General features: G+C 31.4%; 5 protein-coding genes and 2 long non-coding RNA genes across 9 annotated transcripts; 4 read left to right on the forward strand and 3 right to left on the reverse strand.

The window, feature by feature from the left end:
• The first annotated feature begins 40,545 nt into the window (after positions 1 to 40,545).
• Positions 40,546 to 70,719, forward strand: LOC134716685 (putative amine oxidase [copper-containing]). The gene is made up of 3 exons (XM_063579690.1): positions 40,546 to 40,695; positions 64,685 to 66,787; positions 68,222 to 70,719. Exons 1-3 carry the CDS (start codon positions 40,546 to 40,548, stop codon positions 68,516 to 68,518), a joined length of 2,550 nt encoding a protein of 849 aa, XP_063435760.1. The 3' UTR covers positions 68,519 to 70,719.
• A 22,354-nt stretch (positions 70,720 to 93,073) lies between these two features.
• Positions 93,074 to 100,074, reverse strand: LOC134715588 (uncharacterized). 2 transcript variants are annotated; one of them, XR_010106764.1, is made up of 3 exons: positions 99,837 to 100,074; positions 99,332 to 99,435; positions 93,074 to 93,810 (listed from the first exon to the last, which is right to left on the reverse strand). It is a non-coding gene; the product is annotated as an uncharacterized LOC134715588 (long non-coding RNA). The 2 variants fall into 2 exon arrangements; XR_010106765.1 differs by lacking the exon at positions 93,074 to 93,810 and adding an exon at positions 95,466 to 95,567.
• On the forward strand, positions 97,234 to 142,469 carry LOC134715587 (AP-5 complex subunit beta-1-like). 2 transcript variants are annotated; one of them, XM_063577862.1, is made up of 24 exons: positions 97,234 to 97,398; positions 103,925 to 104,013; positions 104,821 to 104,935; positions 107,824 to 107,955; positions 109,353 to 109,465; positions 109,887 to 109,920; positions 110,528 to 110,683; positions 111,796 to 111,870; positions 114,153 to 114,290; positions 115,221 to 115,356; positions 116,909 to 117,062; positions 117,846 to 117,935; positions 122,845 to 122,980; positions 123,977 to 124,112; positions 124,957 to 125,063; positions 125,625 to 125,697; positions 128,181 to 128,247; positions 128,744 to 128,790; positions 131,945 to 132,015; positions 134,161 to 134,266; positions 137,933 to 137,996; positions 139,314 to 139,469; positions 140,217 to 140,317; positions 142,204 to 142,469. In XM_063577862.1, the coding sequence occupies exons 1-24, from the start codon at positions 97,297 to 97,299 to the stop codon at positions 142,353 to 142,355; spliced, it is 2,550 nt and encodes an 849-aa protein (XP_063433932.1). In that variant the 5' UTR covers positions 97,234 to 97,296; the 3' UTR covers positions 142,356 to 142,469. The 2 variants fall into 2 exon arrangements, with proteins under 2 accessions (XP_063433932.1, XP_063433933.1); XM_063577863.1 differs by lacking the exons at positions 97,234 to 97,398; positions 103,925 to 104,013; positions 104,821 to 104,935 and adding an exon at positions 105,219 to 105,253.
• A 12,463-nt stretch (positions 142,470 to 154,932) lies between these two features.
• On the reverse strand, positions 154,933 to 180,746 carry LOC134714017 (neural cell adhesion molecule 2-like). The gene is made up of 3 exons (XM_063575269.1): positions 180,538 to 180,746; positions 160,146 to 160,448; positions 154,933 to 156,170 (listed from the first exon to the last, which is right to left on the reverse strand). Exons 1-3 carry the CDS (start codon positions 180,611 to 180,613, stop codon positions 156,061 to 156,063), a joined length of 489 nt encoding a protein of 162 aa, XP_063431339.1. The 5' UTR covers positions 180,614 to 180,746; the 3' UTR covers positions 154,933 to 156,060.
• A 5,917-nt stretch (positions 180,747 to 186,663) lies between these two features.
• Positions 186,664 to 201,500, forward strand: LOC134715589 (uncharacterized). Its single transcript, XM_063577865.1, has 5 exons — positions 186,664 to 186,794; positions 189,524 to 189,602; positions 193,853 to 193,865; positions 195,334 to 200,880; positions 201,254 to 201,500. Exon 4 carries the CDS (start codon positions 198,245 to 198,247, stop codon positions 199,448 to 199,450), a length of 1,206 nt encoding a protein of 401 aa, XP_063433935.1. The 5' UTR covers positions 186,664 to 186,794; positions 189,524 to 189,602; positions 193,853 to 193,865; positions 195,334 to 198,244; the 3' UTR covers positions 199,451 to 200,880; positions 201,254 to 201,500.
• Positions 201,501 to 202,639: 1,139 nt separating this feature from the next.
• On the forward strand, positions 202,640 to 206,945 carry LOC134715590 (uncharacterized). The gene is made up of 4 exons (XR_010106766.1): positions 202,640 to 202,708; positions 203,167 to 203,233; positions 203,929 to 203,993; positions 204,315 to 206,945. It is a non-coding gene; the product is annotated as an uncharacterized LOC134715590 (long non-coding RNA).
• A 7,517-nt stretch (positions 206,946 to 214,462) lies between these two features.
• LOC134714018 (uncharacterized) lies at positions 214,463 to 219,490 on the reverse strand. The gene is made up of 9 exons (XM_063575270.1): positions 219,354 to 219,490; positions 218,957 to 219,087; positions 218,251 to 218,365; positions 217,926 to 218,031; positions 217,322 to 217,546; positions 216,642 to 216,748; positions 216,242 to 216,344; positions 215,593 to 215,746; positions 214,463 to 215,342 (listed from the first exon to the last, which is right to left on the reverse strand). Exons 1-9 carry the CDS (start codon positions 219,404 to 219,406, stop codon positions 215,155 to 215,157), a joined length of 1,182 nt encoding a protein of 393 aa, XP_063431340.1. The 5' UTR covers positions 219,407 to 219,490; the 3' UTR covers positions 214,463 to 215,154.
• Positions 219,491 to 228,319: the final 8,829 nt, after the last annotated feature.

Genomic DNA, 228,319 nt, shown 5'->3' on the forward strand with positions numbered 1-228,319 from the left:
TTTGCCGTTTGAGCGGTTTAGTTTTATTTACGTATACCCAAATCTCCATTTATTCAAAAGTAGAAGTACTGTGAAAAGGGTTTTAGTGGAAATAATGTTTGTTTAATAATTCTTAATCGTAACTGAATTGTAAAAAGGAAGAAATTTGGCATTTATGAGGTAAACGAGGACAAAAAATAATTATTTTGATCAGAAAAATGTATAGTTTTCAAAATGGATATGGTTGGTGTCTCAAATGACATACAAAAGTACATATAAAATAACACAGATTTGAAATGATCATGGTTATCATAATTATCCAGTTTTAAAGTTAATGTTTTAGCGAACCACACTACCTGTTGATAGTTATCAAATGTACCAGGATTATAATTTAGTACGCCAGACGTGCGTTTCGTCTACATAAGACTCATCAGTGACGCTCATATCGAAATAGTTATAAACCAAACAAATACAAAGTTGAAGAGCGTTGAGGATCCAAAATTCCAAAAAGTTGTGCCAAATACGGCTAAGGTAATCTATGCATGTTGAATGATGCTTAAATACTTGCGATTTAAAAATCTGATGGATGCAGAAATAAAACTGGTTTTGCAAAACATAAAAAACTTTAAAAACTGACTTCTAGAAACTAGTTTATTATCAACAAGTTCTACAAATGTAGACAGTAGACGTTTATCAGAATCACACAAAAATCAGGAGCAGGTTCCACATTATTACGTCAATCCGTTACGTATTAATCAATTATGAAATACGTTTTGTCGATATTTTGCAATTTCCTTAAACGTTAGAAAAATAATTACTTCTAGTAGTTCAATTGCAAAGTTGTAAACAAAAACAGAAACAAAAACAAAAACAAAAATCAGAAAATCCAAAAAAAAACCCAAAAAAACAGAAAACAGGAAACTCAAAATTAATCTAACTATTTTACGGTGGTAATTGCAAACATAAATAAGAGCAGACAGAAGTAATACTAACAATTTTTTCTTATTTAAACAATGTTGTTCGTTTTACATACTACTTGAAGAAAATCTTAATATGTTTATTGATAAAAAAATGTTTATCTTCGATTAAATATAAGTGTCCATCTTAAGACTTATATACCGTTTGTGTGATAATAAAAAATACAGACTTATTTCCTCTATTGAACTCTGAACTGACAATGTCCATCTATACACCTCAAGCATAAAAACATTTAATAATTTTAAACCTCAGTTTTGTATTAGAAATTAGGAGAATCCAGGGGAAATTCTGTAAAAACAAATCTTATTCAAGATACAGCAAAGAATATTCAACTGTTCGGTTATATTTTATTTGAATTACCTGTGAAATGGCGCAAAAGAAGGTTTTTTTATTTGGCGCAAATGAAATATACCATTGTGGCGCAAATGAAAGATTGGATTTTTTAAAAATTGGCGCAAATGAAATGCGCCCATAACTTATACATGACCGATGACGCATAAACGTGTTTATCTTATTAAACAAGTACTTATTCAAAGTTATTAATTTACGTAGATGCTTTTTCCTCAGATTATTAACTATCAGTCTATGCGTTTTCGTGAAAAATAGACTTTGGGCGTTTTGTTTTCTGTCATATATTTTTTTTTATCGTGCGTTGTCTGTGTCTTTTTTCGACTTGTGGTGCTTGATTCATTAAATATATCTTTTATACTTTTTTTTAATAGTGAGCCAGCAATAGAATACAATTGACATGTCTATCTCAATTTTCTATTAAAAATCAGTCATGTACTGTTTTTCAGATTCATTCGGTTTTCTTGGTAATACGTAGCCTTTTAAATTCGAGCATCCTTAAGTATTATAAGTCTGTCGAATTCAAATTTAAAAATAAAGGTTACTAAAATGAAATACATTTACTCGTGCACTTAATCATCGATAGAGATCATATTAAATTACTATGTGCTTTATAGTATCAGATTGGCGAACCAAGCATGAATGAATGAATCTTGAACACTCACTATTAACAAAATTGTGTTGGAATTTAAAAATGAATAAACCGGCTTTGCAATACAAAAGAAATTTTCAAAACTGATTTGATCTAGAAACAATTTGTTTTTTTTGAAAAATCCGCAAATGTTGATATTTATTTTTTTACAAAATGCACGAACCAGTCCTACACAGTTGCGTCAACCCATAACATTTAATTAATCAATTTTGAAATACGTGTTGACGATTCCTTATACGTGATAGAGAGTGTACACAAAAACTACAAAATATCACGATAATTACTCGAAATAAATCAAGCTATAATTTTCATGATCTGAAGGCTGCATCAGAAAAAAGAAAAATCACAAAAATACTGAACTCAGAGGAAAATCCAATCGGAAAGTCCATAATCACATGGCAAAATCAAATAACAAAACACACCAAAAACGAATGGACAAGAACTGTCATATTCCTGACTTGGTACAGGCATTTCAATTGTAGAAAATGGTGGATTAAACCTGGTGTTATAGCGCTAACCCTCCCACTTTGATGACAGTCTCATCAAATTCCGTTATATTTACAATGATGCGTGAATTAAACAGACATAACAAATGAAATAGTAAAGATATGGGTACAGCAGTCATCATCGTGTAACAATTTTAAAAGGAACAATTTAACAGAACACAAAAAACATCTATCTACAAACACATTCATTGATTCGCGTATCTGAGGTAAAAAAATTGTAAACGTCACATTTATGAATGATTCCTAGAGGGGGAAATTCTGAAAAGAAAAATCACCAAAAAAAATGAACTCTGTGGAAAATTCGAAGAGGAAGCCCGTAATTAAATGCAAAATCTAAAGCTCAAATGTATATAAACTGTCATATTTCTGACTTGGTACAGGCATTTTCTTTTGTAGAAAATGGTGAATTTATAGCTAGCTTAACCTTTTACTAGTATGACAGTCGCATAACATTCAATCATATTGACAACGCTACGTGAACAAAACAAACAGACATAATAGATAAAAATGTCAAACATAGGGGTACAGCAGTGAACATTATCTAATATCTAATATGCGTAAGGGCAGAAAAGTATGACACTGTAATTGTTCATTTAAAAATAGATAAAATTGAGAATGGAAATGGGGAATGTGTCAAAGAGACAACAACCCGACCATAGAAAAAACAACAGCAGAAGGTCACCAACAGGTCTTCAATGTAGCGAGAAATTCCCGCACCTGGAGGCGTCCTTCAGCTGGCCCCTGAACAAATATATACTAGTTCAGTGATAATGAACGCCATACTAATTTCCAAACTGTCCACAAGAAACTAAAATTAAAATAATACAAGACTAACAAAGGCCAGAGGCTCCTTACTTGGGACAGGCGCAAAAATGCGGCGGGGTTAAACATGTTTGTGAGATCTCAACCCTCCCCTATACCTCTAGCCAATGTAGAAAAGGAAACGCATAACAATACGCACATTTAAAATTCTGTTCAAGAAAAGTCCGAGTCTGATGTCAGAAGATGAAACCAAAGAAAATAAACAAAATGACAATAATACATAAATAACAACAGACTACTAGCAGTTAACTGATATGCCAACTCCAGACATTTTTGTGCTTTATAAAGAATATTTCCATAAAAAGTTGGATGTGAAATACCTGAACGTATGAGAAATGTGTATGTTGAGCTATATTTACGAATGATGTCCTCATACCGATGATAAAATTAAGTAAATGTTTTGACTAGTTTGTGATATCGAAAACCCTGGTGTAATATTTTTAAAACCATGTATAAGTGTCAGTGTTAAACTGAAGACGGATGACATGCAAATATCTTTAGTAAACAAATGACTTTATCTACGTGGATACATTTTGTGTTAAAATATGTGTGCTTTCAATAAGGATAATAATCAGCATTAAATCAACTAATTAACACAATACAATAGTGCTTGTTACTAAAAGTATGCATACTCTTAGATTTTCGTAACAAAGTTAGGACTTTTGTCTCATTTTAATCTCTCAACAATGTTTTAATCTAGCCGCATTTTCATAATCTTCATAATCTTGATAATTATGATGCTATAAAAGATGTCCTTTAAAACGCAGATTTTTATTTTACAACCGACTCAGAGAAGACCTAGAGATGTCCATCTATAAGTAGGTTATCTTCCTGTATTAATGTTGGTGTCCATCTTAAGATTGATAGCAGTAAATGACCGATGACGCGTGTTTGTAATTCATTTTGGTAAACAAGTGCTCAATCAGTTATTGAACTTCTTTGATGTATTTAAGTGACAGAAACTTCTTTGCTCGATAAGTTTTAACATTATTTTTAATTCATAGAACCTGATTACCACATGACGATAGTTCTTGTTTCCATAAGTATTCATATTCTTAGATATCAGTATATGAGTTTCTGTGAGAGATATAGAGTGTTGTTCGTTGTGTTTTCATAACTGTATGTCTGTATTCCTTTTAACAAAAGGAGACAAACAATACCAAAGCCAAAATCAATATGCATAACTTGAAAGACTAGAATAGACTAAACAACAGAAACCCCATTAAAAGACCTCGGTGTACTGCAAAGGTAAGCGTATCCTCCTACATATGCAAAACCTGTTATATTGCTGATGTGACGTACAAATTCTGGATTAAATCTTTATATCGTGATGTCACAATGGATGGAAAGAGGAAGATAGATTTGCTACGACAAATGTAACATATTCGTAGTCTTCTGTGAAACAGATATTGCACAACAAACAATAAACATATAATGACGACCACTAGGCCTACGAAGGAATAATTCATTGACTACAACATTTACCACTAAGAAATTGGTTCGATAGCTTCTTTGTAAGATGCAACACATATCAAGAAAATCATGAAAGGAAGAATAACGAGAATTAAAGGTTATAACAATTCTAAAAATCTTCAATCAATCCACTTGGTCGACAAAGCTTTGTTTGAATCATTTATAACATAGTGTAGTTTTGTTAACTTGCATAAAGTCAACATAAGATACGGAAGAAGACATTTAAAAGCAGTTATCTCCCTTATTAAAAAATTTATTTATTTCATTGAGCAGCAACTCCTCTGAAACCATCCATGTCGGACATATGTGTGATCTTTGTTTCCAGCTGGTAATATGATTACACCTATGACTGAGTGTTGCCTTATTAACGGTCAGTCTTACACAAATCAATATTATCTGACCAACAACCGTATTACAACATGCTATGGAGATGAAGATATTGAATACAATCCTAATGTACTTATTGATGATAGTCTCTATACCTAATAGATTATGCTTAAAAACAAAGGAATTACATGTCCCCTTCTAGGATTAGATATATTATACAGACTGTTGCGGCCAGTTTAAACAATTTATTATCCAAATTGTCCCGAAATATTTAACCATTTTATAAAACAAAGTACTTGTAAAGTAAATGAATATTGCAATGCCACAGTACTATATTGATATTAGTATACTATATGTTCAAAGTTTGAAGCACCCATAAACAAAGACTTGATTATTTGAAATCAAAAATATATTTAATTATTGGTGGAATTCTATTGGCAGTTTTAAAACATCAATTTATTCAGTCTTTCAAATTTACCAACTGGTTTAACCAATTGTTTGGGAATTATAAAATAGATCAGTTTCCGAAGAGTGATACGTGTCTGTGGGGCCTCTTGTAAAATTGTTTCGTAAGTTTATTGATATTGCCATATCCATATATCATCGGGATAACAAACTTCACAGATACCATATCAGAAGGGAGGAATCTGACAGAGTTCAATAGCTTAGAAACATCCGTTTGTCCTTGGTTCAGTTTAGATGTTAACTGGCATTCTACAGTACATCCGTGTATTAATTTTCAAAACAAAGGTGAAGGAATGTAAATATGACCCATTAATCTAAATGTTTCACAACCTTTTTCATTCATGCATATTACAAATCCTCAAAGTAAATTGACGCAAGTGGTATAGTGTTACCTTTAGCAAATCTTGTTATCTGGAAAAATTATTTCATTGATAAATCAATTATGGCTCCAAGTAAATAAACTCTCTTTCTCAACGCCTGTAAGTCGCTGGAATGAAGTCAGCTGTCAAATTGTGTGATAATTTTTTCCCGCAAAATAATGATGAATGAAATTTTAAAACACAGATTATAGTACGTGTTGTTTTGAACGGCATTCTTCAGTGGTTCACCTTGAAAAGGAAATGAGGATATCTGTTTTGAATTATAAATTCATGTAATATGTATATCTTTTATAGGTCGTTTCCGAATTCTTGGCCTTGACTGTACAATCATATATTATCTAAAGTACAATAATACTTCTTCTTTCTTTGTAGTCACTACTTCGAAAATATCTATTTTATTTATGACTTCCGAAATCTTGCCTTCAAAGAAAAGTTGCAAAATTCTTATATAGACTTATTTTGAAATCTTGCCTTCAATATAAAGAAAGATGAGCAGAGATTTCGTTGCAAGACTTTTATGCAAAGCTCTTACGGATAGTGAATTTTTTTTCTGGTTTTGCCCATATTCAATAATATGTGTGAATTAATCAATCAGGTCAAATTTGGCAATGTAGACTTTTAATTTTTTTTTATCGTGATGCGCTGTTTTAAAATTAGGAAGACATTGAATCCTGCGCATTTAAAAAAAACCCATAGTATTGAAAAGATTGTTTGGGAGGCAAATTTACGGTTATTATACTTTTTCGCCATACATAAACCTCAATTGATTTTCTAATTTCATACAAAACCACTGAGCACCACGAAATAGCCAATAGTGTTGAAAGTTGCGCTTAAAACCAATCACGCAATTTTTGGAAAACAAGGTAATTTGATTAAGGACATGTAAACAGTAACGAGATGCTTACGTATATAACACTTCTGATTCACCTGTGTGGTATATTTCTAACAATGTTTCCGGATTCGAGCGTCACTGATGATTCTTTTGTAGAAGAGACACGCGTCTGGCGTAAATACAAAATTAAATCCTGGTATCTATGATGAGTTTATTTACAACAACTGGGTAGATGCCACTGCTGGTGGAGTTTTAATTCCCCGAGGGTATCACCAGCCTAGTATTCTGCACTGTGCTGACATAAATTATCTGACTGTCCCTTTGGTATCTTTCGTCCCTCTTTTATCATTGATATAGTCATATTTTTAAATTAACTGTATACAAAACTTTTGAATTTTTGAAATAATAAGACTTTTCTACTCCAAAGCGGTTAATCTTTAAGCTTACTGTTATTTGTTTAACTCTAATGACATATATTATATTATACAATCGGAATCTTTTTTGAATGATTAAACATATTTTTTTGGATCATCAATTGAACATTTAAAGTTATTACGTATTATGATGGACATATATTAATGATTGTTTTCTTTCGTTTTTAACGTCATTCTAAGAACTTTGGCTATGAGCAATAGTCTTAACAAAATATACTTCAGAAAAAGTTGATACAGTAAACTTTCTTCAGGGTATGTTTAATACGACCAAAAACTTAACACTAACCCCCATGACGTACAACGGCGATAGTATGTTTACAGAAATCAAAATTAATCGTGAGAAAACGTGTTGTTTCGTGATTAGTGTTTGGTATGAATTGTTAGCATTCTGTCTGAATATTTTGAAAAAAAGCTATAAAATAAAAAACACCTACATACTTCGTTGCTGACAGTCTTTTTGATATATAGATTTAGATAAGTCTCAATTTCAGAATGAAAATAGCAGTTTCTGATAAATTTCTTTCATAAAGTACAGATAAATAGAAATGAGTAATAAATGTCTGGATCTGAGTCTGGGAATATTTTATTTTTACAAATTTACAACAGCAAGTGATTTAGGTACAATAATATCATATAGTTGCCAAGGTGTGTATTCTCATAAATAGCACAAACATTATCACAAATTGCGACTATTAGACAAAGACTTATGACTTATCTATCTTATCTTTTCTTATCTTCTTTGAGCAGAGCATTCTTATTTATCCTTTTCGTGCATAAATACTTTTATTCAGTACAAAGTTTTTTTTACCAACTAGAGGTGATTGGATATTACCTGATTTCGTTATTTGAATTTATTATCAATTATAAAACTCGCCTTTTTTCATGTTATGAATTATCATTATCAAAGATAAACAACAAAACTTAAAAAATACACAGGAATATGTGTGGCAAGGCTAACATGCAGGAATGAGTATTGATATAGGTAATACAAAATAAAACTTGTCCAATGTTGTTGTTTTTTAATTTCTCAGTCTCTTAATAGAACTTATATATAGGTGCAATTCCGATGTGTGTGATCCAACTGTTGACATTTTAATTAGCCAAATGCCTGGCGATCAGGTAAGAAATATTTTAAGAAGTGATATTTTGAGTTAAGTTATAATTAATGAAAACTCAAAAGTAAACATGGTTTTAAAAGGATGATATCAATGAAAAAGAATATATCAAAAACATATTAAAACTCATCTTTTCTCGCAAGAAAATAAATTTATGCAGGATTAATTGCATGTATTTTTTTTACTATATTATATTCAAAGACATGTGTTGCTGTAATGAATGCTTACTTAAACTGATACAAAGTATGGTGGCCGGTAAATTCCATTTTGTGTTTTCGCTCTTCATATTCTATTGGCCGAAAACGTAAAATCGGAAACAAAACAAAAATGCCGTGCGTAACGTCTTATGAAATGAAAAGTGAAAAATACTGAACACGGCCAAATAAATAAACTTTTTTCGTAACATAAGTCATCCGAACAATAGAAAAGCAACAGGTTTTTTTTCTCTAACAATTAAGGTAGTATATAAGCTCATTATAAATACCACAATTAAAATGTTGTAAACCAGACGCTCGTTTCGTCTACAATTAAAAGACTCATGGTCCGAATCCACAGCTATTTCGTAGTAAATCACTACTTTCCTTTAAAATTTACGACCAAATTTTTTTACAGTGGCATTTCATCCCCTCACGTGCAATGTGAGGCATAAAACACAGAGAAATTAATTTGGAAGGGGTATAAAAAAAATGGGACTAGGACGATAACTGTGGTCTCGGACCACATTATGCAGTGACGCTGGAATCGAAAAAAAAAATCTAAAAGCTTTTTCCAAGCAAGCTAATGGAATCTATATTGTCATTGATATGGTTATATTTATAAATTTACTGTTTACAATTTTTTTAATTTTTTGAAAAACTAAGGCTTTTCTTCCTCAGGCATATTTGACCTTAGCTACATATTTGGCAAAACTTTGAGGAGTTTTGATTCTCAATGCCTTTCATTCGTACTTTATTTGGCCTTTTTAACTTTTTGGGATTCGAGCGTCACTGATGAGTTTTTTGTAGACGAAACGCGCGTCTGGCGTATATACTAAATTTAGTCCTGGTATCTATGATGAGTTTATTTCCTTGGGTAGAATAAATTACCGTCACTATAAATCGGACAGTCTAAAAACAATAAAAAAAAATACAGGAAGTGCTTTAAAACAGTGGCAGCCTTTTGAACTCCCGAGTTAATTTAATTTTAATTTAATTTTAATTTAAACATATTTATTTAGAGTGGATTGGGAAACAAGTTTTGCAATTATAGTAATCCCTTTCCACTTTGCAGGTGCGAGTGCTGCCTTGTAGCGGCATTAGCCTACTCTTTTTCGAAATCTACAAGGGTGTCTTTAACGTGCAAGAGATATGGCTCTCTTTTAACACGGGTCGGCCATTTATCGTCCCCTTCCGACGGACTATCATCGTTTCCTTAAGACCATACTCGCAAATGGTGTCAAGGGAGAGCCCGAGTTAAACCAGTTGCGTCTTCTGCTGCTTTTAATTACCACTAATATTGACAGGTTAACACACTCACACCACACAAAGAAAAACACAAGGTAACTTGGCGGTTACGAAATATTATAAAATCTTTTTCATAACAGCGTGGACAAAACAATGTCTTGACGTGTTCAGGTTATCAATTGACTGGGTCAGATTAGAATAAATGTTGGTCTGTAACACCCACTTGATATCGACATTTTAACTGTTGTGTCGCCAAAGGTTCTTAACGCCTTAATCAAATAATACGAATTACTAGCAGATGACTAAACCTTGTGTGTTGATTTAAACTTTGAATACTTAAACTTTCTTTTTTTCCTATCGTGCATCTGAATGTACTTTACTCTTTTATTCTTTTTTAATCCCTATTGGAAGACCTCTGAGAAAATTAGTGATCGTGAACTTACTGTTATCGATAACCAATGACAAAGAAGTTAAGTAAAACCATTAGGCAGTATTACCAACAAAAATATTGCGATTGTCCATGCAGTTATGAAAGAGATTTAATATCAACAAATTAGAACAAACACAATGGGCAACAGTAAAAAAAACGAAAAACATTTTTTCCATATCGTAGAATTGTATGCGGCTGTCGTAGAAGTCAAAAGTTTAGCTAGCTATAAAACCAGGTTTTATCCACCATTTTCTACACAAAGAAATGCCTGTTTCAATTCAGGTATATGTCAGTTGGTTTACATTCAAATGTGTTTGAGGTTTTGATTTTATCATTTAAAAAAGAACTTTCCGTTTTGAATTTTCGGTATTTTTGATATTTTACTTTTCATCAAACATAAAACCTCATTTTTAATTTTTTAAAGTATATAGCTGTGTATCACCTCTTCATGTTTATATTACCTGAACTTTTGTGTTACATTTTGTAAATCTTTAGGGATTAAAGGATGTCATTAGGTAAAATTGAATAAATCTAGAATTTATAATTGATATTAATAGTCAAAAAATCATTGGATAAGGAACAAAATAAGCTAAACATATTGATGGCTATAGAGTTCCTTTTCGAGAGACTTTTTTTAAATAGCAGAAAAGGCTGACTCATACTTTTACCTTTCATTTGCTTTGGTATTATTTTGGTATCGAATTGAAAGGAAAGACATTAATAATTTGTTACATTTTGGTAAATTACCATTTATGAGTCATTGAAGACTTATATGGAAAATAATGTGTTATAGGGCAAAAGAATTTACCCTGTATCGCATGGAAAAATTTAACCAAATTTCTAAAACCTTACCTAAGTACATCCTCCATAATAATACTCATTCGGTCTCTGTTCAATATATTCTAAAGCCAGACCCGATTAAAATAAAATAAATTGTTCTACTGTACTCACACAGTGCAGAATTGTGAACTGAAATAAACTTTAACTTCAACAGACGGACGTTGAAGGTTAAAGTGTGTCTCATTAGGGCAAACATCAAAAATCTTCCTAGTATATTCATGATCTGCATTTTTACATTTCAATCTTTATTATACAGGAAGATGATTAAATCAGGATTTAAATAGACTATAGGGAATTATATTTCTTCACCAAAAAATGTTAACATATTAGATTATAATTGTAGGAGGTAGATGAAGACAATAAGATTAATTGTTTCCGTATACTTTACTATCATGGGGAATGTAATCACTGTCATACCGAGCCAAACTACTAGTATTTCGTCAATCCTTAATAATTTTATTGGTGAAAGAAATGTTTAAATCGAATGAGATATTCAAGACTCACAAGGACATAATCGCTTGATAATTCGTAAAACCAGTTCACCCAATCACTTTATTTGCTGATGTAAGCCAGACTATCTAGACCATGTAATATTAGTTGTTGTTTGTCTTTTTTTAAACGTTTGTTTCGTTTGATGGGTATTTTGATGGTGGTGAATATGGCCAATTGTTCTTTATAGCTATATATTTTTGATTGTGTCAATATACAGTTCAATTTATTCACACAATCCTTGACTGCAGGTCATGGTCACTCTTTGGTATACTGAATATTGTTATGTCTTATAGTATACGCATCCGCATGTCAGCGACTGTTTAAAAAGACCACTATACAAGGACATAAGTAACGTCATAACATGGTGACACTTTGAATTATGGCAGTAGTATTTATGATTAGTTGATTAAGGCAGAATGTCAGAATGTAATCATTGTTTCATGATAAAACCAATACATATGACGAAAGTCGTACATATTAAAAAGTGTATATATAATATTATTTTGTCAATATTTAATAGTTCTTTTCGACACGAATATATATATTTTTTTTTGTACTCGCCGCAAAACTGGGGAAGGGCTCGGTAGAACCTCACCCTTCCCTTGTTACTCAGGCTCATACAAAAAACTTTATATTTTTCTGACATTGACCTAATATTGTATATATATTAGCATTACACCAGGTATGTTAAAAACATCTGTACATACATACGTTAAAGGTTTACTGGTTGCTCTTGTGTTTTGCGAGATCAGCGCTGTCTAAGTTTAGCGAAAAATTAAAAAAAAACCATCGAATTCCAAGGAAAATTCTAAACGGAAAGTCCTTTATACAATGGCAAAAAGGTTATCATAGCTACAATCAAACGAATAGAAAACAATATTCCTGACTTGGTACATGCATTTCATTGTGAAGAAATTAGTGGATTAAACCAGTTTGTGAACCTAGCATTATCTCTCACTTGTATGAAAGCTGTATACAATGCTTTTATATTGACAACAATGTATGAACAAAATAAACTGTCATAATACCAATTCCAAACTTATAACTTTTCTTCTTCAAAATTGATTATCCTGGATGATCAGAAAGACTAAACGATTTAAGCGTTATTGGCAGTAATTGGCCACAGTTTAATAGATTAATTACATCATAACTATAAACATCAAACAATATATTTTTCTGAAAATTGTCAACTTTAATATATGATGGTCGCCGACTGTTCTTATTTAGCAGACCATATCTGCTCATTTGAATAGAACGAGAATTCATTAACCCTGGAAATCAGAGGCTAATGATTTGAACTGACTAAATTTAACCCTGGAAATCAGAGGCTAATATTTGAATTGTTTTTTGTGAATGATATATTTAACAATGGTATCCGAACGTAGCGAAATGTGCCCATTATTGAGACAGAGTTCACAGGTGCAACACAACTGTTAATGTATAGAGAATCTATGTCGAGTTTTTTCTAATTACATTATTCACTAATCTCAAGGTACACAATCACTTTTATTTACTATTAATTTCAATCCCGCTTCGAAATTCAGTAAAATGAAACTAATGCTACAAATCAGGAAAATTAAATTAGGGAAAGGGAGGGTGGGTTAAATGAAATGATCCTAAGCTTTTCAATACGTCTTTTCTCTGCCAATGTTGTTGAAAAAAAGGAAGTACGTCACTGTGTACAACTGATGACGTATGTTGCAGCTAAAAAACACAAATATTTAAGATAACACAAGGACAACTACAAACTTGACCACTGCGGATAACAGATTTAAAATCTAGTTTTAAATCCTATTGATTTTAATGCTTGCTTAGCACGTTTGATACCATTCTCCATGTTTAATGTTTTGGTAGTTGCTGAGTTGAAATAACCATGGCGAAACATCATTATTTCATATAGTTTAGCACCTTTTTCTGTGGAAATTATTCCAAACAACGAAAACAAAATTATATTGTTTTCGTTATAAGTAAATTATCATAGCCATAAGTCAATGTTACATTTCATGTTATTTATATAGTATGTAGAAAAGTTTCATTATCGCATTTGAACTATACTTCATAAGACTTTTGTATAATTTAAAAAAAGAAACGATGTTTCTAATTTGTTTACTTTGATGCAAATTCGGTAAAACAGTATTGCTACACGTTTCTTCTACAATTTCAAATAATTTAATTTTGGATGTAGCGTATCTTCTTATTGGCTGACGTTATTTTGTTATCAGCCTATAGATATAATTTAGTAATGTGACCGTCACGTCATCAATGTTTTTCGTAGTTTTCTACGGTTTAAAATGGAATTTATAATTCAATTATAAAAAAATACTGTTATATTTTTTTCTGTCTATTCGAAATAACATTAAAAAAAAAATGTGCACACCGTTAAATAACCCGCTTAGTGCGTTATTCAGTGTGCACGAAATTTCTTGATTTAAATTTACCCAGTAGAACAATATCGAAAATAGAATAAAATAGATTTTGTAGATCCAAAAGTTGATGTCAAATAGGGAACAAGTCTCAATAGTTAGTTATCAAAGGTACCAGGATTATAATTTAGTACGCCAGACGCGCGTTTCGTCCACATTAGACTCGTCAGTGACGCTCATATCAAAATATTTATAAAGCCAAACAATGACAAAGTTGAAGAGCATTGAGGTTCCAAAATTCCAAATAGTTGTGCCAAATACGGCTAAGAAAATCTATGCCTAGAATAAGAAAATCCTTAGTTTTTCGAAAATATTAAACTTTTGTTAACAGGATATTTATGAAAAAAAATGACCACATTATTTATATTCATGTCCACACCGAAGTGTTGACTACTGGCCTGGTGAAACCCTCGGGGACGAAACGTCCACCAGCAGTGGTATTGACCTAGTGGTGTAAATGGTTATCAAAGGTACCAGGATAATAATTTAGTACGACAGACGCGCGTTTCGTCTGCATAAGACTCATCAGTGACGCTCATATCAAAATATTTATAAAGCCAAATAATTACAAAGTTGAAGAGCATTGAGGATCCAAAATTCCAAATATTTGTGCCATCTACAGCTAAGGAAATCTATGCCTGGAAGAAGAAAATCCTTAGTTTTTCGAAAAATTTAAACTTTTGTTAACAGGATATTTATAAAAAATGACCACATTATTGATATTCATGTCAACACCGAAGTGTTGACTACTGGGCTGGTGAAACCCTCGGGGACGAAACGTCCACTAGCAGTGGCATCGACCCAGTGGTTCAAATAGTTATCAAAGGTACCAGGATTATAATTTAGTACGCCAGACGCGCGTTTCGTCTACATAAGACTCATCAGTGACGTTCATATCAAAATATTTATAAAACCAAACAATTACAAAGTTGAAGAGCATTGAGGATCCAAAATTTCTCATTAGTTGTGCCAAATACGGCTACGGAAATCTATGACTGGAAGAAGAAAATCCTTAGTTTTTCGAAAAAAATAACTTTTGTTAACAGGATATTTATAAAAAATGACCATATTATTGATATTGATGTCAACACCGAAGTGTTGACTACTGGGCTGGTGATAACCTCGGGGACGAAACGTCCACCAGCAGTGGCATCGACCCAGTGGTGTTAATAGTTATCAAAGGTACCAGGATTATAATTTAGTACGCCAGACGCGCGTTTCGTCTACATAAGACTCATCAGTGACACTCATATTAAAATATTTATAAAGCCAAACAATTACAAAGTTGAAGAGCATTTCAAATAGTTGTGCCAAATACGACTAAGGAAATCTATAGATATAGGAAGATGTGGTGTGAGTGCCAATGAGACAACTCTCCATCCAAATAACCATTTAAAAAGTAAACCATTATAGGTTAAAGTATGGCCTTCAACACGGAGCCTTGGCTCACACCGAACAACAAGCTATAAAGGGCCCCAACATTACTAGTGTAAAACCATTCAAACGGGAAAACCAACGGTCTAATCTATATAAACAAAACGAGAAACGAGAAACACGTATATATTACATAAACAAACGACAACTACTGCACATCAGATTCCTGACTTAGGACAGGTGCAAACATTTGCAGCGGGATTAAACGTTTTAATGGATCCAAACCTTCTCCCTTTTTCTGAAACAATAGCATAACATCACAACATAGAAAAACATACGATAAAATATCAATTGGCAGACTTAACTCAATCAAAAAACGTATGATTACACAATGAACGAATAAATTTGATCTGCGATATCTGAATACAAATGCACAGTTAATTAAATATTAGAGACAAACATTCATGACCAAAAAGCTAACAAACAAATTCAAACACAGGACATCACTGAGAAATATTTAACCAATCAATGTTCACTTTAGAAAAAACCCGTTTTTTTATAATCTTGAAGTTTATACAAATGTTGTAAGAATAAGTGAAAAATTGAAGATATTACAAATAATCAAAGCTGGTGTACAGACAAGATCCATATAAATAAAAAATAACAAAAAAACATTATAAACAGTATCAACAGGTCGAATTAACAAGAAAATACGATTTGAGAGTACTCGCAGTTACTGACAGCTAGTTAAAAGCTAAAACCAATTAATAGTAACAAATCATGCATCAGAGACTAAAATCGACTAAAACACATCACAGGGATTTAGTATTTTAACGTCATTAATAGTCAAAGAAGACATGACTTGTGCAATGCCAAAAATAAATGTATCGACAGGTAGTAGTATAGTGAAGAGCGACTTTTATAGAAATAAAAGTTAACGTGGCTGTGTCTCTATACATCTCGCCTCAAAAGATAATGAAATTTAGTTATGTTTTAATTTGCTAATGACAAAATCAATATTAGTGCCAATGTGAACTATATTTAGAGATCTAATTACAATATTGGTACGATAACCCTTACTTATAAGTTTGTTTAAAAGTTCGATGAGTTTACAAGGATCACATAGTGATTTCCTCGCTTTAAGTACAATATTACCATAAAATTTAGGATGTGAAATACCATTTTTAATAAGCTTTCTACAGGTATAGCCAAATTTACTAATCAAATCTTTGTATCTATGAAAGAATTTAGTAAAAGTTTTAAGTAATTGATGGTATCGAAATCCCTGACACAACAATTTACCAGTGATGCATTGATTACGTTCCTGGAATAAGAAAACCCTTAGTTTTTCGAAAAAATTAAACTTTTGTTAACAGGATATTTATGAAAAAAAATGACCACTTAATTGATATTCATGTCAATACCGAAGTGTAAAATATTCAAAAGTAAAGATTGAATGAATAATTATTCATTTTTTCTGTATTGATATCTCATTTGTCAGATGTCGGAACTGATTTAAGTGTTCTTTAATCAGGGTCACTTGTCAACCTATTTGACGAAATAAAGGCAATTATTCCAAAACAGATATCTTTCTGACATAATCTATAACGATTTCATAATTTATTGTGTTTACGTACATCAAATTAAATAGAGCAAAGTGAAAATTTTCCATATTGTTGCGGAGTTAAGAAGGATGTTATGTTATAGACAAAGAGATAATGTAAGTATTCAAGAATACTTGCGTGTTGACATGAAAGTCCTTTTTGAACTCATAACCGAGTTACGCAGCCGATATAAATATAGATTTAATTTTATCAGAAAATTATCCACACAAAGCAATAATTGATAGTTCTTTTCGGATATAAATTATAAAATAATTTCACTATTTATTTTAGGAAATTAAACGAAATCTATAATAATGCAGTTACAGAAATCTATCAACAGCAAACCTAATTTAACTTTACTTCACTAGGTGACCTTTACTCACATTAAGAATCTACATAATAAGATTACTCTTTGGTTACCTAATGGAATCCGCAACATTTAAAAAATCTAGTCTATGAATAATAAAACTACACATTTATGAAAATATTATTGTGCATGTTTGCAGAACTTATAACACAATGGTTACTTCTTTAACCTAATTTTGAAATTGTGAAGCTATTTATTCTTTTTGTTGTACTCACACATTTATTTCAATATACTGGAATGCTATGATACTGTCACACAAGTGAGAGGTTAAGCTAGCAATAAAACCAGGTTTATTCCATAATTTTCTACGAACGGAAGTGCCTGTACCATGTCAGAAATATAACAGTTGTTTTTCATTCGTTTCATGTGTTTCAGCCTTTTATTTTTCCTCCTTTTGATATTTTCTTGGAGAGTTTTGCTACTTTACTTTTAAATTTTGTAATATGTTGAAATTGGAAGTCAAATTTCGTTTTATATCATTTAGAATTATTTAGTGTAATTCAGCATTGTCCATATTAGCAGCAGCTATTTTTCTATCTAGGAGACTGCAAAACCATCGGTGATATTTTAATTAAAAAAACACATTTCGAACTACTCTTGCAAATGTATCGACATATAAATCGACCCAGCTGTTTGCAGACCCGGTTCTCCTTTGAGTTATTCTATGTATATTAATTTTGAAAATTGAAGATACATGGGAAATTAATCTGAAACAAATCTACAAAATGTTTAAGCGGTAATGTGTATTCGTCAATTTAATGACATTCCAGAAGTTTCACTGTCAACAATAAGAATTGTGTTTACCAATAATAAGATGTGTTTGTGTCTCAACTCACAACGAATGTTCACGAAAATAGTCTTCTGATCATTGAATTTACCGGAGAGACATTTGTTTTCTGTGTGGGAATTCGTAGGGCTGGTGCAGTGATGCACGTATATCAGACGACGCTTACTCTTTCGACGCACCCGGTCTTGTTCCCCCCCCCTTTTTTTTTTACATCGCCTAATTTGAATACCCATATAAGGATATATGCATATTTAATTAGTTTTTGAATGATAACCGAGCTATAAAAATTATACATCCGCGCACATATATAGTGCAAAATAAAATTCCTTATCGCTTCTTTTAAATTCATGTTTTCAATGAATACTTAGAAAATTATGTTTATTCAATACAAATAAAAAATATGGAAATGTTTTGTCGTTAGAAATATTAGATTATTAGTCAAACCAAACAATCTTTTATATCAATGACGTACCGAAAAATTGTTGTTGCGGATGACTACCACCTATGCGCATTCATCATGAGCGAGCTTGACATGTTGGAGAAACACGATCACAAGAGGCGATCATAACAGGAATTTATACACAGAGCGGTCATTTATATATTTCAATTATTTGATTTTAAGTAACTTGCTTAAAACCGTTTGTAGCATATTTTTCTATTATATTATCGTAGCAAAACCAGGAATATCTAATCTGGCACAATATCAGTGAAAATAATTTCTCTGTTTACGTTCCCTGTTGCCATTTTGAAAATACCAACTGATTGTGTTGGAGAAACGAGAACATGCAAGGACTTTACAGATAGGTTTACTTTTTGTGCATTTTTTATTGCAACAATTTTTTTTTATATTAGATCTCAACAATTTTTTTATTTAATTTATTTTCTTCGTATTAAAGTAAAAAGAAGATCACTTATAGAGTTACAAGAGCGCAATTGTTTGTGTATATTTTACAGGTCAGGAATAACCACTAATTGGTGGATTATACCTCAATTGAAGTATAATCCTCCAATTGACATATAAAGGTATAGACCAATTGGTGTATAATTCTTTGTTTTTCAAAACAAATTATTCCACCAAAATGGAGCATTGTTTTCTTAAAATCATATTATGGTATGAAAACTTGTCAAACATTCCTAGTTTAGTATTGTAACATAACATATTGCATTTAATCAATAATTATATTTGAAGTTTCTTCTATTGTTATCTTGTCAATTCTTGATTTGCAAATTTACCAGTAATCACCTGTCAATGGACATCATTACTGTCTGCAGTCATGTGATGTGATCATGAGTACAACTCTACAGAATGGAGCTCTTTGTTAATACTTAACTTTCATTATCAAAAGTCAATCATGGTCAATAGCACAACTGTTTCAACAAAAGAATTGTTGTACACATGCATTCTCAAGAGATGCAGCAGGCTTTGACAAAACTAAAACCTTCGAAGGACTCAATAAGGGTCATGAAATAGGTTGCGAAAATCATGCTCCTATCTCACATTTAATTACAAAAAACTTGCATTATACATCAATTGATCTATACCAATATACCTCAATTGGTGAACTATACGTCAATTGAGGTATAATCCACCTATTGGTGGTTATTCCTGACCTGTTTTACCGCCCCTATATGATGGTTCCTAAAAGTATTGTAATTTTGACAATACATGACATGTACGTGTATTGACAAAATTATATGATAATTTGATGACATATGCATGTGCTAATCATACACTATAGCAGTATTTAATTGTATAACCTTATCCATATAAAATTTTAGTAATTAGACATTTTACACATATACATGTGTACTTTAAACTGTATGCTATGAACTACTAATGCATGCATAATGCTGTTCTTAGTCCCAAGGCATCTATACTAGTCATTAAAATTTTAATGCCCCTTTCGCTAAGCCATTGGTGGCATTCAATGTAACAGTTACCCTTGTCTGTCTGTATGTCAGTTTTTGTTCATCACAGTTATATAACATTAACATGACTCGACTGAATGTTATAACAATGTATATACACATGATATATACAATGCATATATATACATGTACAGTGCTTATTATCACAAATAAAACCCCAGATAATTTTAAAATTTGGATTGTATCACTCTTGACATTTGAGTGAAGAATGTATGTCCATTTAAATGTGCAATTTTTTTTATTTAATAATGTTTCTCTTTTTAATAATGTTTCTAACTCTTATTTGCCACAGACAAATGTAATAATTAAAACTTATCAACAGTGCTCATTTCAACAACAAAAAACAAGCTCAAAATTTGGTGGTTACTGGTTAGACAAGATTTTGCCACAGCGATGGATGCGCATATACATTGGTGAAGGGTAACATTAGAGAGAAAAGAAATTGGATGTTCTGCTTCAGTGCATATGACTGCAAGAGATATTTAAGTTTTCCGGAACCCCTGATTAAAAGTTGAACTGCAACATTGCAAAGGGTTAGTGTATTATTTTATTTTATCAAAATGTTAAATGTTGAATGAAATTCAAATCTCAAGAATCTTTCTGTGAGTTTGGATGAATAATTCCATGTTTTGATTTGTACCAGAAGCCCAAGTCATGCATTAATCAACAGGGATTCAAAATGTCCACGATTAAAATCACATGTACATGTATATTCCAGATAATTTAAACAAAATGTTCAGCTACTTTTAAGGAAGCTATCTATTTTTAATTCCCAAACATAATTGTTATTACTTAAGCAACCTTGTTAACAGTTTAGAATTATATCAAATCGGATGAGAAGCCAGGAGTTTTAAAGGGGGAGGGGTATAGCAAGTCAACATTTTGGGTAAAACTATATAAAAATAGGACTACGCATTTTCCATACATGAAGCTTCTTGAAAAGGACGTGCGTTCAGTTCCCTTATCTGAATCACCGCAAATCAACCTATATTTTCATGTAAAATGTATAATTTGACAATTGGATTTTAACACATTTATACATTTTTTTAAATTTGTTCTTGACAATTTTTTTGTTCATTTAAAAATATAGTAGATTGACAACATAGTTGGTGTATGTGGGTTCAACTCCCACCCTAAGCATTCATTTATACTGGCTAGTGCAAAGAGGGCAGTTTAGCTTAGTGGCCCCACACTGACTTTGTTGTTCATATATCACTTAAAAAATTCAGACGGCCTCGTTCAGGGGTTGCCAACTTTATTTTTCTTTTCGAAAATCATACACAACAAAATCATTGAATAATTGTTAAAATTAAATCACAGATAACTATGGTAAAACTTTAATTGTTTTTGGCATAATGAACCTTGGCTGCCATCCAAGATCCAAAAAGTTTTTATATTCATGAATTATATATATATATCAGATTTGGATTTATTGGTTACAAAACATTTTGGATGGTAGATGTACTTTTATTAAAAGAACTGATTTATTGAGCGTTAAAGGAGCACTAGCTACGATATATATACAAAAATAAAGTATGATTTTTTTTAGATTAATCATTAATTGAATTGGAATAATGAAATAATAATTTGCTTTTAGCAATCAATTTGCTTTAATTTTGTTGAAATAAGCGATTATACATAATTTTTGACGGATTCACTTGCAAGTGAATACGTCATCATCATTCTAACCGATATTCATGTGAACTCAATTTAACCCCCTAGCTAGAGACTGACAACGCATGCATTGTACGTGAACTGGTTATTTAAAGAAACAAAATGTCAACAATGAAAGTGAAACTACGGTAAATCATTTGATTACTAATTCGATCCACATAAATCATTCTTATACGGTTAAAAACAATAAGAAACTTATATTTTTAATCTATAAATTCAAATCAAACAGACCTATAAAAATCCAATTGCACGTGCTGGTTTAACCTATTCATATCTTTATTTGTGTTTACATCGCTTATATGGTCATCTGAGGTCAAATCGATAGTTAATTAGATGGCATCTGGATTTTAATACACACGAAACGAACCTACATATCATCTACCCCATGCTCCGTAAACTGTTTATTTTAAACGTTTGATAGATTGGATAAATGTTTTACATTGTTATTAATCAAATGTGAGAATTTGAGTCAAATTGGTGACCATGAATTTGACAGCTAGTGCCCCTTTAAGACTTTTGAAATAGACCCATTTACGAACCAAATTGTGAAATGTTTGGAGTTTTATGGTAAAGTTTATATTTTAGGCCATTTTGGGCAATAAGTGAAACTTGTCCCTTGAATCAGTGGTTTCACAATAACCATAATACTAAGTATCTGTTAGAAGATAGCTCTTTCACAGTACATTGCTAAACTTAAAGATAAATATATACCAACAATGACCAATATTAATGATGGAATGAGATTATACATGTATATATACTGTTTTATATTGTCACATGTACATACATAAATGAAAATTAAAACCAAACTGTTTTCATTATTCATAAAAGGAAACGTAAAGGGAAGTATGATTGGTAATCAGACACTAGCTCTAGACAAAATGATGAAAAAGAAATAAAGCTCGCCATACAACATTTTTACAATCAGAAAAAAACTAAACATAAATCAGTTAGAAATAGCCATGAAATGACAAATGTTAAACAATATATACAAGAAACGTAATGGCCACATCAATGTATAAACAAGAAATCAAGATATACACCAAAAAATTACAGGCTCTGTTTTACAGGCTTCTTAATAAGGACCTACCCATTCATATAGTAGTTGTGTTCTATAAGTATGTTGCAAAGTTTTCTCATTGCTAAAACCAGTGGTATCCAAAGTATTAAATCCAGAACAAAGTAAAATAAGACTAACAGTTGAAAAACTAACCAGATGTGAAATTCAATTTAAAAAATACAATCATTAGCGAATGGCTGTCTACATATAATACATTTTATACTGCAATCAGCTATTTTACTATACGTAGTCAATACCTCAACTAACCTATAAGCCCCGCCTCCTTAACGGAACTACTGTATTTCATCAACTACGTCACGTCACGACCATGACAACGTAAAGTAAAAATGTTCAAACTTTTATGAATTTACACTTTTATGTCTTCAAATTTGTTATTTATATACCATGTTTGTCAAATGTTATTGATTAAGTTCATGTTCCCTTTCTAATTCCTTAAAATGTCAACGTCTTACCGCCTGGACTACGCTCATAGAGAAATACCCCCAAAGTGGTACCCCATGAGGGAAACGCTTTTTTTAAACAATATTTGTTACATATAATTTTATTATTTTTATTTTTTTATCGATTTCTTGAAATATGAAATTTATTTGTATTTGGCACGAAACGGGAAAATGCTCGGTACAACCTCGCATTTCCTCCGTTTTTAAGCCTCAACAAATAAATTTCATATTCCAAGACACTATACGTATATTGTCTAAGTAATAATTACACTGAACCATTTAATAATTAGAAAACAGAACCTACAATGAACATGTATAGCTGCAGATTTTTTTTTTTTTTTTTTTTGTTTTAAATATAATAGATAAATGTTTGACTGTGTTACAATAAAAATAAGATAACTCAATGAAGCTATTTATGAACATTTGAAGAGTTTGTGTTGACAAAAATCTAGAATAAAGGATAGTAATCTTGCAATGTTAACATCCATTTTAATTAGCGATTGGTCCAAAAGCTAAATGTTTCAGAAAATAGAAGACCTGGATACTACATGTACAAACATTGTTATTAATAAATGTCATTTATAGAGGAGGATCTGCTTACCCATCCGGAGCACCTGAGATCACCTGTTTTGGTGAGGTTCGTGTTGCTCAGTCTTTAGTTTTCTAGTGTACTTTTATTTGCCTGCATTTCTTTTTCAGTTTTAGTCATGTTATTGTAAGTTTATTTTCGATTCAATGATTTTGTTCAGTTTGTTTTTGGTCAGAGGACTTTAAATAAGGTTTAATTCCTTAAATGTTTTACACAAATCATTTAGTAAATCATGGAGTATAAAACTATTTTTTTCTTAAATGAAGAATTCATTTTAAAATGTCTTCAAATTTCTGCAATTGTTTTCATTAGATTGTCAATTGTTAATGCGTCTTAGTTTCTGACAAATCCAATAATTTCTTCAAAAGATATAAGTTTTGAACTGCCGTGACATATATTTTTTTTTGGCCAAAGTATGTAGTTTCATTTTTTTGCGGCAGCATACACCACACTATACGGTGACTGATCGATAGATTATTAAACGAGCTTTATCATATGAACATAGTTTCTTATACCCAAGTTTAAAAAAACTTTAAATTTTAAGTATTAACTTTGCATAACTTGTTCTTGTACCTCTAGATGCCTCGTGATGCTAGAATAGTTAGTAGTTTTTTTTTATATTCCCCATTCCTATTTTAAATATTTTCTTCTCTTCGAAGACAAGATAAGACAAGACCAAGATAAAACTTGCATACTCGATTTGATATCAATCTAGGTTTACTTTTTCTTTATTTATATAAGATTCATTTTATTGTATTTGTCTTGTCTTTGATAAACTTGCTACCTTGTTTAAAAACAATATTTTATTTAACATGAATACTGTATCTGTTACAATACTATCAATTATTCAAAATATCATAGAAATGCTTGTCTGACATAGATTTCAGATTCAATACTATCAATTATTCAAAATATCATTGAAATACTTGTCTGACATAGATTTCAGATTCAATACTATCAATTATTCAAAAAATTCTACTAATACTCGTCTGACATAGATTTCAGATTTAAGCTAAAAACTGTCATAGGAAACCAATCAGATCTCTTCTTTGAGTATCTGATATATTCTTGATTTTACATTTTTATACTGTGCATTATGTATTTATTTTTGGAGCTCTTGCACATCAGGAAAAATTGTAAATTGCGATTCGTCGTTTTCATATTTGTCATTTTCATACCGCGTTTGCATTTATTTTTATAAATCTAATATCAAATTTCAATACAAATTACATATGAAATTTACCATAAGTGATCTTGTATTCAACAGTTGTTGTAATTTGTCGGCAAAGTGTCATTGCTTTTTTTAAGAATATTCTTTTTTTAACATTTCTATCTAAAATTCTAAAACATCTATTTCGGAGTTGATGCAGGGTTTGAGGACAAACGAAACATGTGTATTATTTGTGACAACAAATGAAATTTTGTTCAATCAAAGAAGGGTGTACGCCCTTTACGTACGTCCCACATGAATTTGCACTTGCAAACTTCTCTATACATTGGCATATTTTAACCGAGTTTCTATACTGAAAAAAGTATTGTCGAAATTAACTGAATTTGGAAAACTCGGCCTTACTATGATTCTTCAGACTTATTTTTTATTAATTGATTGTGTCTGATGTATTTTAGAAATGGTACATATCCAACATTATCGATGTGATTAAGAGTGTAGTAAAAAGGTTGTAACAATATTCATTACTTCCGCTGTTTAACTCCCAAATATAATATAGAAGATAAAACCTATTACAAATATTTGTATGAATTTAATGGAAAATCGTTCTATAATCTGAATAATATGTAAATGATTTTATACAAATAATAGATTTGGAATCTGCTGCAGCCTTGAACTAATCTATACAACGACATATTGTATAAGTTTTATTTAAACATTTTATGTAAATATATTCCTAAAAATCCCATAAATACATGAACGTTTGTTTTCTGACGGACAATCATACTGATTTTACATGTTATCAGATATATTCAAAAATTACTTTTATTTCTTAACAATTTCTTGGCTCGTTGGGTTTCAATTTTTGAATAGGTACTTTCAGTTATGGTGTAAATATTTGTTTATCATTTCTGATAACCCTTTAAGTTATTACTTCTGTGATATTTTTTTGTGACTTCTGGAATTGAAGAAAGGGGAAACATGTTTTCTGATCGGTCGAGCTTAAAATGTTTAGTAAAACAAATATGCCAATGTCTATCCAAACTGAAACTTACCGACTGAAGACCAACTTGTTTTGTTTAATATAAGAAAATAACGTCCGATTAATCAAGTTTAAAAAGGTATGGCTTTTATCTATTTATAATATACATGATTACATGCTTCAAATATTGTACTAAGACAGCTCATACATAACCTTGCTTTTAATATATGTTTTTCATTTCATCTTTTGATTATAGCACATTCATAAATGCTATTTTTTGACATGAATACTCTCGAGTTCGAAAACTTGTGTCAAGGAATTCACAGAAACCATCGACCGTTTAATGATCATATCGTATATACCAGAATCACGTATTTAAAATTTTGTCTGAATTGTATCCTATGATTACCACATCAGTGTCCCTTTACATGTCTTGATAAAAGGTTGTGTTTGTATGTTCATTAATTCAATCATTGACAAAGAGTTTGAAATTAGAGACATGCTTTTAAATAAAAGATAATGAAGACAATTCGAAAGTCTTAGATTATATTACTTTGGTTTAAAATGCTGTACTACATACTTGAACTAGTTTGAAATTTAAGATGTTGGTAAAAGGTAGGGTAATTTCATTTGTTTTCCATTTGGAATTTCTATTTAAATTCTTATAGGTATAATCCCTTGGTGAAGTTTCTTATTTTAAGAGGAGAAACGTGAGTGAAACTAGTGATTTTTGCATAGATGACTTTGGTCGTTTTCGAAATAAACGATCTCTTAGAAATTGTTGCATACTAATGCTTAACATCATTCTCTATTTGGTCCTTAAAATATTATGATTCGAGCATCTCTGACGAGACTTGTGCAGGCTTAATGCGAGACTGGTGCACACTATTTTAGGCATTGTAGATTTGATAAGTGTTTAGTACGGTAAAACGAAACTCGATCTTTTTTCTTTTGCGGTTGTTTGCTTTTTCTATGGTAATGGTGTTGTCAATTATTTCTTAATTTCAACTTTGAGATCCCCTTAGTAACGCTATATTCGTGCAATTTTCTGAAAAACTCATCTCATTGATTTAAAAAAAATCTTATTTGTCCGTATTTAGTTAAATGATATCGATCTTTTCAAATGTAATGCATATTTATCTTTAAACGCTTTTAAAATAAGTGCATTGCAATATGGAGAGAATTATCGGAAGAAACTCGAAAAAATATGATCGGTTATGGCAAGGAATATTTTGAAAATTGAAAAAAATGACAATTACACTGATAATTGCGGAACAATCATTTTTTTTTTATATGGAACGCAGCAAACATTATCTTGTTCTTTATTCATTGTTGATGCACAATCAAAAAACTCTCTTTGAAAATTATTCAATTTCCTATTACAAGGATACTTATTTTTTAGAACCATTTTTAGTTTGTAAGGTAAAAAAAATAAATATGCAAAGCACGTTTAATTCTATTTGTTCGTTCATATGAGTTTTTCCTTGTTTTTGAAGAATTCTATACATATTGGTTATGTCCCTTCCTGTATCCACATAATAATTCTTTGTTTTTGTTGCACTTCGGTGTTCAATTGTTTCGTTGTTTTCCTCATAAATTTGATGTGTTTCCCTCGGTTTTATAGTTCAACTGTTTTCTCTCTATCGATTGATGATCTTTGAATAGCGGTATACTACTGCTGCATTTATTTATACATAATAAAGACACCGATCTTCAGGCTTAATACAAAAAATCTCAAAATCATGGAGCATAAAGTAAAATCACAAAAATACTGAACTCCGAGGAAAATTCAAAACGGAAAGTTCATAATCAAATGGTAAAATCAAATGCTCATCAAAGGAATAGATAACAACTGTCATATTCCTGACTTGGTACAGGCATTTTTTTGTATGTAGAAAATTGTTTTATTGCTACCTATACCTCTCACGTATATGACAGTCGAGTCAAATTCAATCAATTTGACAACAATGCGTGAGCAAAACAAACAGACATAATAGGTAAAAATACCAATAAGTTTGTAAGGAAAATGCACACCTTAAATCTCAGATTAAAAGCATAATTTTAAACAACTGATTAGTTTGTTATATCCTCTATATTTTATAAAATTCATACTTTAAGACACTTCAGTACTTCGCATTCTTCATCAAACTTAGTTTGATTTGAAACAGTTAATATAACCATACATGCATCTTTTAAAATATTGTTGAAAATACAATATTAGATAATACTGTCAGACTCTTTAGACAAAGTAAAGATAACAAATTTCATTTTTGAAATAATAAAACTAAACATCTAATCGTGAACTTAAGATTGCACTAGAAAATCCATATATGTATACTGTCAGATACTCTCAGAGCCCTTTTGCATCTATTTGCAATAAAGTGTCAATATAAAAAAGTCAATAACAACAATGCCATACTTATATTTTTCAACAATATGAAGATGCATGTATGTCTATCTTTTTTCTCGAGAGAGAGAGAGAGAACCAATGTTTTAAAACAGATTTTTATTCAATACGTTAAGTATTCTGACCATGAAGTTAATAGTTATCAATGGTATAAGACTTATTATTAATGGTAAATGAACATGCAAACCTTAATCTTATAAAACATTATTTATATAATTTAACTAACTTAACTTTTAAAATCAATACTTCATTTAATCTCGTTTTGTTATATTATGTGGTATAAAATATATGCTGAATACGAGATTTGAATACATGTTCCATGTTTCCAGTATTACATAACAGGCAATCAAGGATTCCAAAATAGAATATTTCTAATAAAAATCACGAAACATCTCACAATGCTGTAATACGAACTTATACATTATTGAATAAATAAAAATGTGCATATTGTTATTAACTTAAGTGCATGGGATTTTTTTACAACAGAATTGTTCAAATAATTTATATTTCTGGATATGTTTGTTTCTGAATAAACTAACTTAAAATTTTACTGTCGAATTATAATGTTGACTTTTTATTTTTCTTATAATCAACGGAGCTTATATGTTTTCAATTTTACTAAAGACATATGCTCACGATTTCATAGATTATCGACACAAAGGATGACTATTGCATAGTAATATGGCCATATCTCGAAACCATATCATTTTTGTGATTTTCATGACTCTTATAATACTAAAATAACGAGGTCAAATCTGTCAGCCGTCATCACGTAAAAACGATGGATCAAAGAATTCAACTTTATATATAACTAATATAGTACAATGCTGTTGATTAAAAGTAACACCACTTCAGACCCTTTTGTTTTCCACATACTTAACATTGCCAATAATTAAGAAGTTCCGGGTCGAATCCGATACCGATCGGTATTAGGATTAGGATTTAAGATTAGAGTTAGATGAGGGTTAGGGTTAAGATTATGGCTAATTTCTAGTATTTGACCGATTTTTTGCCGAAAACTAAGATAAATCGATCTATAGCAAATTTAAATAGGAAAAAAATTCAGCAAGAATGGATTTACAATTGAGTCATCATGTCAGAAATTCTTAGTAAATTTCAAGACAGGAGCAGCTATTGCCTACTATTAATGATATTTTTTATTGTTTTGTTGTTTTGCCTTTATGTTGAGTTTCTCGAACCTCTCATTAAAAGATAACAATTGTTAAATAATAAGCAGGAGAATATCTGGAACTGAGTCATCATTTATGGGGGTTATTGCCCTTTTGATTTAAGTGAGAGAAAAAAGAAAAGACAATACAATAAAAAAAAAAGAGATTTAAGTCATGAATTAAATACGAATCTACAATTTTAAAGAGTGGTAATTGTTGAAGGTGCATATATAGACATTGAAGAGCGACACATACTCTTTAGAGTTTGTATTTTCTTTTTGATAAAATACGTTTTAAGACTGTACAATCTCGTTTGTTAACCCTCTTTAACTTTGTCGAAATTCCTTCCTGCCTTCCATATATGAAAATCAAAAGAGTGTCTTCTACGAAAAAAATTCAATCCGTTTTTTCATTAGCATTGACATTTGTTATCACAAGTTGACTATTATAACCAAGATACCTGTTTGACGTTGTAATCTATATATACCAAAGTATCGTGACATTATAAAATAGCTTCAATTTGAAGTTTGATAATTTATACAAAGAATTAAAAAAAAAGACAGAGTTGTTATGTCTGAATGTGAGAATAAGTGCAGATATTTGAATAGACATTTTTTATAAAAATTTAATAAAACCTTTTTTTGCACTTTTTATTTATCACATTTGCCGCGTTTTGGAAAAGTGTAAATCGTAAAACGTATTATATATATAAAAACAAGTACCTAGAAGCACTAAAGAGTCTGTGTCGCTCTCTTATGTCTATATGTGCATCTTATATAATTCATGACTTGCATCTCTTTTTTTGTTGATTGTTTTGTCTTTTTATTTATTTTTTCACTAAAGACAAAAGAGAAATAATACAAAATATTCAGCAGAGGAACCCGTCTTTATGTGTTCTATGGAAATTTATTTAAAATTTCGGAATCAATTATTATCTATATAATACAATTAAATCATATTAAAACTATACTCAATAGAAAGTTCTGAAACAAACATAAGCATTTATAGATTAGAATCCGAGGCATAACGATCTTATAAACTTTAAACAGTATATAAATCCTTATTTGTAAATTGTAAATAAAACTATAAAAACTTAAAGCACGAGACTTGCAAATAGTCTGAAAACTCGCACAAACACACAGATATTGGACAAAAGTGAGTTCAATCTAAAAAAAAATCATTTCAACGATTTTTATGAAATTTACCATAAGATGTAGAAATATTCAAAGTTTTTATGTATATTTTTTTAAAACTTTGATATGCATTACTACAAAAACAAAATTGGAAAAATTTGTCATTGTTTTTTCCTCATCACAACACAAGAACTATCCTTACGAAATTAATGGCCTTATAAACAATAAAACTTGAAATATATTTTCATCTTACTGTTACTATTTTCTAAAAAAAAATAGGTCGAGCAAATTCGCCTTTTATAAGAATACGTCAACGTATATGGCGTCAAAATTGTCAATCATACAGATTACTTCTTGCGACGCAATACCGTCTATGTTATTACGGCGCAGTGAGAACTGATTGTTTAATGATGTCATTTACGCTAATTAGCATTAGGTCAACCAGTGTAGCTGGTTCATAAAAGTCGACTCGAGACTGGGCTAAAGGTTAACTTACAATGGCATATATATTTTTGCAATTCTACTGTAATAAATACGTTGGTTTGGAGTCTGATCAATTCCGGAAAATATCCAGACTTTATGCGCAGCAATTTGTAAGCTTCAAATATAATAACACTAGTCGTCATGTTAAGCAAAGGACAAACATCACTTTGAACACGATTTCGTTATATTCATCAATAAAATAGTACTAATAAATCCAAGACAAGTATCGACATTTCGTTGAAATTGTCTACATCTTGATCTTTTTTTAAATGCATACATATCTTAAATATCAAACCATAAAATGTGTAAGAATACAGACTAACCAGAACTGACTTATAACTAACGTCACAAAGGCGCATATATAGTTTTAATCTCTTGCCGATGAAGATACGACTCGAATCAAGAGTAATTAGATATTTTGCTATAATAAACACATTCTTGTATATTCATGAAATATGAGAGAAGTCTGAAATAAAGGCATGTTTACAATGTCACAGTAGTATTCCTTTTGAGAATTTAAGGTCGAGGAACAGTTAATGGGCTATGTCACAGATTTGGCTAAAATTTGTCATATAGCCTTGATTTGTTGAACTACAACTGAAAATCGAAAAAAAAATAATACTTTTATCTCATTTATAATAATAGTTTATAGTTTAAAGTTTATTCAGATAACCTTTTGTGGATACAATGGTATACAGATAATAAAAGAAACAAAGTTACCCTCTGTCATCACAATGGTGAAACATGTTATAATTGAATATAATAACTGATTGAATTATTTCAAAATTGGTGAACATGTGTAAAGAAAGCCCATAAAATCGGCGAAAACCGTCTAAAATTTGTCTTAAAATCATGAAATCTCTAATTTCTACTCCATAGAATTTTCTTAAAAAACTTTAAGTTTCAGCCACTTAAATTTCTCTTTTTAAAAAAAATATAAGAATTAGTTAATACCACCATTTTATCCTGTATAAGTCTTTGATGAATTCGTATTTTAAAAACAAATGAACAGAGCTAATCTTGGCTTCAAATAACGAAATAACCTGTCCAGTACTGTTAACAAGCCTGCACTTATCCAGTCACAGGTCACCTCCATCTTTCGCCGCTCTTTTATATTAAAACACAATAGATAAATAATGATGCTTTCAAACGACCAATATATATGTTTCTCTAAATCGTTTTATCACTTTTAAACAGCGGAATACTACTGCTACAATTATTTATGTATCTTAATGTGCTTACAATTTAATGACCCGTTCAGTAATATTACAAAATATTGTTAGAACCTCAAAGTGCATGCATTTTACTGCGATGCTATGTTTTAAATTTCATGTTGAAAGACTTTTTGAAAATGGCCCTCATGAATACAGGTCCTCGTCCAAGATTGACCTTATAAGTCAGTATTGGCATATTTAATCTAAGGGCAAATTCATATACATATTTTTAACAAGACGTCGTTTACTTCAGACATTGTTAGAAAAAAAAGCTATGATAAACACTTACATGGTCACAGAAAGAACATGTATGATGTTGAGAGTATCTTTTATGTCGAAGTTAAGACATTCTATGTGGTTCCATTGATTTAAACATCTGTATTGGTACATATTTCATCTGCAGGTGACGTCATGAACTAGAGGCTCTAAAAAGCCTGTGTCGCTCACCCTGGGCTATTAACAAAAAAATACAAAATTTATGAAAAAATTGACTATAAAGGACTATAACACATTAAGGATTTTAATTTACCACTTTGGTCAAATTGACTTATTTGTAGATCTTACTTGCTGTAATTACTTATCGCAATTTATAGTTTATCTCTATAAAATTATTCAAGATAATAACCAAAAGCTGCAAAATTTCTTTAAATTATCAATTATGGGGCAGCAACCCAACTGCAAGTTGCCCGATTGGTCTGAAAATTTCAGGGCAGATAGATCTTGACCTAATGAACAGTTTTAGACACAACAGATTTTCTCTAAATGCTTTCGTTTCAGAGATATGAGCCAACAACTGCATTGTACCCTATTTACTATTTTTTGCCATTTCGTCCATCTTGGTTCACAAGCCGGGTCATCGGACACATTTTTAAAACTATATACCCTAATGATGATTGTGGCCAAGTTTGGTAAAATTTGTCTCAGTAGCTTCAGAGGAGAAGATTTTGGTAAAAGTTACAAAATTTTCAAAAATTGTTAAAAATTGGCTATAAAGGGTAATAACTCCTTCAGGGATCAACTGACCATTTTAGTCATGTTGACGTATTTGTAGATCTTACTTTGCTGAATATTATTGATGTTTATAGTTTATCTCTATCTATAATAATATTCGAGGTAGTAACCAAAAACGACAAAATTTCCTTAAAATTGCCAATTTAGGGGCAGCAACCCAACTACAGGTTCTTCGATTCATCTGAAAATTTCAGGGCAGATAGATCTTGACCTAATAAACAATCCCCCCCCCCCCCCATGTTAGATTTGCTCTAAATGCTAAATGGTTTCAGAGTTATAAGGCAAAATCTACATTTTACCCCTATGTTCTATTTTTAGCCATGGCGGCCATCTTACTTGGCTGGCCGGTACACTGGATACATTTTTTTTAACTAGATACCCCAATGATGATTCTGGCCAAGTTTGGTTAAATTTGACCCAATAGTTTCAGAGGAGAAGATTTTTGTAAAAGTTAACAGACGACGACGGACGACGGACGCCAAGTGATGAGAAAAGTCAGGTATTTATCCCATCAAGTCTATAAAAAGAGTTAGAAGATAACAAAAATACACAAAAAAATATAAATTAAAACAGAGAAGTGTTAAGTCCAAAAAAATCAAGAAAAAAATGAAAAAAAAAACACGAAAAGAAAAGGAAGAATGCAAAACATTTTTATAGCAATAATCTTAGCAACACGGACCCGATCAAAACCAGATCGTATCAGTTGCTCTGGAATGGAACATACATTATGCTTGTCTTGTGTTGCTTTTAGCAAATAAACATCCCGTTGTATCGCGACCAAGGAAAAGAAATGTGACACAGATAACTCATATAACGATTAACCAATCATTTTGGCGTCGGTAAAATTTTTGGATGGTTTATTTCAATTTTACCATCAAAAACTTTTGGATCAAGGCTTCCTTGTTGGATAGCAATTCCTGGTTATATAAGTTGCGATGATTAAAAATGGACTTTAAAAGATTTCCAATAAGAACCCTCAATTTCCATGAATTCAGAAAACTTTGAAGTACAAAAAATTACATAGGTTATAATTTTGATGCATCTGCAGAGCTATCATTCAGAATTTACATGATATTTGACCAACAGGAGTCTCTTAACGATATTACATAAGAAATATAATTAAAGTTGACTGATCCAGGATTTAAAAAAAAAAAATTAGGTTTGATTTTTTATCATTGATAAAATGAATCTTTTACATTGACATTTTCTTTAGTAAGTGAATGTCCATCGGAAGTTATTCATTGTAAAGCCTTTCCCCGGTCCATATCCGGAATGCCATGATCTTCTGACTACATTAAGGATAAGGAGATACCAATTTTGTATTTTACCGATCATTATATAGACTTTCTCTCCTACATTTTTCCACCAATTTTTATATAATGCCTTGTCCGGAAAAGCCGAGGGTATTTCAAGAATAAGCAGGTCATCGTTGACTTTCAGAACATATCTATTGTAAAAAGAAATCTTTTATTAATGAGAAAATATTGAACTTGATGAAATATTAGAGCCTGGAGAGAAATAAGTGATATAATATTAAATTTAAAAAACCAACAGGAAACTATTACAATACCTAACAGAACCTCAGTTTATTCGTATCTTGCAATCAAAAACTGTTTACTACAAAAATTGTATGTATTGGTTTGATTTGACCCATTCTAGTTTTCGAATGAAATGAGCCTCATTTTTTAGACCATTGAATACAGAAAACGTCAATCACAGCGGGCTTTTTTTTTTCTTTTTTTTACCTTTAAACAAAATATTGTGATGCTTCCGTTGTACGGAAAATGATACATAAACCAACCAATCGAGATTGAAAGGGTCGTTTCTTCACCCACATAAAACAAAAAAATTAATAATGTACATGAATAGTGAAATAGACCATAATACTATAAATACCGCATGCTATTTAGAAACTAAGACGAATAGTATGTCCCTGTCAAAAGTCATGAGTTATTTTTTTTTGCTTATAAATATTAGTTGTGACAGCAGATATTAATAAGTAAAAAAAAACATTACAATATCACACAGAAGTCAGCAAAGCTTAGTTTGTTCATTCTTTTAAATAGAATAAAATCATAGTGATTAAAAATATGATTTTTGATAATATACCTGAAATAAAAGATATTACTTATATAGAACATTGCTATCAGGATAATTACGATGTTTCCTCAACATAGTACATACGAAATTATAGATAGTACTTACATTGAATTGTATGTTGCTATCATGATAAAATTACTACCTTTTGGTTTGTGACGCAAATATGTGTACACTTTCATTTCAAGAAGTAATTATTTGCCAAGAACTACATGCAACCATTCCTTATTATCACAATCCACGGGCTTTACCACAGAAATCTATTATTATGAAACGATAATTCGATCTGAGGAATTTCCGGAAATGTTTTATCAAGGAAATCGCTACGAATAATACAACAGTAGATGTTAACGTAGAAAATCGAGCACGTGCATCACTGAAGAGACATGTATTGTCGAAATGCGCATCTGGTGCAACAAAATTGGTACCGTTGATTTTATTACTACCACTGGGTCGATGCCTCTGCTGGTGGACTATTAGTCCCCGAGGGTATCACCAGCCCAGTAGCCAGTACTTCGGTACTGGCATGAAAATACGGATTTTTTGTGTTATTAAAATTTGCTGTTACAAAATATTAGAAATTATTATAAATTAAGGAATGTATCTCCCTCATGCAAAGCTCTGATTCCTTTCACGAATTTGGCTATACTTTTTGGACCTTTTGGATTATAGCTCTTTCATCTTTTATATATGCTTTGGATTTCAAATATTTTGGCCACGAGCATCACTGAAGAGACATGTATTGTCGAAATGCGCATCTGGTGCAACAAAATTGGTACCGTTGATTTTATTACTACCACTGGGTCGATGCCTCTGCTGGTGGACTATTAGTCCCCGAGGGTATCACCAGCCCAGTAGCCAGTACTTCGGTACTGGCATGAAAATACGGATTTTTTGTGTTATTAAAATTTGCTGTTACAAAATATTAGAAATTATTATAAATTAAGGAATGTATCTCCCTCATGCAAAGCTCTGATTCCTTTCACGAATTTGGCTATACTTTTTGGACCTTTTGGATTATAGCTCTTTCATCTTTTATATATGCTTTGGATTTCAAATATTTTGGCCACGAGCATCACTGAAGAGACATGTATTGTCGAAATGCGCATCTGGTGCAACAAAATTGGTACCGTTGATTTTATTCGGATAACATTAAGTTCCTCTCTGGAACACATTAGCACGACCGTTTTTATTTTGTTTCTATGTTTTACAGAAGTTCATATATAGCCCGTTCTGCTGTATTTATTCTTAAATTGGGTTATTGGATTCATTTTTATACATGTATTATGTTTGTTCTTTTAGATGAGTAACTTAAATTTGGCTGGAAATAACAAACAGATTATCATCAGATAACTATATAAAACATATATAAAAACGCCGAGGAAATTTAAAACGGAAAGTCCCTAATCAAATAGCAAAATCAAAAGCTCAAACACAGGAAACGGATGAATAACAACTGTCATAATCCTCTAAAATCTGTACTGAACTGTTGCATAGTAATAGAGGGTATCGTCAACACAGTAGCCAGTACTCCGGTACTAGCATGAAAATACGGATATTTTATTATTGCAATTTTCTGTAATAAATTATTTAGAAAGATTTTAAAGGGTACATCTGCATTTTAAAAGTTTTGATTCCTTGTCCAAATTTTTTGGCTTAATTTCATTTCGTTTTTGGTTTGAACATTTTCAATATCAGCATATTATTTGTCGAAATTAGTATACTAGTATGATGCAGAAAAGTTGGGAACGTTTATATTATCGCTACTTCTTGGTCGATTCATCTGTTCGAGAACTGTAGGTCCCCGAAGTTTTCATCATCCCAGTATCCAGAACTTGGCATGAAAATACGGAAACTGTTTGATTGCAATTTACTGTGTTAAAATTATGATTCCTTGTACAACTTTGGTTACAATACTTTAATTTTTTGGGGCAATAAGCTCTTAAATATTTGTATACGATTTTGAATTTTAAAATATTTTACAGTCAAACCTCAGGTCATATAGGCGCTTTCAGCGGAAGATGAAAATACTGCCTCGGACTACTCTACTCTTTCCCGCATACCTAACATATGCATCTTTGTAAAATATTAAGTTGTAATAAATGTTATCACTATTTTAAGAAATGTTTCCTTTGATCTTGAAGACTAATAATTTCCTTTTCTCAGCGGAGTCGAGTGATATAAATATTATCGCTAGAAACTAAGGAGGCACGTGGTGTTGCTACAAAATTGACATGAAATTTACAACGTTGCCATTGGTAAGATAATGATAAACAGATTATCATTGGTCATCTCAACTAGATTGCTTTTTTCTCACTTTCGCCGTACCGGTTCAAGCGGGAAAAAAATCAATCTCGTTTAAAATTAAAATCACAAAAATACTAAAATACGAGGAAAATTCAAAACGGGAAGTCCTTAACAAATGTTGAAATCAAATGATAAAAGACATCAACACCTGCCATATTGCTGACTTTGTACAGGCAAATTGATCAACGATAATTTAGTTAAACTTTTCAAATAGAATAATGATACTTTACACTTATGAAGTATATGAAATGAGTATTTTACAATAAAAATAAAAATAAAAATGGTCAAAACAAGTATAGATTAACACGTTGGCTTCAAGATTGATGAGCCAAATTGGTCGTTATGAAGAGAACTTGTTCAGAAACAAACAATTGGGTTTGTGATTTGTTGGTGTTTAACGACGTATACAGCGAACTTTGTTTTTATCATGGTGGCCAGTTGCTAATTGTGGATGAAGTCTTTTTTTATGTAATGTTTCAACTCCGATCGGGTGTGGTTGCGTACATAAACATTCTTTGAAATCCACACACACGTCATTAGTCCTCTGGTATCTTTCGTCCCTCTTTTATAAAATATCACAATTATAAATTACTTTTTTGAAATTATGTGTTTTATTAACTCATTATGTGATAACAATTTAGCTTTCTATTTAAAAGTTAATGTAAATGTTTAGTGAAAAGGGGCATTCCAGTATGGTACATTAAATATTGGTAGTTTGATTATGACTGCATACAAACATACGGAGAATACAATTAAACTACACTGTAAAAAATGTGCTTAGTCTAAACATGTTTAGGAAAGTGTTTATACGCTAAGCACATATGTTTATGACTTCTATTGTAAGTATAATTTGAATATATTATCAAAATATAATGTGAACGTTATCTGATACTACAGTATATATACTAAGATAAGGAATTTCACACTTTCCCTCCCCCTTTTTTAAGAATTTCCTTTAAAAATATTACAACAAGAAAAAAAATGTTACACTTTTTTATGTTAAGTATTAATTGAAATTACTGTGTTAACGTCTGTGCTTCAAAACAATCGTAAAAAAAATTGAAAAAAGAAATATGAACTTATCACGTAGTTTTCAAGATGGAGATCTCCGTCCACCTTTTAACAAACCTCAAATGTGGATTCCTGCTATCTCTGTCCAATAACTTTAAATGAATAATGAAAGCAATAGTTTTAGTTTTGTTTATTAAACTTACGTTTCTAGCATTCTTTATTTATTTCTCGAATTATTTAGTGTACTAGTATTAATGATATTTCTGTAAATAATTTCAGAATACAGAAATTACAAATACGAATATCCTGATGAGACAGTTTGGACTTAGCTGGTGAACCAACAAATTAGGTAACACATTACAGCACAATAGCCAAACCAATACAAAATCCATGCAGTGTGAGTTATTTTATATATTTTTTACATCCGATGTAGGGCATTTTTTTACCATGTTATGCCATTTGCAAAGGGAAGCTGTTTTCATGATCTTAAACCACATTTTTAGCTTCAAATATTGATCATAGCTTATGAAAGTTGCTGTTTGTCTGAAAAATGGAAGGTTTATTTAGGAAGAACAATCAAACAATTTTATTATTTCACAAAAACTTAATCGCTGATTACCAAAAAGTGTCTTTTTAAAATATCGGTTAGGCATGAAGTTAAGGATAGGGTGGGCGGCAGAAAATAATATCGCCGGGTGAATATATATATTTTGCACACAAAATAACGCTTTTGTGTCTATTATACATTAGATGGATAAAGTATGAATCAAAATTTATAGGTACCTAAACACAATTTTTACAGTGAAAGTGTTGTATTGAATGTAAGCTTATCATATATACTTGTATTGAAATTATAGTGATTTATTCTTATCTGTGTTTAAATACTTAATTATATTTTCATATTATTTATTCATTTAGCTATTCAAATTTAAGAATTTCAAACTTAAGAAAGACGCAGTTAACGGTTATCTGCATTCTGCTTTCATTGGAACGAGTTACTGTAGTTTTATACTTTTAGATAAATAGTATGAGATAGAGAAATGTGGTAGTTTGAAAGAGAAAACACTACCAAGGGCAAGAATTTAATCAACTTCATGTATGTGTCACATTTCCACCTTCTACAAGATGCCTAATTACAAGGGCGCTAAAACTTCTATTTTTGTAGTGTTAACATACACTGGCAAATTTCATAACTGTTTGATTGCTAAATTTTCAAAAATAATACCATTTCTAAGAATAAATGTTTGATTGCTAAATTTTCAAAAATAATACCATTTCTTAGAATAAATGTTAGATATAACAAATCCTTTTAATTTTTATATTGTCTTTACCATTGTGAGATATTTAGGATTAGAATAAAAATGTGAATTGATAGACAATGACATGATTTAGATGATCACTAATTGAAATGGTAAATTAAGGCTGACAGACAAACGGAATGGTAGATTAGTATTTTTATATCATCATGATTGTTTTAAACAGTTCCAACATCTATTGGAATGACCATAGAAAGATCACGATATTAATTAAAGCACTCCTAACTTAGCGTCAACAATATCTTATAATTTTATCAATACTATCATATTTTCATGATTATATTTTCCTGCAATGATATAAGAGATAGTCGTTGCAAAATCAGTTACGGCGAGTAAAAGACGTCATGATCGAACATATGGACAAATCATTTGACAATGGTCAGAAGTGGGTGGGATGAAAAAAAGATTAAAAGTTGGAAAACTTCATTTGTTGTTTTATTATATCTAAACACTGACGAAGAAAAATGACTACTACCAGGATAAAAGAGCGTAAAATTACAGAAAAGACACATCAACTTGACGAGTCTGGAATTAAAGAAAAATATGGCGCTATTGGAAATTACGAAAATGGGGGACACACCATACACTGCAATGGGACTGAGAACAAGCAAGAGGTAGGAGTTAAATGTTTTTTAATATCTATTTTTTCATTGTAACATAAAGAAAGTACGTCGATAGGAACACATTTAAAACTTTTTTCTCCTATCCCCATGTGGATACTTCAAATAAAAAATGCACATGTATAACAATTATTTGTCTTACTGAACTTCGAGTTATCTAACTGGAAAAACGTAAATGTCAATTGTTAATGCTGAGTCTACATGTTGCGTCCTCAATTAGAAATGAAGTGTGTTTAATCATTAGGGAGTAATGATTCAACATTTAATATCTTTCCAAATAAAAAAAAACACTTTATGTATCGTCTTGTCCTTGGCTTACTTGAAATGTTTCTAAGTATGTACAAAGAAACAAGAAATGGTTAACAAATCTGATCAAAGATACAAAACTAATAATGTGATACTCAAGCATTATTTCGTCTACAAAAGTCATTAGCGAATATCGACTCAAAAACGTTAAACGGCTATATAAAGAGCAATGGGGGACCATTGATATTCGATTTAAAGATTGATATTAAGGAAAATCGTAAAAAAAGAAAGAGCTATAGATTTTACGTTGCTTGTATCAATTATCGAAGGGTGGCAAAGCATGAAAAAAAATGGACATCACACATCTTAGCACTAAAACCATTCAGATCCTCGCAATTTTAAAATATTATAAAATGTCCTTTCGGTGTTCTTAGTAGTTTATAAATAGTGATTATAACCTGTCAACACTGAAATTGCGAGTTCGAATCCCGCTCGTGAGACGGTGTGTTGGAGTCAAAACTTTTTTTTGTCTAGGATTGCAATTCCTGACAAAAGGTAGTTGTTTCTCTCCGGCTTCTTCTACCAGTAATATGGTAAAACGCCAAGACCACATTTTACGCCCTGTATTGTAAATTTGTAAATGGAAATGGGGAATGTTTTAAAGAGACAACAATCCGACCATAGAACAAACAGAAGGTCACCAATAGGTCTTAAATAGGTCTTCAATGCAGCGAGAATATTGTGCATTTTTGAATTGTTAATTTTACTGTAATATGATCATTAAAGTCTTGTAATTCTGGAAGTATAAACCAGAAAATAAAAAAAAAGTCGATGAGGAGCTTTCTTGACCGAATTCCAATAATACAAAGTAAAATGTATAGGTAATCAATCTAGACACACTGAAGTAGTTTGCGAAATGTGAAAAAAATGGCTTGATTCAAACAGTTAAGGTATAACTATAAAACAACATTGATAAAAAATTTCAATATCCTAATGGACCTTTCTTCTGCCACTCCTAATATTGTGCGAATTTAAGTGTTGACGGACGGACGGACATTGATATACCGTCATACGTCAAGTCTTCGACAAGCGTATAAAAACTAGCCGAGTATTATGCTGATAGCGTTAAATACAAACATTCAATCAGCCAATTAATCAGAAAGTATACCTATTTAAATACGAACGAACTGATGGTTAGACCGAAAGTTTTCTCATCGCTGCAGAGAATAACCACTCAGCAATTACCAGAAATCGTGCAAAATCAATGAAAAAAAATTAAACTAATTTAAACAAATGGACAAAGACTGTTATTGTCATATTCCTGACTTGGTACGGACACTTTTCTTACAAATGATAGGTAAAACTAGATTTTAGTGAACTTCAGTTCACCATTGCAACTAAACGCACCATATATACTAGTATTGAATAAAGACAGAAACAACTGTTAATTTTGTCCAACTCAATTGCAACTATAGCTAAGTGTCGTCTGTACATGATTTGTGAACAATGAATTTGCCATCCATGACAGTACTATAGATCTGAGTGGATGGTGATATCGGACTATAATTGTTCCATATTCTGATATGAATTAATCATATTAATTATGCCAGTGCAACAGATACTGGGCGGTTGCAGAATTAAGGCAACAGTAGTTTACCGATTTTCATATATCCATATATCACAAATCGATTAGTAAGATCGATCAATGTAGAATACAAAATCTGAGGGAATTACCAAAGCAGTTAAACCGGATGCGTCAACAGGGTAAATATAGGCAACAGTAGTATATCGATGTTTAAAACTCATAAATCGATAGAAAAAATATATCCGAGGGAAACGCAATAAATATAAGAGATGACGAACGACATTAAAATGTAACACACACAGAAACGACAAAATCCGATGAGATTAACAAATAAACGTTGCATCATCTTCGCTAGCCAAGGGTTACGATCCCCTCCCCTCTTCTCCATCCTTGACAGATTAAGCCATCATTTGTGATAACAATGATGTGCTGTGTATCGGTAGATTAAAGTCAAGTCCTTTCCGAATACATTATTATGGACCAATTATAGCACTTGAACTGTCGTCAGTGTGGAGGTGAAAACACGGTAGCGTCTAGAGTCTACAAACTAGGTGAAGCAAAAAACGAAAATGTACGTTGACATTCCAACATTTGTGCACAAAACATACACATGAACTTCTAATAGTTGATTAAAAACATTGAAATCGTCATTAAATATCGGATGTAAAAACTTGTTGCACAATCAGCACGTTGCAAGTATTTACATTTAAACATTTACACGAAATCACGTTAATGTGCTTTTTGATTGAATGCAGCCAGTTACGACTGCAACCAATGAAAATCATCTTTTCGTGTCTCTGAAATTCTATCTTGATCCGCCAAAGGTGGAGAAGGGGGTAAGATAGTAACTCTTGGCTAGCGAAGCCTATATCATTTTCATAAAACATGGCAGCGTGTTATTAAAATAAGAAAATGGTAGACAAAAAAAGACAAAGATTTTAATATATTTTTTTTTAATGACGTAAAGCAACCAGGCCTTATATTAGAAAAAGCAGTGTTCATCTTCAATTTGTGCAAATTGTTCTTAGAGATCTACTCATATACCTATCAAATTATTCTTAGAGATCTACTCATATACCTATCAAATTGTTCTTAGAGATCTACTCATATACCTATCAAATTGTTCTTAGAGATCTACTCATATACCTATCAAATTGTTCTTAGAGATCTACTCATATAACTATCAAGTTGTTCTTAGAGATCTACTAATATACCAATCAAAATAGAAGCAAATACATAAAAGTTATAATCCTTTTATATGGTGCCAATCCCTTAAGATGTAGTAAATAAAGGTTTGTCGCCATGGTGCAGGTTTACAGGCGGAAACCTAACGAAAAATAATATACTTGCAAATATGTTTATTTTGGAAGGAAATGCCCTATTTTTACTTATTAGCAATAGGCATTGTAATTGTGTATTAGTTGTATACATATCCTATATTTGGAATTATAAACAAAGACTGCTTTAAATATCAATTTCTGACCTTTCTTTCGTTAAAAATATTTGTTACTTTTCATCAAGATTTGCACTGTTTTATATTGTAAAGTAGTAAAAGCATGATTCATTTCTGTTTTATTCCCTTATAGAAGTAATTTGAATTTTCCCATTGACCGTATTGTGTGTCAGGTATTAAAATAGCAACTCTCGCATCAATGGCGTTCAGTTGTTCTTTCAAAAGAAAAAAACTGACATGTTGATCCAAGTTTCAAACACTCAATAATCTGTAAGGGAAAAGAAAATAAGTTCAGAAATTAAAAAAACAACATGGTTTATAAAACTCAAATGCATCAGCGAGTTTGTAGATGTTCAAGTATATAGTACGCCAAATATTGAAATGCTTATTTGATATCCTGCGAGTAACTGAAAACTGTGTCATCATTATAAGTATTGTCAATCCGTCTCGTCGATAAGAAAGATAAGAATCTATATAAAAAATATCATCAAAGAACCTAGTTATTCCTTTTACAAAAGGTTTGACTAGAAAATAAATTCGTAGGTCATGAAAATTTCAGTGTATTGACGCGAGACGTTTCGGCAACAAAAGACTCAATGGAAAGTAAAAAAGACCCAAAGGAAGTATGCAATTGAAGGGCAAAATTGTGTGAGGCTTTACTATGTACAACTCAGGTAATCTATAATTCCTGGGGTAGAAAGTCCTAAATATATTTAACAATTCCAAGTTTCGTTAAAATGCTTGTTTTTCTCAGAAGTATGTCCAGTGTTGTTGTAAACGTTTTAGATGCATTCCAAATGGTTTGTATTTGACTGAATCATGTTCCACAACGGTCGCTTACTTTAAAATAGAACCTTTGTGGTGAGGTTCTGAGAGAAATTTGATTTAATAAAGGCATACTGTTTTTCCGTGCAACAGGTCATGAACGAAAACCTCAAAGTATTACTAGTATTCCAAAGTTTCTTTTAAATGCCGAGATTGTGACACTCCTCTTCAAAGATGCATTTGATACAACGTACCCTTTTCCGATGGAGGTGGCTGTATATTTTTACACACAACAAATCGTCGTGACAAAGGAGTAGTCGTGGCCGTTGTACTTCTGTATCCCGAGTGCGCTCGTGAATCAGAGCTTACAATGCACTTTTTACACCTAAATGGCTAAATTGTCTGATAAAAAAGTAATATACGTACTAAATAATACGTACCACCAGAGACATATACTAGTAATACCAGGCTTGGCAACTCCTTTTATTGATCACATATTACACTGGTCTATCGATTTTTTTACAAATTAATTCATTTGGGTTTTTTGTTTTGTTTTATATAATCGTTTCTCTTCACACTTGCAAAAAACAATGTTTTATACTTTAGAAAATCTATCTCACTTTTTTAATTAATTACTATGATGTCTATAGGTTTGAAGAAACGTACGACTATTCGTTCCAAAAATCTGTTTTTACACGCACATAGTACTCATGATTCTAGATGTTTGTTTTGTATACTTTAGATAGTCAAATTTGAAAACATTGACTTCATAACTTCTGAACCCAGACAATTAAATTGATATTTAGAATATAACATATAGACAAGCAATATAAAATATCTTTCTTTTTTATATATAATTCCCTTTCGAACTTGGCATACTTTTCATCTGGGTGGTCTGAAGTTTCATCTTCACTTTCTTTTAAACAGAAACTATTTGCTTGACAATAATACATTATTCTATTGCAATATTTTCCAATCTTTTCGAAATATCTTTAAAAACAGAAATTATATCATTTGCAATCATCGTGTCTGGTGGTGATAATTGTAAACAAAAAGTTGACATAACGAATTCCTCATGAAACTAAAGTATTATTATTACATAAACTTATCGAAGCAAATCTGGAAAAATTTAACACGATTCTTGATATTTGTCATTTATCATTTGAATTTGTCATGCATTTTATTTATAATAGGTAAAGATGTGATTCGCCACGGAAATAATTGATATCGATATCGAGTTTTAAAGTTTTATAAACTATTTCAAACAGAGTGGCATGTAGTATAATGTCTTATATCTACAGTACTATAATTATGGCGATTTAAGAAAAATAGTTGACGATGATTTCTGAAACCTCCTTCTTGATTACGGAAACATAAAATTGAGAATGGAACTATTAAAGGAATGTGTTAAAAACACAACAACCCGAACAAAATATAGAAAACAGCAGGTATCCACCACCAATGCAATTGAAACCAGTTCACTAATCTAGGAATTGGAAAACACAAAATCGTTGTAGAGTTATAATGGCATATTCCAAGGCATACATCTTAAATTGCAGATATGTAATATTTGGTTGTTATTTCGGTATTATCTCTCATTGAATCGTTTTTTGTTTGTTTTATAGGATGATATAGAGTTCAAGATAGCCGTCATGTAACTTAATGTGTCATTTGTTTCTTCTCTGTTAGTAAATAGCCTTTCTAAGTGGATGTGACTCCGCTGCAGCAGAGGGGGCATTAAGTGTTACCAATGTCCGTCATTAAGACCACCTATGCATACGTACGTCCCGGTCAAAAATTAGTTTCCGTTCTCTTACTTTAGATTGTCTCGACCAAAATTTAATGAAACCTATACATAATGCTTATTACCATAAAACACAGATCAAGTATGAATTTGGGTGGCGTCACTTTTACCGTTCTTGAGTTATTCTCCCTTACAAACAACGTTAAATACAAACGGTGGCATCGTCTGTATTCCATGGACACATTTTCCATTAAATGTTTTCTTCTTTGATTTCATGGGATTAATTTTATGTTTAACTTTTATTCTTTCCCATTAACGTAAGACATACATTATATGTGTAAACGGGATAGCTTAAAAATCAGTAGGTAGTTACACTACTTGATTCCCTGCCATTGTTTGTTCATATCCATGCCATTTTTTTGTTTATCAAATTGTCTGCCATTTTGGCACCGGTCATCAGTGCTTGGTTTTCTTAGGCCAAAAAAAGATTACATCCAACTATCCCATAAAACTTACTAGTATTCATTTTCCAATTACCAAAATGAACAAGAATTCTATCATATATTTTCTCCCGTCTATTACTTGTTACATGTTTGAAAACACCGTCGTCAAAACTTTAACTTTTTAAGGCAGATGTTTTCAGGATTTTAAGAATATGTATTTAGCTAATTCATCGTTTTGAAATAAACAGGATTATAAGTCATTTCATAGTCCTGTTCCTCAAAATAAAAATTTATCAGTGCATTTGTTAAATTTGAAATATTAACCAATCACAAATTTTTTGGCGAATGCTTTTGAAAACACCGCCCATAATGGATTAAATTCTGAAAACGGCGAATTTGTAGATGGACGGAACACTCTTATAACCTTACAGATTGAACATGAAAATTATGTATAATCCAATGTACCGCTGGATGATCAAATATACATCGAAAATGAACAGATAACCACAGAAGTCTTTGAATATCATAAAAATGATAAGAAGTGAAATTTGATAGACGAGTTTTTACTCATTTAAAAAAACCCACATCTATTCTGAAAAAGTCTTTCGTAAGAATATTCACTTCGATCTTTCTAGCAATCTTAGTTCTAAAGATTTGTCTATTTGTCTCAGGTTCTTTGAAAATCTGAATTTGCAAGCGCAAAAAACATACGTTTTTCCAATATAAGCAACATTCTAGTTTGTCGAAATTTTAACTATTAATAATAAAGCATTAACAGCAACGAATGTTTAACTAAGTATACATAGTTGTTAATGTCTGTGTCATTTTGGTCTCTTGTGGAGAGTTGTCTCATTGACATTGGCAATCATACCACATCTTCTTTTTTATATAGAATATATATGTGTGTCTTTATAAATAAAAAAAAATCCCAACCCCAATTTAAGATGATAATAATCATAACAATAGCAATCAAAAACTATAAAATAATAACGCGTATTTAAAGCAAAACTACTTCGGCTTTTTTGGACGAACTATTTATCGATAACATACATTTAACCGTACTTTAAACTATAATGGTTTAATTTTTAAATTGTTATTTGGATGGAGAGTTGTCTCATTGGCACTCACACCACATCTTCCTATATCTAAGAACACTTAGAATCTCCTGCGTGTGTATTTTTTTCTTTTTAAAAATAACTTATAATCAATTATTTAAACCTTGGTCAAAATATTGGCTAGCTTCAATCGTTTCTTATATCTGAAGGAACTCACTCAAACATTAATTGACGTTCTATCTACGGGGCGCCGAATGGGACTCTTGTGATTTTGTACAAAATTCAATTCTGTCATAACAAAATCATTTTTGTCTTACAAAACTATGTGATACAGATTTGTTTTATGAAAACTTCAATTTTGTGATGACAAAATTAAATTTGTAGACAAAATTCGATTTTGTCATTACAAAAATCATTTTTGTAGACAAAATTCATTTTTGTCATGACAAAAGTCAATGTTGTCAAAAAGGTATGCAAATATAAACTTATTTGCATACAAAATTGAGTTTTGTTACCTGATATGGAAATTAAAACACAAACGTCAATTGTTAGAGACAAAATTGAGTTTTTCTGAGACAAAATTGACTTTTGTGAGACAAAATTCAATTTTGTCAATTTTATCTCACAAAAGTCGATTTTGTGAAGGCATAATTCAAATTTGTGCGACAAAATCCATTTTTGTGACAACAAAATTCACTTTTGTGAGACAAAACTGAAAAATTGAATTTTGAGTACAAAACCACAAGAGCCCCATTTGGCGCCCCGTACTATCTAAGTAATCAATAAAATCGGAAAAAAAAGTCAAAATATTGTCTAATTCTAGCCAAGATATTCACATACTTTACATCCAATAAGATGAAACTGATGTTGTGTCTGTGATACTGACATAATGACCCCATTTGTGGGAGTTATGAACTTGACATATTTCCAACACTATTCTGGCATTGTTTCAACACATTATACGTACAAAGATGTAAATTGCTGTAATCACTTCCGAAGCATGTACATCTTTATATTTACATCTAATTGACAAACGTTTAACGTTCATTAGTTATTATAATCAACAGAATAATAATTAATTAAGTAGCATTTGACTTGTTATAACCCTATTCAACATTTAAAAATGCAAACACATGCTGAGCCTTATTAATGTATAGAAGCATGGTCTTATAACAGAATGCATGTATTTGAGATACGTAAAAACGGAAATTCTACAAGAAAAGCAAATCTCCAAATAATCAAAACGAAACAACAAAACGCAACACAAAGAGAGTGAAAAATGCAGAAAAAAGCAGAAAAAAACTAATTACGATCATGACGTTTTAATCTTTTTTTTTGTGCTGGCAGGGTACTTTTTTTTATACCATATGTAGCTGTGTTGGAAAGTTCAAATTGTCATCGGATATTGTGACCTTTGCTTTAATGGTAATCGCATTCTTTTCTCAAGTTTCACTTGAAATCGTTTATTTTGTTAATGACTTTTGCAAAACCTTACAGTAGAATTACAAGAATTTTAATTATCAAGAATTGTTCCAAATTAAAGTATAGAACCAGTAGAGATTCTTTATACTCAAAATTCTTTTTTATTTCTTTCGTTTAATGCGATAATACAGAATATATTAATAAAACGAATTCTAAGCACCACTTGTAAAATACTCTAAATTCAACACTCAGTAGTACTTAATTATATTAAAATATTTTATGTTCTTAAAATATCAAATAAATAACACAAAAAGATGATTTTTGCACTTTTTATAAGAACAGTATGTTTGTAAGACTTTGCAATCAAGTGGCAATTGTATGTCATGTTTTCTGGTTTAATGAGGTGCGTTTGAAGCTTTATTTAATTGAAAGTGTTCAAATTCTTTGATTCTATCCTCAATTCAATATTTTTAAAATTTCTATGCCAAAATATGTTACAGTCTGCACGTACCGTACCAATTCAAGAAAGTATTTAAGGAAATTCGATTAAAGAACAATAGAGTGCATAGCATTCAAAGTGAAAATATAATATCTTGCTTTACAGATAATTTTTGCATTCAAATTCAATTGCATGTATTCTCTCCTCTTATCAAAACGTCTATATTTTAATCAAATGATTAAAACGAAGTTAAAAATGTATTTGACAAAAAAATAAGCGGTTCTGAAATGACAAAACGGCTAGTCGAATTATAGTTTGATGTAAGTTAAATTATGTTGGCTGAATACGCACACATTTTTGCAACACAATAAAACTAAAAATGAAGCATATGATCGTTGATCCAGGAGACCTTGTACGTATATCATATCTGAAATCAACACAAAAAGGTCATTCTTTACTAGGGGAGATTATTTGAAAATGCATGCTTCGTGGGGAGGATTATACACAAACTTTCTTAAAACCCACACAAACTTACAGCAAATGTAAATTAATATCTAACACTTCCACGAATAAACTAGACGACCTTTCTCATCGCATGCATACCATTGCAATTTATCAAATGAATGACGTTCTCAACTATGTTCAGGTTTTCAAATATGTTTGAATATAGGTGTGAAAAAAATAATATGAAAATTTAATCAATATAAATTGGTCACAAAATAAATAATAAAGATCTAAATCAAATGTCTCGTGTTGTCACGTGACGTTCTCTAAAATAAAAGTTAAGTACAGTTTGAGTACCAACTCTCTGTTAGAGTAATTATTTTCTGTAATGCAGGAGTTTTAGTTCTTACGGGTATCATCCGTTTCAGTACTCATTTTATAATAACTAATGAATACACAGTTGTTAATTATATTGCTTATAACAATTAAGGTTATAATGCTCAAGGTTTAAAAGAGAAGGCAGATATCAAAAGTGAGAATCAAAACTTCTAAGTCGAGTCAATCTAAAAGTCTTCAAAACACTGCATAAAAACTAAAAACTGATAAGCAGGAACCGTACCATAACCGGGTGCTCCGTAAGGTTAAAGAGGTACTGCTTCATGCGTGTCATCCGTCTCGTGTTGCTTATGGTAAGTACATAATTGGTATTTAGTCTCATTCGATGATGTCAAAGTTGATGACCTACTGATATGAGGGGTTTGACATTTATTCAGATGACATGGGCTGTATAACAATAAATTACAAAATGGTCAGAATCAGTGTAAATGAACGAAGAAAAAAGATAAGATTTATTGCTATTAAATGTTCTTAGTATTGGAAGGTACCTAAACATGTGGTTATGTCACTGCTGTCTGTGATATATGAATGTAAAACATCAAAGTCTGAAGAATGCCGTTGTTAGAGTTCATTCTAAAGCACTCCTCAGCATTCATGCATTCTACTTTGGTACTAATAGTCTAAAAAACAACAGACTATCAACCTCACTTATCCCTTTCAGAATTATCAAAAGCTTGTCTTCAAGGCATGAAATTTTAAAACATTCTGTCTGGTAAAAATCTATATAAATCATATTACGCGTCGATTTTTTTGCTGTAAATTGGCATATTCCACCTTTTTCACAGAGACTAGTACAATACCACACACAATTAAAAACATTACCCACCCGGTAATCTGCCATCTCGATTATTATTAATTTGAATACACCTTTTTCACTTTCACATGTTTACCACAAGTATAAATGGGATGAAACTATTCCCGTAATGTTCTATAAATCTTATCATTATCTTTTACAAACGTCTACCAGAATTGGCATATATAAATCAATCAAAAAGGCAAATGGTTACCTCACGTGAATGTATTATCATGAATATTCATATTCTTGTGTTCTGATGGTGGTCAGTTGGCCATGTGCCTAAAAAGTCGAATATTTTACTGTGCGTAGTTATGTCTTGGAGTAAACTATAAATCTTTTAATGACATATAAGAATGAATCACACATCATCATTTTAATCACACGATATTTTTTTCATTTTGGATTTGATTTTCGCCTCTGACGTATTTTGACGTATTTTGCAAATCGCGATCCCTTTCAGAGTGACGAAAATTGAAAACAATACCACGTGGGCTAAACATTAGATATAAATACAAATACACGAAACTGTTAAATAACATATTCAAAATTATTCAAAACTATTCAAAACTTAGAAATTACGAATTGACCTTACGCGATTGATATGTATTGATATACGATTAAGATAAATCAGGATAAAGTCTTTAAAAGTTTATCATCATATTGGACTTCAAATAATTATTATTTGATATTAAAACAAGGGATACAGAAATGAACGAAACAGATACGGAATCAGCTACCATGAAAGTGGTAAGTAAAAAATATGAAATTGTTATCGAAAAGACAAATTAGATTATGTCCCTTGAAGACCGCAAAAACGTATAATTTATGTCTTGACTTATACTTAATTTGCTTAGCGCTTTTAAGATGTATTGGTTTAGTTTAAACATATTATTGATGTATTTGGTTTCTTCTCATTTCGCTATAAAGTACAATTTTGCGAGGGAAAAAATCTTTCAAAATATTATCAATTTTTTTTTCTTTCACATTTTACATTTATTTGGATATTTCGGATCTTTATTTACAGTATTTTATATAATTATTTGTATTAATTATAATTTTTTTTCGCTATATCAAGGACGTATAACTAAAATAATATAACTAATATACGTCTTTGACTATATATGTTATTATGTTTATTGTTATTTTATTTCAAACACAAAAATCAAATCAAACAAAAATGATAAAAACTTTGAACATTTCTAATACTAACAAAAATATGAATTTAAAATTACGTAACATATTAGTAATAACACATGTTTGATTTCTGACATTAATGAAGTGGGCACGTGTATAACTGGGTTAATTTAATAAATAAATGGTTCAGAGTGTCGACAAAACAACAGGTTTGACCTCCTGTGCTATTTTTTCGGTAGAGCAGTTCTGATTGTAAACAAACTTTAGCATGCAAAGTACATATTTTACCCCTTTCCAATTATCAAATACTATGTTGTAGATTTCAAAGCAGATGTTGTCTATTATAAAACAACTTCTTTCATATTTTGAATCAAACAACCTGATTTCTTCCTTTAATTCTTTTCATTCTTTTATTCTGTATATATATATATATATATATATACAAAAAAAATATGTGGTATGATTACCAATGAAACAACAGAAATTAATAACTATAGGTCACCGTACGGCCTTCAACAATGAAAAAAGCTCATACAACATAGTCATGCAGCTATAAAAGGCCCCAACATGACAATTTGTAAAACAATTGAAAGAGATCCGTTTGCGCCAAAAATACGTCCTTATGCGCCACAACTTTTTTCTCAAATGCTACGTTTGCGCCACCTGTTTTAAAATTACACGGTATCATTTGCGCCAAAAATGCATCCTTTTGCGCCACAACTTTTTTCTCCAATGCTACGTTTGCGCCACCTGTTTTAAAATTGCATGGTATCATTTGCGCAAAAAATAAAACATACGATTGCGCCAATTAGAAAAAAAATTTACTTAGCTCCTCCTTTATTCGGACTTGGAACCGGCAGTTTAATTTACACGGCAAATTTGTCTTTTTCTGAAACATACTTCTTCTTACTGGAGTTGCATGGTTATTTCCCAATTTAATGCATGTAGCAGCTTGTAACGTCTCTTAATTGTCCGAAAAGACCAAAATTGCAGGTGAAATGCATAAAACAGTTCATAATAATTCCTGTGGAATGGTTCTGCTCCGTTCCTGGTACGTCTTGTGATAAAGAGTTTCGGCCAATATGTGGCTAAAAAATAATCAGCAAAAGCTTCTATTTTCTTCTCTTTTGACATATCTTGTAATAAATATTCGGCAAAGTAATAAGTTTTCTTCTCTCTCTGTACATGGACTTTATAATGCATTTCAAGTCATTTCTCTCCAGATGCTCATCTTCATGGTGAAGTATCTTCGAACATACGATACTTTTGAAGCCAAAAATAAGAATAAATATTAATCATTAATATCTATGATAGATATGTGAACAGGTAAATTGGCGCAAATCAGTTCCGAATATTGGCGCAATTGATACATTTGAAAAACTAAATATGGCGCAAATGATACCCCTGAAAAAGAGTAATTGGCGCAAAAGGACTGCTGCTAAACAATTTAAACGAGAAAAATTACGGCCTAATTTATGTAAACAATGAACAAAAAATAAATTATGCCTGTTTTATAACTTTATCCTGAATATGCTTACGGACGTTAGGCAAAAATCATTCTAAAATTTTATTTATAGAACTGAAGTATAATTTCTTAAATTTAAAAAAATGGTGAAACTGTGTTTTATGCTTTTTATAAACCAAATTGTTTATTTCGAATGCATTGCATGTGTTTTTATTTGCGCGTACCCTTATTCTTTTAATGAATATAAGTTGTGGTATTGAGAGAATGATCGACAACAATCATATTTTCTTTTGAAAAGTTCTGTAACTTATTTATTAAAATAATATATGAATGAATGAATGATATATAAACTATGATGAATCTATAATGATTGTTTATATTTTCCAAAATGGTGTTAATATAAAAAAAATAATGGAGATATTTCTTTAAATTTATATGTAAAAAATATGTTTCTAAATGATTCCCAATATATCAAGATAGAAAAACTTTATAGCTCTGAAACCCAAAATAATACAGTTTTGTTTTAGCAGTTTGAAATAAGCATGTACGTTTAACTAAGATTAATTCCATATCAAGACAAACCATGTTTATAAAAAAGCAAGGTTAGTTTCATTGCTTTTGAGTACGGGAATGTTAATACAATGTGTTAAAATCGATCTGGTTAACCATTTTTTACAACAAAATCATCTTTCAATATCAATTTAAACAACTGTTTACAATTAAAAGGGTCATTGAAAAATGTGGTGTATAAAACTAACATATAATAAAACTAAATTTAAATAAAATTGGAAGACATTTAAAAAAAGGAGAGTTAACTTTTTTTTTAACGATGCACTATCATGAAACATGAATTTACATTTTTTTCAAATATTGTTTTTTTCTTTCTATAAAAACGCGACTGCATGCCAAAGATGAAACAGTTCAAACGAGAAATCTTATGGTCGGATTTTTGTTATAAATTCCAGATTGAGATAAAACAACAACGTATAATTTTTACAATCTATTTATTATACCTGCATGTATGAATACCAATGTTGCAGGTAGGAGTAGAATGAGCGAACATGTTTATAGATATAAGAAGATGTGGTATGAGTGCCAATGAGACAACTCTCCATCCAAGTCTCAATTTGTAAAAGTAAACCATTATAGTTCCTAGTACGGTTTCACATCACGGAGACTTGCTCACACCGAATGGTGAGCTTGAGCGAGCCCCGAAAATAACCAGCGTTAAACAACAAAACCAGCGGTCTAATCTATATAAAAATAACGAGAAACATAATTTATGAACCACACCAACAAACGACAACCACTGAACCTCAGGTTCCTGATTCCTAACTAAGGACAGGTGCAAACACATGCAGTTGGTTTAAACGTTTTAACATGTACTTGAAACTTCAGTCCTATACCTTAAACAATAGTGTTACATCACAGCATAGACAGACACACTATAAAATATCAATTGAAATGGCTTAACTCAATCAAAAGACATATTAACAAAAACAAGCGTACATTCATTGATCGAATAAATTAATCTACGATACAGTGTAAATATAAAATCAATAAAATAAGGGTGATATTAATATCAGAGACACAGACATGACCTTGGACAAATTGTCGCCAAATAAAATAACGTTAACAGGTAAATAAATAGAATTTTGTTGTTAGGTATACAGTCATTGAGTACAGAAATATCTTTTCATAGAACGAAAACAGAAGTGAAAATTTATAGTCTTACCAAATACTTGTATGGCTGGAACATTTCAAAAATAGTTAGACGAGCTATAACACTCTGTCTCTTCCAAGCCAGGATCCTGTTATCAATTGCATGGTTTGTCTTTGTTGTCTTGGTTGCAGTCAACTAGAACCGTGTTTCCAATAATTTGTAAATACATTGATTTTTTTCATGTAAGAAAGTCACACCCTGACCACATTAGCATAAAATACATTACCAATAAATAAGGACAAGCCATTGGTGTTATTTTTCATTTGGGCAATTCAGTTTGTTTGGGTTTAAAATAATATGTCGTTTTCTTAACCAAGCAATCATTTGATAATTGCTTTAAGGTTACCTAAAACTGCAATATCGTACGATTTTGGCAAATTTTCATATACTAGTATACCAGTACTGAATCCTGAAAATGAACAAAGATATTTATATATATAAAGACAAAATTCAATACGAAGTTACATTTTAACTAAATGAATGGAAGTCTAAATTTTCAAAAATCGTTTAAGAATATTATTTAGCCTCTTTGAATAAAGGCAACAATAGTATACCGCTGTTCAAAACTCATAAATCGATAGAAAAGTACAAATCCGGGTTACAAACTACATTCAAATTCCATTAAGTTTTATCAACTTTTCTATTTTATCCATGTGATGACTGATATACTCAGTTTTAATACCCGGCTTTGAATGTTGTACGCATTTATGATCGAGTGACGCTCGTATTAAAAAAAAGTTGTAGCAGTTCGATATAATATCAGTTATTTTTGATTTGACCAACATGTACATACAGGAATACATTAGCTACGAGATATATAAAAAAATCAAAAGCATGATTTTGTTTTGTTCAATTCGGCATTAATGAAAGTGAAAAAGTGAAATAATCATTTGCTTTTATTGGCTAAAATGGTTTAATTTTGTCAAATTAAGCGAATAAACATTGTTAATAAATTATTCACTTGCAAGTGAATAATTTGACCTCATTAAATCCGTATTCATGTGAACTCCAATTCAACCCCATAAAAAGAGAGGGAATAACGCATGCATTGCCCTTGACAGTGTACGGTTATTTAAAGGATAAGAATGTCAACATTGAAAGTGAAAAAAAAACGGTAAATAATTTGATAGACCGACTCGATCCACAAAAAATATTCTTATAAAGGTACATACGACGAAAAAGATAATTTTTTAATCTATAAAACAAAATTTAACAGACCTATAAAAATCCAATTACACGTGTTGCTTAATCTATTTATATCTATGTGTATGTTTCAATCGCTCATATGGTCATAGAAAGTCAAATCGATAGTTAATTAGATGACATATTGGCTAAAATTCACACGAAAGGATTCTACATCTTATTGAGACTGTGCCCTGTTAATTGTTTATTTTATACTTTTGATAGTTTGGAAAAATGTCTTACATTTTTTAAAATAAAATATGAGGATTTGAGTCAAATAGGTGAACATGAATTTGGCAGCTAGTGTCCCTTTAACAGTGAAACATTTTTCACTGTCAAAACATACAATTTCATAAATCCAAAGCGAAAATGGTGTATAAAAAAGGCAAACAGTTTATTTCATTTGCTGAATTTCTTTTTCTTTGTCGTCGGTATCCGACGTTAAGGTGTTAGATAGAAGCGCTGATTTTAATTTGTTATTCAAATTTTGTGCAGCTTTTATTTCTTTGTGTAAGTCAGGGTGACTGCGCATTGTCTGTTTCAGTGTTTAACGGCCTATGATGAAAAAAAGGCAAACAGGGAGGTTAACTTAGTGCGCACGTAAAACTGGATTAGCCTCCCCAATTGTGTAGTCTACCTGATCCAATACGTGCTGTTGGTTTTATACACATACAAAGGTGTGGTATGATTGCCAATGAGACAAGTCTCCATCAGAGAATGACGTAAACGTAAGCAACTAGTTTATTGTTGTTAGTTAGTTTTTCTTATCGGAGAAGTCGTGGTCTCGGGTACTTATAAGTAATTTAGTGCTATCTGCTATCCCTTTTTATTAATCACTGCAAAGACTTACAGATTGGTTCCAAAGTCAAAAACCTTTTAGAACTAAAATATATTCCAAGATCTGCTGAACTAGCAATTTTGATTTAAAAAAAAAAACCGGTGAATTATTTTAATAATCGCGTTTCGGAGACGAGGAAGGAAACACTTTTTTGTCTAGGAATTTAAACAGACAATAAATGATCGTTTAAACATCAATTATTTTTTTTCAAAATAAAAGACTAAAGAACCTCAAAAAGAATCTTACAGAGAAAATAGTGTTGGTTCTATGCCAAGAAAATACACTTTTACAAATTCATTCACAAAAAGTCTTAACTACTATCAGGAATTATAATCTTTGCTCTATTTTTTCCAGACTATGAAAATACTCAATCACTTTTTGATGTTTACAAGTTTAAAATTGATATAAATGTGAAATCTGATAAAAGTAAACACAAATAGAACATTAATTAAATCATATCGGCTGACTGTTCTAAATACACCTATCAGAGATGTATTTATCTTTGTCTGTCCATCGACACAAACATAAACATTATGATGAATGGAATTTTATATTTTAAAGCAAAGATTTCATATCTTGATAAAAAGTATTAAAATTGAAAGCCATTTCAACACTTGATAATTCAAAAGTGGTTACTTTAAACATATTTTATTTTAAAAAAAAACATGTACATGAAATACATATATATGAATACAGTGATACAATAATACTAAGGGATTCGGAAACAAGGTTTCCCTTATAATTATCCGTCTTAAAAGTGGTTGCGTATTCGAGATTTTCCACAATAGAAGCAAGCGGGAATATTTATTTTGCATCTTCTATTTCAGTATCTCTTTTTATTAAAAGACCAAAGTTCCAGCTCTCAATTAAAAACTTTGATTCATACCTTACCACCAAACTGAAAAAAATAGATCCTTATGAACATCAAGCTTATACGAAGTGTAATTGACAAAATAAAACAATACAATAGTAAACGTTATTGTCTGTCATATTTCGGACACATTGTATTGGATAGCTGATACATGTACCAAAACAACAACAAGGCTATCAAATTTTAGTTTATGAAAAAAATAAGACTTCAATGTTATTACTTTTTTTCCAAATATAAATGAAATCTTTGAATGCAGAGATAACGACAGAATCATTGATAAATATAAATAACTGTCAAACAAAGGAAACCATAACGTATTATGACTTTTGTATACAGCTGCTAAGCCTACAAACAAATAACTAGACAAAACTGCACCTATACAAAAGAAAATAAAAAGCAATGCACTGAAATATATGCTTCTAGACAGACATCTTAACAGCTTGTTGTTTTGTTTTGTTTTTTTTTAGTTTTTTTATTTCTATTCTACGAGCAGTGAATTAACTTTCCACTCCCTCATTTTGTCTCAAAGCATGACTACAGTTTTAATAATGATGTTCCTTTTCACGTATTTTCTGCTTTCAAGGACAATAATTCAATAAATCAAGCATAAAAATTATATACGTTGTATTAAGAGTTGCATATAGTTACCTTTGTCTGATTAAGCAACGCTATACCAAATTATTACGAACCGAAATGCAAACTCATTGAAATAAATATTTCAAATCTTTAAAATAAACATGAATCATGTATTGGGGCTAGCTTACATAAATGAAGTCATGTTGTGGCGTCTAGAGGTTCAAGTCCGATGTTTATCAATGGACCACTGTCTTATCGAAACTTTTTTATGACTGTGTGATATTTGTAATTATTTAAATGACAATTAAACATTCGAATTGGTAAAAAAAACTTTGGATATTGGATCAAAATTTACTAACAGATGCCCATATCCATATCTATACATATATCTTAATACATGGATGTGTTTCTTATTAAATTGCAAAACTTATGCACTTCCAACCTTGATCCGAGCGTATAACACTGAAAATTTTAATCGTTTTTGTTCAGGGGCATTAACAAGAAAGTTCTTATGTCTATAACACTTCCTTTGATTAGTATTATAGTTATTACGCCTTTAAATATTATATTCATATAGCATCAATATTGCCACGACAATGTTTGTAGTTGCCTGTATATATTTCATTTATCAATAATTTCAAAAACTAAATAAAACAACTGTAAAAATGTCTTTCATTGAAGTTGTGCATAAGAGTAAATATCAGTCAAATCAATGAATGATCTGGTTTTTCTTTATTGTGAACATTTTTAAAAGATAATTTTAACAAATTTAATAAATCAAATGCATTTGTTTTCTTGAATGCCAAAGCTTTACCATAATTCATGTGTACTAAGAATCCGTTTAAAATCATCAAAAATGTATTGCTATTGAGTTATTATATTTCCATACTCTAATTTACACCCAGTTTTTGGTGGGATTCGTGTTGCTCAGTCTCAAGTTGTTATTTTTCGTTTCTTGTGTACTATTATTATTTGTCTGTTTGTCTTTTTCATTGAATATCATCTAACTAGTTATGAGAATTATTTTTCTTTTTTTAGTAATATTTGAGACCATAAATTTATGTTCTCCATTAAACATGAGTTGAAAATCGTTGATAAACAAATAAAAGTAAAAAAAGAATTAATTAAAATGGCAAATTACAACAAGTAATAGTTTTAATTAAATAGACTTGTTAATAGTAGCAAAGGTACCAGGATTATAATTTAGTACGCCAGACGTATTACACTTGCGAAAAAATAGAATAAACATTGGGTGTTTATTTCGGCTGCAAAAGATAACTAGATGTTCATAAAAATAATTTCCCCTTAAACTGTTAGTTGGGCGAAATAATATTTTGTAGAGGAATTTACGAGGAATATTTTTATGTTAAATTGTTCCTTTTAAAATTGTTATACGATGATGACTGATGTACCCATATTTTAACCATTTTATTTATTGTGTCTGTTTTTTAACGCATCAATGTAAACATAACAGAATTTGATGAGCCTGTCATTAAAGTGAGAGGGTTAGCGCTATAGAACCAGGTTTAATCCAACATTTTCTACATTTAAAAAAAGCCTGTACCAAGTCAGGAATATGACAGTTCTTTTCCATTCGTTTTTGATGCGTTTTGTTATTTGATTTTGCCATGTGATTATGGACTTTCCGAATTGATTTTCCTCTAAGTTCAGTATTTTTGTGATTTTACTTTTTTTTCATTGACAGTACTTATTCAGATGGCTGTACACTATCACTATAGCAATAGCTTTAAACTTTCTACCCAATTGCAGCTTGTATTAACTTCTACAAACTGATCAACTGGTAAAACAGTTAAGCTTATTGCTTCAATGAAAGTTTTTTCGTGTCGTTGTTCTCCTCTTTTATTTAATGCGTTTCCCTCAGTTTTGGTTTGTTGCCCCGATTTTGTTTTTTGTCCATGGATTTATGAGTTTTGAACAGCGGTATACTACTGTTGCCTTTATTTTTCTCTAAAATAATTCCTGCTCTGCTAGGACAAAAGTGAAATGATTTACTGTAAATATAGTCATCGTATATACAAATACTTATTAAAGATACAAAGCTTATGAATTTTTATGGAGGACACCTGTTATCGTCTTCTTCTTCTTTTTCTTAAAAAAAAAGACTCATCACTGACGCTCGAATAAAAAAGGTGAAATTCCAAATACAATAAAAAGCATTGAAGAACCAAAGTTCTTTAAGGTTTGCCAACAGCAGCTGAGCTAATATTTTCCTGGGGTAAATAGTAAAACAAACAAAAAACAGTAGTATTTTCAATTTCGAACTTTTGCAAACTTTTTTTTTTTTTATTTTGACAATTTCAATAATAGTTCAAATCATGACAGAAGTAGAATACTCGGCTGATGATACGCTCGTAATTTTTTTCGATTTTTATTTTTTATTTCACTCATTTATAAAATCAGTTTTCTTGAGGAATTTATAAAACAAGTTAAATAAACATGGAAAACACTTACAAAATGTGAATAGCTCTACTTAGTGGATAGTTGACCGAACAAAATATTTCTTGTATAATGTTAATTATTTCCCCTTGATATCAGCAAATAAAAATGCTACATATCCGAATGACAATTAAACAATAACTTCCTGTTGGAAAAAAAAGCAATACTTTATTGACCAACCAAACAATGCATACACTGTCATAAGAATAACAAGTTTTCATATCCATATTGTAGTAGGTGAACATTTTGTTTCAATTTCATATTGGACTTGAATGGTAGGCATTATTTTGATTTCACTGCAACTTTTAAATGAACTAATGAGCTACACTGTATTACCATTTGTTCAGTATGTAGAGTTAAAAAAAAGTGCTATTGTGTAAAAATACATATCAATTGGCATTGTTATAGTGCAAAGCCTTCAGAGGCCAGTACACATTTTATCGGTTCAACACCTCTGGAAAACGAAGTGTATTGAAACCGAATATCAACATCAACAAAAATTGATTTATTGTAACTTATTGTCAAATTATTGCCAAATAGACCATATTCATTGAGTCTAAAGTACTTCTTTTTGAATTAACATTTAGCCAAGATGTTTTGAAGAGTAAATTTCATTACATATTAAAGTAGAAACAGCATGTCTATACCAAAGCCTTGAGTGTGACTGAAGTATAATACTTTTTTTACATAAATGATATTTTTCTTCAAATTAAAGATAAATGAAAGGCATTACAATCTTTATAAAAAAGGTTAAAACAAACCTTCAAAAATTTACTTTAACATGCATTACTGGCTTGAATTTAACGTTACTATTAAGAACGGATGGCTTGATCAATTGTGGAAATATAACTATTGACTCTTCCGTATCACTTGCACTATTGTTGTTTTCGTGGGATTCATGTTACTCAATCTTAAGGTTTCTGTGAACTGAATTGTAGACTGTTAGTCATTTGTTCGTCATTTTTTCGTGTTTTAGTCCTTTTTGTTCCTTGCTTTGGTAACTTTCTTGTAAGCATTTACCTCCTTTCACATAAAATCATAAGCAACAGAAGCACTACAATATCGTATCAACCGAGAAATGCATACTCTATATGAATGTGATTACGAAAGTAGTTGTTTATACGGAAAATTCACAAGACAAGTGTATTAATACACCCAGACACATTGTGTGCAACAAGAGCAACAAAATGTAGTATACAAAATAATAAATTGATCAATAAATATTACAAATAACAAATAACGCAGCCCTTTTATCGAAAAAGAGGTTTTCAGTATTTGTGAAGTAGACAGTACTAGCGTAGAATAATTTTTTTAAAATAGATTATTAATAGAGTATGTGCACTTCGAATTGATTTGATATTGGCCAGGCTTCACGAATAAGGTTCCTCAGAATCAATTCTGTTCCGCCTCTGATTTTTCCGTTGTTTTAGTATCGGACGATTCAATGGGTAGAAATCACTGGGTTGCTTTGAATTAATGAATGGACTTTCACCTGCTTCGATATTTTGGGTGTTTCTGTTCTTCGTTTCTTTGTTATCCGTGTGTATTGGTTCACTGTCACCGCTTGGTTCGTATAATTCCCCTTCTATTAACAGTCTATCTCCTATCAATATATCTTTCATTCGGTCTTTCTTTGCCTGCTTTAACATAGGATATAGTTTTTTCCTCTTCTTTTCGATTTTTTCCGGAAATTGTTCTCTGACAGAAATATGTATCCCCTTTAATTTGTGACAGTACAAATTTAGTCATTATTCTTTGAATGTTTTGTCTTTGTTTTCCAAAACGATTTACAGAAACGAAATTGATATTTTTCCTCATTCCAGATTTTTGCGGATAATATCCATTACATTGTTTTCTGTATCCTCATTTGGCTCCTGTTTTATTTCGTATATTACGATATTGTTAGTCATTGATCTCCATTGTAACTCATCGACATCGCGTTCAATATTTATCAATCGCTCATTGACGCATTTCATACCGAATGTGTTTTCTTTAACATTTTCTGCTTCCTCTAACCGTGATATTTTAGACTTATTTTCTTTGCAGCAATCTATAATTGTATGCACAACCGTGGGCAAATAGAGATCATCTCGATATTCCAAAACTTTTTCTCAATGTCAATTTATATTTGTTAGTCAAGACATGAAGCATGCAAAAGAGTTTATCTGTGGCATCCATAATCTCAAGTTCAATAGCACGCAATTTAGATATGATCATCAAACTTCGACTTTCGAGAACATATTTTCATAGCCTTCGTAGCTCAGTTATTTTGTGTATGCACGAATGTTTGGTTTATGTTTGAATGTTTGGTGTATGCATGTATGTTTGGTGTATGCATGTATGTTTGGTGTATGCATGAATGTTAATGACGGAACACCTGAGATCACCTCTAGTTGTTGGTGGCGCTCGCCTTGTTTATTCTTTAGTTTTCTATGTTGTGTCATGTGTACTATTGTTTGTCTGATTGTCCTTTTCATTTTTAGCCATGGTGTTGTCAGTTTATTTTTGATTTATGAGTTTGACTGTCCCTCTGGTATCTTTCGTTCCGCTTTTATCAAATCTCCCTGATTGTTTACCTTGGCTCTGCTTCATTCATGAACAGCAAGTACATGCCAACAGAGTATATTTAAATAAATGCAACAGTAGCATACCGCTGTTCGAAAGTCATAAATAAACTCATCATAGATACCAGGAATTTATTTTTATTTACGCCAGAAGCGCGTTTCGTCTACAAAAGACTTATCATTGACGCTCGAATCATTTGAGAGAAAACAAATCCGTGTTACAAAGTAAAACTGAGATAAACATATCAACAATATGAGGAGAACAATGAAACAACGCAACATTCACAGAAACGAACTATAAGATGAAGAAAAACCAAGTGGCATTTTCCTCACTTGGTACAGGACATTTTAATAAAACGAAATGTAAGTATGATAATAATATTAGGTTTATTTTGTTTTACAGAAGACAGTCCATACTATGAAAAGTTTGATTGACAGTGATGGGAAATGGAAATGGATATCATTAATATTTGCTGTTTCATCATTATTTTTCCTGCTTATGAATATTAGTCTACTAGTTATAGTACTGAAAGGTTCACATAAATCAGCATCAGATTCATCTAGTATTATTGCTGATATAGAAATTAGAAATTTAGACGACAAAGATGATGTCTTCTCTCAATTAACCTTCGAGGAGATTGATTTAGTACTTAAATATTTATATTCAATTGAAAGCTTACGCTTAACATTGCCAAATGAAACAAAAATTGAAAGTAGTTTTATACATACAATAGAACTACTGTCACCGCCGAAAAAGGAAGTCATGGAGTATCTACAAAATAACGGCACTAAGCCTAACCGTAGAGCTAAAATTTATATCTTCAGGGGAGATATCAATCCACCAATGATTGAGGAATACGTTGTTGGTGACTTACCAAATATTTCATATGGCCGTATTGCTAATGTTTCATCAAGACATACAAGAATTCCACACATTTATAGACCATTTTCAACTTATGAATTCATGGGTATTTATAAACACGTGATAGCTCGAATAGGGAAGGATGCCAGACATGTTCTATTAGAAAGTTATAATGCTACTACAACAAATTGCGGAAACCAATGTTTAAGATTCTCCATGACACCTATTTCCAGTGGATATCTTCAAGAGGGGAAAAGAAAAGCCTGGTTTTGGTTTGCCTATGATGTAGAATTTTTTACTTTGCATCCCGTTGATTTCCAGTTCTTAGTCGATATGACGAGCAGTCAGTCATCAGACTGGTCCATTGAACAAATTTGGTATGCGAATACATTGTTTCCATCTTTAGAAAATTTCCTCGATGAATACAAATGCGGAAGTATAAACAAAACACGACTAGAATTTCCAGAGGAGGCAACAAACTTGTATAGTAGTTTGAATACAAGGCAACCTCCATTGTCACCTTTAAAGAGAAGAGCTCCTATTCAGATTGAACCCGACGGTCGTCGTTTTTCCACTGCGGGAAATACTGTAGCCTACATGGGCTGGAAAATTCGACATAGAATGTCACCTACTAATGGTTTTCAATTATTTGACATTTCTTTTGATAATGAAATGGTTGTTTACGAAATGAGTCTGCAAGAAGTTATTGTAATATATTCTGGTTATACACCGTCGGCAAGAATGCTCCATTATGCAGATGGCGCCGGACTTTTTGGAACACGCCATCGCGGCTTACTTCCTGGAACTGACTGCCCTGATAATGCCAAATTTTTTGACGTGCATCTATACTCATCAAATGAAAATGGTAAAAGAACATACGAAAATTCTGTATGTATTTTCGAACATAACAACAACTCGCCACTACGAAGACATCGTGCCTATGGTAGGTCCGGAGCATTCTATGCAGGCCTTTTAGACTCGGTGCTGGTTATCCGCACAATAATGTCGGTAATCAACTACGATTATGTGATTGACTACATTTTCCATCAAAATGGAATTGTTGAAACCAAAGTTTCATTAACTGGATACCTAAGTTCATCTTTCTACTTTACAGAAGAAGAACATTACGGGGGTCATCTTCAAAAACACGTACAAGCTGGCTTGCATAATCACCTATTTAATTTCAAAGTAGATTTAGACGTTAAAGGGACAGCTAATAGATTTGAAACATTAGATATTAAACCAGAGTTTAAGCAAGATCCATGGAACAGTAAAGAACATCACCAATCAAAATACGAAAAACACACAAGATACAATGAACAAGATGCTCAGTACACGTATAACTTCGAAACCCCTAAATATCTCTTGATTTCTAATCATAACGAATCAACAGCAGAAGGCCTATCGAGATCATATAGAATTAAATTCAGCGGAATTTCAAAAATGCAACTACCGGAAGACTACGGGTTTGCCAAATCTATTTCATGGTCTAGACACCAAGTGACAGTTACGAAGAGGAAAGACGAAGAGGACGCTAGCAGTTCAATATTTGCAATGTGGGATGCCAATGATCCAGTGGTCAACTTCAAAAACTATTCGCAGGATAACGAAAATATCATTGACGAGGTATTTTGTTTTCTTACTATTGTTAGATACTATTTAGCTTATATTCTGTAGCTAGCTTGAAACTAACAAACACGAGCGAAAGACAAACCAGTTATAAATGCATATACGGTCCATCAAATTCAATTCTATAACTATTTATCTAAATTATCCAATGACCTTTACAAAGAATGTAATCTGCATCAAACTAAGAATAACGTTAATATGATAAATCTTGAAAATACAACGATACGAAAAATCATTATAATAAACAGGCGCTTAAACAAATTTTATGTAGGAACTATATAGATTGTATACCTAAATCTTAATTGTTGTATCAATCACACGATATCATATTGTACAGATTTCGCTCTTTGTTAAAAGTAAACATATGTTTGTATTTAAAAATTGAATAATACTGATTGATTAGTGTTTACTGCCGCTTTCAGTCCTGTTTTATTATTTCGTGGCGGGCAGATATTATTGGTGGAGTAAGAAGGAGAGAAATACAACCGACCTGTGGTAGGAAAACGAACAATCCTGGTCAATTAAGATTGGAGTCGAGCGCACTATATTAACATTATCAGTGTTGTCATGCTAGTGATAGTGATACAGTAGTTCGACTACTCAGACCTTTCGGCTAAGGAGGCCCCAAATTAACTTCTTTTTTTTACTTAGAACATTTGAAATTTATATTAATTTAAAAGTATAACTCGTTTAATTATCAATTATCTTATTTGTTACAAACATTCAACCGTATATAAATGCCATCTGTCTACTTTTGGTGTATAATACGAAGGTTGCACTCTGACATTTTCTACATAAGAAAATGACCGTACATAGCCAGGAATATGAAATTTGTTATCCATTTGTTTGATTTATTTGAGCTTTTGATTTTGCCATTTGATAACGGACTTTCCGTTTTGGATCTTCCTAGGAGTTCGGTAGTTTTGTTATTTAGCTTTTAAAGGGAGTTCACTTCTCAGTTTCAAAATAATTAACCTTTCAAAACACTAGTATATATAGATAGGGGATAAATAAAGGAATCCAAAGAGCAAAAAAATATATAGGTCACCATGCTTGTTTCGAGATATTAGCCATTGAAATTTTGGCGGGAAAATATTCTCTCTTGACTTTTCATAGCTTTATCATTGACAAGTTGAAGTTTTCAAAAACTTAAAAAAGTAATTAAAATTCTATAAGACTTTTACAGATGGTTTATCATTATACATGATAAAGATTTACAAAAAGAAAAATGTGGGTCACCGGGCAAATTTTTCAAGGCATTCAAATGGATAAAACCAGAGGATTTCGAAAATATAACAAAAAAATCTAAAACATGACAAGCCAGCTTCCTTAAATAAACATTGATGATTTAAACGATAAACTTTGTACATCCATTATGCAATGAAATATTACAAAAGCATAGGTTTATTTTTTTTTTTTTTATTATTTCAGGATCTTGTTGCTTGGATAACACTAGGCACTCAGCACATACCACACAAAGAGAACATGCCGAACACCTTGACTGCAGGGTCGCAGCTTTCATTTTTTCTTATTCCTTACAATTACTTTGACGAGGATCCATCCATGAGGTCTCCTGATTCTGTGCGAATCGTCCCAAAAGATCCGAAACGGCCTACAGAGGGAGCAATTGTCGAAAGGGGAAGTGGTTATGAAAGGACAGTGTGTATTCCGACTAAGAGTAAAATTGATGAGTTTCTGGCAACAAATAGTACTTTTATCTTTACTTAATTGTCAGTCAAATATATTAGAATATTAAATTTGGTTGTAGTGTGATACGTTTTACACTAATTATAGAGAAATGACGTGACATAGATCGGATAGAGTTATCATGAATTCTTCAATCATGCAACGGTCAAAGTTCCAGTCATGAGTTCTGAAATTGTTCAGGGAATAGTGAAATAGAAGCGAGTATTTTGAATATACATTTAATAAAATTACAATGACAAAATAAAATGTAAAGAACGATGCATTCCATTTAATCGGAAATTTGTTGTTGTTATTATGTTTTGAACTACTTGTTTCTTCAAAAAGCAGCTTATTGTTACTTGTAAAATATTGTAAATAGTAGTCTAGACATTTGTAAATATATTTATTTATTAGACAACTGGCATTGCACATGCGAATTTCTATGATCATTAATGTATAAACGACTTGATATGTAGCCAGTTAACAGAATAGAAAATGTTAAAAACACCAGTTACATAGAAATATTTTCAAATAATGATATATTCTACACATGTTGTTGCCTTTAAGTGAAGATTTAAAGTCATATGAAACTATAAACAAATTAAAAAACAAATGATACATATATTTTTTTTTATTACTTAATGGCTAGTTTTTATTATAAAACTTATGTACATATACTTTTTTTCTCAATAAAATTTTATAATTTAAATTATTTGCTTCCAGTAAACAATTCGCCGATGTATTTTCCGTATGCAGTGAACTCGGCTTGATCTTTCTCGTATAAATCCGGTGATGCCAATACGTAGGAATCTGTCATTGAAATAAACTATTATCTTATTGCACATTTTATACACGTACGTTCTCAATAGCCATGCTTCGTTGTTGATTGTTTACTATAAGGTGAAAATCGGTAATCTACGGCTGCAAAACACGACAAATAATAAGCTCATACTTACACATCATAACAGACCGAGAAATTAATTGACTATTATACGATATGAACGTGTAAAAAATGATAAAATCATGCATAGCAGACTAAGTTTATACATGCATTGGTTCAAAAATTGGATAAACATTATTTTCCACCAGTTACTCGTTTCATATGACTTTAATGTATATTGTAAATTATAGTTTCGTTAACCTGAATATTAGGCAACCTTCTATCTCAAAGTGTAAACACTATGTTTTCTGTATTACCTGTTGAAACTTGAAGTTATCTAAATCCAAAATTTGGAATCTTATATTGTTATTGTCAGGTCAGAAAAGATACTTTAAGGGCACGTTTACCATTCATTATATCTTTGTTTCCATTGTTTTATATTTTAAATAATATAATGTATAAAAGTAATAATATTCCATTTTTAATCTGTGTACAAGTATATTGTTTATATGATTAACATTATAGATTTAGGCAAACTTTATTTATATGTGATATGTTTAAAATGGTTGTGATTAATGTAATACCACTTTAGGAATATTTTTCCTTTTCTACTCAACTTGACCGATTCTTACTTCTTACGAAGTCTATTATTTGTTTTTGATTTCTTTATTTATCATATAGAATAATTTTGCGAGTCTCATTTCATACTCCCACGTGCACAGTTCTCGTGGTAGTCCTCGCATTAAAGCGTGAGGTCGTGGGTTCTATCCTCTCTGTTTTCGTAGGTTCTTTCACCGGTTGGGTCAATTCAAAAACTTTCGATACGGCATTTGCTGCTTTTCCACCAAGAACGCAGATTTTAAAATTTAAAGCAGGACAGGTTAGCTTTGCGTCAGAATTATGTACCATTACCATTTGAGTAGCCCGTTTAAATTCTAAAACATTTAGCCTTCAGTGAATCAATATTTTATACTTCCAGCTCTTGATCAAATTTATCCGTCAGATATAAACTTGAACAATATCTAAGTCAATGAAACTGTGTTAGTGATGTACTGTATCAAAGATAAGTTTGGTATGATTGTCTCCAAACTAACACAAAAAAGTACTGTAATCATAATATTATTGTACCTCGGAGAAAATTCCATTAAATAGTCAAAGCCATAGGTATAAATGTATGTTAAACAGTTTTGATGATATATTTATAAGTGTATATGTACTTACTAGATGTATTTTATATTAGATAACCACATATCTGATCAGATATTTATTTTAAATCAGTGTACTTTGGATGATCATTTTTTATTCAAGTTGATAAAGTACATAAATTATACATTTGTATATACATGTGACTTGTAGTTTATAATCAGTTCTCGGGGGGGCCACTTCAAACTTTTTTTGGTAGGGGTGAGCAGCTGAGACATCAAGTACCCCACCCTTTTCATATATTTTGTTTATCAAAAATATATACCTTATCATATATTAATGAACAAAAAACGGACCTATACATATATTTGGATATTTTTCATCTTCTTTTACATGTACATTAGTATATGCATTAATTTTGAGGTCCCGCTCATTTCACGTTCTTGTTTAGAAGCAATGCAGTCACAATAATCACACCTTGCCTTTCCAATGAATTCGTTACATCTTAAACACTTTCCTCTATTTGCCTCTTTTAGATCTTTAATTAAGAAGAATTTTCAATTTCAAAAGACAATAAAATATTTTTTGTCAGATAAACGTAGTAACACTTCAGATAGTATCACTTTTACTGAGATTAATATTACTTAAAAACTGATAAAAAGTTACTTTTGCGGTTCCCTCTTGAAGGACGCTGACACTATATTATGGAATGTCTTTGAATGTTTCATGCATACAAACCTTTCAATGTTAATTAGGTGGAAATGTCCAAATGGTCGGATTTATTACATCTACAACTAACCTCAGTGGAAATACCACATTGAATAAATGGAGTTTAATTGGTTTGACAAATAGCTGATGCATTTACGACTGTGGTTTGACCGCATCAAAAATTAATAGGAACATTTGATTAGTTTCAGATACTTATGATATAATCCAGCAAGTGATAATATCAACCTATTGATATATTTAATCTGAATTTCTCACCCTTTTCATATATCATGAAGCATTAAATAGTGACCTATTCCAGCGGCTCATCCCTACCAGTCATTATATAGGAAGTGGCCCCCCGAGAATCAGTTACTAGTTGAATAAAAAAGACGAAGGTATATTTATATAAACCTGAGTTCAACATTCCAGAAAGATAGAACTGTGTTATATTTACATAATATTGTAATTCGTGTATAAAATGTGTGATAGTTTTGATTAATATTCTATAGTGTAAGGATTTGCTTCATTGTTATTGAAATATAGTTACAAGCAACTTTGAATTGTGCTAATGAATTAATTAATTTAATTTTTAACTAGTAACTATGCTCCGTCCACTGAAATTCAGGCATTGTAAAAACTGCATCTTTCATTTCGAGCAAATTTACTATTTTTCGAAAATATCAATAACTTAAAATGAAATATGAAAAACCCACACATTTTTATGAAACAAACATTATAATCATTTATGTAGTTAACAAACATATAAAAAAAAATAACCAGCCTGAGAAAAAAAGGAAAAGAAAAAACACGGACAAATGTATCAAAGTTTTAATAATGAGATTTCAAGTTAATATTGATAATGCAACTAAACATGTTGACAAAATATTGTTTTCCATTTCAAAAAATTAGATACATGTAATTTAATTGGATTTTTGTTTTTACATCAGTCTGAGTATCTAAACCCGCCCACAAAATAAATTTTTGACTTTCGAATTGCTCATCTCTCGAGTTCAGTATAAATCCATTCAGAACATTAAAGAGATTATCGGAATCGAGTATTTATTCAAGACAAGAAGCAATGTATGTTCATATTATTAATATGAATGCAAGAATGATACCCAATCATTATACGATACTTTAAGTACTATTTTTCATCACTATGGCTTTATCTCAAAATAAAAGGAACGTAGACTTCGTGTTTTTTAATACTCTAGTACATAATATGTATTTGACTGCATATCTTTGCGGTATAGATGTTTGTTTGTTTTTATTTATTGATTGTTAAGTAAATAAATATTGCAGAAAGACTTTATTTCATGTTGTTTAAATGCCTTTTAACTTGCCAAATAAAGAGTGTGTTAGATCATTAAAGTTTGGAACTATTTTTTGAAATGGTAATAATACACATCCTAGATACCGTGATTATACATTAATTATAATCCTGGTACCTGTGATAACCAATTAAAAGAGAATCGAAAATACCAAAGGGACAGTAAAACCAATTAAAGGTCAAAATAAATAAAAGTGGAGACATTTTTCTGGATTAAATTTCATCAGTGTGTGAAAACGTATGAAGTTAGGAGCTATATGACCGAAAGGAACCGAAAATAATAGAACATGAGTATGCCCATTTAGATACAGTAAATGTCCTATAGTAACAACCGGGGTAAACAAGTACCCTTAATACCATGTGTCAATTCTACATTTTCCTCATATAACTGTACTGCTAGATTATGATGAACATTTTACTTTTGATTGATATGACATAGAAATAGCATTAACACTCTTGCTTAATTAGAATACAAAATCAAGAAAATGAAAAGCAAAAAAAAATCATTACAAAAAAAAGTAAAATAAAAAAATACTGAACTCATTAAAATAAATTCAAAACGGAAAGCCCATAATCAAATGGTAAAATAAAAATGATAAAATTATAAAGCACATCAAACGAATGAACAACAACTGTCATATTCCTAACTTTGTACAGGCATTTTCAAATGTAGAAAATGGGAGATTGAACCCACAGGCACTTGTCTCAAAAAAAATTTCCTATATACCTTATTATCGCTATTTTATGCATTTTTCGTTTGATCTTTTTTTGTGATATTTTTCATATCATGCTACTCGCTTGAGATGGAATAATTATCACTAGAAACTAAGGAGGCCACGTGACGTTGCTAACGAAATTGACATGAACATGATGAAATTGACAACGTCGTCATAGGTAAAATAGCGATAAATAGATTATCATTGGTCATCTCAACTCGATTGCTTTTCTCACTTTCGCTGTACCAGCTCAAGCGAGAAAATCAATCTCGTTGAGATGATCAACTATAATCTATAAATATAACACAAGGTACTTAACTAAATTTTTGAATAATGACACCCAGTCCCAAATTTCCGTTATTTTTTTTATTTCTCGGTTGTCAAACCTGCTTAAACTTAATCAACGGGATGTTTTTTTGCATTCGTCTCAATTTTTTGCAACACCCAGTCCGCATGTAATTTTAAACTGGTTTCTCATTGGTCAATCGTCTGGCTAAAAATAAATGTGGGAAATTTTGGTCAATTTATAACTCTACATTAGTGTCGTTGTGTACACGTGTGTTTCATAACAAACTTATTTGGGTTTGTTTCACATAATCTGTTAAGAATTTACAATAAAGGTAATAATTCATATTAGAGGGAAGCTGACAGTTTTTATTTTAATATTTTTTTATTATAATTCAATAACTGCGGGCTGGGTGTTGCCAAAAATTGAGACGAATGCAAAAAACATCCCGTTGACCGACTTCTGAGGCCTGCTACTAATGATCCCGACAACAATGATAGTCGTGTCATATACCATTGTGTAGATAATCAATTTAAATTTACGGCATATTAAGTTTAAGTAGGTTTGACAACCGAGAAATAAAAAAATAACGGGAATTTGGGACTGGGTGTCATTATTCAAAAATTTAGTTAAGTACCTTGTGTTATATCAAGGTATATAGGGAAAAAAAATGAGACAAGTGCCTGTGATTGAACCTGGTATTATAGCGCTAAACCTTTAACTTGTATAACAGTCACATCAAAGAACGAAACAAAGAAGCCAAAACTGTTTTAAAATAAAATAAGAAAACAAAATTTGAAGAAAAATCCTAAACAGATAATGTGCTTCGGAATGAATAATCAATATCCCTTCCCTATGTCACACAATTCACGTTAGTCATGTTCTTTTTCGTAGAAATTTTAACTATTTTCCCGATCTTCAATGTTGAATAAATAACTTTTTATTTGTTTTCTCTTGTGTACAATGGTTACATCAACCTCAAGTAAAGTTGAGGTCAGGTGACCGTATTTCTGTTACATTACAATTGTCCTGCTTTGAGATTATTTTTTCGCAAGATTCAAATAAATGTACCAATATTATACAAATACAGCCTTTGTATGAGGTCGATACAAGGATATATTGACCTGAAAGAAGTATATTGACTGAGGACGAAGTCCGAGGTCGATATACTTCTTTGGGTCGATATATCCTGTATTGACCTCATACAAAGGCTATATTTGTTATATTATTAATTTCCGACCATATTTGTATCAAAATCGTCATTTAGGATTATTGGAATTTTATACATATTACATTGTCTCCTTGACATTAACAACATATTAGTTGTTATTTCATTTCCTTTTTTTTTTTTTTTTTTACATCTTATGTATTTAAAGATTTTTTGTCAAATAATCGATGACAGATATCATGTGTTATAAAACGTTAAACAATATCTTGAAATTCAGTACATGACGTCACAAAGTATATCGGTTTTTAGATATTCTAAAAATAACCGTGCGATATGCTTTTTGCCGGTCAATATGCTTTTTGCTATCCGCCGTTTTTTCTCTACCTTCGAAAATATAGTTTCACATGTGACTATCTCTAAACGAATCAAATTTGTTAAAATATACGAATTAATAATATTAAAAGACATTGCATGCATATAATGAACATAAGTAGCAAAAAAAACCAGCTATGTATCGTTTAAGATAAAAAAGAACAGTAGTATATCGGTTTTCAAAAGTCATAACTCAATAGAGAGAAAACAAATCCAGGTAATAAACTAAAACCGAGGGAAACACATCAACAAAACTAAGAAACAAAGGAACAACAGAAACACATAGGTGCAACAAAAAGAAACGACAACATACATAGAAACGAACTTAAGACACACCCAACAAACAAATTTACGGTCATCGTCACGCATTGGTTGACTTGAAAAAATCCTCTCGTTTTAGAGTTCATTCGACTCCATCAAAATTTATCATTTTATTTTATTTTTATTCTTCATTAGTATCTTCAAAATGAAATAATGATATTTGCACATCGATAAATTATACTGTTGCCTCATTTGTTCAGTTTCTAATGACTACCAATATGTAAAATAGAATACAGAGGTTAGTGAAAATTAACACACTCTTCTTCAATAATCTAAATATGCTACACATATCGACATGATTTTTCAAACTCAAAATCATTAGTTATCAGTTATTTGAAATCTTTCTAGAAATAAAAAATCGGTAAAGAATGTGTGTATTTTTAACAAAGATAGTTTTTTTTATTTGAAAAGGTTTGTCTGAAATATTCGTTTAAATTGATATCTGAACAACTCAAACCTAAAAGCAAGCTGGTGTAAACTAAAGAAAAATATCATTTTGGCATAAATAGTTAGCAAAGGCACCAACATTATAATTTAGTACATCAGACACGCGTTTCGTCTACATAAAACTCATCAGTGATGCTCATATCAAAATAGTTGTAAAGCCAAACATGTACAAAGTTGAAGAGCATTGAGGACCAGCAATTCCAAAACGTTCTGCCAGAAAAAAAACCTCTTATTCTTAGATCCGACCATATGTGGCGTTTAAACCGACTTCTCTACATCCAAATTATGCACACGACAAACATTTTTTTATCGTGTTGCATTATTGTACCGTGTACAATGACACATACATATGAGACTTTAATTGACATTATTTTGAGACAGCAAATGTTTTTGTTTTGAACAAAATAGGTAATGAAAAATCATCAAATATTTAATTATTCTGGCCGTTAAATAGAAAGTGTTGCATGGCATGCACAGATACCATGGTTGTTCACTGGATGGAGATTGCATTTGTCTATGCGGAAGTACAAAACTCGTACATATGTCATTAAACTTTCACTCACATTTTGTGTGTTAGAGTTAATGTCGTGTCTTGTTGCGTAATATGAGTCCAACTTTACAATTATGTCTCCTGAAATGTTATAATTCCACAGTTGATAAAAAATAAGGAAGTTAGTTTTTGGACGGGGTTTCATGAATGACAAGAGGATTGTAAGTCAATATGATTCCAAATGATACTTCTGAACCCAAAACATAGTCTGAGAGCCTACCAATCATATTTTTTTTTCAATGATATATATGACAGAAAATTCAACTGCTGAATTACGAATTTGGTCGAATTTGTTCCAGAATGTCTTGAATTGTGGACTGAATTTGTCTAATGCCGATAGGAGCGTGTATTATACTATTTCTTTGTGCAGATGGTTGCATGCAAACTTGGTCATGTAACTTTCTATTTTGTCTATGCATACCGTGGATAACAGATTTAGTATAAACGCCAACATCCAAATTGAAAAAAAAAATCCAAAGCAGACCAAAAGCAATCTGTCTATATGTTTTGACATTTTGTTTTCTATTTTCTTTACCTTTTTCACTTTTTTTTGTTCTAGTTCACGTCATACTCTATGTCTTTTGTTCTGCAACTGTAAATGGTTTTGATAAACCTGGTTACACATATTGTAGCGTAGCTTACAATCTAGTTCAGAACGTTGTTGGTAAAGCGTGTCTTTCAGTATTACTTGTACTTCATAAAGGTTCAGCAACACACCCACAAAAAAAAGAAAAAAAAGACGTTCGACACAGGTTTGTTACTGTCAGAGTTGTAGGCACATTTTAACAACGTGTAAAGTTATTAAAAAGGAGACTGATTGCATTCTTTTCCATTATTATAATCCCAGAAAACTCAACTTAACTGAACTTTTTCAAACTATGTAAGCTGAAGTCATTACACATATATGTTAAATTTTCTTAAGTGCGCCAAGGTTTGCATTTTTATTCTAATCATAAGTTATAATTATCCTGCGTCTTTTTACATCTTTACAAATATAACATTAATGAGGTCCAAAGCAGACACTAAATGTCTACTTGAATATAATAGTTAGCATAAACTTTTTTCGTTCGTCCACTCACTCGTGTTCTAGTATCTGGTGCTTTATAAATATAGAACGTAATCAAACCAAAGTTTTTATAAAAATGATAGGAGTTGCGACTTCGATAACAACAAGTTGTCTGGAAAAGGATGGTTCAGTGCCATTATCTTGCGTCTATTGCATGATTCTACAACAATATGATTACCTAATCATCTTTTTCAAAATATTTGATACTAAACGTCATATGTATAGTCTAAATCTGCGTCTTTTGTGTCGTATGTGTATTGTGTTGTCCGTCCTTCTTTGTTTTTCTGTTTCTAGTTTCCACCACTTTATTATCATATTTCTTACACCAACATTTTTTTAATGTTTATTTTGAAATTTCTCAATGCAGTATCGAAGCTCGGTTCAGCTTAAAGCTATCTGTAAATAAAACAACACAATAAGCGTCTAGAATATTGTCATAGGAATATGTTTAAAACAATTTGTCCGTAGTAACCTAGTCATAGCTAGTTCTTTCTTTATATTATATAGTTTTGTCGTAATAACTTATGTAAAGAATAGTTTTACTAAGCGCCCACATCTGGCGAAACGAAACCTTTGAACAATGATTCTTTGAATCTGACATAAATCATATAATTAGTTATAAAATTTTATTTAAGGTAGCACAATACAAAGATTTTATAACTCCAACTACCAAGTTTTAAAATGCTGTAACTTTCTTAATAATGCTTGAAAATTTATAAAAGTGGTAGTTTTGGATAGCTAACAGATTACTCTTTCAAATTAATACAAAGTTAGCATTATGCAACAATTATGTAACCAATTATAATGTTAACGGTGTCTAAAATATTTTTCACCAAATTTCCACTTTCAAATGAAATTAGCTTCTGCATAGGTATCCCTAGAGGCTTGATTTTATTATATGTTGTTCCTATGGCCATTATCTACAAAAGGGTGTCTCAGATTTCAGATAGAATGTATAGAACAAATTTTACACCTAATTGAACATTATCTTCTTTTATGTTGTTAGGATGTTTCACTAATTGGAGATTTATGAGAGAATAGAATACCATAGAGACAATCTGAGACACCCTTTTGAAGCCCATGATGTGTTGATTAAGATTTCGTTAACATTTTCTGTATAGTTAAAGAGATGAAAGAGCTAAATTCATTCAAGTGACCTTACCCAGATTTTGCCACTAATTACATAATAATTGATTACATAATGATTGCATAATAAAAATATTACATTCATTTAAAAGATTAATCTTTTATCTATCTATATGTACCTCTTTTATTATTTTCTATGCATTCATAAGAAAGTTACAGCATTTCAAATGTTAGTGATTGGAAGTAAAAAAATCTTTGTATTGTGCTACCTTAAAAATGATTATACTACTACTCCAACAAAAACATTAACTACTACTACAGCCACAACTGCTTGCAATATATATACATCATATCGGGGAAGTCAGTTAGCTTTTATTGGGGTTTCATCTGGGAAGAAAAAGGTCCAACCTCATGTTTTATGAGATGTCGCCAGTTTACATGCCATTGACTACGATGTAATTGAGGTTTCAGAAGCCGAAATTCGAAATAGTTTTCGTTAGTGTTTACCAATAAAGAATAAGAATAAGAATATCTTTTATTTCAATCAGGGGCCCTTGATTCGTAGCATAACATGTATACAAGTTAAACTTTTTGTATCTATAAAGAACACACATTCGATTGAACAATTTAAAAAAACCAAAGATATCTACCGGTCTCAGCATAGGTATATAACAATGCAAGATGTTAAGCGTATTTTGCAATGTTTAAAGTTGAACTGTATTAATTAGTGCTTTCGGAATACTGGTGCGGTGGTATTATTAATCGAATGACATTGAAAATTGCATCATCCGCGCATGTGATTTAATAATTCTTTGTTCGTATACATCAATTATACTAAACCACTCCACTATCTACAAGTGCAGTTTCAAGGTAATTGGAAAGTGGTAGGAATTTGGTTCACACCAGGGTCATTTTCATAGTCTTTCTATCGTCAAGTGTATACCACATTTCAAAATAGTTTGCCAAATACAGCTAAGGTCATCTATAATTTATATGGAAGAAGATTCTTCGTATTTGGAAATTTTTTGTTTTATAAATAGTAAATTTATTATTATGACCATACTGTATAATATAAGTTATGTTCAGTGTTCATGGGCGGTTGAAACCTAAACTATATAAACAACTCAATATTTGTTTGTTTTAGCAAGACTTAGTGTTTATCCAAAATTATATTAAAATAAAAAAATTAATTCAGATTGGTTAAAGATATCATTTAACGAAAAAAAAAATAATATAAAAAACTTTTAATTTGATATTGTATAAAAAATGAACTGACCAACAATGTGTAGCACTAAATAACGAACGTTTGGTTTGATCTTGACACTATAAGCGCGTCTGGTGAGTCTAGTACACTGAAGTCGAAATGCGCGTTTGGCGTAACTAATTATTGACTCTCTCGTGAGTTTTTACAACATTTCATAGAAATATTTGTATATAGTACAAATCTGATGATAAGTCTAATTCAGTAGGTCTCATATATATACGAGGAGAAGATGATGGGGTTGTGGGACCATTGTAATATATGACATTATATAGTGCAGTGACGGAATAGGGAAAAGGAATATTATTATTTATTTAGTTTAATTTCACCTCATGTAACATGGCTCAAACATTTCGCCGTCCTACTGGTCTGGTTGATTTCAAGTAATAAATTTTGAAATGTCAATTATGGTTTACCTGGATACGAATGATTTCTTGTTGGTCAAATTGACAAATGTTTTATTCTGATGGCTCGCTTGTTCTCTTGTCAATGTTTGCATTGACTTTTTTTAAAACTGAACACGCTAACGGCATTGTTAATCAATCTTCCGTTAAAGGTCAAATTAGGGTTACATGAAAACAGGTTAAAGCTGCAAATGTTTGCACCTGTCCTAAGTCAGGAATCTGATGTACAGTAGTTGTCGTTTGTTTATGTAATTTATACGTGTTTCTCGTTTCTCGTTTTTGTTATATAGATTACATTCCCGTTTGAATGTTTTTACACTAGTAATTTGGGGCCCTTTATAGCTTGTTGTTCGGTGTGAGTTAAGGTTCCGTGTTGAAGGCCGTACATTGACCTATAACGGTTTACTTTTATAAATTGTTATTTGGATGGAGAGTTGTCTCATTGACACTCACACCACATCTCCCTATATATATAAAACGAGGTTGAAATACTGACTTGCAATTAAGTCAATAATACATTTGAAATATTTTCGATCATAGATATAACTTAACACGCATCGGGCCTGTCATGGGTAACAAGTCTTCAGTTAAAGGTCTTATAGATTAGGCTTACATGACTGCTGGTTTAATTGAGGTTGAAATACTGACTTGCAAGTCAATAATACAACATTTGCGATTAATCTTATATTGACCAAATTGAACAATACTAACTGCTAAAATTGAAATATCATTGCATTATTCTGCTTTTATAAATGTTTCACGGTAAGAAAGAAAAATCGTATTTTATTTTTGTCTTTTTGGCATTTGCCAATAAGCTTTTGGATATGTTCTAACAAGTGGATGTGCTTAAATCATTAAGTTGGATCAGCTGTATATGTGAAAGAATTCGAGCCTAACAAGTTACATTTAACTGAATTACTTCCTGTTTCACTCCTAAAGAAATACGATTTTTTTTTCAACGTTAATACAGCAGACGTTTACCAATAGTTTTACCAATAGTAATTTTGACTAAACGTCAAGCCACATTGTCTTCAAATTTAATGATGTCAAACCTTATTTATAAGTCTATAAATTGAATGATATATCAGACCTTAATTATTGAGTATTTGTTCATATTTACTTTGGTACATGTAATCATGGAATCATCATATTAAGATATCAATAATCTCAATTTTCAATTTACTTAGTTACATGTGCTCTCAAAAATAACTAGACTACAGGAAAAAACTGAATACATTTGTACTAGTAAAAATAAAGGAATGGGATGTGGTTTTTTTTTACATAGTTTTGTAATCTAACTTAACAAACTTAATGCTTTCTATCAGTGTTCAAACCCTAAATTTTTTACCAAAACAATGCCGTATTTGGCGAAACCTTTTCAACTTTTGATCTTCAGTGCTGTACAACTTTGTCCTTTTTTCACTTTCGATCTTTTATATCTGGGCGTCACTGTTGATTTTTGTGTGGACAAGGCGCGTTTTTGGCGTATTGAATTTTAAACCTGATGCTTTTTGTTATCTATTAATCATGTTTTGCTTTGTCTAATATGTTCTCCTATTTATTTGTATTGTAGTCCTGTAATATTATGTTGTCATCTCAATGTTATATTTAACTTTGCCATTAAAGCATTAAAGTGCGAGGTTTGGCATGCCACAAAACCAGGTTCAACCCACCACTTTTATTCCCCTTTTAAAGTGTCCTGTACCAAGTCAGGAAGATGGCCATTGTTATATTATTGTTCGTTTATGTGTGTGTTGCATTTTAACGTTGAGTCGTTTGTGTTTTCTCTTATTTTTGAGATATTGAGATAAGACGTGGCACGGTACTTGTCTATCCCAATTCATGTATTTGGTTTTCATGTTATATTTGTTATTATCGTGGTGTTTTGTCTGATGCTTGGTCCGTTTCTATGTGTGTTACGTTTCGGTGTTATGTCGTTGCTCTCCTCTTATATTCAATGCGTTTCCCTCGGTTTTAGTTTGATACCCCGATTTTGTTTTTTGTCCATAGATTTATGAGTTTTGAACAGCGGTATACTACTGTTGCCTTTATTTACCACATTATATTATTTCCATTTTAAACCATGCTGATACTGTTTAAGGTGAAAACCGTTGTGTAGTGGTTAGCACATTGGACTACTTACACAAAGATTCCTGGTTCAATCCCCGCTCTGCAGAGAATATTACGGGGACTGAATTTTCGGCTCTTCCTTGACACCATTTGCGAGTATGGTCTTGAGAAACGATAGTTGTAAGAAGTTATCCTCCTACATTACAATAAAATACATCAGATGATACACGTTTAAAAGTTAAAAAATGTATATATAGCATACATGTCCCTAATTATTTTATGGTGATTCATTTTTCAAAACTGTACTAGTATATGAATTGACGGTGGACATATTTCAATACACGTTTTATATTGAAAGCGAGACAACTCCATGATATTTTCAAAAGTCAAACACACCTAGGTGCGATCGATAATTTTACATTGGAATGTGATCTTTTGTTCTAACAACCAATCAAATTGAAGTAACTGTATAGACAAACAAAACTATGTTGTCGTTTAGAATATCCAATAAAGTGCTATAATTACGTAAAAAATACTTTTACGTAAAAAATACTTCTAGAATAATTGTCTTTACTGTGTCATTTTAGAATAGAATATTTTTATTTCCCAAATTACAGGGCTCAAAAAGGGCATAAAATCAGATACAATTGATTTACTTAATTGGTAACAACAACAATAATAGAGTCATGTACATATGTATTTGGAATATAAGCATTGGTCAGAATCAAGCTAAAAACCACATACATATTGTGAATAAAAGAATAATAAAATTACATTATACATGTATATGTATTTATTCTCAAATTATTTACGTGACTTAGTGTCAATGTTCATACCTGATCTCCTTAATTCAAAACAGTTACAAATATAACAGCCCAGTTTTTCCATAAGAATAACATTTTCTTTGGTCAAGAGCCATACAAATTTAGAAGAGTTTATTTTAATTTATAAAATTATAACAATTGTTAGAAATGTCTTGAAAAAAATCGTCTCTTTGAATATCATAAAGAGGGCATTCTAATAAAAAATGAAGCCCATCTTCAATTTTACCAAGCGAGCAATTAGAACAAAGACGCTCAGATCTTTCTATATGTTTTTTTGAATATCTGTCAGTCTCAATTTTTAAAGAGACAAGACAAGACAAGACAATATTTTATTTGAGTCTCACCTCTTCTAAAACATTTACATAATATTACAATTTACATATTACAATATAAAACAAGAGCCACTCTAAAAAGAGTTATGAGAGACTATAAAAAAAAATGGTATACATATACATACATAAAACATAAAACATAAAACAAATTAAAAGTATACAAATGTTAAGAATAACATAAAACAGTTTAAAAGTATACACATGTTAAGAATATAATAAACATTTTCTTTTCAGTAAAATATCATAGCAGATTTTGGCAGTGTAAAAATAAACATTTTCATCACTAAATAAAAATACAAATTTATCATCATCTGACATACTATTAAAATCATGACAAAAAGAATTAGCATGACTAAACAACACAGCACGAAACTCTGCATATAGTGGACATTTCAAAATTACATGTTTCTCATCTTCTATGGTTTCATTACAACTAAAACATATTCGTTCATTAATAGGTAAGTTCTGATACCGGCCCGTTTCAATTTTTAGGGGCGCAACACCACAACGAAATTTTGCAAAAGCACTTCTATATTTCCCTGCAATAGTTTTACAAATGTAATTTTCTACCATAAATTCTGTTTTAAATAATTTATAAGTACGAAGTTTGGCATATTCATTCGAAACCAACTTATTATTCCATTCAGTTTTATATAAATCAATAGCTAAGCATTCTATATCCTTAATTACATTTTTAGTTAACAATATATCACAGTTACAATAGGGTTCAAGATTATACTCTTTAAACTTAGTCATCATTCTGAAGCACCAGTTTTTAATTGGCTTATTTCCATACTTATATGATCATATAAATACTCTTTTGTTCAATCTATCATTGTCCATTTTACAAAATCTGGACCATAATCTAAGAACAGCTGTCCATTGCTTTACATTACATGGAATCCAGCCCATATCACCATACGGAGATAAGTTTGGTGTATACTTTCCTACATCCATAAAAAATCTCATCGCTCTGTTTTAACAGCATTTATGCAAGAGAATTCTTTGTTCCCTATATTGAAGCACCATAATCGATGACTGACCATACAAGTGTGTCAAAAAGCTTTGTATAAGTAGAGTAACAAAAACCACCATTTGATTTACATTTTGCGATCAATAACCCAAGAGCTCTACTTGCCGACTTGGCAATAGCTTTTGCTATTATATCATAATTTAAAAATTCTGTAAGATGTAAACCAAGGTAAGTATATTGTATTAAAATTTCAATATTATCATTACCCAGCATAAATGTATAAATAGACCTTGGAAAAGAAGGTGGTCTAAAATGAATAATCTTAGATTTACTCAAATTAACACTAATATCATTTGTATGACACCACATATGTAAAACATTTCAGAGCATCTGTAAGTCTGATTCATTTTCAGCAGGTAAAACAATATCATCAGCATAGATCAAAATACATATTTTCTCTTCCTCTATCGGAATACAAACATTTAAACTTTTAACCTCATTTACTAAATTATTAATAAAAATATTGAATAAAATGGGCGATAACACACACCCTTGTTTTAAACCACATTGAACATCAAACCATTGGGTTAAATTCCCATTAACTTTAACACATGACTGTACTTTATGATATAAAGATTTTAAAGCATTCAACATTTTACTAATAATTCCTATTGACTCAAGTTTACAAAATAATAAAAATCTGTTTACAGTATCATATGCTTTTTTGAAATCAATAAAAGCTGCAAAAGTTGACATTTTACACATTTTTCTTGTTTCAATAATAGTTGTAATTGTTGACAAATGATCAATAGGACGCACTTATTCTTAATTACAAATTGACTATCTTTTTCTGAAGTCCTGGGGTGGTGTTCTCGAAAGTATCCTAAGATTCGTCCTAAGTCATAGATAAGACCAATTTTAGGACGGACTTAAGATCAACTTAGGACACTCTTAAGTTGTGTCTCGAAGCTATCTCAGACGAATCTTATGTTAGGACGTCCTAAACATATCCTAAGTCGAAATTTTAAATCTTTAAAGATATTTGTTGATAAAACATTTATTAATGACGAAAACATTTAATAAAATTGTTTACGAATTTTATAATAACATGTACAGAATAAATTGCATAATTACCAATGTAATTATATATAAAAACAATTTGTTTTGAAAAGAGAATTAAATTTTTAGTATATTCGTATCGTGAAACACGAAGTTCAAAGTTTAAAATCATGCACCTTTTCTTTATGTACGAGTTAATAACCGATTGTGCGTTTCATTTCATGTTCATTTTCACGTAAAATAATGAGCAAAAAGCGAAATCCAAACTTTATTACACTAGGATGAAGATAGGATGCTCTTAAGACACCTTGTTGGGTGTCCTAAAGTTAGGACGAAAAATGAGATATATCATAAGTTAAGAGAGCTTCGAGAACACGACTTAGGACAAAGACTTGTCATAAGATAGACTTAGGACACGTCCTAATCCAAAGATAGCTTCGAGAACACCACCCCTGTTATCCTAAATATTTTTCTTTTTTAAAACATTTTTTTTTAGAAAAATAAGTACCAAGCTTCCCTTTTTGGAGTTAATTGTTTGATACTTCAGTTTATTCCAAAATGTGAAATAACTTTTACATAGTTTATTTTTAACCTACTGACATAAAGAAACAATACGTAACTGTTTACAACATATAAATTCATCAAATAATAATCCTTCTTTCAAACGTTCCAGTCTATGACAATATTTCAACATTGATAGAATTATAGTAAAATACATAGGAAATCTACCAAGCTCTGACATTACAGCTATATTACTTGACTTCCTGTTTACACTAAGAATATACTTCATAAATTTGGTATGAGCTTTTTCAGAAGAATCCTGACCAAAGACTTTTTCTAATATATAATCATTTTCTTTTTTACATGCAGCTGAATCCGTTCTAAACATTCCCCATATTTCACTGCCATATAATAGTATGGGCTTAATTGTATGATCATAAAGATGTAAAAAAAAAAGGCAATACTAGGGTTAGATGATGACAAGCATCTCTGTAGCTTAAACATGCTTTTAAATATTTGTTGTATGACCTTGTATAATCCATCTTTACACTGCTTAAATATACCACTAGATGTAAATGTGATTCCAAGATATATATAATTTTGCACTTTCAATCTCTTTACCTCCAAAATGTTAACAGCATTTTAAAAAATTTCCTGGCTTGTTAAAAATTATACTTTTTGTCTTTTTTTTAAATTTACATAAAAACACCATTCTAAACAATATTCATGTAACATATTATTTCTCTTTTGCAAGCCTTTCTGTGTTTCAGATAAAAAAAAAATCCTACATCATCAGCATACATAAGACAGTCTACTCTAGGGTTATTAATATTTACTATATCAGGACAAGATAAAAACTTGTCAGGTAGATCATTGATAAATATTTTAAAAATATTTGGGCTTAAAACATCACCTGGTCTAACCCCTATAAATGATTAAAAACATGGAGTCATTTCATTATCAATTTTAACCCAGAGGTAACTGTTATTAATATTATACATATTTTTAATGATAGAATAAAACTTTCCAGTAATATTGTTTGTTAAAAGCTTATATCTGATACCCTCATGGATCACTTTATCTAAAGCCTGTTTAAAATCTACAAAACAGGCAAATAGTTTAACCCCCTTTTTACTTATATATTTATCAATAATGGTTTTTAAAACAAAAACATGATCAGATGGTCTACTTTTTTTTGAAAATCTAAATTGACATGGATTAATCACTGATTCTTTTACCAAAAATTTATTTAGTGTGTTATTCAAAACAGAGTTAAACAATTTACCAACACAAGAATTAATGGCAATGCCACGATAATTATCTGTTTTACTTGAATCACCAGACTTAAAAACAGCAGATAAATAAACTGATGACCACTGCATTGGATATATACCAGATGAAAATACATAGTTAAACAGTTTCTGAATTAAAGAATATAGAACTATAATATGTCACCTACGTATTCAATGTGCTTTTGTATTTGAATAGATGAAGTGCATCTATTTCAGTGAGAGTATGGTAAAGAAAACTTAAACTTTCCTAATGGTTTGTGTAGTAAATAAAAAGTGTAATTATGTAAACTTGGTTTTCAGCATATCTGGGAAAATCAAAATACTATGTCAAAGACAAAATTACTTTTTAAATTTCACAAGAAATTAAAGAGAAATTCATAAAATCCTGGAAACAGGCTGTTTTTGTGACTCTAATAAAGATAGTCTGACATGGTGATAAACTAAGAACATATCACAAAGTTAAAAATAATTTTTAATCAAAAAAATATCTTCTATTGGACCTTAACAAAAGTTTTATTTCTAAAATTGTAATAGCAAATTACTAATCATTGAGATTGCCTTCAATCCCATTTGGGTAAACATGTGCATTTATACAATAAACTAATAGAAGTTGGTAGATATAATGAGGGGGCGGACAGGGGGTACTTTTCTCCCTTCTATCGTCCCTTTTCTCCTTTGTCCCTTCTCCCGCCCCTCTTATCCTTTTTCCTACCTATTTATCTTGTCTCCCATTTTAAAGTATGACAAACTTATATAGGAAGCTCATTTAAAAAGAAATCGATCAAATGTCTTGTTTTATCTTATTGGCTCGTCCCCGTCTTGTTCTTTTACAAGATAGAAGCGCTTCAAAAAACAAAAGCTGTTTGTTTGCATTGAATTTGTTAGTCTGATGCACGCCGTTTAATGATGATTTTTTTTTTTAAGTATAAATTAAAATCATAGAATCGCAGCATAATGTGTGAAAAAAATAGGAAATTTTGTGTCACATTTAGTTCAATTTCATTAAGAAACTCATTCGTTAAAAGATAGTTGCCAAAAAAACGCTGCTTGCAAAATAGAAAAAAAAAAATTTTGAATAGGGATATAATTTAGCGAAAATGCATAGTATATGCAGCTTATGAAAATCGGGTAGAAAATAATGAAAATATTTTATTAAAAATAAATTAACAAAGAAGAATAATTGTCTTTGAACTTGGTTATTTTGCAGCACAACTTTCCTTCGGCTATGTTCCAAGCGTAATGAGTTTCTGAGTATGATTAAAGTGACAGAAAATATGGATCGGAAAGCCTATGAAAAATAACTTGCCAACACTGTAATCGTATAAGCAGAGTTTACACTTGACAGCAACATCGAAATGAGGGAAAAGTTAACAAAGGCTTGACATATGCAGATGTCAACGCTGTTAGTTTGCATCCGTTTGGACGAAATAAAATTAGATCATTCAGATCTCGTTACATATTTTTCTTTCAATTCCATTTTCAAAACAAATTATTTCTCGAAATTTAAAATCACATGATGCCATTTGGAAGATGCATACATCGTTGACAATGTAATGGACTTTGATGCGACTGTCATACAAGTGAGAGGTTACGCTAGCTATAAAACCAGGTTCAATCCACCATTTTCTACATTAGAAAATGCCTGTACCAAGTCAGGAATATGACAGTTGTTATCCATTCGTTTGATGTGTTTGGACTTTTGATTTTGCCTTTTGATTTTGGATTTTCCTTTGAATTTTCCTCGGAGTTCAGTATTTTTGTGTTTTTACTTTTTATAAAACGAATTGGCAAATAAGTGGGTCCCTTTGGGGTTTAAGCGTGACGCGGGATTGCCGATTTGTTTGTAAGCGTGACACGTGAAAGTATTTTTTTTGTACCGTGAAAACGGGAAATGAAGTCTAGTGGGACACGGGAAATAACAAAAAAAAATGAGAATTGCTTACGTACATAGTATAAGCGGGTGTTGCTAAACGTCGGAAACGGAATACGGAACGGAAACGGAAATCAGAAACAGAAAGAATTCACATCATTTTGTTTTGGTTATTTTATCTACATAGTCATGTTTTATATAGTATTATCGTCACATGATGTTCAAAAGAAAAAAAAACCAGAGAAATGAATTTCGTTCATTTTTTTACATAAATAAGGCCGTTCGTTTTCTCGCTTGAATTGTTTTACATTGTCTTATCGGGGCCTTTTATAGCTGACTATATGCGGTATGGGCTTTGCTTATTGTTGAAGGCCGTACGGTGACCTATAATTGTTAATGTTTGTGTCATTGTGGTCTTTTGTGGATAGTTGTCTCATTGGCATTCATACCACATCTTCTTTTTTATATTAAAATAAAAGATTTGAAAGCATAAAGTATTGAAATAATTACCAAGAGATATTGAGACTATGTTTTTGAAATGTTTGATAATGTCATGTGCACGTCGTTCACGCGATTCGGGATAGTCTGTTTGACTTTTCTTTAACAAAACGTTTGATCAATGTTAATAAGATAGCAACCCAACAACACAAAAAAATCTCTATGGGCCTATTTATAAAAGATTGACATCGGCTGCGGTTCTATAAATAGGTTGTGAAGTAATAAACTTTTCGGGAAATCCTTTGCATCATTTTTCTTCTTTGTTTCTTTTTTAATTTAAATTAACCCCATAATATTACTATTGAAATAGTGTCACTCATTCAGTATTGCTGTTTTACTATAGTAGAAAACATAGGAAGATGGGCAAAAAATACCAAAGGTTTATTCAATCTCAGAAGTCGAAAACAAACCGTCAACGGCATGACTAAAAAAAAGGGGAGAAAAGACCAAAAGACAAACAATTATACACAAAACACAACATGTAAACTAAGGGCTGAGCAACCCTACTAAAAGCTATTGTGATCTCAGCTGCTCAGGAAATGTAAATAGATCCAGCTTCAAATGTGCCCCCCTTTAACATAGACATGTATTTATATTCATTCACACAAAAGGAATATTGAAATTTGAAAGTAACTTTTATTTATATTGGTAGTCTTTAATGATTTTGGTGCTATGTCAAGACATCTGAAAACTCATTCTGCTCTGTTCTTTATGACGGAAATGATACTTAATTTCACACTACGCATCTGATAGTTTGTCGAATGTTTCTACTGGCCATACACCTGACTTTCCAAGATATCCCTGATATCATTTACTAAATAACCCCTGACCCAGAATAGTTCCTTGAGATACGCTAGAATTAACGGTCCGTTGAACCTGTTTGATGTTGTTCAATTTACCACGACTCTTTGCTTTCGGAAGCATAGGAATGAGTAATTTCAACATGGCGTTTTACCTAGTTTCCTGTAACTGTTTAATTTTGATTAAATATATAGTTTCTATGGGGCTTTTTCAAAATATGAAATAAATATATCTGTAAGGTGTCCTTAATGATTTTTTTTGGCGCAATCCTTGGTGACAGCACATAGTTGCAACTGCGACATTTACGTAAATATATAAAAGGAAGATAAGACACAGAAATTAACAACTATAGGTCACCGTACGGTCTTCAACAATGAACAAAGCCCATAACGCATAGTCAGCTATAAAAGACCCCAAAATGACAATTTAAAACAATTCAAACGAGAAAACTAACGGTCTTATTTATGTACAAAAAATGAACGAAAAACAAATAGGTAGCACATAAACAAACGACAACCATAAATAACAGGCTCCTGACTTGGGACAGACACATACATACAAACTGTGGTGGGGTTAAACATGTTAGCAGGATCCCCCCAAACCTGGGACAGTGTTTTAAGACTATAACATAAGAACGAACTATAAAAGTCAGTTGAAAAGGCTTAACTCATCAGATGGACACAAATACAAGTGGTCGTGACTGGGTACTTGTACATCCCTACAACAAAACAACAAAAAGACACTAATGACTAGGTACAGATCTTAGAGTTCTCACAGTTAACTGACAGCGTGTTCAAAGCCATTAACAACTAACCAAAAAAAAATCATGCATCTAAGACATGAAGCTGGCATGTCAGTTAACTGCTAGTAGTTATTAATGAATTATTGTCATTTTGTTTATTTTCTTTGGTTACATCTTCTGACGTCCGAGTCGGAATTCTCTTGAACTGAATTTTAATGTGCGTATTGTTATGCGTCTACTTTTCTACATTGGCTAGAGGTATAGGAGAGGTTTGAGATTTTAGTTATAAACATGTTTAACTCCGCCGAATTTTTGCGCCTGCCCCAAGTCAGGAGCCTCTAGCCTGTGTTAGTCTTGTATTATTTTTAATTTTAGTTTCTTGTGTACAATTTGGAGTTTAGTATGGCGTTCATTATCACTGAACTAGCATATATATTTGTTTAGGGGCCAAATGAAGGACGCCTTAGGGTGCAGGAATATCTCGCTGCATTAAAGACCTGTGGGTGACCTTCTGCTGTTGTCTGTTCTATAGTCGGGTTGTCTCTTTGAGACATTCCCCGTTTCCATTCTCAATTTTATCATTCAATTTTTTTTGCTCTGTCATGTTCGTTTTCTGCTGGTACTAAGACCCGGGCTGCTTTAGTGATACTTTGAGAGATTTCTTTTATATCTGACCTAGCCCTGCAAAATGAGCTTTTCTCGTCTCTTGGTGGCGTCCGTCGTCCGATTTCGTCTTAGTTATTTTTTTACAAAATTCCTGTGATGATGTTTTACACTCCTCATACTGTTATTTGTGTCATCCAATTATCCACTGACAGTTATCTCTACATACTGTTGCTGGCATGAGCTTTGCATGTTTGATAACTATTGGTAGTCTGGTATTTTTGTTCTTCTTCCACTAAATAGCAGTAGTGGTTTGTACAGAATTTTTGCAATCCTGTGGTTTTAACACTAAAAAGTGCCTGGGAGCTCCAGGGAGAAAAAAAAGCGCCCGGGGTAAAAGAAAAGTGCCCAGGTGAAGAAAAAAAGCGCCCGGGGAAAATATATAGAAATTGTAATGGCATGAACTTTGTGTAGATGAAATAAGTTATGCACATTGACTTTTTTTTAATTTTAGACAAGTATTTTGCAAATTCAGATAATAGACATTTGTAATAAAGCACAAAAACAAGTATGTTTTTCTATGTTGTGTTGTTATGCTATTGTTTCAGAAAAAGGGAGAAGGTTTGGATCCATTAAAACGTTTTATCCTGCTGCAAATGTTTGCACCTGTCCTAAGTCAGGAATCTGATGTACAGTAGTTGTCGTTAGTTTATGTATTATATACGTGTTTCTCGTTTCTCGTTTTGTTTACATAGATTAGACCGTTGGTTTTCCCGTTTGAATGGTTTTACACTAGTAATTTTGGGGCCCTTTATAGCTTGTTGTTCGGTGTGAGCCAAGGCTCCGTGTTGAAGGCCGTACGTTAACCTATAATGGTTTACTTTTTAAATTGTTACTTGGATGGAGAGTTGTCTCATTGGCACTCACACCACATCTTCCTATATCTATGAATGTTTCAATTTAAACAATAATATATGAATACTATTTCGAAAGACAGATAATAATAGATCACAGCTTATGCTGAAGATTTTTAAAATGTTAGACATCAAAAGACATATTTTTCAATAACGATATCAAAATGAAAAATGCCAAAACAATTTAAATTTCACAGATAAATATTTATTTTATAAAATTAAAAGATTTAAGATCGATAAAAGTGACATGCACATGTATTTCATCATCAGCAAATAAAACAATTATACTATGCATGTTAAAAGCAGGTGTTTGGTATAAAACAAATGATATTGAATCACAGATAAGCAGCCACGGTTTAAACAGTTTTGGTTTTATAAAAAAAAATTATAAATTTTACAATTTTTACGGCATATTCCACAAGGCCAGAATACCATATTTGCTTTAGCTGTGGGTTGACCTTTCTTAGTGACAGGCATGTTGAAACCCTTCCACGATCTTCCAATGTCAATTCAAGTGTGTTTAATAAAATACAAATCTTTGAAGAGTGTTCACCATGCAGTTGCAAATATTAGACCTCAAGCACTGATTTTGATCGAGGACAATATCGTTCATGATTCTTCTATTTCCTCTTGTTTATATTAATGGCTTACTTACTTAAATTATATATACAATTTTGAAATCTAAAATGTAAAAGTGCAACAACACTATCTACACACTTTTGACAAAACAAGCAATGATTTTAATTTGTTTTATTCAGGAAAACATTTATTGTGATAAAATATTATTATTTTCTTCTCCAGCGTACTTTATTTCTCTGTCAGTACAATTATGGTTGATTTTTCTGGTGTCTTTTGTGTGTTAACTGGAGTTGAGTCTAAGAATTTAGATGGTGCTGCTACAATTCTAAATTTTGGAGTTATTTCCTGTTTAGTGCTGGCTTCTACCGGTGGAATCCATTTGGCTATATATTGGTTCTGCTGCGGCTTTAGGTTGAAGTTGTCGACTCGTTTTCTCCATGAAGTCTGTTGTTGTGCATACACAAAAATTGTTTGAATGACATTGTATTTTGTTATAGTTATCCAACACAAACCTTTTTACAGCCACAGTAGAAGTAACCTGAAAAAGAAATATAGATTCTTTAAACATATCTCAGACAAATCTATCTATAATTGAAACACTATTTAATGCAAGAGAATAATTATCTGGGCATAACAGTAAAAATAATATATATATGTTCCAAACTGTATGAGTATTTGGACTGTACGGGTACGGTCTGGACCGTATGAGTACTTTTTGTTTTAAACTCCTACGGTTGGACGGTACTCGGCGTATATCAAGGAGTTGGTCAATTGTACTAGATACAAATACATATAACAGATCAGCAGAACTTAACTCTCAAATAAATAGAAAAAAATCAATTGTAATTGAAATAAAAACTTTATATTTTAACTATTTAAAAATCTCAAGCTAATTAAATATGTACATCTCTAGCATTTAGCATGTAGATCAGTAATACAGTCATAATACCCTTATTGAATTATGACAATTATTCTCACTGAAATTGAATGTGTATGATGTGGGAGGATAATTGCTTTAGAATATTTAGCAACTTTACAAAAAAAAAATGCTAATCGAAAGGAACATGAATAAACTGGAAAAAAAATATGTAAATATGAAAAATATACTTGTGGTAGCAAGTGTCACCTTCGGCGAGAGTTTCAAAATAGTATTCAGATCTACAATTAAACAAATATCTAATTTAGATTGTTAGGTAGTTCATTTTATCCATCTTATTGTAATAATAACAATTTGTAAAACTAAAAATAAAGATTGTGATAAATCATGCAATTTATCAAGTACTTCCAACGAGTTTTTGACACTCCAAAAGTAATTAATTCCACTATTTTCAAAGGCCTTATTTGAACAATTTATTATCAGGTTTTTTATTGTACCAAGTGTACTAGTAAGTAAAACAGACAATTTAGTAGTTGAACAATGGCTTGAAGATGAAATAAATCTATATTTGTAAGGTTTTTTGTGCAGCTTCGGAAGCCAGTACATAGTTAGGACTTTCATTGTGTTTGGTTCTGCTTAAACCAATCTAATTAAAATATTGATCTCTGAGTCTGATTACGTTATACTGCATATGAGCTCATATGCAGTATAACGTAAGCTCATATGCAGTATAACGTAATCAGAGATCAATATTTTAATTAGATTGTGCTTAAACATAATAAGCAGTTAAACTGGGACTGAGAAATTGTGGCTGGATCCGTGTCTTCGAAAGTGTTTTAAGATTTGTCTTTTACATGTTTTGACAAATTATAGGACAGCCCTACGACTGTCAATCGAATGTATCGTTTAAGACAATCTTAACAAAGATGCCCAATCCTAGTCCCAGTGGTGTAGCTAGGTCATTTTTACGTGTACGCCCAAACCTTGGTGAGGGGTCTGTCAATGGACTGTTGTTGGCTTATATCCTCAACAGAAATGTTTAATATTAAAAAAGGCCAAAACTTGTTTTCAGCAGTTTGTTCTTAACACTACAAAAACAATAAAAAATTGGAGTAGAAAAATTAACTGTCAAAAAGTTAACATTAACCATAAATGATAAATGTAGTTTCGTAAGGGGGAGAACGGCAAATTGTTAAATATTTTGATTCTTTAAAAGCATTTTTTCAAACTAAACAGTTTCAAATTCTTAACAGTTAACTTGAAGCCACTCATTATACATATTACATTGTAAATATCTTTTATTCCTAAAAAAAAACCTCTTAATATGAAATGCATATCTTTATTGTCCAAGTAAAGATCAAACTAAAAATGGAGCAGTCTTTTAGCCTTTCGAGTACATTATCATACTAGAAATTAATCTAAAAAAGAAGATGTGGTATGATTGCCAATGAGACAACTATCCACAAAAGACCAAAATGACACAAACATTAACACTTATAGGTCACCGTACTGCCTTCAACAATGAGCAAAGCCCATACCGCATACAGTCAGCTATAAAAGGCCCCGATAAGACAATGTAAAACAATTCAAGCGAGAAAACTAACGGCTAATTTGTTCAGTCATTTAGGGGACGACCATTTGATAGGGGGGGGGGGGGGCTTTTGAAAATAAATATCTCCGCCTTGATAATCAAAAAAATAAATGGTTTGTTCGGTGGTATATTGAAAATAAATAACTCAGCAGGTCTAATCAAAGATATGAGATGGCGCCAGATTCTTCATAAATTCATCATTTTTCCCCCAAAAAAATCGGGATAACATTTCCATTTTTTTTTAATAATAAAAGTATAAATGTTATTTAAATATACTTGAAATGTCTGAAAATTGGTTTCATTTAACTTGAGGTATAAAGTCTCAGGAAACTTTACCTCACCTTTATTTTAACAGGGCCGTAACTTCATTGAGGCAAATGCCTCATGTAGGAAATTTCAAAACCAAACGCTTGTCTCCATATCAAATTTTATCGAACCACAGATTAATTATCACGTTGTGAATGGTTAAACGCCGTCACGTGATGACCCATGGGTTAGTTGTGCTTCATTGTTTGTTTTTCAACAAAACGCAGCAGAAAAAGTCCAGCGTCCGATAAATTCGTTATACGGTTAGCTACTGACTTCCTACGGATCCATTGAGGTTGAATAAAATTCATGTTTTCCCTCAGACGTAGCCCTAATTTTTCGGAATCAATGTTTCTTATGTATTTGTCTTTAGTTCATTGATTGCCCTTCTGTATTCTGTTAGTGTTGCATTTCCTTTCGTAATCTATAGTAACGTAATCTATAGTAATTTTGTTATGAACATGAGTTTTAAAAAAAACCAGCAGCCACAGACTTAACTAGATGTGAATTCCATTTTTGCTCAGTTATCATGCACATTGGTCTTTTGATGTTGTCCCTAGAAACTGTAAGTCTTACATTGAATTTATACAGTTTTGCTTTGAGACCAAAATATTGTCAAAAAAATATTAAAACAAAACTTGCATTTTCAGATTATAAAAGGGCCTTCGGAACACCCCGAAAGCATGATTTTGCATCATTTGTTCTATAGCTTCTTGTGTCTTAATTGGCTCCAAAACCCTTCCAAAGTGTTTGCCTCGCTCCGCTCGGCGAAATATGTTTGCCAATACCTTTGAAAGAGGCTAGTAATTACAACCAAACTTTAATACTGTGTATGTATCAATACATGTATATATGCAATTGGGAATTTGAAAAATTCATTTCTGCAGAGGAGGAGGACTTATTCTCATTAAATGGTACATGACTTGACTATATATGTAATAAACAAATCATCTAAAATTGTATGTTTTCGCATATATCATAAATATAGTGTGAAAATAAATAATCAGTCCTTTGCTTGAAAATAGAAAATCTTGCTTCAATAGTGCAGAAAATGAATAATCTATTCTCTTAATTAGTTTACAAAGATAAATAACCGATCAAAAACAAATCCTCCTGAGAAAATATGCTTTCTTATTTTATACCGACATTTACGTCTTTTTGTCTTACCGATACCCGACATTGGTTTTAATTATGTTAAAGGCCTAACATTCCTCTACATTGAAGATTTTAATTGAAATTTGACCTGCAAAATGACTTGTGACAACATTGTTTTGCAATTAAAATGTGACATCGAAAGCGGTTCGGCACAAAGAAAATTTTCAGATAAAAGCTACATATGTGACATTTTAAAGGTATCATATTGTCAACGTGAATTTGCAATCCCCGGGAAAATTTCTTGAAAACTCCTCAAAATCTAAATTATAAATATGATCTAGTTTTAGCCAAAAATTCTAACAAATAGACATACACACTCTGGAAGTGTCTATATCATAAAGATTACTCTGTGTATAACCAAAATCTGTATAGTTAGAAGACATGTTACATCAAAAATTAATTTATTACTTAGAAAATTATTGAACTATGTTGCTGGGACCACCTATCCTTTTCAAAAAGATGTTGGTTTTTAGAGGGGTTAATTTAGCAACTATAACAGGGTGGTTTGAAGGCTCATATAACAACACTCTGTTTATGGTTCTCAATACTTAATTAAAATTTAGGAAATATAATAAATACAGCCCTGAAATAATAATTAAGAAATAATTCATGGGGGCTTGAATATATCATGATTTTACCACAGGTTTGCCCTTTATGACTAATATTTTACCCTTAGCAATAGCTTGGGGTAAAATATCGGCAAAAAGGGACAACCCGCGGTAAAATCTAGATATATTCAAGCCCTCATGAATTATTTCGATTCTAATAGGACAAATACGGCAATTCTTTTGGATCGAAGCACTCTAGTTGGAGGCAAATATTTGCCATTCCAATAAATGAACCCCCTATTAAATTAGCGTAAAAGAACAGAGCAAACTGAATTAGTGACATGCTTCAACTATTTACAATAACGTATTTAGATAGTTTTGGATGAATTTAGATGAGAATTGACTTATATGACTTACATGAATAAAAAAATGACTTAATTATTCCACATTTTAGTATCATTTGTTAACGTTTCCTTGTTGTGATGATTTGCGGTTTTACTAGCGTGTATTTCCTGTAAAATGCTTATATTCTTACTCCATTGTTCTATAAATTCGGTAAGCTAATTCATAAAAAAGCATATGACGTGGGAGTACCATTGGAACAGCCTAGGCAATATTCATATTTTACCACGGGTGTGAACTCAAAGCGTTTGAAGGATGTCATGTTAAAATAACAAATATATAATAAAGTTATTAATTATCACAGTTATATGAAGTAATCACATATATGCATATATAATAGCTGACGTCATTTAATAAATACAAACTTAAAATATCATAGCCATAACGATTTCGTGAACATAAAACTAAGTATATGATCTGTATTTGAATATAACTATCAAACATTCTATTAAAAGTTATATGGTTCGCTACTAACCCCCTACGGATCCATAGAGGGTTAGTAAAATCCCTAGGGAGTGAGGCCAGAGGCCGAAACTCCTATGGATTTTATTCACCATCTATCGATTCGTAGGGGGTCAGTAGTTAACCGTATAACGATTTTATCGCACGCTGGACTTTTTCTAATGCGTTATGATGAAAAATAAACAATGAAACACAACAACATTAATAGATGACGTCACCATTAACAAGTCATATGCACCCCCCTATGAAATTTACTAACACCCTATGGTCTCATAGGGGGTCACCATGTGACGGTGTTAAACCAATCACAACTTGATATTTTACCCGCAGTGCGATAATAACATTTATTGCATAGCAATAGAATATTTCCCACTGAAAGTAACCAAAAGTTAGCGTGCAATAAAAAATTCTAATATTGCACTAGCATGACTAGTGCAATAAATCTGCAAAATTCTTGATGTCATCAATGACAAAATCTTTGTTTAAATCAATTTTTACTTTCAAATATAATATTGCTATACAATAAAAGGGTTATTGCATAGCAAAATATGATATTGTCCCTCGTAGAACATATATTGCACTTGCAAGCTCATACAATATAAAATTCTACTCGGGACAATATTCCCCAATATTCATGCAAGAACCCTATAATATCAAGGTACCATAGTATATCAATACATGTAGTATGTATATCAATAGAGATCAAGATAAGCCTTACCAATTTGTGGAATCAGGCTGTATACAACATCAATAGCATTACATTAGCATTATAACCAATGCTCTTCTTCTATTATCAATATATGTCTGTATGATTAATGGGTCCTACAAACAATGTACAACACAATAAGTATTCAGATACACATTACAGTTCCATATAATTAAATGATTACAATGTTTTCAATGATCAATAACATTAGTAATATAAACTTCGTTACCAAATATTAAAACTACTGGCTATGACGTAGTATGTTTAAAGCAATGTGACGTATAAGACTCCTGACATAAAGGTTGAAGGTCATTCTCAGAATCATTCAAAAATCTATCTCCCTTCTTACAAACTACGCTTTCATATAAATCATACCCTGAATCATCTCTTTTACACACATTTACATAATATAGGGATAAAGGGTTATTATGTAGCCTACCTAATAAGGCTTACTGCGTTCCATACAATTCATTCATCCCTCATATAACTCAAAGTAAATAAAGTGCATTCTTCTTACCATATAAAGTGAATATACTAAATTCCATACTCCAAAATACTGCAAATGACTGTCTATGAAATATCATTCTGTTCCAAACAATATAGATATAGCACAAACTAAAGTAAAAATAAATTCTCCATTTTTTCTCAAACAATACCCATTTCAAATCTGGGGGTATGTCCCAATTAACTAATGAGAACACAGAAAATTCTGACCACAGGAAATTCACCTGAGCTCTCCAACTAATGATATTTAAATTGTACAGGTAGAAACGGTCAAGCACAGCTGATTAATACTAAATACTCTAATGATTAAATAATACATAGATAAACTTATCAATAAGTATTAATGATAAACTATACAAAGAAGTGATTGAAATAATAATATCGTGGCAAATTGTTTCTACCACACAAATTCTTAATTTACTGGAGAAAAAAGTAACTGGGAACAGAACTGAATGATTTATGCCATTAATGAATTGATTTATGTATGGTTTTCAGCATATTTCAATACCGATGTCTTCAAGTTTGCAATTATCTTCTTTGTGTTGTTTGTAATTTAGAATAATGCATGTACAGCCAAATTTCCAAACCAAATCTTTGTATCTACTGACTACAGAATCTTTAAAAAACATAAGTAAAGATTTTTAGCTCACCTGGCCTGAAGGGCTAAGTGAGTTTTTCCCATCACTTTGCGTCCGGCGTCCGGCAGCGTCCGTCGTCCTGCGTCTGTCATCCGTCGTCGTTAACTTTTACAAAATTCTTCTCCTCTGAAACTACTGAGCCAAATTAAACCAAACTTGGCCACAATCATCATTAGGGTATCTAGTTTGATAAAAGTGTCCAGTGACCCAGCCAATCATCCAAGATGGCCGCCATGTCTAAAAATAGAACATAGGGGTAAAATGCAGTTTTTGGCTTTAATATAACTAAAAAACAAAAGCATTTGGAGCAAATCTGACATGGGGGGGGGGGTAAATTTGTTTAACAGGTCAAGATCTATCTGCCCTGAAATTTTCAGATAAATCGGATAACCCGTTGTTGGGTTGCTGCCCCAGAATTAGTAATTTTAAGGAAACTTTGCTGTTTTTGGTTATTATCTTTAATATTTTTATAGATAGAGATGAACTGTAAACAGCAATAATGTTCAGCAAAGTAAGATTTACAAATAAGTCAACATGACCAAAATGGTCAGTTGACCCCTTTAGGAGTTATTACCCTTTATAGTCAATTTTTAACCATTTTTCGTAAATCTTAGTAATCTTTTACAAAAATCTTCTCCTCTGAAACCACAGGGCCAAATCAAACCAAACTTTACCACAATTATTTTTGGGGTATGTATTTTGAAAAATGTGTCTGGTGACCTGGCCATCCAACCAAGATGGCTGCCATAGCTGAAAATAGAACATGGGGGTAAAATGCAGTTTTTGGCTTATAACACAAAAACCAAAGCATTTAAAGCAAATTTGACAGAGATAAAATTGTTTAACAGGTCAAGATGTACCTGCCCTAAAATTTTCAGATGAATCAGACAACCCGTTGTTAGGTTGCTGCCCCAGAAATAGTAATTTTAAGGAAAATTTGCTGTTTTTTGGTTTTTATCTTGAATATTATTATAGATAGAGATAAACTGTAAACAGCAATATAAATGTTCAGCAAAGTAAGATTTACAAATAAGTCAACATGACCGAAATGGTCAGTTGACCCCTTTAGGAGTAATTGACCTTTATAGTCAATTTTTAACTGTTTTTTCGTAAATCTTAGTAATCTTTTACAAAAATCTTCTCCTCTGAAACTATTGGGCTAAATTAATCCAAACTAAGCCACAATCATCTTTGGGGTTAAAAAATGTGTCCGGTGACCCAGCCATCCAACCAAGATGGCCACCATGGCTAAAAATAGAACCAAAAAAAATGCAGTTTTTGGCTTAAAACATAAAAACCAAAACATTTGGAGCAAATCTGACATGGGATAGAATTGTTTATCAGGTCAAGATTTATCTGCTCTGAAATTTTCGGATGAATAGGACAACCTGTTGTTGGGTTCCTAACCCTGAATTGTTAGTTTTAAGGAAAGTTTGCTGTTTTTGGTTAGTATCTTGAATATTATTATCGATAAAGATAAACTGTAAACAGCAATAATGTTCAGCAAAGTAAGATTTACAAATAAGTCAAGTTGACTGAAATGGTCAGTTGATCCCCTAAGGAGTTATTGTCCTTTATAGTAAATTTTTAACAATTTTCATAAAATTTGTAAATTTTAATTAAAACATTTTCTACTAAAACTACTGGGCCAAGTTCATTATAGATAGAGATAATTTTAAGCAGCAGGCACAGGCTCTTTAGAGCCTCTAGTTTAAGTTAAATGTACCAAGGACATATAACACTCTAATATACATCCTTGCATGTACATATTACATAATGTATATTTGTGGTAATGAAATACCTGACTATAATTTACTAGTTGTACTTGAATTACATTCATTCAAATCTTTAATGCCATGGCAAACATGTGGAAAGGAACGTGTTGTAATATATATACACCATGACAAACATGACATAACTTAAGGAGGGGTGACAAAGAACATTTAGATAGAAAATAACATCTACATGTATAGGAAAACAAGACACTCAAACAGTTTATATAAGATCTTTAAAAGTAAAATGTTCATGTCTTTAATGTATGTCAGTATGTTTAATAATACTTAAATATTTGTGGAGATAAATATATTTTGTGCACTGAGGAAAAATTAAATTTTTTACAGATAGTTGCTTGTGTTGAATTTCTACATACATGTACAATTAACCCTAACAAAAATTATCATCATAGATTTTTTTTGTGTTTCACCTGTACCCAGAAATCAACAGAAAACCCACAGAAAATGCCATCAATGAGTAATATTGAATGATCAGTATACTTTTTTCCAATACATGTACTAACTTATTCATATTCTTATGCCTACAAGTACAAAATAATTGTAGGTATTTAATTTCAAACAATACTTCAATCAGCATGATCAGAAAATGCACTTAATGAAATCAGTATCTCAGAAATTCAGCAGTAGCAACTCATTATGATCATGTAAAGTGAACCAAAAAAGTATTTTTAAATAACAAAGGATTAGAAAATTACCAGGTCAACAGAGACAATAAAACATTAATGTGTTGCATTTTTCTTTAACTTGATACTGTATTCATAAGGATTTGTAAAGAAGAAAACTGTCTGCAATTTATACAAGTAGTTTTTGAGGATGTACAAATTTACTATCTAGTCATGCTAGTTGAGATTAACATTTCAGAAAAAAATCATGTTTGAAATGTCAGCCTCTGTGTTAAATTGGTCTACATATCATAGTCATCTGTACAAAGGGAAATATCTCTAGACAGATTTTTAAAAATTTTAAATGATGTTATCATATGTATTAGCAAATATGTTTGCCACATTTTTGCCCTGTCCCAAGTCAGGAGCCTCTGGCCTTTGTTAGTCTTGTATTATTTTAATTTTAGTTTCTTGTGTACAATTTTGAAATTAGTATGGCGTTCATTATCACTGAACTAGTATATATTTGTTTAGGAGCCAGCTGAAGGACGTCTCCCGGTGTTGGAATTTCTCGCTACATTGAATACCTGTTGGTGACCTTCTGCCTTAGTTTTTCCATGGTCGGGTTGTTGTCTCTTTGACACATTCCCCATTTCCATTCTCAATTTTATAAATATTAATAATAAAATTACTATAACCGCACCTCTTTTCCCTTTTATCATGACTATGCCCATGTTATGATGACGAGATGCTGACAACATTTTACGATACTTATCTCATATTTTAAATTTTAAATTCACTCATTCATATAACCATCAAATTTAAATGAATAATTTATTTATTATAAATTAGTATGATTGTTTTCCAATTGTGATGTTTAACCTTTGTACTTGAGATTTAATAAATCTAATTCATCAGTTAACATGGTTACTAGGTTGATAAATGTTCAGATGTCACTTTTTATTTTTTATGGTATGTTGAATTAGCCTTTTCTTGACTTTTTATTCAGGGCTCTTGTTCATAATTTTTTTTATGTACATGAAACTAAATAGCTATATTTTATTTTAGGTGCTACATGATTCAGCAATAGCATGTTGTCAAAAGCAAGAGTTTTTGGTGTTGCTTGAGGAGCAAACTTCATTTAGTCACGGAATTGAGTATGTATTTCAAGTCATTATACTATGCATTCAAGTTTGAAGTTGTTTTTTATTTTTTTATACATTTTGTACTTTATTTTATGATAAATTTTTAATAATGAGAAATTTCATTTGAAACAACAAAATTAGTTCACTAGTTATCAATGTGTCTGTCTCCTTTTATTTACAAGTAACTATGTGGTAACTTTTTGATCATATTAATTTTTATGTTTTCTATAGAGCTAGACATGGAGATTAGCATTTCTACATACATGTACATGGACATATTGTGAAGACAAAATGTCTGCAAATAATAGTCGAATGGGTCACAGCTATACAATATTATTTTAATAGATATGTAGCTGTACACCCATTATAAAAAGAAAAAGAAAATCTTGACAGACATATATACATGTTTTTATACATGTACCACATGTATATATATAAAATTAAGATTAAGGAATCAACTGTTTTCCTCGATGTGCAAAATGCTCACACACATGTATTTTAAATCAAAATGGACCATGGAGGGTAATTGATCTCCTGTGACAACAGATTAAAATTTGTTAAGTCAAGCATGCACAGCAGTGCAAAAGGAGTCATAAAGGGTCAAAATGTGGACTACAAAAGTTTGTTCAAATTCCATTAAGTCATTATGATTAACTTCAAGTTTGTCTTAAAACTGGAATAATTTCATGTTGATCAAGATGAATTAGATTTGTAAGCTTTTGAAATATGACTATTGTTTTTTACTGGGATATTGTATGGTTCAAAATGAAGTCACCTGCACTGTATGCAGTTTTATTTTAAGCATCTACAATTTTGCAGTATAGAAGAAGTTTTGAGATCCCTGAAAGAATGTTTGGAAGGCAACAAAGATGTCTTATTTTCCTGTCAGCTACTTAGTACTATGACAAGTTTGATGATACAGTTTGAAATCCTTGTAAGTATTTGTTTAGTACTATAACAAGTTTGATGATACAGTTTGAAATCCTTGTAAGTATTTGTTTAGTACTATGACAAGTTTGATGATACAGTTTGAAATCCTTGTAAGTATTTGTTTAGTACTATGACAAGTTTGATGATACAGTTTGAAACCCTTGTAAGTATTTGTTTAGTACTATGACAAGTTTGATGATACAGTTTGAAATCCTTGTAAGTATTTGTTTAGTACTATGACAAGTTTGATGATACAGTTTGAAATCCTTGTAAGTATTTGTTTAGTACTATGACAAGTTTGATGATACAGTTTGAAATCCTTGTAAGTATTTGTTTAGTACTATGACAAGTAACTTGATGCCAGTGGATTATCGGATTTATCCAATCGAGATAGTTAAATTATCAATTTTAAAGTCCGAGCCGCCTGGGCGAGGACTTAGAAATTTATAATTTAACTATCGAGATTGGATACATCCAATAATCCACGAGTATCTATGTAAGAATCTGTTTCTCTAATGATTAAAAAGACATTTTCTTTTTTTGTGAACCGAAAATCCCCTTCGAGTGCCTTTCACATTGCACGAAGTTGTCAATTTCATTAACACCTGTTATCATATTTTGATTCATTCAGTTAGCTAAAAAGGTCATGTACCTCAAAATCATCCAATGATCTTTTGAGATCACCAGCAACCACACGTTGATTAAATTTTTTTATACAATGGGTTCGGAAAGGGATAAATTTCCATAGAGTTAGAGAAAAACAATTTACAACTTCAGTTAAAAAACAGAATACAGATAGACGAGGAATCATAGACATTGATAAGAGATTTGTGTGCCTCAAAATAGTTTGTATCTTCTTAATCTAAAGGATTGCTTGTTGATGTTGGTTGGAGATCCATAGTTAAGTATCTTCTTAATCTAAAGGATTGCTGGTTGATGTTGGTTGGAGATCCATAGTTAAGTATCTTCTTTATTAAGGATTGCTGGTTGATGTTAATTGGAGATCCATAGTTAAGTATCTTCTTAATCTAAAGGATTGCTGGTTGATGTTGGTTGGAGATCCATAGTTAAGTATCTTCTTTATTAAGGATTGCTGGTTGATGTTGGTTGGAGATCCATAGTTAAGTATCTTCTTAATCTAAAGGATTGCTGGTTGATGTTGGTTGGAGATCCATAGTTAAGTATCTTCTTTATTAAGGATTGCTGGTTGATGTTGGTTGGAGATCCATAGTTAAGTATCTTCTTTATTAAGGATTGCTTGTTGATGTTGGTTGGAGATCCATAGTTAAGTATCTTCTTTATTAAGGATTGCTGGTTGATGTTGGTTGGAGATCCATAGTTAAGTATCTTCTTAATCTAAAGGATTGCTTGTTGATGTTGGTTGGAGATCCATAGTTAAGTATCTTCTTAATCTAAAGGATTGATGGTTGATGTTGGTTGGAGATCCATAGTTAAGTATCTTCTTAATCTAAAGGATTGCTGGTTGATGTTGGTTGGAGATCCATAGTTAAGTATCTTCTTTATTAAGGATTGCTGGTTGATGTTGGTTGGAGATCCATAGTTAAGTATCTTCTTAATCTAAAGGATTGCTGGTTGATGTTGGTTGGAGATCCATAGTTAAGTATCTTCTTTATTAAGGATTGCTGGTTGATGTTGGTTGGAGATCCATAGTTAAGTATCTTCTTAATCTAAAGGATTGCTGGTTGATGTTGGTTGGAGATCCATAGTTAAGTATCTTCTTTATTAAGGATTGCTGGTTGATGTTGGTTGGAGATCCATAGTTAAGTATCTTCTTAATCTAAAGGATTGCTGGTTGATGTTGGTTGGAGATCCATAGTTAAGTATCTTCTTAATCTAAAGGATTGCTTGTTGATGTTGGTTGGAGATCCATAGTTAAGTATCTTCTTTATTAAGGATTGCTGGTTGATGTTGGTTGGAGATCCATAGTTAAGTATCTTCTTAATCTAAAGGATTGCTTGTTGATGTTGGTTGGAGATCCATAGTTAAGTATCTTCTTAATCTAAAGGATTGATGGTTGACGTTGGTTGGAGATCCATAGTTAAGTATCTTCTTAATCTAAAGGATTGCTAGTTGATGTTGGTTGGAGATCCATAGTTTGTATCTTCTTAATCTAAAGGATTGCTGGTTGATGTTTGTTGGAGTTCCATAGTTAAGTATCTTCTTAATCTAAAGGATTGCTAGTTGATGTTGGTTGGAGATCCATAGTTTGTATCTTCTTAATCTAAAGGATTGCTGGTTGATGTTGGTTGGAGATCCATAGTTAACAACTTTGTATATATATAAAACAAGCACTAACTTTTGTTGTTTTCTTTTTTAAATACCCAATTGAATGCATAAGATTATAAAATAGTAAACTCATATACTTATGTCGTCATTGTAAATTCAGATATTAATATAAGGTTTTTATTAATGCGACTGGGTGGATATTGAAATAATAAACTCTCATTTTAATATCTGATACATTTATCTGTTTGTAGATTTCCTGGAATTGAAATAATTAATCTTGCTTTTTTGTCCATTCTTCATAAATGGCAAAAATATCTTAATTTACATTATACATCTTAGAAAACATGCTTAGGTTAATAGATACCTCAAGAATAAACTTGATTAAAAAAAAAGCTACACCAAAGATGTGTAACATAATATATTGTTTATTTTAAAAGGATAAATGTCAAAATCATTGGCACAATCTATGCTGTTACACTGTAAAAATACATCATCCGTCCGGACCCTAACTTACTAATACATGTACGAAAAACTGTGGTGTATAATGGGGAAAAAAACTTATGCATTTAAATGCATGAACATTTATCAAAACAATAAAAAGTATATAAATTACTACATATCAGTTAATAAGATATATTATTTCAGGCTACTGATATTTGTACATCCATTATAAAGATATTAACAAAAGCAGTTACTTCTGGTGTTGATTCTTCAGAGAGCTGCTACTACAAATCTTGCTGTTGTCAGTGCTTGTCCCAAATAGAAGAATGGAAACCAGTAAGTAGATAGTGACAGTTTAGAAAATTATGAAACATTGGAGTTTGAGGTTCATAAAACAGAGCAGATAGCAAGTATGTGTAGAACTGAATTATTTTTTTATTCAAAAATGGTGGAAGCATTTAAAACAAATTCTGAAAAAATGAGTTCTCATTTAGATAACAACTTATTAAATGTTGACCTTGGATAATGTTTGCTGTTCTGTTTTAGACTTTTGTAATTTTTAAAATGTTTAATGAACGTGAAAACATCATATTTTTTCACTCTTAAAACATTTGTGTGGAATATTTAGTGTGTACATCATTGATCATTGTAATAGAAATATGTGTTGTGCTCATATAAGTAAATATCATTATACCCCTGCTTTAAAAAAGTAGGGGTACACTGTTTTAGCTCTGTCCATCCGTCAGTCTGTCCATCAGACCATCCATCCATCCTCTTGACTGTCCCTTTAATATTTTTTGTCACAGTTTTCTCAGGAACTACATCTTAATGATTTCTGAAATATGGTTTCAGGGTTTATATAAGTCATCTAAACTATGTGATGCATTCTCAGGTACATCACTTAACAACTTCCTGTTTACAGAATACTTGTATCATTTTACACCTGATAGCCAAGTTGAAAAAAAATTGTCGTATCTTTCTCAGGAACTACAACACAAGGATTTCTGAAAATTTATTGTAGGGTTTATGTAGAGTGGAGTGCTCATTTTCGCCATATCTTTCCATGTTTTCTTCAGTTTATGTTCAGGTCTATATGTTTTTGAAGTAAACTGATATTTCTATATGAAGATAACTTCAAATGCAAAATATTCCTAAGCTTGAAAATGTGTTTGTTTGAAAATAATCACCTGAAAAATTAGGTTAAAAGGTGTTTGAAATTTCTTGATGTTTTGTCAAAGGGGGACACATATTCGCCGTTTTTACACATCTTTTTGAAACCAAATAACTGCAGCTTTAAACAATATTTATCAAATCAATATCGTTATAGATGAATAGCAGACATTTCAAAGGTTTTAAGAACTGAAATTAAGGGCAATAAGTCCGTTTTTCAGTCTTTTGCGGTAAGTGCAGCAATTTTGCCTCAGTTTAATAAAATAATCATACTTGTTATAAAAACATAATTTACCGGCATATTTCTTCCATTTCTGCCATCCTTTGAAGCTTTTACACCTCAAAATCATAAAAAGCGAAATTGTGTCCCCGGCAAATATGAGCGTCCCACTCTAAGTCAGCTACATCATGTGATACAATTTAAGATTCCTTTCTCAACAACTTGTTGTTTACTGAAATATTTGGGCAAGGTATCATCAGTGAGCTACTTCACACTTTAACTTGTTTAACTTGTTTAGCTAAGATCAGTAATTTTATTGTACATTTGATTTTCTCTTTTTCAGGGGACACTTTGGGCAGATAGGGAATACATTTTTAAATCATTTAGACAAGAAAAAAGTTATATACATCAAGATTATGCGACATTGGTGACCAAAATAGTTGTCAATGGTGTTTGGTAAGGTTTTATTCATATAAAGATTTAAAAAACAAAAGTGAAAAACCTGGAAAAAAAACACACACAAAGGACAAAAATCCAAACAAAGAATAATATTTAAACACAAATATTATAAGATAAATTCAGAGTTTGATTTTTGTTTCAAATCTTTGATAACTGACAATAAATTTAAGATTACTTACAATTACAAAATGTATTTTCCATTATAATATTACTGGTAAAAAAAGTGATTAATGTAAAAACTATTTAAAATTATTGCAATGTTCTTCCTGTCAATTTTCTTACACTTATTTATTAATTTTACCTTAAATCAGAAATGTTCCATACAGTAGCAAAATAAAATAAAAATGAGAAAAAAAATTAAAAAAACATACTATTTCTGTTATTATTTTACATTCAATTTTTTTTTAAACATTAAAAGTGGCTTTCATCAGACAGATGAAAATGGTGAAAATGTGAGTATCTTAAGTAATTCTTTAACTGACAATTTAATTTGTTTATCCAATTAAAGAGAAAATGATATTGGAGAGATTTTGATAGTTATGTCTTATGTTATAAGAAATTCTTCCTGAACCCTAATGTTGGACCTAACAGATAAGAAAATAGTATTCACAAAGAAAGGTGTTCAGTCACTGTCTTGATAAAAAAAGCATTGGTGGTAAAGTTTAACCAAATATATAACCATAAAAAAACTGGTACTGCTTGATAACTTTTACGTCTGCTAGGTAAAAATGTGGTAACTATGACATACATTTTATTTTGTTGATTGTCAACATTGGTTTGTTTGTTTGTAATAGGATTGGTTTTAAAATAAAGACCTACATTTTATGCAAGAATTATTTAATATAAAAAAGAAGATATGGTATGATTGCCATTGAGACAACTCTCCACAAGAGACCAAATGTTTGGTGTGCTGTGAATATTTTAGGAAGATAACTTGAACAAATAATCTGTTGTAACTTTATGCATTTTTGTAAAATCTTTCAGATCCCTATATATTTAATTCTCAAACAGCCATTGATTTTAGTATCTTGCAATGAAGCATTTATATTATTTGTTCAGGGCCTTCTCAGACAACAATCAGTGGAACCACAAGAATTTAGACAAATGGTCTCTATTATCATGGAAAATCCTGAACTTTATACGCCAAGTGGGTTGTGGCATGTGGTCACATCTGTCAAAGAAATTGTCCAGAATAATCACAACATTTCACCCACAGTATGTATAAAATATCAAACTGCTTAAAGGTGTAAAACTATTATTTAAACAATGTAGGGCTATGTGAATGAGAAGTGATTTGCCATATTAAGTAGCAAAAGGCCATCAATGATACAGCACTTAAAAACACTAGTAAAAAAAAGAGAGTGAGAATGGAAATGGTGAACGTGTCAAAGAGACAACAACCAGCATGACCAGACCAAAGAACAGAAAACAGCCCTTGACGACTAATGGGTCTTCAACACAGTGAGAAAATCCAACACCAGGTGCAATTTTACATAATCATTTGTAAAACTGAAAGAAATCATGTTTACTGTAGTATCCCAGAAACAGAAAAATATTAAAAAGATGATAAATATAGCCAAATTTTACTGTAATTTCCATTAGAAGAGTTGAAACAAAATTTAAAAAAAAAAAAAAAGAAAGACATCAAATGTTAGCTTTAATTGGATTTGATTTGATATAAAAAATAATTACAAAGCAATTATTTTGACAACATTAGATTTTAAAGAAAAGAATTTTTGTCTTTATTGCAAGCATGTTATTCCAAGTCCATCCAGGTTGTTTTCATAATTGAGGTTAGGTTAAGGTGGTACACCGTACCCAACACCTTCACTAAAATTAATTTGGCTCGTTTAATTTTCATAAAATTTTGACAAAGTATTTACTTTGACCATGTTGACCCTTTGACAAAAATATAAAAATTTCAAAAAATTTGAACCAACCGTTTTATCAGAAAAATTACACTGGTTATATAGCAGTTTGACAAACACTTATTTTGATCATTGAGAAGCTTAATATTACCTTTAAACACAACGTAATTAAAACGTTTCGCTGATTTTACAGAGTTATCTCCCTGTAGTGTCAGGTACCACCTTGAATGATAATTTTTAATAGAAAACATAACTGTTGTAACACATATATACAAGTTATATAATAAAATAACAAATGCATTGTAAAAATCCAAGATACTTGGATAAATTAATGTTTCCACAAATGTCATAAATTTTAGTATTTAAGGGAGATAACTTAATTTAACCTATGTTGTACATTGTTTTTAACGTACAAGTGTAAAAACATTATCTTTTATAGTGATTTCAATATGGTTTCAGATATTCAAACCTCTAATGTTACATCACATGTCTACTATGGATCCGGTTATTCTTCATTTAATTATTTATATCATGGTAAGTTGAAGTTAACACAATGTGTGGTATGTGAAAAAGTCAGTAGTTGAGCTCTTTTACAGATTTTAACATAACTTGTGGTGTGTCAAAAAGTCAGCAGTTAAGCTCTTTTTCAGATTTTGAACATATTTAAATGGAATCAGTAACAAAAATGTTTACCTTTATCTAATTTTGACAAAGCTTTACAAGTCGATGTATACCTGAATAAGATTTGGAACAATTTGTGCTTTTACTATCCCTTAAGCATTGGTTTTCAGGTTTTGTAACTTTGGTCATCTCTTTTATGTAAACTAGAAAGAATGCATAGTTAAGAAATAATTGATTCAAGCTATACTTTATTGTAGTTTTAACATGGGTAGGCATTATATTCCTGATTATTTTTGCCTGAGCGATAGTGAGGGCGTAAATAACATGAATATAATGCCTACCCATGTTAAATCTACAATAAAGTATAGCTTGCATCAATTATTTCGATTCTGAATAGGATAATTAAGGTAATTTCTATGTCCAACAAGTATAAGTGTAAATGCGTTTGTGTAGGCTCTTCCATGAACCTCCCTTTTTTGTTTGTAAAGAAGCAAACGCCTGGCACTGTGATTTTTAAGAAGGAGTAGTTTGAACAGCCAGCATGAACGGTTGTCGTATCTAGGTCAAATATGTCAATTTTGGAAGTCATAGTAAATGAATTATAAACATCATGTGCACCATTTAAGAGTTTTAAAATTAAGGAAATATATAAAGTGCATGATAATTTGATAAAATTCCTTATTCTGAAGAAGTCAATATACGCATGTGCAAACAAATTTTATTGGATTTAGAGCATGGGTTTGTTCACAAAGCGAAAGAAGCTCGTCATATTAGAATTCTGATTAAAGACTTTATGTGGCTGCTATTTCTATTAAAAAAAAGAGACCGAAAGATTATGTCACTAAAAGAAATACAGTAAAATAATCTGCTAAAAGGGTAATTACCCCAAAAAATTTAGGGATATGATTAATTTTTGATCCTATAGACGTATAATTATTGACCCAAAAAAGCTATAAGACATAGCTACCATCTTAACTAGAAATAGGTAAGTTGCACTTCATTTTATTTTTAAGATTAAAAGATTTTATGGAAATGGTCAGATGCTTACAAATTTTGGACAGATAAATGAATAATTTGCTTTCTCCTTTTAGAATTATATATTTGAGGATCTCAGCATCTGTCAAACACAGATCCCATCATATTTCAAAAAAAAAAAAAAATACTAGAAAAAAAATGAGAGAGAAATAAAATAATCGGATCAATTAAAGAAAAGTGTCAGTTGCAGTTAAACATTGAGTAAATGATGCATTTATAATCCTATTTGTCCCTGTATGTCATTATACTAATCTTTGAGTGCATTTCTTTCTAACACAAAAGATGCAAACAGCTAAGGGCACACATATTTTGATCATTTGTTTCTAACATACATTTGCAAAGTTTACCTAAACTTTGACAAACGATGCACTCAATAAAAATGTGTCAACAGTTTGTCATTCATTGTTCGTTAGTACTAACGCTACATTTGTTTCTAACTTCAGCCTGATTAAACGATGTATTTGTTTGAACTTTTGTAATAATATATAAAAAAAGAAGATGTGGTATGATTGCCTATGAGACAACTATCCACAAAAGACCAAAATGACACAAACATTAACAATTATAGGTCACAGTACGGCCTCAACAATGAGCAAAGCCCATACCGCATATAGTCAGCTATAAAAGGCCCCTATAAGACAATGTAAAACAATTCAAACGAGAAAACTAACAACCTTATTTATGTAAAAAAAAATGAACAAAAAACAAATATGTAACACATAAACAAACGACAACCACTGAATTACAGGCTCCTGGCTTGGGACAGGCACATACATAAATAATGTGACAGGGTTAAACATGTTAGCGGGATCCCAACCCTCCCCCTAAACCTGGGACAGTGGTATAACAGTACAACATAAGAACGAACTATAAAAATCAGTTGAAAAAGGCTTAACTCATCAGATAGATGTCTGTTTACCAACAACATGTGCATGCATTATTGGAAGTTCAAACAGAGTCAGTAAACACTGATTAAACAATGTATTTGTTTCTACTAGTACTTTTGTAGCGTTTAGTAAACAAAAACAAATGCCACACAATGTTTACAAAATTTTGGTTAGAAAGAAATGCACCCTTTAAATTAATTCAGATTTTGAGATAGCTGACCAGCTTTGATGAGCTATGGATTATGTCAATAAAAATGATTGGTTCTATTTTAGGTAGAGTTTGAAAATGAGATACTAACAGAGAAAGAAGAAACACAGATCATTGGCAGTTTAATCAGAGGATTAGATCACCCGTCACTGGTTCCAGCTCAGAGATTGTTCTTTGCTCATTGGTTAAAACAAATATTAATGGTATGGAGGAGTGGCTATCTATTTTTGATTGACAGATTCTGTTTTTGAATACTGGAATAAATGTTTTTACAATAATCTCAGCCAAAAATTTTGATTTATATAATTTAAGAAATGACAATACTTTGGCTATGAAAATCAGGAATTAAAATGATTTAATTAAGTGGATGAAAAAGAGAACATAAATTTAAAAGTTGTTAAAGATGGTGGGTTCTCCAAGAAAAAATTTTTTTTGACCTCTAGGCCGTTTAGGATATTGTATGGTTTAATGATGCTGCACACAGAGGGAGAAAGGACTTCACTTATGTTGTTATAATGTGTCAAATTCATTATTTCATTCTTGCAATTAAAAGATGTTTAAACTGAAGATACCTAAACAGAGTGGTACTTTATTACCAAAAAATGGAGTGCTCACATTGAAGATAATAGTTATAATCAATAAAATTTGGGAATGAGTCAAAGAGACAACAACCCGACCTTTCTTCTTGTTATTTTTCATGTGGATTATGGAAGATTTGACCTTCCTCTTCTCTATATTAAATAAAAAATGTTAAGGTTCTCACAGATATTTGGAGAATGAACTCTTAAGATCTATGAATGCACACAGAAGAAATATTTTTGTAAGGTGTGTAAAGAGTATTTTGACTTAATTTTAAAATTTATAAGCAGGGCAGGATTTTGTTTTGGTTACCATGGTTACTGGAGTCTCAAATATTGTTATTTCGCCTAAGTTTTGAAATAATAAATAAAACCTGTCTAATGCAACCCATTCATATCAACATAACTTTATTTTATTCTACATGTGTTGAAAAACACAGATTAAATCGCTATTGACTCTTTTTGAATATTCCAATACAAGATTTCAGTTTTTAAGATAGAGTTTAGGTCTATGCATAGCTTGATTTTGACTAGTATCACATCTGTGTTTTTCAGGATTCAGAAAAAGACTATGGAATTAAGAAGTATCAGTTGAATTTCTATCCCAGAGTATTTGACCCACTTGATTGTCAACTTAGTAAACTAATGTTACTGAATTCATGCATTCCCAGATTAAGTGAACTACCAAGTGGTAAGGATTTTATATTTTATAATGACTAGTTGTGAAAAAACACTTTTGCTACTTTTATGACAATTTTTTTAAAAGATTCTGGAATGAATTATTAATGGTAAAATTTAGAATGGAAATGTGGAATGTGTCAAAGTGACAACAACCCGGCCATAGAGCAGATAACAGCCCAAGTCCACCAATGGGTCTTTAATATAGCGAGAAACTCCTGCACACAGAGGCGTCCTCAGCTGGCCCCTAAACAAATATGTATACTAGTTCAGTGATAATGGACGTCATACTTAACTGTGTATTATACACATGAAACTAAAATTTAAAATCATACAAGACTAACAAAGGCAAGAGGCTCCTGACTTGGGACAGGCGCAAAATTGTGGCGGGGTGTATATTCACTAAGTAAATTAGCTAAGGCTGTAAAATTAACATTAATTACCATTATAAGCTATTTTTATGTCGTAAGAAATTCTGGAAAACTTAGCTTAAATGTTTCAATCATCTACACAAAATTGTAAACTTGGCCATTTGAACTACAAAAATTAGACAAAGAAGAAAGAAATGAAAAATATTTTCTTAACACTGTTACTTTGTTTTGATTCAAATCTTGTTGAAAAGGTTTCTCAGTTGATATAAAAAGAAGCAGTCTTTCAGAAAAAATGTGCAGACAAAATGCTTTTGTGGAAGGCATGTTGTTAATTCATAGAAAAAGAAACAAATTATTATCCCTGTTAGATGTTTGTAATGTTGATCTCTTTGTCATTTCTAACTTTGCTCAGTGTTATTATGTTATGTTATATATGTGTTGAAAAGAAGCATATTTTTTTAATTTCAACTATTAAAGTTCTTCTATTAATATTTCACTGTGTACTTTACATTATAGAAATGATATGTTTTATAATTGCCTAGACCAATGTAATTTATCATCTCATTGTTGTTTCACTGTTGAGTCATATAATATACCGCAGCTATGAATGTTGTCATTTTATGAATATATGTGGTATAATTGCCAATGAGACAACTATCCACCAGAGTTGACATGAAGTGGTTGTACCTGAGCAATTATAGGCCACGTAGAAATAAGAAAAAAACAACATTGTATGGTTGATTGTAGAAGGCCCCTACCTGAAATATTGTGAAATGAAAAAAACTAATGACAATTTGTAACAAAACCATTTACAAAAAAACAAATTTTCAGACTGAACCATAGGTTATTTACACATATTGATGCTGCATACTGGTCATCACTGATCCATTTAGCAAAACAGCCATTGGACGTCAGAGTAATCTCAGACCACATATTGCTGCTGCATACTGGTCATCACTGATCCATTTAGAAAAACAGCCATTGGACATCAGAGTAATCTCAGACCACATATTGCTGCTGCATACTGGTCATCACTGTTCCATTTAGCAAAACAGCTGTTGGACGTCAGAGTAATCTCAGACTAGGATCTTTTGTGCTGTTTAGTCAGATTATTATAAAGATTGCAATTTGTTTTTTTTTTGTTATAAACCTTTTCAAAGATTTTGTTAAGTCATCATATAATTTATATTGTAGATATGAATGGTGCCCTGTTATTGGCTAGTGTAGGATATTTACACAAGTTAGTGTGGCATACAGGGAACCACAGAGCTGTTGTTGTTTTGTTTAGAGCATTGTTTGGCATGTACCAGAGACATTGTAGCAGGTCTTTCTCACAAGACATCAACAGGTATGTGTTTTGATTTTTATGTCACATTACAAATTATAATTTGATTGGTCAATTGAGTAGTCCAATTTCCAAAGTGTGATTTTCCTTTTTCTAAAAAAATATAAAATTGGAAACAAAATTGGTTTGTTAAATGGAAAATAGTTAAACTTTTATAAACAAACAGGTAAATTGTTTTAACACAGCATGTCTCCTCAATATCAATTTATTTACAATCATGATCACTTATTGACTCTGTTGACAACACTTTTGTCTTACCTTCAAAAGTGATTACAATGCTGCATACAGTATTGAAAGTTTTGTTTTGTAATGTGTTATAATGGAATCATTTTATTCACCTAACTAATCAATTTGTCAATATTAAAAAAAAACTATATACCCGTACACCAAATACATCTTGTGGTTATTTTAGTTGTCGATTTGGTGCCCTTTTATGAATGCACAACATCTCTTGTAATTTTTTATTTACAATTCATACTCTTTTGTTTGTCTAGAAATAATTCAATTTAGTTTTTCTGATGTCATTCTAGAATAAACATGTTCAGTACCATATTTATATACTGTAAATTCAGAAATTATTGCGTGCATTTATTATTGCGATTTTGCCATTTTAGACTTAAATGCGATTTTAATAATTACAATTTTGAGAAAAATCTTGTTAAATTCATATAAAATATTTCAAAATGCGAGTTTAAATTATTGCCTTTACAACTCAGTCGCATTTTTCGAAATAATAAAAACCTCGCATTAATTTCTGAATTACAGTAATTTGTTTGTTTTTTTCAGATTTATTAAAGGATTAATATCAGGATTTCCTCACTTCATTCCACATGCATTAGATTTCTTAGAATGTTTGAGAGAGACGACATCTGATAGGTAATTATAGAGATTTCTTAGAATGTTCGAGAGAGACAACATCTGATAGGTAATTATAGAGATTTCTTAGAATGTTTGAGAGAGACAACATCTGATAGGTAATTATAGAGATTTCTAAGAATGTTTGAGAGAGACAACATCTGATAGGTAATTATAGAGATTTCTTAGAATGTTTGAGAGAGACGACATCTGATAGGTAATTATAGAGATTTCTTAGAACGTTTGAGAGAGACGACATCTGATAGGTAATTATAGAGATTTCTTAGAATGTTTGAGAGAGACGACATCTGATAGGTAATTATAGAGATTTCTTAGAATGTTTGAGAGAGACAACATCTGATAGGTAATTATAGAGATTTCTTAGAATGTTTGTGATAGGTAATTATAGAGATTTCTTAGAATGTTTGAGAGAGACGACATCTGATAGGTAATTATAGAGATTTCTTAGAATGTTTGAGAGAGACAACATCTGATAGGTAATTATAGAGATTTCTTAGAATGTTTGAGAGAGACGACATCTGATAGGTAATTATAGAGATTTCTTAGAATGTTTGAGAGAGACAACATCTGATAGGTAATTATAGAGATTTCTTAGAATGTTTGAGAGAGACAACATCTGATAGGTAATTAAAGAAATTTCTTAGAATGTTTGAGAGAGACAACATCTGATAGGTAATTATAGAGATTTCTTAGAATGTTTGAGAGAGACAACATCTGATAGGTAATTATAGAGATTTCTTAGAATGTTTGAGAGAGACGACATCTGATAGGTAATTATAGAGATTTCTTAGAATGTTTGAGAGAGACGACATCTGATAGGTAATTATAGAGATTTCTTAGAATGTTTGAGAGAGACGACATCTGATAGGTAATTATAGAGATTTCTTAGAATGTTTGAGAGAGACGACATCTGATAGGTAATTATAGAGATTTCTTAGAATGTTTGAGAGAGACGACATCTGATAGGTAATTATAGAGATTTCTTAGAATGTTTGAGAGAGACAACATCTGATAGGTAATTATAGAGATTTTATAAATACTGTTTCTTAGAATGTTTGAGAGAGACAACATCTGATAGGTAATTATAGAGATTTCTTAGAATGTTTGAGAGAGACAACATCTGATAGGTAATTAAAGAAATTTCTTAGAATGTTTGAAAGAGACAACATCTGATAGGTAATTATAGAGATTTCTTAGAATGTTTGAGAAAGACAATATCTGATAGGTAATTATAGAGATTTCTTAGAATGTTTGAGAGAGACGACATCTGATAGGTAATTATAGAGATTTCTTAGAATGTTTGAGAGAGACGACATCTGATAGGTAATTATAGAGATTTCTTAGAATGTTTGAGAGAGACGACATCTGATAGGTAATTATAGAGATTTCTTAGAATGTTTGAGAGAGACAACATCTGATAGGTAATTATAGAGATTTCTTAGAATGTTTGAGAGAGACGACATCTGATAGGTAATTATAGAGATTTCTTAGAATGTTTGAGAGAGACGACATCTGATAGGTAATTATAGAGATTTCTTAGAATGTTTGAGAGAGACGACATCTGATAGGTAATTATAGAGATTTCTTAGAATGTTTGAGAGAGACGACATCTGATAGGTAATTATAGAGATTTCTTAGAATGTTTGAGAGAGACAACATCTGATAGGTAATTATAGAGATTTCTTAGAATGATTGAGAGAGACAACATCTGATAGGTAATTAAAGAAATTTCTTAGAATGTTTGAGAGAGACAACATCTGATAGGTAATTATAGAGATTTCTTAGAATGTTTGAGAGAGACAACATCTGATAGGTAATTATAGAGATTTCTTAGAATGTTTGAGAGAGACGACATCTGATAGGTAATTATAGAGATTTCTTAGAATTTTTGAGAGAGACAACATCTGATAGGTAATTATAGAGATTTTATAAATACTGTTTCTTAGAATGTTTGAGAGAGACAACATCTGATAGGTAATTATAGAGATTTCTTAGAATGTTTGAGAGAGACGACATCTGATAGGTAATTATAGAGATTTCTTAGAATTTTTGAGAGAGACAACATCTGATAGGTAATTATAGAGATTTTATAAATACTGTTTCTTAGAATGTTTGAGAGAGACAACATCTGATAGGTAATTATAGAGATTTCTTAGAATGTTTGAGAGAGACAACATCTGATAGGTAATTATAGAGATTTCTTAGAATGTTTGAGAGAGACGACATCTGATAGGTAATTATAGAGATTTCTTGGAATGTTTGAGAGAGACAATATCTGATAGGTAATTATAGAGATTTCTTACAATGTTTGAGAGAGACGACATCTGATAGGTAATTATAGAGATTTCTTAGAATGTTTGAGAGAGACGACATCTGATAGGTAATTATAGAGATTTCTTAGAATGTTTGAGAGAGACAATATCTGATAGGTAATTATAGAGATTTCTTAGAATGTTTGAGAGAGACGACATCTGATAGGTAATTATAGAGATTTCTTAGAATGTTTGAGAGAGACGACATCTGATAGGTCATTATAGAGATTTCTTAGAATGTTTGAGAGAGACGACATCTGATAGGTAATTATAGAGATTTCTTAGAATGTTTGAGAGAGACAACATCTGATAGGTAATTATAGAGATTTCTTAGAATGTTTGAGAGAGACAACATCTGATAGGTAATTATAGAGATTTCTTAGAATGTTTGAGAGAGACAACATCTGATAGGTAATTATAGAGATTTCTTAGAATGTTTGAGAGAGACGACATCTGATAGGTAATTATAGAGATTTTATAAATACTGTTTCTTAGAATGTTTGAGAGAGACGACATCTGATAGGTAATTATAAGAGATTTTATAAATACTGTTTCTTAGAATGTTTGAGAGAGACAACATCTGATAGGTAATTATAGAGATTTCTTAGAATGTTTGAGAGAGACGACATCTGATAGGTAATTATAGAGATTTCTTAGAATGTTTGAGAGAGACGACATCTGATAGGTAATTATAGAGATTTCTTAGAATGTTTGAGAGAGACAACATCTGATAGGTAATTATAGAGATTTCTTAGAATGTTTGAGAGAGACAACATCTGATAGGTAATTATAGAGATTTCTTAGAATGTTTGAGAGAGACGACATCTGATAGGTAATTATAGAGATTTCTTAGAATGTTTGAGAGAGACAACATCTGATAGGTAATTATAGAGATTTTATAAATACTGTTTCTTAAAATGTTTGAGAGAGACGACATCTGATAGGTAATTATAGAGATTTTATAAATACTGTTGTGTTTTATGTGAAATTACATCATAAGTAATCATTTGTTTTCCCTTAATTTTAAAGTAATAAGACTATCCTGCTATAATGTAGTATATCCACCTATATTCAGGCTATTCAATAAAACTGTAAAAACCAAACACTGGCATTAAGACTTAGAATGTTTGAGAGAGATGACATCTGATAGGTAATTATAGAGATTTTATAAATACTCTTGTATTTTATGTGAAATTACATCATAAGTAATCATTTTTTTCCCTTAATTTTAAAGTAATAAGACTATCCTGCTATAATGTTGTATAAACATCTATATTCTGGCTATTCAATAAAACTGTAAAAACCAAACACTGGCATTGAGACTTGCAGTTTTTTCACAGAAGACTGGTATTTGGTTTCAGTATTATTAACCCTGAAAAAAATCATTGTGGTTTTTTTTTTTTATATTTTAAGAAACAGATTTAGAATTTAAAAATACATTCAAATTCAAGGGAGATAATTATAGAAATTTTTTCCAATAATTTGAATGTAAATAAAATATTCAACAAGTGGCCTGAATCATGCATAGTCCACGAGTTATCAGTGTTACAGCCACACATTAAATATTTTGCTATACTTTTGAATTCTTTGATTGATTTTTTTAGCCTGTTTAGGCTGCACTGAGCAAAGCATTTTATTCTATTTATAACATGTACTTTCAATGTAAATAAATATAGTAGAAAATACAAGGAACTTTAATCTTTATCTACTTGTTCTAAATTCATTATTATCCAAATGTCAATGACAACATCTAAACTACATGTATTGTTGTAACTTGTATGATCTTAGAGGAGTGAAATTACTGGATTTTTTTCACATGAGAATGATTGGTATATATTGGTATATATTTGACATTGGGGAATGGGATACATGTATGAGGGTGGTACTGAACACGGAAACACATGAAATAAAAATCTTAAAAACGTTGCACGAAAAAATAAAAATCCGGAAAAGCGAAGCACGAGAAATAAAATCGTAAATATTAAGGAAAAAAGTACTAGAAGTTTTTATTCAGTCGTTGTTGGAAATCATGCAGCCTTATTAATGGACATGGAGACCTTGCGGTCAACTTTTAGCGTCCGCTACTTGCATCTTATTTAAAGAAAAAAAATATTATTCGTAGTAATTTGATGGACTTCATTGATACCATACATATTTCAAAAAATGAATGGTAAAAACATACATAAATTACTTTTAGATTACACCAATTTCAGAAGGTATTATAGCACACAGACTTTTGAATAAAATGCAGGACATGCACGAGAAATTAAGAGCACCGACACCAAACAAGGAAAATAAATAATGGGAAAAATGAACCACACAAATCGAACCAAACATGAGAAAACGAAAAATAAACTGTCAAAACACAAAAATACGGGAAATAAAAAGGCAGAAAACGTTGCACGAAAATAACCTTTTACCACCCTTATATATTTCAATACAAGCAATTAAAAAAAAAACTTAAAGTTTTTTAACATAAAACAAAATAAACCTAAAAATCACCTATTTGATAGAAAGGAAAGGATATGGGGTATCCATCAATGACAAAAAATCAGTATATGCACAAAAAATCCTTTAAAGAATAAATTTCTTTTCAGCTCGATGTATTTAGAAATACTAAACTTACTACATTCCCAAGTGACATCAACAACATCTGAGGATTTAGCCAAAGATTACCAATATTTTCTTCAGGTTATGAGGAAAGTTTCATTGCAAAAAGAGATATCACCACATGTAAGTGTTATACTATTTATAAAACAGATATGCACTTACTTGATTTCTTAATGAGTTTTATCATATACTTATATAAAATAATAGTATAATTGTACCCCATGATAAAACTTATTTGTACATATATTTATTCATTAAATTTGAATAATTGCCCACGCCGTGTGATATGACTTTTGTTATCAACTGCTTCCGTTTATATCAACTGCTTCCGTTTATATCAACTGCTCCGTTTCATATCAACTGCTTCTGTTTATTATTGCATGCTTGGCTGTAACGTTGTCAGATGACATTTCAACATCATTTGGCAAATTCCGGAAAAATACCTCACTGGTACTTTTCTTTGTGTAAAACATAACAAAGTTTGATACCAAAAAAAATATTTAGGATTCAGGAAAATATATTAATAACAAATGCAAAACAAATATTACAACAAAAGCATTTTTTCAAAGTTTCAAAAAAAGTTTTTTTCTGTATGTCTTCTGTTGAAGTATATGATAAAAAGAACATAACATGCCATTTTTCATATCAGGCCCCTTATTAGCCCATGGTCAAAATCATTCTTTGAGCCTATTGGCTCTGGGGCTGATAAGGGGTCTGATATGAAAAATGCCATGTTATAATCTATATGTATCATAGGTATAAGGACAATGATATCCTATTTTTGCACCAAACATGAATGTTAGTTCAAAACCTCTCTAACACATAAAGAATTTCAGCAATATGCAATCATTGTGCACCCTTTATAAGTAAGTAAAAACGAGGAAACATACTTTATTGCTGTTTATCAAGGATATTTACATTTAGAATAGCCTATCCATTTCAGAAAAGCACATATTTCAAGATTTTATACTTTTTGCAACATATCTGTTCCAAATTTTTTTTGTAACAAAGAAATAGAACTGATCAAATAAACCCACATTATAAAAGATGGACTTCACACTATTAAGTTTTCAATATTTTCCATTATGGACAAACAGTTCACCCATGCTCTTTTTGCAGGCCACCATTATGTTTCTAAATCATCTAGTACAGAATGCTGCCAGTATTGATGGTAGTAGTTGGATCCTTGGGAATGGTATACTTGCTGTATGTCACAATCTTCTGGTATGCCATGGAACAAAGCAGCTATATACAGGTAATTACTGTGGATTCATTATTATTCGTTGGATACCAATTTTCGTCGATTTCTTGGATACAGGTAAACCACAAAATCAAATGTTCAACGAATTACTAATTTCCCATAGGCTTGTACGCAGAATTTGTCAAAACCCTGAAATTAAATATCCACAAACATGCAAGTTTTTCTTAATCCACGAAAATTGGTACCCACAAAAATAAACTAATCCACAGTACTGTATGATTAGAAAAAAAAGTATACTATTAGTTTGAATTAAAGTAGCCTTCGAATCAGGATTTAATCTATAAATAAACGATAAACGAAATGATTACACATAAACCAGAATGTGTATGTTCTTAAGATAAATCTAGAACTAGCTTAGTGTAAACAGCTATCAGAATTGAAAATATAATTTTCCCAAATTATTTAATAGAGTAAATAGTGTTGTAAAATTTAACAGTTTTGCCTAACTAGTTACTTTCCATCGATTGACCGCTTAACTGTTAGTCAAGTTGAATTTTAAAAGCCCTATTGACAGTACTCTACAAATGCACACTTTAATGATACAACAAGTTGAAGTATCTCCTTTGTTATTATAAGGCTTAGTTTTGAGCATTCCTGATGAAGTTTTACTTATAATAATTCAATACTACCATATCTACTATGATGGTGTTTATAATAATCCAATACTACCATATCTACTATGATGTTGTTTATAATAACTTCCAGTTCCTTATAAGAAATTGATATCATTCCCTAAGATTTAAGTTCACAGTAAAGCAATTAACCTTTTCAATGTCTTTATAAAGTAATATATTTTCAGACATTGATTAAACAAACTTTACATGTATTTATATTACAGACATAGGTGATATTCTATTTAATATGATGATGTCCTATGATGACATGGATATACAAGACAGAGCTTTATTCTACTACTCACTCCTGACATCAGCAACATCAAACAAGGTAAGGGCAGGTAACTGCTGTAGCAGTTTTGTTTGCAGCATACTCAAATTGTTTGTTTCGTTTTTGGGAAAATAAGCATAGTTAAATATGCCTTATCAAATTAATAATGCAAAACTTAGAATGAAGGTTTAAATTAGAAGGTGTTTATTTCCATTGTGAAAACTTATTATCCATGCAAAATTTATTTATAGAAAATAACTTATTTTTATTTATTTTTTTAAAACTAGAAAATCTAGTTATGAATAAAAAACCATAGTAAATGTATCAATAAAAAATGCATTGATAAAACAAATCAAAACTGCAGAAGATCTTTTAGGTTGATAAAATTTCAAGAGCATCAAGAATACCAACATAAAATAATTTATCAGGTGACAGTAAAGTTTTTTTTTTTAAATTTGAAAGTAAGAACTAAAATTTCTAAAAGTTTTAGTCATTTAAAAACATGGATAGATCTTTCTAAGAATTCCTGCTGATACTATCATGTGGTGGTCATTAGATCATATTATGATAAAGTTTGGTAATGTATTAATTTGTGTATCTGTTCTTCATGTTTTATTGTAGATCCAAGAGTTTCTTAAGAAAACATCTGGGACACAGAATTTTAATCAGACTATTTCTACTTTACTTCCTGAAGGTATTACAAAATATACTGTAAACAAACTCATTTTCATATTAAAAAAAAATATTTTTGCAACTTTCATTGGGAGAAAAAAAATCACAAATAATTTTTTTTTTGCTTTTATGTATAATATAGTATTGGATAATTTTTTATAATTATAAATTCAGCAACAATATTGGAAAATCTCAGAAACAAATTGCTGCAATGTCAGTTTTTTTCAAAATACCAAATTTAGTATTCATGAAAAGAATAACTAAGTTGTTTTTCAGTATCTTTTTGAGTTTGCACATAGAACCATGAGGTTATTGCTTGTAAGGTGCACCCTAAAATCTATATTATCTTTGTTTACATCATATAGAAAGACTTTTATTTATAATTATTTTGCAGTCAAGCCATGAAGCTTTTGGATAGTTGGAAAGAATCATTTTTCTTTTTCTTGAAAGACCAAAAGTTTGAAAATTATCTGGCAATTTAAGCGGTAATGGAGGCTTTGTATAAATAAGATGAACTACTGTTATAATTAGATGAATATTTTAACTTCGTTTGTAAAATTTGTTGTTTAAGATTAAGATAGGGAAAATGCTGATTTTTCTGTTTATAACACTTTGTTGGAAAATATAAGTGCGTGGATAAGACTTCATTGATTTATTGAGTACTTTCTTAACAACATAATAATATTTATTCATCTAATCTTGCTTGTTACAAGTTTCACCAAGAGTCCAAGCTTCTCTTGATTTACCCTGTTACACTCCACTGATTATCCAGGGAAATAAACAGCTGACCCAACTTATTAACTTATAAAATATAATATAATGGTTGTATAAGTTGTCTTATGCAGAGATTTATCAATGCTAAAAATTCTTTCTAATTGACAATAACATTGGACATCTTGATTTATATGCATCTATTCTTTTATTAAATTCATTTTCAAAAATACTAAAGACATCAACAGTTTTTGTTCTCTGCTCGGATACATAGTATGACTTATATATAGAAAAACTTAATACTGTTAGTATATAATTCAAAAAATAATAATTACTATCTGTGATTTTATATCCAAATACCAGATGTTGCAATTTAATATCAAAATCTATTTTACTTCTTTTAAAGAGTTCATTGATTTTTTGCCAAAATTTATTCAAATATCTACACTTCAGAAAATAGTGAGCATAATCTTCTTCTTGCTTACAAAAATTACACCTATCTGTCTTAGTTACTTTCCACTGCAATAACAGTTTTTTAGTTGGAACAATATAATGTTATAATTTCCATCTAAATATTTTTAATTTATTTTCAGTCATATATTCAAAAATAAATTTGTACAATGAATTCATATTAAGAGTTTCTTGTATTGGTAGGATTCTAAGCCATCTGTTTATCCCTATTGAAGACTCTAGTTTTATACTTATCAAAGAGTTGTATAACATTTTATTTGTTAATTCCATATGATTTTATTTCTCTGAATATTAATTGTAGTTTTGACAGAATTCTCTTTCTGAACAACTTGAATCCATTCTGCTGGTATAGATTTTTTTTATTTTTGAAATTCGGCGATCCAGTTTATTCTGAACTTTAATTTGTTTAGAATGCAGCTTTCCGATAATGACATTTTATCATCTAAGATATCATTTATGTAAATTAGATCACTCCTAATCCAGTTTTCAAATATAATTGGTTTATTATCAAATTTTATAGATTTATTTCCCCATATTACTTGCTTTCTAATATCGACAAATGTGTCTGGTTGTTTTGATTGCCCCCGCCAGTTAAATTCCAAGACTTTATTACTTCTTTATAAAACGCAGGAATATCTTTAAGATATTTTAAAGATTTAATATCACTGAAATTCATATTAAAGATTGACAAAATATTGTATGAGACATTTAAGTGTTTAAATGGTATAAGCTCCCAAGTCTCAAGTTTACCATTTACCAATCTGTTTACCCATGATGCTTTTAAAGCCACAAAATAACTTTTAAAGTCTACCATTTTAAGACCCCCCTTCTCATATGGACCAATCATCATGTTTCTTTTAACCTTGTCTGGTTTCCAATCCCAAATATATTTATAGCTACTGTTTTCTATTTCTTTTAGATAATTTTCTGGAGTTAGACAGACGCTTCCCAAAAAAGTAAACAAAGGCAATATTAAAGTCTTTACAATAAGGATTTTTCCTAAAATTTATTATTTCCTAGATTTATTGAGTACTTGATTATAGAAATACTGACCATTTCTATACAAAATAATAAAAATACTGAAATGAAAATATCTGCTCGCTCCTGAATTTGTCAGTTAAGTTTTGTTTAAAAAGTTTTTTGTCATAGCTATGACATTTATCAACATCTTTTGCCATGACTTTTGATAATGATGTCACCCCTATGTGGGAAAATAAGCATCATGATGATCATACTGGTACTGTTAAAAAACTTTTTAAAATACATATGTATGAAAAGTATAAAAATTTCAAATGGTAAATTCATTTTGATTTTGTTTTGAAGGAAAATCTGATGACAAAAGCTGTAGTAAAATCATTCAAGCTTATCCTCCAGTTTTAGAATGGCACAGGTATTTTTATATTGATAAGAAAAAAATACAGAAACTTGAGGTAATACACATGTTGTGGCAAACTAAAAGCAGCATTTGAAAGTATGCTGTTGGAAATATTAAACCTACACAGGATTTGCTTCAAATAGTTATTCAAGCAAGAATTTCTATTCTTAATCATTCTTAGATAAAGATCTTAAACAAACTGTAATTTGCCCCTTTTTTTTATAAAAGATTATTCCTTTTATAAAATAATGTTGCACACAAATTTTTCAATAATAGAGTTATCTCCTCATCACTATCATCTGAAAAGGGAAAAAAAGACAATAGACTAGATATAACATTAAAGAAATGTATGTTTGATTTTGTTGTAAAACAAGGTATTGAAATGTAAGGGTGATCTCTTTAAATATTTTATAATATGAGTGATTGATATAGATGTATTTAACAATTAGTAACAGATAAAGGATTTACTGTAACTATAATTTATGCCGGTAATCATTGTTTTTTTTTTTAGGAATACTGTGACTACTTACTTTGAAAAAGAACAAAAAGAGTTTGAAGGTATGTCATGGAAATGTTTACTCAAAATAATGATGACATCACAAAAGGCAATTTTTTATTTTTTGCTTTGATGTCTTTCGACAACATCGTAAAGCTGAAGCAATTTTCGTTTGGACTTTGAGAGATAATTCCCTTCTCAACTATGAGACTCATTTTCCCATTAAATTTTCATTTCGCTCAAATGCGATACAGCAAGAAAGTAAAATAGCATAATTATATGTCTAGGAAATGTTGTACTATATTATAGGGTTATTGCATGAATATTGGGGAATATTGTCTCAAGTAGAGAATATTCATGCAATAACCCTCTTATTGTATAGCAATATAGTCTTTGAAAGTAAAAATTAGTTCAAACTAAGATTTTGTCGTTCATTACGTCCTGAATTTTGAAGATTTATTGCACTAGTGCAATATTGGAATTTATTGCACGCTAATATTTGGTTACTTTCTGTGGGAAATATTATATTGCTATGCAATAAGTATAGATTAATACATGGCATTTAAATGACATGTAATTATCTTTTTATCATATACTTTAACAAAAGAAATACAGACAAAAACCATTAAAATTTTGTTTTTCTTTGATAATTTATAATTAACCAAATACAACTTTCTGAACTTTAATTAATTGTTGTTATTAAACGATATATATAACAAGCATCAGGGTGACATTAATGTATGAAAACAATTATGTGACTTGTATATTCATGATATTAATGTTCTTAGTTGGAAAAATTAATTGTCACATTTCCTGTACTAGTTGCCCCTGCGAACATATGCATTGCTTTTCCTTTGTGATTTTCATGTACTATTTCTGGCATTTCATTTATTCCTGTAGTTGTTGTTGCTGAAACTGGTTTTGAATTAGATTTGGAATTTGAAATGTCTTTCAATACAAAAGAAAGTTCGGCTTCTTGGGAAGCAGACAAAAGTTCTGCATCATCATCTGATGGTATATCATTGTTGTTATCATCCAAAGGCCTTGGGTTTTTATCCGAACTTAGTTTCCCTGTACCAATTTTACTCAAGATATTAGACATTTCCTTCTGTTGTTCAATTGATTCTGAGCTATAGGAGTTTATGGATTGAACATTTTTATGTCCACTCAGCTGCATTATGCGTGTAATTGGTATGTCCTCATGTACCAAGGCAGTGAAAGTAGTTTTTCTCACAATATGATTAGTTTTTCTACCCTGAATACACCGTGTTCACACATTTTTTTAACAAAAGTACTTAAAGTGATCTTTCCTAAAGCTTTTCTGGAAAACAAGACACCGTCATCCTTAATTTGCCTGGAAAACCTCAAATAAAAGGGACAATCATCTGCAACCATATCTTCTGGTCCTCTTGTAAGAAACTGTTTATATGTCTGTATAGGACATCTAGAATTACCTGAAAGAAGATAAACCAGTTCAACATTGATTGCTAAAATGCCATTATTAAACACATGTTTACAATATAATATATATATATAGCTACACTTGTAATATCTGGCTGTTATTTTGTGATGGCAATATCTTGATATCTTGTTTAATACATATTTACACTACATGTATAGTATGTTTTGCGCTTTTTAATTGACTTTTTCTGTAATTCAATTAAAAAATGAAATAATTATTTTGAATCTTGTTCCCCTATAAAACTTTTCCTGAAACATTACCTGTGTCAGCAAACATCTTGGCTTGAAAGGCACGTGTATCCAAGTTAGCATCATTTCTTGTTTTGGTTATCCTTTCAGTATGTTCTAGATACTGCTGACCATCAGAAGTTGCCTTCATTTGAATGTCTCCCCATCTCAAAGTTGTGTGCTCTTCCCAGGAGCACAAACCAAAATGTAGAGTGTTATTCATCCATACTGTTCTTACTAGAGATTGAGGATTTCCTGCAAATAAATTTAAGGAATTTGTTTGAGTAAAAAATATTTGATTTAGACAATGAGGTTAAAATAATATACATTCTTACGACTGTACAAAATCAGGTGAAGATAATTCAAGTTATTGTCAAATCATTTTTTTGATTTCATCATGATCATATCAGTGTGCATGATGTGTTCATTTTTTAGAGAAAATTGTGACGTCACAAAAAGTCAAATGACAAGACAAAGCTACTTAAAATATCAATAACAAAAATAAAAATTATGCAAAGAATTGTTACCTGCAGCTCTTTTTAGTATAGTAAATTAACTTCTTCAGCTGTGAAGGGGTCTGCTTTCCTTTTTTTGGCTCACATTCCCATGGATTTAAGCTGTTTTAGTTTGGCAGACATCACATCTCTAGAGTGGTGAAATTCTTTGTCAACCATTATATTTATTGCACATTTCTCTGTTAGATATATTGAAATGCTGCTCTGCATTGATCTGACAGATTGAGGTTCATAGTTTGACTTGTCGTCTTTTTTAACTGTCATGAAGAAAGGAGCCAAACATTTATCAAGTTCCGTAACAGGAATTTCTTCTGCGAACCTCATCTCATTATTGCATCTCAACCATTTGTGAAAAGTCTCATGTCACTAGCAGTTTTTCTAACTGTATAATCGTTTTTTAATGATTGAACAAAAGCAGCAGTGTCTGTGTCGTCTGCCATGTTTACAAACAACTTTCCGGAAATACGTAAATACCCGAAGTTGCATGTGATAAACCCCACGGACAATAACGGAAAGGCATGCGATAACATCCTGGAAACAGTTAATAAAGGTGCCTTTATCAGTCCGCTGAGGAAATTTGTAGGAATCTGGTTAATAAAACCTTGTAATCCTTTCATAGCCTTTTAATATTTTTTAATGTTATTGAACTGTAAAATTTAAGTATTATTTGATACAAGTATGATAAATGAAAATACTGCATCAATAACTTGATTGCATAATTTACATACTTTGTGCAAAAATAATAAAAAGATAATTTAAAATCTTTGACAATACCTTGTTTATGATATTAAAACCATATTTTAGGAGATAATGTATATGGAATTTAAATTCTTTAGTAAAGATTATGAATCCATGTGCATTTAATTTGAAGTGATTTTAAAACTATGATTTGTCATTGCAGACAGTGGATTCATATTGCAGTTGTTTTGGAAAAACATATTTTCTTGCTGTTGATGTATGAAAAAAATTAAAAAAACTGCAAATTTGAATTTTATATGATGTATAATTTCAGATATAGAATCGTATTATGATTGGTTATCATCAGCTGATATTTCCATTAAAGCATCATATAAAATACAAATAGTAAGTATGTGTAATTATAATGGATTTCAGCCTTTTTACATTTTCAATTTGTTATAATTTCATGGCTGTCTCCTTCCAAATTAAATGTATCATATTTAAAATACTTAACAGGCTCTGTTTTTGCTAATTATCAAGAAAATCCGGTTATCACTTAAATCTATTGTTACTGATAATTGATATGCAGATATTCCAAAGGGTAAGTAATTATGAAATTTGAGTTCTTGTGTACTTATTAACTGTTCAATTTATAGATGAAACATTACCAATAAATTGATTGTACCCTGGTAGGTGGGTAGTCTTGTAATGCAGTGTTAATAACATGACTATGTGGTGGAAGTGGACAAGTGTAATTGGAGGCTTTGCATAAATATTTTTTTTTTTTTGGAATAAATTGAATTATCAGTTTTCTACTTCAATATATAGTATTTGACACTGTATGCTTAGATAGGCTTTAGTTACTTAAAGTATGTACTCACCATTACTATCAATTATGCCATTTTGGAACAAATTGAAATTAAAGAACTGAAAAAATGGGGTACCACATCCAGGAATGAGATGAATCAATAGAAATAAAAAGCTTGGAACAAAATATTGAAAGTAACATTTTGGGTCTGGTGTGTAATTAAGATCTCTTATTTTAAACACTTCTACAAGTGGTTACAATTAATACTTTAAAGGAATAAAACAAATACAAAAGATTTATGAAAGAATGCTTCTATTATTTCTGTGTCAATTTTGTCTCTTGTGGAGATTTATCTCATTGGCAATCATACCACATCTTCTTTTTTATGTTCTAAAGACAAGATTTAAACTTGCATATGCCAGTTTTAATTTCCAGTACTTTATTTTTGTAAGTAGAAAAAAACAGAAATATAAGTCTACACAAATATGTTACATTTCAATCTTCTCTTATGATTATATGAATACATCAATAGAAAAAGAAAATTCTGAAAATAATTTGCAGGGAGGTCGAATAAAATGGGTGAACAGGAAATAAAGTATAATGTAAAAATAAGTTAGTTTGCTGTCAATGAAAAGGCAAGAACTTATATTCTAATATGACGACATCTTATCGTCAACCATTATAATCACAATACATCTACATTTAGCGAAAATGCAGTAATACACGAAAACAGCTGTTCCGCATTACGAATTTACAACCAACTTATTTATACTGCAAGACATTCTCAATTTTCAACACCAAAACCCACAGTTTACATGGCCAAGATTCAGATACAATATATTTATCTCTAATCTACAGCAAAATTAACAAATCCGTCCATTTCAATTCATTTTTCATGGTAAAATTTCACAAAACGAAAATTCTGTGAAATGATATTATTGTCTTGGTATGGCAACGGAACAAGGTGACCTCTCAATTATGTTTCCCTAAACAAAAAAATAAATGTAAATATGGGACGTTTTAAAGCTTCTTGTATCCTCTGAACGAATAAAATGACTTTGGAAGAAAATATAAGTGAAAAATGTTATTATAAAAAATATAAAAAAATAATCAATGAATTATATAATATTATTAATATTATCAGAATTTGGTTAAAGGGAACAGACAAAACAGTATCATATGTATAGGGCTTTCACGGTAAACAAAATTACCGAATTTGTTCTATTGGAATCAAAATACTTCATGGCAGCCGTAGATTTGTTTTCCTTTAAGATGGTACCCAACACTTTCTCTAAAATTAATTTAACTCGTTTAATTTTCATAAAACTTTGGCAATATATTTACTTTTACCCTTTAACAAAAAAAAAAAAATTCAAAAATGTTGAACAAATCGTTTTGTCAGAAAATTACACTGGTTATATAGCAGTTTTACAAACACCAATTTTTATCATTGAGAAGCTTAATATTCCCTTTACAACACAATGTAATTAAAACATTAAGCTGACTTTACAGAGTTATCTTCCTGTAGTGTTAGGTACCACCTTAAACATGGGTTGGCTATTTATATCTGTATTTTACCCCTTGCTAATGCTCCGGTTAAAGTAATCAAATATAAATGCCCAACCCATGGTTAAATGAAAACAAATCTACAGCTGCTATAAATTATTTCTTAATTATCCAATGTAAATCATTTAGAATAATTTGTGTATTTGATTTTAGATTTTAGATGTTATTTGTTTCAGTCTAAATGTGAAAAGGAGAAAGTACAAGCAATTTCTGTAAATGTTGAGAGTGATAATAACTTTGAAGCAGTAAAAGGTATACAGTTAGCTGAAATAAAGTCAAAAGGTTAGTGTTTGTCTTTGATATCTTTCTCAAATCTCTTAAAATTATGTACCATTTACTTGTTATAAAATTATTATGCTGGAAATGGACTGCAAATATAGTTCAGTCAAACTAAGATTTAACCTCAAACTAATTGCAACAGAAAATGTTTAAGTTCTAATCTATAGCATTAAGCCCTTAATATACACAGAAAAAGTCCCATAAAATCTAACTTGAGGACAACTCAGCATTTTTAATTTCCTATGAAAATTAACATTGGACAGGGAGATAACTCTGCAAAAATTAGTCTTTTTTTTGGTTGATTTTCTTGAAATTTATGTAAAGTATGAGACTTTGATGGGGTTATAAGTTTGTGTTTGACTAAATTATATAATCTTCTGCTCATGAAATGTACAAAACCAGGGTGTTATGGGTAGTTAAATTTTTTGGGGCATTTTTATTTATAGAAATTGCAAATTTGAAGCTTTGTTACCATTTTGAAAAAATAATGTGAAAATTTGGTATTGTTTATATCTGTATATTATATCTTTTCAGCATCTTACTTGTCTAAAGAATCTTTAAACCACAAAAAGAAGATTATATGCTTCTTTATTTTTTATTAAGTTTGAGATTCTTTACCTTGACATGTTTAAAAATTCAATAAATGATCAACTAATGAATTACGAAATCTAGATTATAGCTTGATAAAAGATATGAAAACTCCTTTAGAGTTGTTTATTATACTCAAAAGACCCCTAAAAAAATCAGGAATCAATACATTCTGATGAATAGAAGCGGTAAAGTTATAATTTTGTATCAATTTTTATTTGCAAGAGTTCTTTTTTTTATTCAATTGGGACAATAGGTTTTTGTCGAGCCTGCAACTTTTGTTGCAGAAAGCTTGACATAGGGATAGTGTTCCGGCGGCGGCTACAGCGACGGCGGTGTTAGCTCACTTCTTAAAAGCTTTATATTTTAGAAGGTAGAAGACCTGGATGCTTCATACTTTGTATATAGATGCTTCATGTTACGAACTTTCCGTCAGTCACATGTCCAATGTCCTTGACCTCATTTTCATGGTTCAGTGACTACTTGAAAAAATAGTTAAGATTTTTTGTAATGTTAAATTCTCTCTTATTATAAGTAATTGGATAACTATATTTGGTATGTGCGTACCTTGCAAAGTCCTCATGCCCGTCAGACAGTTTTCACTTGACCTCGACCTCATTTCATGGATCAGTGAACAAGGTTAAGTTTTGGTGGTCAAGTCCATATCTCAGATACTATAAGCAATAGGTCTAGTATATTTGGTGTATGGAAGGACATGTCCAACTGGCAGGTGTCATCTGACCTTGACCTCATTTTCATGGTTCAGTGGTTATAGTTGAGTTTTTGTGCTTTGGTCTGTTTTTCTTATACTATATGCAATAGGTCTACTATATTTGGTGTATGGAATGATTGTAAGGTGTACATGTCTAGCTGACAGGTTTCATCTGACCTTGACCTCATTTTCATGGTTCAGTGGTCAAAGTTAAATTTTTGAGTTTTGGTCTATTTTTCTAATACTTTATGCATTAGGTCAACTATATTTAGTGTATGGAAATGATGTATGATCTATTTGTCTATTACGCAGGTTTTATTTGACCTTGACCTCATTTTCACAGCTTATTGTTCAGTGTTAAGTTCTTGTGTTTTGGTCTGTTTTTCTGAATTTATAAGCAATAAGTCAACTATATTTTTTGTATTGAAGAATTGTTAGCTGTACATTTCAGCCTGGCATGGTTCATCTGACCTTGACCTCATTTTCATGGTTCATTGATCAATGTTTTGTTTTCTTTTTTAATGTTGAGTTTATGTGAGAGTTGTAATAAAGCTTTATATTTGGTCTATCAAAATATTTTTATATCTATAATAAGTAAAGAAGGCGAGACATTTCAGCGTGTGCACTCTTGTTTATTTATATGCAATAATTGCATTCTGGGAAATTCTTTGATGTCTTAAGGTCAAATTTGCAACAACATTTGTGATTGGTCGATAATTGTTTGGATTCTCCCCTTTCTTTCTAAACATGGGTGACCAATAATAAAAAAAAGCTTCATAATATCGCCCCTCTAACTAAATCTTGCGTTGGTGCGAGTTTGTGCACTGGTGATTAATGCCAATAATGGCCAGGTAAAGTAAATAATGCGAGTGACAAAATAAATAATTAATTTGACACACAACTTATTCGTGGATAGATGCCTGCGTGCACTAGTCTACACATTGAAATAAAAAAAATATCTACATAGCTAGCCCCCCCTTCCTCCTCTTAGTCCAGATACATGTTATCATGACGTTCTTTTGTCTTTTGTGCTACATGTATATTATTTTAGTGGCGGATCCAGCCATTTTAAAAAGGGGGGGGGGGTGTGGGAGTCCCAACCCAGAGTAAAAAAGGGGGGGGGGGGGGTTCCACCTATATGCTCCCATTAAAAAAAATTAAGATTTTTTTGTAATGTTAAATTCTCTCTTATTATAAATAATAGGATAACTATATGTGGTATGTGCGTCCTTGCAAGGTCCTCATGTCTGTCAGACAGTTTTCACTTGACCTCGACCTCATTTCATGGATCAGTGAACAAGATTAAGTTTTGGTGGTCTAGTCCATATCTCAGATACTATAAGCAATAGGTCTAGTATATTCAGTGTATGGAACAACTGTAAGGTATACATGTCCAACTGGCAGTTGTCATCTGACCTTGACCTCATTTCATGGTTCAGTGGTTATAGTTAAGTTTTTGTGTTTTGATCTGTTTTTCTTATACTATATGCAATAGGTCTACTATATTTGGTGTATGGAATGATTGTAAAGTGTACATGTCTAGCTGACAGGTGTCATCTGACCTTGACCTCATTTTCATGGTTCAGTAGTCAAAGTTAAGTTTTTGAGTATTTAACTTTTTTTCTAATAATAAATGCAATAGGTCAACTATATTTGGTGTATGGAAATATTTTATGATCTATATGTCTGTCGCGCAGGTTTTATTTCACCTTGACCTCATTTTCACGGTTCAATGCTAAGTGTAAAGTATTTGTGTTTTGGTCTGTTTTTCTTAATTTATAAGCAATAGATTAACTATATTTGTTGTATGTAAGAATTGTTAGCTGTACATGTCTGCCTGGCATGGTCCATCTGACCTTGACCTCATTTTCATTGTTCATTGATCAATGTTTTAAGTTTTCTTGGTTGATGTTGAGTTTTTGTGACAGTTGTAATAAAGCTTTATATTTAGGACTATCAACATAATATCAATGATTAGTAAAGAAGGCGAGACATTTCAGTGTGTTCACTCTTGTTCTTTTCTTTAAAATGGCATCCAGACTTTCAGAGTATTGTTTCATTTTTGTTTGCCATTTAATGCCAAAGAATGCTCTGAGATATTGATATTCTATATACTTAGTCATGTTTTCTTTTATTTAATGACACAATTTCAAGATGGCATTTTTTCCAGCTTTTAAAAGTTAATATTCTATTTACTTAAAGTCATGATATGTTTTCTGTTATTTAATGACATAATTTCAAGATGGCATTTTTTCCAGCTATTTAAAGTACTTCTAAAATAGTTAATAAATCAAAACGTACACAGTGAAAAGTAATGCTGTCATTGAACCATGGAACTGTGGAATAATAAAATGTTACTGACATTTCAGATAGCTTAGATGTGATAGTACATATGAAACCAAAGTTCCCTATACCAACAGTATTCAGAGCATGGTAAATATATCATTCAGTAGTTTATACAAAATTAAAGCTTAAATCAGGTCTCTTAGAAATATACAACAATATATTTAGAAAAGGATTTCAAATCAGTCACAGTCTAAAAAAAATTTGAAGAAATAAAAAAGACTAGGGCTTTTGTTGCTGACCTTTATCTGGGCATGTGTTGTAAGGGTTTCACAAAGAATATCCTAGATATTATTTAGATTTGCGAATTCAAAAAGCTATAAAGAAACTTGCATTACTACATAAAAGAGGTTGTTTCAGCAAAAAGCTATCATTTACATGTTAGGATCAGTTGATTGATTGTTGTTTGCTCACCACCCCATAAGCTGGAATAAAATTAATTAATTTGATTTGATTTTTGGTGTTTTAACACCACTTTTAAGCACCAAAGTTTTTATGGGTGGAGGAAGCCGGAGTGCCAAGAGAAAACCATCAACCTTCGATAGGAAAACTGACATTCCTTGTCAATTAAGATTGGAGTCGAGTGCACCCACAAAAGCGGGGTTAAAATGAATTAAGATGAAAGTGAGACAAAACATGAGGTTAAATTTTCAGAAACTAGCTGTTTTAAATATAGAAGCAATGGCAATTTCTACTCATTTTAGACAATATGAATATAACCATGCAATCTTCATCTGTAGTACTACTAAGAAATGCAAGAAATGATCACTGCACAGTTAGAATTACCTCCCCTTGAACTAACACATCTTGAAAATGTAAATATGCTGTTTAAGGGCATACGATACTGTATTGATCACGTATTTACATTTTGGTAAAAATTTCCATATAGACATTTTTTACCTGATCAAATCAAATATGTTATGAAAAGTATACCTTCATATGCTACTGTTTGAGTAAAATGAGGTCGAAATTTTGTATATTTGCTAAAAATTCAGATTTGTGGCCGTAGAAAGACATTTCTTTTTTGTTTTAAAGGATAAACACAAATTGTTTTTTGTTAAATAACTTGTAATTTCTGTATTTGATAAGTATCCTAAAAATTTATACATTTTTTTATTAAGAAATAACTCATATTTATCAAATGTTCATGAATGTAGAAAAAAACATTATTTGTTGCTGTATATTTATCAAATTTAAACAAAATTGCACTATTTACATTTTCATTAAGATTGGCACACTTAATTTTCTCTCATTTGAATGATAAAAATCAGTCGAAAACTGCATCTTTTCAAGATAAGTCATAGTTTGACGTTGCAAAAATAACAATTTACGTTAGCAACGTCATTACTTCCCCTGTAACTGTATCGTATTCCCTTAAAAGTTATTAGTTTCTTTTGTGTATTTCAGGGTAGAATTTACAGATAATATGTTAACATATAGAAATGACCTGGAGGAAATAAATATATCATTACTAGATATGATGGTACCTCTGCCTGAGGGCAATCAGTTGTCTCTGTTCAATAAACTATGGACATATTTTACTAATCCAGAGTCTAATACAAGGTAGAGTATATCGTACATGATTTTTTACAGGCAAATCAGTAAATGTTGCATCAGCTTTTGACATGACTATCCATTTGCATTAAAAATGATATTTTAACTCAATACCTCAAATGAAACATCTCACTTTGTGAAAAGAACATACAAACTTATCACAAAGTACTATGGTAAACTAATTAACTTGAACTGGTTCAATAAGTAACATGCTGAATTTCTTTCCAATTTACTTATATGTAGAAAATGAATAAAAAGTGAAATGCAGATTTGATGGTTATTCTTTGAAATGTTGGTTTTTGAACATGCATGTGGAGAACAAAAATTACTGTCCAACAAAACAAGAAGTACCTTTTGGTTACTTTATTCAAGAAGACATAATTCAAAAGGTTTATTTAACATGAACATTGATTCAAGCTTATTATAAATATAGTATACTGTAAATTCAGAAATTATTGTGATGTTCTTATTATTGCGAAAAATGCCACAGGGTTACAATCGCAATAATTTAAACTTGCATTTTGAAATTTTTTATATGAATTCAACAGGATTTTTCTCATTATCAGAAAAATTCAAATAGCATTTTAAGCTTAAATGACATAATCGCAATAATAAATGCACACAATAATTTCTAAATTTACAGTATATTAATATTAACATTAATAAAATTAAGATTCCATAAAGACATATTTTTTTCACACATGACTGAATCTTTTATATAAAAATGCTTAATTATTGAATAATTTGTATTTGCAGTAGACAATGTGTTCAGTCTATCAAAATAGTTCATAAAACATTGGAGCAATTTTCAGAAAGAATGAACCAGTTTTGTTCATCATACAAATTGAAGGATAAAGGTAAGTCACTGTAAAAGAAGCTAATGTGACTTCAGAATTTTAAAAACATCAATTGTTTAATTATTGTAAACTTATGTTGATTCTATTACTCGATTTTTTGCACTTGACTGGGCGGAGTTTAACCGATTCCCTCACAATAACCCAGTCTATTTATAGATAGGTGTTTTAGGATAAACTCATCAATGAAGTGTCCAGTTATTGTTTTGTAAATTCCCTTGATGACACTGATAGGTGATTAGAAATCAGTAATAATTATAACGGCAATCATTCTTATCACACATATCTTCAAATAGACTGTCCTTATGCAAATCAAAACGTAAGCTCCGCCCGATCAGTTGAAATAACATTGGTAATTTGTAATGATAAATAAATGGAATACAGACTGGTCACAAAATTATGTAAATTTATTCAAACTTCCCAAAACCTGTTATATCATATATTATTAAATAATATGATTAAAACAGCCCAAATATTACCAAAAATGGCATGTGTCATACAGGTGACGTCGTCCTGGTCATATAAATCACATGATTTAAATTGCTTTTCAGCCCTGGCCCCTGGTCCAATATTTCCATTATGGACTGGCAATTAACCCTGAATTACATGTAAACATATATTGTGTATGTAATTCAGGATTCATTGCCAGTCAGTATTGGAAATGTTTGCCCTATATTCACATCATTGCCAGTGCGTATTGGAATTATTGGCCCTATATTCACATTTGATGTATGCAATTCAGCATTCAGAACAATTCTGTATTGAAAAGGTTGTATTATTTAATAAAAGTGTTTTAAACTGGCTGTTTCTGTATTGGCACTGGTATAGATTCTCGGTCAGCTGTATTGGCCTCCAGACCCGTAGCCAATACAGCAAACCTTCAATCTATAAAGTGTAACAACATATGCCATTAATTTGAAAATGTTCTCTTTATTCCAGTCTTAAATGTGGTGATAAGTTTAAAAGACTCTGTTTTTTTCCAAAGATGTATGATAAGGTTTCATCTCAATGAACCTAATTGGCAGAAACTACCGATATAATTTTTTGTTGATTAGCACCCAGTTTAAAAATGCATATAACATTTTCTATACACTAAGTAAACAACAATCAATTGATCAATGAATCATTTAAAAACTAGTTAGCACAGACAGTCAATTCACTGACTCTGTTCATATCATATGTTCATACTATATCTCTGTTCATACCATATGTTCATACTATATCTTATAGACTCTGTTCATATCATATGTTTATACTATATCTTATAGACTCTGTTCATATCATATGTTCATACTATATCTTATAGACTCTGTTCATATCATATTTTCATACTATATCTTATAGACTCTGTTCATATCATATTTTCATACTATATCTTATATCTCTGTTCATATCATATTTTCATACTATATCTTATAGACTCTGTTCATATCATATATTCATACTATATCTTATAAACTCTGTTCATATCATATGTTTATACTATATCTTATAGACTCTGTTCATATCATATGTTCATACCATATCTTACAGACTCTGTTCATATCATATGTTCATACCATATCTTATACTGTTAGCTTTTTTAATAAAAACTGCAGTGAAAGTTTAATATTAAATTGTCCACACTTGAAATTGGTGTAATTAGGTTATTTCATAGTTGCCTTGACTCCTATTTTTAAAATCCTAGATTTGAAAGATATTTCTGCTATCGTTCACCATATTTGATCTTAATGGCAACTTAATAACTGTAGTTATGAATTTATATAAACAACACCCAAGGCTAGTTTGCATTGGAGCATGGAGGGTGAAAGAAAAAAATATGTTATTGTTTTACCTGACTTTATGAAATGAATGGTAATTTTTTATCATTTTGTTTTTATATATTATAGAAAACAACCAATCCTGCTATGGAATGTTATTAGCATCAGGTCATCATTTATTGTTGTTATGCCACGGGAAAGAAGAGCAGACCAATGTTTCCATAGCAACAGACTCTTATCACATGTTACCATTTGTTGATACATTCCTAACTGAACTTTAAAAACTGACTTACATTGTCAGAAATATATGTGCAATTTTTATATAATTGGTGCTTTATTACTATTATTTACAAACAACTGACTGTGATAAAAATAAATAAAATTGTAAAATGTAAAAGACTTTGTTTATGAATGGTCAACAAAACTACAAACCTTATGTGTGCCCTAAGTAGTTGCAGTGATGTTATATGTAATATGTTTGCTGATCTTTGTTTCTCCATCTGCCATGGTAGATTTCTCAGAAACTGTACTCTAGAGTGATTAAGAATTGCTCATTCAGTTTATTAATTAATGATAGTGTGTAATTAATTTTTGTTGATTTCTATCTCCACATTTAGAGATATAATTATCTGCTACAATATCTGTATCTTTATATCATGAAAGATACCAAAGTGACATTTTTATAATACATAAGTAAAAAAAGCACTGGCAATGTCATATCGATAGAAAAGGGGAATAATTATAAGAGATAGAAAATGTGCAATGCAGTCTAAATCCTTTACCTTGGTTATTTATAGCGAACCCTATTGAACCTTTCTATAGATTCACCTGCAAGTTACCTGTCCATTTAAACTTTTGGCAGTTCTATTGTCCCATCTAAAAAATACAACAGGTATTGTTCTCTGTTTAGTTTATTCACTGGGACCTTTAAATTTCTTCTAAGAGAAATATATCACTCATTGATTAATCTACCTCAGTAGAAAATTTATCTGCTAAATTGATAGAAATTACATGTTTCACATAAAAAAAAAATGCCTGTGATTTCGTGTTTATTAAACATTTATAATATTTTTTTCAATATGTTCAAAATAAAAAATAACTTAATCATAAACAGTTTGTTTTTAAATAAAAAGTATTGTTCGTATGAAAATTTGCATTTTTTAGTTTTTGTTTAGTTATAGAATACTTTTAAGAAGGCCTTAATATGTAAACATCAACATTTTTAGGGGTTTTTTTATCAATTTTTTTTTTGGAAATAGGAATAATGTTAATTTTTTTTAATAATCAACTTTTATTAATGTTTGAATCAGTGTTTACATTCAACAGATTGAAAATATAATACATTCAAACTCATATACAGTTTTTTTTATAAATAGTACACATGTTATTTCCATCTAATATAGCAGATAATTTTTTTACTCGGGTAAATTAATCAATGAGTGATATATTTCTCTTAGAAGAAATTTAAAGGTCCCAGTGAATAAACTATACAGAGAACAATACCTGTTGTATTTGTTAGATGGGACAATAGAACTGCCAAAAGTTTAAATGGACAGGTAACTTGCAGGTGAATCTATAGAAAGGTTCAATAGGGTTCGCTATAATAAGATTTGCAAGATGTTTTATAATATTTTCTTCAAATAGTATGCATAATTGCATGTAACATATATATATTTTAGTGTTTTGCCATTGCTTAGGTTACATTCTGTCCTGAACAAAAACTCGCAATCTTTATTTTTATTGCCCTTTGTATTTCTGATTCCCAATTTAAAAGTTTAATGAAAGGAGCAATACCTGATTATTATGCCTCCACTCTAAGAGATGGGACTATATTGAAGTCACTTTACCCATCCCTTCATCCTTCAATCTATTTACCAAACAAACAAAATCCTCACACTTTTCTCAGAGATAACTTACCAGAATAACCTCATACTTAATCAGCAGCTTGACAGTGATGAGTTGTAACCTGAGGTAAATTTTGAAATCTGGCAAATAACTACTTCTTTGCCTGTACTTTAAATTTTTCAGTATGTTAAATGAATAAATAAAAATTGTCACACATTACTCCAATACTACTAAAACAGAATTACTTCTTATTTTGCTAGGAGCTCAACCATGTCCAAGTGTAATGTGAGCATTGTCAAGAATCAGTCCAGTCGACCTTGTGCATGCGTGAATTCAGAACCCTACATGGATACAATCTTTATATGGAAAATAATTTTTAACAGACGATATACGATTTTCTTCTCAGTTCTTTTCTTAGCTGTTCTGATCACCATGTGTCTTCTTTTTAATGATATAAATAATTTTAAAATAATGTTTAAACTTCATGCAACAAATTTAGATTTTTTATACAGTGAAGTCAAATGGCTTACATTTGCCGTTATTCTTACAGAAAATGTCATTTTTAGGAAAAGTGGTCAGCTTTTAAAAAATAAATAAAATACTTTTACTGATGACATTCCTTAGCTGTTGTGACCAAGAGAAAGATGAAAAGTTATAGTTTAATGTGGTGTAGTTTATTTTTACATTGGTTATTGTCTACTTGCACAATATTTGAATTAAAAGTAGGCGATTTTAAGTTTTTGTTCTATCAATTTCTATTTGACAACACGATACATTGTTTGTGTAAACAGATAGTAGCCTGTTACACAATCTTGTTTATACAGTCATGCTGATACATAATAATTCATGTGATATAGTGTAAAAGACGTTTTGTATTAACTTGGTTTAGGGCTGAAGGAATTACAAAACACTAAATAATATGAACTTCACGTTTTAATACGACCTAAAAAAAAAAATGATTTTTTTTTGGTCGTATATTGGTATCCCGTTGGTGTCATCTTCTGCGTCGAAGTCCGAATACTTTTAGTTTTCGCACTCTAACTTTAGTAAAAGTGAATAGAAATCTATGAAATTTTAACACAAGGTTTATGACCACAAAAGGAAGGTTAGGATTGATTTTGGGAGTTTTGATCCCAACATTTTTGAAATTAGGGGCAAAAAATGGCCAAAATATGCATTTTCTTAGTTTTCGCACCATAACTTTAGTTTAAGTAAATAGAAATCTATGAAATTTTGACACAAGGTTTATGAACACAAAAGGAAGGTTGGGATTGATTTTGGGAGTTTTGGTTTCAACAGTTTAGGAATTAGGGGCAAAAAAGGGGTCCAAATAAGCATTTTTCTTGGTTTTCGCACCATAACATTAGTATAAGTAAATAGAAAGCTATGAAATTTAAACACAAGGTTTATGACCACAAAAGGAAGGTTGGTATTGATTTTGGGAGTTTTGGTCCCAACAGTTTAGGAATAAGGGGCCCAAAGGGTTCAAAATTTAACTTAGTTTGATTTTAACAAAAAATGAATCCTTGAGGTTCCTTGTTATGCTGAATCTAAAAATGTACTTAGATTTTTTATTATTGGCCCAGTTTTCAAGTTGGTCCAAATCTGGGTCCAAAGTTAAACTTTTGTTTGATTTCATCAAAAATTGAATTCTTGGGCTTCTTTGATATATGCTGAATCAAAACATGTACTTCGATTTTTGATTATGGGTCCAGTTTTCAAGTTGGTCCAAATCAGGATCCAAAATTGTTATATTAAGTATTGTGCAATAGCAAGAAATTTTCAATTGCACAGTACTCAGCAATAACAAGAAATCTTCAATTGCACACTGTGCAATAGGAAGATATCTTCAATTGCACAGTATTGCGCAATAGGAAGATATCTTCAATTGCACAGTATTGTGCAATAGCAAGTATTTTCAATTGCACAGTATTGCACAATAGCAAGAAATATCTAATTGCACAATAGTGTGCAACAGCAAGAAATTTCAATTGGAGTTATCTTTCTTTGTCCAGAATAGTAGTTGAATCAACTTATATCATTGTTTAATACAATATACAATGTATATGCACTTTTACTACCAACTGATAAATTAAAACAATCTTTACAATTCAGTGATAACAAGCACTTTTTTTACATTTTAATATTTTATGATGTATTTAAATGAGAAATTATTGTTGCAAACTCCATTAGAAATTTGAATTGAGATAGGAAAGGAAAGGGGGATGTGAAAAAAAAAATGGGGGGGGCAATTTTTCTCTTGAAATTTCATAAATAAAAAGAAATTTTCTTCAAACATTTTTTTGAGAGGATTCAACAGCATAGTGAATTGCTCAAAAGCAAAACAAAAATTTGAAGTTCATTAGACCACATTCATTCTGTGTCAGAAACCTATGCTGTGTCAACTATTTAATCACAATCCAAATTAAGAGCTGAATCCAGCTTGAATGTTGTGTCCATACTTGCCCCAACCGTTCAGGGTTCAACCTCTGCTCTGCGGTCGTATAAAGCTGCGCCCTGTGGAGCATCTGGTTATAATTGAAGTTAATTATATTCAAAGTTTTTGTTTGTGTCTGTTATCATTTGCTTATAACCGATATTAAATACAGTATGAAAATGCAATCGTAATCTAAAGCGCACTGTATTAAATAGATGCACGTTCAGCTGAGTGGTTTATCAATACACAATCACATTTTTTTTTAATTAATGGGATTAAATGGTTTCTATTCATATTTGGTTAATAAAAAAAGTTTAGCAGTAGCTGTATGATTGCAGATTGTCAATAAAACAACTCCCCCAGTAACTAGTTGCATTTCAACAGGTTCTTTTGGATCTTTTTCGTAACAAAACTTGTATAACATTGTTTAAGGCTATTTTATCACGATTTCAATACACAATCATAAAGGAGAACAATTCCATTTCGTCGCACTTTAACAGCGCATAAAACAGCATATAGAATACACCACTGAATTCGACCACTTGATACGGCAAGTTAAAATCAGATAATAGATTTTTCATGGAAGTATTATGTTATAAGTCAATATTATACTTCCATGGGCAAACCCTGTCAATTGACATATACACCGTATCATTATTCTATACCGCTATATAAGAAGAAAGAAGAACTATATAGCTATGACTTGCAGTGTTCGAGGAACGGAAATAATAGTAACATTTTAAGGTTGACCATAGAACCGTGAAAATAAGGTAACGGTTAGACCAACCTGTTAGACAAACCTGTACACCATGCATTCAATATTTACAAAAAATATAGTAAAGCTTCATGTACGAACAGTACCAGAGAAACAGTTAATCTAAAAAAAAATAGCATTCACAAATGAACTATTAAAATGAGTTCAATGTCAAAAAGAAGATGTCGAAGTAATTTACAAATTGCGATTGTTCACTCACAAACATTTTATCCCCGCTGCATATCACGGTTTCTAGTTCTGTTTTATAAAGCCAGGATCAAATTACTATTAATTATATGGTTGTCGTTTCTTGCTGTCCGCATTCATTTTATCCATCGAATCTGGGTCCGGTCTAATACATTACTGTACTAGTATATATATTTTGTCCTTGTTCTATATTAACTATATTACTTATTTCTTATCCGTAAACTTTGAGTGCGGATAACAGCACAATTCCTAGAGTTAAATGAAGTGCTGTTGGTTAATGTCTCATATTTTTTTTCGTAAATTGTTTTGTTATGAATGAGGCCGTTAGTTTTTTCAATTGAATAGTTTTATGTTGGGGCATTTTATAGCCGATTATATGGTATGTGTTTTCTCATTGTTGAATGCCGTACTGTTGCCTATAATTGAATACGTCTTCATTTGAACTTTGGTGGATAGTTGTCTTATTGGCAATCATACCGCATCTCTTGATTTTTATATGTATGTTGGATATGTACTGGAGGATAATTTATCTTCAAATCGGTACTTTAGATCTTTTGTCTTCTGTTGATAAGTTTCGTGCCAATCTGACAAGGAAGCCTTTTCTACCAATTTCAACAGTTTGGTCGTGTGTTGTGCTTTCATACCACAGATATATTTGAGCACTCACAAACATTGTATCCCAGCTGCATATCACGGTTTCTAGTTCTGTTTTACAAAGCCAGGATCAAATTACTTTTAATTATATGGTTGTCGTTTCTTGCTGTCTGAAATATTTATTTTCTTGGTGTTATTGATTAAGCATATACCAGTTTGTTTGGGTTTCGACATTAAACATGAGATCTGTCAAAACACGTTTAACCCACCGCATTTTAGTGCTTGTCCCAAGTAAAGAACATCTAGTCTTTGTTAGTCTTGTGTGCGTGCGTGCGTGTTTGTTTGTTGCTTTTTAAAACTTTGGTTCATTTATGTTACGGAGTTTTGTGTGGCGTTCTTTTCGCTGAAATTGTGTATAGGGGCAAACCAGCACGTGCGGAATATTCTTGTGCTGCGTTAAAGACCAATTGGTGGATTTGGGCCGTGTTTTGCTCCATGGTCGGAGTGTTGTCTATCTTAAACGCATTTTTACGCATTTTTCGTTTCCACTCTCAATTCTATCCTATAAAGCTACTATACGATATGGGTTTAATCAGATAATACTTCCACGGGTTGCCTAACAAGGACGAAAATTGAGAGATGTAGTATGATTGCCAATGAGACAACACAAACTGTCTTTAATGATACATTGCAAATCGTAGATTTCTACTATTCCTGTATATTAAGACCTTGATCTTATAAAGACTTACAACATAAAAGTCTAGTATTATCATGCAACCAGCATGTGCACTCTTACAAATCGCTTAATTATTATAACTACATAAAAGTTAGCGTTAGTAGAACAGACTATTACATACAATTCGCAGAGACATAAGCCATCATTGTATTTCATTTAGAAAACAATTATAGTCCTTTATAATCATTTCGGTGTCTATATGATGATCATATATCCAATATTAGGCAAACTTAGATTGGTATTGTCCTTTTGGGGAAACACAATGGTCCGGTTATGTAGGCTATAATGTTTAGATTACGTCAGAATAATTATATCAGAAAGCAAAACATTTTGTTACAATGTGCAACACTAACGTGTTTATTCAACTCCACTATCATAAAATGAAAATATAAATCTAAAAGTATTAGAAACATGATGATTTATTAGTAATGATGATGGCGCGTTTTAAAAGATCTTATGTCATGACGCTCAACACGTGTTCCTAGATAAACCTTATTCAAAAATGAAATAAAATGCCCTTTTTTGGATTAGTCTAGATGGATCCTTTCAAGAAGCAAATATGCATATTTAAAAATAGGTCAGGACATAAAAAACATATTCAAAACTAAAAAGAGCTGGAGAAATTAGTTTTACTGCATAACTTGTATTTATAACTGCGATTGAGAAATATGGAATATCAAATCTACCCAGATCAATTTCTTTCGAATCTGTGTGGTGTAGTTGTGCAACAATATTTAGTATTTAACTGTATGGATTCACAAGTTGGAAACTTTAGATATACATCTCGTAAATTACTTAGAAGATTTCATATTGACATTTATGCGAGTGTATTTAGATTGTTATAATTTTTATGACAATGTTTACTGATGTGTGTCGACTTATTCACATAATTTGATTCCATAATAAACGAGTAACTTTGTTATCGATTCTCATCTAAGAATATGAACGTCGTCCTATTCACGAAGGGCAGTTGAATTTTATATAAAGGTAGAATTGATTAAATACTCTAATGTGATAAGAACCCATAACGGTCTCTTTTTGTCATTGTACATGTTTTTGTGGTTTATTTTGATAATCCCATACTACTCTTAGACTGGTCCGTTCATGATGCGTATCTATACCCTTGTCAAGATATATATCAACAGAGATGGAGCCAATTTGTCCAGTATTCTTTATCCTCTACAGGATGACACATTGTGAATCTAAAAAGTTAAATTTCGAACTGCAAAGAATATTCAAAATAGAAAGCCATTTATCAAATACTAAATTCAATAGCTCAAACATCAAACGAATGGAAAACAACTTTTATATTCCTGACTTGGTACAGGTATTTCTCTGAAGAAAATGATGGATTCAACCTGGTTTTATAGCTAGCTAAACATCTCACTTGTCTGACATTTGCATCAAACTTCATTCTATTGAAAACAATGTGTGGTCAATCAATCGGTGAAAATGTTAAAAAAAAAGTCTTCAAAATCTACTGGAAATCGAATATCATTTCTGAATAATTTCTTAATATCTAACTTTTTTTTATTAAAAAGAAGTCATCAGAACTGACGGCAGGCGACTTTTAACAACTTGTTTGTTGTTAGAAATTTTGACGCTGTTGTTATTGTGTATGTTTAATATGTATGTACATATGTTTATTGTGTTAACATATTTTGGCCACAAACTGTAAAGTTTATATGACAATAAAATATTTTTTTTTTTTTTTTTTTTTATTAAATATTGTTTTCAATGATGTGTTTAACCAAAATTTAAGATTCTTTAATTTGTATTCGAAAGACAAAATGTAAATTATTTCAGAAAAAAACCCTCAGTTTTATATATACGAATAAATTTCTGGAATAAAAATGAATTATTGAAAAAAATATCAATTGTCGTTTTCAGATAACCCCAGGTGGTGATGATTTGACTTTATGTTTATGCAATCCATGTTATTGTAAAGGAACATCAAATGAAAAATTTGGAGATGTTATACTTTGAATCTTAGTTGGATTAAAACACTTTAATGAAAAGTACCCTGGTTTGAATAATTCACGGAAAATTGGCCTTATCTCTTTCTTAATTATTGTTTTCTCCGTATTGAAATATTTTGGTTTGTTTTTCGTTTAACACTGGAGAAATCTTATTGTTCTGATAATTGCTTTTAAAAATATACAGTTTGACAGCAATTCAAGCATTGATAAGATTAAAGGCTGTCCTTCAATGCAAAATTTAACACACACACACAAAATACGAAGTGATATCGTACCAGAACCGCTTTCAACTACCATGTTTTAGCACTAACTACATAACATTTTTTATCCTGCAATCGAGCCTCCCACTATACTTATACATGCGTACAGACAACAGAAAGCTATATATGTAAACTGGCCTTGAAGGCATAAAACTTTGCTCAGTGCTCGGAGCACAAAATTCATGCTCGAATCATAAAATCCGGCAATTTGATTGGTTGATTTTCGAGTCTGAGTACAAAAATCATGCTCGAAAGTTTTATGACCTTGAGGCTTCTATTTTGTATTCTGCTTCTGGTGCGAGCAAACGGTTTTGTCAAATAACTGTTTATGTCACAGTTCGATTTAGGTTTCTCATTGCGACCAACTTTTGATATAAAATTGCCTTTCCATAACATCATTGTCATGAAAATTGTTTGGACGAGCATCATGAAAATATTTTATAAAGTTTGAGATTGCATGTTAGTTACGTAAGCGCGTCACAGTTTTTAATATCCTGTGGTGTATGTCGCTGGTGGAATGTGTTCGTTGTTGTTCTGCGGTTTGCAAGTTGTGTCGACTGTTTTCTTATTTACTTGTGTGGTTCTCTGTGATGAGTGTTCTTCGTGCGTTTATTTTTTAACATTATCAAAACGGGAGGTTTGAATATATACATCAGTAAACCAGGTTTAACCCACCATTTTTTCTTAAAATATCCTGTACCAAGTCAGGAATATGGCAGTTCTTAGCAAATAGTTTGTATGTTTGCGTTTGTTTTTGTTGCACTTCAGTGTTATTGTTTCTTTGTTTTCCTCTTATAGTTGATTTGTTTCCCTCAGTTTAAGATGTAAACCGAATTTGTTTGTCCTATCTTAATCTAATTTATGAATTTTGAACACTGGTATACTACTTTTTCCTTTATCTAAGTCATGCCGATTTCTTTCAACAACAAAAAATCAACAATTGGGATGCACAAAATTAATTGCAGGATAAAGTCAATAACTGTTTAGTGTCTTTAAATATCAGCTGTATTTGTACTCGACTCAAAACAGGAGAAGAGGCTCGTTTGAGCTCGCATTACACATTTTTCTTAGCCTCGTACAAATACAGCTGATATTTAATGACACTAAACAGATGCTGTCTACGATTTTATTGATATAAGAGAAATATTTGTTTAATCTTGTAATCCGTTTTTTTAAACTCATCGAATATTTAAATTTGCATTTATACCAACTTTTGGATTTTAATCCTTCATGTAAAGGCAATCAAAGGAAATTGGCGCTATCTCTTTTCTCGATTCTAAATTAACATCACATACTCAGGAATCCATTTTTGAGAAATATGCTGACCATATATATATCGACTGATTTGGACGTTTCGTCCCCGAGGGTATCACCAGCCCAGTAGTCAGCACTTCGGTGTTGACATGAATATCAATTATATGGTCATTTTTATAAATTTTCTGTTTACAAAACTTTGAATTATTCGAAAAACTAAGGATTTTCTTATCCCAGGAGTAGATTACCTTAGCCGTATTTGGCACAACTTTTTGGAATTTTGGGTCCTCAATGCTCTTCAACTTTGTATTTGTTTGGCTTTTTAACTATTTTGATCTGAGCGTCACTGATGAGTCTTATGTAGACGAAACGCGCGTCTGGCGTATAAAATTATAATCCTGGTACTTTTGATAACTATTTACACCACTGGGTCGATGCCACTGCTGGTGGACGTTTCGTCCCCGAGGGTATCACCAGCCCAGTAGTCAGCACTTCGGTGTTGACATGAATATCAATTATATGGTCATTTTTATAAATTTTCTGTTTACAAAACTTTGAATTATTCGAAAAACTAAGGATTTTCTTATCCCAGGAGTAGATTACCTTAGCCGTATTTGGCACAACTTTTTGGAATTTTGGGTCCTCAATGCTCTTCAACTTTGTATTTGTTTGGCTTTTTAACTATTTTGATCTGAGCGTCACTGATGAGTCTTATGTAGACGAAACGCGCGTCTGGCGTATAAAATTATAATCCTGGTACTTTTGATAACTATTTGACATTGATTTTCAATAGTTCTGACCATCCAAGTCATAAACCCAATAAATTACTAAGCACATTTATCTTAAATGACAGCCAATTTATCATTTCATGCTAAAACATTTTATCGGTTTTGTATCCTTTTCCCTTGCCTTCTAGCGATCTGAAGCCTTTGCTAATTAGTTTGTGTAAACATGGTCGTTGTGTTAATACGATATGTTTGTTAAACAACACGTTCTGTGCAATGGAAATTTATTTTGTATTGAAAAAAACATGATTGCAGAATCATTGTAATTACGTATCTTGGTTTACTTTTGGTGCATATAAGCATCATAGTGTCCAAAGCTCAGAGATCACTTTATTGTGTTTATGTTTGACAGAATGTAACTTTATTTTGTGAATTCTTCTGTTTCTGATTTCAGTCACATACATTTAAGACTAATGATGCATCTTATAATACGACAAGTATAATAGGTTTCATCAACACCAATCGTCAATTATCCTGATTACTTTTTAAAGAAAACTCTGTAAAAAGTAAAATCACAAAAATAATGAACTCCGAGGAAAATTCAAGTTCCTTATCGATCAAATGGCAAAATCAAAATCTCAAACACATAAAACGAATGGATAACAACTATCAAATTATAAATGGAGGATTGACCCTGGTTTTATGACTAGCTCTGTAAATACATCTTTCTAGTAAGGAGCACTTCATACTGGGGACAGGAATAAGTATACCGTATCCTCCTTATCCCCAAAGATTTGAGTTTTCAGTATTTTTTTCTGTCGGTGTTTTTTTTATTGTACCCTTTATTTGAACCGGAGGTTTTTTTTAACAGTATGCCCTTCTGCTATAAGGAAAATCCTACTTCAATCGAGACAAATAGGACAATCGGAAGAAAATGGACCTTCAAAAAAGACACAAATCGAAGTTGACATTTGCATCAACACAAAAAAACAAGCAACCACAACATCAAGTAGCATTCGAACACAATAAATTAACAAACAGCGTATATTCTCATGAAGCACTTATACTATTATTGCTTATATGTGTGGAAAACAATGACCTTTCATTAGACATACATCTATTGTTAAAATGGATAAAGAAACATATTTTGATAGTCCAAATTTTATTACCAATCCTTTCATCCTGTAGTAGATTAATATTGTGTCTGCATTGTTTTCGCTATTTCATAACTAAACTGAGCAGTACTCACTTTTTCTTCTGTTTTGTTTTGTTTATTTTACCACAGTCAAAGACAACCTTAGCCGGATTTTGAACACTTTTACATGTTTTTTTTTATTTAGCCTCCCAATTATTTGAATTTTAGCATCACTAATGAAAATTGTGTAGATCTGGCGCATATAGTATACTAAACTTGTAAGGCTAGTATCTTTGATGAGTTATTTTCATAAACTGACTATGTTCTACGTTCAGTAATTTCTAGTTTTGGTTAAGTATGATTTCAAATGTAATAAGAACTGAAAGTGGAGAGCATCTCCATCTTGCATTGAATTTACTTCTTACAGAAGCACGCAAGTTCCGAAAAAAATTTACCATCTAAGTGTCAACAGCTTTTGCTTAAGTTTTCTTTGACGTAGATATCGAAAAGGAGGATGAAGCACACGTGGATAAGGGATGGTACGGACTGACATTTTACATAGAGCCAGAGAAGGTTGCCTTAGTTAGTTACTCGAACTAATGAAACAGTCAATTTCACAGAATCTTAAGCAGTATTACATCATATTTAGATGTACTTATTTTTCCCTTTCACTTTTTTGAAAACATGAGAATTTGAGCAATTGGCAGATGTTCTATATGATACTGTATTCGCTTTCGTCAAATTGAATTGTTGCGAGAAGAATTGAATTGTGCATACTAGTATAACAATATCACACAATACATAGTAATAGTTGTCTTGAACTTCCAATATACAGTTTTATTCAAACATATACATGACCATGTAAATAACATTGGCAAATAAAAATGATGCAAATAATTATCCTTTAGTATATGGTTCATAGAAAGTAAAGAAAATGATTTACTATACAAATGAATGACAAATATTTTCATAAACACAGCTATTTACAAAACAGCAATCACAAACATTACATGTCATGTTGAAATTCAAAGTAAATTGGAATGCACCAAAGGTCATTTGAAACATAAATTGTCGATTTGAAACCGTTATTGTTACCGCTAGAATTATGATGCTATATGATATATCACTAATTCGTTATTTAGTAATACCACCATTGATTCCCCTTACTGGTCTTTGCTAAATTTGTAAAAATATTCTGCAGAATATAACTTTGTTTTTAATAAAGAAAAACTTGGCAGAGAAAAGCTTTATCCTACCAAGTACAACTAACAATATTTACATTACATTTCATTGCATATAAGAAAATAATCATTACTGAAAGTTAATCATTCAAATTCTCCCGTCTTTTCTCCCTGTTAACAAGCTTTAGTCATGTTTTCAAAAAAATATTTTTTAGTGACCATGTAACCTCAAGAATAAAAAAAAGTATTACAGAAACACCCCTAAAAATGGTGCTTTAAACACAAAAAGCTTTATGTTTATGACTTAGAAAAATTGTTATGAAATGAAACGCAGGGCTAATTTCCTACAGCTGTCAAATTAAAGGGAATATTTCTTTTCGATCACTTTATGGACGCGTCTAACCGTGTAATGGTTGTAATATATCTAAACAACAGAAACGTATTAGATTATAATCCTGGTACCTTTGAAAATTATTGAATCATTTTATGGAGGATGACCTACTAAAAAAAATCAAAAAAGATAAGAATTAGTTAATAATTTTTGTGTACCAAAAATAAATCGTTTGTTGAGTTGGTTTCACGTCTATTTGCAAATAGTCGATGCATATGTAGGACGAACACAAATTAAACAATGCATCTATTTTGTAAGTTCAGTAAAGCAAGTCCATCAGGATGACAAGCATAAGGTTGGTTCAAATGAAATTGAAATTGTCACTAAAATAGGGTGTAAGGATTCCGAAGGTTTCTGCAACATTCTGACAACATAAGGCATTAGAGGTATCAGGAGAATATATTAACCTTTATATATAATTTAGAATCCATCAATGTAGTCACCCGTCTTTCTTATACACCAACAATTGTTTCAAAATATTTTAAAAATCAAAAATGTACAATAACAGCAAAACAAGTTAAAAATACAGTTATATTAAAATAATTTTTATCTGCACAATTAGACTGAGATTCCTGTCTTGTTTCACGTACAACTGCCCCTGTAAAATTAGAGAGAAAACACGTTATTGACGTTCAAACTTTAACACACATTTGTTTATTTGACGTATATTTTCAAGTATTTCAAATATTAATTTGATGTCTTCCACCTAGTTATTGTTTGAGCAGCCAGGTAATACAATTACTGTAATACATAGTGATATAGCTTAAAACAAATTGTTCCTAAGTTACACAGGAAGAGTATATATAGTCTGTCGGTCTGGTTGAGCCACATCTGCTCATCATTATAAGTATTTTTTTGACAAAATATTATTAGTTACATGGTGTGCTAGTAATCTAATATGATAAATATTGTAGTCAGTAAATTCATGGGGAGATAGCGAAGAGCACTGTGTAACAAATTGTTTCAATAGTTCATCATCATTTTTTTCGTCTGTTGATCCTTAAGATCGTGTTGTTTTCATAAAGGGACGTAACACCACTTCTAACCAGTGAAATAAGGCCGCTTTTTAATCAAATATTAAATATACATGGTTTCCACGCGGTTGGTTTTAAATAATCATATTTCTAGAATGTCTAGGAGATAAAAACACTTCAACTATTCTTTTTTTTGGTATAAAATCAGAAGATCGGTTTTTGTTATGTTTGAAAAGTATCTAAACATTTTACGGACGCCATCACGAGTTGGTTGACCGTTATAGAATAACAGTTTTACAAATGATATCGGATATGTTCCTACGTCGTAACTACAATCCCCTTCCCTTTCATATATGTGACCTTACCGAATTATACTATTTACCGGATTTGTAACCACATTAGCAACACGACGGTGCCACATGTGGAGCAGGATCTGTTTACCCTTCCGGAGTACCTGAGATCACCTCTAGTTTTTGGTGGGGTTCGTGTTGTTTGTTCTTTAGTTTTCTATGTTGTGTCATGTGTACTATTGTTTTTCTGTTTGTCTTTTTCATTAAAGGCCATGGCGTTGTCAGTTTGTTTTAGATTTATGAGTTTGGCTGTTCCTTTGGTATCTTTCGTCCCTCTTTTTGTATCCATGTATTTGTAATATCAGACATAACAATACAATGTATAAATAAATGCTAAGCATTCCTGCATAATTAATAAACTTTGAGGATCTGTAGACATACAAAATATGGTCGTTGCTCTTTTTTGTTTCTAGTCTATTCATTTCTCAGGTATATATAGGTTCGTCATAGTTCGTTTTATTAATTTATTCATATTTACAGTAAAATGAAGTGGGTTTTTTTAATTAATGCCTGCCATCATAAATTAAGAGTGTTATCATATTGCGTCATAACAACAAACGGACCATTCGTCGAACTGAAAGTGAAGATATAACCGGTTTAGCGCATAAGTAAGCTCGACCCCCCCCCCCCCCCCATTGCATTTCTCCAAAGACACAGAAAAGAGGGATACACAGTTTACCCTTTGCGCCGTTACTGTGCTGTAACCATGATTTAACTATAGGCCCCAGAGAGAATCCATTCATGTATCGGAAAACATAGAGGGTTAGTAATGTGAAATACTATTAGATGAGTTCTCATTATACAAAGGGACTCTGTGGACAATAATTCTTCTAAAGAGGCATGCTTAAATAAAGTCTAGTCCTATTAAAACTAAAAACGCATGAATTTAAAGACCATCAAACAGAAGATAAGACTAATAAAACACAGCATGTTTAAGATAGAAATAGGATATCCATATTGATCTGCTGATTCAAAATGAGTAGAATGAAGGGCTGACAGAGCTCAACTTAAATCCAAAGGAGGATTCAGCGACCATCCATATCACCTTTCACGGCAGATATGCTAGAATAAAGAGATATAAAATTATCATATATACAGTCTGACCCGCTCGAAATACATGCACTTAAATTTCTAGAGATTGCCGATCTATAGCTTTTAATAGTTGAGGTAACAAGAACTTTAGACTCTGTTTCTTGCTATTTTATACAAGGAGTAACAATGAGTTCCCCTCTGATTCTTCAGATAATTGACAACTGTGGTGTTATCGGTTACCAGAACTACTGAAGTGTCCATCAAATACTACTTCAGATGATGCTGGGTAAAATCATGGAAGTATTATATTGACTATGCCTAGAAGTGACAGTTGAAAATATTTTGTAAAAATTTATAAAAAATTATAAAAATTTGTGAACATTGTTAAAAATTGACTATAAAAGACTATAACTCCTTAAGGGGTCTATTGACCAATTTGGTCGAGTTAACTTATTTGTAGCTCTTACTTTGTTGTTGCTATTAACAGTTTATCTCTATCTATAATTATTATAATACTTCCATGGTAAAATATACTACTTTCATTTCTATTAAATCATGGAACTATTATATTGACACTTCCATGATTAAATTGATGTGTGGTTTTAAACAATTTGGTTACCAGACACCTGAGAATGTTTGTCCCACCAGCATCCCGATCTAGAATGGATGCACCAATGTTTATTTTTTGATTGGGTACAGAAGAAACCCCCTCATAATATTTTCCCTTTGTAGTCAAAACTGAAGTCAAGCGGATAAAGATTGAAGCATTGGATTACGATTTTTTTAAAGCTGAAATCCAAATCTAATGTCGCTGAAGATAAATCGTGAATGAAATGTAGGTGAAGATTAAGCTGGAATAAACGAATATGAAGTCGTCCAAAGAGAACTACTTCTAAAAGTGAATTTTACAGACCCATAAATAAAAATATAATGAGAAAATCGTCTCTGATTTTTCCGGGACGGACAGAGTTTGGAGATCAATTATGTCTGAGCTTAAAGGTATATAGGACAACATCCTTGATCGGAGAATCGTTACAAAAAGTAACGAACTTCAAAAGCTTCAAAATGGAAAAGTGCAGTTGATAGGTCAACGAGGAATTGATTGTCCGGTCCTTGAACACCTTTTTGTTCCAGACAAAACGAAGGCATTTTCTAAGGGATTTGAACAGGGATATAACCAGTAGAGATGTAGTCTACATTCATGCAGAATAACTGCTCTTGATAGCTGTGTTGGGCTGGTATTTTAAAATTAGAAACCACAAGGTAAGTATATATGACCATCCTTATTCCCTGTGGGAAAATAAGAACAGCCGAGAGTAGAAACATGGATGCAGTGTTGATCAGAGATTTGGAGTTCATACGGTTTCCTCAATTTATGTATTAGTATTACCTTGGTATATATGTTTATGTCTTTTTAGATTTAAACACCTTTTAACTATTGATACCTTTATAAACATAATCGCTTTTTGTATCAAATTTTTACTTCCATGGAAAGATGTTGAAATTTCATATAATCCGAAGTATGACAAAGAAATATATACTCGTAAACTAACTGCAGTCAGAAGTAGATAATCTTTGAATTGAAGGGTCAAATCATAAATAATTATTAACAACAGAAAGCAATCTGTAGATATTTTCTCCCACTGTTACTGATACTGAATTTAACGCCTCCAACTGAAATTTAAAGAAGACTAGCAGTCAATTAGTCTCCCAAACGAACGAGGGGCAAGTACCTATGTACAAGGTCCAGGTTATTAAAAGCATTCAGAATAGGAAGAATGTTTGACTGACGTTGGAGCAGACGATTTACTCTGCTTGCTAATAAAGACATATTAAATAAGAAATACAGGCAACTAACTTCAGACTTGCCATTTACTAGTATGTAATCTCAGTTACTTTCAAACTTTCGATAATGGTATGAGATATAAAATAGTTATCAAAGGTATCAGGATTATAATTTAATACGCTAGACGCGCGTTTCGGCTACATAAGACTCATCAGTGACGCTCATATCAAAACAGTTAAATATCCGTTCATCAAAGTTTCATTTTCAAAATTCCAGCATGTATGTTTCAAATTTTCCTCAATTGTAGGTTCTTTTATTAGGATTATTTAAATTACAAGCAATATTGACGTTCAAATTTTTAAAGGGACGATTTGGAAAACATTTATTTCTAATTTTTATTTGGCAATGCTCTAAATAATTTTAATACTTACGTTTAACAAAAACATTTTTCTTCTTAGTGCCGTACAAGTTTGTGGCGGAGCAAGTATATTGTCCATAATCTTCTAATGCCATTTCTCTTATCCAAAGCTGACGAGTATTTGTATTTTGTTCTGTTACAATCTTAACCAAAGTGAATTTTTCATTTTCAATTATTAGTTTTCCACTTTTCATCCAAGTTATGTTTAATGGCGCAGCTCCTTGCACGTGGCATTCACCAATTAGAAATTTTTTGCGTCCTATTTGCACTTGCACACTTTCACGCGCAATGTTAATGTCTGGTCCTAAAACAGTATCTGTAATGAAATGAAAATAAACTATAAACGAGTTTACAAATGTATATTTAACCTGATTTTGACCATTCAAATTAGACTTGTCACTGGGATTGTACTTACTTACATAAGCAACAAGACCATCGTCACAGGTGAAGCAGAATCTGCTAACTATTCCGAAGAACACAAAACCAACACCAGATTTTGGTGGGGTGTGTGTTGATATACCGTATAAGTCTTTACTTTTTATGTTTTGTTTGGGTACTGTCTGTCTTTTCTTTTTTTTGGTTATGACGTCGACAGTTTATTTTCGGCTTATGAGTAAGAATGACCTTTGGTACCTTTTACCTCTCCTTTATAGTACTTTCCTCTGTACAGTACTGTTTTTTTCGATACGACTTGAAATGAAATAAAATTCAAATCTAAAAACAGAAAATGAATGTTTATTTCCAGAAAGTCGTACTAAGAACTCTTATAAAAGGTACGCAGACATTATATGTGACTTCTAAAGTGAAGAATCAATGATTAAATTATTAGACATTTTTTTTTTTTTTTCAAAACTTTTTTGTTTGTTGGAAAAAGGATATTGTGTACCATTTCGTTCATTTTGGTCTTTGTGAATTTAAAAAACGAGAAAGTCAATGATCTTCAAATACACACAGAATGAATAAAAAATGAGCTAAGGCAGTATAATGCAAGATATGTTAAACTTTAAGTTTGTGAAAAAATACTTTTAAACTTTTTTATTTTTTAGAAATCTCACAATTCAATAAATTACATCAATTTATTCACTGAAAAATTGCCAATGAGACCATCGAAGTCTAACAGTCTACCAGCAATGATGTCAACCCTCGATGGTTAGTCAAGGTGAACGATACCAAAGGTATTGCGTTTAGAGCTCTTAATTTCCCATGTTAATCCTTCACAGGGAACGTTATGATCAAAAAGTTGTTCAGATACATTTTGTGCCTGTACAATGTGTTTGCACGTTTCTGGTTGTATTTGTTTGGACGTCATTTTTTTTCTCGGGGAAAACTTGTATCGTAATTCAAATAATATATGAGTACCAAGTGTACCCAACCATACCGAAGCATCTGATTTCACCTTATGCATGCTTGTAAGGTTTATGCCTGTTAATCTATAGTTTTACAAAAGTACTGAGTATTGTCCTATCAACTCTTGTTTATATCAAAGTCCTCTTGATATCTTCAAACCATTACGCTATATGTTTCATGTAGATTTCACACTAACTTTGACGTGTTCAATTTATTTCAAAATTTAAGCATCAAATTGTTATCAGAGATCAAAATAAAGGATGAATAGAAAATCGACAATTGACAGCTAAGCTAAATACATGATTCATCATTTCATCAGTAACTTTACGCACTGTAAATTGTAAAAACAGTCTTAAATTTACTAAATGATGTTTGGTTTTGCTATTGCAGTGTACATAGAACGGTGACATAGAACTAAACTAATTATGATAGAACTTTAAGAATATCAATCACTCAAATCCAGACTATTTCCGGTAAATGATCCATGGCATTACAAATTTTAAAGACTCAGACACTGCAAACTAATCTTTAAAAAAAATGACAGAAGAGTCAAAGTTTGCAACGTTATTTTATATAAAAAATATTTCAAAATAAAATAATTGCATTCTTTGTGAATGTCTGTTATTTATAAGAATCTAGTCATTACTTTGTCTAAGAATAATTGGCAACGTTTTATTTGATAAGAAATGTTAACTCGACAGAAAAAAAAGTGAAAACATATGTTTAATGTTTCAAGAACTGTCCTTTGTTAAGTGCTAGAAGCGATAATTAGTGCCAAGACAGCATTCAGCTATTAAAGCAAAACTTCCAATGTCTCCAGTGAACGAATACAGTGTTTTGTGTGTATAACACACAAGCATCTAGGGGTTTTTCATGTGACATCTAAATATTATGGTGTTTCGTCACATAATTTATGTAAATACTTCAGTGCATAGCTCATACCTATCAACTATGCTTTTTTATTTGATGATTTAGTCCTTTGATCTAAAGAGGTAAAATGAATTCGTTAATATAATGATCCATGTGAGTAAATAAAAGTAAGACGGAAGTGTCCTGTACCAATAAGCTTGTAATACTCAAGTTGTTTACATAAATAAGCTGCAGCCATAGGTCTAGTATTCATCATTAGTGAGTTAAGTGAAATAATCCAAGCTTAGATAGGTCAACTAATAATTACATAATATGTATATTCATTTTAATACGTTATTTTTATCGTCTAACAGCAACCTCATGTCACTCTGAAATTAACATTTATTTCAAAATTACATTCATGATGACTTCGTAATTTATTTGGCCTTTTTGTTTTGTTTTGTTTTGTTGTTTTTTGTTGTTTTTTTGTTGTTTTTTTTTTTTTGGGGGGGGGGGGTATTCTAGCGTCACTGATGAGTCTTTTGTAGACGAAAAAAGAATTTAATCCTGGTATCTATGATGAGTTTGTCTACAACCACTGGGTCGATGCCACTGCTGTTGGAGTCTTAATTCCCCGAGGGTATCATAAGCCCAGTAGTCAGACTCATCAGTGACGCTCGAATCAAAAAATGTAAAAACGGCCAAATAAAGTACGAAGTTGAAGAGCATCGAGGACAAATATTCCTAAAAGTTTTTAAATATACAGCTAAGATCATCTATTTCGAGGTAGGAAAGCCCTAGTATTTTAAAAATTCAAAGTTTTTTCAACGGTTAATTCATTATTATGAACATATCAATGATAACTTGAGTCAACACAGAAGTGCTGACTACTGGGCTGGTGAAATCCTGGTCTCGGGGGAATTAAAACTCCACCTGCAGTGGCATCGACCAAGTGGTTGTAAATAAAATCATCATATATACCAGGATTGAAATCTTATATCTACGCCAGACGCGCGTTTCTTCTAAAAAAAGACTCATCAGTGACGCTCTAATAAAAAAATGTTAAAAAAGCCAAATAAAGTACGAAGTTGAAGAGCATTAGCGTCTACCGTCGCTGAAGCGTTATTTTGTTTTGTTTAAAATTGTTAGATTCAATCTTTCCCCCCTGTCATTAACACCAGCTCTTGATTTTCCTATGCAAGGCATTATATTATATGACAAGCAACCAATACAATTCAGCATTCATGATTGTGTAAAACAACTAATACAATTGATGCAAAACATCTTAAAGTTTATTCATTTTTACAGAGGATGACCTTGAGGTCACTCCGATGTATTGTTATCGCTTAAATTTCCGTCATTCATAAACTATAGTCAAATTAGTTTTGGGTTTTCAACACCAGTGAAAAAAGTGCATTTTCATACCTGCGATTTCTGTTCTCCGGTAGTACGATGTTTCAACAAAATATGGAATCATTTCAGTTGTTGATTTAGTGGTGAAAATTTGACTGAATTATATCTTAATAAATACGATTTTACATGTTTAATTGGTGTTTCAGAAAGAGGTCAGGTGCTCTTGTTCATTCATAAAATTATCGTTCATTCATAAATTTATCGTAAAATAAAAATCACTACACAGGTTATACATGTTATACGTGTAGTGTAAATGACCACCTGTAATCTAAAAATAGCGGTCTCACTAATAACGACAAGAAGAATTTTAGCGACAAGAAGCGTCAAGAACGGACAAGAAGAATAAATTAAGCGACAAGAAGACTATTTAGCGACATGAAAACTTCTCGTATCGCATGAGGATGACACATATCAAATGAACAATTATGTGTGGGACTTAGTTTTAAGAAATGATGTCAAAGTAACACTATGAAAATATTTTTAGTAAGCTGAAATATATATTTATTTTTTACATGTTTATGTTTTGTAAGTTATTTTATTTCTGTCCCATTTTTCAACATTAGCGTCTCGAAAGGTGAAATGTTTTAACTGAATGGTTAATTTAACTTAATTATGAAAATTGTTAAAATTAATTAAATAAAAGTAATTATTGCCCAGTTACAAACACTACCAGGGAATAATCCATAATTACCCCCAACTTTAGCCTGGTAAACTTGTTGTCTCCTTGTGAAATATAAAACATATTAAAAATGATTTCCTGCTTAAGTCTTTTATTGATATAAAGTCAACACCTTCTTGCTTTTCACTAGACAACCATGTCCTGTCAGGTTTAATTCTTATACATGTAGATGAAAAAAAAAGTCCCCAAAACATTAACATGGCAGCAATTGCTTTTACAGCCTTTAAGGCTTTGATTTTTTTTACAGAAGAGTGTCCACCATGCACTTGCACTGCACTATAATAATAGTAGAATAGAATTATCATATACAAATAGATGAAAATTATATATACATGCAATCGTAATATTAATAATATATACAACAACAAACCAGTGTATTCTCTACGACTATTATTATATAAGTATAATAGTCCAAGGTATACTGATTTCTTGCACTACAATATAATAGTTATTACGGTGAGGTTGAATTTCCTGTCATTTATTCATCATCCAAGCATGAACTTCTATCAGAAAAAAATATCTCTGTAAATTAACCCAAGTTTCGGGTATAGAGATGTGATCTGTTTCTGTGACATGCGCTTTTGACCATCCATAAGAACCTGCGGTCATCCGATGTTCAGTACTTCAGTACTTTGATTCTAAGTTATGATATTTTGTTTAAGATCAAGCTTTTTTTTACAAGCAACTCTAATTTGTATCTTCTTTTTTTCCATCATAATAAACAACGAAAACAAACAATATATATAATAAATTAACATTACCAAAAGCCAAATGGTCACCATGAACAAGTTGAAAATATTGACTGCAATATTGTATCATATAAAAGCACGCGAACCAATATTTATTTTCACATAGTTTCTACATGGCAATTAATAATTTGGTGTTTACTTTCATAATTACATTGACAATGTCTGCATTTATAAATTTGTGCCAAGGTTTTCATTTAGATAATACATCCGTCATAACTTCAAAACCACGCATATCAACAATGAATGAAAATTTTACTTCAAAGCCGCGCATTCTAACTATGAAAGACAATTTTCTCTTTATTTTTCCATTCGTAGAATAAGACAATCGTGACTTCTTATCAATCAGCTGTCTGTTACATTTGTTCAAACTCTACGAGGACTTCCGGTTGTCTATTCAAAATATATCTGATTTTCTGATCAAACGTAGGATCTGTATATATATATATATATCACTGTATTGATCCGCAAAATCCTGGGGCAAAATCGTTTCAATTATGAAAAAAAATATAATTCAATACAAAGATTAAGTATATAAAAAGGAATTAATAGATACCAAGGAAAACAAAACCCTATTGGGACAAGAAGGACAAACAACACTATGGAATAAAAACAGAGCAACTGATAAACTAGTCAACAATTCACTTTACAGAAAAGTAAATATCGAGCCAAACGACTTTCTCTATGTCTGGTCCGACTTCATGTGTTTTGGTACGGTAGGCCCATCATCATTAAACCGTTTATGGAATATCCGGAACACACCTGTGTACTTTAAGTCATAGAATATCGTATCAATTTATTTATCATATCAATGTGCTACTGTAATGTTGCTACAGATTAATGGAAAGCTCACTGTGAGAAAATTAAAATCTTCTCTAATGTTCTCGAGTTTAGTTTTCTACCAACCCACGTCGTCAATTTCAAGATGTAAGTCAACATATTGAGCAGATCAACTGTATATTTTCGGCATCGTTTATTTGAATTTCAATGGACTCTATGCAACCAGTTAAGACACCAAACTATTTAGTGTACGAACTTCATCATAAAACTGTGGAACATAAAGTAAAAGAATTATATTTTTTCTGGCAAGTGCTGTAAGTCTATCTCATACAGAAAATAACCAGCTGCTGAGGATATGATGAACATGGTTTGTTCTCATAGGAACGCCTATTGAAAGAAAAAAAGACATCACCCAAATGTAATAACTATGTGGTCTATAATAAAAATAAAGATAAATCATAATGTAATCAGTCAATGTCTTCAAAATATCCTGTATAAACTTCAAGGGTTCAAGTAATGTAAAGAATATGGTCAAATGCACTGTTCCCATCTAGTCAGCTAACTCCTTGTTTAAATGGGGTGTCTGTTGGAGCATTGGGTGTATAAAAACGTAGACTCGGGTGTTTTGGAAGTTGGAAGATAATCCCATACGCACCACAAGGCAACAACTCATTTTCTAGTAACTATCCAAATTTTCAGCACTTCATCCTGGTCGATCATTACATGCAGAACCTACATATTGAATACAAGGTCAATTTGTTCATACACAAAATATCTACCAGAAACTCTACCAGAAACACTCGAGACTAAAACTTAAATGTAATAAACTCAACCTGGTAGGTTACACGACACATACTTTGTGAAGCAAAATTTGTTAAATGTTGTACAGAAGAATTATACGATTAGTTATGAGCGTCAATGTGTTTTATAAAACATTGAAATATGTCGATCGAAGATAAGAGTTTTTTTTAATTTTCATTTTTTCAACTACAACTAATGTACACTAAATAAAGGTAACAGTAGTACCGCTTTTCAAAAGTGCTAAATCATTTCAGAGAAAACACATCCTGCTTACAAACTTAAACCGTGGGAAACACAGGAAGGACAGAAACACCGAAGTGCAACAAAAACAAACGCCAATGCAACATACATAGAAACAAACTATTTGATGACAACTGCCATATTCCTAACTTGGTAAAGGACATTTTAAGAAACTAACTCATTTCATTTTAAATATATGTATGTCACAATAGCAGTAGATGAGAATGATTTTAATCAAACGTAGGAAATGTTCTCTATTGTTAAAAAACATACATCGTTGACACATGCTGGTTCAGTCACATAAATCCAGTTCTGTCATTGAAACTAATTAATAATGCAAGATATTAATTAGGAAAATGCACTGTCTGCGAACAGAGAATGTAATATATATGGTCTTTAATAATCATCAAAAAACATTTTCTATCGAGGGTAATGCATGCGGAATTGTTATCAGACGTGCGTTTAAATATAACAGAGCTTTAGTACCTGGATAGAAAATCGTCAATGAAGTGGAGAAATTCCCAACGGAGTGAAATAATAACGTAATACGTTAACATGGTTAAGCAGAATACATTATTTCCTTTCTTTACGATTTTATTGCTTAATAAAAAAAACCCGGTACAAATTATTAAAAATTGATATGAATGCATACTAAAATTTAGTAAAACAACATTTAATAAAACGCATGGGCGCCGTTTTTTAAAAGTAACGGAAACGATAATGAGCGATCTCATGGATTTTTATGAAATATAACTTTAAGCTGCGTAATTCTTATACTTTCTATCATACAAATAAAAATGGAATCTGATGTTCAGTGGTTGTCGTCTGTTTATGTGGTTCATATGTGTTTCTCGTTTCTCGTTTTTTTTTATATAGATTAGACCGCTACTTTTCCAGTTTGAATGGTTTTACACTAGTAATTTTGGGGCCATTTATAGCTTGCTGTTCGGTGTGAACCTACACAGCCTATTTTGCATAGGTACTATGTCTGTTCCAAAAAGCTGTAGTACTGGAAATCTACTTTTCATATTTAGCACTATTTTGTTACTCTAAAATTATTGTAATAATTAGGTACCTGTATTTTACAGTACATGATTTGTACTTGAAAATTTAAGTACTACATATTTTTGGTTACAACTTTACATTTTCAGCATTTTGATGGTATGTAAATTTCAAATCTCTTAAAATTATGATTTTCAAACATGGAATATTGTGATCGCTTTTGGTATTATTTCTGTACCAAAATTTTAAGTACAATTCAAGTACTTTAAAATACAGTTATGTAAATAGTACAATAATTTTAAAGTAAAGAAAAAGTACCAAATATCAAAAGTAAATTTTCAGTACTACAGATTTTAAGTACCAAAATAGTACCTATGCAAAATTGGCTGTATAGGCGCCGTGCTGAAGACCGTACCTTGATCTGTAATGGTTTACGTTTATAAATTGTGACTTGGATGGAGATTGTTTTCATTGGCACTCATACCACATCTTCCTATATCTCACAAACAAGTAATACGCGTTAATGTCGCAAGAAAAGTTCAGCTGACATTGACAAGTAGCTGTTTCACGAAACCGCTTTGAGGAAAAACCCATCTACAATTTATATATCTATTTAGTAATTGAAGGATTCAAAAACCTTCATGGTTGTTGATTGGTTGGTGTTTAACGTCACTTTCAGCACTATTGTGCTTTTTCATAATTGTCAGTTTTGAATGTGGATCAGTGAAGGCGGAGTGCCCGAAGAGACCCTGATGACATAGGGTATTTGAAATGTTTTCACATTTTTGCTGTTTTCATGTACCCGCTGCTATAATTCCATATCCAAACGCCCCCATCTATACATGCCAGTCAACATTTCTGTGAAGTTTCATTACGTTTGGATCATTTTGAAATTTTGATATTTGCTCTAGTTCATGGCAGTATACTATTTCCGATGTTTGTTAAACTCATTCAAAGCCTATATATAGTCGATATCTACATTGTATGAAAATTTAATGATTTTAAATTCAGATATCGTCAAATTATTCAGAAAAAAATAATCGCAGAATCACAACATGTCACCTCAACTCTCCGTTGAGGGTGCCATAATTATTAACAATCAATTTAATAGTTTATTGATAGAATTTTCGTCATTGTTATTGTATGACAATACGTGAGAAAATATTACCAACAAAACGATCCAGTCGCAGTTCTTACTTTTTTTTAAGTTTATAAATAATTATTTTTCCCATTTGGGATGTTTTGACTTTTAGAATGAACAAACTAGTGTCAATGCAGCCATATTTGAAAAAATAAATAAAGTGAGAATGTAAAATGAGATGTCTTTCTAAAAGTAGTTTCAACCGAGTAGGAATTTGACAAATGCATAATATATAGAAGCTTCAATATGAGTATAAAGTAATTACATATAAATTGAAGAGTTACATAAAATTCGTTGTATGCTATCATTGACTTGAATAATATTATGTTTCGGTTGCTTTGCTGTTAATTTAACAAACGGTTATTTATTTCACTTGACTGGGCGTGGTTAAACCGGTTCGCTTATTAAAGACTAGACAAGTCCATGTATTGACAGGAGTTTTAGGATAAACGCATCAATGAAGTATCCAGTTATTCGTCCCATATCATACACTAAGTTCTTTTGTATATCCGTTCGATGGCACTGATAGGTATTTAGAAATCATTTATTATTATAACGGCATTCATCCTTATCACACACATCTTGAAATAGACTGTCATTATGCAAATTAAAATGCAAGCTCCGCTCGATCAGTTGAAATAACATTGGTAATAAACGGATAGAAAGTCACAGGACAAATTCATTATATGACAAGACAATACATATTGGTAACAAAGTAGTTGAACAAAAACACACAACACGAATAACAAAAAAATCTCCTTTTATAATCAAGGATAAACTATCGCAAAACGGAATTGTAACCTTTTTAATCTGTCTTTTTTGACCCGAGACTTGCTGTCCTAGATGCCTATACAACTTGTCAACACATTAAAATCAATCTGGTCCAGTAAGTTACCCAATATCGGTGGTTATTACAAGATGAGATAAGAGATAAGATATTTTATTGGTTCAAAATTACAGAATTGATACCAAGACAATAAACATTGGTTATGCACAAACATACAAACATTTATTACATGATGGTTGTAATATTGAATTTTATAGACCATGTACAATGTATATACAATGGTATTATGTTCACCGAAACCTTTAGTATCTATGTTATGAAACTGGTCACTTCTCTCAGAAATCAATATCAAGCGTGTTTATAACTACTTGACAATTAAAAATAGGTTGGTACCGCAGTTGGTGCACTAACGTTTCCTGATGGTACAATCCTTCTAGTAGTCAGTTCATTGGCATTGTCATGATTTATACATAATATATGTTTATTAAATTTTCAGTCCATTAATAATGAATTATTTGTGCTTAGACCACAGAGATGTACTCTTTCTGTGCATGCGGTATTGGCTATACTGGTATATATAATATTTGCCTCCAAATTACTTTCGACTGAAGCGTTCGTTCCCGGTGAGGTTTATTCAAGATACACCTGCCATTTGCAATGAAAGTTATAACGGAGTTCATACGTTTTTGTCACAATTGGATTACCATATCAGTTAGCTACTGCTGATGACCGAATTTTTCCAATACATCTAGAGGGAAGGTACCATTACTAGTCTTGGACGACTGTCAGTCCCGGAAAGTAGTTGAATGATACATTCAGTTTGATTTTTTTTGTTTGTTAATAAATTCTATAATAGTTTACAATGTATATAAATATAAACATGCAACTCCCTCAGTTGACCATTGGCTGTTTTGGCTGTACAATTTGGGAACGTACTGGGTACTGATATAATGTGAATAAACCATAACATCAAAAATACTATCTCAAGCAATGCATTTATGTAAAGAGAACCTCAGAGATATTAAATTATAGATGAAAAATCCAACCAAGATGAATAATTTATTAATACGAATCTTAACCTCGTTAGGTTCTCCTAAATGTATCAAAATTTGTCAATTATGCAATATGCATTGGAACGCATATCTAATAGATCCAAAGATAAATATATTACACGAGTCTCAGGAGAAATTCGGTCACACGTCAAAATAAGACCATTAAGATGTACCAGACACGATAAAAGGAACGGTCTCTACTTTCATCTCAAATTGACCTTTTATGACAAAATAGGGACGAAAGATACCAGAGGGACAGTCAAACTCATAAATTATGACAACACTGCATCGTTATGAATTTATTTCCTAAAATGACGACGGGTGACGCTTTTTGATATGTCATTAGTAGATGCCAGTCTACAGATAAATAATACTCATGGGCTAAAAGTAACATTTTGATGATAAAAGAACTTGGGATACTAGTATTTGTAAACCTATTAAAAACAAATGTTATCATGGGATAGAATGACTGTATCATATAAACGTAGTGACATGTTCAGTCGACACATGTCAGTTTCTTGTATGAAAGGCTCTATTCATACCAAATAATGTCTGAATGACTACTTGAGTATTTGCAAATCTGTATAGCTAGCTAGCTCGTATTGCCTGGTCAACATAAATTTTCATGAATGATGAAATCAAACCGCATTGACCTTTCAGACAAAGAAAAATATTTTTTTATTAAATCAGATTTATTTTGAATAAAAAAAATATATAGTGTCTAAATAGATATTTCTCACTTTTCCAATCGGCTATACTGTAAACTCACTTTAAATATAGTGGTATATGTTCAAAAATGAAAACACGTTAAATAAATGTTTGCGTCCGAAGCGTTTTTCTGGTTAAAGCTCATATCGCTTCTACGATGCAAGAAGTGCCTTAGTAATTAATTGACATCGCGAAAGCGTTCTCTATTCAATTATTCTCATTATTTAGCAATAAAAGACGTTTCCATGCATTAAAACTGTAAGAATAAAACCAAAACAGAATTATCATTAGCCGACAATTGATAAGCAATGATAAAATGAAATTCTATCTATTGAATTAATTGTACAATCGTATAATTGAATAGTTACTGCACGGCAAAAAATCAATCCCAAAGCAGACAAACGGCCCCAAGGCCTGACAACAAGTAGTAAGAACCCTCGTCGATTCGTCATTAATGTTTCATAGATCCTCGGGGAGTTTATCACCAAATAATTAACTGTATAAAACATTTACTCATCAGCTTTCTAGATCTGTTTATCTGTCCTGTATTACAAATGCTTTATGTCGGCTAACTTCGCAAATCATGACTCGGGTATTTGACTCTGCTGGGCAGAAACAGGAGCCAAAATACGTGGACAGCTGAATGACACATGCACCCCTTCTTATTGTTTGCTAGTAGGCAGAAACGAGCTATTACCTTTCAAGGTGAATGTCAGCATGACTGACTTTATTTTGATCTATCTTTATAAAAAAAAAAAAAGATGTGGTAGGATTGCTAATGAGACAACTCTCAGCAAGAGACCAAATGACACAGAAATTGAAAAACCTATGGGTCACCGTACGGCCTTCAACAATGAGCAAACAAATGATATTATTTTGTTTGTTACCATGTTTCCCGTTCAGTTCGACTACATGCAATGCCTTGGCACTTGTTAGATAAGCTACAAATCTAAAAGAAACCAGAAGTTAATGAATAGTTTTAATTTATTTATTTATTCTGAGACGGATGAAAAAGCTCAAAATTACTGACATATCATTTATGTACTGTCTTTCATATTACCTAAACTTTAGTTTTTCTGCATCTACTTTTGAATATGTTAAGGATTTATATTTTTTCTTAAACCATTTATAAATGCACGCATTCCTCTTTCTACTAGACTGACTAGATATAATTGCTTAACTACAAATGGATTATAAGCAAGAAAACTCAAGCAGAAAAAGATAAAAAGTTAATAATATTAAGACATGTATGTTAATTCGGCGGAAAAGGAAATACAAAGCTGCGAATAAGGTCAATTTTCAGATTACCATTGAAGTAGAAATCAGAAGATAGCATTTCTTTAAATATCGAATCTCTATATAAAATAAGCGCAAAGCTAACAGAAACTGTGTTTTCGTTTAACCGATTTAATGGAGAAAAACAAATGATTTTCCAAATGTTATTTGTGTCTTTAAATAAACGACAATTTGGTAAATATCTGTACAACTGTAAAATACGATCAGCATGGAATTAACATTTTACTATAGCTTGTTTCAAACTGAATTTGTACTTATATTTACTGAAAAGATGCTTGTATGATAATCATAACAAAAACATATATGTTGAAGTAAAAAGTGTTTGTTATGATTTTCATACAAGGGACTTTATACAGTAAGGTTGATATCAATCTGTTGTGCTGATGTATTAAACCCTTATCTGAAAAAAAAACCAGATCATTGTGGATCATGGGGATCCAAGGTGACCCCTTGTCGGACGAATATATTTTTTAGTATTATTCTAGCTTTTACTCTCTTTATATTTTTTCATATAGAAAAATGTGTATCCCGGGGCCAGAAAAATGTGAATCCAGGCGCCAGAAAAATGTGAATCCCGGAGCCATTTGAGTTCAAGAATTTAAAAAGTCATTGAGTCCGTTGCCTCACAAGTGGATATCTTGTAGTCCTCATGATATCAGTGGTGGTTGCAAAAGGGTGTTCGCGGGGTTGAACCCCCTTTTTTTACGAGCCATGCTTTTGATTTGGAACATATTGTTAAAAATGGCTTGGTCCGTTACCTGGGTATCACTTTTTGTCGACATCTTCGTGATACAATTTTTGTTGATAACTTTGTAGCATCACTTTTTGTCAGCTTCGTGATGCCCTCATTGTTGTCAGCCAACCTTCGGGTTAGAATTGAGTATGACATGCATGATGAGATAACAAACATATAATATATTCCCCTCATTCTCGGTCAATAAGCATATTTTATTAAATTATTTTGTGTACAATGTTATCCCTGGTCGTGTTATGATCAAAATATGAATGATTAGTGTAACAAAAAGATTAATTAGATAGATTAACCTCTCTGCGTTCTTGATCATTATTTATTTATAATCACCAATAATGGAGTATTTGTTTACTTAGTCTTACAAACGATCTTTTTGTCAGCTATATAGATTTTGAATCCTAGACAATTCTATAAATCACAATTTAGAAAGCATTATTGCGAACTTTGAGTTAAGTAGTGAAGACTAAACTTTCCATTAGAAATTGTAAAAAAGGCACTCTGAACTGTCACTTTATTACGTAATATAAGATTGGAATATGTTACTGTATTTTTCACACGATTGCAGTTCTAACATTGCAATTACAAACAAAAAGTCTTTTAGATCAGTCGCACTTTAACATCCCAAGAGATCAATATGAAGCAAAGAATGGGATGATAATTTCAGTATAGCCTTAATTTAGATTTATGCGTTTAAACCGTGCAGACTAGACTGAGTTTAAAACAATTAGTCTGAAAAGAAAATCATGAAAATGCATAAGCATTGACAGACGTAAAATTATAAGGACTTATTTATTTTCTGTTATTTTTGTTGTTTTTTGTTGTTTGATTTCTTGTGCGAGTGTGTTTTCGTTAATTCAATCTTCCAGTAAAGACTCTGGTGTTGAAGATAGATCGTTGTATCTGCTGAATTTATTAACTTATGATCATTCAATATCTATATATTCAGAGTGAGACAGGGCACAGTTTGACATTATATGTATGCCTATAATCTTTTGTCATCAAACAAGATTTTTTTCTACGTTGCAGCTTGCATTTCAAAGATACTATGACATGGTTCAATGCAAAAAAGTCTAACAGCGATGTCTGTCCTTTTTGAGTCTACAATTATTAATCTGTACGACATTTCCCTCCTTTAAACTCACACATTGCGATCGACTGTTTGCCCTTAAAAGTTTTAGTTATCTTTGTGAGTGTATTTTTATAATTCTTTTACTGTTTGAATTTGTTATAATTCTTATGGTCTTTTTCACGTCTTTCGACAAATTCAATGTATGTTGACATTTACATGTAACAATTGGTATTTTCAAAATACAGAACAGTTCAAAGGTAACTTATCGTTTAGTGTCTCAGAAAAACGACAGATGGCTGATACTGTAATGCAAATTACTGCTCCCACAGGAAACGTAATTTGTGTTTGTCTCATCACCAAATGACCCAATCCAAACATATACGAACATAAGAAATATTCCGATACATCAGAGTGGTATTTACCAATGATTAATCATTTCATCTAAATAAGAAGCACGTAACATTCAAATTCCCTGGTCTGAAATCAATGGCGGGATAAGAGATACCTCTTCTTTTTAACGCCAAATATAGTTTTAATACATTAATGCATACATTTTATCAATAAGATTTCTCCCCGATCAACCAATGCGGAAGGGTGTGCCCCTCTTTTTTTAAATCCTGGATCAGTGCGACTTCAAATAGGAAACGGCGAATAAAATATAAATATAGATTTCAGTATTTCGAATTTTATACAGGTTTGATTGGTTGTTGCTGCGTCACATCGAGTAATTCATATTTCATGCATATTCTGTACAAAAACAAATAAACAATAATGCAATAGAAAAGTTTTGCAATAAGGGGGCTCGCGGGTATAAATAAAAAAAATTAAAATAAGATTTCGCTATATTTTTCTATAAACGAACTTTATCATATACTGATTAGAAAAATGAAATTGCATTTTTGGTAAAGGGAAGATAATTTTGAGCTTTTTCAATGATATTAACATATTAAATAAGATATCTTTATAGCCAATTAAATAAGATATCTCTATAAGTTAATAAGATATCTCTTAAAGTTTATAAGATATCTCTATTAGTTTATAAGATATCTCTATAAGTTTATAAGATATCTCTATAAGTTTATAAGATATCTCTATAAGTAAATAAGATATCTCTTTAAGTTTATAAGATATCTCTATAAGTTAATAAGATATCTCTATTAATTAACAAGATATCTTATTAAGTATTAAGATATCTTTAATTTTTATAAGATATCTTATTTAATTTGGAAGTAAATAAGATATCTCTATTAGTTTATAAGATATCTCTATTTTTTTAATAAGATATCTTATTAAGTAAATAAGATATTTCTATTAGTTTATAAGATATCTCTATTATTAACTATATAAAAGATATCTTATATAGTTAATAAGATATCTTATAAATTAATAGAGATATCTTATATTTTAAATAAGATATCTTATACATTTAATAGGATATCTTTATAAACATTTTAATAAGATATCTTATTTAATATATAAGATATCTTATTTAATAAATCAGATATCTCAATTAATATATAAGATATCTCATTTTGGTTATTAAGATATCTCAATTAGTTTTTAATTGGTTATCAAAGGTACCAGGATTATAATTTAATACGCCAGACGCGCGTTTCGTCTACATAAGACTCATCAGTGACGCTCAGATCAAAACAGTTAAAAAGCCAAACAAATACAAAGTTGAAGAGCATTGAGGACCCAAAAATTTCAAAAAAAGTTGTGCCAAATACGGCTAAGGTAATCTACTCCTGGGCGTAAGAAAATCCTTATTTTTTCGAAAAATTCAAAGTTTTGTAAACAGAAAATTTATAAAAATGACCATATAATTGATATTCATGTCAACACCGAAGTGCTGACTACTGGGCTGGTGATACCCTCGGGGACGAAACGAAATAAGATATCTTATTTAACTAAATGAGATATCTCGAAATTGAATAAATATAATAACGGCGTGCCATACGCATGACATGTATTTCACAGCTTCTTTAACATGCAGAGATCATTCCACCCTCCCTTTATCATGTTTAAACATCCATTCTGGCTGGACGTGACTGCGTATCTTAACTTCGTGTACAGCTGAACGGACGACCCTTTTAAGCATGGATTGGATCGTAACCATTAGCTAGCGAAGATGGGTCTTTTTAGTAACCTAAAACTAAGCATTGGACAAAGAAAAATGGATTTTCTTCGCATAATGTGACCATATATCAAATCGCATATGTAGTATTTGATTTAGCATCTGGAACATGTTATTACATTTTGGCACACATTTTTGTTTTTTTTCAGTAATTATAAACTTGACCAAAAAAAAATGACCTGAAAGTGGTCACCCTACTATTGTATGTTACGATATATCATAGTAAGGTTGCATTCCGATTTGTATGGATCATTTTAATTAGCATCTTTGATGCGAGTGTCATATAAGTGAGAGGTTTAGTAGCGCTATAAAACCAGGTTCAATCCACCATTTTCTCGTTTGAAAATGTCTGTACCAAGTCAGGAATATGAAAATTGTTGTCCATTCGTTTGATGTGTTTTGCCATTTGATTAGGGACTTTACGATAAAATTTTCCTCGAAGTTGAGTATTTTTGTGTTTTTACTTTTTAGAATCTTAGAATCCCTTTCCTGTATAGTTTCAGTCTACGTATAGCAACTATGACCTTGAACTTGGACATGAATGTCAATTGGAATAGCCTTCCATTATATATTCGATCATATACCCATGAAAGGTTACAATCCAATATTTAGTACTAGTTTATATTTGAATTAGAATGCGGAAACCCCTTTCTGCTTCTGCTCACATTTCAGTCTTTTTTGTAGTAAGTAACTATGTTCTTGACCTTTGACCTGGTGACCACTAAATAAATAGGGATCTTTCCTTTCATCATAAGATGCTGCGCGTCCTATTAAAGCGCTGTATTTGTAAGGGCGCGCAAACTCCCCCCCCCCCCCCAAAAAAAAAAAAAAATGAGGCCAGGAATGTATGATGATACTCGAATACGTAAGGAGCTGTATGACCTTGAGCGGAATACACAGAATAGCAATATCCCTTTTTAATCAACCGACGGATGTTGGAATCTTACGGCTAAATGTATCAAAGGAGAATTTCACACTGAAAGGATGTTATAAATTATGTCAGTAAACTGAACTTTAGCACCGACTATTGAGTTGGTGAGAGTCTCAGGGGCTAACATTCCATCATCATATACATAACTTACGGTTTTATTCCGTATGAAAGTAACTAAAATAATGTGTATGCATACATTTGATCAAAATAATATTACCCAGAAAATCATTTTGTATATCTCTAGATAGAATTAGCGTAATAATATTGGATTCCATTGGAGCAAAACAAATCTACATGATTACACCGTGACAACCTGCGTAGTGACAGTTTTTCTACTTTTATGCCGAATTCGCTTGTTTATAACTCCATAAATGGACACAAATACTGAGATAAGGTCGTAGAAGAGAAGATTGATGATATACATTCCATACCTTGGGGCTATATTGCTTGGGATTGGTTCGATACGCTCACGTGATCTGACGAACAAAAAGTATAATCTATCAGTTAAATTCCAAAAGTTTTCCAGTATTTTGTATATGTATATATTCTGTTAATCGTGCATGGTCATACTGAAGAAGAATATCTGTTATCTGAAATGTCTACAGTTACATTTGTTCATTTTATTCTTATTTTTTTGGTGATGTTGTACCCTTGTAGACTGGTTATATATTATATTTTGTAGTGAACTGTTTCATATGTTTATGATCCATCGCCCTGTAAGATTTATAGTTGGCTATTTATTCAGTCATTTTATATTTTCTGTTAATATACAATTCTTATACTTGAACAATGTAAAGATTTTAATGATCGAAAATTAGTTAAACGGGCCTTAGTAATCGGAGTCATTTGCAAAAAAGAAACTTGAGAAATTAGAACCTGTGTCATTATTGGGAAACGTTCTAATATAAACAAAGAGTCTTTGTCCATGAACTCGAACAACGATCCTCGAAACTGCAAGAACGCAAAAAAAAAACCCAACCAAACAGACATGTTAATGTCTGTGTAATTTTATAATAAAATTGCCCTAAAACAAACAAACTGTTAGTCATGCTCTGCAGATTTTTTGAAGTGGGGGGTCGGACCATTATCGAGACTCCGGGATCTGGATTTTTTATCTCGGGTTTTTAGGATTGAACCTTTCGAGATCCGGGAATTTTTTTTCGAATTTCGAGTTGTCGAGATTCAAATTTCTTTAAATTCGGGCCCTCTGTATTTCGTGTTTTTAAGCTTGGGATTGCTGGATCGGGACCCCTCCGACCCTCCCCCTCAAGAATGTGAAAATGTCACGATTTCATTATTAAAAGACCTTGGGCCAAATTCAACTGAAACCCAGTTGGACCTAGCAATTCATGCATAATGGATATTTGTATACGAGTTTATCTAAAGGAGTAGGTCCGGTAAGACCCCTTTTTGGCCCCAAAATATAGCAGTTTTACAAAAAATTTAAAATGTAAACGTTTAGTTATTTATTGGACAGTAGAATGCTTCTGCTTCATAAATATGGGCTCTTTTTTGCCAATGCAATGCACATATATCGGGTACTAGCACCATTAAGTCATGCTAAATTACTGAAATCTTCACAATTCCATCGTTTTGGTTAAATTTTTCGGGTAAAACAAAAGTGGCCGCATTCGTGTTCATCCTTAATATTGAAATGTAAGTTGTATTTTATGATAAGACATAGCATATATAAAGGTTAAGGATGAACACGGATGCGGCCACTTTCATTTTCGACAAAAACCATCTGAAAAGTGTCATTTTCCGGCATATTTGGTAGATTTTTCATATTTGAGCTTGAATCGGATCGTTGTTAATGACTTAATCAGTTAAAATCGTTCACATAAACTAATTGATTCAAATGAAATAGACACTTAAGTGTTTAAATTGTGGTCAAAATCGTTTGTCAGATGAACTTGAAATTTAAGGCCAGAATTGGTCCTTACCGGACCTACTCCTTTGGTGGAGTAGTACTTAGTACAATAACAAAGGGGACATATTTCTGAAAGAGGGACGAAAGATACCAGAGAGACAATCAAACTCATAAATCAAAAACAAACTGACAACGCCATTGCTAAAAATGAAAAAGACAAACATGCAATAGCACACATGACACAGCATAGAAACTAAAGAATAAGCATTACGAATCCCACCAAAAACTGGGGATGACCTCGGGTGCTCCGGAAGGGTAAACAGACCCTGCTCCACATGTGGCACCCGTCGTGAAAGCGACAAGCAAAAAATGAAAGAAGATCCACATAGTTAACCAAAAATTCACACGGCTCTTCGGATCTCTTGTTGATCATTTCTTATTATAAACTACATTTTTGTACATAAGTGACAGAAAGTAACTGCCAAAAAGGAACAACAGCCCAGACCCCCTAAAATATTTGAAATACAGATCATCTTTAAGTATTTACATTCTGAACTTGCATTAAAGATGGTTATATACAATTAACTGAAAATAATAAATTCAATATCCATAGTTTTAAATAAATCAAAGTCTACAATAAAATTATGTAAAATGAAATGAAAACTATCAAAATTAAATAAATGATAACAACAACAAAAAAAGATTTAGTTTTCTTAAATAAAAATTTAACTCTGAGATTTGGATCAAATAGAAATGAAAAAAAAATAGCATTGCACAAAATTACAAAAAAATGTTACATTTGTTACCTGAATCTGAATTACAAACTGCTTCCAATAAACAAATGTACAGATGAATTATTATTCCAATGAAATGAGAAGTCATGTTTTTTCTCCATGTAGTTGTCACTAGTTTCGTGATTGCTGAAACTGACTTCGTCCACTGGACCAGAAGCTTATAATTACGCGAATTAAGTATAATTTCCTTTGCGCCCTGATCGTTAATAGACAAACGTAGATCGCAATAGCAATAGTTCAATAGAATTATTTTACTACGCTGCTATCGTAGTAGATGATTATTTGACGAAAAGAGAAGTTAATACGATCTCTAATTATATAAGAAAAAAAGACAAGATTCTGTCTTTTATTCAAAACATCTGATTGCATTTTAAAATTATCCACAATCGTTGAAAATCGATATGGCTTATATGTCCTGTTGTGCTTTGTGGTGTAAAAACATGGTTAAATTAGTTAGTATAGAAAGAGGACTTTAGTTCTGCAATGGAATTGCAAAAATTAGCTATCTAGGGATTCAAATTTAAGTACATTTTTGTATAAATTAATCAATTGTCAAGATTAACGCCAGAATCCTCTGCATTTTTTTTTTAACGTAATTAAGACAAAATGGTCAAATATCACTATTATTTGAAATACAAATTCTAGAAAATACATGAAAATATGATTAAAGAATATTAAAACAACAAAAGAGCCCATTGCTTTGCTTTACATAACAGTCACCTAGTGCATAGTCCATATATATATATATATACAACTCGTCTAAACATCAACCCAACAATGTTAGATCTGTAAATTTGCTTTCGCAAATTTTTGGTTCTTCCCTCGCCGGGATTCGAACCCATGCTACTGTGATATCGTGACACCAAATCGCCTGCACTGCGGCCGTCCCGCTAGACCACACGACCACCTGGGCTCTCAAAAAAAGAGCTTTCGGTGGCCATATGTTACCTTTCCACGTCAGTTTTAATCTAGCGGCGTACTACAGTACATGATATATAAGGCATGAAGATGTTATTGTTACAGATCAGCTAAATTATCTATAGTAAAGGATCCTACAAATTAATGTAAGATACAGTCACAGAAAATAATTATATTCATAAGTACGTCTGAGTCAGTGACAACCCTACAACAGATGTATCCATCGGATCGCCATCAATGATGGTGATACATGGCTGTGTACATAATGTATATACAACTCGTCTAAACATCAACCCAACAATGTTAGATCTGTAAATTTGCTTTCGCAAAATATATATATATATATACTAAATTATAAATAGTTCATGCTGATATATGCAGCCCTTAAACCTATGAAAAAGTGTCTTGTACACGGGCATACAAGAAGAGCCTGAGTAGTTTGCCTGGTAAAAATATGTCATTAATTGTTTTACTTTAAATGCAATCAGTTATGTTTGTACATTTGATTGAAATAGCATAAAATAGAACATAGGGGTAAAATGAAGATTTGGGCTTATTTCTCTGAAACTAAAGCATTTTGAGAAAATCTGACAAGGAGTTAAATTGTTTATTAGGTCAAGATCTATCTGCCCTGAAATTTTCAGATAAATCAGACAACCTGTTGTTGGGTTGTTGCTCCTGAATGAGTAATTTTAAGGAAATTTTGCAGTATTTGGTTATTATTTGAATAATTTTATAGATACAGATAAACTGCCGTTTCCAGCAATAATTTTGTTCAGCAAAATAAGATCTACAAATAAGTCAACATGACCAAAATTGTCAGTTGACCCCTTAAGGATTAAGTGCCCTTTATAGTCAATTTTAACAATTTTTCGAAATTTTAGTAATCTTTTAAAAAAAATCTTCCCCCTGAAACTACTTGGACAAATTTAACCAAACTTGACCACAATCATCATTCAGGTATCTAGTTTAAAAAATGTGTCCGATGACCTAGCCCACCAACCAAGATGGCAAACATGGCTTAAAAAAGTACATAGGGGTAAAATGCAGTTTTTGGTTAATATATCTGAGACCAAAGCATTTTTGGCTTATATATCTGAGACCAAAGCATTTAGAGCAAATCTCATAGTTACTGTAGTAAAATTGTTCATTAAGTCAAGATCTAACTGCCCTGAAATTTTTAGACAAATCAGGCAACCAGTTGATGGGTTGCTGCCCCTGAATTGGTAATTTTATGAAAATTTTGCAATTTTTTGTTATCATCTTCAATATTATCTTAGATAGAGATAAACTGTAAACAGCAAATAAATATGTATAGCAAAGTAAGATCTACAAATATGTTAACTTTACCAAAACAGTCAATTGACCCCTTAAGGAGTTATTACTCTTAAGTAAATTTTAAACAATTTTCGTAAATTATGTAAATTTAGGTTAACTTTTACCAAATACTTTCGTTTGAAACTTCTGAGCCAAGTTCATTATAGATGAGAAAATTGTAAACAGCAAGAATGTTTTGTAAAATGAGATTGACAAACCCATCATCATCACCAAAACACAATTTTATCATGAATTATATTCTCGTCTATAATATGTGTCCTTTGTTTAATATGCTTCTTGTACATAGACCAAGGTTAGCGACACAGGCTCTTTAGAGCCTCTAGTTATTGTAACTATCGTTTTAACTCTCTCTCTAACAATTATAGTTTTTGAACAAATTGCAAAATTTATAAGAAAGTTCTTTCCTCAAGGCGAAATAACGCATATAAATAGTCGGTTGACTGAGTGACAATTGCGACCATGCTGATTTAATTGTAGATCTTATTTTGCTGATCATTTTTGTGTATACTGTTCCAATTGATCATTTATAGCTTCTTAATTCAAAATACACAACACGGGTAAACATATTGTTTTTAAGATTCGACTGTGCATTTCATGCATGAATTACCATGCACACGAAAAGTATGTGTCGTAAATTCACTTTTATTATTTTAATATTTTGATGGATTAAAAATGTTAAATTATTGTAGTTATTTCACTAAAAATTATTATCGTTATTGTGTGTATACCCCCCCCCCCCCCCCGCAAAAAAAGACCAATTTTCAAAAACAAAATTCTGGAAAAAGCGGAAAACGGATAAAACCCGCCTTTAAAGGAGAATGACTCATATGATCGTATATCTTAAGGAGAATAACTCATATGATCGTATATTCTAGCGTATTTGTGGATATCATTTTGCTGCACAATTTAACTCTCTATCTACTAAAGTTTTCACAAATAATGCAAAGTGAGGTAAACTTCAACTTGAATACAATAACTCTCGTGCGGTTTTATAATTGACGACTTCTAATAGCATGTTGACGTACTTTATTGTTCTAGTCATTTGTACTTTTGAAATTTCTTTATTTCTGTATAATTTTCAATATATGATAACAAGGCAAACATTTTACATTTAACAAACAATAACTTCAAAATTACACCGTGAGAATCAGATACCCCTTGACTTGTTGATATTTTTTAAACTGTCCGTTTTCCTTCTTCTGCTGTAATTTAAGAGCTATAAGCAAAAAACTGCATTTTTCTCCAATGTTCAGTTTTAAGCCAAAAAAATGGCCATAGTTGGTGATGAATCGAACCCCCAGATAAAATGTTTAAACTAGATTCCAGTAGGTAACGCCGGGTTGGTAACATTTGGCCATAACTGATTAAAATATAGATCTTCGACATCTTTATTCGCATATGCTTTATACGAGCACGCGAGTTGTTATAGATCAGAACTTTAATAGGATTGCTGTTAGTTTAGATGTTTCAGAAAAGAAGATTTAAATAAAAAGTTTGCGATTACGGACGGACGACGCACGCCAAGTGATTACTTAAGCTCACTTTGGCCTTTGAAGTCAATGCGAGAAGACAGAATAGTGTTGGCTTAAATAAACTCAATGCAATTACATCGAAAAAGAAAATAATTGCGTTCCAAAAGCACATTGCCATGCTAATATTACAGAACAAAAAGACATGAAAATATATCATTTATCATAATGAAATTATTGCTGTTGAAATTGCAAGATAATGAGACATTCTTTACTTTGTCGTATTTATTTACAAACTTAGCAATTTTCCCAACTTTCCGGGATTAGTTTTATAATTTCTATAGTTACGGTGCTATGGTAAAAAGTGTATGCTCAGATTTTAACTTTTGATATTTGGATAACTTAATATATAACTGAAAAAAATATATTTAGTATAATATTGCAACCACTTGGCAACCTAGACTTTGTCTGAATTGATCCCTGAAGTGCTTTTGATGAATACACAAACTGTTTCTGAAGGCAGTTGTTGCCTACGATATTGTTAATTGCACAAACAAAATAATTTGATTTTAGTCGTTATTTATATAGTAATGTTTTTGTTTTAAAATGCAGGTAAAGTTTCGTCGAATTATTAGGCTAGAATCTGGCTCTAAATAGTAAATTTTCCTAATGAAGAAACATATTTCCAAAAAAAAAAAAGTTATATCAACTATTATCAAACTCTTATTGATGATAAAATAAATAACTTAAACTGATATTAGGCACAAGATACCTAATCGTTAGACAGGTTTAGGTGACAATTTTATGTTTATGTTTAGGGGGGGGGGGGGGGGGGGGGGGGGGGGGGCTAGGATGAAAAATTTTGTTCTGCCTTTTTTTAGCTGTAATCTCTGTCCTGCCTTTTTATTTTTCACTCTGATCGGTCCTGCCTGTTTTTTTTAGTTTATCCTGACTTTTTTTTTTTGCAAGTGTCTCATCCTGCCTTTTTTTTTTTACCCAAAACTCCTGTCCTGCCTATTTTTTTCCAATTTCAGCCTAGCCCCCCCCCCCCCCCCCCCCCCCCCCATAAAAATCAAATGGTAGCTCCCTAAAACTAGCACAACACAAGACAAAAGTTTAAAAAATCAGTTGAATGATCATTTATATGACTCATTGGTGGATCAAAAAGGGGGGCCTGGGGTTGGAACCCCCCTTTTTTTTGGCCGATCAATGCATTTGAATGGGGACATGTAGTTGGAAATCACCACTTTTTGTCTTGGGTTGGGACCCCCCCCCCCCCTTTTTTTAAATGGCTGGATTTGCGACTGTATGTTGTCAAAGTTTAATAATATTATAATTAGATGTAGGAAGATTTGGTGTGAGTGCCAATGAGACAACTTTCCATCGAAATTACAATTTATAAAAAGTAAACCATTATAGCCTATGTCAATGTACGGCCTTCAACAGCCTATGTCAATGTACGGCCTTCAACACGGAGCCTTGGCTCACACCGAACAACAAGCTATAAAGGGCCCCAAAATTACTAGTGTAAAACCATTCAAACGGGAAAACCAACGGTCTAATCTATATAAAAAAAAAAGAGAAACGAGAAACACGTATACATTACATAAACAAACGACAACTACTGTACATCAGATCAGATTATTGTCTGTATTTGGATCAAGCCTCTAAATGTGCTCTTTTCCAATAAAATATTGAATTGAATTGATTTGAATTGAATAATGTTGACATAAATCATAAATATGAATTGAACTATTTCAATTCTTAGATGTTAAACCACAGCCAGATCAGAGCCATACACATTTAAAAAAAGGCATAACAATGAATATTATAAACAGGCAAACATTTTCAACGTCTTAAATAAAACAATATTGATACTATATTGATAGTTTTCTCAGTCAGTTCCAATCATTTATTAATATACATAGCATTATTTTTCAATACATCAGAGACATGTATACTAAATAAATGTATTTATATGTCTCTGAATACATCTAGGTTTTCTTGAATAAAATGCCAATTAAATTTGGGAAGTCAAAATGCTATAATTAATAATATACCAAATATACATGTTAAAAAATACTAGCATAAATGTATGTTCATTATTGCGATGCTGATATTTATTTTTTATTGTTTTTTTGTTTGTTTGGAAAAGTACGCCCATTACGCCCTTACCTGGACCCGCCCCTGCAAAATGCTTTTGTTCTGCAGACGAAAAAACAAAAGTGAAACAATATATATAAATCCTCCTTTAATTTTTCTAGTGTCTTTGCACCTTAAAAATCACAATGAAACAGATTTTGGCGTATTTTTTTATATGGCTTCAGAAAGGTTAAACTTGTGTTTGAATTTGAACAGATTTTACAATACTGTATTTAGCCGCTTCATGGTTCATAAGACAAAATACCTCACGGCTATTTATGGCACTATGATTTGGCGGTATAGTTCTTTTGTTCTAATTTGTGAACATTTATCATGAGGGGTTTCATTTCGAATTACTAATTACACAGTCAATGAGGTGGTGGTTGGAAATCTCTTGCTAAGGTAGGTGTTTATAAAATTCTTTCATTATAATCTGGATTATTACCCCTTCTGCAGCCAGTTTAATACGAACTTTTCAAACTGCAATAGTATCAAAACAACACATATATAAAAACATTTGAATAATAGAGATAAGCCATTTTGTACATGTATATACCAAGGGGAAACTTCGTGCAAAGCATTATTGTTTACTGTTTCACTGCATTTATTTAATAGAAAAGGTGGAATTTGTGGCAAATTTTAAAGCTAAGATTTTAAATTATTTTATAGAAAATCCACATCCTTTAATACAGAGATTTTTGTTATAAGATTTTAAACGTAGATTAATGACTTGCTTTTCTATGAAGTGCTAGTGCTTATTTTACAAAAAGTTCTCAACAAGTCAACCTTTAAGTTGCAAAACAACTGTGTTGAGTCACTTCAATCGAGTGCACCTTAAAAGGTGTACTTGTTTTGATCCATATTAATATTTGTTTTCACCAATAATCAAATTAAATAACTTGTTTTAAGGAAATCATTGACAGAAATGCATGTAATAATTCAAGTATCGAATTACCAAATATGAGAGTACAATGGGAAAGGCTGTGGATTTGTCAATTAATTTTCCATACTCTCGAGTACACAATCGAGGGGGAGGACAGGGGGTACCCTTCTCCCTTCTCCCACCCCTCTTCTCCTTTCTCATACCCCCATTCTCCTTTCTCCCATTAGAATAAAACATCTCCTTTTGAGATAATTTTTCTTGAAATATTAGATCATTTTTTAAAAGGAGACATATTTTATTTTTTCTCCTTTCTCCAACTTTTTCTCCTTTCTCCCAGCCTTCCTCTCCTTTCTCCTTTCTCCCACCCCTTTCTCCTTTCTCCTACTTCCTTTCTCCTTTCTCCCACCCCTTTCTCCTTTCTCCTACTTCCTTTCTCCCTGTCTCCCCGTCTCCCTTACCCCTGTCCCCCCTCACAATCCTTAACGATAACATGTTCACAAATTAATGGTATAGTAATAGACGTGTTGCACAAAATGAATGTCCAGCTTACTTCTTAAAAGCTTTATATTTATAAGGTGGAAGACCTGGATGCTTCATGCTTTGTATGTTACTAAGTTTCGGTCAGTCACATGTCCAATGTTCTTGACCTCATTTTCATGGTTCAGTGACTACTTGGGAAAAAAAATGATTTTTGTAATGTTAAATTCTCTCTTATTATAAGTACCGGTAATAGGATAACTATATTTGGTATGTGCGTACCTTGCATGCCCCTTATGCCTGTTGTACTTTTTTCTCTTGACCTCAACCTTATTTTTTGTGGATCAGTGAACAAGGTTAAGTTTTGGTGGTCGAGTCCATATCTCAGATACATTGTACTATAAGTAATAGGACTAGTATATTTGGTGTATGGAAGGACTGTTAAGTGAACATGTCCAACTGGCAGGTGTCATCTGACCTTGACCTCATTTTCATGGTTCAGTGGTCAAAGTTAAGTTTTTAAGTTTTGGTATTTTTTCTAATACTATATGCAATAGGTCAACTATATTTTGTGTATGGAAATATTTAATGATCTTTATGTCAGTTGCACAGGTTTTATTTGAATTTGACCTCATTTTCATGGTTCATTGCCGCCATGGCTAAAAATAGAACACAGGGGTAAATTTCAATTTTTGGCTAATAACTCAAAAACCAAAGCATTTAGAGCAAATCTAACATGGGGTTAAATGGTTAATCAGGTCAAGATCTATCTGCTTAGAAATTTTCAGATGAATCAGACAACCTGTTGTTGGGTTGCTGCCCCTGCATTGGTAATTTTAAGGAAATTTTGCTGTTTTGGGTTATTATCTTGAATATTATTATAGAAAGAGATAAACTGTAACTAGCAATAATGTTCAGCAAAGTAAGATTTACAAATAAGTCAACATGACCGAATGGTCAGTTGACCCCTTTAGGAGTTATTGCCCTTTATAGTCAATTTTTAACTATTTTTCGAAAATCTTCTATTAAAGTAATCTTTTACAAGAATCTTCTCCTGCAACTACTGGGCCAATTAATATAATTATAAGGCTTTCCTGAATTGGAAAATCTCTTTTTCCAGGCATAGGCTGATATAAATTTGACTTTGAAATAATTATGATAAATCTGAAAAATAAAATGAGTGTTCAGATGCTTTTAACACTTTTATAAAATATTCAAGAAAATTTGAAAAGGCAATTTTTTTGGCCAAAATCTTGACAGTTGAAGATATTTGATTTTAATGCAAAAATGAACATCAAAATGTCAACACAAAAATTACCCTAGTTTCTTTAATATATGTCTTATGGCCATGAAATTTTAAATTTTTGTGTTTTTTTTTAGTTGATAGATTTTATTCAAAATAAATAGGGGATTTTCATGTTTTCAGACAATAATGGTTTGAGCAGTTTTCATGAAACTTGGGTGACTTGTTTCTACCTATTAAAATTCTTTTTTTTTTTATATAAATTTATAACATTGAGGACTTATGGAACTTTATTCTTTAAAAAGCATCCAGCGTATCATGCACTCGTGGCAGTGACAGCTCTTTATTACATGTATCTAACCATTGACAATTTGAAAACCTTTTCTCTAATAGTCTAATGGAACTAAAGAAAAGTTTCTGATTGTCAATTTGGAAATCTTCATATTACTTTGATTTAAGTATATTTTTTATTTAAATTTACTGATAGTTGTCTCATAAATATAAGAATAATTTTATGTGGTATTACAGACGGATGGAGCCCAGATGAACATACAGTCTTAGACCTGAAGGAAGACAATTTCATTATAGTTGCCAGATAAGATATGATGTAAGTATTTGGTCATTAAAATTGTTATTGAAACTATGTTATGATTTGTAATTAGGTATTAAAAAAAATGGTTTTTATATGCCCGGGACGGGACGTATTATGGTATACTGTTGTCCGTCCGTCCGCCCGTTGTCGTCCACACTTCGGACAATAACTTAAGAACGCTTTCACCAATTTCCATGAAACTTTGGTAAATTGTTTAAATCTATTGACGTAAGCTCCCTTTCGTTTTTTTTTAATTTCAGATTTTAAGTTTTGGATTTATGGGGCTTTATTCTTTAAAATGGGGGGATTTTCAACACTTCGGTCAATAACTCAAAAAGGCTTTGACCAATGTCCATGAAACTTTGGTAAATTGTTTATATCTATTGACATAAGCTCTCTTTCGTTTTCTTTTAATTTCAGATTTTAAGTTTTGGATTTATGGGGCTTTATTCATAAAAAAAAGGGGGATTTTTAACACTTCTGACAATAACTAAAGAAGGCTTTCACCAATGTCCATGCAACTTTGGTGAATTGATCTATTGATGTAAGCTCCCTTTCAATTTTTATAAATTTCAGATTTTAAGTTTTGGATTTATGGGGCTTTATTCATAAAAAAAGGGGGATTTTTAACACTTCAGACAATTACTCAAAAAGGCTTTCACCAATGTCCATGAAACTTTGGTGAATTGTTTATATCTATGGATGTAAACTCCCTTTCAATTTTTATAAATTTCAGATTTCACATTTTCTTGTTATGAATTTTTATGCTTAAAAAAGAGGGAATTTTCCAATAAAAGACAAGTTAAAAGAGCAACAGGCGTATTATGCGCTAAAGCACAGCCCTTTATTAAATTTGTTGGTGAAACAGCTTGAAAAATCATTACAAAGATTTCTTTTCAAATTAATATCCGAAAATGAAATATATTTTATAATTTATGAAACATTATACAGTAATACAATTCTTTATAGTTATTTAATGTCTATTAAATATTTGGTTTCATAACTTGAAATCTCATAGTTCAATAAATATTAAGATAATTTCTTCTCATCTTCTGGCTTTGAAAAAGGGGGGGGGGGTAGGTAATACTGTTTAACCTCTGTCTATCCATCCATCCACCAGTTCGTCCTTCTCATGAATATGTTTTGTCACATTTCACTCAGGAACTACAATACAAGGATTTCTGAAATTTGGTTTTGGGGTTCATATATATCAGCTCTATCATGTGATGTGTTTTCAGATCCATCACTCAGCAACTTTCTGTTTACCGAACACGTGTATTATATTACACCTGATAGCCAAGTTGAAATTTTTCATCACTTTTTTCACAGGAACTACAATACAAGAATTTCTGGAATTAAAGTTTAGGGTTCATACAAGTCAGCTATACTGTGTGATACGTTTTCAGATTCATCACTCAACAACTTCCTGTTTAACAAACACTTACATATTTTTACACTATTGAAATTATCCCCTTGCGGCGGGGGTATCATCAGTGACCAGTAGTTCAGTTTCACTTGTTCTGTCATCTATGAATATAATGTACTTAGGTATAATTGATGCTCCTGTAGCACAGTTACTGCGTCTGAGTTTGTTTAATAAAGAATTATAAGATTGTATTGTAATTGTAGATAAACAACTTGTCCTAGAATTTATAATATATAGTATATGACAAAAACCATGCTTTCAAATTAATTTCCAAATTAATTTCAACAGCAAATAGTCTCTTAACAATGACAATTTGGAAACCTATTCTCTTAGTCTTACTAAAGTTATCTGATTATGCAAGTAAAGTTTCTGATTGTCAATATTTTTTTAAAGTAATTATGGCTTGATTAAGATTGTTTGAAATTCAGTTGATATTAAATCATTTTTTATCAATATTATCTGATAATTTGACATGCACATCAATTTTTAAATACTGATTATATCATCTGATTGAAATATCATATTTAAAATGAAAATAGTCAATGATAAGTAAACAAAAAGCCAATTGACCAATGTTGTACGTAGCTGACTTAAAGCCACTTCTTTATGTTGAGCTTACAACTTTTGTCAAAAAAGCAAGACATAGCAATCCTACATTCTGTCATTGATGTCGTTGTCCACAAATATTCACTCTGTGGTTAAAATTTTTGTTGAGCATGCTACATAGGGATAGTGATCTTGTGGCAGTGGCGTAGCTAACTTCTTAAAAGCTTTATATTTTAGAAGGGGGAAGACTTGGATGTTTCATACTTTGTATATGGATGACTCATGTTAGGAAGTTTCCGTCAGTCACATGTCCAATGTCCTTGACCTTATTTTCATGGTTCCGTGACTCCTTTTTGTAAATTCTCCCTTATTATAAGTAATGAGATACCGGTAACTATATTTGGTATGTTTGTACCTTGCAAGGTCCTCATGCTAGTCGGAGAGTTTTCTCTCGACCTTGACCTCATTTCATGGAACAGTGAACAAGGTTAAGTTTTGCTGGTCAGGTCCATTTCTCAGATACTATAAGCAATTATAGGTTCAGTATATTCACTGATTGGAAGGACTGTAAGGTGAACATGTCCAACTGACCTTGACCTCATTGTTGTGGCTCAGTGGTTTTTGATAACTTTTTTGTGTTTTATTCTGTTTTTCTTATACTGTATGCAATAGGTCTACTATATTTGGTGTCTAGAATATTGTAAGGTGTACATGTCTAGCTGGCAGGTGTCATATGATCTGCACAGTAGTTGTCGTTTGTTTATGTAATATATACGTGTTTCTCGTTTCTCGTTTTGTTTATATAGATTAGACCGTTGGTTTTCCTGTTTGAATGGTTTTACACTAGTAGTTTTGGGGCTCTTTATAGCTTGTTGTTCGGTGTGAGCAAAGGCTCTGTTGAAGGCCGTACTTTGACCTATAATGGTTTACTTTTTAAATTGTTATTTGGATGGAGAGTTGTCTCATTGGCACTCACACCACTTCTTCCTATATTTATTGACCTTTTTTTCATGATTCAGTGGTCAAAGTTAAGTTTTTGAGTTTTGGTCTTTTTTTCTAATACTATATGCAATAGGTCAACTATATTTGGTGTATGGAAATATTTTATGATCCATATGTCAATCGCGCAGGTTTTATTTGACCTTGACCTCATGTTCACAGTTCATTGCTCATTTTTAAGTTTTTGTGTTTTAGTCTGATTTTCTTCAACTATAAGCAATAGGTCATTATATTTGTTGTATGAAAGAATTGTTAGTGGTAAATGCCTGCCTGTCTTTGTTCATCTGACCTTGACCTCATTTTCATGGTTCATTGGTCAATGTCTAGTTTTCTTGGTTAAAGTTAAGTTTATGTGACAGTTGTAATAAAGCTTTATATTTGGGACTGTCAATATAATATCAATGATTATAGTAAAGAAGGCGAGACATTTCATGCTGTGCACTCTTGTTGAAATTTAAAAAACTTTCTTAAACTATCCTGGATTCCTACCAAACTTGGAAAGAAGCTTTGCTTATGATCATAGATAGTATCCAGAATTACTGCTTTTTACTGATAAATGAACTTTATCTAACATTATATACAGTCTGCAGATAAAATGTTTTTTAAAACTTTTATAGGATTTATTAAATATCCTGGATTTTTTACCAGATTTAGACAGAAGCTTCTTACAATCATAAGATAGTATTGAGAGGAATACTTTATAAATTTTTCCATCATTTTTGTTTAGCCTTCGATTTATAGAAAAGGCTATTGACACATGGTTCCTAAATTATTTCCCACCTATGATAGTAGAGGGGCATTATGTTTTCTGGTCTGTGCCTCCGTTCTTTCGTTCGTTCATCCGTTTGTGCATCCGTTCGCTTCAGGTTAAAGTTTTTGGTCAAGGTAGTTTTTGAAGAAGTTGAAGTCCAATCAACTTGAAACTTAGTACACATGTTCCCCATGATATGATCTTTCTAATTTTAATGCCAAATTATAGTTTCGACCCCAACTTCATGGTTCACTGAACATAGAAAATAATAGTGCAGAGATCAGGTTAAAGTTATTGGTCAAGGTAGTTTTTGATAAAGTTAAAGTTACATCAACTTGAAACTTAGTACACATGTTCCCTATGATATGATCTTTGTAACTATAATTCCAAATTATAAGTTTGACACCAATTTCACGGTCCACTGAACATAGAAAATGATAGTGCGAGTAGGGCATCCGTGTACTATGGACACATTCTTGTTTTTTAAAAGTTTTATATTTTGTTTGATATTTTTGAACTTATTTTGTTTTGTTTTTGTTTCAGATTCCAGCACCAGGTAAATTATAATAATGTTTATCTAATTCCTTTTATATGTTTTTCATGTATGTTTTTTTTTTTTTCTTTCTATTCTATAGGTTACTAAAAATAATTGATATGGAGGTTGGTTCATCTATTTCGTTTTATATATTTTCATGTGTATAGTTGTGTGGAAAGACCTATAGGTTTTCTTCTGATTATTTTTTAATATTTTTTCTTCTGCATAATTTTATCCCTAAGCTGTTGTGTTGTTTCGCAAGATGTGGCTGAAATATCTAAAATATGATATTGTACTGTTCGTACTGCGTAACCAAATACTTTTCCAAAACACTGTTCCTATTGTTATTTCCAAAACATTGCAACTGTAAAAGAAACCGACACACTTATTTTTCCAATTTGCTCTTTACATCCTCAGGATGTTTTCTTTTAATTTTGACCAAAGCCCTATAAAGATTCTATTATATATGAGAGTTATTTCCCCTTTTGTATTTGATATAAGTGAAATGTATTTGTAACTGGAAACCATAAGTGACAGAGGCCTAGGGTCATTTGATTTGAGATTCTTGATCCATAAAAATGAATATGAGATCAAGTTCAAAGGTCAAGGTCATGTTCAAAATAATACATAAATTTGAGTTGGAAGGGTACATTTAAGTCTGCACTAAATGAGAGTTTTCTCCCCTGTATTATCTTAAATTACAGAAATGGTTATATAACTCATTTATCATATATTATTAAAACATAGGGTCTTTTGATTTGAGGCCCTTGTTTTGGGTCTTGTTACGTTCTATAATTTGATCTTTGCCTTTTTATAAATCATATGTATAGATAATAAAGTCAATGGACTTTTTGCATTATGTTGAAATCCATTTAACCTTGAAAAAACAACCGGAAGTGACCTTTTCTAAATTGGAAGTAGCTATTTTTTTCACTAAATTAATGTAAAAGTATATAGAACCATATATTTTTGAAATCAGTGTCAAGTAAACTCTCAAACAGTACTGGAAGTGATATTTTTCAAAGCAAAACAAATCTTTTTTTTTTTTGTATAGAACCATATATTTTTGGAATCGGGGTACAATAAGCTGGAATCAACATTCATAATCAAATTTTATTTTTTTCATATCAAAATTATCCTTACTTGTGGAAAGACCTTCAATTGTTCACTCAACAATTGGTTTTTAATTTTCTTTGTTTTCTATAGCCTATAGAAAATATATAGTATAGGTAACTTCAAAGAATTGAAAGTGAAGCATGTTTATCTATTTCATTTTATTTTCAATTTTATCCGTTTCATTTTATATGTTTTCATGTGTATGTTTTTTTTTTTTCTTTCTATTTTCTATTGGTGTATTTCTTTATTTTTAAATTTATTTCCATTTTCTATAGGTTACTTCATACAAGGATTTGGTTATAATAACTATACAAATCCTTGCTTCAAAGAATTGAAAGTGAAGTATTGTTATCTATTTCATTTTATGTTCTAGGTTATGTCCAGGATCTGACAGGCAGGTATGTTAAGATAAGATTGTGTATATTTTTGTATGCCTTTTTGTCCAAGTTTCCTCTAGGTGGCGTAACAAGGATCAGAAGGAAAGGTATGTTAAGATAAGATTGTGTATATATTTGTATGCCTTTTTGTCCAAGTTTCCTCTAGGTGGCGTACCAAGGATCAGAAGGAAAGGTATGTTAAGATAAGATTGTGTATATGTTTGTATGCCTTTTTGTCCAAGTTTCCTCTAGGTGGCGTCCCAAGGATCAAGAAGGAAAGGTATGTTAAGATAAGATTGTGTATATGTTTGTATGCCTTTTTGTCCAAGTTTCCTCTAGGTGGCGTCCCAAGGATCAAGAAGGAAAGGTATGTTAAGATAAGATTGTGTATATGTTTGTATGCCTTTTTGTCCAAGTTTCCTCTAGGTGGCGTCCCAAGGATCAAGAAGGAAAGGTATGTTAAGATAAGATTGTGTATATGTTTGTATGCCTTTTTGTCCAAGTTTCCTCTAGGTGGCGTCCCAAGGATCAAGAAGGAAAGGTATGTTAAGATAAGATTGTGTATATGTTTGTATGCCTTTTGTCCAAGTTTCCTCTAGGTGGCGTCCCAAGGATCAAGAAGGAAAGGTATGTTAAGATAAGATTGTGTATATGTTTGTATGCCTTTTTGTCCAAGTTTCCTCTAGGTGGTGTCCCGAGGATCAAGAAGGAAAGGTATGTTAAGATAAGATTGTGTATATGTTTGTATGCCTTTTTGTCCAAGTTTCCTCTAGGTGGCGTCCCAAGGATCAAGAAGGAAAGGTATGTTAAGATAAGATTGTGTATATGTTTGTATGCCTTTTTGTCCCAGTTTCCTCTAGGTGGCATCCCAAGGATCAAGAAGGAAAGGTATGTTAAGATAAGATTGTGTATATGTTTGTATGCCTTTTTGTCCAAGTTTCCTCTAGGTGGCGTCCCAAGGATCAAGAAGGAAAGGTATGTTAAGATAAGATTGTGTATATGTTTTAATGCCTTTTTGTCCAAGTTTCCTCTAGGTGGCGTCCCAAGGATCAAGAAGAAAAGGTATGTTAAGATAAGATTGTGTATATGTTTGTATGCCTTTTTGTCCAAGTTTCCTCTAGGTGGCGTCCCAATGATCAGAAGGAAAGGTATGTTAAGATAAGATTGTGTATATGTTTGTATGCCTTTTTGTCCAAGTTTCCTCTAGGTGGCGTCCCAAGGATCAAGAAGGAAAGGTATGTTAAGATAAGATTGTGTATATGTTTGTATGCCTTTTTGTCCAAGTTTCCTCTAGGTGGCGTCCCAAGGATCAAGAAGGAAAGGTATGTTAAGATAAGATTGTGTATATGTTTGTATGCCTTTTGTCCAAGTTTCCTCTAGGTGGCGTCCCAAGGATCAAGAAGGAAAGTAATGTTAAGATAAGATTGTGTATATGTTTGTATGCCTTTTTGTCCAAGTTTCCTCTAGGTGGCGTCCCAAGGATCAAGAAGGAAAGGTATGTTAAGATAAGATTGTGTATATGTTTGTATGCCTTTTGTCCAAGTTTCCTCTAGGTGGCGTCCCAAGGATCAAGAAGGAAAGGTATGTTAAGATAAGATTGTGTATATGTTTGTATGCCTTTTTGTCCAAGTTTCCTCTAGGTGGTGTCCCGAGGATCAAGAAGGAAAGGTATGTTAAGATAAGATTGTGTATATGTTTGTATGCCTTTTTGTCCAAGTTTCCTCTAGGTGGCGTCCCAAGGATCAAGAAGGAAAGGTATGTTAAGATAAGATTGTGTATATGTTTGTATGCCTTTTTGTCCCAGTTTCCTCTAGGTGGCATCCCAAGGATCAAGAAGGAAAGGTATGTTAAGATAAGATTGTGTATATGTTTGTATGCCTTTTTGTCCAAGTTTCCTCTAGGTGGCGTCCCAAGGATCAAGAAGGAAAGGTATGTTAAGATAAGATTGTGTATATGTTTTAATGCCTTTTTGTCCAAGTTTCCTCTAGGTGGCGTCCCAAGGATCAAGAAGAAAAGGTATGTTAAGATAAGATTGTGTATATGTTTGTATGCCTTTTTGTCCAAGTTTCCTCTAGGTGGCGTCCCAATGATCAGAAGGAAAGGTATGTTAAGATAAGATTGTGTATATGTTTGTATGCCTTTTTGTCCAAGTTTCCTCTAGGTGGCGTCCCAAGGATCAAGAAGGAAAGGTATGTTAAGATAAGATTGTGTATATGTTTGTATGCCTTTTTGTCCAAGTTTCCTCTAGGTGGCGTCCCAAGGATCAAGAAGGAAAGGTATGTTAAGATAAGATTGTGTATATGTTTGTATGCCTTTTGTCCAAGTTTCCTCTAGGTGGCGTCCCAAGGATCAAGAAGGAAAGGTATGTTAAGATAAGATTGTGTATATGTTTGTATGCCTTTTTGTCCAAGTTTCCTCTAGGTGGTGTCCCGAGGATCAAGAAGGAAAGGTATGTTAAGATAAGATTGTGTATATGTTTGTATGCCTTTTTGTCCAAGTTTCCTCTAGGTGGCGTCCCAAGGATCAAGAAGGAAAGGTATGTTAAGATAAGATTGTGTATATGTTTGTATGCCTTTTTGTCCAAGTTTCCTCTAGGTGGCGTCCCAAGGATCAGAAGGAAAGGTATGTTAAGATAAGATTGTGTATATGTTTGTATGCCTTTTTGTCCAAGTTTCCTCTAGGTGGCGTCCCAAGGATCAAGAAGGAAAGGTATGTTAAGATAAGATTGTGTATATGTTTGTATGCCTTTTTGTCCAAGTTTCCTCTAGGTGGCGTCCCAAGGATCAAGAAGGAAAGGTATGTTAAGATAAGATTGTGTATATGTTTGTATGACTTTTTGTCCAAGTTTCCTCTAGGTGGCGTCCCAAGGATCAAGAAGGAAAGGTATGTTAAGATAAGATTGTGTATATGTTTGTATGCCTTTTTGTCCAAGTTTCCTCTAGGTGGCGTCCCAAGGATCAGAAGGAAAGGTATGTTAAGATAAGATTGTGTATATGTTTGTATGCCTTTTTGTCCAAGTTTCCTCTAGGTGGCGTCCCAAGGATCAAGAAGGAAAGGTATGTTAAGATAAGATTGTGTATATGTTTGTATGCCTTTTTGTCCAAGTTTCCTCTAGGTGGCGTCCCAAGGATCAAGAAGGAAAGGTATGTTAAGATAAGATTGTGTATATGTTTGTATGCCTTTTTGTCCAAGTTTCCTCTAGGTGGCGTCCCAAGGATCAAGAAGGAAAGGTATGTTAAGATAAGATTGTGTATATGTTTGTATGCCTTTTTGTCCAAGTTTCCTCTAGGTGGCGTCCCAAGGATCAAGAAGGAAAGGTATGTTAAGATAAGATTGTGTATATGTTTGTATGCCTTTTTGTCCAAGTTTCCTCTAGGTGGCGTCCCAAGGATCAAGAAGGAAAGGTATGTTAAGATAATATTGTGTATATGTTTGTATGCCTTTTTGTCCAAGTTTCCTCTAGGTGGCGTCCCAAGGATCAAGAAGGAAAGGTATGTTAAGATAAGATTGTGTATATGTTTGTATGCCTTTTTGTCCAAGTTTCCTCTAGGTGGCATCCCAAGGATCAAGAAGGAAAGGTATGTTAAGATAAGATTGTGTATATGTTTGTATGCCTTTTTGTCCAAGTTTCCTCTAGGTGGCGTCCCAAGGATCAAGAAGGAAAGGTATGTTAAGATAAGATTGTGTATATGTTTGTATGCCTTTTTGTCCAAGTTTCCTCTAGGTGGTGTCCCAAGGATCAAGAAGGAAAGGTATGTTAAGATAAGATTGTGTATATGTTTGTATGCCTTTTTGTCCAAGTTTCCTCTAGGTGGCGTCCCAAGGATCAAGAAGGAAAGGTATGTTAAGATAAGATTGTGTATATGTTTGTATGCCTTTTTGTCCAAGTTTCCTCTAGGTGGCGTCCCAAGGATCAAGAAGAAAAGGTATGTTAAGATAAGATTGTGTATATGTTTGTATGCCTTTTTGTCCAAGTTTCCTCTAGGTGGCGTCCCAAGGATCAAGAAGGAAAGGTATGTTAAGATAAGATTGTGTATATGTTTGTATGCCTTTTTGTCCAAGTTTCCTCTAGGTGGCGTCCCAATGATCAGAAGGAAAGGTATGTTAAGATAAGATTGTGTATATGTTTGTATGCCTTTTTGTCCAAGTTTCCTCTAGGTGGCGTCCCAAGGATCAAGAAGGAAAGGTATGTTAAGATAAGATTGTGTATATGTTTGTATGCCTTTTTGTCCAAGTTTCCTCTAGGTGGCATCCCAAGGATCAAGAAGGAAAGGTATGTTAAGATAAGATTGTGTATATGTTTGTATGCCTTTTTGTCCAAGTTTCCTCTAGGTGGCGTCCCAAGGATCAAGAAGGAAAGGTATGTTAAGATAAGATTGTGTATATGTTTGTATGCCTTTTTGTCCAAGTTTCCTCTAGGTGGAGTCCCAAGGATCAAGAAGGAAAGGTATGTTAAGATAAGATTGTGTATATGTTTGTATGCCTTTTTGTCCAAGTTTCCTCTAGGTGGCGTCCCAAGGATCAAGAAGGAAAGGTATGTTAAGATAAGATTGTGTATATGTTTGTATGCCTTTTTGTCCAAGTTTCCTCTAGGTGGAGTCCCAAGGATCAAGAAGGAAAGGTATGTTAAGATAAGATTGTGTATATGTTTGTATGCCTTTTTGTCCAAGTTTCCTCTAGGTGGCGTCCCAAGGATCAAGAAGGAAAGGTATGTTAAGATAAGATTGTGTATATGTTTGTATGCCTTTTTGTCCAAGTTTCCTCTAGGTGGCATCCCAAGGATCAAGAAGGAAAGGTATGTTAAGATAAGATTGTGTATATGTTTTAATGCCTTTTTGTCCAATTTTCCTCTAGGTGGCGTCCCAAGAATCGCAAGAGAAGGTATGTTAAGATAAGACTGTGTATATGTTTGTATGCCTTTTTGTCCCAGTTTCCTCTAGGTGGCATCCCAAGGATCAAGAAGGAAAGGTATGTTAAGATAAGATTGTGTATATGTTTGTATGCCTTTTTGTCCAAGTTTCCTCTAGGTGGCGTCCCAAGGATCAAGAAGGAAAGGTATGTTAAGATAAGATTGTGTATATGTTTTAATGCCTTTTTGTCCAAGTTTCCTCTAGGTGGCGTCCCAAGGATCAAGAAGGAAAGGTATGTTAAGATAAGATTGTGTATATGTTTGTATGCCTTTTTGTCCAAGTTTCCTCTAGGTGGCGTCCCAATGATCAGAAGGAAAGGTATGTTAAGATAAGATTGTGTATATGTTTTAATGCCTTTTTGTCCAATTTTCCTCTAGGTGGCGTCCAAAGGATCGCAAGAGAAGGTATGTTAAGATAAGATTGTGTATATGTTTGTATGCCTTTTTGTCCCAGTTTCCTCTAGGTGGCCTCCCAAGGATCAAGAAGGAAAGGTATGTTAAGATAAGATTGTGTGCATGTTTGTCTTGTATTAAGATGATTTAAGTTTGTATTACAGATGGAGGAGCCCAGATGAAAGTTCAGTACTAGACCCGAAGGAAAATTGTTTCATTTCATTTGCCAGATAATGATGATGTAAGTATTTGGTCATTACAATTGTGTTTTAAACTATTTTAAAAAAATTATTAGGTAATAAAAATCCGTTTTTCGTTTTAAAGACCACTTGAAATTTATGACAAAATTGTCCATAATTTTTTATAATATCTAAAGAAATATAATTTTAAAAGATTCATTGTAATTGTAAATAGACTGATCCCCCAATTTAGGATTTGAAATAAAACATGCATCACATTTATTTCTGAATAAGTTATTACAACAAATATAGTCTTAATATTGACAATTTGGATATTTACATAATTATTAACATTTTAATTGGGAAAATATGACTGTTTAGATTGTTTGTTCAAAATTGATACAAATAAAAATGAAAATGGTTAATGAATTATAGGCAAAATGAGCAGAGACACAGAAAATTGCGTGATTGATAAAGATCTGGAAAGAAGCTTAAAGGAAGGACCAAGTGTCAGTCGAGATGGCAGATGAGTAGCAACTCCATGGAAGATGTTTACTTAGACCTTCAACCAAGTCCAAGGATTTGCCATGTAAGCAGCAAGCAGCAAGGATAGCAGCTGGAATGAAGATTAATAATTACATTGATCTTCAACCAAGTCTGAGGCTTTGTCATGAAAGAAATAATGCAAGTATATTTTAGCCAATTAATTTTGTACATTATCTGGAAAAAAGTGATAGTCTATCAGGATTGTCTATAAGGATGTAAGGCAACACACATTTTTGTTATTTTGTACATTTACAACACACAAAAATAGATATTTATCAGTTTGATAATGTGCCAATGTTTTCATGAAGGGGAGTAAGACTTGTGGTATAATATATCTTAAATACAAGTAAGTATATAATTCCTCTATATTAACCAATGTTATCATCATAAAATAAGTTTACATGGAAAAAACTTGCACTATGCTTAAAGTTGTAAATTTGAGGTCAAATGGTTTTTTTTTGTTGACTTAAGGTTCTAAAATTTTGAATTGATCACACCTATGTCATTGTAAAGACTTTTGTGCAGGCTTTGGCTAAACCACCAAATTAAGACCAACAAAATTTTAATTGTTCACCAAATAAGACGCTGAAAATGGCTCCATTGATGCAGGTCAGGATATGAAGCTTGAAGGAATTTCTTTTTCATTTATATTGACCAACAGCAGTCTTATAAATACAATCTAATTTATAATTTTAGTTTATGTTCCAGTAGCCTGACAGTCCCAAGTTTCAGTCAAGATGGCAGATGGGTAGCAACTCCATGGAAGATGAATTAGATCTTTAACCAAGTCCAAGGATTTGCCATGTAAGCAATAAAGCAGCAAGGATGGCAGCTGAAAATTAGAAATGAAGATTAATTATTACATTGATCTTCAACCAAGTCTGAGGCTTTGTCATGAAAGAAATAATGCAAGTATATTCAGGCCAATTAATTCTGTACATTTTTAGGGAAAATGTGATAAAGTTTATAAGGATTATCTATAATGAACACACATTTTTGTTATTTTGCACATTTACAACACACAAAAATAGATATTTATCAGTTTATAAATGTTTTTCCTGTACACGTATAACATTTTATAACATGAAAAGTCAATCCTGATAGAATTTTTATCTCAAGGGGGACTAGTACAATAAACAGCAAGAATGTTTCTTTCAGTGGGAGATAACTCACTATTACGCAATTAGAATACAGAATAAATAAATAAAAATTTAGGCTGGCAATTTAACAAATTTGTAAAATATATAATTTGTGTCAATTTTAATTCCTTTTTAGATTATAAAACAGTGCCAATGTTTTCATGAAGGGGAGTAAGACTTGTGGTATAATATATCTTAAATACAAGTAAGTATATATGGATGATCTATACGGAAACACCCAGTTTTGTAATTTTGCACATTTACGATTAATTAAAGTGCAACACACTAAAAATAGATATTTTATCAAGCTGTGTTAAGACGTCTTTATATACAAGTCTGTATATAATTCCTCTATTTAAACACATTTTATCAACATAAAATAAGTTTACATGGGAAAAAAACATGCACTAGGCTTAAAGGTGTAAGAGGTCAATTCTTCTATTTTTGTTGGCTGAAGGTTCTAAAAATTTGAACTGATTAGACATGTCATTGCAACGACTTATGTATGCAGATTTTGGCTTAACCATGAAATAAAGTACCAACAAAAATACCAATTAGTGCCGAAGAAAATAAGAAATCCACAATCATATACAAACCATATTCCAACACTGATTTTATATATTTTGCGAGAACTTTTGATTTACTAAACATTTTACTTTTCAGGCTAGCATTATTACTGCTTTTTAGTATGAATAGAGTTTTAGAATTATTATTGGAGTGGACTTTTGAGGTAAGAAAGAACCATTGCATAGTTTTATGAACATAAGAACTGCTAAAAAATCATAATACCAAATAACCATGGAATTTATTTTAAATTTCAAGCATAAGAAATAATGCAAATGTCATAATTAAAAATAGTTCCCCAAGTTCAAATAATAGCCTGTTATTTGTTAATTATAGATCACGTAAATGCCCTTAAATTTTGTTAAGCCTGTGACGTTTAAGACAAAAACTAGACTTGTGGTTTTCATTGAAGCCTAAGGGTGTCGAGGGTCTGCGATTAGACGGAAAGCCATCATACTTGGTCAAATTGTTTCCATCATGTGTAGTTGACCATAATGTACCACCACTTTAATTTGACCATTTTGAAAGAAGTTATGGGAAATCTTTCACAATTTTAAGTATTGTTATCATTAGAAAACTCTGACCGAGACTCATTTACAGAAAGCTCCTGTACCTAATTGGATTGTTTTCCCATGTATAGTTATAAAAATAAGGTATGATTGCTAATGAGACAACTATCCACCAAATTTCAAATGAAGTGGATTGAAGCAATTATTGTCACATTGATGTGTTCTCTGCATCTTTTTCACCTTGATATGTTATATATCATATATATATTTTCTATAGAATGTACTTAAGTATACATACAAATAGTGATTCTTTTTTTTACTATTTTCAATAACTAAGCATTTTATTTTTCAGGTTAGCATTACAGCTTGTCTGTGCAGATTGATGTTGGAAATGGCTATATGAATTGACTTTTAAAAGTAAGAAAGAACTATTTTATAGATTTATAAAATTTTCTATTTAAGATCATGTAAATTCTCATGATTTTTATAATGTTTTTACAATTTAATGTTTTCTGGATTGACATGTCAAGTTTTAGGAAAGGAAAAATGATTATTTTGGAAAAGTTTCTCTGCTTTAATTGTATAAAGTTTTAAGCCATTGGCCTATATGGGCGTACAGTGCTTTTTAAACATTTCAATAAAGAAATATTTAAGTTATTCCCCGTTTAATTGCTATTTATTGCCTATTACAGTTTCTGAAAATATGACAGAAAATTGAAAAGTGTTATTCTTTTTCAGATATTAATTACTGTAGCTGAAGGATATAAATGTGTGATTATTTCTCCATACTCCTAAATTAGAGATGTTGTGAAGATTCTTAACATGTTGACAGCTGGGTGCTCTCTCTTCAGAAGACAAAAGATTTAAAATCCCCATTCTGACACTGACATGACTGCCAATCTATATATCCTGCCTGAGTATCCTGCACTACCAAACAGATGCCTTAATTTTACATGTATTTTACTGCAAGTCTCCAGAAGACCAAGAGTGACCATATTTCCTTTTGGGTCTTTCTAACTCTACCAAACAGTTTCCAATATAAACGGACCATATAAATCTTGCATAAATAAGAGAAAGAATGTATTTAGTAAATTCTAAAATAATTTATGTAAAGATTCTCCATTTTCTACAAGAGTGGAAGTTTAAATTATTAAAGGTTAATGTATTGTGTTTTGAATTTTCACTCAACTTTATTTCTCTCTCTACCATTAAATGCTATTGACTTTTACTACTTGTTGCTCTACATTTAAAATGGTTCTTATCAAGTTAACATTAACGTTATAAAGTTAACATTAATATTATAAAGTTAACATTGACATTATAAAGTTAACATTTACATTAATTGGTTAGGAATGGAGAATCTAAAGATAACAAAATTTAAGTATAGCAATGGTTTTATATGGATATATATGTATAATGATACATTCAAGAGATTGCTTGTAGCAATATGTGAGTAATCCTTATTTACTACCAGTCAGACATTTCCTGACTAAATATCAAGTCTATTAATTGCTACAGGTACTTGACTCAGTTGTAATGGATCATAAGTCTAACAGGGTCAAGGGGAGGTAACGCCTCATACTGTAAGTTTCTTTAGTGTTGACCAATATAACTATATAAAATAAAAATAAAAGCAGAAGCATAGTTTTATTTTCAAAGATAGTATCAAAAGCAAAACTTGGTTTTCAATTTTTTGTATCACTGATAAATTGACCAGTAACAGCTTAAAAACCTTCCTGGAATGTTATGAAATGAGAACATTAAGTGAGTGAAGGTATGACAGTAAACTGGATTAAGAATGTTAAATAAAATATGTTTTTGCAAATTTGGACGACAATTAATTGCAATTATGTACCATTTCAACAATAGAAGTAGTGTAGACTTGCAAATCCACACCATTACAACACTGGAAGTAGTATGGTTGTCTGAGCGAAGCCAATTGGAAGTACGTACCTCTTAGTGAAGCTAATTGGGAGCACACCCTCTGTCTTGTTGCGAAGCTGATTGGAAGCAGTACATATATACCTCTGTCTGCTAAAACTAATTAGAAGCAGTACCCCTGGCAGAGAGGTCCCAATTAGAAGTATGTAACTCTGAGGGAAGCCAATTGGAAGCATGTACCTCTGCAAAATTTGATTAAAAAATTATTCAACAAATTTTATTTAACATTCTTTTTAAAGTTTACTTGCATACCAACTCTCATTTTCTATTTATAATTACTCCCCTTGTTGACATTGTGACGTTCAAATTATCACTTCACCATTTAGTAGATCATTCTAATAAATTACTACAACACACGATCAAGTATTGTTTAATAAGGGTAAAATACTTTATTAGATTTAAATACTTCATTAATTTTCATTATAATGATTTTCTTTATGTGTATATGTTTATGCTTATGAGTTGTATTCATGTATATTGTATGTAATAATTCCCTAGTCATAAAAGTATAACAGGAATTGATTGTCTTCTTGCATATTTGTAATACATGTACATGTAGGCGTAGGAATTTTAGCACCAAAATATTTTAGTTGTAAAGTGACATCTTTATGTATTTTAGTTCTAACATGAACTTTGAGCATTGTATTGTTATGGATGTTGAAAGAACAAAGAATTGCATAATTTTGTATTTTGATATTAAATGAATTTTTATGTAGGTGGAATGACAAACATAATCGTACTTCAACTTTTGTACCATATATTTTATAGTTGTAGTCCTAAAGACAAGATTTCATTTTTACTTACATTTACAAACAAAACAAAACAATATACGTCCGAGTATGTCTCATGAGACGACTTGTCGCATTGGGTCGGAGCATATATGACTGTTTATGCACCGATGGGTCGGACCCAGGTTTCCAGTTTCCCATTATTGGGTTTGTTTGGTTGTTCCTGGCCGGCGAGGTCGTTGATGATCGAGTTATTCATTTGTTCAGTTATTCAGTTTACATTCATGTCAACCATATTATATCTCTTGTTAGTACAAGGTCTACTTTACTAGCTAAGTTGTACCTAAAAGTATATTTCAAGGTTTTTGTTATTAGGAATAATTGTGGTTATTGTTTTTTTCATATATTTATATATTAAGACACATGTATATAATTATTTAATAAATTCTGTTGTCCACTATGCTTGCTGGGCTATCGGCAACACTATATATATTGTATTCATTTATGCCTTATAATAGATATGAGCGTATAGGGTATACATATAGTTATTCAAATGCAAAAGGTTGACTTGAGATTATTTCTCTAGTACTGGTACAAGTTATTGAATTCATATTGTATAATGTATGTTTATATTGATAATTTGTCTTATATAAAATGGCAGCTCACAATATGCTGTACTCGAGCTAGTCAACAAACATAAGTTTGTGTTGTGTTTTTCTTTAAAGAGTTAAACGTTAGTGGAAAGAAGACTAATTTACGATCATAATGTCCTTCAAGCTGTCTGAGTTATTGATAAAAATAAGATGTGGTATGATTGCCATTTAGGCTCAACTCTCCACAAGAGACCAAATGACACTAAAATAAACAACCATAGGTCACGGTACCGCCTTCAACAATGAGCAAAACCCATACTAGATAGTCAGCTATTAAAGGCCATGAAATGACAAATCTAAAACAATTCAAACATTTGTTTTGTTAAGCCTATATATTTGAGGGAAAGAAGTTCAGGTAATATTATATATATTTTAAATATAAGTATGTCTGAACCAGTGACGATTCTACATATATAGATTTCATCGGATCAGATCACCAGCAGTGATGGTGATACAAGGCTGACAATACATTCTGTATATATAATTCCTCTAAAGATCTGGTGGGCTGTTTATTTGGCGATTGCAAATGGCAGTCAGCAGCAGGGTTTAAGAACATGCGTTGTTAAACCTGCTTAAGTCAAGTGCGTTTTCTTAAAATATACTTTTTCACTTTTTGGTCTTTTGGAAAATGCTGTTTGTGCTGTATTTATACCCTTCTATCAAGAAATTTGTTTGGCATGCACACACATTAAAAATTGCAGTTTTTATCCAACGCAATCATGTTTGAACATTGTTTACAATTTAGACTTATTTATATTTTTTGTGTGTGAATAGATTCATATATAAAATGGATTTGACAAAACCTATGATAATACCCTGCTATAAAGAGCGGTATATAGTGATGCACATGTCCATCCATCCCTATGTACTTCTGTTAGTACTATAATTTCCACTCCATGTTTCAAGTACAGCTTGAACAAATCTTTGAAATATCAAGGCAATTTCATGAACCATAAAATTGAGGGAAAGTAAGATTTTAATGGTTTTGACATTAAAGTTGAACAAGAAATGCCCTAGTTACTGCTAAAATATGGGGTTTCATGATAATACTGCTTGACCAAATCTATTGAAATAAATTTTAATAGTATAAAAAAGATGTGATATGATTGCCAATGAGACAACTCTCTACAAGAGACAAAATGACAGAAATTCACAACTATAGGTCACTGTACGGACTTCAATAATGAGTAAAGCCCATACCACATAGACAGCTAGCTATAAAAGTCCATGAAAAGACAAATAAAAAATTCAAAGGAGAAAACTAGCGGCTTAATTTATTTACAAGTACAGAAAACAAATATGAAACACATCAACAAACAACAATCACTGAATACCAGGCTCCCGACTTGGGACAGGCACATACATACTGAATGTGGCGGGGTAAATAAACATGTTAGCTGGATCACAACCCTCCCTAACCTTGGACAGTGGTGAAACAGTACAACATAAAAAGCTATAAAAATCAGTTAAAAAAGGCTTATATAACTCATCAGATTGATACAAATAAAAATACATATAACACATTTACAACTTAATACTATATATATTTATGCCAAAAGTTTACCATAAAAATGCTTTTTTGTATAATATTTAGGTGTATATATTTAATTCTTCTGAAAGTCAGTAATAGTACTATTATTACATACATATAAATAATAGTGAAGATGTGTTTTAGAGGTCAGTTTGTATATGTTGTTTTACATGCTCATTGGAAAGTAGATTGTGTAGTGCATTTTCTGCTGAAAATTAGCTTATGTCGTCACTTGGCTTTCCTCCCACAAACTTTTAAAAGAAATCTTGTATAACTATGAGACCAAAGGAGTTAGTTCATGTCAGAAGGGTAGAAATTGGCCTTGAGAATTCCATGTCTTGTTTTAATCTGGCCAAAATACTACAAATTTCACATAAAAAATATTTGGGCTAAAACTATTAATACAAAATAACTTCTTTTTTGTCACATCACAATAAAAGTGATTAAGGAATGACCCCTTAAATATGCATAATTTGTGTTGTAATGCCAGTTTTGGTTAAATTTTCAATAATTTGGTCTTCCACCTTTCCGTGGAAACCCCTTTTGCTTTTGTTGAATGTTCTGATTCTTTTTTTTTTCTTGCTCAGTATTATTGTTTCACAAGATGTCTATTAGATTTGTGGATATGATATATATAGAACAGTTTATGTGCTTTTAAAACTGACCCTGTTTAACCAAACTAGATTTTTTTTCCACAAACACTGTTATTCTTTTGTTCACTACTCCTTTGCAACCGTAAAAAATAACAAATTTATTTTACTAAATTGCTAGTTACAACTTCAGCATTAGGATGACCATTTGACCAAAGCAATCAGAGATGTGACAAAGCAAATACAACTGCATACCAAATACCATTAACTTATTATAAGTCGTTCCCTTTAAACAAACCTAAACACAAACATTAACTTGTAAACTAAGTAAAACTGACTTTCAAAGTCAATGAACCATGAAAGGGGGGGGGGGGGTCCAATATAATCTGCATGGAAATGATGCATACAAATGCCAATACATTTTCATACCAAATATCATTGACTTAACATAAGCAGTTCATCTTAAACTGATAACAAACTAATACATGTACATGAAATCTAAGCAAAATTTTCAAAGTCAATAGACCATGACTGAGGGGGAGGGGCCAAACATTCTTCATGAAAAAGAGATGTGCTAATACTTATACAACTGAATACTAACTAACATTGGCCTACCACTAATAGTTCCCCTTGAACTGACCTAATCACAAATTAAAAAATGTTAGCTTATCAAAATTTTTAAATTTATAGACCATGACTATGGGGGCGGAAACCAAATCATCTCCTTGGAAATAAGATATGCCAATGCTTCTTAAATTGCATTACCAAATATAATTGACCTAACACTAGTGTTTCCCTATTAACTGACCTAATCACAAACTAATACATGTGCAATAGGCAAAAGATTCAAAGTCGATAGACCATAACTCAGACATGGGGCAGGGCCAAATAATCTCGATGGGAATAAGATGTGCCATTGCTAATGCAACTGCATACCAAATATAATTAACCTTCCACTTATGGTTGACTATATACTAAACCTAATTACAAACTTATACATTGTTAACGACACCTACGCCGCCTTTGCTGAAAACAGCATACATAAGTCTCACTTTTTGACTCAGTCAAAACATGACAAAAACTTTTTTTGCGAACATGCAAAATTTGTATTTACTTTGATAGCCTTCTTTATATTAAAAAATAAACATAAAAATTCTTCCTGAAGATATGGTCATGATCTCAATTCAAATTTCCAAAGAAGTTTGCAACCATAATAACCCATTTGAATACATCATAAAGGTCTTATAATAAAAAATGACATACTTAATCAAGGCTAAAATTATATTAACTCCATCAGCATTTTTTTTAAAAGTAACTTCTAAAAATAAACCTCCAGAAAATACAACATTTCTTAATACATACCTCCTTTACACTGCTTTAAAATTATGTGTTCACATGTCACAGCGGTTTTATACTTTAATCATCCCTTATTTTCATTAAAACTATGTATTTACATTGTATCACAGATTTTAAGTCATTCCAATTGATATGTTATAGTATGTCTTTCTATGTTGTGATGTTATACTGTGAAGTCAGGAATCTGACGTTCAGTGGTTGTCGTCTGTTTTTGTCACGGTGCTTCATATAAAGTGTTTCTCTTTTTTTTTCTTTTTTTTATATATAAGGCGTATTTGTTAGTGCAAAACCAGTTTTAGTTTGTTAAACTTTCCATTTGTTAATGAGAACCAGTTTGAAACTAGTTTCGAACCTAGAAACTGGTTTGCCGTTTGTTATTCTCAAACCCATACTGGTTCCAGAAACTATTCAAACCATGTCCAAGGGTGGTTTGTGGTTTCGGTTTAGGGTTTACAATGGCGGCAATGATCATGCAGTGTAGTGGTCGCGAAAATTTTTATGCAGATTCTATGGTCAAATTGATCTTTTTAGTGGATTTTCAATCATAATTTACTAGCATAACCTTTTTGAGTTTGGTGTTCTTCACATATCTGAACACTACATGTATTTGTTTGGTCATTCATTTGTTTCTGTTGTGATCTGTTATTGCTATTTTTCTCAGTCTGCCAGTTACCTTCTTGTAAAAAATTGGCAATTAAAAACAGCTTTAAATTGTTAATTTTTATTTGTTGTAACTTGAATTGGAAAATACTGAGATGACGATTCATGTTTATGAGATAACAATCAGATAAAAAAAAGTGTAAGCAATACTAGAATTCATTACTGAAATAAATTGAAATAGCCTATGAGAACAAAAGCGGTACCACGATTTCTAAGCAAAAATACACCTTTCTCTCTGCAGTGTCAAGGAGTATTCAACAAGTTTAAATTGATGCTAATTTTTAACGCCCTGTGACAAATATTTCATGCATGTTCAGGAAAACACGAGATTAAAAGTCAGGTATAAAATGAAAGAATGAAGAGATGTGATGTTATTGCTAATGAGGCAACTAACCAAATATGAAGAGGATGTAAGCAATTATAGGCAACCTTAAGGCCTTCAACAATGACGAAAACCAGATACTGTAAAGTCGTCTATAAAAGGCCATGAAAAAGAAACATTCAAATGAAAAAACTATCGGCCTAACAATACAAAACAAAACAATTTACAAAATATCAAATATGAGTTGAGACATGAACCAACGACAACCACTAAACAAGTTCATAAAGAATATGGCAGGGGGTGATATCATAACGAAGATGTGGTATGATTGCCAATGAGATAAGTCTTTTTATCGGACCACTGATGAATTATCACGTTGTGATTGGTTAAACGCCGTCACGTGGTGACCCCCTATGAGACCGTATGGGGTTAGTAAGTTTCATATGGGGTTCGTGACGCGTTAATGGCGACGTCATCTATTAATGTTGTTGTGTTTCATTGTTTATTTTTCAACAAAACGCCGCAGAAAGAGTCAAGCGTCCGATAAATTCGTTATACGGTTAACTACTGACCCCCTACGGATCCATAGAGGGTGAATAAAATTCATAGGGGACTCGGCCTCCGGCCTCACCCCCTATGGATTTTACTAACCCTCTATGGATCCGTATGGGGTCAGTAGCGAACCATATAACTTATAAAAGAGACCAAATGACACAGCATAGGTCACCATACAGTCCTCAACAATAAGCAAAGCTCATTCCACATAGTCGGCTATAAAAGAATCAGAAATCACAAATGTAAAACCATTTAAAGGAGAAAACTCAAAGCCTAATAAATGTACAAAATAAAGTGAACGAACATAGTAACAAACGACAACCACTGACTTACATGCTCCTGACTTGGGACAGGCACACACATACAGAATGTGGCGGGTTTAAAAATGTACAAAGCACTCAATTCTCCCTAAAGCTGAAACAGTAGTGTGGCAGTACAAAAAGAAAAGAAACCGGCAAACTAACATTAAGACAATAGACTCAAAGCATACAAATAAAAATATTTGCAATTATTAGAAGTTTGTTCAAAGCTAGCTAGCTGCAAGTGGTACTGAAATACATATTGTTTCCCCAGACTGAAGCGTCTGCTGTACGTTGTATCCTTACATATACATTCATATACAATGAAAGACTTTGAAAAGTCGTAGTGCAAAGGTTTTGAACATCGAATTTTTGCATAAGAAATACTAGTTAGAACTAGAAGATTTTCTTCTAGGACCATCAGAGAAAAATGATTTTGAGAACTTTCTGATATTTTTGCTTTATACAAAAAAAAATCACTTCGGTTAATACTTGAAAAAAAAAATGGATAAACTAAGATGTCCTCAGTTTTTGATCAGTCATTTTCACATGCACTTCTCTCAGTTTCATGTCATCGAACATTTTATTTTATTGATCTTCTGTAGAATATCTTCAGAAGAAGTCCAAATTCATTTTTTTTTATTCTTCACCAAAAGACATTCTGGAGAGGCATCACGCCCCAGTAGTTTGGCATCATGTTTTTTAGATAAACTTTACATTTGTTGAAAAATATCTCAACCAAAACCAGTTTTGAAACCTAAACCAAAACCAATCAAAACCAGTTTTAAACCAAAACCTAAAACTAAAACCAGTTTTTCTATAACAAATTCGCCTATATAAATAGATTAGACTGTTGGTTTTTTCGTTTGAATGGTTTTACAGTAGTAATTGTTCGGGCCCTTTATAGCTTGCTGTTCAGTTTACTTTTATAAAAAGTTACTTGGATGAAGAGTTGTCTCATTGGCACTCATACCACATCTTCCTATTTATCTATATGAAATATAAATTGAAAGGTTGCTGTTCAGCGCTTTTGCGACTGACAATGAAAATATATTCACTCTTCATAAAAAAGATGTGGTATGATTGCCAATGGGAGGATTATCTTCTCAAGAGACCAAATGACATAGACATTTACAGTTATAGGTCACCACACGTATATATATATATGTATGTATATGAAATATAAATTTAAATGTTGCTGTTCGATCACTGAGCACTATGAAAGATGCACTACCAAATATTGAAAATCAAAGTTAACATAACATTATGGTTAATACTAAATTAAGTAAAGAGTTATGTTGTAGTGTTATACCACTGTCCCATGTTTAGGGGGGGGGGGGGGTGTCCCGCTAACATGTTTAACTTGACCCCGCCACATTATGTATGTAGGTGTCGCCTCTCCCAAGTAAGGCCGGAGCCTGTAATTCAGTAGTCGTTGTTTGTTGTACATGTGTTACATATTTGTTTTTCGTTAATTTTTTTTATATATATAAGGCCGTTAGTTTTCTCGATTGAATTGTTTTACATTGCCATTTCGGGGCCTTTCGTAGCTGACTACTCAGTATGGACTTTGTTCATTGTTGAAGGCCGTACCGTTACCTAAAATTGATTGTTAATTTCCGAGTTATTTTGGTCTCTTGCGGAGAGTTGTGTCATTGGAAATCATACCACATCTTCTTTTTTCATGATAGTTGATAATACTGTCCTTCTACTCCCAGCTACAGTTGTTGTAAGATTTTATTGATAAGATAACACATGAAATAAGTTCATTCGAAAAATATTAATTAAACAATCTTGACACTAAAGGAACAAGAAAAAGGGAGAATGCATGTCCAAACAGCATTGTGCGCTCAATATGTCTTTTTATAATCATATATTTTTCTAATAATTCGTTCGGAAATGCAGATCATGTGCAGGAGATTCTTATTTTTGCCCTTTTATGGCATATATGCGAAATTATTTTGCTCGCTGTTGAAGATGGTACGGTCTTGTATTGCTTATTTTACTAGTATACAAGTTTAATTGTTGAAAGCATACATTGATCTGTTGTTGTTTACATCATTGTCCTTTGGTCTTTGGTTGATTCTTTGGTCCAACTGCTGTCTCACTGACAATCGTATCACATCTCTAAGATTCCATAAACAGTAACACGATCGTTCTTTTTTCAAAATTTTATTTGATTAATTAAAATTAAAAAGTTATATGTACAATTCAAACATTCGTTTGGCTTATAATTGGGTTTTTTTCTTTTCAAATTCAAACTTCCAATATTTTTTCTTCAACTGTAATCTCGTGCATGCATTCAGCAATAATTTTCTGGATGATTGGCACTATAACTGCATCTTCTTGTTCTTTCTTTTCTGTGTTTTCGTGCTTGTTTTCATGAGCTACAACACATGAATTATCTCCCTGTCCTCTATAATCGTCCGAACAATCGGTTACCTCAATTGTTGGAAAAGCTGATGGCACACCTTTTGTTGATGTTGTTGTTGCATCTTCTGGTGTAAGGAAATAAAACCCCCATGTCTTCCTTCTAAAGAACGCATTTTGTCTGACCCACCCAAAGCCAACATTTCCTTCCATTAAAGACAACTTTAATTTTACTTGGTAACCTGTTGTAATAAAATAAAACATAAGATACATACTATAAACTAAAATTTATTCATTTACTGACAAGCATAAAGTAATAAGAGTTGTAATATTTGCAATCATGCCACATCTCCTCATTTATTTACAAAATCTTTTTAATCTAACATGATTTATAATTTGGCAATTTATCTAAAAGAAAGAAAACATACGTTTCCAAACTCTTGGTTCTGCATTTTGACTAAAAAAAGATTTTGGTTTTTAATCGTGTATTCTTTTGTATGAAGAATCAAGATACTAGTATAATAGGGAATTTGTGTGATCAGAACAATTCATTCTCAGTTTTAAAAAAAATGTTTATTTTGAAAATTGATTTAACAATTCGTTTTTGTTCGGGATATATTCAAAATCAGTCGGTTGGAGCATCCCATCCTGATAGTAAACACTTAACAAACCTGCTTTGATGTTGATAACTCCTCTGCATTTTTCATCACGTGTAACTGGATTTGATCGAATTCCACCATTTATGGGGAAGAAACAGCCTTCTAAAATAATTATTAAAATGAAATATTAAATAATTGAATCTAAATTGTAGTAAAAATGTTTAATCTCTTTGAACAGCTTGAATATCAATCAAGCTGTGGAAAACAACAAACATATACTACTATATAGATGTTCATATGCAGTTATTCAGAAACGACAGTTCGAAAGAGTTACTTACAATTTAACAAATAAATAAGATATGAATAAAAGCAAAACCATAAATATTGTAAATATACAAGAAAGAAGATTTACCTTTACAACTCTCCTTTTTTTCAAACAAAGATCTTTTCTCAGTCTTTAATTTTCTAAAATATGTTCCCTTCTCCATTCCCAGTACTTTATAATTACACTCCTTATAGTATATCTCGGCCAACTTTTCGTCCGGTCCAGTGGCTTGGATAAAATCCTACAAAACAAATCTTGCATATTATCTTTTATTAAAATCTGAAAACTACATGATGATATATTTTTTTGAGAAAATTACATAAGTTAAGAAGTTATTTTAGTTTACAGTTAAAGTTTTGTAAGAATTTGATGTGTTACTGTACAACACGATCCAAATAGTCATTCTTTACAATGGGCCCTGTTTACAATACCAAAAAAATCTCAAATTTAAACGCAAGAAATTTCATTTGAATTCTCGTACACCTAATCTCCTATAAATATCATAACAGTGGTGGATCGAGAAGTTTATGTAAAAAGGGCGTGGAAGGAGGGGTCCATTCATGCTTCAGTGATTCCCTATATAATCAACCAATTATTCCCACAAAAGAGAGGATCAGGCCCCCGGCCCCCCTGGATCCGCCTTAAAAAAATACGAACGTTTTTTAATTTACTTTGAATCTGTGTGAATGATTATGTTAAGATAAGTAATTCGGGGTCGTACTTAAAGTGTACAAACCTCAGGTACTGGTGTGTTGTAGGTGGCTGATGTTATTTCATAGATCTTCTCAACGATGCCATCAATGTTTACTGCTGTTAGCTGTTGATCAACCAAGTTAAATCTGAAATAAATCATCGCATAAGATCAAACTATCTACATTTCCACGCATGAAACTGGAGGTCTTACTGATTCTATTGTACTCTTTAAATTTATGTCAATCAACATTGTAGAGTGACCTGATATTTTTAACGGTTCATAGAAATCATCGAGTTGAGATATTTGTCCATTGGGTTATACATTAAAAAACTATTAAACAACATGATTAAGCATACTAATTATATATCAATATAAGATGTGTTTAACCACTGTCACATACTTTTTTAAAGGAAATTATTACAAAAACAATGAAAGTTCATACCCGTCTTGTTCCTTTGCCATGTATACAGCCTGTATCATGTCACTGTAGGCATGGATTAAGCTTTCTTTCATGAAAGATGACAACTTTTCTCGGATGGCAGCCACTTTCTATAAGAAAATAATAAGTTTGAAAATATGTGTTTTTCAAACAAAAAATTGATAAATATAACCTAAGAAACCTGATAGTATCGAAAGAACTGAAAAGGAATTACAACAAACAGTTGGTAAGGCTCCTTCCTCTGGCCAAAAATGTATGTTGTTTGCTGCAGCTCCATTCATTATTGACATTTGTATTCTATGGCCTCTATCTCCCTCCCGCCCCTCTTCGATAATACTGGTACCGACATTGGAAAAACAGGGACGAATTTATCCTACAGTCAAAACAAGTCAATGTTTTCAGTTTTCTAACGATTTTGCTTTCGCCTTTGAGGTTGGATTAGTTGCTAGTGACTATAAAATTTTATTTTCTCATCTTTTACAAGTAGTTGGTAAATATTTTTACAAATGCAGGACTAACAAATTTTAAATGGGAACACAAAATCCGTTGCCTGGTGTTCATTTTGACAACCTGACTAAATTAACAGGATTTCCATCAACGTCATTAAAAATAAAGAAAAATAAAATAAATCTGTGAAAAGAAAACTGATGGACATAGTTTACATTAAATTTAACACATTTTACCTGCAAAATAACTGTCCTGAGTTTCTTCTCATCCTCCATTTTTTCTTGGAAGCAAACCAGTATAGCTCTGTAACGTGTTGCTGCCTCACTCTGTTTTAATGCTAGATTATCATATTTGGTTTTAAGGTTTCTGGAAACAGCTTGTCCTTCATCTATGTTTTTCTCCAAGAAAGTGTCCAATCTATTGTTCCTGTGTTTCAGGCGTTTTTCCCAGTACCAACAATCCTTGAAAGAATAAAAATTAAATAATGTACATAAGTTTAAGAAATAAAGGGTTTTATCACCATATTAACTACATGCATATCATTGAAATCCCAAATTAATTCCAAGCTCGATTTGATGACGTCATCGTGAGGACTTTTTTCCACAATATTTCTCTTTATGATACATTAAAAATTTCCGATGAAGATTCCTCAATACCGTGTTTAGTCCAATTTTTAAAGGGGAGTAAGTTAAATGGTGGCAACTTAATTAAACACTATAAATGTAATTCATTTAATGTTTTATATAAATGATCGTATGTATAATTATCGTACGATGTCCAGTCTTGTGTTTTCCTTTCCTTTTCTTTATTTTATTAACATGTAAAGTTCTTATAACTTACTTTCTGTAAATCCCTGAGTCCCTCCAGACATATGATATGACTCCTTATTTTACGACTCACTTCTTTCTCCATTTTTATAACATCTTGACAAATACTAGAATCAAATCTGAAAGAAGAATGAAATGCTGTTTTAAATAGTTTAGTGATTTCAATTATATTTTGCGATCTGTATCTCAAGACTTTGTATTTCTATTGAATGAGTTGTTGAAACAAAGTTCTTACAACATTTAAGCTAGCTTATATGTAACATTAAATAATATACAATCACATACGTTAACGATATATACCATTTGTGATTGTATATTCATCTTATACATGTACTCACGTAACGTCAAAGTCTGGTTTCTTTTCTTTCATGACAGCATTGTCTTGTGTCTGACATTGAAGAAGATAGGCGGTGTTACACAGTGGCACCAACAAGTCCTTCATTTCAACCATACCTGTAAAAAAATAATATATAAAATACATAAAAAAGTTATCAATAATCCACAGTCCATACCAAAGTAATGAAATAATTTTATATAGACTGCAGAGCTGTCTACATATTCAATTATAGCAATGTTCTGCTTCTTATTTCTTTCTTTATTTTTATACAATTAACTGAACAAGTGTGGACACACATCGGTGTGGATAGTTTGTTTACACTATCAAAGATTAGAAATCATCTCCAAATCAAATATGAGCATACAAATCAATATATAATTCAAGAGATTCCAAACATATGACGGTCCATTTCATTACTACTACAAACGGTTTTTAGTCATAAAGGTTCATAAAGGTTAAAGGGTGCGAGAATTGAAGACCTATTGGCGACCTTCTGCTGTTGTCTGTTCTATGGTCGTTTTTTTGTCTCTTTAACTCATTCCCCATTTCTATTCTCAATTTTATCATCACTTATACTTTTTTGGGGGTCACATTTCGAATTCATTATATTTGAATTATTTCAAAGATATATGCTCAAAGGTGAAAATTGTTAACTTATTAGATTCGAAACAATATATTTGTAATATTACAATAACAAACAATATTACCGAAATTGTCATTTTCCTGGGAATATGCCATTCTCTTCGCTACATATATTGGTGCTGGTATTCCATTTACTGTAAATGCTTCCATTGCATATTCCTTTAAAAGCCTAGAGTACCATTTATACTGGTCAATTCTAAACGAAAAAAATATTATAATCAATAATTGGTATAAAATAAAACAAAGTTATACGGAAGACTTACCGGTGTATAACTATTAATGATTTTTTATTTTTATTTTTGAGAAAAAATATTATCTTGTCTGAAACCTCTGATATATTTTACTTCGAAAACCATGGCAAACTACGTTCATTTGTATCGCCGATAGTCTTTGAAGAATAGTTTATTAAAATACAAACTTATAAAGTTAATATCCACAAATTAATGGTAACTAAATACATACCTAATAAACTGCTTCAAGATTAAGTCAAGTCTTGAAATTGAAATACTCTCCATCTTTACGAATAGTTGATTTAAAAAAAAATTGAGGTTCCAATATAAGCGTTCTCTTTACTACTAAAGCGACAACTCTACTGAACGTCGCCAAGGTACCTCAGGAAAACGTCACAATGTTGCGACCGCAACGTCGTTGACATTCGGATGATGTTCGTCGTCTCTTGGACTTTTCTGATTTCTTCCATTAACTTTTTCCACTGCGTATGCTCTGAGTAAATGGTCCATGCATGCGCACGAGTGTTCTCTGTATATTTTGATCCCGTGAAGCGAATATGTAATTATATCTGTGTACACTGCTGTCTGGAAATTTTATATAAAGTTGTTAGTACTTATTAGACTTGTTGTTATGACACAGGTCTGTCTTTTGTTGAAGAAACCCCGTCTCCCTCAAGTTATCTTCCTTTTATTTTTGTAGTTATGACACAGGTCTGTCTTTTGTTGAAGAAACCCCGTCTCCCTCAAGTTATCTTCCTTTTATTTTTGTAGTTATGACACAGGTCTGTCTTTTGTCGAAGAAACCCCGTCTCCCTCAAGTTATCTTCCTTTTATTTTTGTAGTTATGACACAGGTCTGTCTTTTGTCGAAGAAACCCCGTCTCCCTCAAGTTATCTTCCTTTTATTTTTGTAGTTGAGTTGCTGTCTCATTGACGTATAAATACCTCACATGCATCGTTGTTTTTCCATCACTTAATTTTCCTTGTACACAATATGGCTAATTATGATATACATGTATATAGAATAGAATAGAATAGAATATTTTTATTTCCCAAATTACAGGGCCCATAAAGGGCATAAAATCAGATACAATTGATTTACATAATTAGTAACAACAGCAATAATAGAGGCATATACATATATAATTCGAATATAAGCATTGGTCAGAATCAAGCTAAAAACCACATATATATATTGTGAATAAAAGAATAATAAAATTACATTATACATGCATATGTATTTATTTTCAAATTATTTACTTGACTAAATGTCAGTGTTCATGCCTGATCTCCTTAATTCAAAACAGTCACAAATATAACAACCAAGTTTTTCCATAAGAGTAACATTTTCTTGGGTCAAGAGCCATACAAATTTAGAAGATTTATTTAAGTTTATAAAATTATAACAATTGTTAGAAATGTCTTGAATAAAATCGTCCCTTTGAATATCAGAAAGAGGGCATTCTAATAAAAAAATGAAGCTCATCTTCAACTTTACCAAGTGAGCGTACAAAGACGCTCAGATCTTTCTATATGCTTTTTTGAATATCTGTCTGTCTCAATTTTTAAAGAGTGTGCACTTATTCTTAATTTACAAATTGACTGCCTTTTTTTGAAGTCCTGCAATTCTAAATATTTTTCTTTTTTAAAACAATTTTTTATGGAAAAATAAGTACCAAGCTTCCCTTTTTCAGAGTTAATTGTTTGATACTTCAGTTAATTCCAAAAAGTGACATAACTTTTACATAGTTTATTTTTAACATACTGACATAAAGAACCAATTGATTGGTAAAAATTTGGTAATTCAATTTCTCTCTGAATATAATCTATACTAGAATACCATGTATTTACATTAGAGCTATGTAACTGTTTACAACATATAAACGCATCATATAATAGTCCTTCTGTCAAATGTTCCAGTCTTTGACAATATTTTAACATTGATAAAATTATAGTAAAATACATAGGAAATCTACCAAGCTCTGACATTACAGCTATATTACTTGACTTTCTGTTTACACCAAGAATGTATTTCATAAATTTGGTGTGAGATTTTTCAGAAGAATCCTGACCAAAGACTTTTTCTAATATATACTCATTTTCTTTTTTACAAGCAGCTGAATCTGTTCTAAACATTCCCCATATTTCACTGCCATATAATAGTATGGGTTTAATTGTATGATCATAAAGATGTAAAAAAGTGGCAATACTAGGGTTAGATGATGACAAGCATCTCTGTAGCTTAAAACAAGCTTTTAAAGATTTGTTGTATAATTCATCTTTACACTGCTTAAATAAACCACTAGATGTAAATGTGATTCCAAGATATCTATATAATTTTGCACTTTCAATCTCTTTACCTCCAAAACATATATATATTGTGCATAGATAACCGTACGACCTTCAACAACGAGAGAAAAAAACATACCGTATAGACGGCAATAAGAGGCACAAACATGAAAAAAAGAAGCATTTCAAAATAGAAAACTTTTTTATTCATATTTCAACACCCCTTATTTTTTCTATTTTTTAGCCTTTTATTCTCTTTTCTTCATGTATTAGTCGCATTTATTCTGCGAGTCTTTTATCAATTATTCTATTTTCTTTACACCTAATCAAGACCTCCATAATTTTGTGCGATGCAGTGCAATGATTAAAAACCATACCTTGTCATACGGTCTTAGTATTTTATGAAACATTTGCGGTAGTTTTATAATAATAATTAAAATAGAAACCAAATGAAATGAAGTAAACAAAAACATCATGCAACTGCAATTTTTAAACAGCAGTAAGAGGAACTATCTTTATCGATTGGTTAACTGAGCCAAAAGCGAAGAATTAATAAGAATGTTAATACCGTCAAGGATTTTAATGAAATATTGGCGGTATTTTTTTCCATGATTACGACATATCAATAAAAATAAGAAAATGTGGTATGATTGCCAATTAGACAACTCTCCACCAGAAACCAAATAACATAGAAGTTACCAATGGCGTCAAACAGTAATTATTTGTCGTTTATATTCGTTGTGTGTTTTGGCTATCTGGTAGGTTTTGGGAAAGAAAATACTAGACTTTGAGTCACTCGAAACCTATAAAAACACGGCCCTATCTATGTTTGTGGAACTGTGTTAATTCAAGTAGTTAATACTGCTTTGGTTGTATTTCCTATTTCCTACAGCCCTATATTATAACAATATGTTGAAAGTACTTCAACTTATATCAATAAGATCTTTCAAATTACAAAATTCTATAGTGGAAAATATAACATTTTATTTTGAATTCTGACCAACCATAAGTGTAGCATTCAGTTCCTCAATATACGTATACGCTGATTACTACAATATCCTTTTGTTGCTGTGGGACGTCCGATTGCTGTTTACCTCGCCAGTGGCATGCGTATCAATTGGTGTCAATGGAATCTACTGACAAGGTAAGCAAATAGTATTTTGTATATATAACTTATAAAAAAGAAGATGTGGTTTGATTGCCAATGAGACAGCTCTCCACAAGAGACCAAAATGACACAGAAATTAATAATTATAGGTAACCGTACGGCCTTCAACAATGAGCAAAGCCCATACCGGACATACCGCATAGTCAGCTATAAAAGGCCCCGATATGACAATGCAAAAGAATTCAAACGAGAAAACTAATGGCCTTATTTGTATAAAAAATGAACGAAAAACAAAAATGAAATACATTAACAAACAATTACAGACTCCTGGCTTGGGACAAACACATACATACATAATGTGGCGGGGTTAAACATGTTAGCGCGATTCCAACCCTCCCCTAACCTGGGACAGGGTATAACAGTACAACTTAAAATCGAACTTTTTTTTAAAATCAAGATGGTTCATGAATTGCCAATGGCATCTCTCAGGTATTGTTAAACATTAAGCGATCTGTTATAAGATGTCGTAATTTTAAAAGAGTTATATTTCTTTTTCATCCCTACGTATATGTTGATGTTTCGTTCGATGCAAATCTGAAGAAAATTGCATCGAATATGAAAATGTCAAGAAAAGGAATGAAAAGTCAAGAGTTTTCACTGCAAGATTACGACAATGTAAGTAAAGTATACATATGATTTTAAATTGATAGTCAAATCAAAATGTGCAATAAGACTTGAGGAGGCACTCCATTTAATGAACATTCCGTTCGTCTTAATAAAGTCAGTGATGTTTTTTTTTTAAATCGAGATGAGGTAATCTAGTCCTAGTATGGCCAGAATACTTTTTGTATTTTTATATTTATTACTTTAAACTATAAAGTACCCTTAAATGCGTTCCAATTCTTTTACTATTCAATTCAATTCAAAGCTTTATTTATAGTCGGCATGTCATATAACAAATAAACATAAGCTCTCTGAGCTTTTATAACCGACAAACGCATACATTTACATAACAATCATACACAATACAAATATTAAAACATAAAAGACATAGAACATACATTTCATGCACATTTAGGCTGCACTATTAAATACTATATTATACACATGCATAAGCACTAAAAGCAAACATAAAAACTAAAGCACAGCATTCACAAATTATAAAAAGCTTAGCAAACATTCACAAGAAGCAGCACTATTATATTTCAAGCTATAACATAAAATAAATAAAACTATGCACATGCATTGCAATGGCATGAGTTGCCATTCTATGAGTTTATTAGACTCTTGAATTGGGTAAAAGATGTTTCAGTTCTAAAGTGGTTTGGCAACTCATTCCATAGTTTGGCAGCAGAATATCTGAAAGATTTCAAGCCATACCTTGTAGTTCTTACGTCTGGTATTTCAGCTAAATTTTGGTATCTGAAAGAATTTTTTTTTTTTTAATATTTATAAGGTCATGGAGGTATACTGGATTTTCATGATTGAGTGTTCTAAAGACCTCTATTGCCATGGTTCTTAGGCGTCTTACTTTAAGTGATGGCATTTTTGATTTTAAAAGTAAGTCTTCATATGTGCTATTGTGATCCTGGTAAATGAAGCGAAGTGCTCTTTCTTGTACTTTTTCAATTTTTTTAGTGTTGGCCTCGCTGCAGAAATGCCAGGACAATGAGAAGAAATTAAAGTTTGACATGATAAAGGAGTGATATATTGTTAATTTTCCAAGTTTGTTTAAGTATTTGCCAAGTCTTTTTAACATTTAGTTGTCTGGATGCTTTTTTGCAGATGTTTGATATATGCGTGTGGAAATTTAGTTCAAAGTCAATGGTGATGCCTAATAGTTTGACCTCTTTTTCACATTTTATTTTGTTACCTGCTAGATCAAATGTAATGTTTTTGCCCATTGTTTTTTTGCCGATTGCCAAAGCTTGAAAATTTTCAGGGTTTGCCTTCATTTGATTGGAAGAAAACCATTCTATCAGAGCCAAACTGTCTTTTTCAAGTGTGGAGATAACGGTGTCTATATCTCTATTTGCATAAGATAATGTGTTGTCATCAGCATAATTGTAGAGTGAACTGTTTTTGGTGAAGTGAAATATGTCATTAATGTAGATGTTAAACAGTATAGGACCTAGAATAGAACCTTGTGGTACTCCTTTGTATATGTTTTGACAATTGCTCAGACTAGAGCCAACTCGAACACATTGTTTCCTGTTAGATAAGTAATTTTTAATGAGTTTTAATGAGGAAGTTGAAAGACCATATGCTTCAAGCTTAAGCAGTAGAAGATCGTGTGGGAGACAATCGAAAGCCTTAGATAGATCCATTAGAATTGAGCCAATAAACTTATTTTGATCAAGTGCCATTTTCCAGTCCTCTATAATCCTGAGTAGAGTAGTTTGACATCCATATTTTGGTCGAAAAGCAGATAAGTATGGATGAAAGTGTGTATTGAAGTATTCAAATAGCTGGTTGTAAATTGCTCGTTCAAAAAATTTTGAAATTGCTGGAAGTATACTTACTGGTCTATAGTTGCCCACATCAAGAACATTGTTCTTTTTACACCAGAAACGAATTTACGACAAAACGTAAGCAGTTTTAGAACCATCATAGTAAAAAACGTTCCTGCCGATATATTTAAGTTACCCACGGCCGTTTAAGCACAGTGTATTTGATACATGTACATTCTAATGACGTTATTTGTTTTATAGTATTCTTTTATTTGTCTTTATCAATATTACTTTTATATTGTTAATAATTTTTTTTTGGTGATATCCATTTGACTTGGCTTTGTACTTATACATCTCGTTATTGTGTTAATGTTCTATTTGCTAATGTGCTTTTCTATATTCCTTTCTGTGTTTCTTTGATACATAAGACGTGGCTCTGTACTTTTACATCCCGTCATTATGTTAGTGTGCTAATATATTTTTTTATTCTTGACTTTGCTAATGTTCTTTGTTGATAAGCCTTTTTTTGTGCTTCTTTGTTACATATCTGTGTGTTTTCATTGTGATTGAGATTATAACACAATGTTGACTGCTGTACCCCTATTTTTGACATTTTTTTGTCCTGCCTTTTTTTTAGTTGTAATCTCTGTCCTACCTTTTTATTTTTCACTCTACTTGGTCCTGCTTTTTTTTTTTTTAGTTTATCCTGACTTTTTTTACATAAATTGTCATCCTGACTTTTTTTTTTGCAAGTGTCACATCCTGCCTTTTTTTTTTAATCAAAACTCCTGTCCTGCCTATTTTTTTCAAATTTCATCCTAGCCCCCCCTCTCTCTATTACACTTTCACCACAAAAATGGTAACAATTGTAATTAAAGGCCAAATATGGATAAATTCCCACAATGAGTCAATTGATTACCTTTGTAAAAGAGAGGACAAAGATACCAAATGGATGGTCTAAAATAAACTGACAACGCCATGGCAAAAGGCAGAGCAAAAGACAAACAACAATATACACAAAACACAACAAAGAAAACTAAGCTTAGCAACATGATCCCCTCCATAAATCTTATTTTGCCGATTGATTTTGTTATTTAGTCTGGAGTCTCTCTCTCTACCGACTCTATATAGTTTTTGCAAAAGTCAAGTAAAAACAAAGAATTGTATAATATCTAGGTGTTAACTATGTTGATTCGAGAATTGGTATACTAGTATACAAATCCTTGGTTCTTTGGCTTCCTTGCTACTTAAAATATACTACAGCAAAGCAATGCAATTCAAAAATTGCTGACATAATATTGGGTTGACAAACTTGACATAATAAAATATTTTGTCTGCTGCAATATTTTATTTAAAGATTAATGTACAATCAATCTGATTAAATTACTTTCAGAATGACAAACATCATCCATATCCAAGACCTAAAATGACCATGGACTTCGAAAATGTGGTAAAAATGAGGCCATATATCAAACAGATAATGCTTTGTGTCGAGCTGATTAGTCAAGTCTTTTTTAATTGGTGTGTATGGTTTGTTCTACTGTTATACTGTTTTGCTGTAACATCACTATCCAAGGTAAGGGGAGTGATTAACCCATCCGCAATTTGAATGTGCCAATTTCAAGTTAGGAGCCTGTAATTCACTTGTTGTTGTTTGTTCCTGTATATCATGCTAGTATTTTTTCACTTCAATCAGAAAATTTCTCACTGGCAATCATTCCACACCTTCATATTTTTATATAACTTAAGTACTGAGGATGGTGATAAATTGGTATTCAACGTCCAGTGGCAAATATATCATGCATTTCATCAGGTAGTATATTTTAAAAAGAGTTTTTCTATAATTACTCTAAAAAAGAATCATAGTTCTCATATTGAATAGTGTATCATGTACAAACAGCTTGGCCCCAAGATTGTTAAATCCTTTTCTGCAAATTTGGGTACAATGGGTACATGGAGTCGGTGGGAGTTAGAAGAGTTGTCTCATTTCAAAGGGCTGGCAACCTTGCACATACTAGTAGGTTTATTGTTAAACAAGTCAAATTTGCTTAAAAGAGACCTGGTTAATTATCAAAAGAATTTTTATGTGACCTTATGACCTAAAGATTGGTATCCAAGTTTGGAGATACAACATTGTATAAAGTTTTGCAAACATCAATTATGTTGAGGGACAGAATATTTAAAAATTATCCATTTTCATCAGGTGTTTTTTGCTGGTAAAGGATCCATAACTCAGACATGAATAGCCAAGTACCCAATAGAGAATATTGAAAGAAAAACGATCCAAACATCCTTAATTGCTCATCAGGCAAACATAAAGACAATTATATATTCATTTGTACCTTTCTGCTAGCAAAAATGATTTAGAAACAATTTGCTTCCTTTAAAATAGAAAAAAATTCCATACCATTCAAACTTACTTAAGGTACTTTTAAGAAACAAACACTTTTTTAATAAACTGTTACCACAGAAATAAGTCTCGCTTTTTTGTAATTTCGATAATGCAAATGTTGAAATAAAAAAAACCAACACTTTAACATGTAAATTTAGCAAATATTCAAAGTCAATAAACCACGACTAAAGGTACATGGCTAAACAATCTCCATGGAAATGAGATGTGTCAATGCTAATACAATTGCATACCAAATACCATTGACTATAATCATAAGTAGTTCTCTTTAAACGTATCTAAACACAAACTAATACATGTAAATCAAGCACAAAATTTTAAAGTCAATTAACCATAACTGAAGGGGAGGGTAAAAAAAAATCCATGGTTATTGGATGTGCCAATGTTAACACAAATGCATACCAATTATCATTAACCTAGGACTAGTTGTTCCCCATAAACTGACCTAATCACAAACTAATACATTAAAACTAAGCATAGTTTCAAAGTCAATAGACCATAACTGAGGCGGGTCAAATAATCTCCATGATAATGAAATGTGCCAATACTTATACAACTACATACCAAATATCTTTGACTTACAACTAGTGGTCACCATAAACTAGACCTAACCACAAACTGATACATTGTTGACGCTGCCGTCGCCAGAAACCTCATACCTATGTCTCGCTAAAAATAGTCTCCGTCAAGCCAGACAAAAATCTGTTTGTATTTTGTACAAGTTTTTATCCATAATTTCAGGTGATTGAGTCTCTTATGCTAGGTACCGAATTCTAGTGATTTTCCTTCAAAATACATAATTTGCTTTTCTGTTATCTAATATTTTTATGTATCACTATAGCTCTATATATTAAGAGGGGGAGATATTCTGTGTATGCCAGCCAGTCTACATTTAAGAAAGAATGTGATAACAGCAAGTCTTAACTACTTTTCTTTCACAAA

Source organism: Mytilus trossulus, chromosome 4 (genome assembly GCF_036588685.1).
Source record: "Mytilus trossulus isolate FHL-02 chromosome 4, PNRI_Mtr1.1.1.hap1, whole genome shotgun sequence".
NCBI classification, from domain to species: Eukaryota; Metazoa; Mollusca; class Bivalvia; order Mytilida; family Mytilidae; genus Mytilus; species Mytilus trossulus.

Bases quoted from the DNA above. Each gene is read 5' to 3' on its own strand.
- LOC134716685 (XM_063579690.1), top strand. From the start codon at position 40,546: ATGACTACTACCAGGATAAAAGAGCGTAAAATTACAGAAAAGACACAT. The intron at 40,696-64,684 runs GTAGGAGTTAAA...TAATAATATTAG, and splicing joins GGACTGAGAACAAGCAAGAG to GTTTATTTTGTTTTACAGAA. The intron at 66,788-68,221 runs GTATTTTGTTTT...TTATTATTTCAG, and splicing joins ACGAAAATATCATTGACGAG to GATCTTGTTGCTTGGATAAC.
- LOC134715587 (XM_063577862.1), top strand. From the start codon at position 97,297: ATGACTTGTGACAACATTGTTTTGCAATTAAAATGTGACATCGAAAGC. The intron at 111,871-114,152 runs GTAAGTTGAAGT...GTTCTATTTTAG, and splicing joins ATTTAATTATTTATATCATG to GTAGAGTTTGAAAATGAGAT. The intron at 139,470-140,216 runs GTAGAGTATATC...TTGTATTTGCAG, and splicing joins AATCCAGAGTCTAATACAAG to TAGACAATGTGTTCAGTCTA.
- LOC134714017 (XM_063575269.1), bottom strand. From the start codon at position 180,613: ATGACTTCTCATTTCATTGGAATAATAATTCATCTGTACATTTGTTTA. The intron at 160,449-180,537 runs GTAACAAATGTA...ATTTCATTACAG, and splicing joins AGTTTGTAATTCAGATTCAG to ATACTGTTTTAGGACCAGAC. The intron at 156,171-160,145 runs GTAAGTATTAAA...CTAATTTTACAG, and splicing joins GAAAAATGTTTTTGTTAAAC to GGGCAGTTGTACGTGAAACA.
- LOC134715589 (XM_063577865.1), top strand. From the start codon at position 198,245: ATGTTTGTATGCCTTTTTGTCCAAGTTTCCTCTAGGTGGCGTCCCAAG.
- LOC134714018 (XM_063575270.1), bottom strand. From the start codon at position 219,406: ATGGAGAGTATTTCAATTTCAAGACTTGACTTAATCTTGAAGCAGTTT. The intron at 218,032-218,250 runs GTGAGTACATGT...TTCTTCTTTCAG, and splicing joins AAACCAGACTTTGACGTTAC to ATTTGATTCTAGTATTTGTC. The intron at 216,345-216,641 runs GTATGAACTTTC...GATTTATTTCAG, and splicing joins ATGGCAAAGGAACAAGACGG to ATTTAACTTGGTTGATCAAC.